The sequence below is a fragment of the Lithobates pipiens genome, unplaced genomic scaffold (genome assembly GCF_037356315.1).
Source record: "Lithobates pipiens isolate NorthernLeopardFrog02 unplaced genomic scaffold, aLitPip1_a1.2 Scaffold_22, whole genome shotgun sequence".
Lineage (NCBI taxonomy): Eukaryota > Metazoa > Chordata > Amphibia > Anura > Ranidae > Lithobates > Lithobates pipiens.
The window spans coordinates 33,166,196-33,411,034 of record NW_027507784.1 but is presented as its reverse complement, the minus strand read 5'-3'; the positions used below and the strand labels follow the sequence as shown (position 1 = coordinate 33,411,034).

At 44.8% G+C, this 244,839-nt stretch overlaps 1 protein-coding gene across 25 annotated transcripts; it reads left to right on the top strand.

Annotated features, from left to right (window-relative positions):
* Nucleotides 1-29,254: 29,254 nt before the first annotated feature.
* LOC143923526 (uncharacterized) lies at nt 29,255-242,575 on the top strand. Of its 25 annotated transcripts, none has more exons than XM_077447249.1 (22): nt 29,255-29,282; nt 41,448-41,575; nt 71,336-71,624; nt 83,301-83,342; nt 84,699-84,737; nt 85,046-85,087; nt 85,430-85,471; nt 93,715-93,756; nt 94,081-94,122; nt 94,543-94,584; nt 101,807-101,848; nt 106,648-106,689; nt 107,449-107,490; nt 110,548-110,589; nt 111,852-112,085; nt 112,827-112,934; nt 125,574-125,887; nt 146,675-146,969; nt 188,430-188,743; nt 206,261-206,561; nt 222,349-222,454; nt 242,045-242,575. In XM_077447249.1, the coding sequence occupies exons 2-22, from the start codon at nt 41,570-41,572 to the stop codon at nt 242,049-242,051; spliced, it is 2,433 nt and encodes an 810-aa protein (XP_077303375.1). In that variant the 5' UTR covers nt 29,255-29,282; nt 41,448-41,569; the 3' UTR covers nt 242,052-242,575. The 25 variants fall into 25 exon arrangements, with proteins under 25 accessions (XP_077303375.1, XP_077303376.1, XP_077303377.1 ...); XM_077447250.1 differs by having other exon boundaries at nt 222,349-222,459; XM_077447251.1 differs by lacking the exon at nt 85,046-85,087.
* The last annotated feature ends 2,264 nt before the right edge of the window (nt 242,576-244,839 follow it).

Below are 244,839 nucleotides of genomic sequence, written 5' to 3'. Positions count from 1 at the left end.
TTTTTTTTTTTAAACCGATTGTAATATTGCTTTTTTATTTTTCATATTCTATTTCATTATTCTATTCATATAACTGTAATAATGTCTTTATTGAAATATTTTTTGTATTTTAAGACACCACCTTCATAATCTCTAGAATAAAAGCACTTTTTCTGTATTAAAGTCAATGAAAACTTTTTAAATCATAACCTGAAATTATACAAAATTATTAATGAAACTGTATATCTTGTCGTTGATTTAAAATATGTTTTTATGCCATTTATTAATAAAGTTATATGTACCTTATTTCATTCTTGTTGAGTCAGTTTTACCTCCAAGTACCAATTTGGCGTAATTTCAAAGAACAGTGTGAAATAGTATAACTTTTTTAAGATTTCTTATTTCTTAACTTCTTTGTTTTTAGCCCAGATGCTATCTGTCCACAATTCAGTAAAAATCATTAGATTTCCTTAGATATTTTGGAAAATGCTTGTGTCGTTAATGTGTTATTTTAAATGGCTTTAAATGGCTCATGGGGGTTATGAAAGCTACTTCAGCTTCTTCACCTATAAAAATGTTATTTGTAAAATATATATATTATATATATATATATATATATATATATATATATATATATATATATATATACACACACACACAATATACAGTATCTCACAAAAGTGAGTACACCCCTCACATTATTGTAAATATTTTATTATATCTTTTCATGTGACAACACTGAAGAAATGACACTTTGCTACAATGTAAATGTAGCTTCGGTACTCCCAACGAGTACGCGCTATATGTTTAAATTTAGTTTTTTCTCAAAACTGTAGTGAGTTTTGGGACTAATTGTGCTTTGGCATCAGTTTGATTGGGCTGTATAGAAGTTCTGCCTGGTCATAGGTGGGGTTGTACACCTGTGGGAGGCTATAGAACGCAGTCTGGTTGGACGCATTGGGTACCAATCTCTATCTCGGAACCAATTAGTGGGCGTGTTTGTCTCACTGTGTAGTCCAGGAAGGGGTACTTAAGGTGCCGAAGTCACGTGGTTTGAGGTTCCGGTCCAGAAGTTGTTGCTGACTCCGTGGTCCTAGTCCTCCTGACCAGCCCCCAGGGGCCCTCAGGGCCTGGGGTGCGGATCCATCAGTTTCCAAGCCTCGGATCTGGTTAGTTCGATGCGCAGTAACTGGAAGGAGGATTCTAATGCCGCGTACACACGGGCGGACTGTATGGCGTACTTAGTCAGTCGAAACACATTTCAGCAGACAGTCCGCTCATGTGTGGGCTTCAGCGGACTTTTTCAGCGTGCAGTCCGGCGTACTAAGAATTTCGGATTTTTTGAAATTCTGTCCGTCGTACTTTGGTTTCAGCGGACAATCCGCTCGTCAGTATGCTAGTTCGACGGACTAAGAATGGCGCATGCCCAGAAAGGATTTACACGGCGGAAGGGTGCTTTGCTGTGTATTGGACTTAGTATTTCTAGTCCCGTCGTACGTGCTGTACACGTCATCGCGCAAGCTTTCGTCGGACTGTTTGGGTATCCGTGTGTGGTCAAGTCCGTTCAGTGGAAAGTATGACGGACTGTCCGTCAGATTGTATGACGGACTAAGTACGCCATACAGTCCGCTCGTGTGTACGCGGCATAAGGTGTTCCGGTGCCATTTTGGGTTTTAGAGAGGCCCAGCAACTCTACACGTGACCTGGGGAGGACTCTTCAGTGAGAGAGCCATGCACAAGGCTGGCTGCTCGGTAAGAGCCTGGAAGCAGAGCTGCCATGGACATTGATTGACTCCACAATTCTTACGGTATCGCCGGACCGGCTGAAAGATTATGGTACAGTAAGAAAAGTTCCTACCTTATCCTTCCAGTTGTAACCAAGTTTCCAACCAAGTCTGTGTGAGAGACTTTGAATGCTAGAATTACCTGTTGGCTGCTAAACCCAAACTTAAGGATTTATCCAACAGTTAAAGAGTCCAGTTGTGAGCGGCTGTTCCCTGGATTGTGAACATAGAGAGAGTCTTTTTATTGAAGTCAGCAGTTCCAAGCACCTGAGCTAAACTTTACCCTGATACCCTCTATTCCCAACTTAAAGACTGAGTTTGTTCAATCATTTTATGCAAAATAAAAATCCTAACAAGGAATTCAAGTGTCGGTCTCTACAGTTACTGGGTCATCAACCCTGGGAACCCCTAGACAAGGACAAGAAGTGCGAGCTGGTGGAGGTAACCGGTAAGCCCAGAAAAATTCAGCAGCTCCTTCGGGGGTTAGTGCTACATAAAGTAGTGAGTGTACAGCTTGTATAACAGTGTAAATTTGTTGTCCCCTCGAAAAAAATAACTCAACACACAGCCATTAATGTCTAAACTGCTGGCAACAAAAGTGAGTACACCCCTAAGTGAAAATGTCCAAATTGGGCCCAAAGTGTCAATATTTTGTGTGGCCACCATTATTTTCCTGCATTGCCTTAACCCTCTTGGGCATGGAGTCCATCAGAGCTTCACAGGTCACCACTGGAGTCGTCTTCCCCTCCTCCATGATGACATCACGGAGCTGGTGGATGTTAGAGACCTTGCGCTCCTCCACCTTCCGCTTGAGGATGCCCCACAGATGCTCAATAGGGTTTAGGTCTGGAGACATGCTTGGCCAGTCCATCACCTTTACCTTCAGCTTGTTAGCAAGGCAGTGGTTGTCTTGGAGGTGTGTTTGGGGTCGTTATCATGTTGCGGCCCAGTCTCAGAAGGGAGGGGATCATGCTCTGCTTCAGTATGTCACACTACATGTTGGCATTCATGGTTCCCTCAATGAACTATAACTCCCCAGTTCTGGCAGCACTCATGCAGCCCCAGACCATGACACTCCCACCACCATGCTTGACTGTAGACAAGACACACTTGTCTTTGTACTCTTCACCTGGTTGCCGTCACACACAATTGACACCATCTGAACCAAATAAGTTTATCTTGGTCACATCAGACCACAGGACATGGTTCCAGTAATCCATGTCCTTAGTCTGCTTGTCTTCTTCTGGGGCGACAGCCATGCAGACCAACTTGATGCAGTGTGCAGCGTATGGTCTGCGCACTGACACTTTGACCCCCCCACCCCTTCAATCTCTGCAGCAATGCTGGCAGCACTCATACATCTATTTCCCAAAGACAACCTCTGGATATGACGCTGAGCACGTGACCTCAACTTTTTTGGTCGACCATGGCGAGGCCTGTTCCGAGTGGAACCTGTACTGTTAAACCGCTGTATGGTCTTGGCCACCATTCTGCAGCTCAGTTTCAGGGTCTTAGCAATCTTCTTATAGCCTAGGCCAGTGATGGCGAACCTTGGCACTCCAGATGTTTTGGAACTACATTTCCCATGATGCTCAGGCACTCTGCAGTGTAGTTGAGCATCATGGGAAATGTAGTTCCAAAACATCTGGAGTGCCAAGGTTCGCCATCACTGGCCTAGGCCATCTTTATGCAGAGCAACAATTCTTTTTTTCTTTCAGATCCTCAGAGAGTTCTTTGCCATGAGATGCCATGTTGATCTTCCAAAGACCAGTATGAGAGAGTGAGAGCGATAACACCAAATTTAACACACCTGCTCCCCATTCACACCTGAGACCTTGTAACACTAATAAGTCACATGACACTGGGGAGGGAAAATGGCTAATTGGGCCCAATTTGGACATTTTCACTTAGGGATGTACTCACTTTTTTTTGTCAACGGTTTAGACATTAATGGCTGTGTGTTGAGTTATTTTGAGGGGACAGCAAATTTACACTGTTATACAAGCTGTACACTCACTACTTTAAATTGTAGCAAAGTGTCATTTCTTCAGTGTTGTCACATGAAAAGATATAATAAAATATTTACAAAAATGTGAGGGGTGTACTCACTTTTGTGAGATACTGTGTGTGTATATATATAATATATATATATATATATATATATATATATATATATATATATATATATATATATATATATATATATATATGTATTTTTAATTTAGCAGATTTGGCATTTACCAACTTAAATATGAAAGAGCAAACAATGATAGCATCTTTTATAGAAAAAAAAGAGAACATTCCAGGAGGTTCTTTGTAACATGAAGTCTCAAAGTGGTGCAATAGAAAGTCTGACATGTTAATCCAAGAAGCAAATTGTTGAGTTAAAGTTATACTAAAGTCTTGTATTTTTTCTTTAAAAATAACATATTATCGCTCTCTCTAATCCACTTTATTCTCCTGGGAGCCAAGATTACTCTGGCACACTCGTGGAAATCTCCTTCGGTTTCCTTTCACCAGGCCAAACAAAAAATTACCTGGATAATGGCGCAGGAAAAAATGGCCAGTGCGATTTTGGACTCATCTGAGAAATTCAGACTCATATGGGAGCCCTGGGCTGAATAAATAGGAATATCCCTATTACCCTGAAATATTAACCAGGGATTTCCCTCTCATTCTACAATTCCCTCCAGAGCCAGGTACCCTTCGCGAGGGTTCCTACCCTTCCTTTCCCCTGCATCTTACAATTTTTTTTCTTTTTTTATCCTGACCTCATCCTTGCTCTCCTCTTCCCCTCTCTCTTTCCTTTCCTCCTTCTCTCCCCCACTTACTTCCTTATTGATATTTGCCTCTGCGCTAGGTCGCCTTGACCTACCACATGAACCGGCGTGAGCTTTGCACCGGTTGGTCAATCCAACCGCTAGGCTTTTTTTTTCCAATTAAAGAGCAGGGGGGTCTGTCCTCCCCCTGTCCAGTTAATAGTAACATGATCATTTGCATACATATGTCCGTGATCACACAAACCAATTATTATACACTTAACAGAATTTTTTTTACCAAAAACATGTAGCAGAATACATTTTGGCCTAAATTTATGACAAAATTTGATTTTATTGGATTTCTTTTAAAATAGAAAAAAGAAAATATTGTTTTTTTTCCAAATTTTCGCATTTTCGCATTTTCGGAGTCGTGAATAAATACCACTAAAATAAAGCTCTATTTGTGCAAACAAAATGATAAAAATTTAATTTGGGTACAGTGTAGCATGACCGCGCAATTGTCATTGAAAGTGCAAGAGCGATGAAAGCTGAAAATTGGGCTGGGAAGGAAGGGGGCGAAAGTGCCCTGTATTGAAGTGGTTAAAAGCAGTTTTTTTTATTTTTACCATATAAAAAATATATTTTGGCCTCGATTAGCCAAGTTTATTTTGCTATTCTTTATAATTCTATTATCATCAGGTGATGGAGTAGTGGGTGATACATAGATATCAAATTCATCTTTACCTTATTTCACATTGTATAAATACTGTATCTGCTGTCTTAATATAATAAAAATGTCATAATAAAAAAAAAAAAAAAATAACATGTTATACATAACTGGCCTGTGCAGTTGGTTTTGCACAGAGCACAGAGCAGCCCGGATCCTCCTCTTCTTCTTGAGTCCCTCTTCGGTGCTCCTTGCCCCTCCCTCCTGCTAAGTATCCCCCAAAAAGCTGCTTGCTATGAGGGCTCCCCCAAGCCGGGGTCACAGCTCCCGTTTCCATTCAGACACAGAACCCCGGTTTGGCCTCACTCCCCCTCACTCCTGATTGGCTAACTACCTTTTATTGACATCAGCGGGAGCCAATGGCGCCATTGCTGTGTCTCTATTTTGCACATCGCTGAATAGAGAGGGTGCTCAGATGAGTATTAGAGGGGCTAAGGGGGGGGGGGCTGCTACACACAGAAGGCATAGAATGCATTAAGATAAAAAAAAAAAACTTCTGACTTTACAATCACATTAATCTTCAGGTTTTACACTGAAAGACTCGAGCCAGGAACCATCATTAAGATTCTTCAAAACATAGAAGAAAATGAGATAAGGACTAAAATATAGAGAGAATTTCGGGAAGGTGGATAACATAAATTTATACAGTATATTGTATACAAGTCTAACAATATATTCTGTATAAAGTTGCATTCACACCTGATCAGCATGGAAATGTGGGCAGAAATGCACGGTTGTGCCCATGTTTCTGGAAGCGCATGAAAAATGCATTAAACTTTGCACTGTGCTTGCAGTGTCATTGTTGCCTAATGGCACTTCAAACACTGGGAACAGTTGCATGGACAAAAAGTGGAAACCACAAAAAAGCACATTGTAAAATGTTCTTGGCTTGGTGGCAAAATTTGGTTCTGGAGCTTCTTTTGCGCTTTGTTCCACAAAAGGCAGCGCATTCAAGTCAATGAACTGTCAAGTCAATGGACTGACCAAAAACACACGAAAACAAGAAACACAACATGTAATATGTCACAGGTGTGAATGCAGCTTCGAATCTAAAAGTCCCTTTCTCTTACCTAAATGTGTGGTCATGTGGTGTTCTGGGTTCCAAATATTCTATCTTCTACATCGCAAAATGGGAGAGTTCTTCCTCTAGTGTCTGCTGCTGCTGTAGCCATGGGCGTCCGCAGCAGGGGGCAAGGGGGGTCAAGTGCCCCCCCCCCCCCTGGAATGCCCAAGGTGTTGCAGCCGCCGTCATGCTGCATTTTTTTTACTGAGTCTGCCGGCGGCTGCATCCTCCGCTTTCTCCTCTGAATCACAGAGCTGGCTGCCTCTGTGTTCGGCGATTGCTCTGTAACACAGTCCCGCCCCACCCAGACCAGCTCGTGTGATAGTAGAGAGAATCAACGTTCCGCCTATCACACGAACCGGTCTGGGGGGGCGGGGCCATTATACAGAACAGCCACCGTACACAGCCAACGCTTTTATCCATAGGAGGAGATGCTGCAGGTACAGCCAGCTGTGCGTGCCACAGTGCCTGGATAGGAGGATCGGGGGGGCTGCAGGGGGCCCCCCTGACAATTCTCCTATCCAACTTATTTTACTGTCCCCAGTTCACCTTGTACTCCCTGCCTCCCCCCGTGCTCTCCTCCACCACCACACTCTCCTGCCCCCCCCAGTGCTCTCCTCCACCACCACACTCTCTTGCCCCCCCAGTGCTCTCCTCCACCACCACACTCTCCTGCCCCCCCCCCCCCCCCGTGCTCTCCTCCACCACCACACTCTCCTGCAGTTTTCTCCTCCTCTGTTCTTGCTGCCCCCCTGCTCTCCAGCTCTCCCCATCTTTCTCTAGCCACCATCCCAGTGCTCTCGCCCCCTGTCCCCGACCCCAGTGCTCTCCCCCCCTGTTCCCCCCAGTGCTCTCCACTCCGCCCAGTGCTCCCCCCCGTTCGCCCCCCCATAGTGCTCTCCACTCCCCCCAGTCCTCTCCCCTCCGTGCTCTCCCCCTGTTCTCCTCCCCAGTGCTCTCCCCCTGTTCTTTTCCCCCCAGTGCTCTCCACTCCCCCCAGTGCTCTCCCCCCTGTTCTTCCCCACTGCTCTCCCCCAGTGCTCTTCCCCCCCGTTCTTTCTCCCCCCCAGTGCTCTCCTCCCCCCCAGTGCTCTCCTCTCCCCCCCCAGTGCTCTCCTCTCCCCCCAGTGCTCTCCCCCTGTTCTCCCCCCCCAATGCTCTCCGCCCAGTGTTCTCCACTCCCCCCAGTGCTCTCCCCCCTGTTCTTTCTCCCCCCAGTGCCCTTCAGCTCTCCCCATCACTCTCCAGCCCCCACCCCAGTGCTTTCCAGCCCCCCCATTCTCCCCACCCCTGTTCTTTCTGCCCCCCTGGTGTTCTCCAGCCCCCCCAGTGCTCTCTACCCTCCGTGCTCTCCACCCCTTTTCTTTTTGGCTCTCCCCAGCACTCTCCACTCCCCACCCCTGTACTCTCCACTCCCCCTGCATTTTACCCCCACCCATGTGCTCTCCAACCCTACCAGTGCTCTCCACCCCATAGTGCTCTCCAGTCCCCCGTGCTTTCCACCCTGTTCATTCTGGCCCCCACTGGTGCTCTCAAGCTCCCCCTCATTGCTCTCCACTCCCCTCTGCTCTTTGTACCCCCCCAGTACTCTCCAGCCCCCGTGCTCTCCACCCCTGTTTTTTGCCCCCCCCCAGTGCTCTTCACCACCCCACACTCTTAGCCCCCCAGTGCTCTTAGCCTACCGTGCTCTCTACCCCTGTTCTTATTGGCCCCCCCAGTGCTCTCAAGTTCCCCCCAGCGCTCTCTGCTCCCCACCCCTGTGATCTCCACTCCCCCTCGCTCTTTGCCCCCACCCATGTGTTCTCCAACCCCCGCCAGTACTCTTTGCTCCCCCTTCTCTCCAACTCCCAACCAGTGCTCTCCACTTCCCCAGGACCAGAGGACAGGCTGACTGGGGCTGGAAAATGAGGACAGCTGAAGGTCCAGGTGGCCAGGGACCAGTCCATCTCACAGCAGACAGATCCTCTGTAAGGAGCACCGTCCCCATCCAAAACGAGAACAGACCCTGCCTGCTGCTGGCCATCATGGATATCCTGCTGGCATGCAAGGTACCGTACCAAGCATCAACAACACACCTTCCCACAGACAGGGACTGCAGACTGGGACATGGGGCACAGGAGGTGCTGCAATGATTGACACAGTGAGGCTGCATTTGATGGACACAGTGAGGCTGCATTTGGTGGGCACAGTGAGGCTGCATTTGGTGGGCACAGTGAGGCTGCATTTGATGGACACAGTGGGGCTGCATTTGATGGGCACAGTGAGGCTGCATTTGATGGGCACTGGTGAGGCTGCATTGAGCTCTTGCATCAAGTTTGCAGTCTCTGACCATCTCCTGTAGCATGTCTGCAGTCTCTGAGGGAGTCTGGAGAGGAGTCAAGAGTGGGAGCACCGCCAGGATGGGGGTCATGGGAGAAGTCAGACTTGTGTGGACTGTGGACAGGAGGAGACTATAGGATAAAACCAGAGCCCCCAAGCTGGAGCCAACTGACTAAACCCTGCACAGTGCACCTGAGAGGAGGTCAGTGAAAGCACCGCCAGGCCAGTCGGGGGGGGGGGGGGTGTCACTGATGTAAGGGGGGAGTGAATACGATAATGTAAGGGGCACTGATATAATAGGATTTTTATATACAGCTTACCTGTAAAATCCTTTTCTTGAGAGTACATCACGGGACACAGGAGCTTCATTACATAGTGGGTTATATAGGCACCTCTGGTGATTGGACACTGGTTGACCCAATTAAAGAGAATTCCTCCCCTATATAACCCCTCCCATCAGGGAGGCACCTCAGTTTTGTAGCAAAGCAATAAGAAACCACGTAAAACCCAAGAGGGGCGGGAGCCCTGTGTCCCGTGATGTACTCTCAAGAAAAGGATTTTACAGGTAAGCTGTATATAAAAATCCTATTTTCTTGATCATACATCACGGGACACAGGAGCTTCATTACATAGTGGGATGTCCCATAGCAATGCTCAGGTTGAGGGGAGGGAGACACAGATCATGAATCTAGACCGCCAGGGACCTGAGGACCTAAACTGCAGCCTGCAGTACACTGCGCCCAAAGGCGATATCCTCCTGCCCTCTGACATCCACCTGATAGAATCTGGTGAATGTGTGGACTGATGACCAAGTCGCAGCCTTACAGATCTGAGCCAGGGAGGCCTGGTGATGCACTGCCCAAGAAGCACTTACAGCCCTAGTAGAGTGCGCTCTCACCTGAAAAGGAGGAATCTTCCCCTTTAAGTCATAGGCCTGAGAAATAACCTGTCTGATCCACCTCGAAAGAGTGGACTTTGACGCTGCCTGACCCCTTTTAGGGCCTTCTGGCAGAATAAATAAACAGTCAGTCTTTCTTATCTGAGCAGTTGCCTGAAGATAAAGACTGATTGCTCTAACCACATCTAAAGTGTGTAAGGATTCTTCCTCTGTGGACTGAGGGTTTGGAAAAAAGGATGGTAGGATTACATCCTGATTCAGGTGAAAACCTGAAACTACCTTAGGTAGAAAGGACCTGTTGGGACGCATGACCACTCGGTCCTTATGGATAATTAAATAGGGCTCTTTACAGGAAAGAGCTGCCAATTCTGATACCCTTCTAGCCGTGGATATGGCTACTAGGAACACCAGCTTCTTTGTCAGGAGAGTTAAAGAAGCCAGATGCAGAGGTTCAAATGGTTGGGCTTCTAAGGCCGAGAGAACCAAATTCAGATCCCAAGGGCATACCGGAGGTTTGACTGGCGGTCTCATCCGCATAGCCCCCTGGATAAAAGCCCGTACTAGGGAATGTGATGCAAGCGATCTTTGAAAAAAGACCGATAGGGCCGAAATCTGCACCTTGATGGTGCTTATGGCCAAATTCATTTCAAGGCCTGATTGGAGAAAGGCCAAGATTCTGCTAATGACATACCTTCTAGGATGCCATCTCCTGGGTTCACACCAGGAAACATATGCCCTCCAGATCTTGTAATAGATACGCCTGGAGGCCGGTTTTCTGGCATTGACCAGAGTGGAGAGGACTGGCCCCGAAAGACCACGGCCTCTCAAAATGTGGGTCTCAGCAGCCAGACCGTCAAATTCAGACTGCGTAAAGCAGGGTGGTAAATTGGACCCTGTGAGAGCAGATCTGGCCGGAGAGGGAGGGTCCATGACCTGCCCACTGCCAACTTCATGATTTCTGCGAACCATGGTCGCCTGGGCCAAGCCGAGGCCACTAGAAGGACCGGCTTCGTCTCCCTCTTGACCCTTCCCAAGAACCTCGATAACAGCGGGTTCGGGGGGAAGGCATAGATCAGATTGTACTGATCCCAGGGAACTGTCAGAGCATCTGACCCCTGAGCAAGTGCATCTCTTGTCCTTGACACAAAGTTGTCCAGTTTCCTGTTGAATCTGGACGCAAACAAATCCACGTCTGGAGTGCCCCACTTGTGACATATGTCTTGAAACACATCGGGGTGCAGAGCCCATTCTCCTGGGCACAACTGCTGGCAGCTGAGATAATCTGCCTGCCAATTCTCCACTCCTGGAATGAAGACTGCAGAGAGGCACGGAACATGCTCTTCTGCCCAGACAAGTATGCGATTCACCTCCTTTTGGGCCACCAGACTTCTGGTACCGCCCTGGTGATTGATGTAAGCCACTGCGGTGGCATTGTCGGACTGAATCCGAACTGGGAAACCTCGCAGTCTGTGAGACCACTCTCTGAGTGCCATGTAAATTGCCCGAATCTCCAAGACATTTATGGGCAGCAGACTTTCGGTCGCAGACCATTTTCCCTGCGAGCATGTTTCCTGCAACACGGCTCCCCAACCTGTCAGGCTGGCATCCGTGGTGACAATCTTCCATGAGAGGGGAAGAAAGGTTTTGCCTTTCAGCAAATTTTTGGTCTGTAACCACCAGACAAGACCTTTGCGTGCCCGAGGGGATAAACGCATAGGAAGATCCAGGGATTGGGGCTTCCTGTTCCAAATCGCAAGGATGCATCTTTGCAGGGGCCTTGAGTGGAACTGGGCAAATGGAACGGCCTCGAAAGAGGCGACCATCTTTCCCAACAGTCTCATGTACAACCGAATGGAGGAGAATCTTCTGCCCAGAATCAGGCGCACTAGATCTCCAATGACCAAGGCCTTTGGCTTTGGAAGGAACACCCTGCCCTGAGCGGTGTCGATAATCAGACCCAGGTAATCCAACCTGGTGGTCGGTTGTAAAGACGACTTTTCTAGGTTTATAATCCAACCTAGGCGGCCCAGATGTTCTAGCGTTTTGGTGACGCTGCGACTTAGGCATGTTGCAGTTCTCTCTACGAGAAGCAAGTCGTCTAGGTAAGCCATGACGGCTATGCCCTGAACTCTTAAGATTGCTAAGAGAGGGTCTAGAATCTTCGTGAAGACTCGAGGGGCCGTGGCTAGGCCGAACGGCAGGGCCACAAATTGGAAATGGCGCTGCTCTACCGCGAACCTCAGAAACTTCTGGTGTGCGGGAAATATTGGCACATGGAGATATGCGTCTTTGATATCTATTGATGCCATGAATTCTCCTCCTTGCAGGGAGGAGACCACAGTGCGTATTGACTGCATCCGGAAGGTCTGGATGTGTAGAAACCGGTTTAAGTCTCTCAGATCCAAGATAGGTCTGACACTTCCGTTTGGTTTTGGAACGGTGAAGAGATTCGAATAGAAACCTGAACCCTGATCTTTCGGGCTCACCTCTACTATCACACCTTGGGATAGTAATTGATCTAAGGCCAGAAATAGCGGTTTCTGCTTTATCGGATCCCTGGGGATCCTTGACCTTAGAAAACGGGAAGGTGGAATCTCCTGAAACTCTAGCCTGTAGCCCAGAGATACTGAAGAGATCACCCATTTGTCCTGAATCTCTACCCGCCAGGCGCCTGCAAACTGCAGGAGCCTTCCCCCCACTCGGCCGAGCGGGGGCGCCCCTTCACAAGGATGTCTTGGAGGTCTGCTTGGCAGGCTTCCGCCCCCAAGTCTTTTTCTGTCCCTGGGCTCGGCCCTGAGGCTTTGCAGCCGAGGAGGGCTGAGAAGGCCGTCGCCACTGTTTAGAGCTCGACGCTTCGGGAGAGAGAGTACGCCTGAATGAAGGACGTTTACTCTTCTTGACTGGAAGGAGTGTAGATTTACCTCCCGAAATATTTTGGACAAATTTATCTAATTCCTCTCCAAACAACCGTTCCCCTTTAAACGGGAACCCAGTCAAATGCTTTTTGCATGACATTTCAGCAGCCCAATTTTTTAGCCATAGAGCCCTACGCATGTGTACCAACATGAGGGACAAACGTGATGCTTGTTGGACAGAATCCAAAATCGCATCAATTATGAAACATAAGATGTGAGGCATCTCTGCATATTTCTCTACTTCCTCATTAGGAAGGAGTTCAAACATCTGTTTAACCTGTTCCTTAAGGAACTGACACAACCCCACGGCTGCGACTGTAGGTTGCACCACAGCGCCGGCCATGGAAAAGGAGGCTTTTAACAAGGTTTCCAGCCTTTTGTCAGCTGGGTCCTTAAATACCTGCGCATTATCCAAAGGACAAGTTAGGTTTTTATTCACACAAGAGATAGCCGCATCCACAGATGGGGCCCCCCATTTCTTGGTGAAGCTTTCCTCCACGGGATAATACATAGAAAACCTCTTGGGAGGAGTAAACAGTTTATCGGGATGTCCCCAGTCCTTATACATCAAGTCAGCCATTAAAGGATGAATTGGGAAGGAACAAGCAGTCTGTGGAGCTTTCCTGACTCCCAGGGAAGAGACAGAGGATGTAGCGACTTCAGCAGCTGGCATTCTGAACGTGGTACGCACCAATTCAGTGTAATACTGCACCTGCTTTCTGAGTGCCTGGGAGGAGGGGACTGACTCCTCATCCTCTGACTGATCCGACTGCTCATGATCCCTTTCCAAAGATAGGGATCTCTCCTCATTTTCAGAGCAGCTGTCTGAGAGAGGGATTTCAGCAGAGGGAGGGGATCTACCCCTTTTCTTGCTATCTTTTAGGGAAGCAGAAATAAAATTCATTATCCTCCCTTCAAAACTCTCCAATGAAGCCCTAAGGGAGTCCTCAGTGACATAGACCGGGGCTGCGACATTAGGAGAGGCTGCAAAGCCTGAAAGGGGCACTGACTCGTCTTGAGATGCAGGCTCCACTCTTGCAGAGGGGGATGGTAATCTGCATGCACCTTTAGAACCCCTGGACCCAGGCGGTGACCTGCCAGTGCTTTTGTTACCTGCCCCTGAAACCCTCTTACGAGGAGACATAGTACTGAGCTACAAAGCAGAGTTACTAGTGTAAAATGCAATCACTTTGTTGTGCTTAAAGTCTCACAATAAATCAATATAAGCTTAACTGCACAATATGATGCCGAGTAGGTGTCTTAAGGTTCGCCTGGATCCAATCCCACGGATGCTTACAGCCCACAGCTCCTGTGTCTCACCTTACAGTCCCCTGACGCTCTGGGCTTTTAAAAACGGCCGTTTTGGCGCCTGCATTGCAGTCTGGAGCACTTGATTGTGCACAGCTGGCAACCACACCCCCCCCCCTTTCCCTATTAGGCCGGGAGCGCGCCCGGCGCGCGTGCACGCGCCCGCGCGCGTGCACGAGGACCGCGGGATCCGGGGGGGGAAGGGCAACCCAAAAGGAGTGACCTGGGACCCCCCGATCTGCGTGGGACCCTTTTTTACTTATATTGTGGCAGGGACTGCAAGGAAACGTGAATAGCTGGGAGAACCAGGCATTTCACTGAGCGTGTTTGTTTGAAAGGCATGTAAGTATGCATCAGGCTTGCTCTTACTCCCTCAAGTGGTGGAAACCAGGTAAGACATACAACTACTCAAAATGAAGAAATCCATTCATATATTAAATATATAGGATGACTTCCCATACCTGTTCCCCGCCGCAGAAATTGCTGATTTCAGACCAATTCCAGCCTTCACCCATCACGGCGGGTATTGTTAGCCAACCTTCAGGCGTATCTGGGAATCTTACGAAAAGATTCTCCTACCTGGGCCTTGTTAAAAACTCTGCCAGAAACTTACGGGCGCCCTGAGTAAACAGTACCCCAAGTCTGGTTGTCCCAGAGTCCAGTCTTCCAATGGAGAGGACTTACAGGCAAAACCTCGTGTCTTCGGCAGACGAGGCCCGGGTACCATACCATCTTGGGAGTCAATTATCGGCCCGAGGTATGGATCCGGTTTGTTGTAGCCCTTCGGCCCTCGCCGGGACCCGCATAGAGCTAAGTTTTACGTGACCATCGACCAGACACTGGCGAAAAAACTGAGGTGCCTCCCTGATGGGAGGGGTTATATAGGGGAGGAATTCTCTTTAATTGGGTCAACCAGTGTCCAATCACCAGAGGTGCCTATATAACCCACTATGTAATGAAGCTCCTGTGTCCCGTGATGTATGATCAAGAAAAAGGGTTTCCTCCTTATATTAGTAACCCACCCCCCTTACCTTAGAGTACTCTTTCTGCAGAAGGTGCCCCCCCCCCCCCACGTTCTGAGTTCCTGGGGTCCCCCTTGATGATTGATCACTTACCACTATTAACTGGTAAAATGTATGGTTTTCCCTTTCATGAACAAGAAAATAATGACGTTATGCTGTTGGGCAGGTATAATAATGCTGTGAGGCTGGTATGAAATTTTTTCCAGGGCTGGTTTTTGAAAGCATGGGCATCCGCAGGGTTACTCAGGTGGCTGCGTACCATGCCCATATAGCCTAGAGAATGTACATCTTTTTACATTGCAATACATCTGTTTTTGCCATATTTTTATCTTTATGAAAACAGCCTATACAGTGACTCACGGGCTGCTCACGGGCTAGCGCTTCCTTCCAGAGTCCACAGCGAATAGAATCAAACCATCCCAGCAGGACCTGCTCTGATACTGGTCCTCTGTGCTGTAGCTGCATCTCTCACAACCTCCTTCTGAATTCCTTTTCCATGGCGGCTGGTATCTGTACCTCTCCTCCTCTCCTGCTATCCGAACCTTGGATCCAGGTAGAGGTTTGGATGTTCCAGACTGCAGAAATTGTCCCACTCCTTACCAACAATGTGACGGAACCGATCCCACACTCCGATTGAGTGTTTCCGTCAGTATACCGCTTCCTAAGTCTGAATATAGATATCAGATATTCCAACTGCTCACAAGCACAAAACAAGACAAGACTTGCTTAGTGCTAACATGGACTCATTTATTAGAACCAAAATGGCAAGTATTTATAATACAGTAGAAGACTTAAACCTAACCTAATTAGCATGAGCTAATTATCTAACTCAACACTCAGACTAGTTGACTGAGGGATAAGACTTTTCGGCTCCTAGCTCACTAACAATTCAATAAACATTACCATAAACATAAACACAGGGTTAATTAGCACAAACAACAATGTGTGAATAGTGATGGACGAACTTCCGACGGGACGTTTCGCGAACACGGACCGCGAACGCGGCCGATAGTTCGCGAACCGAAACGTTCACGGCGGGCCCCATTGACTTCAATGGGAGGCGAACTTCGCAAACCTACAGGTCAAATTTGCAGCCACAAAATAATTAATAGCTAACATAGTCCCACCACATGGCTAATGACATAACACATGTATGAGGTGAATCTGGGATCGACAACTACAAGCATTCTTTTTTTATATGGGAAATTGTTGTGACAATTCAGGACTGTGGAGCGCATGAAGGCAATGGAGGAGAGGGAAGGTCAGGGACCAGGGTAGGCAAAGAAGAGGGTGCAGGAGATGATCACCAGCAGCGTGACATACAGCAATGACACATGCAGCGTGATAGAGGCATCTGACAACAGCACCGTGATAGAGGGCACTGACATCAGAAGCGTGACACACAGCAATGACACATGCACCGTGATAGAGTGATCTGACAACAGCACCGTGATAGAGAGCACTGACATCAGCAGCGTGACATACAGCAATGACACCTGCACCGTGATAGAGTGATCTGACAACAGCACCGTGATAGAGAGCACTGACATCAGCAGCGTGACATAAAGCACTCACACCAGCACCGTGATATACAGCACTGACAACAGCACCGTGATAGAGAGCACTGACATCAGCAGCGTGACATAAAGCGCTCACACCAGCACCGTGATATACAGCACTGACAGCAGCACCATGATAGAGAGCACTGACATCAGCAGCGTGACATAAAGCACTCACACCAGCACCGTGATATACAGCACTGACAGCAGCACCGTGACAGAGAGCACTGACATCAGCACCGTGATATACAGCACTGACACCTGCACCGTAAGCAGCCCCAGGAGGAAGTCAGCATAGCACAGGGATGGTGGGAGCCCCTTATAATGAGCATAGCACAGGGATGGTGGGAGCCCCTCATAATAAGCAGCCCCAGGAGGATGTCAGCATAGCACAGGGATGGTGGGAGCCCCTCATAATAACCAGCCCCAGGAGTAAGTCAGCACAGCACAAGGATGGTGGGAGCCCCTCATAATGAGCATAGCACAGGGATGGTGGGAGCACCTCAAAATATGCACAGCAGAGGTACAGCCCCAGGAGGAAGTCAGCACAGCACAGGGATGATGGGAGCCCCTCATAATATGCACAGCAGAGGTACAGCCCCAGGAGGATGTCAGCACAGCACAGGGATGGTGGGAGCCCCTCATAATAAGCAGCCCCAGTAGAAATATGGCACCGATCAACCTTTTCAAAGAGGAGGGTACGGGCATATAGTACGGTGTGCTTTTTTTGGACAAGGAAGTGAGCCAAATGAAGAAAGAAGGTCTCTGTGCTCGATTAAAAAAATGGTTTATAGACATATACATGGTCTACTGGTCACATGTGTTGAATTCCTCCGAGATCCATGCCTCATTCATTTTTAGAAATGTGAGGTAGTTAACACTGTAGTGAGCTAGGCGAGTACGCTTATCGGTCACGATCCCCCCTGCTGCGCTGAACGTCCTTTCGGACAGGACACTGGATGAGGGGCAAGCCAACAGTTCGATTGCAAATTGGGCAAGCTCTGGCCAGAGGTCAAGCCTGCCCACCCAGTAGCCCAGGGGTTCATCACTCCTCAGAGCGTCCACATCGGCCGTTAACCCGATGTAGTCGGACACATGACGGTCTAGGCATTCCCTGATGCTGGATCCGGATGACACCTGTCGATGGGTCGGCTGAAAGAATGACCTCATATCCGAAGTCACCAACACATCTTCAAACCGGCCTCTTCTTGCAGGCGCTGTTGAATTGGTACCCGCAACTCCTTCTCTGGGAGTGGGAATTGCTCCTCTGCCAGTGCACGCAAAAGCAGAATGCAGCAAGGCCTGGAAGTGCTCCATTCTGACAGTTTGTGTTTGTACCGGGGGTCTAAGTACGTTGCCACCCAGTACTGGTCCTTGACCCTTATGCTTTTTATACGGGGGTCCCGATTAAAACACTGGAGCATGAAGGCCCCCATTTGAACTAAAGTGGAAGCGGTGTGGTGGCCTGGCTCCTGCTCATCATCCAGAATAATGTCGTCCTCTTCATTCTCTCCTCCCCATCCACGCACAACAGGGATCCCAGAAGGGTTTAAAGCATGCTCTTCTTGCTCCTCCTCATCCGCCCCGGCACCATCCTCCTCTGACCCCTCTTTAGACTCCTGTGGTTCACTTGTCTCAGATAGAGTAGCCCCCCCTGGGAATTCATCCAGCATTGCGACTTCCTCATCTTCCCACTCCTGCTCCTCCACAGCTTGATCAATGACACGACGCAATGCACGCTCCATAAAGAAGGCATAAGGTACCATGTCACTGAGGGCGCCATGGCTGCAACTGACCAGTTTGGTGATCTCCCCAAATGGGCGCAGAAGTCTGCATGCGTCACGCATGAGCAGCCACTGGCGCGGTGAAAAAACCCCCAGCTCCCCAGAACCAGTTCTGCCGCAGAGTTCATACAGGTAGACGTTAACTGCACGTTTCTGCTGGAGCAACCTATCAAGCATATAGAAGGTTGAGTTCCATCGCGTCGGGCAATCGCAAATAAGACGTCTGACCGGCAGATTGTGTCACCGCTGAATGTCAGCAAGGCGAGCCATGGCCGTGTAAGATCTTCTGAAATGGGCCGAGATTTTCCTTGCCTGCCGCAAGATGTCCTGGACCCCAGGGTATTTGACAAGGAATCGCTGCACGACCAAGTTTAAGACGTGTGCAATGCATGGCACATGCGTGATTTTGGCCTGTTTCAATGCGCTAAGCAGATTGGCACCGTTGTCACACACCACTTTACCAACTATGAAATTGAGCGGTGTTAGCCACTGATCTGCCTGTGAACGCAAAGCTGAAAGGAATGCCGGGCCAGTGTGGCTCTTGGCTTCCAGGCACAACAGACGCAGCACGGCATGGTGGCAACGTCTCACCTGGCATGTCGAATAGGTTCTGGGGAGCTTGGGCGGCGCAGCGGAAGAGACGATAGCAGCGGAAAAGGAGGAGTCAGCTGAGGAGGAGAGGGAGGAGGATGGAGTAGGAGGAGGAGGAGAAGAAGAGTCAGCCCTACATGCAATCCGTGGCGATAAAACCAAATCTACACGGGTGCCACGGGTTACATGCTTGACGGCCGTCAGAAGGTTCACCCAGTGGGCAGTAAAAGTGATATACCTTCCCTGCCCGTGTTTGCTAGACCACGTGTCTGTGGTCAGATGTATCTTGGCACTAGGGATGAGCTTCGTGTTCGAGTCGAACATACGTTCGACTAGAACATCGGCTGTTCGCCCGTTCGCCGAATTCCGAACGTTATGGGCCGTTCGCGCCAAATTCGTGTGGTGCTCATGGCCCACAATGCACTGCGTCATCGCAGTGCATTGCTGGCTCATGATTGGCCAAGCATGCACTGTGACCCCGCATGCTTGGCCAATCACAGCGCCAGCAGCGAGGAGAGCCATGATTGGCCACAGGCAGGATGCCTGTGGCCAATCATAGCTCAGGCTGTGTAGTACATGCCCCACACTATATAAGGCCGCCAGCGCGGCGGCCTAGTGTAGTGTGTTGGCGTCTGAAGCAGTTAGTGGGTGTTCTGTGTACCTTCAACACAGTACACACCGATCGTAATCGGCCGATTTTCGATCTTTCTCTTCTGTAGTGGTTGTTGTCTGCTTGCCCTGACCGCAGTATACACCGCTATATTCACCTCACCTATATAGCTAGTGATCTATCTTTTATAATAGAGCTTGCAGTCAGTAGTGTTAGGAGCTTGTGCGTGCTGTCTGCGTGCTCTGTACCCAGTACACACCGCTATATCCACCTACATAGCTCTTCTCTATTTGAGCCCACTTGCCATCTGCAGGAGTTATTGGAAGTTGTGTGTGCCTCCAGCACAGCACAGTATACATCTGTATATACCCCTTTATCTCTGGTGTTCTATAAAAAAGGCATCTGCAGGAGTTAGTGGGTTTCTTGTGCCTCCAGCACAATATACACCTGTATCTACCCTTTATTGCTGTTCTCTAATAGAGGCATCTGCAGGGCTTAGTGGGTGTTGTGTGACTCAATTACAGTATACCCCTTTATCTCTGGTGTTCTATAATAAAGGCATCTGCAGGAGTTAGTGGGTGTTGTGTGACTCCAGCACAATATACACCTGTATCTACCGTTTATTGCTGTTCTCTAATAGAGCCATCTGCAGGGCTTAGTGGGTGTTGTGTGACTTCATTACACTGCTGTTTTACCCAACTCCCTTCAGGCCATTACCATGTCTGGAAGGCCAGCAAGGAGAGGCAGACAGGCGCGAGCTGATAAAAGAGGGCAAGCAGGCTCTGTGTCTAGAGACAACAGTGCTGGTCGTGGACGCGGTGCATTGTCATCAGCACGTGGCCATGGGACACGCTTGTCCTTTTCGGCAGCTGGACATGTTGAACCGCAACATGCCAACGACTTGGTAGAGTGGATGACCAAGCCCTCTTCATCCTCCTCATCCTCTCTCCCCCAGTCTCAGGGTAGTAGCAAAGCAGCTGCCAACGCATCGTCTTCCCTCCTCTCAATGTCATCATCAGTGACTCCTTCCCTAGACCCACCACGTCCTCCTGAGGAGTCTCCTGAACTCTTTGAGCACAGTGTTGGGTACATGCTCCAGGAGGATGCCCAGTGTTTTGTAGGCTCTGATGATGACACTCAGCTAGAGGAAGGCAGTAGCATGAGCGCAGAGAGAGGGGATGCTCAAGAAGGACAGCAATCTGGCAGTCATGTTCCACAAGCTGCAGCATACTGCCAGGTTTGCTACAGCGATGAAGAGGGAGGGGATGATGAGGGCACTGACTCCACGTGGGTGCCTGGTAGGAGAGAGCAGGAGGAAGAGGAGGAGGCACATGTCCAACGAGGCAGGATGCCCTCCGGGGGCCAGCTTAGGGGCAGCACACCGACTGAATCACACCGCAGAGCTCCGCCTGTGCAGGGCGCTGCCTCTGCGCGTTATTCTAAAAGTTCTTTGGTGTGGGCCTTTTTTGAGATGAGTGCATCAGATCGCACCGCTGCTATTTGCAACATATGTCTCAAGCGTATCTCGCGTGGTCAAAACATCAGCCGCTTGGGAACCACATGCTTGACTAGACATATGTTGACCTGCCATGCAGCTCGTTGGCAAGCGTACCTCAAAGACCCACACCAAAGAACAAAGCGGACCTCTCCTTGCTCCTCAACAGCTGGCATCTCCAACCCCACTAGACTTCAGTCCTCTCTGAAACCTGCTCTGAGAGGAATGAAGGTGTAGAATTAGGTGTGTCACAGCCAAGTGCTTCCGGGCACTCTGCTAGCAGTACACCCAGGTCCGATTATAGCAGGCAAATGTCCCTGCCCCAGCTGCTGGACTGGCGAAAGAAGTTCACTCCCAGCCATCCACATGCCCAGCGGTTGAATGCTAGCTTGGCTAAATTGCTAGCACTTCAACTGCTGCCTTTTCAGTTGGTAGACTCTGCCCCCTTCCGTGAGTTTGTACAATGTGCGGTTCCTCAGTGGCAGGTCCCCAAACGCCACTTTTTCTCACGGAAGGTGATTCCGGCTCTCTACTGGCATGTGGAAGGCAATGTCCTTGCCTCGCTGGACAGGGCGGTCAGCGGTAAGGTGCATATTACCGCTGACTCATGGTCCAGCAGGCATGGACAGGGACGTTACCTGTCTTTCATGGCCCATTGGGTCACTCTTCTGGCAGCTGGGAAGGATGCAGGACAAGGTGCAGTAGTGTTGGAGGTTGTTCCGCCACCACGCCTCCAAAATGCTACTATTGGTTGTGACACACCTCTCTCCTCCACCCCCTCCTCTTCTTCTTCCTCCATGGCCTCTTCCAGTGCTCTGTCCTCAGAACCAGCGGTGCTCCGTAGGCGTTCCAGGGGCTACGCAAGTAGGCAGGCAAAACGATGCCATGCCGTGCTTGCGCTGGTTTGTTTGGGGGACAGGAGCCACACTGGGGCAGATGTTTTGTCAGCTCTGCAGGGGCAGGCCGAGAGGTGGTTGACGCCACGCCAGCTTAAGCCAGGAATGGTGGTTTGCGACAATGGCACCAACCTCCTCTCCGCCCTCTGACAGGGACAACTGACCCATGTGCCTTGTGTGGCCCATGTCCTTAACCTGGTGATGCAGCGGTTCTTGGGCAGGTACCTGGGCTTACAGGGTGTCCTGAAGCAGGCCAGGAAAGTGTGTGTGCATTTCTGCCGATCATTTAATGCCTGTGCTCGGCTGGCTGAGCTCCAAAAGGAGTTGAACCTGCCCAAGAACTGCCTTATATGTGACATGCCTACCAGGTGGAATTCAACGTTGGCCATGCTGCAGCGGCTGCACACGCAGCAGAGGGCCATCAATGAGTACCTGTGCGACTACGGCACCAGGACAGGGTCAGGGGAGCTCGGTTTTTTCTCACCACGCCAGTGAGGCATGATCAGGGATGCATGCACTGTCCTGTCACCGTTTGAGGAGGCCACAAGGATGGTGAGCAGTGACAGTGCATGCATCAGTGACACTGTATCTCTTGTCCACCTCTTGGAGCATACGCAGCGTGGAATAATGGACAGGGCACTTGAGGCAGAACAGAGGCAGGAAGAGGAGGACTTCCTTGCCTCTCAAGGCCCCCTTTATACAGACAGTGTTCCTGCTGTGCCACCCATCACACAGGAAGAGGAGGAGGAAGAGGAGGAGGAGGATGATTGTGTCAGCATGGAGGTGGAGGCTGGCACTCAGCATCAGCAGCAGCAGTCTTGTAGGGATGATTTACAGTCCCAAGAAACACGTGGACTTGTACGTGGCTGTGAGGAGGTAGCTGCGGATCATGTTGCCCTTAGTGACCCATAGGACTCCAGACCGAATGCCTCAGCAAACCTACGCTGCATGGCCTCCCTGATCCTGCAAAGCCTGCGGAAGGATCCTCGTATTCTTCGGATCAAGGAGAGGGACCATTACTGGCTGGCCACTCTCCTTGATCCACGGTACAAGGGTAAGGTTGCCGACCTTATCTTGCCATCGCAGAGGGAGCAGAGGATGAGACATCTCTGGGAGGCCTTGCAGAAAGGTCTGTGCAACGCGTTCCCAGAGACTGGGAGGTTACAAACTCCTGGTCCTGGACAACATGTTGCTGAGGCATCGGTCAGAAGGAGCGGTGCAGAAGGTGGCCGTCTGACTGATGCTTTCAGACAATTTTTTAGTCCGCAGCCCCAAGGTATGATCGGTTCCAGCAACCATCGCTAGCATCTGATTTACATGGTGCAGGAATACCTAGGGGCAAGGTCAGACATGGACACCTTTCCCACCGAAAAACCTCTGGCTTACTGGGTCTTGAGGATGGATCACTGGCCAGAGCTTGCACAGTATGCAATTGAGCTACTGGCCTGTCCTGCATCCAGCGTTCTTTCGGAACGCACCTTCAGTGCTGCTAGTGGCTTTGTTACCGATCACAGGGTGCGCCTGTCCACCGAATCAGTTGATCGACTGACCTTCATCAAGATGAATCAGTCTTGGATCACCCACAGCTACTAAGCACCTGAAGCTGATGTAACTGAATCATTTTTTTTGAAATATCACATCCCTTCAAGACTGCCTATGCTGATGCTGAGTGACTGTCCTGTTATGTTGATTGTCTATCCTCTTCCTCCTCCGCTGATATGTTGGAAGAACATTTCTGGTTCTGGGTGATGCCATCAGCCCAATTTTTCTGCCCCTGTTTAACAGGGGCGTTTAAGTACAATTTTTGATGCAATGCTTTGCAGCAGGGCTAATTCCTGCAATAAAACTAGAGTATATGGGAGAGGTTGCAGTGTCGTGGCACCAGCACCAGTGCCTAAGGCCCAATTTTTCTGCCCCTGTTTAACAGAGACATGTAATTACAATTCTTGATATAATATTTCACAGGAGGGCCCGTTCCTGTGCCCACCCAGAGTAACTGTGAGGACTTATAGTGTTGTGGCACCAGCACCACAACCACCAAAAGTAAATTTTTCTACCACTGTTCAACAATGGCATGTAATTACAATTCTTGATATAATCGTTCACGGCAGGGTGCTCCAGTGCCCAGCAAGAGTCACTTTGAGGGCTTACAATGTTGTGGCAAAACCAACACCTTGTTCCGCCATTTCTGCAGAGCATATAGGGCAGGCCCCTACTTTCAAACATCCAACTTACAAACATCTCCTACTTGCAAACGGAAGGAGACAACAGCAAGTGAGATGAAAAAAGATGTACGACAAAACAAATTACACAGGGGTGATAACCCTTCCCTATGTTTTCCAAAAAGCTTAGTTTTTTGGACTGTAGTTTTTTTGACTGGAGCTACACTTTAAAAATGTACCAGTTGAAAATTACAAACAGATTCAACTTAACACAACAAACCTACACAGTCCCTGTCTTGTTTGCACCGCCTGTATACTGCTGTTCTGAGTATATAGGGCCTGGGGGCCACACGCATTTCCTTTTTTTAATATGGGTACAGGGTTCCCCTTGATATGTGTACAAGACCCAAAGGGGCTGGTAAGGGGCAGGGAGGGCTACCCATGCCATTTTTCTCAATGGTTTTCAACCATATTGCAGGAACCAGATATAACATTAAAACCGCAAGCAGTTTTCAATTTGGGGTCCGTTTCGAAAGTTCTGGTGCGAACCGAACCGGGGGGTTATCGGCTCATCCCTACTTGGCACCGACACTGTGTGCCAGAGATACATTCACTTGCCGCTGAACATGGCCATATAGCTCTGGGATGCCCTTCTCTGAGAAATACTTCCTTCCTGGGACCTTCCATTGTGGTGTTCCAATGGCCACAAATTTGCGAAAGGCCTCCGAGTCCACCAGTTTATATGGCAGTAGTTGGCGGGCTATCAGTTCTGACAAGCCAGCCGTCAACCGTTGGGCAAGAGGGTTATCCGGCATCATCATTTTTTTACGCTCGAACATTAGGCCCACGGAAGCCTGCCTTTTTGCAGAAAAACGTGAGCTTGGCGTGATGGAAGGTGGAGTGGAGGACAATTGTGAGGAGAGAGGAGAAGGAGAAGTAGAAGACGAGGCTGGACGGTGAGAGCCTGGAGTGTGGCTTTGTGTGTTCCGTTGCTCCCACTCGGCTCGGTGATGGCTGCTCATGTGCCTTCTTAAGACGGTCATCCCTAGGTGAGTGTTGGACTTACCGCAACTAATGCGTTGACTGCAAAGATTGCAGATGGCAACGCTATTGTCAGCAGCGGACACTTTAAAAAAAGCCCACACTGCGGAGCCATGTGCCGGTGTCCTGGGAGTGCTAGATGTGACCGTACATGGTCGATGACTCGCTCCTGATACATTTGCAGTCTGCTTTGTCCCTCCTGTGCAATGTAAGTTATTCCTGCTTCTCCTCCCTATCTGCTGGTCCATATCTCCCTCTGAACTCCCCTCCTCTTCCTCTCTTGTGGGCACCCACGTGACATCACTAGACACATCATCATCAACGTCACCTTCCCCACCGCTATAAGTAGAGATCTCGGAGTAGGCAGCAACACCGGGGACCAACCTCCTCCTTGGACTGATCTGGGTACTGTCGTCAGACTGCTGAGTAGCGGTTGTTGCTGCCTCCTCTTCCTGATCCAATACCAAGAGTGGCTGCGCATCAGAAATGTCTTGATATGGATCGGAAAATAATTCCTGTGACTCAAGCGGAAGGTATGTGGTGGTGGTGGTGGTGGTGTTGTTGGTGGTAGTGTCTTTGGGGGTGCACATAGCAGAGAGTGAAGAAGAGGGTGCAGATCGAGAGGATGAGGAGGGTGCAGAAGAGTAAGGCTGAGCGAGCCACTCAACCAAGTCTGGTGCGTCCTTTAAAGTAATTGAACGCACCTTCTGCAACTTCCCAGTTTGGCCCAAGCCTGTTGCTCCTGCCCTACCCCTACCACCCCTGCGGAAGGGCCTGCCTCTTCCTCTGCCTGTCATTTTTTAAATGACCCTGTGACAAAACTCTCAGTCCCTATACCAATGAAGGACTGCTGCAGTATAGGGCAGTGGTCAGCAGTAGTGCACCTCAACCCTATGTATTGTGGACCGATACCAGTCCTTATAGAATGGCAGACTGTACCTCACTCAACCCTATGTACTGTAGTACCCTATACCTTACCAGTCCTTATAAGGACCTTTGTGGACCAAGTAGGTTGTGTGTGAGTGATTAGCAGACTGTACGTCAGTCCCTATACCGATGAAGGACTGCTGCAGTATAGGGCAGCGGTCAGCAGTAGTGCACCTTAACCCTATGTATTGTGGACCTATACCAGTCCTTATAGAATGGCAGACTGTACCTCACTCAACCCTATGTACTGTAGTACCCTATACCTTACCAGTCCTTATAAGGACCTTTGTGGACCAAGTAGGTTGTGTGTGAGTGATTAGCAGACTGTACGTCAGTCCCTATACCGATGAAGGACTGCTGCATTATAGGGCAGCGGTCAGCAGTAGTGCACCTCAACCCTATGTACTGTGGACCTATACCAGTCCTTATGGAATGGCAGACTGTACCTCACTCAACCCTATGTACTGTAGCACCCTAGACAGACCAAGTTACCAGTCCTTATAAGGAGCTTTGTGGAACAAGTGGGTTGTGAATGATTAGCAGACTGCAGAAGAAGGGCAGCAGTCAAGTATAATATTCTTTCTATATTTGGAAGAAAGAATATTATACGTGTACAAGCCTATTACCATACCACTGATAACAGTCCTGAAAAGAACCTTTGTGGAACTAATAGTAACAGCTACTGGTTAAACTGACCCTCACTGCCTCACACACTGCTTCCTGCCTGTCCCTATATAAACTGACAAAACAGAGGCTACTGGAACAATAATTTAAATAGCACTTTTGTGGACCTGATAGTAACAGCTAATGATTAAACTGACTGTCCCTACAGCAGACACACCGCCCTGTCCCTTTCTCTAAACTGACAAAATACACTCAGGCTGCAGCAACAATCACTAGCACAGCATTGCCTTTCCTGAACTACACCTAACACCTATACCAGTCCTGAAAAGAACTTTTGTGTACCAAATAGCTAGTGATTTGGGTCACTGCAATCTCTCCCTGCTCCACACAGCAACCTCTCCCTATAGTGACAGAAGAAAGAATGTAAAATGGCCGCCGGATCGGGTGTATTTATAAGTTAGGGGGAATGTCCAAGTGTCCATGTGCTGTAATGTCTCAATTGGCTGTCCTGTACCCCATGATGGATGTGTCATCATAGGTCAAAGTTCTTTTACACAGTAAACACGGAAGTCCGCCGGGCGAACGGCGCCAATAGTCCGCCGAATGAGCGGACCGCGAACAGACGAAACTCGCCGCAAAACGACCGCCAGGCGAACCGTTCGGCCATCACTATGTGTGAATACTCAATACTCAGACTAGACTAATTTAAACAACAGACAGGTGGCTGGAGTTCATGACATTAACATCTAACAGTTTGTGTCCCAACACACATTATATATACATATATACAGCATTGAATCTGACTAGCACAGATTATAGTGGGGTTCTCATTCACCCTGTGCCCCTTAAAATCCAGGGCCCATAATCCGTCGGCAAGAGGCTCGCATTCAGTCCTCTCAAAAAGCCTGTGTCCCGGCTAGGTCTGTCACTTGTATTATAGCAGAAAGTAAAAAATATTGTTTTTTTTTAATTTGTCTGCCTTTTTTTTGTTAATAGTGCAAAAAAAAACAAAAAAAAAAAACTGGTGATCAAATACCACCAAAAGAAACTATTTGTGGAAAGATAATTGTATAAATTTCATTTGGGTACAGTTTTGCATGACTGTGCAATTGTCAGTTAAAGTAGCACAGTGCTGTATTACAAAAAATTGCCAGGTCACGGGGGGGGGGGGGGGGGGGGTGCTTCTGGGGGTCCTCTGTTTTGTGCACCCCCAAACTTCTATAATTGAAATTTTATGAGGTTTTTGATTGTTTTGTATAGTATATTATTTCTTTAGTGTCCGATTTGTCTGTCGCAATGTCACAGTCCCGCTAAAAATAGCTGATCACTGTCATTACTAGTGAAACATTAGTCCAGAAATCTATCCCATAGTTTGTAGATGCGATAGCTTTTGAGCAAACCAATCAATATACACTTATTGGGGTTTTTTTTTTTTACCAAAAACAAGTAGCAGAATACATATTGGCCTAAATTGATGAAGAAATTAGATTTTTTACATTTTTTTATTGGATGTGTATTATAGCAGAAAATAAAAAATATTGTTTTATTTTTTCAAAATTGTCAGGGGTCTCTAATCACCGCCATAAAAATATCCCATAATTTGTAGACGCTATAACATTTGTGTAAACCAATCAATATGTATTTATTGGGAGTTTTTTTTTTACCAAAACTATGTAGCAGAATATATATTGGCCTAAATTTATGAAGACATTTATTTATTTTAAATTTCTTTTATTGGATGTGCTTTATAGCAGAAAGTAAAAAATATTGTTTTTTTTTTTTCCATTCATATCGCAAAAAATAAAAAGCCCAGTGGTGATCAAATACCACCAAAAGAAAACTCTATTTGTGGGGGGGGGGGGGGGGGGGGAATGTTATTTGCGTATATTGCATGCTCGCGCAATTGTCAGTTAAAGTAACACAGCGTCGTATCCAGGGCCGTCTTTAACATTGATTGGACCCTGGGCAAAACTTTTCTTGGGCCCCCCCCATGCAGTTTCGCTCTCCACCTGAGACATACAATATATAGCAGCTAGACTCAAAATCAGTTTACTGAATCAGATCAGGCAGCTATTGCAATTGATTGCCAGAGGTTACAGTGTATCATTACCGCTCACTGACTGGTTGCTAGAGATTACAGCACACATTACGGCTCACTGATTAGTTGCTAGAGGTTATAGCACATGATTTCTACTTGTTGATTGGCTGCTAGAGATTACTGTGGATATGACTTCAGGGGGGCAAGATATACATATCAATGCCATCGGCCGCCGCTATTTACACATGAATGCCGGTAATTTACATGTAAACACAGGGTCTGCAGGTGAGTCATCTGTACACAACAAAAAGGTAGAGCTGGGCAGAATTTGTAGCAGCACTTCACACTGAGATATTGGGACACAGCACAAAACCTCAAGGGACGAGGGAATTTAAACCAGGATAGTTGGCAAGTATGAGCCAGCTGCTTTGGGCCCCACAACAATGACAGGGCCCAGGGCAGCTGCCCCTTTTGCCCTGCCTTAAAAATGGCCCTGGCCGTATCGCAAAAATGACCTGGTCATGAAGGGGGTTAAATCTTCCTGAGGGCAACTGGTTATTTACTGTGTTCACATCTGTTTTTATATTATTATCAGTGCCGCATACAGTAATACAAGGAAGTTTAGAACCCATGTTACTGGATATAGGTGATTACACAATTTTGGCTGCATTACAACAGAGTTTTAAGTCTGGAGGGGATGAACAGGAAATCGAAACTATCAACAGAATAATTAAACACTCCTTGTACGCAGCTCAGAAGCCGAGTCCGCTCTCAGAGGAAGGTGAGTACACAATCTGCTTTCCATAACTAGAATTTAAAATGTATAGAAAGCCAAAATGATTTTTCTTCAACAGAGTAGAAGGATTGAAGGTTTTACGGATTGTATCCTCACTGAGGAGACTCCCCTTCTCTTTTTGTCTTGGTGACCAGTGTGGGGGAGATACAAAATGCATGAGTTGTCTCCAGAAGAAGAGGTGAGGGGAAATCTCCAATAACAAGTGTTGTGTTCTGGTGATAACAGGGGATAACTCATGGGACTCATCTTCTCTTACTTCCTGTGGTGGGAAGGCCTAGAACAGAATATGAAGGGATACAGATAGAAATCATTCAGTGACAGGGGTCTTTGCTATTCCCTACTCCATCCAAAACTAAAAAAATAATGTTTGCTTTATAGGGATACCATCACCAGCTTAAAAAAAACTGCACCTAAAAACCGCAGAAAAACTGAAAATGCTTATGGCTGTGTTTTTTTCTGTCCATAAATATTTTTTTTTATGATTTGCCTCCAAATTTTTTACTCCAGGTAATTTTCCTGACCCCATCCCCTCCCTCTTTGCACGTCATAGCCCTCTCCTTCCCTGATAGTGTCTAATTACAGGTTGTGTTGGTTCATCTCCTCCACCCCTCCCGTCAGAGCCTTTGATGTAGCAGCTGAGGGAAGAGTTAAGGGGAATACTACTTTAGTGACAGCTCCTAGTCTGCTGGGGCTGTTGACATCCCATCAAGTGGTGCCGTTCCTTCCGAGCCCTGTGCCGTGAATGGTGGCTCCTGCATGCTCCGGCTGACGTCATCTTGGCTCCGGTAAATCACAGCACCAGAGCCCACGAACTCGGAAGAAACTCCAGGGAAAATGTTAGCCGCCTCAGCGGTATCCCGCTGGAACAGTTTCGTTCTAAGGTAAGTATTTAATAATGAGCTAGTATGCGATGCAGGGTTTGTTTTTTTGTTCCTTTTTTTTTCAGAGTTTACAACCTCTTTAAAGCATATTATTATCTATTACAAGATGGTCTGTATCTTGCCAACAAAATAAGTATACAATAGATACAATCAGGGGCATAACTATAGGGGGTGCAGCAGTCGCGACCGCAACTGGGCCCTGTGATGCAGGGGGCCCATGCAGCCCCCTCTACATATGGCTGGCAGCAGCATAGGCAGCTAGGGATACCAGTGCACCATGCATACGGGTGGCTGGAGGTGGAGGGTGACTAGCAGAGCTCCGTGCTCGACTATCGCACTGGCTGCTCTTTAGTTATGCATTCCCCGCATGATCTGTGTCCTCGGCCGGCTCCTCAGAGTACCCCTCTCCTGCTCCATGCATTGCCGCTCAGTCCAATGTCTGTTCTCCCCAGCCAGAGTCCCGCCACCCTCCTGAGTCCGGGCCACACTGCACTGCATAATTCTCCAAACTTTAAGCACACAGATGCAGTGCAGCCCTATGAGAGCCGGCTCCCCGGAGGACACTGCAGGCTTGTCTGCCAGCCCCCCTCCTCCCCCGTCATACACAGATGATGAAAGGTCTTTCTGGGAGATATGCTGATCGCCCGTCCAGCACACTGGATGGAGCCCAGGCCAACATGGATGAGTGAGCGGCCTGCAGCTTGGTCATGGTGAGTCAGAGGACCCCATCCGCCACACACCATTACATACCCCCTCCATCTCCCCCTGGGGACAGGGACTCCTTCTCACGTGGGGACAGGGACCCCCACCTCCCCTGGGGACAAGGACCCCTTCTCACCTGGGGGCATTCACTTCATCTGCCCTGGAGAAAAGGACCTCATTTCTTCTGGGGATGGGGACCCCATCCTGCCTAGGGACAGTCCCCCAATGGGGCACCTAAAAATTAAAAAAAATAAAATAAAAAAAAAACTACTGATACCAGTGGTGGAACTACAGTGCTCAAATAGGTCATACCTGTGACCACACCCTGGAGTTCCACCGCCAGACTCAGAGGGAAGTGCCCTGGCTGGGGTTCAGGGAGGCCCTTCATGGTTTCTTGCATCGGGGCCCTGAAGGTTCTAGTTACGCCACTGGATACAATGAACTATAGAACTAGATGGGGAAGCTTATTACATTTCTGGGAGACTAATCAGTGGCATTTAGAACCTCTTCCCAGGACCTATAATCAATTTCCAGCCTGTCACACAATCTTTCTATAATAAACTTAAGCTCATTCCATGGCATCCTGGAAGGCTGCATATAATTTCAAAATTGCTGTGGGAGAAGTTCTAATCATAGCAACCAAATGTTTATCTGCAAGCAGAGGTCATTTGAGACCAAATTTCTCAGCGACCTAAACTGAAGGTATCAGAAAAGCATAACCCGTGGCAAATTAAATTCCTCTTTTATTTTAGATCCAAACAAAGGTAAAAGGATTTAAGTTGCCCACCAGTTAAGATTTCATCCAAACGCCTGGGCGCCATGGTGTAAGCTGCCTGTCTTCCACGTTTCAGTCCATTATAGTGTGGGCTTCTAGCTCCATGTCACTGTTTTTCGTGGGTTTGCACTTCTGTCCCACATGTTTCTATATTTGATATGTTCTTGCTGATTTGCAAACTTGCTGTACACTTACCGTATGCCTGCTATCATTGCAGAATGTGCTTTCTACTATTTTCTCTTATTTGATAAAAAATTTACAAAAAAAAAAAGATCTCAGATAAACGTAGCTTGAGTCAACATCAGGTTGTAAGACTGTAGGCCTGGGTAACCCACAATTAATAAAAGCAAGAGGGTCTAGGGGAAAAGTACTACTGTGAGGGCCATAAGGTGCATGATCCAGGTGGCTTCGACAGTGCACCAGTGAAAAACAAGAGAAGTCCGAGAAGCCTGGGCAAATAAGTTCGGGCCGAACTTTCGCTGCTTGAACTTTCGACGAACAACCAAACTAATGGGTCGCCCCCTGAACCGACCAGAATGCATTGCGGCACTGAACAGTGCATTGCAAGCCCTGATTGGCTGAAGCAGTGAAAGCTTCAGCCAATCAGGGCACAGAGCACTGTCAGAGTCATGATTGGACACTGTCATCATGACTTTATCCAATCATGGCTCATTCCCGCCCCACAGTATAAAAGTATTCTTTCAATGGCAGCTTTTTTCAGTGTGATTTCGGTGTGGAGAGAGATAGAACAGGGCTCTTTTCAGTGCTATTAGTTAGTGTGCTATACTGTGCTATTTTGCTTCAATTGTCAGTGTAGAATATTAGTTTAGTGTCAGTCTAGGGATAGTGTGAGTGTAGTGAGGAGGACCATCATTCAGCTTTGCATTGTGTGCAGCTAGAATAGGGATAGCTCAGATAGTTTCACTGTAGTGTAGTGAGACCGTGTCATTTATACATACATTAGTGTAGAGTAGGAACAGCTCATATAGTTTCAGTGTAGTGTAGTGAGACCATGTCAGTAATCTTATAATTAATGTACAGCGTAGGGACAGTTCAAATAGCGTCATTGTAGTGACGGTTGAACACCTTCTATTTGATTGCGTTACTGCCAGTTTAACGTCATTTACTTCTGTGTGCGTTACTGCCAGTTCAATGGCATATAGTTCTGTGTGCGTTACTGCCAGTTTAACGCAAAATAGTTTTGTGCGTTACTGACAGTTTTTAAGCCATATAGTTTTGTGTGCGCTATTGCCAGTTTAACACCATATGTTTTTGTGTGTGTTACTGCCAGTTTAACGCCATATAGTTCTGTGTGCGTTACTGCCAGTTTAACACCATATAGTTCTATGTGGGTTACTGCCAGTTTAACGCTATATAGTTCTGTGTGCGTTACTGCCAGTTTAACGCCATTTACTTTTGTGTGCGTTACTGTCAGTTTAACGCCATATAGTTCTGTGCGTCACTTTACTTTTGGCACATTATATTGCCGTACATTATAGTGTATCTGTGGAGTGTTTCTGTGAAGTGTGAGTACTCAAATTAAAGTGCACCAGGCACCTCTTTACATTGATTAACTGCTTGCCGCTTGCCCACTGTCAAATAACGGCAGGGCGGTGCGGCTCTCGTTCTGGGACGACATCATATGAAGGTGTCCCAGAACAGCCACCCTCGCGTGCCCGCGGGGGCGTGCAGCATGGCAATCGCAGCCCGCCATATTGATAGGACATGGAGCGACACAATCTCTGTAAAGAGCCGCGTCCGCGGCTCTTTAACCATGTGATCCGTTGTGTCCAATCACAGCCGGTCACATGTAAATACAGAGATCAGGTAATCGGCTCTCCTCGCATGACATTAACAGAGTGTGTGGTGAGGAGAGCCGATCAGTGGCATCTCCACGCAGGGGGACATCTAGGAATGTAATGAGGGCACTGATCATCAGTGCCCCAATTACAATAAAGCAATACAGTGTCACCAATCAATGCCCACCAATGCCAGCAATAAGTACCCACCAGTGTCCACCACTGACCTCAAGTGCCACCAATCAGTGCCCATTAGTGATGCCAGTCAGTGCTGGCAATCAGTGCCACCTATCATTGCTGCCCATCAATGCCCATCACTGCTGTCGATCAATCCCCATCAATGTCCCCCATCAATGCCGCTCATCAGTGCCCATCTGTACTGCGTATCCGTTCTGCCTATCAGTGCCACCAGTGCTGCCTATCAGTGCCCACCAGTACCGCCTAACAGTGCTCAGTGCCACATATCAGTGCCACCTATCAGTGCCCATAAGTGCGGCATATTAGTGCCTCCTCATCAGTGCCACCTCATCAGTGCCCATAAGTGCTGCCTCATCAGTGCCCATGAGTGCCACCTCATCAATGCCCACCAGTTCAGCCTATCAGTGCCAATCAGTGCCGCCTCATCAACGCACGTCAGTGAAGGCAAAAAATTACTTAGTTACTGTGACCGAACCTATCCCCCACACTCTGCTTGAGTGCTTCCATCAGTATACCGCTTCCTAAGTCCTGGAACACGAGTCCAATCGATCTGGCTATAGGAACCCTCAAGAACTAGACAACACCAGTCTTGGAGTACATCAGGAATAGCCTTTTATTTGAGATCTCCCACAGATATATACAGCAAGATGACTAAAACCTAACCTAATTAGCATGAGCTAATTATTTAATCATTGACCCAGACTAGTTGACTGAGAGATAAGACTTTTCAGGGTACGTCTTCTAGCTCACCGACTGACTATTCAATACATATTACCATATTACCATAAACATGAACACAGGGTTAATTAGCACAACAGCATTGTGTGTAATATTCTTACAAGCCAGACTAGACTCATTTACACAACAGACAGGTGGCTGGAGTTGATGACATTAGCATCTAACAGTTTGTGTCCCAACAGTGTCATTCAGTCTATTGCTAATATGGCATATACATATCCAGAGTCTGTGTGTCTTGGGGGGGGACATGGACCTGAATCCAAGTAACACCTCAGTGGTCCCCAGGCATACAGCTCACAAAGAGCACCGTTCCCCCAAATGCCAAGGCTCATAATCGCAACGCAAGAGGCTGCCATTCGGTCCCCTCCAACAGGTCTGTCACATTTCTCCCCTTTTGGCAGGAGACTAACACAGGAGGAGACCCCAGATGGGTTGACTCCGAAGTTAGTCAGTGGTTCCAGTCCCCCAATGCCGGTATCCACACAGTACCCAAAACAAATTGTTTCAAACAAAGTATTCCTCACCCAGCCAACCTCTGCCTCTCTCAGAGAACATATCTGCTGCTGGGGAGAGGCCTGGATTGGCCCTTCTCCCTGGAGTCTTTTCAGCCGCTGGAGAGAAAACATTTTTTTTCAAAATTGTTGGTCTTTTTTTTTTTTTGTAAAAAATGAAAAACCCAGCAGTGATTAAATACCACCAAAAGAAAGCTCTATTTGTGTGAAGAAAATGATAAAAAAAATTTGTTTGGGTACAGTGTAGCATGACCGTACAATTGTCATTCAAAGTGCCACAATGCTGAAAGCTGAAAAATGGCTTGTGCAGGAAGTACCCGGTAGGCAAGTGGTTAAAGTGCATCTACGTACAGATTTCAACTTCTCCTTTACATTTGCTTATAAGCACTGCACCCTCCCTCCCAATAATGTCTGGGAGGACAACAAGGAGAGGCAGACGTTCCCTTGGCACTGTAAGGGGGCCAGCAAAAAATGTGTCCACAGGCAAAGGTGGGCGTGGTGATTAGTCCTCAGGCAGGGTATTATTTCCTCTGTTTAGTGAGTTTGTCCATGCTACCCAGCCACAGCATACAGAGGTGGACTGGCTTACTAAACCTTCCTCATCTTCCTCATCCTCTGTCATGCAAGAAGAGACAAGTGGGCAGTCCCCTGCAGTTGCCAGAATGGATAAACCTGCCTCCCTGTCCACATCTATTCCTGCCATAGCCCCAATATCAGCCATTGAGGAGTCAGCTGAGTTATTTGACCACAGTGTCAACTACTTGCTCCTTGATGATGCCCAGCCATTACTGGATTCAGATGTTGGATCTGAGGTTGAGGATGATAGGAACATGAGTCTAGAGAGAGGGAGGAACACTGGTAGACAAATGGCATTCATGTCCCCCAAGCCGCAGCGTATTGGTAACTTGTCTCAGTGGTAATGATGAAGATGGAGGAGATGGAGATGATAATGATGATGATGATGAGGTCACTGATGTGACTTGGGTGCCAGATAGAGCAGAGGAGGAAACTGAAGGTGAGGCGACACAACTCCAAGGAAGCCGACATCAAGAAAGAGTAGAGAGCAGCCACCCTATTCCATCACATTCTGCAGTTGTTATCTCCCGACCCACTCCCCAAAGCTCAGCCGTCTGGGCCTTTTTCAGCACATCTGCAGCAGATCACACTGTTACGATCTGGAAACGTGACAAAAACACCTACCATATGCATATCATTGCAATTTTTTTTGCCTTCATCAAGAGCACCTCTATAGGGTTACAGTGGGAAGGTGCCCCCGACGCCCAAAGACCAATTTTTACGCACCTGTTACTTCTATACAAAGTCAAAGTGACACCAGAATGTATCCAAAAAATCTCTAATCTTGTTCCCAGTGCACTACATCGTGGCCTCATCATAAACACTGGCTCCCCAGCTGTTGCTGGGAAAAATAAAGGCAGCTTGCAGGGAAAATGTCATTTTTTTGGGCTTTATAAATGCAGTTATTGCTGCAGCAGATTCTAGACATGGTACAGATCTGCCACTTTACAGGTAGACTAAGGGGATCCCCCAGGCACTATATTGGAAGGATTTTTTTCATTTTTAGGCTTTCACTTAAAACAATAAATAAATCACTGCTCATTTAAAAATTAAGTTTTTCACAAACTTTTTTTTTATTGCTACATGTCCCCCAGGGCAGGACCGGGACCCCTATAACCGACTCGGGGTACATCTTGCTGCATGTATGTGTTCCTTGATGATCAGATTGAGGACGAATACTGCTGTGCAAAAAGTAAGCACATTGTTTCCTTGGAAGCCCAGGTTCTGAATCTGGGGAAAGCAACTGTCAGCACTGAGAAGAACCTCCATACTAAAGGAGAGCCAGGAGTGTACATGGCAGGTGCCGGCAGGGGCAAGCACAGAGGCGGGTGAAGACAAAGAGGGGCTGGCCCCTGCCAGAGCAGACAATCTTGGAGGTGAAGATGCTGGATGTGGAGGTCCTGGGCTGGTGTGGTTACACGTGGTCTGCAGTTGTGAGGCCAGTTGGATGTACTGCCAAATTCTCTGAAACGCCTTTGGAGGCGGCTTATGGTAGAGAAATGAACATTCAATTCAAGGGCAACAGCTCTGGTGGACACTCCTGCAGTCAGCATGCCAAATGCGTGCTCCCTCAAAACTTGCAACATCTTTGGCATTGTACTGTGTGATAAAACTGCACATTTTGGAGTGCCCTTTTATTGTGGCCAGCCTAAGGCACACCTGTGCAATAGTCAGGCTGTCTAATCAGCATCTTGATATGTCACATCTATGAGGTGGATGGATTATTTCAGCAAAGGAGAAGTTCTCACTAACACAGATTTAAGCCTCGTACACATGATCAGATTTTCCGACAGCAATTGTGTGATGACAGGCTGTTGGCGGAAAAACCGACCTTTGTATGCTCCATTGGACAATTGTTGTTGGATTTTCAACGGACAAATGTTGGATGGCAGGCTTTAAAAATTTCCACGAACAACGGTCTGTGGTCATGTGTACACAAGTCCGTCAGACAAAAATCCAAAGTACAAACACGCATGCTCTGAAGCAATGCTCATCAAACACAACAGAAGGTGCCCAAAGGGTGGCGCTAAAGAGCTGAAAAACCATGTAGTTTAGAGTTTGTTGGCTGACAATTGTGTGCCATTTGTATGCAAGACAAATTCGTAGCCAACGCCCTTTGGACAAAAGTCCTACGCTTTGTCTGTGGAAAATCCGATCCTGTGTACGAGGCTTTAGACAGATTTGTGAACAATATTTGAGAGAAATAGGCCTTTTGTGTACATAGAAAAAGTCATAGATCTTTGAGTTCAGCTCATGATAAATAGGGACAAACACAAAAGTGTTGTGTTTATAATATTGTTCAGTGTAGGTTGACAGTCACTGCTTTACAGGTTTTCCATCCTTTCAAGTAGTTCCACCATCCCTTCAAAAATATAAAATATAGCATTCTTTTTTGAGCAATAAAAACATAATTTTTATTGTAATAAAAGATTAGTCACAAAAACAGAGGGTAGTAAAATTTGATGGACAATTTCCAAAATGGTAAAACTCCTCTTGAGGCCAACACCCAACCGAGGAACCCACTTAGTAAAAAGGTCAAATATGACACCATGACACCACGGTCTAGTTCCCACAGACCTTCAGAACACTTTTAGGTATAAGGCTATGGGAGCTAGACAGTGGTGTCATTTTGGACCATTAAAACAGTGGATCATGAACCCTTGATTGAGTTTCTCAGCCTCAAGTCGATGTTTGCCATTTGGGAAACAGTGCTTTATTGTTTTTCTACTATTATATATGATAAGTAATGTTTTATTACATTATTAAAGGTCTTTTTTCTAGTGTGTGTTCTCTCTATTTTTGTAGAGATTAGACCCAAACAAAGGTTAAACATGTTACTAAAGGTGGTACTGGAAGTGGTTGCAGTGCATTTTTGTTCAGTAAAGTTGGGTGGAAAGACCTGACGTCATTGAAATGTGACTGCTTGTTTTCCATGAACTTTTTATTGAGTTAAGGTGCTGGAGAAACTTGGTTTGCCATTGAAAGTTATTATTGTTGCCTTAAAAAAAAACTATCCCTCTTTCAAATAGTAAGACCAATTATCTCCAGTATTAGTCCAGCTGCCGAAAAGTTTAATATCTTCACTTGAGGAGGAGTCAAGTGAAGATATTAAAACTTTTCGGCAGCTGGACTAAAACTGGAGATTATTGGTCTTACTATTTGAAAGAGTGATAGTCTCTGAATCTGACTCCTAGAATCGTACGGAGCGGTGACTGAAGCTGCGGAAGCTGGGCCGGTACACCTATAAGGGAGCTGACCTATACGGATACTACCCCTGCAGGGGTGTGAGTATCCGGTGAGTAGGGACCCTTGTGGGGGAGAACTTGTGTCACCTGGAGATATTATGAGCACGAAAGTCACTTTTGCTGGATTTTTTGCACACTAAGCCCTTGTACACACGGTCGGAGATTCCGACAACCAAATCCGTCAGATTCTGTCCGTCTGATTTTGTCCGACGGGTTTTGTCCGAAACTGTTGCATACACACCGTCGGACAAAGTTGTCGGGAAATTCTTTTCAAATGTTTTTATTGAGATTTTTAGCAGAGTTAGTTACAACAAGGGTTACAAAACAACAAAAAATAATATATAGTAATAAAAGTAACATAACACAGTATAATGTAGTGACAGGGTTTTCTCAGCACAATATAGCATAGAAACAAATAGTCCACAATAAAGAATAAAGTAGTATTCCCATGTATCTAATATTCATAGTCATAAAGGGACTCGAACAAGAGTAAGTCTCTTAGAATTTGTATAAGGTCCGTAACATAATTATTGTAAGATTTATAAATAGCGATATGGATAATGGCCACTTCTGGACCCCAAGACACCCCTCACAGGGATCTATCTGTGTCTTGGAGTACCTAGTCCAACATCCTAAAGGAAATTCAAACACAGTAGTTATCTTTTATGAAGGAAAATAAAGATCTATTCTTACTCCGCAGCTCAATTCAGATAAACAAACATGTGATATATTTGTCACTTTGTTATGAAATTATTTTTAAAGCCATCCAAAAAAAAATATTAAAACGCACAGGAGTTCTTTCTTCTATATGATTAAAGAATCAGCATTACCTAAATTGTGGAAGTATAATTTTTGTACCATGTACTCCAAGGTTCCCATAGTTGTTGTTCCTTAATATATAGGGATTTGTCATTAGGAAATAACAATTCGTAGGCGTGGTGGAGTTGGGTTAATTCTATAACTTCTGTCATAGTAGGAAGAGAGTCAGTTTTCCATTTTCTAGTTATGGATAGTCTCGCAGCTAAAAGTATATGTGTTACTACTTTACGATATTGTTTGGGAATCGTATGTAAATTCATATTCAGAATGGCTAGTTCTGGTGAAAGTTGAAGGACAATACCTTTTACAGAAGTGAGTAAATGGGAGATTGCCTGCCAGTAGTTATGTAAGCTTGGGCAGTCCCACATAATATGAAATAGGGTCCCCAATTGGGTACAATTTCTCCAGCAATTAGGTGACGAGTTCCCCTTGAATTTTGCTAGGATATGTGGAGTCAGGTATTGTCTTTGAACAATTTTTTGTGCCAGTTCCCATAGTGTAACACATGCAGTGGCCCTATATATGCTTCGTAGGGAAGCCATCCATTGTTTAATTGAAAAGTCTTGCCCCAAATCTTTTTCCCATTTAAGGAAGGAAGGTAGTTTGCTGGGTATGTTTTTTTCCCCTAGAATTGGGTATATTGTAGCTACTCCAAGTTGTCGGGAAATTCGATAGTTCAGAACGTGGTGATGTTATTTCGTTATGACGGGGCTACGTTCACACTAGTAGCCAATAGCTTTGGTGTAGGAATTTGATCTGAGCATGATCGGAGTATGTCCAATCGGAGCATTTTGTCGGAAAGTTTTACCAACAAGTTGGAAAATTTGGTCCGTCGGATACTCTGACGGAAACAGTCCGATGGAGACCACACACAGTCGGAATATCCGACAAAACGGTCCGATCGGACACATTCCGTCGGAATCTCCGACCGTGTGTACAAGGGCTAAGAACTACGTTTGTGGACACTAAACTTTTTTATCTTGCACATAGACTGGTTACATATATATATATATATATATATATATATATATATATATATATATATATATTTTGCCTGGGTTTTTCACCACCCTTTTTTAACCTGTTTTTTGTTTTGTTCTGTTTTGATTTTTCAGTCCTGTTTTGTTTTTCGTGTCTTGTTTTCTAGCTCGCTTTTGATTCTTTTGAGTATATTTGATGTGTTAAAGACAGGCTATATATATGTGCACATGAGTGCCAATTACTACAGTATCTGAATATATTGCACTGTATAGCACTTATATGGTACACATAAGCACATTTTTTAAGATTGAGCACTTTTTGCACTTTATAATCATAAATAAGCATTATTTATAATTGGTATTACACCATATAACACTGGAGATATAGAGTCTAAAGTCACATAGCATAGCACATGCATTCCTTGTTAATTAGCTCACACTATTGTAAACCTAAAAATCCACAGAGAAATTCACATGTATTTTCTGTGAATCAGTTCACATTATTGAAAATTTTATATTCCCAAAAATACAAAAAAATTGAATTTTTTTAGGAAAAAGTATACATATTTTGTGAAAAGGGTTTTGTTTTTTTCCCCTGTATGTTGAATATTTTTCACTTTGTGTTATAAGTATATAGCCCCATGTAGTTTAACCGGAAACACCTAGGGTTTAACAGCAAAATATAGGCCCATATGATAGGTAGCGCCACTGACCCCATTTTAGTATAGCAGAGTCAGGAAAGAGATGGGAATGATGCGGGTTTGAGCAATGAGGGTTTGAGAAGCTCTTCCCCTTTTCTATGTATTTTGTACACCTGGTGGAGTGAGCGAGCAGATTCACTACTATAGGGATAGTGCATGGACCACCTTCCAAACCGTTATTTTATCTTTATGTCTTTTCCTTGTTCCTATTGGTTGCATGACAGCAAGACTTCTGGGGAAGTGGGAAATTTTAACCGTCAATGGAATAGCAAATTACACCTCTACACTAACAGGCCAGGACAAGTGAAACTATCTGTACAGCAGAAGAGAGTCTTCCCTCATCTCAATGGAGGTAAGTACTCAATCTATTCCTCACACCTGCAATTTAAAGTGTAAGGGCAAAAAGGTAATACAGTTTACCAGTCCTTAGATGTCATGGCTGCATTTGTTTTCTTTTTTCTTTCTAAGTACATTTTCAGCGAGTAAAGAAAATAGCAGTTGATCCTGCCAGAAATGTTGTGCCTTTGTCACTTCCTGCACACTGAACTGATAGAGTAAACAATTTTAGCTTACTTCACAATTGTCTTTTGTGAATCTGTGTTCTTAGACAGGCTACATTTGCATGTACACCACTCTAGATAACAACTACATGTTATCTTGAGTAGGGATGAGCTTCGTGTTCGAGTCGAACGTACGTTCGACTCGAACATTGGCTGTTCGTCCGTTCGGCGAAATCCGAACACTTTGGTCCGTTCGCGTCAAATTCGCGTGGCGCTCACGGCCCACAATGCACTGCGATGGCGCAGTGCATTGCTGGCTCCTGATTGGCCAAGCATGCACTGTGACCCCGCATGCTTGGCCAATTGCAGCGCCAGCAGCGAGGAGAGCCATGATTGGCCACAGGCAGGATGCCTGTGGCCAATCATAGCTCAGGCTGTGTAGTGCACGCCCCACACTATATAAGGCCGCCATCGCGGCGGCCTCGTGTAGTGTGTTGGCGTCTGAAGCAGTTTTCGGCCGAATTTCTATCTTGCTGTTGTGTAGTGGTTATTGTCTGCGTGCCCTGACCGCAGTATACACCGCTATATTCACCTCACCTATATAGCTAGTGATCTATCTTTTATAATAGAGCTTGCAGTCAGTAGTGTTAGGAGCTAGTGCGTGCTGTCTGCGTGCTCTGTACCCAGTACATACCGCTATATCCACCTACATAGCTGTTCTCTATTTGAGCCCACTTGCCATCTGCAGGAGTTATTGGAAGTTGTGTGTGCCTCCAGCACAGCACAGTATACATCTGTATATACCCCTTTATTTCTGGTGTTCTATAATAAAGGCATCTGCAGGAGTTAGTGGGTGTTGTGTGCCTCCAGCACAATATAAACTACCCAACTGCTGTTTTACCCAACTCCCTTCAGGCCATTACCATGTCTGGAAGGCCAGCAAGGAGAGGCAGACAAGCGCGAGCCGATAAAAGAGGGCAAGCAGGCTCTGTGTCTAGAGACAACAGTGCTGGTCGTGGACGCGGTGCATTGTCATCAGCACGTGGCCATGGGACATGCCTGTCCTTCTTTTCGGCAGCTGGACATGTTGAACCGCAACATGCCAACAACTTGGTAGAGTGGATGACCAAGCCCTCTTCATCCTCCTCATCCTCTCTCACCCAGTCTCAGGGTAGTAGCAAAGCAGCTGCCAACGCATCGTCTTCCCTCCTCTCAATGTCATCATCAGTGACTCCTTCCCTAGACCCACCACGTCCTCCTGAGGAGTCTCCTGAACTCTTTGAGCACAGTGTTGGGTACATGCTCCAGGAGGATGCCCAGTGTTTTGTGAGCTCTGATGATGACACTCAGCTAGAGGAAGGCAGTAGCGTGAGCGCAGAGAGAGGGGATGCTCAAGAAGGACAGCAATCTGGCAGTCATGTTCCACAAACTGCAGCATACTGCCAGGTTTGCTACAGCGATGAAGAGGGAGGGGATGATGAGGGCACTGACTCCACGTGGGTGCCTGGAAGGAGGGAGGAGGAGGAGGAGGAGGAGGAGGGGGAGGAGGCACATGTCCAACGAGGCAGGATGCCCTCCGGGGGCCAGCTTAGGGGCAGCACACCGACTGAATCACACCGCAGAGCTCCGCCTGTGCAGAGCGCTGCCTCTGCGCGTTATTCTAAAAGTTCTTTGGTGTGGGCCTTTTTTGAGACGAGTGCATCAGATCGCACCGCTGCTATTTGCAACATATGTCTCAAGCGTATCTCACGTGGCCAAAACATCAGCCACTTGGGCACCACATGCTTGACCAGACATATGTTGACCTGCCATGCAGCTCGTTGGCAAGCGTACCTCAAAGACCCACACCAAAGAACAAAGCGGACCTCTCCTTGCTCCTCATCAGCTGGCATCTCCAACCCCACTAGACCTTCAGTCCTCTCTGAAACCTGCTCTGAGAGGAATGAAGGTGTAGAATTAGGTGTGTCACAGCCAAATGCTTCCGGGAACTCTGCTAGCGGTACACCCACGTCCGATTATAGCAGGCAAATGTCCCTGCCCCAGCTGCTGGACCGGCGGAAGAAGTTTACTCCCAGCCATCCACATGCCCAGCGGTTGAATGCTAGCTTGGCTAAATTGCTAGCACTTCAACTGCTGCCTTTTCAGTTGGTAGACTCGGCCCCCTTCCGTGAGTTTGTACAATGTGCGGTTCCTCAGTGGCAGGTCCCTTTCTCATGGAAGGCGATTCCGGCTCTCTACAGGCATGTGGAAGGCAATGTCCTTGCCTCGCTGGACAGGGCGGTCAGCGGTAAGGTGCATATTACCGCTGACTCATGGTCCAGCAGGCATGGACAGGGACGTTATCTGTCTTTCACGGCCCATTGGGTCACTCTTCTGGCTGCTGGGAAGGATGCAGGACAAGGTGCAGTAGTGTTGGAGGTTGTTCCGCCACCACGCCTCCAAAATGCTACTATTGGTTGTGACACACCTCTCTCCTCCACCCCCTCCTCTTCTTCTTCCTCCATGGCCTCTTCCAGTGCTCTGTCCTCAGAACCAGCGGTGCTCCGTAGGCGTTCCAGGGGCTACGCAAGTACGCAGGCAAAACGATGCCATGCCGTGCTTGCACTGGTTTGTTTGGGGGACAGGAGCCACACTGGGGGGGATGTTTTGTCAGCTCTGCAGGGGCAGGCCGAGAGGTGGTTGACGCCACGCCAGCTTAAGCCAGGAATGGTGGTTTGCGACAATGGCACCAACCTCCTCTCCGCCCTCCGACAGGGACAACTGACCCATGTGCCCTGTGTAGCTCACGTCCTTAACCTGGTGGTGCAGCGGTTCTTGGGCAGGTACCCCGGCTTACAGGATGTCCTGAAGCAGGCCAAGAAAGTCTGTGTGCATTTCCGCCGATCATTTAATGCCTGTGTCCGGCTGGCTGAGCTCCAAAAGGAGTTGAACCTGCCCAAGAACCGCCTTATATGTGACATGCCCACCAGATGGAACTCAACATTGGCCATGCTGCAGCGGCTGCACACGCAGCAGAGGGCCATCAATGAGTACCTGTGCGACTACGGCACCAGGACAGGGTCAGGGGAGCTCGGTTTTTTCTCACCACGCCAGTGGGGCATGATCAGGGATGCATGCACTGTCCTGTCACCGTTTGAGGAGGCCACAAGGATGGTGAGCAGTGACAGTGCATGCATCAGTGACACTGTACCTCTTGTCCACCTCTTGGAGCATACGCTGCGTGGAATAATGGACAGGGCACTTGAGGCAGAACAGAGGCAGGAAGAGGAGGACTTCCTTGCCTCTCAAGGCCCCCTTTATCCAGACAGTGTTCCTGCTGTGCCACCCATCACACAGGAAGAGGATGAGGAGGAGGAAGAGGAGGAGGAGGATGATTGTGTCAGCATGGAGGTGGAGGCTGGCACTCAGCATCAGCAGCAGCAGCAGTCTTGTAGGGATGATTTACAGTCCCAAGAAACACGTGGACTTGTACGTGGCTGGGAGGAGGTAGCTGCAGATCATGTTGCCCTTAGTGACCCAGAGGACTCCGGACCGAATGCCTCAGCTAACCTACGCTGCATGGCCTCCCTGATCCTGCAAAGCCTGCGGAAGGATCCTCATATTCTTCGGATCAAGGAGAGGGACCATTACTGGCTGGCCACTCTCCTTGATCCACGGTACAAGGGTAAGGTTGCCGACCTTATCTTGCCATCGCAGAGGGAGCAGAGGATGAGACATCTCCGGGAGGCCTTGCAGAAAGCTCTGTGCAACGCGTTCCCAGAGACTGGGAGGTTACAAACTCCTGGTCCTGGACAACGTGTTGCTGAGGCATCGGTCAGAAGGAGCGGTGGAGAAGGTGGCCGTCTGACTGATGCTTTCAGACAATTTTTTAGTCCGCAGCCCCAAGGTATGATCGGTTCCAGCACCCATCGCCAGGGTCTGATATACATGGTGCAGGAATACCTAGGGGCAAGGTCAGACTTGGACACCTTTCCCACAGAAAATCCTCTGGCTTACTGGGTCTTGAGGATGGATCACTGGTCAGAGCTTGCACAGTATGCAATTGAGCTACTGGCCTGTCCTGCATCCAGCGTTCTTTCGGAACGCACCTTCAGTGCTGCTGGTGGCTTTGTTACCGATCACAGGCTGCGCCTGTCCACCGAATCAGTTGATCGACTGACCTTCATCAAGATGAATCAGTCTTGGATCACCCACAGCTACCAAGCATCTGAAGCTGATGTAACCGAATAATTTGTTATGAAATACCACATCCCTTCAAGACTGCCTATGCTGATGCTGAGTGACTGTCCTGTTATGTTGATTGTCTATCCTCTTCCTCCTCCGCTGATATGTTGGAAGAACATTTCTGGTTCTGGTTGATGCCATCAGCCCAATTTTTTTGCCCCTGTTTAACAGGGGCGTTTAATTACAATTTTTGATGCAATGCTTTGCAGCAGGGCTAATTCCTGCAATAAAACTAGAGTATATGGCAGAGGTTGCAGTGTGGTGGCACCAGCACCAGTGCCTAAGGCCCAATTTTTCTGCCCCTGTTTAACAGGGGCGTTTAAGTACAATTTTTGATGCAATGCTTTGCAGCAGGGCTAATTCCTGCAATAAAACTAGAGTATATGGCAGAGGTTGCAGTGTGGTGGCACCAGCACCAGTGCCTAAGGCCCAATTTTTCTGCCCCTGTTTAACAGGGACATGTAATTACAATTCTTGATATAATATTTCACAGGAGGGCCCCTTCCTGTGCCCACCCAGAGTAACGGTGAGGACTTATAGTGTTGTGGCACCAGCACCACAACCACCAAACGTCAATTTTTCTACCACTGTTCAACAATGGCATGTAATTACAATTCTTGATATAATCGTTCACAGCAGGGCGCTCCAGCGCCCACCAAGAGTCACTTTGAGGGCTTACAATGTTGTGGCAAAACCAACACCTTGTTCCGCCATTTCTGCAGAGCATATAGGGCAGGCCCCTACTTTCAAACATCCAATTTACAAACATCTCCTACTTGCAAACGGAAGGAGACAACAGCAAGTGAGATGAAAAAAGATGGAGGACAAAACAAATTATACAGGGGTGATAACCCTTCCCTATGTTTTCCAAAAAGCTTAAAAATAGTTTTTTTGACTGGAGCTACACTTTAAAAATTTACCAGTTGAAAATTACAAACAGATTCAACTTAACACAACAAACCTACACAGTCCCTGTCTTGTTTGTACCGCCTGTATACTGCTGTTCTGAGTATATAGGGCCTGGGGGCCACACGCATTTCCTTTTTTTAATATGGGTACGGGGTTCCCCTTAATATGTGTACAAGACCTAAAGGGGCTGGTAATGGGCAGGTAGGGCTACCCATGCCATTTTTCTCAATGATTTTCAACCCTATTGCAGGAACCAGATATAACATTAAAACCGCAAGCAGTTTTAAATGGTGTTATTTCCGTTTAATGTCATTTTGTGCAGGGACTGTTCTAAACACGGGAAACACGTGGCACTTCACAGGAATCCTACAGACACCCCCCAGGCACCATATTTAAAGGAATATTTCACTTTTTTTTTTCACTTTAATCGTCATTAAAATCAGTGCTCCCGCCAAAACGGCCATTTTTAAAATTATTTTAGGCATTGACCCATGTCCCCTGGGGCAGGAGCCAGGTCCCCAAACCCTTTTTAGGACAGTATCTTGCATATTAGCCGTTAAAATTAGCACTTTTCATTTCGAACGTTCGAGTCCTATAGACTTCAATGGGGTTCTAACGTTCGTTCGAAATTTGCGGTCCGTTCGAAAGTTCTGGTGCAAACCGAACCGGGGGGTGTTCGGCTCATCCCTAATCTTGAGCCTCTATATTTGAAATAACTGAAATCCAATGATTACATGATGAGGTGGCTGCATTCGATCTTTTTATTTTTTTAGGATTTTTTCCTTTTTTTTTTTTTTTCACCTGGTTGTCTTGTGAATAATATCCTTCCTGTCTCAAGATGACAACCCGCACTCACTGTCCTATATCTATGGAGGGAACCATGGTTGCCACCCAGGCTGGAGTTCAGACATGTCTTAGTCAGGGAGGACATTGCATACTTACTTTAGGAAAAGACTTGCTTTAAAGCGGCCTTCCACCCAAAAATGGAACTTCCTCTTTTTTCGGAATCCTTCCCTCCTCCGGTGTCACATTTTACACCTTTCAGGGGGAAAGGGTGAGCATACACCTGTATAATCCAGGTATTTGCTCCCACTGCCTGGCATAGCTAGCCACAGTATCCGTGGATATCTACTCTATATTCGGCACCTCCTCCGTCTCCCACGCTGTCTTCTGGTATACACACGGGTTCCAGAAGACATCAGGGAACAGTGGGATCGCGCAGCGCGACTGGCACATGCACAGTAGGGAACCAGGCTGTGAAGCCGCAAGGCTTCACTTCCAGATTCCCTTACCGAAGATGGCGGTGCCTCCACATGAGAGCTGAGGGACAGATTGGCTTTGGGTGCCGACATCGCGGGCGCCCTGGATAGGTAAGTGTCCATATTTTCAAAAGTAGGCAGCTGCAGTATTTGTAAAAACAGACACTGGGAATTACAGTCAACATACATAACAGTATGCTACTGTGCTGTATCCATACATAGGTAGCACTTCCTTGGGAACTGCTGATAAGGGATGGGTTCTCTAGTAACTAGCCCAGGACTAGACCTCTGTGTCAGCAATTATGCCGCGTACACACGCTCAGACATTACGACAACAAAATCCTGGATTTTTTTCCAACAGATGTTGGCTCAAACTTGTCTTGCATACACGGTCGCACAAATGTTGTCGGAAATTCCAAACGTCAAGAACGTGGCGACGTATAACACGTACGACGAGCCGAGAAAAATTAAGTTCAATAGCCAGTGTGGCTCTTCTGCTTGATTCAGAGCATGTGTGGAATTTTGTGCGTCAGAATTGTCTACACATGCTCAGAATTTCTGACAACGGATTTTGTTGTCGGAAATTCCGACCACAAATGTCCGATGGAGACTACACATGGTCGGAATTTCCGACAACAAACTCCCATCGAACATTTGTTGTCGGAAATTCCAAGCGTGTGTACGAGGCATAAGGCTTCAATCACTTTAATCTTTTTAGTTTATTGCTACAGGAGAGAGGGTTTGGGGGTGCACAAAAACAGAGGACCTCCAGAACCCCCCCCCCGTGACCTGACAATTTTTTGTAATACAGCACTGTGTTACTTTAACTGACAATTGCACAGTCATGCAAAACTGTACCCAAATTAAATTTATACAATTTTCTTTCCACAAATAGTTTCTTTTGGTGGTATTCGATCACCAGTTTTTTTTTTTTTTTTGCACTATTAACAAAAAAAAGACAGGCAAATAAAAAAATAAAAAAAAACAATATTTTTTACTTTCTGCTATAATACATGTGACAGACCTAGCCAGGACACAGGCTTTTTGAGAGGACTGAATACAAGCCTCTTGCCGACGGATTATGGGCCCTGGATTTTAAGGGGCACATGGTGAATGAGAACCCCACTATAATCTGTGCTAGTCAGATTCAATTCTGTATATATGTATATATATATATATATATATATATATATATATATATATATATATATATATATATATATATATATATATATATATATAATGTGTGTTGCCTCATGCTGTTGGGACACACAATGTCAGATGAATGAATGAATGAAATACTTATATAGCGCACAATGCAAACTGAATCGCCTCTAGGCGCTGTGGCGAGCTTTGACTATCCGCTAAAAGAGGAAGGTCTTAAGTTTTTTCCTAAAAGCCAGGTGATTTTCTTCCAGACAGATGTTGATTGGTAGAGCATTCCATAGCCGGGGCCCTTGGACAGCGAATCTCCGATCCCCCTTGGATTTATACCGGGCTTTGGGCACGAGGAGGAGGTTTTTGTTAGCTGATCGAAGACTGCGGTTTGGTGTGTAATGATTTATTTTCTCCATAAGGTATTGCGGAGCTTCTTTATGCACGCATTTGTGGGTGAGGCAAAGGGTCTTGAACGTGATCTGATTTTTTACAGTTAGCCAATGTAGGCTCCTCAGCGAAGGAGTGATGGATTCCCAGGGTTTTTTTCCTGTTATCAAGTTGATATTGAGGTAATCCTATCTAAAGCGAGTTTGCGTAGTCCAGTCGCGAATTGATGATTGTTCCAACTACCACTGCTTTGTCATTCTTTGGGATAAAAGGGATGAGTCTGCGAAGCATGCGCAGCAGATGGTGAGATCCACTGACTACTGCTCCTATTTGCGCATCCATTGACATTTGTGCGTCTAAAATAACCCCAAGACTCTTGGCTTTGGTTTTTGGGAGGATAGCCTGCCCAAAGACAGTTATTGGAGACCAGGGGGTTTTTGTTGCGGGTTTATGATTTGGGTGTAAGATAAGCAGCTCTGTTTTTGATTCGTTCAGCTGGAGGGAGTTGGTTGTCATCCAATCCTCTATTGATTTGAGTCAATTTTCAAGTTGTTGTTGGTGATCTTTTTTTCCATTGATCCTTAAATAAAGTTGAGTGTCGTCAGCGTATGAGTGGAAGCAGAGGTCTGAGCATCTGATGATTTGAAGGAGTGGGCGAATGTAAATGTTGAAGAGAACGGGTGATAAAGGAGAGCCTTGCCTTGGGGGACTCCGCAGGTGACTGCCTAAAATACAGAAAAGTATTTTCCTAGTTTCACTGTCTGTGACCGATTTCCTAGGAAGGACGCGAACCATTGGAGATCTGTGTCTTGGACTCCGGCTACTTCTGTGAGGCGGAGGAGTAGAGTATTGTGATCTACTGTATCAAACGCTGCACTTAAGTCTAGCAGTACGAGGAGACACGGCTCTCCGTCATCTGCTGCTTCGAGGGCGTCATCCCAGATCTTCAGGAGTGCTGTTTCTGTTCCATGACCCGGCCAAAAGCGTGATTGCAGCGGGTCCAGGAGTTTGTTAGTATCCAGGTGGAGTTGTAGCTGATGTACTACTGCTTTCTCCATGATATTGGAAATGGTATTGAGGATTGTAATTGGCCTACAGTTGTTTGGATCCTGAGGGTCCAGGTTTGTTTTTTTGAGTAGAGGTTTGACAACGCCTTGTTTGAGGATGCTGGGAACAATCCCTTTGATGAATGATCGGTTTATGAGGTGGGTTATGGTTGGGGCCACGATGTCGGAGCATTCTTTCAGTAGTTTTGTGGGGATGATGTCAATAAGGTGAGGTACTGTCACGCAGTTTATTAATGATGTTTTTTGCGGTCTGCGGTAATCGGGGATAGTGAAAATCTTGGCGGTTCCAGAGTGTTGGTGCAGATATCCTCTTTATGTGTTTGCTGTCTGAGGTCTGATGTTTTCTTCTGACAGATTGTTTCCCTGATGGATTTGACTTTATTGATGAAAAAATCCGACAGTTTGTCACAGAAATCCTGGGATTCACTTTCTGCGGGTTCTAGGCACACTGGATTCATTGATAGATTGACTAGATTAAACAGTTCCCGTGGTTGGTTTGCGGCCGTTGAGATTGTGTATGAGAAGTGGTCCTTTTTAGCTTTGAAGATTGATTTCCGATAATTCTCTGTGATACCTTTGTAGTTAAAGTGGTTTTCCTCGGTGGGATTTCTTCTCCATGTTCTTTCCGCTCTTCTGCGTTCTTGCTTTAGTACGGAGAGGGAGCTATTAAACCATCCAGCATTTTTCTTCCTGATGAGTGCCTTGCGTTTTGGTGCTACCGAGTCTGCTGATTGCAGTAGTGCCCTGTTCAGGGAGTTGAGTGTTTCCTCCGTAGAGTGGTTTAAGGTTATTGTAGATATCTTTTTGGACAGAGTGGTTTTGAAGGATTCGGAGTACAGTTTTTTATGCGATCTGGTCCAGTGCGTTGTTACAGGATTCCGTTTTGCGTTGGTGATGTTGGTAGTGATTTTGAATTTGATGGCGTGGTGATCCGTCCATGGCAGGGTTATGTTGTCGAGTATGTTGAGGTCAATGTTCTGTTTGAAAATGAGGTCCAGGGTGTGTCCTGACCCATGCGTGGGATTCTTTATCAGTTGCTGGAGACCCAGTTCTTCTAGTTGATTGATGCAGGCCGTCGCGATGGGGTCTTTGGGCTCGTTTTCCCAAAGGTTGAAATCTCAGAGTGCCAGGAAATTTTTGAATTTTAGGGTGTGCATTGCGAAGGATTCCGTGAGGGGTGAAAGAAGATCAGACTTTGGTCCTGGTGGTCTGTAGCACAGTAGAATATGAATGGTGTCATGGGGAGTTGATTGAAGATGTAGCGTCAGGGTTTCCATAAAAGGCACTGGGTTCTGTGATGATGATTTAGTGAGATCCAGGTGAGCTTTAAAGATCACTGCTAGGCCTCCTCCTTTTTTCCCTATCCGGTGTTCGGTTAGGATCCTGTAGTTTTCCGGCACCAATTCGGTGAGGATGGTGTTGCAGTCAGAGGTTAACCAGTTTTCGGTGATGAAGAGGCAGTCTACATTGCTCTCGATGATGAAGTCGTGTACTTCCAGTCTATGTTTGACTGCAGACCTGGCGTTAATCAAGGCGCACTCTAATTGTGGTGGTTGAGTAGATCTCTTCCTGCGGTTGGGAGTTGCTTGTCGATCCTGATCAGGGTCTTGACCCTGAGGAGGGGCTAGGTATCAGACTTGCCGCCGTGCTTGAGGCTTAGCGCGCAAGTTGACAAGGGGATGCATATAAGGATGCGGAAGCAGTTGTTGTAAACGGTTGCTGGCTGTTCCGGCTACCTTTACTTGAGGTGAAGGTCCCTGCTCAGAAAATACGTCTGGCTGTGCTCTGGAGTTGTCGTCCTAGGGTAGAGGAGGGGCTAGGTATCAGACTTGCCGCCGTGCTTGAGGCTTAGCGCGCAAGTTGATCAGGGGATGCCTATATGAATGCGGAAGCAGTTGTTGTAATCGGTTGCTGACTGTTCCAGCTACCTTTACTTGAGGTGAAGGTCCATGCTCAGAAAATACGTCTGGCTGTGCTCTGGAGTAGTTGTCCCAGGGTAGAGGAGGGGCTAGGTATCAGACTTGCCGCCGTGCTTGAGGCTATTAGCACGCAAGTTGATCAGGGGATGCCTATATGAAAGCGGAAGCATTTGTTGTAATCGGTTGCTGGCTGTTCCGGCTACCTTTACTTGAGGTGAAGGTCCCTGCTCAGAAAATACGTCTGGCTGTGAACTGGAGTAGTCGTCCTAGGGTAGAGTGAAAAAATGGAATGGAGGCCGGAGGTAGGGGTATGCTCACCTACGGTTGTTCCTAATGCTAATTTCATGAACTCCAGCCACCTGTCTGTTTGCTTGTATAATGTAAATGAGTCTAGTCTGGCTTGTAATGGTATTCCACACATTGTTGTTTGGGCTAATTAACCCTGTGTTGATGTTTATGGTAATGTTTATTGAATTGTTTGTGAGCTAGGAGCCGAAAAGTCTTATCCCTCAGTCAACTAGTCTGAGTGTTGATTTAGATAATTAGCTCATGCTAATTAGGTTAGGTTTTAGTCTTCTACTGTATTATAAATACTTGGCATTTTGGTTCTAATAAATCAGTCCATGTTGAGCAGCTAAGCAAGTCTCATCTTGTTTTGTGCTTGTGAGCGGTTGGAATATCTGATATCTATATTCAGATTTAGGAAGCGGTATACTGATGGAAGCACTCAGTCGGAGTGTGGGATCGGTTCCGTCACATTGGTGGCAAACAGTGGGTTGCTTCCCGCAGTCTGGGACATCCAAACCTCCACTGGGATCCAAGATCAGGATAGCAGACTTAAGACACCCCAGCGGAGATATGGACCTGGCATCAGAGTTCCCGGGGCTGCTGCGGATCGTCCTTTCAGCATACACCAGGACTGTGTCTGAGGATGAATACCTGGAGCTCAGGCAGCGGATTCAGGTGGAGCTCTGGATTGGAGCCCTTCAGCTCGCTGGTATAAAACAGGGCAAGTGCTTTCCAACCCAAGAACAATGGGCCAGTGACCAATGGGCATTGCGGATGGCATTCCTAGGAGAGCGGCCCCAGGAGCAATGGGTGACTGAGTTGGACAGGCTGGTTCAGGAGGAGATAGAGCTGGACAATCATTATCGGGCTCTGCAATGGCACGCAGAGCAGGGATATTTAGGGGAGACAACAGAATGCTTTCCAGAGGGATATGACTTTGGAGGCCCTGGATTGCTGTGGGAGAGCCTTACAGATCGTTTTGTGTTTGGCGATGAAGGGGGACCTACCCTTGAGGACCTGCGAGAATATAGAGAGGCTATGCTCGGTCTTGCAGGGGTCTCAGAGCTTAAACCTGATCTGGACCATTTGTTAAGGAAGGAACAGCATCTGGAAAGGGCATACAGGAAACTGCTAGAACATGTTCAGCAGCATGCCAGAGAATCGGCAGTGGAAACTCCAGAGATTGTCGTCCCCAAACCTAAAGTTCTGACAAAAGGGCAGAGTTCTGCTAACTTCTGCCCAGCACCAACATTGGCTTTGGCCTTCTTGAGAGAAGAGGTAGTCGGCCTTTCTCCCACAACACTGACAGGGACATGTGATTTTCTGCCAGCAGCATCTATGGAGTTGCAACAAACTTCTCCAGCTGAGGCTCTGGTAACTGAACAGAGGGTCCAAGACCTCTGTCCCACACTTTGAGCAATTCCAGAGACTGGGGATTTAATAGACGTTTCTGTAGAGGAGGAACCACCTAGCAAAACCCCAAGAGAAGTGCTGGCAACCAGACAGAGGGTCCAAGACCTCTGCCACACACCTGCAGCAATTCTGAAAGCTGAGGGTGAGGAGGTGGCAGTCTATCATGAGCTAAAGATCAGGATCCAAGGAGAGAATGCAGTTGTCACCTCACAACTGCAGCTTGATCTGGTGTCAGTGGATGGGCCTGTGGTCTCCATTAACAGAACACCAGCAGAAGTGCTAGCAACCGGGCAGAGTGCTACCAACCTCTGCCCAGCACCGGCAACAACTGCAGAGTTCCAGGGAGCTGGGGCAGTCAGCCTCTCTCCCCAACAGTTAGCTGGAGCAGTTGATGTAGAGAAGCTCCTACACCCCGCTGAACTGCTGGCAACGGAACAGAGCGCTGCTGGCCTCTGCCCACAACAGAGGACAGATTTCCTGTAAAGGTGGATGGGACTTCAGTCTCCACCTGTATACCCCAGGGATTCTGGGCAGTTGGCCCAGATGCCCAACAGCATGGCGGACTAAGCCCAACCACCCTGTCTTCTCTCCAGTGGCTGAAAGGACTCCAGGGAGAAGGGGCGGTCCACACCTCTCCCCAGCATCAGGCATGTTCTCTGAGAGAGGCAGAGGTTGGCTGGGTGAGGAATACTCTGTTTGGGACAATTTGTTTGGGGATACCAGCATTAGAGGACTGGAACCCCTGACTAACTTCGGAGTCAACCTGTCTGGGGTCTCCTCCTGTGTTAGTCTCCTGCTGAAAGGGGAGATGTGTGACAGACCTAGCCGGGACACAGGCTTTTTGAGAGGACTGAATGCGAGCCTCTTGCCGACGAATTATGGGCCCTGGATTTTAAGGGGCACAGGGTGAATGAGAACCCCACTATAATCTGTGCTAGTTAGATTCAATGCTGTATATATGTATATATAATGTGTGTTGTCTCATGCTGTTGGGACACACACTGTCAGATGCTAATGTCATGAACTCCAGCTACCTGTCTGTTTGCTTGTATAATGTAAATGAGTCTAGTCTGGCTTGTAATGGTATTCCACACATTGTTGTTTGGGCTAATTAACCCTGTGTTGATGTTTATGGTAATGTTTATTGAATTGTTAGTGAGCTAGGAGCCGAAAAGTCTTATCCCTCAGTCAACTAGTCTGAGTGTTTATTTAGATAATTAGCTCATGCTAATTAAGTTAGGTTTTAGTCTTCTACTGTATTATAAATACTTGGCATTTTGGTTCTAATAAATCAGTCCATGTTGAGCAGCTAAGCAAGTGTCGTCTTGTTTTGTGCTTGTGAGCAGTTGGAATATCTGATATCTATATTCAGATTTAGGAAGCGGTATACTGACGGAAGCACTCGATCGGAGTGTGGGATCGGTTCTGACACAATACATATCCAATAAAAAAAATTGAATATTCATTAATTTAGGCTAATATGTATATATATGACCGCAAAACCCTGCAGCGGCTAGTGAAGACGGCAGAAAAGATTATTGGTGTCTCTCTCCCCTCCATCCTGGACATTTTCCATACACAATGCTCCACTAAAGCTATCAGTATTGTGAGGGATCCTACCCATCCCTCCCACAGTCTCTTTCTGCTCTTGCCATCAGGTAGAATGTACCGGAGTATCAAAACCAGGACTGTGAGACTGCTCAACAGTTTTTCCCCCCAGGCTGTGAGAGCCTTCAACTCCAATCCTCTTTGAAACCTCTTCTACAACCTATAAATTGTGACCAGGAGCGTCTCACGTCCCCTCCTTTTTAATCTTGAATATGCACTAGACACTTTTATAAACACTTGCTGCTACAAAGACTTTTGGAAACATATAGTGTATGTACAGTTATGTAGTTCCCAGATGTGTATAGGTTTTCTTTTATTGGTATTTTTTATTTTCTGTATATTTATTTATAATTATGTTTAATTTGTATGTACAATATATATATATATATATATATATATATATATATATATATATATATATATATATATATATATATATATATATATATATATATCTCAAGTCAAGTCAAGTCAAACTCTATTGTGATTCTACTACACGTAAGAACATATAGTAGAACGAAATGTTGTATCTCACAGGATCACGGTGCTACAGTATATATATATATATATATATATATATATATATATATATATATTTATGGTCCAGAGCCCTCAGACCGATACGGATAAGGATGACAAACAAGGTTAACATAAACTCGCTTACATGAAATGGACCTGAAAGTGTGCCCTGGTCTAACGTACGGTATGCCAAAATAAGGGGGCATACCTTAAAATGAAATGAATATGAAATGGGTGAAATGAGTACTCACTTGAGGAGTATGCTTAGAGAAATGCCCTGATAAAGGGGATGGGTGGGCGGGTATCGCGCACCGGAACCGACGAGGAAGACGGGCGGACGGCTGGTTATATATTCCACCGGGCTCCTCCCATAATTTCAGGCCACCATACTGGCCTTTCTATTTATGGTCCAGAGCCCTCAGACCGATACGGATAAGAATGACAAACAAGGTTAACATAAACTGGCTTACATGAAATGGACCTGAAAGTGTGCCCTGGTCTAACGTACGGTATGCCAAAATAAGGGGGCAAAACATCCAGGTAGGGGTTGCACTTTATTGAGTCAAGACTGTCACTGGGTGAGTTTGACAAAGGCCTGGGCCATCTCTATTTGCAGATTGGGTATGTAACGGGCAAAACAGGAGGACTTCCATCTACCCAATTTCTTGATAACATGGACCGGGACCCCTTGGCGGGAGGCAGTAGAAGCTGCTTCGATACGGAATGAATGTCCGGAGTAGTGAGCAGGATTGAGGTGAAGGATGCCCAGGAGTATCCTGACATGCTCCATGAACTGGGCTGCGTTGAGAGGTTTCGTGTGAAAAGGCAGAAGCGGGCCAGTTCCTGGTTGGTTGGCCAAAAGGGTCAACAAGCGGATGAGAACAGTGACCGGGCACCAGCGGTTGTTGGTTTTATAGAATTGTATGTCCATACCCGAGCCAAGCTGCTGCGTCTTGGAGACTGCTAAGTGTAAGATGAAATGGTCTTCGTATCGGACCAGGTGGTGCTTGTACAGCATGCGTGCTGTGAGGCTACTACAAGTAAACTGGCTTGGCCGTAAGAAGCCGTAGAAGGCCAGGTGTATGGCTGCTTGTAAATGCCACTCATGTGGAGACCGAAAGGTGAAGTGGCCAGGATATCTGACATAGTTCTAGAACGTCTCCTGTGAAAGGCGGTGGTTTGGTGCCGGCCATCGGCTGGTGCTTCTGGACACTGCGCATAACAGCCCGAACGGTGTGGTAAGAAAATAAGGAGGGTACGGTAGGGTCCTGGAGGGACGTGAAATGTTGTACACCGGTCAGGTATAGCTGGATCGTATTAACGGATAACACCAACTGCGAGTGGCAGTAGGAAATGAAGGCTACGACTCGCTTGACACGGGACGTCACTGTGCTGTGATACGTGATGAAGCGGTTAAAGGCCCTCCAGGCTGACTGATAGGCCTTGAGGGTATTGCGGGAAAGGGAGTGATCGATAAGTTGGGTAGCCGCTAGGAGGTGAGGGGCTAATCCAGGGTTAGTTGAGACCAGTCCGGGATAGCTGCTGATGTTGGTCCGGCTCCGGGTACCTGATCGGAAAAGAGACAAGGTTACAGCGGGAGAGGGCGTCCGCTGCCTGATTGAACTTACCGTGGATAAAGGAACAATGGATGTTGAACTGAAACAACAACAAGAGCTGGACCAGTTGACGTAGGAAGGACATAATCAACAGAGAGGACGCCTTGGCGCAGCCAGGAATTGCCAGTAACTGGGGAGGCCAGGGAGCTGCGAGCCGGAGGTGGCCAAAAAACAGCCGCAAGCCCGTGGAGGCCGCTGCGTCGGTCATCACCTGGGGCGAAAGGGAAGACACGGAGGGAATGAACAGAGAGACGCCATTCCCAGACGATAGGAATTCCTCCCGCATAGCAAGGACTGCTATTGCAGCGGGATCCAGGCTGAGGACTTGCTCTGGATCCTGTGAGAGGGACAGTAAAACCAATAGGCGTGACACAAGGCGCGACCCTGAGGGATGATGCACATAGCGAACTCAACATGCCGTGTAGGGACTGTAGGTGTCTTTTGGACGACTAGACTGGAGAATATGCGAGGATATAATATGCCCCTAAAGATGGCAGTTGTGATGGCGAGCGTTTGCCGTTGGCTATGGGCTGATGCCTCTGGATGCCCCGAGGTGGGGATCTTGCTGTATGGGCCGTAACGACAGATGGCTCTCCGTGCACTGTAAGGATAAGAAATGCTGAACGCTGGCTAGAAATAGCCTGGGCGTGCTACAGGAAGAAGCCAGTTGCATGTGACAACATGATCCTGGTGCGGGACGGAAGCTGAACTCAACTGTCCTAAGGAAGAGACGGATAGACAGACAACAGTGAGTGGTTTGTAAGAAAGCCACGGGAGACGAGTGGCCAATTAAGTGCTGCTGAAAATGACGTGTAGCCAGTTTGTGTGCCACTGAGAACGTGCTTGCCAACGAATGATTGCAAGAAGTTATGCTAAGTCACGAGCCTTGGCGTGACTAAAAGTTGTGTTTAAACATGTGCTTGCGACAATTGCCCGGGAGTTTGTCACTGGAGATGTATACGTAGTGACTGTGAGCAATTCGTGTTACCGCATGTGCACTGCGAAGACTACAGGAGTTGTGCTTGAATGCATGTTTGGATGCGTGCTTGCGATGATTGCAAGATGTTACCCAGGATGCGTGCTTGCCACGACTGCAAGATGTTATGCTAGGATGCGTGCCTGCAACTAATGCAAGGAGTTGTGCCAGGACTTGTGCCTGCAACGACTGCAAGGAATTATGGTAGGCTTCATGGGTAGCCAGGCCGGAAAAGACAGAAGTCCATCCGGTCCAACCAAATCAAAATAAATAAGGTATCACACAACCCGACACACCCAATTCTACGCCCGCAGCTGATCCAGAGGAAGGCAAAAAACCCCCAACAGAGCATAGGCCAATTTGCTACAGCCGGGGAAAAAATTCCTTCCTGACCCCTCGAGAGGCAATCGGATTTTTCCCTGGATCAACTATACCTATAAATATAAGTACCCCGTAATACAACGTACATTTAGGAAGGTATCCAGGTTTTCCCTAAAGCAATCTATTGAGCAAGCCAGAAGTGCCTGCCAGCAATGATTGCAACAAGTTGTGCCTGGACACCTGCTTGCAACGATTGCAAGAGGTCTATGCTCAAATGCGTGCTTGCCATGATTGCAAGAGAACTATGCTCGAATGCGTGCTTGTAATGAGTGCAAGAGGTCTATGCTCGAATGCGTGCTTGCAATGATCGCCAGAGGTCTATGCTCGAATGCGTGCATGCAATGATTGCAAGAGGTCTATGCCTGAACGCATGCTTGTAATGAGTGTAAGAGGTCTATGCTCGAATGCGTGCTTGTAATGATCGCGAGAGGTCTATGCTCGAATGCGTGCTTGCAGTGATTGCAAGAGGTCTATGCCCGAATGCGTGCTTGTAATGAATGCAAAAGGTCTATGCTCGAATGCGTGCTTGCAATGATTGCAAGAGGTCTATGCTCGAATGCGTGCTAGTAATAAGTGCAAGAGGTCTATGCTCGAATGCGTGCTTGTAATGATTGCGAGAAGTCTATGTCTGGATGCGTGCTTGCAACGATTGCAAGAAGTCTACGCTTGGATGTGTGTTTGCAACGACTGCAAGAAGTCTACGCTTGTATGTGGAGAAAACAGCGAGACACGCCTAAACGAAGCTGTGTTTTCCCTTTTGAAGGCAATCTATAATGAAATGAGGCCGAGGAGCAAGGCCCCTGGCAGGCATCCAAACATTGAAGAATCAACTGGACCCAAGCCGGGAAGCGGTATGTGACAGTGAAATGAGAGAACCTGCCATGACAGAGATCCGGATCGCCATGCCACAACTTGCGACCGAGCACGAAACGGATTCTGGAGCATGTACTGAAATGAGGCCATTCCTGGGGCACGCCGAGACGAATTTGGTACACAGAAGTGACTATTCGTACCGGAACGTGATAGGTGAAATGAAATGAAAAACCCATGACAAAGACAAGAATCAGAGGACGAGCCCTTGAACCAAACAGATGAATCCTGTCTTTGGAGCATGTACTGAAATGAGGCGTAGCAGCTGGGCACACCAGAACGAATCGGTGCATAAGGAATGCGACAGGATTCGAATTGGAGCGTAATAAGTGACAGAAATGATATGCCATGACAGAGACAAGATTCAACGACTGGACTGATGGTTACAACAAAGAATCCGTCTCTGGAGCATGTACTGAAATGAGGCGTAGCAGCTGGGCACACCAGAACGAATCGGTGCATAAAAGAATGCGACAGGATTCGAATTGGAGTGTAATAAGTGACAGAAATGATATCCCATGACAGAGACCGGATTCAACGACTGGACTGCAGGTTACGGAAAAGAATCCGTCTCTGGAGCATGTACCGAAATGAGGCGTAGCAGCTGGGCACACCAGGACGAATTGGTGCATAGAAGAATGCGACAGGATTCGAATTGGAGCGTAATAAGTGACAGAAATGGTATGCCATGACAAAGACAAGAATCAGGGACCGTGCGTGAACCTGCGAGTGACTCAGTCTCTGGAGCATGTACAGAAATGAGGCCGACCCTGGGGCACTTCAAAGCGAATCGGTGCACCAGAGGTGCGACAGGATTCGCGCCGGAGCGCGGCTAGTGACAGAAATGATTTGAAACGGTAGAAATGAGTGGGACTGAAATGACTTGAATGAGATGAAATAAGATACATAACACAACTGCATGAATGATGAGATATATTCGAACTGGAGCAGAAACCAACCGATACGTGCGGACTGCTTGCTTTGTCGTGACAAGCAGTCGGCTGTGAGTCGAACGATTCGACCGATACTAAATAGAAATGCTCGGGGAGTCGAACGGTTTCGAATGTCGTACCTGCGAATGAATCGCCTGACGTGGCGTGATCGACCGAAGGTGATAACGACTACATCGAAAGTAGAAACAGTGACATGAATACGAGAGCCACAGTAAAACATCCGAGCGGTTCGTGAGTTCAGGGAATGTTGAAGGGACATGGTAATACATGAACCGAAAGGGGGTGCCGAAGCCCTACCTGCGACAGGCGGCCCGACGTGTAACGACAAATTCGATGGGTAAGACGACACTCCGACGGCGAAACCCACGGACGCTGATGAACGGGAAGACGGTCAAGACGGAGACGAACAACACGAACGGGCTCACTGCGTCTGGTCTAGGATAGTCGGCCCTTGATATCTGACGTATCAGGTATCGCGCACCGGAACCGACGAAGAAGACGGGCGGACGGCTGGTTATATATTCCACCGGGCTCCTCCCATAATTTCAGGCCACCATACTGGCCTTCCTATATATATATATATATACACATTCATTCTGGATTTTTAATTATTTAATTTATTTATTTTATACTAGCAATGGTGGTGATCAGCAACTTATATCGGGACTGCTATTTTGCGGTGAACAGTCTGACACTAGCCGGCACCCACATCGGCTTGTGCTGTGTCTAATCACAGCACAGCCACGGTGCCGGCAGCTTGATACCCTGAAGTGCTGAATCACATACCTAGTATGTGATCTGGCACAGGAGAGCCATATAACTACTGTAAGTTATGTGGTCGGCAAGCAGTTAAAATAGAACTAAACTTTCTTATTCAATGTTAATTATATTTTAATCCTTACAGTATGCTGCTAGTTTTAGTACATAGATAAACATTTATTTCTTTCTCGTACATCACTATACACACACAGAGCAGTCAAATACATTACTACCTGGGTTATGCGCCACCTATAGGTGAATGGACACTGGTAGAATAACCAAAAACAGGAACTTATACCCTATATAACCCTTCACCTACAGATAGTACTCCAGTTTTTTCGGCAGTGTCTAAAATGGTGGATGGTCAGTTTTGAGCTCTCTGTGAGCTTCCATGCTGTAATCCCGCACAGGTTCTTAAGAATCAAGGACAGCATTTCTAGATCGGATCCATTTCAAAAAGCTACTATGCTAAGATAAATGGTACCCGAGCCTCGTAAAGAAGATTAACCACTTCAGCCCCGGACGATTTTACCCCCTTTCCTTACCAGAGCACTTTTTGCGATTCGGCACTGCGTCGCTTTAACTGACAATTGCACGGTTGTGCAACGTTGCACCCAAACAAAATCAATGTAATTTTTTTCCCACAAATAGAGCTTTCTTTTGGTGGTATTTGATCACCTCTGCGGTTTTTATTGTTTGCTCTATAAACAAAAGAAGAGCAGCAATTTTGAAAAAAAACACAATATTATTTACTTTTTGCTATAATAAATATCCCATTTAAAAAAAAAAAAAATTTCCCTCAGTTTAGGCCGATACATATTCTTCTACATATTTTTGGTATAAAAAAAATTTGCAATAAGCGTATATTGATTGGTTTGCGCAAAAGTTATAGCGTCTACAAAATAGGGGATATATTTATTGAATTTTTTTTTTACTAGTAATGGCGGCAATCTGCAATTTTTTTCATGACTGAGACATTGTGACGGACATATCGGACACTTTTGACACATTTTTGGGACCATTCACATTTACACAGTGATCGGTGCTATAAAATTGCACTGATTACTGTGTAAATGTGACCGGCAAGGAAGGGGTTAACACCAGGGGGCGCTGCAGGGGTTAATATGTTCACTATGGGAGTGATTCTAACTGTGGGGGGAGGGGGCTCACAAGGCGAGGAGACCGATCGGTGTTCCTCTGTACTGGGAACACACCATCGGTCTCCTCTCGTCTGACAGGACGTGGATTTGTGTGTTTACATACACAGATCCACGGTCCTGCTGTGTTTCCGGGTAATTGCGGGTGCCCGGCAGACATCGCGGACGTCGGGAAACAGGCACCGGGTTCAGAGCGACGTCGCAGGCGTGCACCCCCTAGGCAGCCGGGAATGGGAGGACGTCATATGATGCCCGCCCAGGATGGGAGATCCCATCTGCGGGCGTCATATGACTATGGGTGGGTAGGGAAGTGGTTAAAGGATCAACAATGAGGTTTTGCCTATAATGCAACCTTCGAGTGCTTGACCCTGCATAGCGGAATCCTGGACAGGTCCAAGGGAGTGGACCCTCATGCTAAAAGGGTACCCAGTACTTGAAGGTCCGTGGTGACAGAACCCACCACGGTGGGTGAAGGCTGGACATCTGGCTTAGGCTATTGTCCTGCGGGGGGAGTGGTAAGTGGCCCTGTGAAAAAACAGGGTCCAATTATTATATATTCCCCTGCAACAATGTATGTTAGGCTGACATGTTTTTAAAAAAAAAAAAAGTTTTCATTGCTATGCTTGTTTTGCCCACTAGAGGGCATATGTGTGCTGCTCTGTGTTTCTCTTCCGAGAACTGCGCAAGCCGTGGGAAGCTTTAAAAAATAAATGTTTTGCTTGCAATGCTTTTTTTGCCCACTAGAGGTGGTAAGTGGCCCTGTGAAAAACCAGGGTCCAATTATTATCTATTATTATCTATTTTCCCCTGCAACAATGTTGCTGGCTGGTGGAGGGGACACAGAGCAATCTGTCCGGGGACATGTGAGTCCAATGGGTGATGATTAGGGACGAGCTTGGTGTTCGCACGTTCGGCGAATACCGAACGTTATGGGCCGGTCGCGCCAAATTCGTGTGGCGCTCACGGCCCACAATGCACTGCGCCATCGCAGTGCATTGCTGGCTAATGATTGGCCAAGCATGCACTGTGACTCTGCATGCTTGGCCAATCACAGCGCCGACAGCGAGGAGAGCCATGATTGGCCACAGGCAGGATGCCTGTGGCCAATCATAGCTCAGGGTGTGTAGTACACGCCCCACACTATATAAGGCCGCCAGCGCGGCGGCCTTGTGTAGTGTGTTGGCATCTGTAGGAGTTAGTGGGTGTTCTCTGTGTACCTTCAACACAGTATACACCGTCCGTTATCGGCCGATTTAGCGTTTTTGCTCTTCTGTAATTGATCTTTTAGCAATCTGCAGGAGTTTGTGGGTGTTGTCTGCGTGCCCTGACCGCAGTATACACCATTATATCCACCCATATAGCTAGCTATATTGCTCTTCTGTAATAGAGATTTCATTCAGCTGTAGGAGATTGTGGGTGTTGTCCGCGTGCCCTGACCGCAGTATACACCATTATATCCACCTATATAGCTAGCTATATAGCTAGCTATATTGCTCTTCTGTAATAGAGCTTTCCGTCAGCTGTAGGAGATTGTGGGTGTTGTCTGCGTGCCCTGACCGCAGTATACACCATTATATCCACCTATATAGCTAGCTATATTGCTCTTCTGTAATAGAGCTTTCAGTCAGCTCTAGGAGATTGTGGGTGTTGTCTGCGTGCCCTGACCGCAGTATACACCATTATATCCACCTATATAGCTAGCTATATTACTCTTCTATAATAGAGCTTTCAGTCAGCTGTAGGAGATTGTGGGTGTTGCCTGCGTGCCCTGACCGCAGTATACACCATAATATCCACCTATATAGCTAGCTATATTGCTCTTCTTTAATAGAGCTTTCAGTCAGCTGTAGGAGTTTGTGGGTGTTGTCTGCGTGCCCTGACCGCAGTATACACCATTATCCACCTATATAGCTAGCTATATTGCTCTTCTGTAATTCAGCTTTCAGTCAGCTGTAGGAGTTTGTGGGTGTTGTCTGCATGCCCTGACCACAGTATAAACCATTATCCACCTATATAGCTCTTCTCTAATTGAGCCATCTGCCATCTGCAGGAGTTAGTTGGTGTTGTGTGCCTCCAGCACAGCATACACCGGTATCTACCCTTTAATTCCTGTTGTTCTATAATAAAGGCATCTGCAGGAGTTAGTGGGTGTTGTGTGCCTCCAGCACAATATACACTACCCAATTGCTGGTTTTCCCATCTCCCTTCAGGCCATTACCATGTCTGGAAGGCCAACAAGGAGAGGCAGACAGGCAGGAGCCGATAAAATAGGGCAAGCAGACTCTGTGTCTAGAGACAACAGTGCTGGTCGTGGACGCGATGCATCGTCATCAGCACATGGCCATGGGACACGCTTGCCCCCACCAGACTTTCAGTCCTCTCTGAAACCTGCTCTGAGAGGAATGAAGGTGTAGAATTAGGTGTGTCACAGCTGGACGTGTTGAGCCGCATCATGCTGAAGACTTGGTAGAGTGGATGACCAAGCCCTCTTCATCCTCCTCATCCTCTCTCACCCAGGCTCAGGGTACTAGCAAAGCAGCTGCCAACGCATCGTCTTCCCTCGTCTCAATGTCATCATCAGTGACTCCTTCCCTTGACCCACCACGTCCTCCTGAGGAGTCCCCTGAACTCTTTGAGCACAGTGTTGAGTACATGCTCCAGGAGGATGCCCAGTGTTTTGTAGGCTCTGATGATGATACTCAGCTAGAGGAAGGCAGTAGCATTAGCACAGAGAGAGGGGATGCTCAAGAAGGACAGAAATCTGGCAGTCATGTTCCAAAAGCTGCAGCATACTGCCAGGTTTGCTCCAGCGATGAAGAGGGAGGGGATGATGAGGGCACTGACTGCACGTGGGTGCCTGGTAGAAGAGAGGAGGCACATGTCCAACGAGGCAGGATGCCCTCCGGGGGCTAGCTTAGGGGCAGCATACCGACTGAATCACACCATAGAGCTCCACCTGTGCCGGGCGCTGCCTCTGCACGTTATTCTAAAAGTTCTTTGGTGTGGGCCTTTTTTGAGACGAGTGCATCAGATTGCACCGCTGCTATTTGCAACATATGTCTCAAGCGTATCTCGCGTGGCCAAAACATCAGCCGCTTGAGCACCACATGCTTGACCAGACATATGTTGACCTGCCATGCAGCTCGTTGGCAAGCGTACCTCAAAGACCCACACCAAAGAACAAAGCGGACCTCTCCTTGCTCCTCATCAGCTGGGATCTCCAACCCCACTAGACCTTCAGTACTCTCTGAAACCTGCTCTGAGAGGAATGAAGGTGTAGAATTAGGTGTGTCACAGCCAAGTGTGGGTCCGGGCACTCTGCTAGCAGTACACCCACGTCCGATTATAGCAGGCAAATTTCCCTGCCCCAGCTGCTGGACCGTCGAAAGAAGTTCACTCCCAGCCATCCACATGCCCAGCGGTTGAATGCTAAAATTGGCTAAATTGCTAGCACTTCAACTGCTGCCTTTTCAGTTGGTAGACTCGGCCCCCTTCCGTGAGTTTGTACAATGTGCGGTTCCTCAGTGGCAGGTCCCCAAATGCCACTTTTTCTCACGGAAGGCGATTCCGGCTCTCTACCGGCATGTGGAAGGCAATGTCCTTGCCTCGCTGGACAGGGCGGTCAACGGTAAGGTGCATATTACCACTGACTCATGGTCCAGCAGGCATGGACAGGGACGTTACCTGTCTTTCACGGCCCATTGGGTCACTCTTCTGGCAGCTGGGAAGGATACAAGACAAGGTGCAGTAGTGTTGGAGGTTGTTCCGCCACCACGCCTCCAAAATGCTACTACTGGTTGTGACACACCTCTCTCCTCCACCCCCTCCTCTTCTTCTTCCTCCATGGCCTCTTCCAGTGCTCTGTCCTCAGAACCAGCGGTGCTCTGTAGGCGTTCAAGGGGCTACGCAAGTACGCAGGCAAAATGATGCCATGCCGTGCTTGCGCTGGTTTGTTTGGGGGACAGGAGCCACACTGGGGCAGATATTTTGTAAGCTCTGTAGGGGCAGGCCGAGAGGTGGTTGACGCCACGCCGGCTTAAGCCAGGATTGGTGGTTTGCGACAATGGCATCAACCTCCTCTCCGCCCTCCGACAGGGACAATTGACCCATGTGCCCTGTGTGGCTCACGTCCTTAACCTGGTGGTGCAGCAGTTCTTGGGCAGGTACCCGGGCTTACATGATGTCCTGAAGCAGGCCAGGAAAGTCTGTGTGCTTTTCCGCCGATCATTTAATGCCTGTGTCCGGCTGGCTGAGCTCCAAAAGGAGTTGAACCTGCCCAAGAACCGCCTTATATGTGACATGCCCACCAGGTGGAACTCAACGTTGGTTATGTTGCAGCGGCTGCACACGCAGCAGAGGGCCATCAATGAGTACCTGTGCGACTACGGCACCAGGACAGGGTCAGGGGAGCTCGGTTTTTTCTCACCACGCCAGTGGGGCATGATCAGGGATGCATGCACTGTCCTGTCACCGTTTGAGGAGGCCACAAGGATGGTGAGCAGTGGAAGTGCATGCATCAGTGACACTATACCTCTTGTCCACCTCTTGGAGCATACGCTGCATGGAATAATGGACAGGGCACTTGAGGCAGAACAGAGGTAGGAAGAGGAGGACTTCCTTGCCTCTCAAGGCCCCCTTTATCTAGACAGTGTTCCTGCTGTCCCACCCATCACACAGGAAGAGGAGGAGGAGGATGATTGTGTCAGCATGGAGGTGGAGGCTGGCACTCAGCAGCAGTCTTGTAGGGATGATTTACAGTCCCAAGAAACCCGTGGACTTGTATGTGGCTGGGAGTAGGTAGCTGCGAATCATGTTGTCCTTAGTGATCCAGAGGACTCCGGACTGAATGCCTCAGCTAACCTACGCTCCCTGATCCTGCAAAGCCTGCGGAAGGATCCTCGTATTCTTCGGATCAAGGAGAGGAACCATTACTGGCTGGCCACTCTCCTTGATCCACGGTACAAGGGTAAGGTTGCTGACCTTATCTTGCCGTTGCAGAGGGAGCAGAGAATGAGACATCTCCGGGAGGCCTTGCAGAAAGGTCTGTGCAACGCGTTTCCAGAGACTGGGAGGTCACAAACTCCTGGTCCTGGACAACGTGTTGCTGAGGCATCAGTCAGAAGGAGCGTTGGAGAAGGTGGCCGTCTAACCAATGCGTTCAGACAATTTTTTAGTCCGCAGCCCCAAGGTATGATCGGTTCCAGCAACCATCGCCAGCGTCTGATTTACATGGTGCAGGAATACCTAGGGGCAAGGTCAGACTTGGACACCTTTCCCACCGAAAATCCTCTGGCTTACTGGGTCTTGAGGATGGATCACTGGCCAGAGCTTGCACAGTATGCAATTGAGCTACTGGCCTGTCCTGCATCCAGCGTTCTTTCGGAACGCACCTTCAGTGCTGCTGGTGGATTGGTTACCGATCACAGGGTACGCCTGTCCACCAACTCGGTTGATCAACTGACCTTCATAAAGATGAATCAGTCTTGGATCACCCACAGCTACCAAGCACCTGAAGCTGATGTAACCGAATATATATTTTTTTAAATATCACTTCCCTTCAAGACTGCCTATGCTGATGCTGAGTGACTGTCCTGTTATGTTGATTGTCTATCCTCTTCCTCCTCCGCTGATATGTTGGAAGAAAATTTTTGGTTCTGGGTGATGCCACCAGTCCAATTTTTCAGCTCCTGTTTAAAAGGGGCATTTAATTACAATTTTTGATGCAATGCTTTGCAGCAGGGCTCATTCCTGCACCACAACTAGAGTATATGGGATAGGTTGCAGTGTCGTGGCACCAGCACCAGTGCCTAAGGCCCAATTTTTCAGCCCCTGTTTAACAGGGGCGTTTAATTACAATTTTTGATGCAATGCTTTGCAGCAGGGCTCATTCCTGCACCACAACTAGAGTATATGGGAGAGGTTGCAGTGTCGTGGCACCAGCCCCAGTGCCTAAGGCCCAATTTTTCAGCCCCTGTTAAACAGGGGCATGTAATTACAATTCTTGCTATAATATTTCACAGCAGGGCCCGTTCCTGTGCCCACCGAGAGTAACTGTGAGGACTTATAGTGTTGTGGCACCAGCACCACCACCACAACCACCAAAGGCCCAATTTTTCTACCACTGTTCAACAATAGCATGTAATTACAATTCTTGATATAACGAATTACAGCAGGGCGCTCCAGCGCCCACCAAGAGTCACTTTGAGGGCTTACAGTGTTGTGGCAACACCAACACCTTAGGCCCCCATTTCTGCAGAGCATATAGGGCAGGCCCTTACTTTTAAACATCCAACTTACAAACATCTCCTACTTGCAAACGGAAGGAGACAACAGGAAGTAAGATGAAAAAAGACGGACGACCCAAAAAATTATACGGGGTGATGACCCTTCCCTATGTTTTCCAAAAAGCTTAAAAATAGATTTTCTGACTGGAACTACACTTTAAAAATTTACCAGTTCAAAATTAAAAACAGATTCTACTTAACACAACAAACCTACACAGTCCCTGTCTTGTTTGTCCTGTATACTGCTGTTCTGAGTATATAGGGCCTGGGGGCCCCACACCTTTCCTTTTTTTAATTTGGGTACGGGATTCTCCTTAATATCCGTACAAGACCCAAAGGGGCTGGTAATAGGCAGGGGGGGGCTACCCATGCCATTTTTTTCTCAATGATTTTCATCCGTATTGCCGGAACCAGATATTACATTAAAACCGCAAGCAGTTTTAAATTAGTTTTTTTCCGTTAAATGTCATTTTGTTCAGGGACTGTTCTAAACACGGGAAACACGTGCCACTTCACAGGCACACTATAGACGTCCCTTAGGCATGATATTTAAAGGACTATATCACTTTTTTTTTTTCACTTTAATCGTCATTAAAATCAGTGCTCCCGAAAAAACTGCAGTTTTTTTAATTTTTTTGGGCATTGACCCATGTCCCCTGGGGCAGGAGCTGGGTCCCCAAACCCTTTTTAGGACAATATCTTGCTTATTAGCCATTAAAATTAGCACTTTTTATTTTGAACGTTTGAGTCCCATAGACTTCAATGGGGTTCTAAATTTCGTATGAATTTTCAGTCTGTTTGAATGTTCTGGTGCGAAGTGAACCGGGGGTGTTCGGCACATCCCTACCTACCTCCCAACACATGCAATTTTAACTAGGAACTCAACTGCACAGGGCAGGGCCCCTGCACGTACTGTAATTGAATAAGAACAGATACAGAGATTTTCACCTTACATATAAACAAGAGAAGTGGTATTGTGCAGCATCAAACATACAGAATGAGAACAGATACCGAGAAATACATTCAGCATACTTGACAAGAGAAGAGCTATGGTGTCATCTTGATACATACAAACAGGGCTTTTTTCACAGAAAATAGGTGCAGGAACTCAACCACAACCCCCCCAAAACCCCATTCCCCACACATACACCCTCCAAATTGAATCAAATGGTGGACGTGGTAAAATTTTACAGTGAGAAGGTCTTAAATACCAGGAGTGCATTACGTACAGAGTGCAGAGTTCAGGGATGCACTGCACACAGAGTGCAGAGTTCAGGGGTGCACTGCATACAGAGTGCAGAGTTCGGCCTTTTTCCATAGCTGCTTACCTCTGTATCTCCCATCCACATCTTACTTTTACCCCTTCTCAGGTCAGACTTCTGCATGCAACCAATTCTCAACTGCCCCCCCCCCCCCCTTAAAATGTCCTCCATTCTTCCACATGTCTTACTTTGTTGTATTAAGCTGAAGCACAGCTCTAGTACCTCCCTGCACACTGTAAGTCGCTCCTCTCTCACTTGCAGGGAGATCATCCAGTGGGGGTGTCAGCATCTGCACTGCACCCCGGGCACCTTCATCTCCCTTGACCTCATCCTGCACTCAGAGGGAGCCACTCAGGAAATCAGATCTGTGGGAGCCGTTGGAAGACAAGCTGTCGCTTGTAAACACAGAAGCCAGACTTCTGTGTTTACAAGCGATGAGCAGGGAGCAGAGGGCCTGAGCCAGAGGTGGTTGAACTGAGTTCCACCAGGTTCCAGCTGAAAAAAAACCCTGCATACAAAATAAGAAATATACTATAATTGATGTCCCAGTAGAAAAGAAGTGCTATATTAATTTTGTTCCTTTCTTGTTTTTGTCATTTGCAGAGTCCAAAAGTTACCATAAATACATTTATAATATTGAGGCATCTTAAAGTTCTCGAATTGGATGGGAAGAGAATGGAACGTTTTAAGGAGACTCTTTGTCAGCAGACGCCCACCCGTGGAGCTGGACGCATTAAGATGGAAGATCTTATAGATAAAAACATAGACGAAATTGTTGACGTTATCTTCAGATGTCACACTGAAAGACATGGAGCATCAACTATCAAAAAGGTTCTTAAAGAAATGAGAGAGAATCAGATAAAGCTGTCAATAGAGAGAGATCTCAGGAATGGTGGGTACAGTATAATGCCAGACAATATATTCTTTATAGAGGGTGGCCACTAGGGATGAGCCGAACACCCCCCGGTTCGGTTCACACCAGAACTTTCGAATGGACCGAAAATTCGTACAAACTTTAGAACCCCATTGAAGTCTATGGGACTCGAACGGTTGAAATAAAAAGTGCTAATTTTAATGGCTAATATGCAAGATATTGTCCTAAAAAGGGTTTGGGGACCCGGCTCCTGCCCCAGGGGACATGGATCAATGCCAATTTTTTTTTTTTAAATGCTGTTTTTTCGGGAGCACTGATTTTAATGACGATTAACGTGAAAAAAAAGTGAGATATTCCTTTAAATATCGTGCCTGGGGTGTGTCTATAGTATGCCTGCACAAAATGACATTTAACAGAAAAAAACTCATTTAAAACTGCTTGTGGTTTTAATGTAATATCTGGTTCCAGCAAAACGGATGGAAATCATTGAGAAAAAAATGGCATGGGTAGCCCCCCTGCCCATTACCAGCCCCTTTGGGTCTTGTACGGATATTAAGGAGAATCCCGTACCCAAATTAAAAAAAGGAAAGGCGTGGGGCCCCCAGGCCCTATATACTCAGAACAGCAGTATACAGGCGGTGCAAACAAGACAGGGACTGTGTAGGTTTGTTGTGTTAAGTAGAATCTGTTTGTAATTTTGAACTGGTAAATTTTTAAAGTGTAGTTCCAGTCAGAAAATCTATTTTTAAGCTTTTTGGAAAACATAGGGAAGGGTCATCACCCGTATAATTTTTTGGGTCGTCCGTCTTTTTTCATCTTACTTCCTGTTGTCTCCTTCCGTTTGCAAGTAGGAGATGTTTGTAAGTTGGATGTTTAAAAGTAAGGGCCTGCCCTATATGCTCTGCAGAAATGGGGGCCTAAGGTGTTGGTGTTGCCACAACACTGTAAGCCCTCAAAGTGACTCTTGGTGGGCGCTGGAGTGCCCTGCTGTAATTCGTTATATCAAGAATTGTAATTACATGCCATTGTTGAACAGTGGTAGAAAAATTGGGCCTTTGGTGGTTGTGGTGGTGGTGCTGGTGCCACAACACTATAAGTCCTCACAGTTACTCTCGATGGGCACAGGAACGAGCCCTGCTGTGAAATATTATATCAAGAATTGTAATTACATGCCCCTGTTAAATAGGGGCTGAAAAATTGGGCCTTATGCACTGCTTGCTGGTACCACGACACTGCAACCTCTCCCAGATACTCTAGTTGGAGTGCAGGAATGAGCCCTGCTGCAAAGCGTTGCATTAAAAATTATAATTACATGCCCCTGTTAAACGGGCTGAAAAACTGGGCCTTAGCCACTGGTGACGTCACCCAGAACTGAAAAAGTTCTTCCAAGCTATCAGCAGGATCATTGAGGAGGAAGAGGATAGTCAGTCAACATAACAGGACAGTCATTCAGCATCAGCATATGCAGTCTTGAAGGGATGTGACATTTCAAAAAAAATTATTCGGTTACATCAGCTTCAGATGCTTGGTAGCTGATGGTGATCCAAGACTGATTCATCTTTATGAAGGTCAGTCGATCAACCGAGTTAGTGGACAGGCGCACCCTGTGATCGGTTACAAAGCCTCCAGTAGCACAGACGGTGCGTTCTGAAAGAACACTGGATGCAGGACAGGCCAGTAGCTAAATTGCATACTGTGCAAGCTCTGGCCAGTGATCCATCCTCAAGACCCAGTAAGCCAGAGGATTTGCGGTGAGAAAGGTGTTCAAGTCTGACCTTACCCCTAGGTATTCCTGCACCATGTAAATCAGACGCTGGCAATGGTTGCTGGAACCGATCATACCTTGGGGCTGTGGACTAAAAAATTGTCTGAACGCATCGGTCAGACGGCCACCTTCTCCACCGCTCCTTCTGTGACTGACCGAAGCCTCAGCAACACGTTGTCCAGGACCAGGAGTTTGTAACCTCCCAGTCTCTGGGAACGCATTGCACAGACCTTTCTGCAAGGCCTCTCGGAGATGTCTCATCCTCTGCTCCCTCTGCGATGGCAAGATAAGGTCCGCAAATATACACTTGTACCGTGGATCAAGGAGAGTGGCCAGCCAGTAATGGTCCCTCTCCTTGATCCAAAGAATAAGAGGATCCTTCCGCAGGCTTTGCAGGATCAGGGAGGCCATGCAGCATAGGTTAGTTGAGGCATTCGGTCCTCTGGGTCACTAAGGACAATATGATCCGCGGCCACCTCCTCCCAGCCACGTAGAAGTCCACAGGTTTTTTGGGACGTTAAATCATCCCTAAAAGACTGCTGCTGCTGAGTTCCAGGCTCCACCTCCATGCTGACACAATCCTCCTCCTCGTCCTCTTCCTGTGTGATGGGTGGGACAGCAGGAACACTGTCTGGATAAAGGGGGCCTTGAGAGGCAAGGAAGTCCTCCTCTTCCTGCCTCTGTTCTGCCTCAAGTTCCCTGTCCATTATTCCATGCAGCGTATGCTCCAACAGGTGGACAAGAGGTACAGTGTCACTGATGCATGCACTGTCACTGCTCACCATCCTTGTGGCCTCCTCAAATGGTGACAGGACAGTGTATGCATTCCTGATCATGTCCCACTGGCGTGGTGAAAAAAAACCGAGCTCCCCTGACCCTGTCCTGGTGCCGTAGTCGCACAGGTACTCATTGATGGCCCTCTGCTGCGTGTGCAGCTGCTGCAGCATGGCCAATGTTGAGTTCCACCTGGCGGGCATGTCACATATAAAACCAAAATAAGTGAGAAAATGATTGCGCTAACCCCAAAAAAAAAAAAAATAATACTCAAAGTATATAAACCAGCAGCTACATAAGGATATGACAAAATCCCTAAATACAACAAACACAATACAATGTAGCATTAAAATATACTAGTGAAAAGAACAATAAAATAAAATGTGACAAATATAGGGGAGGTAAAGTCCCAATATTAGATGAAAAGTCTTCCAAATCTTTGTAGAACATACAATGTGATTCTGCACACAATGTGAAGGCTGGAAGGTATTCTTGAAACCTTTCAAACGTGGTGACTTCCAAGTGAAAATAGATAAGGTGGATACTCTTACCAGAACAGAAGATTAAACATGCATGTAGAAGTGAATGGATCTCCGCCAAGATAACAGCCGATGCGGTAACTGTAAACCCTCTTGGTCAAAGGAGGAATATTCAGTGACGTCTCCAGAACTCCCACTTCTCCAAGGTCCAAAGGAAATGGACGTAAGGAAGATGCAGCTCCAACAAGGACCAAAGGTAATGGAAAAATCAAATCCCATACACGAAATCATATAGGGAATAAAAAAGAAAAACAGCTTCCCATGGTGTAGATAGAAAATAACGGATGGCTGTTTATTGGCATAAAATCAGCAAAACGCAAGATAAAAAATAAATTCTCGAAGATAAAATTGTGATCACATAAAAAAAAGCAATACAGGGAACATGACTACCACGCCCTACGTGTTTCTTCCCATAGGGCTTCAACAAGGGCATCTGAAAACGTATATACATATATGCACATGTGTACCCAAAAAAGATTTTTAGACATATATGAGACCATTGTGTGAGAGTGGGTGGTCCTGTCGATGTGGAGGAGGAGACTGGTGGATCACATCCAAATAGACATAAGAGTGTATCTTTGGGTAGCCGTATCTTGCTAACCTTAAAGATATATGTGAGCACTGAGTCCCAAAATGTAGAAATTGCAGAGCACTCCCACAAACAGTGCAGCAGTGTAGGTGGGATAAAGAGTACCAAGGGCATTGAGCTTGGGTAGGTTCCGAGATGTTGGTGCAGAGTGGGTAATATGCTCTGTGAACAATTTTAAAGTGGATTTCCACGATAGCTTTGTAGGATCAAAACAAAACAAAAGTAGGATCCTTTCCGACAGTTCAGTGTCATTGAATATTGAGGACCACTTCTGGAAAGGTGTAAGATGATATTTATCCATTTGGCGAGTAATAAGGTGAGACTGGAAATAGAGTGATCATCTTTCTGGAGCACTACATCCAGGTAAGATTTTTGTAGGGGATCTGTTTGAGGTCCATGACATGTTTGTAGATAGCTGAGCAGCTGATGGTGGTGGAAAGCATGGGACGGTGGCAGAGAGTATTCCCGTGAGAGAGATCTTGATATGGTTTAAATTCACCCAGTCTACCACAATATAAAGGAGTAACAGTAGTGAGGCCACGTGTGCTCTACAAGTTGAAGGCTGTGTAAATATTGGAAGGGAGGAACATAGGGTTTCCCTGGATGGTAAGATGGCTGGATATATTTGAGGGTAGTTCTAGCAGTCTCTGCACTTCCCTTCAGGCAATCACTGTGTCTCTGATGAGGACATTTGATCTAAGATGTAGGGGCAAAGCTTTAAGAGTGGAATGGAGGACAGCTAAAAGGGTGTGCGGGGAGACCAGAGCTCCCTCAAGCATGTAGTTGGAATACCGAGATTTACCCGACAGCCATTACAGACCTTGTCTAAGTAAACATCAGAGATTATAAAAACGTAAGTTGGGCAAGCCTGCACCACCCTCGGACTTAGGGAGACAAGTTTTTGGAGAGCTATGTGTTTTTTTGTTAGACCATAAGAAGGCATTTAGAGCCTTGAGTGTTTTAACAAAAGAGGGATGGTCTGTATTGGATCGAGTAGTCGTGCAAATGACACCATTTTAAATAGGTGACATCTCTCAAAGAGCGAGAGGGGGAGGGTTGCCCAAGCTTCCAACTCCTTTATAATTTTTGTTAGTAAAGGTGGATAATTGAGAGTGTATAAGGATGATGGCTCTCAACATATGTGTATCCCCAAGTATGTGATATAGTGAGTGGCTATAGTAAATGGAGAAGACAACCGCCATTTAGTGGATAACCGGGGGTTTAATGCTAGAACCTCACTTTTGTCAAAATTAAACCTAAAGCCAGAGCTGAGTCAAAAGGACACAAAAAGTTTACATAGTGTATCAAAATCTGAAAGAGGATTGGTTGAGAAGAGCAAAATATCATCTGCAAATAAAGCAGAACGGATAGTTTGGTCGCCGATAGTTATACCACTAACACCCGCAGGTGAGTTAAGGATCCCGGACAAAGGTTCAATCACTATGTTAAAGAGCAGAGGGGAGAGGGGGCAGCCCTGTCTTGTCCCCTTAGTAAGAGGTATGGTGTCCGAGATAAAATCCGGAGTAACAAGGCGAGCTGTTGAGGATGCATACATTTGGTGCAAAAAACGTATAATCGAACCCGAAAAACCAAATGCAGTCATTATCCTAAATAACCATGAAAAACTAATATTATTGAAAACCTTTTAGGCGTCTAGAGAGATAATAGCAGTGTCTTGATCTGGGTGTAATTTGGCATATTCCAGCGGCATTGAGACTTTGCGAATGTTCAAAGTCACTGAGCACTCCGAAACAAAGCACGATTGAGCTGGGTGAAGCAAGGAGGGGAGTAAGGTAGCTAGACGTGAGGTAACTATTTTAGAAAGAATCTTTACATCTATTTTTATCAGTGAAATTGGCCTATATGGGACTGGGTGTAACGGGTCTTTCCCTTTTTTGGATATTAGTTTAATGTGTGCCTGTAGGGAGGTATGGGCCCCTTTCCTACATGGCGGTAAATACATGTTTCAAAGTTTTGGTGATGAAATCACTAGCCAGTTTGTAGAATTCGGCAGTGTATCCATCAGCGCCTGGGGCCTTCGATGAAGCTAAGGATTTAACCATCTTTTGGATGTCTTCCACTGAGATGGGAGCATTAAGGGTCTCTAAGTGTGCGCTGGTGAGTTGGGGTAGTCGCACCCTGGATAATAAATTCTCCGCCAGTGCCTGATTGGTCGGGTCCTCAGAGTAGAGCGATGTATAATAATCAGTAAGTAATTTACAAATTTCTGCAGGGGAGGAAACAAGAGAGCCAGCAGTGTTCTTAAGAGCAGAAATATAATAGGTAGGTCGTTTAGGACCTGCAGATAGTCGGGACAAAAGTTTGTCCGCCTTGTTACCGTATCTGTAGAAACAAAGTGTAGAGTAGGATGTTTTAGCTGCTTCCTGTTGCTCAGCCCATAGAACAACGTTTTGTTTAGTGAGCTGCCAGGCTCTAATGTTATCCAATGTGAGATTATGCGTTAAAATAGAATGTGCTGATCGTAGCATCTCACTAGCCTGCATGTATTGCTATCAGAAGTGTTTTTTAAATTGTGTAGTATAGGAGATAATCTTACCTCTAAGAAAGGCTTTACCCGCCTCCCAAAGGAGGTTTGTGTCGGTAAGATGTGCACCGTTTGTGGAGGCATAATCCGCCCAGGCAACATGGAACATGTGGCAAAAATCCTTGTTTCGGCTCAATATGAGAGGAATCTCCAAATGGGTGAGGGCGATGACGGTTTGATGTTGGTCAGGTGTAAAATAATTGGACTGTGATCTGAGATCACTGTGTTGCTAATCTCTGGATCAAAGATCATTGACAGTAAAGCTTGGGAGGCAAAAAAATAATCAATTCTTGAAAAAGAATTGTGAGGGAGGGAAGGAATCCGAAGAAAGGCTTCCATAAAGGGTATGGAAGGAAAAGGGGGGAGGGGGGTGAGGGAAAGAGACCCGGTGAAAGCAGGTAGGAGCAGCCAGTATATGAGCAACTGATCAGACTTAAGAGTTTTAATCCACGAGGAAACAAGAGAACAGCTGAGACTAGAAAGGACATAAAATATGGCTAATAAACCAAGTGCTACTGAACCAGTGCAAATCAAACAGCAACTAAGGTAGTGGTCAAATTGTTCACAACATAGACGGAAGCGTAAATTAAAAAATTCGGTAACCCGATCCCATCAGGAACTCTGGAATGCGGAAGGCATCAAGGACAATTCAGCAAATTTCTGAGTGGTTAGCTTGGTTGGTAAAGCAACTACGCTTGTATGGGGGCTTTTCAAGGCTGAGTTGGCTCTTAGTTGAGTCCCGGGAGTCCTTAACGGCTCTTGAGGAAGAGCAACGAGCAGAGCTATTGTGTTCCGTGTCCATGTCCGAAGGATGATTGATGTAGTGCTCTGCTTCAGCTGGGAATGAGCAAGTGAGATGTTCCCCTGTAGGAGATACGATATGGAGAACAGCCGGTTAGACCAAGGTGAACTTGACGTGGTTGTTGTGTAAGGTTGAGCAGATTGACGAGAATGCTTTGTGCTGTTTTATCACCTCGATAGACTAATTGGCGAACAGCAGCAGGTCTGCGCCATCAATGGAGAGGGTTCGCTGGCGACGGAACTTCTGTAGGATGGCGTTCTTGTCAGTGTAATTGAGGTATTTGATGATGACTGGTCTGGGTTTAGCTCGGTGTTCAGTGTGCTGGCCTATGCAGTGACCCCGCTCGATAACGCATGGTGTGCGGAGGCCAAGTTGCTCAGGGATAGTGTTGGCACAGAGATCTGTGAGTTGAGTGTTAGAGAATGATTCTGGTAGTCCAATAATCCGCAGATTATTTCTTCTCAGACAATTCTCTAAATCATCCAATTTGTCCCACAGTTCTCTATTAGCCCTTGTACACACGGTCGGAGAATCCGTCGGAATGTGTCCTATCGGACAGTGTTGTCGGATAATCCGACTGTGTGTGGTATGCATCGGACTGATTCCGTCGGAATATCCGTCGGACCAAATTTTCCAACATGTTGGAAATATTTTCCGACCAACTGGTCCGATCGGACATACTAGGATCATGTGTAGCCTACTCCGACGGACAAGGTGCCACGCATGCTCAGATCAAATTCCTACATCAAAGCTATTGGCTACTAGCCTGAACGTAGTTCCATCGTAATGAAATTACGTCATCAAGTTCTGAAAGATCGGATTTTTCGACAACTTTGTCCGGCCGTGTGTATGCAACAGTTTCGGACAAGATCTGATGGACAAAATCCAACGGACAAAATCCGACGGATTTGGTTGTCGAAATGTCCGACCATGTGTACAAGGGCCTAGAGTGTGTGAGGCGTGCGAGAACAGCAGCATTAGCTGTAGCTTCATCCTCCAGTGAGGAGATCTGCTGCTCTGTGTGGGAAATTCCTTGAGCCTGGTTCTGGAGTTCTATATGAAACTTCTCTATCCCCCTCTGCACTGCAGCATCCACTGTGGCAGCCAGAGTGGGTGTTAGAAGGGCTACGATCACTTGAGCTATGCCTGCAGGAGAGGTAGGATCGCTGGCTGCTCTGCCTGTGTGAGACTGCCCTGTCTCTATAGGGCCGGGTGTGGGTGCCATCTTGGCTGCAGCCGCCGCTGCGTTGGCTGAGGGCTGCATGTTGGAGGACAGCGATCGGTTGTGGTAATGCTCCACAAACCGATCCATGAGGGTCTCGCCAGGTACTGGAGATGGAGGGGGTGTCCAGGAGGCATGTAGCAGGCTTTGAATGTGGCTTTGGAGAGGTGTGCAGCGGGAGCTTACTCTGCCTACCTCCTCCTCATGTGGCACTGGAACCGGAAGTGTAAATCCTGCTCTTTAGGAAAGCCTATCCTTTCTTCACCTAACAACTGTACTTTTATAATGTCCATGAGTTTATCTCCCAAAATGAATACCTTTTGTATCACTTAGATTGTAAGCCCTAACAAGCAGGGCCCTCTGATTCCTCCTGTATCAAATTGTATTATAACTGTACTGTCTTCCTGTTGGCGCTATATAAATCTTGTATTATAATAATAATAATGAATTAAGCAGTTGCCTTCTCCAATGACCACCAATATAGTGGGCACTTTTCTTTTGACCACTAAAGCCCCATACACACTATCAGATTGTCTGCTGATTTTTTCCTTAATGCCCCGTACACACGAGCGGACTTTTCGACATCCAAACTCCGACGGACTGAGTCCGGCGGACTATCCGATCGTGTGTGGGCTGCAACGGACTTTAGCGAAGCTAAAGTCTGACGGACTTTAGAAATGAAGCATGCTTTAAATTTTCCCGACGGAACTCCGCCGGACCCGGTCCCCTTTGAAAAATCCGCTCGTGTGTGTGCTACTCCGACGGACTAAAACCGACGCTAGGGCAGCTATTGGCTACTGTCTAGGAACTTCCTACGTCGAATCCAGTCGTACGTCATCACGTTCGACTCCGTCGGAGTTTGGTGTGATGGTGTGTGGTCAAGTCCGTTCGGTCGAAAAGTCCGCCAGAACTCCGTCGGAACTCCGGCGGAACTCCGGCGGAACTCCTTTGGAGGTCTGTCAGACTTAATCCCTCTCGTGTGTACGGGGCATAAGGTTTACCAAAACCATGTAGTACAAGGGCCTGCCTGATTGCATACACATTGAAACCCCTAAGGTTTGACCTCATATTATATGGTTTTGGTAAATCTGATGGAAAAAATCAGCAGACAATCTGATAGTGTGTATGGGGCTTAAGGTAAAGGGTACTTTCTACAGACCGCCAATGAAAGAGGGGATTCTTCACTGACCACCAATATACAGTAAAGGGGTCTTTCTTCCACTGATCATCAATGAAAGGTGGGCTTCTCTGCCAACCATCACTATAGGGAGCACATTTTTTTTTTCTTTTCTTTTCTTACCTTTATTACTGTTTGTCTCATTGGTTGTAAAGGCTCAAGGTTTTTTACCTTTAAAAAATTATATGTGCAGCACTGACCCCCGAAGAGCTGCTGGTTTTTGTTGGGATTACTGTTACCTCACCTGTTCACTGTTTCCGTCCTAGGGATCCCGTTGTAGAGTTGGTTAAAGAATATTGGTATCGACACTATAGAGCAGGGATCCTCAAACTACGGCCCTCCAGCTGTTGCGAAACTACACATCCCATGAGGCATTGTAAAACTCTGACATTCACAGACATAACTAAGCATGATGGGAATTGTAGTTCCTGAACAACTGGAGGGCCATAGTTTGAAGACCCATGCTATAGAGGGCTAGAGTGTTAAGGGCAATTCAGGTACCTTGTAATTTGTGGGTTAGAGGTATTTCCTTGATCCAGAGGACAAAGAGCTTCCACAGGCTGGATCTAGCATCCACTGGATACACTCCTCTCACTGACCTAGCAGCCGATGAGATGCTCGGTCAAAGTCTCTGCCACAGACTTGTCAATTTAACGGAATCATTTTGCAATCCTCTGCCACAGGAAGGCACAACCAACAACTTGTTGTAAAATTAAAGAACTGTCACACAGTCCCAGTTTCTTTCAGCCAATCCAGCGGTCCTGTGTGGTAGGTGACCCGGGATGCGTCCTCCAACTGAGTCTCCAGGCTCTTCCAGAGATACCGGCCTTGTTGCTCGGGCCTCTCCTAAAAAAGTCCTCCTCTGGATCCTCCAGTGGCTTGGCTTCTCCCTGCAGGCAAGACATCACAGGACCACCCCTGGATCGGTAGGCCCCAAGACTTCTGGGCCTACCCTTTAGTTACGAAGCCTCGGGCCAGCCGGCCAGAGACATAGAGTAAGGCAGCACACGCCTTAGGCCAGGAGGGCCATGAGGTCGGGATAACAAACCCCAAAAAATTGCATCTGTACCTTAAATACCCTTACCTAGAATGCACAGTGGGCAGACCACTCCCTTCAGGCTGTTTCTGAGTAAAAAGGGTACCCTATGCATTTAGCCTGTTGCATTTCCAAAACTTACCGGTGGTGACAGCGACACCCACGGCCAAGTGGAAACTAGCACAACCCATCTGAACTGGTACAGAAACCAGAACTTTAGCATAATTAGTCTGAGCCAAACTGCAGCTTCAGACGAACTTAATTTTACAAAAATAATAGCGTCTGCTTATTAGGAGCAGGGCGCTACATATGCATCAAGTTAAAAAAAACTTCTGCACAGCTCCCAAGTCCTCGCCAGCAGCCCCACCTTGATCCAGCAATTTGGATGAGAAAAGCAGCTCTCCCATGTCTCCTCATTGGCTGAGACAGCAGCGGGAGCCTTTGGCCAGGACCTGAGAAGAGGAGGATCGGGGCTGCTCTGCACTGCACAGAGCAGGTAAGTATATCATGTTTGTTATTGAAAAAACATGCATGAAAATTCTGCCTTTATCACATCACTTTAATTGAATGATTACAGAGTCTGGTGGTGTTATAAAGTATCTGCCTTGGGTGTCAAATATGCCAAATACACCAAATTTTTTATTCTTTTATGTATTATTAAAGCTACAACTAACTGGTCATTCTAATATCCCATAAGCTGTAGATATACTAATTTAAACACCCACTGGCTTTTTGCATTCTTCAGGAAGCAAGTTATGCCAGCAGTTCCTTGCTCTACCTAATCTTTTCTAAAGTTACAAAGCCAAGTTTGACAGTCTCATTCTTTTTGCTATATTCTCTATAATGTAAGTAAATTGAAAAAAAATGGCAGGGAGAGTTCTTCATATCGACTGCATTAGATGGAACCTGCGAGATATACAGTATTACAAGCGATTGATCTCTATACCAACCTAACAAAACCATTATTTGTATTATTAGTATCATTATCAGTGTAAGATTCAGTTGCCACTGATGCTGCCACAGCACTTTTCAGAGCTGTATATGCATATGTTGTGTCTATATCTCAGTCCTATACTTTGAGGAAGAATAATTTCCTCTAATCAGAGAATTAGGTTATACTCTATAATATGTATACATACAGTATATATATATATATATATATATATATATATATATATATATATATATATATATATATATATTTATTGTGTTGTGAAAGTTTACATATTTAATTTCTCTTTTTAGCTAGCAAAACCAACAAGATCATGGAATCTCAAATAAATGAGGGTAAGTAAGAAATGGAAACTAATAATGACATGATGAGCTGTAGTGTACAATTACACACAAGAGTTGATTTATTAAAACTGGAGTGCAAAATTTGGTGCAGCTCTGCATAGAAACCAATCCGCTTCCAGGTGTTTTTGTGAAACCTTAATTGAACAAGCTGAAGGTATAGTAGAAGCTGATTGGCTACCATGCAGAGCTGCACCAGATTTTGCACTCTCCAGTTTTAGTTAATCAACTCCATTGTTTGTAGCATTAGTTGTCATAGTGGTAATGGTAAGGCCTCATGCACACTGGACGTTAAAATAACGTTATAAAAATGGCAGTAGCTTTGCAGTGAGTTTTTCAACGTTTTTCAATGTTTTTGCAATAGCGTATTTTAGTGTTTATTATCAGTTTTTAGCATTTTTTGGCATTCTTTTTCTTTCAATGGATTAAAAACGTCCAAAAATCCTGGTGAGCCACGTTTTTCCGCGTTTATCAGCATTCAAGCGTTTTTACAGCTGAGAAACATCTCTCAGAACCCACTAGTTTTTTTTTTACTGCTCAAAAACGCCACTGCCCAAAACTGCTGATAACAGCCTATGTGTGCATCGCAACATAGGATAACATGATGGAGAGTTTAATGACTGTAGAAAAAATGTCTACAGCCAAAAACAGCTGCTGTAAAAACGTCAAAAAACATCCAGTGTACATGAGGCCTCATAGTAAATAGTTTGATGATTAAAAAGGAATTCTGGCATACCGCTCACAGCGCCGGAGCCGCAATTACGTCACTCCCGCGCATGCGTGCGGGAGTCTTCTTCCCGACAAGGTCCGGCAGCGTCTGCCAGACCTTTGGCTGAGCCTTCACAGCGCATGCGCCACTGACGTCAGCGGCTGCATTCAAAGTGAATATCTCCTAAACTGTACAGGTTTAGGAGATATTCATTTTACCTACAGGTAAACCTTATTACCTGTAGGTAAAAAATTACAAATAAGGGTATACAACCACTTTAAAGTATTCTCAAGATAGTATAGAACCCCTTTGCAACTTCATAAGATCTCTCCCAAAATTTTGCCCAAATGCTGGCTAAGCAATGAGGAGGTGGGCTCTCCTCTAAATACATATCTGGTGGTCATGTTCATTAATTCAACCTTTTGGAGGGAAGTCCACCACCTTACTACTCAAATCACAACTTATATATTAGATTACACTCCGGCCCAATTTCTCACACTTCCCTCCAACGAGCACTATGCTTCATGGAGAATTATTACAGAATTTGAGTATTTTATATTTTATACTCTTGCTATCATATATAAATATATATCATTTTCTTCTGTGTTGTAAAAGGCTACATATTGTGTTTATCTCTTTAGCTTTACAAAGCTTCAACATGGAAACTGAAAAAACTGAGGGTAAGATATGATGACTTGAGCTGTATTGTAGAAATACATGGTGTTATTAGCAGTCGTAGTTGTAGAGGTTGTAGTAATAGTAAATCATTATATAATTAAAGCAGTTTGAATGACATCACCCAAAGTCAACCTTCACCTCCTAACTAATGCCAGTCTTTGCAGTTCTATGCTTTCCAGTTCTATGCTTCATAGAGGACTCTATAACATAGAATTATGTTATATTTTGCTCTAACTCTCTCTGTTGTATTTAAAGTAAATATATTTTCTTCTGTGCTGTTAAAGATTACAAATTGCATTTATCTTTTTAGCTGCCCAATGCAGCAAGAACATGGAAACTGAAAAAGCTGAGGGTGAGAGAGAATTGGTGACTGATAATGACTTGCGCTGTATTGTATAATTACACAGTGTTATTAACAGTCATTGCAGTAGTGGTGGTAGTAATAGTAGAATATATTATTATAGTAATTTGCATTACATTATCCAGTGTGGAAGTCAACCTTCACCTCCTAAATAATACCTGTCTCTGCAGTCCTACGCTTCATGGAGGACATACTTCTTCAGGAGAATTCTGTTATATTTTTACTCTCTTTACCGTATATATATATATATATATATATATATATATATATATATATATATATATATATATCTTTTGTGTTGTAAAAGGTTTGAACTTGCACTTCTCTCTTTAGCTACCCAATGCAGCAAGAACATGGAAAATGAAAACAATGAGGGTAAGAGAGAGTTGGTAACCAATGATGAGCTATGTTATACAATTACACACTGTTATTGGCAGTAGTAGTCGTAGTGGCAATAGTAATAGTAGATTGGTATAATCTAAAAGCCCTTTTTCTGACACCATCAAGTGTGGAAGCCAACCTTCAACCTCCTAAAAAATGGTTCTATTCTCAGCTGCCTATACTTACTTTCCCGTGACTTTCCTGACACACTTTTCATCTGCAAGGAGATGACACCATGTTTAACCGCTTCAATACCGGGCACTTTCACCCCCTTTCTGCCCAGACATATTTTCAGCTTTTAGCGCTGTCACACATTGAATGACAATTGCTCCACAAACCGATCCATGAGGGTCTCGCCAGATACCGGAGATGGAGGGGGGTGTCCCCGAGGCGTGTAGCAGGCTTTGAATGTGGGTTTGGAGAGGTGTGCAATGGGAGCTTGCTCTGCCTTCCTCCTCCTCATGTGGCGCCGGCACCGGAAGTGTAAATCCTTCTCTTTAGGAAAGCCTATCCTTTCTTCATCTAACAACTGTAGTTTTATTATGTCCATGAGTTCATCCCTCAAAACTTACCTTTTGTATCACTTAGATTGTAAGCCCTAACAAACAAGGCCCTCTGATTCCTCCTGTATCAAATTGTATTGTACCTACTGTCTTCCTGTTGGCGCTATATAATCTGTATAATAATAATAATAAGAAGAATAATAATAATAAATGAATTATACAGCAGTTGCCTTCTCCAATGACCACCAATATAGTGGGCACTTTTCTTTTGACCACTAGTGGCCCGTACACACAATCCGAATATCGTGCGAAAACTGTTGTCCGAGGAAGAAGCGTACGATTTTCCGATCGTGTGTACACTAATTTCGAGAGCCGATCACGACAGTTCATGCAGTATTATTAGACCAGACAAGCACGAAAATTTTCCTCGTACAATACCAGATCGTATGATTTTCGTTTAGTCAGTATAGCTGTTGTCCGAAAATACAATACAAATACATTACAACATATGACAACATATGACTTTTTTTTCTGTCATACGAGAATTTTCGGGACTTCATTTACCTATTACATTTCTACAATTTCTATATTCGGATCGTGTGTATGGGCCATAAGGTAAAGGGTACTTTCTACAGACTGCCAATGAAAGAGAGGGGCTTCTTCACCGACCACCAATATAAAGGGGTCTTTCTTCCACTGATCACCAATGAAAGGAGGGCTTCTCTGCCAACCATCACTATAAAGACACCAGTAGCTTTGCAGTGAGTTTTTCAACGTTTTTCTTTTTTATTTGTTTACAAACTTTTTTATTTGGTACAAAAGGTGGTTCAAAAAGATTTGACATATGCCATAGAAAAATATAATATAGGTATTTTACGTTTTGATATATGACATAGTTTGTTATAGTATTTAAAGTTTATATTATGCATTTTGTAAATATATAACTCTGTTGATGCTTTTCTGATATATGTTCATAATATTGTTATTCTGCGTTGAAAAAGAGATTGGAATAATTTTGCCATGGGTCCCATTTTTGGTTATAAAAATGATTAGTATTCTTTAGTGTGTGGAATATCTTTTCCATAAGATTCATCGTTACATAGTTAGTAAGGTTGAATAAAGACACCAGTCCATCCAGTTCAACCTGCATGAGTGTCTACAATTGTCCCTATCCCTGTACATTGCACACTCCCATTGGTCCCTACCCTCAAGGAGACCACAATCCAAGGTCCCCATTCATATATTAGGGCCAATTTTGGACAAAAGCCAATTAACCTACCTGCATGTCTTTGGATTGTGGGAGGAAACCGGAGTACCCAGAGGAAACCCACGCAGGCACAGGGAGAACATGCAAACTCCAGGCAGGTAGCATCGTGGTTTGGATTTGAACCAGCGACCCTTCTTACGGCTAGGCGAGAGTGCTAACCACTACACCACTGTGCCGCCATTGATTGATATTATTAATCCTGGTTTTTCAGGTTTGTCAATGGAACTGATGGTGATTTCCAGTGATAAGCTATTAACCAGTGTATTGCTACACAAATTGTGTGGATCAATCTCATATTATAGGGAGTAAGTCCAGTGATAGAGGAAAATTATAAACAGTTGTGTAGCGTTAGGTTAACCACTTCCCGACCAGCGCACGACGATGTACGTCGACAGAATGGCACGGGCAGGCATATTGGCGTACAGGTACGTCCAATATTCGTTGCCGCCATGCCATCGGGAGCGCGCCGCCGGCAGCGCGCTCCCGCGCTGGTCGGGACCCCCGTGAGTCCGGTCGCGGGACCCGCGGACTCGATCGCCGCGGGCATCCCCGCGATCGTCTCACGGAGCGGCCGAATGGAGGAAATGCTGTATAAACAACATTTTTCCATTCTGCCTAGCAACTAGTGACGCTGATCTCTGCTCCATGTGATTGGAGCAGAGATCAGTGTACACTAAATGAAAGCCCAACCCCCCCACAGTTAGTAACACACCCCTAGGAACACTTAACCCCTACACTGCCACCCACTGGTTAACCCTTTCACTGCCAGTGTCATTTACACAGGAATCACTGCATTTATATAGCAGTGATTACTGTATAAATGACAATGGTCCCAAAAATGTGTCAAAAATGTCCGATGGGTCCCCCACAATGTCGCAGTCACAATAAAAATTGCAGATCGCCGCCATTACTAGTAAAAAAAAAATAATAAAAAATTATTAATAAAAATGCTATAAAACTATCCCTATTTTGTAAACGCTATAACTTTTGCGCAAACCAATCAATAATCGCTTATTGCGATTTTTTTTACCAAAAATATGTAGAAGAATACGTATCGGCCTAAACTGAGGAAAAAAAATGTTTTTTTATATATTTTTGGGGGATATTTATTATTACAAAAAGTAAAAAATAATGCGTTTTTTTTCAAAATTATCGCTCTATTTTTGTTTATAGCGCAAAAAATAAAAACCGCAGGGGTGATCAAATACCACCAAAAGAAAGCTCTATTTGTGGGAAAAAAAGGACGTTAATTTTGTTTGGGAGCCACGTCGCACGACCGCGCAATTGTCAGTTAAAGCGACGCAGTGCCGAATCGCAAAAAGTGGTCTGGTCTTTGACCAGCAAATTGGTCCGGTCTGAAAGTGGTTAATAGTATTATCTGAGATTTTGGAAGCAAATTTTTCTAATTATTTCCATATATGTGTGATTTCTCACAATTCCAAAAAATATGTGAGAATGAACACATAGAGTTGCAACTTCTGAAGCTTGTCTGGGGAGTTGTGGGGAAAATGGCATGAATTTTAGCAGGTGTATAATACCATATTGTGAATAGTTTGATTGCAGTCTCTTCTATTGTGATTGATCTGGTGCACTTATGTAAATGAGTAGTGCATTTGTCTCAGTTTTCCATTGTATACGTAAATTCACATTCTTGTTCCCATTTATGCATATTGGGGAGTTTATTTTGTTCTATATTATTTATTCATAAACAGAGCAGTGCAGTGCTGAAACAAACCCCCCTATTAGTACTATATAAAGTCTCTCGAGATAAACAACAACATCAAAAGGAAAATGATACAAAGTGAATGAACAGTCTATGATGGTACTGATCGACAATCCTTCATTCTTCTCAGTGGATAGAATGCACACTGATATCTTTAATCACCAGAAAACAGGTGCTCCCACCACCAGACAGCCAAACCGCTCACCTTAAAGAATTGATCCCTGACTGAACAGATAGGTCAAATGGAGCATTCACCACTGCCAGCGGTCATATACCAGGATTCAGGTGGATCAAAAAGATGTAACTCAGCTCCTTGGATATCACAGCGTTGTCATCAATGATGGCTCAAACTCCCCATACGGACATTATAAAATAGAAAAATATATATAGTGCAGACCGTATAGATAAAAAAACTAATTTTATTGCTAAAAGACAGGTACTCACGGGATCCGCTGATGAAGTCCCGTTTAGGACAAAACGCGTGCGGGAGGACCCTGGAATGTCACTGCAACTACCTTACTGCATTGTTTAAGTGAACTTCGTTCATCCATGCTTATAATCCAGCACAAGTTGTAGTGCTCTGTATGTGAGTACCTGTCTTTTGGCAATAAAATTAGTTTTATTTAAATATTTTTTATCTATATGGTCTGCACTATATATATTTTTCTATTTTATAATGTCCATATGGGGAGTTTGAGCCATCATTGATGACAACGCTGTGATATCCAAGGAGCTGAGTTACATATTTTTGATCCACCTGAATCCTGGTATATGACCGCTGGCAGTGGTGAATGCTCCATTTGACCTATCTGGTCAGTCAGGGGTCAATTCTTTAAGGTGAGCAGTTTGGCTGTCTGGTGGTGGGAGCACCTGTTTTCTGGTGATTAAGGATATCAGTATCCATTCTAGCCACTGAGAAGAATGAAGGATTGTCGATCAGTACCATCATAGACTGTTCATTCACTTTGTATCATTTTCCTTTTTATGTTGTTGTTTATCTCGAGAGACTTTATATAGTACTAATAGGGGGGTTTATTTCAGCGCTGCACTGCTCTGTTTATGATGTTTCTTTGAGCTTTTTGTTATGTTTACCTTTAGTGTTCAGCTGCTCCGTTACTTATACTTTAAACAGAAAGTTTTTGTTTTGCGCTGACTGATTTTGCATTCTATATTGTTTATTAAATTAGAGTATATTTCTGAGATTAGTTCTGTTCTTCTTGGTGATTTTAGACCAATACTTTGGAAGAATGATGGAGGTTGCTCGTTTGTTGTTTGGAAGTATGTGTTAAAAAAAGTGTCTAATTTGAAGAAATGTCTTAAACTCGGCATTGGGAATCTGATGTTTAGATTTTAGCGGGGAGAATGAGGTAAAATTGTTGTTTTCTATAAAATTAGAGAGGTATGTAAGGTTGTTATTTATTTACCCTGAGAAGTCTTCAGTATTATGTGTATTAAGGGGGGATTTTGGATCACCCACCTAAGGAAGTTTGCGGAGGTGTGTTAGATATCAGTTTGTATTTTTTTTTTGTTATGTAGATTCTATAATTGGTATGAATGTGCTAGTAATTGGTTGAGAGTGTCTAAAGTATGAATTGAAATCTTATTTCCCCATAATATACCAGAGATGGAATATGGAAGGATTCTTTCTCAAATCTAAGCCATGAGACCTTGAGGTTAGGAATATGCCGTTGTGACCATCTAGCAGCTAGATAGTATGACCAGAAATCTGGAAGACCAAGTCCTCCGTTCTTTTGTGATTTAAATAGTACTAATTTTGATAAGCGGGGAGGAGAATCTAACCATATAAACTTGTTAATCTCTGTTTGAAATTTAGTGATGAGTGACTTATTTAGTCTAATTGGGAGTGCTCTGAATAGATATAATAACTTTGGTAGAATTGTCATTTTAATTGCCGTGATTCTGCCTAAAAATTATATTTTGAAAGATTTCCATATGTTAAACATTGTTCCTAATTTTCGCATCATTGGTAAGTAGTTTTTTGAGATTAGGTAATTAATATTTGGGGTAAGAAAGATGGCCAAATATGGGAGAGATTCTAATGACCAGGTAAAGTTAAATGAGGAACGTAAGGAGTCTAAAAGGGAAGGTGGGATGTTTATTGGCATACCGATTGCATTGAAGACTTTCACTGTTAAGCCTGAAAGTGATGCAAACATTTTGAGGGTATGTAGTAGGTTTGGTAAGGCTACATTAGGTTGTGTGAGGAACAAAATCATATAATCTGCATACATGCTTCATTATTATTATTATTATTAGTGTTATAACTTTTTATGTCTGGATGTAATACCGTGGATAAGGGTTCGATCGCCAAGGCGAATAGTAAAGGTGATAAGGGACATCCTTGCCGTGTACCCCTACCAAATTTGAAAAAGTCTGAATTACAGCCTGGTAGTTTAATCCTAGTAGATGGATTATGATAAAGTGCTTGAAAGGAATGGAAAAATTTGCCTTTGAATCCATATCTTTTTAGTATTATATTGAAGAGATTCCAGGATACACTGTCGAATGCTTTAATAATATCAAAGCTAAGTAATAGGACTGATCGAGAGTTAGTATTTGTATCTTGAATTATGTTTGTTACTAGTCTAATATTGTCTGTAATTTGTCTATCTGGTAGGAAACCTGATTGATAAGGGGAGATTAGGGAGGGGATTATTGAAGCTAATATTTTGGCTAACAGTCTGCTATATATTTTAACCGCTTCAGCCCCGGAAGATTTTACCCCCTTCCCGACCAGACCACTTTTTGCGATTAGTCACTGCAGCGATTTAACTGACAATTGCGCGGTCGTGCGACGTGGCTCCCAAACAAAATTGGCGTCCTTTTTTTTCCCACAAATAGAGCTTTCTTTTGGTGGTATTTGATCACCCCTGCAGTTTATTTTTTGCGCTATAAACAATAAAAATTGCAACAATTGAAAAAAAACGCAATACTTTTTACTGTAATAAATATCCCCCAAAAATATATAAAAGCACATTTTATTTCCTCAGTTTAGGCTGATACGTATTCTTCTACATATTTTTGGTACAAAAAAACTCAATAAGCATTTATTGATTGGTTTGTGCAAAAGTTATAGCGTTTACATAATAGGGGATAGTTTTATGGCATTTTTATTAATAATTTTTTTTTTTACTAATAATGGCGGTGATCAGCAATTTTTATCATGACTGTGACATCATGGTGGACAAATCGGAAATTTTTGACACATTTTTGGGATCATTGTCATTTATACAGCAATCAGTGCTATACAAATGCACCGATTCCTGTGTAAATGACACTTGCAGTGAAGGGGTTAACCACTAGGTGGTAGTGTAGGGGTTAAGTGTGTCCTGGGGAGTGTTTCTAACTGTGGGGGGGGCGTGGTTATGTTTGACACCTCACTGATCTCTGCTCCCGATCCCAGGGAGCAGAGATCAGTGACACTGTCACTAGGCAGAACAGGGAGATGCTTGTTTACATTAGTATCTCCCCATTCTTCCTCTCCGTGAGGCGATAGCAGGTATGCCCATGGCGATCGAGTCCGCGGGACACGCGACCCGACTCACGGAGGTCCTGGCCGGCACGTGCGCGCAATGGCGCAGCGGCAAATTTAAGGGGACCTGCAGGTATGCCTATTTGCCCAGCTGTGCCATTCTGCCGACGTACATCGGCGTGCGCTGGTCGGGAACCGGTTAAGGTCATTATTAATTACCGAGATTGGCCTGTAATTTTGGGGTAATGTATATAAAGGAGATTTTTCAATGTTTTTGCAATTGCGCTTTTTAGCGTTTATTCAAATTGATTAGCGTATTTCCGCATTAGCAGTTTTTGCCATTTTTTTTTTCAATGTATCAAAAACGTCAAAAAACGGTTGTGAGCCACGTTTTTGAATTTTTATCAGCATTAGAGCTTTTTTGCAGCTGAAAAACATCTCTCAGAACCCACTAGTTTTGGGTTTTTTTTACTGCTCAAAAACACCACTGCCCAAAACTGCTGCCTATGTGTACATCGACACATAGGATAACATGATGGAGAGTTTAATGACTGTAGAAAAAAACGACAGCCAAAAACATCTGAAAACGTCAATAAACATCCAGCGTGCATGAGGCCTCATAGTAAATAGATAATTAAAGTGCAATTCCGGGATACCACTCACAACGCCGGAGCTGTGATTACGTCACTCTTGCGCATACACGTGGGAGTCTTATTCCCGGCAAAGTCCGTCAGCGTCTGCTGGGCCTTCACAGCGCATGCACCACTGACGTCAGCGGCTGCATACAAAGATAATATCTCCTGAACCATACAGGTTTTAGAAATATTCATATTACCTCCAGGTAAGCCTTATTATAGGCTTACCTGTAGGTAAAAATGACAAATAAGGGTATGCAACCATTTTAAAGTATTCTCAAGATATAGAACCCCTTTGCAACTTCATAAGATCTCTCCCAAAATTTTGCCCACATGCTGGCTATGCAATGAGGAGGTGGGCTCTCCTCTAAATATCTGGTGGTCATGTTTATTAATTCAACCTTTTGGAGGGAAGTCCACCACCTTACTACTCAAATCACAACTTATAAGACTACACTCCGGCCCAATTTCTCACACTTCACTCCCCCGAGCACTATGCTTCATGGAGAATTATTAGAGAGTTTTTTTTTATATTTTATACTCTTGTTATCATATATAAATATATATAATTTTCTTCTGTGCTGTAAAAGGTTACATATTGCATTTATCTCTTTAGATTTTAAATGGATGGACAACATGGAAACTGAAAAAACTGAGGGTAAGATAGAATTTGTAAGATATGATGACTTGAGCTGTATTGTAGAAATACATGGTGTTATTAGCAGTCGTAGTCGTAGAGGTTGTAGTAATAGTAAATCATTATATAATTAAAGCAGTTTGAATGACATCACCCAAAGTCAACCTTCACCTCCTAACTAATGCCAGTCTTTGCAGTCCTATGCTTTCCAGTTCTATGCTTCATAGAGGACTCACTTCTTCATAGAATTATGTTATATTTTGCTCTCACTCTCTCTGTTGTATTTACAGTAAATATATTTTCTTCTGTGCTGTTAAAGGTTACAAATTGTATTTATCTTTTTAGCTGCCCAATGCAGCAAGAGCATGGAAACTGAAAAAGCTGAGGGTAAGAGAGGATTGGTGACTGATAATGACTTGAGCTGTATTGTAGATGTAGCGGTGGCTCCTGAAGAGCACGCACTATGCGGTTTTTCTAAAGTTAAAGTTTGCCTAAACTGATAATGACTTGAGCTGTATTGTAGAATTACACAGTGTTATTAACAGTCATTGCAGTAGTGGTGGTAGTAATAGTAGAATATATTATTATAGTCATTTGCATGACATCATCCAGTGTGGAAGTCAACCTTCACCTCCTAAATAATACCTGTCTCTGCAGTCCTATGCTTCATGGAGGACATACTTCTTCAGTAGAATTCTGTTATATTTTTACTCTCTTTATGGTATATATATATATATATATATATATATAAACTATATGAATATATTTTGTGTTGTAAAAGGTTAGAAATTGCATTTCTCTCTTTAGCTACCCAATGCAGCAAGAACATGGAAACTGAAAACAATGAGGGTAAGAGAGAGTTGGTAACCAATGATGAGCTATGTTGTACAATAACACACTGTTATTGTAGGCAGTAGTAGTCGTAGTGGCAATAGTAATAGTAGATTGGTATATTGGTTCTATTCTCAGCTGCGTATACTTACTTTCCCGTGACTTTCCTGACACGCTTTTCATCTGCAAGGAGATGACACCATGTTTAACCGCTTCAATACCGGGCGCTTTCACCCCCTTCCTGCCCAGACATATTTTCAGCTTTTAGCGCTGTCACACATTGAATGACAATTGCTCCACAAACCGATCCATGAGGGTCTCGCCAGGTACCGGAGATGGAGGGGGGTGTCCCCGAGGCGTGTAGCAGGCTTTGAATGTGGGTTTGGAGAGGTGTGCAATGGGAGCTTGCTCTGCCTTCCTCCTCCTCATGTGGCGCCGGCACCAGAAGTGTAAATCCTTCTCTTTAGGAAAGCCTATCCTTTCTTCGTCTAACAACTGTAGTTTTATTATGTCCATGAGTTCATCCCTCAAAACGTACCTTTTGTATCACTTAGATTGTAAGCCCTAACAAACAAGGCCCTCTGATTCCTCCTGTATCAAATTGTATTGTAACTACTGTCTTCCTGTTGGCGCTATATAAATCCTGTATTATAATAATAATGATAATAATGAATTAAGCAGCAGTTGCCTTCTCCGATGACCACCGATCCGAATATCGTGGGAAAACTGTCCGAGGAAGAAGCGTACGATTTTCGGATCGCATGTACACTACTTTCGAGAGCCGATCACGACAGTTCATGCGGTATTATTCGACCAGAGAAGCACGAAAATTTTCCTCGTACAATACCATATCGTACGATTTTCATTTAGTCGGTATAGCTGTTGTCCAAAAATACAATACAAATACATTACAACACATGACATTTCAGATTTTTTTTCTGTTATACGAGAATTTTCGGGACTTCATTTACCTATTCAATTTCTACTTGCGACTATTAAGCGAAAAAGGTTGTACGACAGATCGTCGTACGATATTCGGATCGTGTGTACGGGCCATAAGTTAAAGGGTACTTTCTAAAGACTGCCAATGAAAGAGAGGGGCTTCTTCACCGACCACTAGGGATGAGCCGAACACCCCCCTGTTCGGGTCGCACCAGAACCTGCGAACAGACCTGTTTCCCGTGCTTAGAACTGTCCCTGCACAAAGTGTCATTTCTGCAGGAAAAAAAGTCTTTTAAAATCACTTGCGGCTAAATTGTCGGCTCCCCTTAATACAGAGAACACTCAATGAGTGTTCTCTGTATTAGCCGACAATTCATTCATTCATTGATTAAAAAAAAAAAAAAAGAAGCGTGAGGGTTCCCCTAAATTCAATTACCAGGCCCTTCAGGTCTGACATGGATATTAAGGGGAACCCTGTGTCAAATAAAAAAAAAAAAAATAAATAAAAAAAAAAAATTGACGTGGGGTCCCCCTAATTATCCATACCAGACCCTTCAGGTCTGATATGGATATTAAGGGGAACCCCGCATCAACTTAAAAAAAAATTGATGTGGGGATCCCCTAAAAATCCATTCCAGATCCTTTATCCGAGCACGCAACCTGGCAGGCCGCAGGAAAAGAGGGGGGGACGAGAGAGCGGCCCCCCTCCCTCCTGAACCGTACCAGGCCACATACCCTCAACATTGGGAGGATGCTTTGGGGGTGTGTGACCCCTCAAAGCACCTTGTCCCCATGTTGATGAGCACAAGGGCCTCATCCTCACAACCCTGGCCGGTGGTTGTGAGGGTCTGCGGGCGGGGGGCTTATCAGAATCTGGAAGCCCCCTTTAACAAGGGGACCCCCAGATCCCGCCCCCCCCTGTTTGAAATGGTAAGGGGGTACAAAAGTACCCCTACTATTTCACAAAGAAAGTGTAAAAATGGTTAAATAAGACAAACACACTTTTGAAAAATTCCTTTATTAAAAATAAAAAAAATAAAAAAAAGATTCCAGCGGTGCTAATCCACTCTTGCTATCCAGCGACGAATCTCCGGGGTCCAGCGATGGATGATCATATCCAGCGACGGGGGATCTCTCAGTCCAGCGCTGTCCATACATCCGTCTTCTGTCTCCACTCCGGAGACAGTGCGGAGATCCCAGCGCTGACGTTTCTTATATTAGGAGGGCGGGGCCACCCGTCACCTGACCCCGCCCCCTCTGACGCTGGAGAGGGAAGCCAGGGGTTCCCCAGTGATGTGTGGGTGACCCCGCCCCCTCTGATGTAACGGAAACCTGCGTTACATCAGAGGGGGTGGGGTCACCCACACGTCACTGGGGAACCCCTGGCTTCCCTCTCCAGCTTCAGAGGGGCGGGGTCAGGTGACAGGTGGCCCCGCCCTCCTAATATAAGAAACGTCAGCGCTGGGATCTCTGCAGTGTCTCCGGAGTGGAGACAGAAGACGGATGTATGGACAGCGCTGGACTGAGAGATCCCCCGTCGCTGGATATGATCATCCATCGCTGGACCCCGGAGATTCGTCGCTGGATAGCAAGAGTGGATTAGCATCGCTGGAATCTTTTTTTTATTTTTTTTATTTTTAATAAAGGAATTTTTCAAAAGTGTGTTTGTCTTATTTAACCATTTTTACACTTTCTTTGTGAAATGGTAGGGGTACTTTTGTACCCCCTTACCATTTCAAACAGGGGGGGCCGGGATCTGGGGGTCCCCTTGTTAAAGGGGGCTTCCAGATTCTGATAAGCCCCCCGCCCGCAGACCCTCACAACCACCGGCCAGGGTTGTGAGGATGAGGCCCTTGTCCTCATCAACATGGGGACAAGGTGCTTTGAGGGGTCACAGACCCCCAAAGCATCCTCCCAATGTTGAGGGTATGTGGCCTGGTACGGTTCAGGAGGGAGGGGGGCCGCTCTCTCGTCCCCCCCCCTCTTTTCCTGCGGCCTGCCAGGTTGCGTGCTCGGATAAAGGGTCTGGTATGGATTTTTATGGGGACCCCCACGTCAATTTTTTTTTAAATTTGATGCGGGGTTCCCCTTAATATCCATATCAGACCTGAAGGGTCTGGTATGGATATTTAGGGGGACCCCCACGTAATTTTTTTTTTAATTTGACACGGGGTTCCCCTTAATATCCATGTCAGACCCGAAGGGCCTGGTAATTGAATTTAGGGGAACCCCCACGCTTTTCTTTTTTTTTTAATCAATGAATGAATGAATTGTCGGCTAATACAGAGAACACTCATTGAGTGTTCTCTGTATTACGGGGAGCCGACAATTTAGCCGCAAGTGATTTTAAAAGACTTTTTTTCCTGCACAAATGACACTTTGTGCAGGGACAGTTCTAAGCACCAGAAACATGCGCCCCTTCACAGGCATACTATAGATACCTCCCAGCTACGAAGTTTAAAGGAATATTACACTTTTATTGTTTCACTTGAATCATTATTAAAATCACTGCTCCTGAAAACTTTTTTTGCATTGATCCATGTCCCCTGGGGCAGGACCCAGGTCCCCAAACACTTTTTAGGACAGTAACTTGCATATTACCCTATAAAATGAGCACTTTAGATTTCTCCCATAGACTTGTATAGGGTGTTCCGACTTTTCGAATTTGCTGCGAACAGTCCAAATTGTTCACTGTTCGCTGAAAAAATAAAAAATAAAATTGACGTGGGGGTCCCCCTAATTATCCATACCAGACCCTTCAGGTCTGATATGGATATTAAGGGGAACCCCGCATCAAATTTAAAAAAAAATTGACGTGGGGGTCCCCCTAAAAATCCATACCAGACCCTTTATCCGAGCACGCGACCTGGCAGGCCGCAGGAAAAGAGGGGGGGGGGGGACGAGAGAGCGGCCCCCCTCCCTCCTGAACTGTACTAGGCCACATACCCTCAACATTGGGAGGATGCTTTGGGGGTCTGTGACCCCTCAAAGCACCTTGTCCCCATGTTGATGAGGACAAGGGCCTCATCCTCACAACCCTGGCCGGTGGTTGTGAGGGTCTGCGGGCGGGGGGCTTATCAGAATCTGGAAGCCCCCTTTAACAAGGGGACCCCCAGATCCCGGCCCCCCCTGTTTGAAATGGTAAGGGGGTGACCCCGCCCCCTCTGATGTAACGCAGGTTTCCGTTACATCAGAGGGGGCGGGGTCATCCACACATCACTGGGGAACCCCTGGCTTCCCTCTCCAGCGTCAGAGGGGGCAGGGTCAGGTGACGGGTGGCCCCGCCCTCCTAATATAAGAAACGTCAGCGCTGGGATCTCCGCAGTGTCTCCGGAGTGGAGACAGAAGAAGGATGTATGGACAGCGCTGGACTGAGAGATCCCCCGTCGCTGGATATGATCATCCATCGCTGGACCCGGAGATTCGTCGCTGGATAGCAAGAGTGGATTAGCACCGCTGGAATCTTTTTTTTATTTTTTTTATTTTTAATAAAGGAATTTTTCAAAAGTGTGTTTGTCTTATTTAACCATTTTTACACTTTCTTTGTGAAATAGTAGGGGTACTTTTGTACCCCCTTACCATTTCAAACAGGGGGGGCGGGATCTGGGGGTCCCCTTGTTAAAGGGGGCTTCCAGATTCTGATAAGCCCCCCGCCCGCAGACCCTCACAACCACCGGCCAGGGTTGTGAGGATGAGGCCCTTGTCCTCATCAACATGGGGACAAGGTGCTTTGAGGGGTCACAGACCCCCAAAGCATCTTCCCAATGTTGAGGGTATGTGGCCTGGTACGGTTCAGGAGGGAGGGGGGGCCGCTCTCTCGTCCCCCCCTCTTTTCCTGCGGCCTGCCAGGTTGCGTGCTCGGATAAAGGGTCTGGTATGGATTTTTAGGGGACCCCCACATCAATTTTTTTTTTAATTTGATGCGGGGTTCCCCTTAATATCCATATCAGACCTGAAGGGTCTGGTATGGATATTTAGGGGGACCCCCACGTAATTTTTTTTTTAATTTGACACGGGGTTCCCCTTAATATCCATGTCAGACCCGAAGGGCCTGGTAATTGAATTTAGGGGAACCCCCACGCTTTTCTTTTTTTTTTTAATCAATGAATGAATGAATTGTCGGCTAATACAGAGAACACTCATTGAGTGTTCTCTGTATTACGGGGAGCCGACAATTTAGCCGCAAGTGATTTTAAAAGACTTTTTTTCCTGCAGAAATGACACTTTGTGCAGGGACAGTTCTAAGCACGGGAAACATGCGCCCCTTCACAGGCATACTATAGATACCCCCCAGCTACGAAATTTAAAGGAATATTACACTTTTATTATTTCACTTTAATCATTATTAAAATCACTGCTCCTGAAAAAACGGCTGTTTTTAAAACTTTTTTTTGCATTGATCCATGTCCCCTGGGGCAGGACCCAGGTCCCCAAACACTTTTTAGGACAATAACTAGCATATTACCCTTTAAAATGAGCACTTTAGATTGTGAACGTTCAAGTCCCATAGACTTTAATAGGGTTCTAAAGTTCACACGAAGTTTAGGTCTGTTCACAGGTTCTGGTGCGAACCGAACAGGGGGGTGTTCGGCTCATCCCTACTATAGATACCCCCCAGCTATGAAATTTAAAGGAATATTACACTTTTATTGTTTCACTTTAATCATTATTAAAATGACTGCTCCTGAAAAAACTGCCATTTTTAAAACTTTTTTTTGCATTGATCCATGTCCCCTGGGGCAGGACCCGGGTCCCCAAACACTTTTTAGGACAGTAACTTGCATATTACCCTTTAAAATGAGCACTTTAGATTTCTCCCATAGACTTGTATAGGGTGTTCCGACTTTTCGAATTTGCTGCGAACAGCCCAAATTGTTCACTGTTCGCTGAACAGGCGAACAGGCAATGTTCGAGTCGAACATGAGTTCGACTCGAACTCGAAGCTCATCCCTACTGACCACCAATATAAAGGGGTCTTCCTTCCACTGATCACCAATGAAAGGAGGGCTTCTCTGCCAACCATCACTATAAAAACACCAGTAGCTTTGCAGTGAGTTTTTCAACGTTTTTATTTTTTATTTGTTTACAAAAAATTTTATTTGGTACAAAAAGCTTTGACATATGCCATAGAAAAATATAATATAGGTATTTTACATACAAGATAAAACAAGAAAAACTTTCTGATATATGACATAGTTTGTTATAGTATTTAAAGTTTATATTATTGTATATTATGCATTTTGTAAATATATAACTCTGTTAATGCTTTTCTGATATATGTTCATAATATTGTTATTCGACGTTGAAAAAGAGATTGGAATAATTTTGCCATGGGTCCCATTTTTTGTTATAAAAATGATTAGTATTCTGTAGTGTGTGGAATATTTTTTCCATAAGATTGATATTATTAATCCTGGTTTTCAGGTTTGTCAATGGAACTGATGGTGATTTCCAGTGATAAGCTATTAACCCGTGTATTGCTACACAAATTTTGTGGATCAATCTCATATTATGGGGAGTAAGTCCAGTGGTAGAGGACAATAATAAACAGTTGTGTAGCGTTAGGTTAATAGTATTATCTGAGATTTTGGAAGCAAATTTTTTGTTTCCATATATGTGTGATTTTCTCACAATTCCAAAAAATATGTGAGAATGAACACATAGAGTTGCAACTTCTGAAGCATGACTGGGGAGTTGCAGGGAAAATGGCATGAATGTTAGCTGGTGTATAATACCATCTTGTGAATAGTTTGATTGCAGTCTCTTCTATTGTGATTGATCTGGTGCACTTATGTAAATAAGTTATGCATTCGTCCACGTTTTCCATTTGTATACGTTTTTTCGGCGTAGGGGGGTTCCCCTTAAAATCCTACCAGACCTAAGGGCCTGGTATGCTTTTGGAGGGGGAACCCATGCCGTTTTTTTATAAAAAATTTTGTGTGGAGTTCCCCCTCAAGATTCATACCAAACACAGTGCCTGGTATTGGCGGGGATCCAAGTTGGATCCCCACACCAGTGTGAACCCGACCTCAATGTCGACGAAGTTTGTCGCTCATTGGGAAAGGAAAAAACAAGTTTTTCCTTTCCTGATGTGCCTCGGCGCTGGCTCCTGTAACAGGGCTCGCAGGGTATCAATCTTGCCAATAAAAGCAGCGAGATTGACACAATATCGCGGGCACCTACTGTACAGTATATATATATATATATATATATATATATATATATATATATATAGATAGATTAGATAGATAGATATATTTGTGTTGTGAAAGTTTACATATTTAATTTCTCTTTTTAGATAGCAAAACCAGCAAGATCATCCATACTAAAATAAATGAGGGTAAGTAAGAAATGGAAACTAATAATGACATGATGAGCTGTATTGTACAATTACACACAAGAGTTGATTTACTAAACCTGGAGTGCAAAATTTGGTGCAGCTCTGCATCGAAACCAATCGGCTTCCAAGTGTTTTTGCCAAACCTTAATTGAACAAGCTGAAGGTATAGTAGAAGCTGATTGGCTACAATGCAGAGCTGCACCAGATTTTGCACTCTCCAGTTTTAGTTAATCAACTTCATTGTTCTTAGCATTAGTTGTCATAGTGGTAATGGTAAGGCCTCATGCACACTGGACGTTAAAATCATTTTCTGTCATACGAGAATTTTCAGGACTTCATTTACCTATTACATTTCTACAATTTCTATATTCGGATTGTGTGTATGGGCCATAAGGTAAAGGGTACTTTCTACAGACTGCCAATGAAAGAGAGGGGCTTCTTCACCGACCACCAATATAAAGGGGTCTTTCTTCCACTGATCACCAATGAAAGGAGGGCTTCTCTGCCAACCATCACTATAAAAACACCAGTAGCTTTGCAGTGAGTGAGTTTTTCAACGTTTTTATTTTTTATTTGTTTACAAACTTTTTTATTTGGTACAAAAGGTGGTATAAAAAGCTTTGACATATGCAATCAAAAAATATAATATAGGTATTGTACATACAAGATAAAACAATACATTTTTGATAACTTTTTCATATATGACATACTGTAGTTTGTTATAGTATTTAAAGTTTATATTATTGTATATTATGCATTTTGTAAATATATAACTCTGTTGATGCTTTTCTGATATATGTTCATAATATTGTTATTCGGCGTTGAAAAAGAGATTGGAATCATTTTGCCATGGGTCCCATTTTTTGTTATAAAAATTATTAGTATTCTGTAGTGTGTGGAATATTTTTTCCATAAGATTGATATTATTAATCCTGGTTTGTCAATGGAACTGATGGTGATTTCCAGTTATAAGCTATTAACCAGTGTATTGCTACACAAATTGTGTGGATCAATCTCATATTATAGGGAGTAAGTCCAGTGATAGAGGAAAATAATAAACAGTTGTGTAGCGTTAGGTTAATAGTATTATCTGAGATTTTGGAAGCAAATTTTTCTAATTGTTTCCATATATGTGTGATTTCTCACAATTCCAAAAAATATGTGAGAATGAACACATAGAGTTGCAACTTCTGAAGCTTGTCTGGGGGGTTGTGGGGAAAATGGCATGAATTTTAGCTGGTGTATAATACCATCTTGTGAATAGTTTGATTGCAGTCTCTTCTATTGTGGTTGATCTGGTGCACTTATGTAAATGAGTAGTGCATTTGTCTCAGTTTTCCATTGCATACATAAATTCACATTCTTGTTCCCATTTATGCATATTGGGGAGTTTATTTTGTTCTATATTATTTATTAAATTAGAGTATATTTCTGAGATTAGTTCTGTTCTTCTTGGTGATTTTAGACCAATACTTTGGAAGAATGATGGAGGTTGCTTGTTTGTTGTTTGGAAGTATGTGCTAAAAAAAAGTGTCTAATTTGAAGAAATGTCTTAAACTCGGCATTGGGAATCTGATGTTTAGATTTTAGCGGGGAGAATGAGGTAAAATTGTTGTTTTCTATAAAATTAGAGAGGTATGTAAGGTTGTTATTTATCCACCATGAGTCTTCAGTATTATGTGTATTAAGGGGGGATTTTGGATCACCCACCTAAGGAAGTTTGCGGCGGTGTGTTAGAGATCAGTTTGTATTTTCTTTTGTTATGTAGATTCTATAATTGGTATGAATGTGCTAGTAATTGGTTGAGAGTGTCTAAAGTATGAATTGAAATCTTATTTCCCCATAATATACCAGAGATGGAATATGGAAGGATTCTTTCTCAAATCTAACCCATGGGACCTTGAGGTTAGGAATATGCCGTTGTGCCAGTTGTGACCATCTAGCAGCTAGATAGTATGATCAGAAATCTGGAAGACCAAGTGCTCTGATCTTTTGTGATTTAAATAGTACTAATTTTGATAAGCGGAGAGGAGAATCTAACCATATAAACTTGTTAATCTCTGATTGAAATTTAGTGATGAGTGACTTATTTAGTCTAATTGCGAGTGCTCTGAATAGTTATAATAACTTTGGTAGAATTGTCATTTTAATTGCTGTGATTCTGCCAAAAAATGATATTTTGAAAGATTTCCATATTTTAAGCATCGTTCCTAATGTTTGCATCATTGATAAGTAGTTTTTTGAGGTTAGGTCATTAATATTTGGGGTAAGAAAGATGGCCAAATATGGGAGAGATTCTAATGACCAGGTAAAGTTAAATGAGGAACGTAAGGAGTCTAAATGGGAAGGTGGGATGTTTATTGGCATACCGATTGATTTAGAGACTTTCACTGTTAGGCCTGAAAGTGATGCAAATATTTTGAGGGTATGTAGTAGGCTTGGTAAGGCTATATTAGGTTGTGTGAGGAACAAAATCATATCATCTGCATACATGCTTAATTTATAGGTATTATTATTAGTGTTATAACTTTATATGCCTGGATGTAATAATATTACCGTGGATAAGGGTTTGATCGCCAAGGCGAATAGTAAAGGTGATAAGGGACATCCTTGCCGTGTACCCCTACCCAATTTGAAAAAGTCTAAATTACAGCCTGGTAGTCTAATCCTAGTAGATGGATTATGATAAAGTGCTTGAAAGGAATGGAAACATTTGCCTTTGAATCCATATCTTTTTAGTATGTAGCGGATGACATTTGGGATCAAATGTCACATGCATTTTAAATTTAGTTTTTGCCTCAGCACCCTACGGTACTAAGGGTTAATTGGGTAGGTAAGCCTTCACACCAGTCTGGCCAGGCCATGTTTCAAGTTCTGCCTGGTCATGTGAGCGGTGAGGTTTGGTTGGATGTTTGGGTATCGGCCCTCTCGGAGCCAATCAGCGGGAGTGCCGGGGCCTGCTGAGGAGTCTGGGAGGGGGTACTTAAACAGGTGTGGGTCACGTGTTCGGGATTCCGGAGTTGTTCTTGAGACCCACATGGTCTGTTCTGGTTCCAGGACCGGGGTAGCCCAGTGAGGGGTCCCGGTCATGGAGTGTTCGACATCCCGCAGCATGTTCCTGTCAGTGGCCCTTGATAGACCCGTCTGGTCTGGGGTAGGGATCCGTCTGTTCCCGAGTCTCGGAACCTGCTGGTCCGAGGCGCTGTAACTGAGGGAGGATTTAAAGTGTCCGGGTGTGCTCTCGGCTTGGAGGGACACCACAGCTTGTGGAAGTGACCGGGGAAGGACTCTTCGAAGGAAGGCCGGCAAGTGGCATCCTGAGAAGTGCCTGGTTACTGAGTTGGGAAGGACATTGACGAATTCACACTTTTCCAGTACCTAAAAGGAGGCGGGAAACATTCCAGGTACGGTTGGAAAAAAGGTTCTTGTTCATCTTTAGTTCAAGTTTTGAGCCAACATGCTGACTGCCATGATCTCTGGCTAGAGGTCTGTTCAGCCTTGAAGTGCCCAGCTGCGAGTGGCTACTCTATGGGTGGAAGTAGAGACTTGTTAAACCTGCAGTTCAAGGTACCTGAGTTGTTCACCCATGCCCTCTGTTCCCTAAGAGACTGTGTTTGTGAAAGTTCTACTGCAAAATAAAACCTTTTGAAAGGACTTCATCTGTGTCAGTGTACAAGTCGTTGAGTATCAACCCTGGGAACCCCTAGACACGGAAGAGCAGGCCAGGAGAAGGTAAGCGGTAAGCCCATTCAGTCAAGGCCGCCCTGCAACGGGTTTTGGCCGCTACACGTATTATATCGAGGAAATTCCAGGATACACTGTCGAATGCTTTAATAATATCAAAGCTAACTAATAGGACTGATCGAGAGTTAGTATTTGTATCTTGATCAAAAATGTCCAAAAACGCTGGTGAGTCACGTTTTTGAGCTTTTATCAATATTTTTGAGCATTTATCAGCATTACAGCTGAAAAACATCTCTCAGAACCCACTAGTTTTTGGGTTTTTTTTACTGCTCAAAAATGCCACTGCCCAAAACTGCTGATAACAGCCTATGTGTGCATCGCAACATAGGATAACATGATGGAGAGTTTAATGACTGTAGAAAAAAAATATCTACAGCCAAAAACAACCGCTGTAAAAACATAAAAAAAACACACAGTGTGCATGAGGCCTCATAGTAAACAGTTAAATAATTAAAGTGGAATTCTGGGATTCCACTCACAGCGCTGGAGCCGTGATTATATGTCACTCTCATGCATGCGCGCGGGTGCCTTCTTCCCGGCAAGGTCCGACAGCGTCTGCCGGGGGCCTTCACAGCGCATGCGCCACTTACGTCAGCAGCTGCATTCAAAGTGAATATCTCCTAAACTGTACAGGTTTAGGAGATATTCATTTTACCTACATGTAAGCCTTATTACCTGTAGGTAAAAAAATGACAAATAAGGGTATACAACCGCTTCAAAGTATTCTCAAGATAGTATAGAACCCCTTTGCAACTTCATAAGATCTCTCCCGAAATTTTGCCCACATGCTGGCTATGCAATGAGGAGGTGGGTTCTCCTCTAAATACATATCTGGTGGTCATGTTCATTAATTCAGCCTGTTGGAGGGAAGTCCACCACCTTACTACTCAAATCACAACTTGTATATTAGATTACACTCTGGCCCAATTTCCCATGGAGAATTATTTGAGAATTTGAGAATTATTTTTTATTTTTTTTACTCTTGTTATCATATATAAATATAAATAATTTTCTTCTGTGTTGTAAAAGGTTACATATTGCATTTATCTCTTTAGCTTCCCCATGGATCGACAACATGGAAACTGAAAAAACTGAGGGTAAGATAGACTTTGTAAGATATGATGACTTGAGCTGTATTGTAGAAATACATGGTGTTATTAGCAGTCGTAGTCGTAGTGGTCGTAGTAATAGTAAATTATTATATAATTAAAGCGGTTGTATACCCGCTGATGTGTTTTTTTTTTCTACCTGCAAAGGAAAAGGCATAATGAGCTAGTATGCACTGCATACTAGCTCATTATGAAATACTTACCTTAGAACGAGGCCCCGACATCTGGTCCAATCCACGCCGAGGGAGATGACATGCTCCCTTTGCGTTTCTTCTGGGTATCGCGGCTCCGGAGCCGCAATATTTTCACTCCCGCACATGCGCGCGGGAGATTTCTTCCCAGCAGGGTCCGTCGTCTGCCTGGCTTTCATCCGGGAATCCCCTGTGCGCATGCGCCGCTGCAGTCAGCGGCGCATTGCGAGGGGAATATCTCCTAAAGCGTACAGGTTTAGGAGATTTTTTTTTACCTACAGGTAAGCCTTATTATAGGCTTTCCTGTAGGTAAAAGTCCCAAAAAGGACTATACAACCACTTTAAAGCAATTTGCATGACATCACCCAAAGTCACCCTTCACCTCCTAACTAATGCCAATCTTTGCAGTCCTATGCTTTCCAGTTCTATGCTTCAAATAGGACTCAATTCTTCATAGAATTATGTTATATTTTGCTCTCACTATCTCTGTTGTATATACAGTAAATATATTTGCTTCTTTGCTGTTAAAGTTTACAAATTGTATTTATCTTTTTAGCTGCCCAATGCAGCAAGAACATGGAAACTGAAAAACCTGAGGGTAAGAGAGAATTGGTGACTGATAATGACTTGAGCTGTTTTGTAGATATAGCGGTGGCTCCTGAAGAGCATGCGCTATGCGTTTTTTCTAAAGTTAAAGTTTGGTTTGGGTACAATTGTCTAAATTAGACTTCAGCATCAGTCTGACTGGACCGTGAGGTGTTCAGCCTGGCCACAGAGGGCACTGTCTCTTCTGGCAGACTTGGAACTATGGTCTGGTTGGGTGTTGAAGTTACTCTCTCTCAGAGCCTGCCCAGTGGGAGTGGCGTTCTCGCTGTGTTTTCTGGGAGAGGGTACTTAAGATGCGGATGTCACGTGGTTCGGGGTTCCGGTCCAGAATGATGTACTGACTTCATGGTCCTGGTCCTCCTGACCAGCCCCCAGGAAGACTATGGCCTGGGGTGCGGATCCACCTGACTTTGATGTCTCGGGGCTGGCTAGCCTGAGGCAGGGAAACTAAAAGAAGGACTCCGAGGTGGTTGGGTGCTGTCTCCGGTTCGGGAGAGACCCAGTGACTTCAAGCATTCCAGGGGAGGACTCTTCAGAAGAACACCACGTGCGGTGGGTTTCTTAGCAAGAGCCTGGAAGGGCTGAAGTAACCGAGAGAATCCGCTCTTGTGGATATCGCCAAGCTCGCTGAAAGATCCAGGTATCCTACAAGTGTTTCAAGCTTAGTTTTCCTACGTATTCTACAGCATCTGTGGCAGAGACTTGTTCTGAAGTAAGCACCTTGTTGGCTGCTAGGCCTTGTGAGAGAAGGACTGTCCAACCTGAGTGATCATCCAGTTGCGAATGGCTATTCTCTGGATGCAGTCAAAGTTAGCAAGTTCTTTAGCAAATTTGACTTTGACACTAATGCCGTGTACACACGATCGGACTATCCGGCGGACAAACCGCCGGACTTTCCGAACGAGCGGACCTGCCCATACACGACTGGACTTTTGCGGCGGACTAGGGTGGGAGTCCACCAGACTTTTGAAATGAACGGACTTGCCCACACACGAAGAAAAGTCCGTTCATTTTGAATGCGGCTCCAGGTAGACGGGACTAGCGAAGGAAGTCAATGTCGTTGCCTCCATCGGCGAGCCCCGTCACCTGGTATGGACTTAAAGGGGAAGCCCTACGCTGAAAAAACGGTGTGGGGGTCCCCCTAAAGTCCATATCAGACCCTTATCTGAGCACGCAGCCCGGCCGGTCAGGAAAACACCCCCCCCTCCTGGCCCGTACCAGGCCGTGCCCTCAACATTGGGGCTGCTTTGGGGAAGGGGGGCCCTGCGGCCCCCCCACCCCAAAGCCCCTTGTCCCCATGTTGATGAGGACAAGGGCCTCTTCCTGACAACCCTGGCGATTGGTTGTTGGGGTCTGCGGGAGGGGGGGCTTATCGGAACCCTGATAACCCTGCCCCTTGTCCCTATATAAGTCACCGCACAATGCATCCCTGCCATTGCGGCCAGAGACAGCATCATAAGGACGAAGAAAAGAAGAAGGAGAAGAACAGAAAAAGAGAAGAAGGCAAGAAGGTGGCGGTGACAGCGACAGAAGACCGGGCCAACACTAGCAAAAGAGCTGGAAGAAGAAAGCGGAGGCTTGGCAAGAAGAACTGAAGAGGAGGACAAGACCCCCAAAGAGCGGGACAAGACCCCAAAGTTGGAAGAAGACCCCTGGACGGCGGCGACGACGAAGAAGAAAAACGGGCTCCTCCACTAGTAAAAGAGCTAGCAGAAGATAGCGGAGGAGTCTGGCGAGAAGACGGAAGACCACCGGAGCTGTCTAATAAATTATTTAAAAAACTTGTGTTGTGTTTTTTTATTGACACTTTTTCCCTCCGGTGAGTGGGTAGGGGTATGATGTACCCCATACTCATTCACATAGGGTGGGGGGCTGGGACCTGGGGGCCCCCTTATTAAAGGGGGCTCCCGGATTCCGATAAGACCCCGCCCACAGACCCCGACAACCAACGGCCAGGGTTGTCGGGAAGAGGCCCTTGTCCTCATCAACATGGGAACAAGGTGCTTTGGGGTGGGGGGGCCGCACGCAGGGCACCCCCTTCTGCAAAGCACCTCCCATGTTGAGGGCACGTGGCCTGGTATGGCTCGGGGGGGGGGGGGGGGGCGCTCGCTCGTCCCCACCCCCTTTCCTGACCGGCCGGGCTGTGTGCTCAGATAAGGGTCTGATATGGACTTTGGGGGACCCCCACGCCATTTTTTTCGGCGTAGGGCTTCACCTTTAAGTCCATACCAGGTGACGGGGCTCACAAGGTGTCAATCTTGCTGATGGAGGCGGCGACATTGACTTCCTTCGCTAGTCCCGTCTACCTGGAGCCGCGTTCAAAATGAACGGACTTTTCTCCGTGTGTGGGCAAGTCCGTTCATTTCAAAAGTTCCGGCGGACTAGCACACAGACGGGTGGATTGTCCTCCGGACAATTTTGAGTCAAAACTTCTTTCTAAGTCCGCCAGACTTTTGGGAAGAAAAAGTCAGCCGGAGCCCACACATGGGCGGATTGTCCGGCGGACTCTGGTCCGCCAGACCAAGTCCACCGGATTGTCTGATCGTGTGTACGCGGCATAAGAGTACCTGAACTTTCCTTTCCAACCCTCTGATTCCAATTCAAGAGACTGTTCCATTGTTTATGTTTTTGCAAATAAAATCCATTCAAGTGGATCTGTTGTCAGTCTCCAAGTTACTGGGCCATCTACCACGGGAACCCCTAGACTTGCAACGAGGAAACCGGGAGGTAACGGTAAGCCCAAATCTAACCAGCAGCTCCTTCGTTGGTTAGTGCTACATAGAATTACAGAGTGTTATTAACAGTCATTGCAGTAGTGGTGGTAGTAATAGTAGAATATATTATTATAGTAATTTGCATGACATAATCCAGTGTGGAAGTCAACCTTCACCTCCTAAATAATACCTGTCTCTGCAGTCCTATGCTTCATGGAGGACATACTTCTTCAGGAGAATTCTGTTATATTTTACTCTCTCTATCGTATATAAATATAAACTGTATGAATATCTTTTGTGCTGTAAAAGGTTAGTAATTGCATTTCTCTCTTTAGCTACCCAATGCAGCAAGAACATGGAAACTGAAAAAAATGAGGGTAAGAGAGAGTTGGTAACCAATGATGAGCTATGTTGTACAATTACACACTGTTATTGGCAGTAGTAGTCGTAGTGGCAATAGTAATAGTAGATTACCTAAAAGCCCGTTTTCTGACACCATCAAATGTGGAAACCAACTTTCAACCTCATAAAAAATGGTTCTATTCTCGGCTGCATATACTTACTTTCCCTTGACTTTCCTGACACGCTTTTCATCTGCAAGGAGATGACACCATGTTTAACCGCTTCAATACCGAGCACTTTCACAGTAATGCCCAGACATATTTTCAGCTGAATGGCAATTGCGTGGTCATGCAACATTGTACCCAAACAAAATGTTTATCATTTTTTGGAGACAGTTAGACCTTTATTTGGCGGTATTTAATCACCACTGGGTTTTTTTCACTGATGGGCTACACTGATAGGCACTAATGAGGCAGCACTGATGAGATGGCACTGAAGGGCACTGATGAGGAGGCAGTAATATGCAGCACCGATGTGCACTGATAGGCAGCACTGATATGCAGAACTGATGGGCACTGATAGGCACCGATAGGTGGCACTTAAGGGCACTGATAGGTGGCATGGATAGGATACCCTGATGGGCACTAATGGGCAGGGTTACAAGGAAAATAGATTGGAAGTCTGATAGGGGAAAACATTACCGAGAGTAATGTGATTGGCGATTATACAGGTGGGTTGGTGAGGACAATGGAGTAAGCGAATGTGCAAACTGTTTGCATGAAGGATTTGCTTATACATAAGCAATTCCTGATCGGTCAATGCTCCTTAACTAACACGCCAGTGGTTTTATTTATATTTGTACAGTAATACCATCAGTGTTATCAGTGTTAGCTTCAGTATAAGTAGAAACAACTGAGGTCTGAGAGCACAATTGGTCGCCGCTGAGCACTGGTGGGGTTCTCCAAACCCCCCAAAAATATGTTTTTCATTAAAATATTCATTAGAGCTATGTATTTATATAATAAATTGGTAATAGAAAAACAAAGAGGTGAGGACAAGAGAATCTGAAAAGTAAAGGTGCTAAACAAAAATGTATACTCAATATTCTGGTTAGAAAGCTAAATTCAATCAATATTCCCTATATACTGTAGACTATGGTATATCATAGTTTTCTCCAGAATCAGGACTAAGCAGCCCCTTTCCCACCAGGATCCTGATATATATAGCACATTTGATATTGAAGCTTGGTATTACAGAAAACTAACTTGCCGATCCAAACATTTTTGTCCATCTTTAGCCAAAGCTTCTAAATCAAAAGTCATAAACGTTAAGCAAGATGTGAACCAAGAATACAAGATTGCGGCCATAACTTTGGTACCAGTTTGTGATGCTGCACCATGCTCTGAAACCCCAGCAAAAAATATAAAGACAGAACAAGCAGAGGATGCTGTGCCAGGACCCTCAAACCACAAAGAAGCAACTGCAAGTAAAAATGAAGCACACAGTCCAGTACAAAAACCACTCAAACAAGGTAACTTGTTGATATTTTACAGTGATATTATATTCATTTGGGTATTTCAGTTGCACAACTGATACCCATGTATTGTTGCCACCCATAGCCCTGCGATGGACCCTGCTTGAGTCTCATTTGTTTTCCACCACATAAGGCAATACAGCCTCCTGTGACCGGTTGTGTAGGAATGAGGTTCAAGTCTGGCATTGTTATGGGTTCAAGGGGAATCCTGTGTGTTTGAACTTCATGGTCCATTTGTATTTATGTAGATGCAGATTTATCCAGGAAAAATGTTTTAAACCTTAATACACTGCATGATCTGTGAACTATGGTCAGCAGTCTCAGGAAGGCCCAGAATGGCCTCACAAAAAAAAAGGCGGGGGGCACATAGCAACAAACAAACTGCATGGGAAGAAATTAGGATCAGCTAAGAAACTGTAATTTAATTGTGACATGAAAAACTCTAAACTCTAAACACACAAAGCACTCTGCCAGGGATATGCTGACTACATAGAGTTCTCTGCCAGGATCAACTGAGCCCTATTGTAATGGTATGTTGTGCACAATGGGAAATGTCTTGAGTGCAAGAGAACCTTTGACAATGTCCCCTTTTGGCAAACATCCCTCTACTCTTGTTCTGGCAATAGATGTAACATTTAGGATTTTCTAAGCTCGATAAAGAGGGCTGGTGTGATGTCCTTTATACACATTTGGAAACTACACTTAAATCACTACATACCTCTTTCTTGTGCCCTGCAGAACCACAACCACAAATCAGTCTGGGACAAGGTGACATTGCAAACATCATTTCTCATACTCTTCCAAACAAGCAATTCGGAGTAACTCCTTCCCATATATCTTCCAAAGGTAAGTCGTGTTCAATGCTGCGCCCACTACAACTCCCAGGAGTTGTGCACATATTGACCTTCACTTTCTATAGTGCTCAGGGCAATATATATTCCAGTAAAAGAAACAATTGTAACTTTGAAGCTCAAAATCGGTTCACTCATCACTATTAGGCACTCTTCTAGGTATACAGTAAGAATGAAAAAATGAGCAGCCTGCCAGGGACATGTTGAGCACAAGTATCACACTCTGCTAAGTACATGGCAGTGGCTGAACTACTGTCGCAAAAGTCGCACTCTCTGTGTGTGTGTGTGTGTGTGTGTGTGTGTGTGTGTGTGTGTGTGTGGGTGGGGGGCGGTATGTGGCTCCAGGGTTGCAGACCAAAGAGTATCTATTGTACTCTCTCTTGCTGTCCAGACCCAGCACTGACAGCCCACCCCCCTCTATGCATGGGCAGGAGAGGAAAGGGAGAGTGCAGGATCTTCTCCTCCTCCTCCCCCCCCCCCTCCTCCTGTGTGTGCCCACAGCCCTGTCCACATTCCAATCCTTGGCAGCTCCGTGCCTCACAAAGGGGATGAGTGGGAGGGAATGTAAGGGGTGGCTTTGGTGAGCAGAGACCCCCTTACATCAGCATTCCCCTTTACATTACAATCCACAGGGCTCCTCATTAGGCCCCTTTCTCATGAGCGAACTCTGCCAAGCTGATCCGCCTACTCAATGGGAAATCTCTCTGCTGAGCAGGCGGATGACAGGTCTGTGTCTGCTCCACTTGTGCAGAGCGGACACGGACACAGCCCACTGTTCTCTATATGCTGATCTGACTGTCATCATATGTAAATGGACACATGTCTGTTTACATCCACCTCCCCAAAGAGAGAGAGAGAGAGAACAATGGGTGGTCCGTTCAGTCCACCTGTATAAAAGAAATCTTACAGTGCACGTGGAAATTCTCCAGAATCTGAAGTAACAGGGGCTCTGGAAACCCTGATTAAAAAAGGAATGTTTGAAACGATGATGTAAGTGGGGGCTCTGGTTACCAGGCACCCCTGTATATCAGAGTTACCCTTTACACCAGAGTATGCAGTGTTCCTCCTTACATAAGAGTTCTCACTGTTCTTCCTTAAATCAAAGTCCCCAGAGTTATCCCTTATATCAGAGTCTGCCCAGTCCCCTCCTTGCAGTGTAAGGGAACTCTGCAAGTTCAGATGTGTAGCACCCTCTAGTTAGGCTAGTTAGGTTACCCTCTACTTTTATGAGAGTAGGAAAATGTAGGCAGGCTAGCTAGTTGCAAGGCCTGTTTTCTTGTCATTCTGGGCTTAGAGTGGCTCAGGGTAACAGCTGGTGACTCCCAGGCAGCATCACTTCACAGTCACCTCCCTCTTCCTTCTAGCACTTTCTATAAGAAGAGGAGGAAGGGAGAGGTGGAGCTGTCTAGGGTATCTTAAGGAATCTTGGCCAATCCCCAACTTGGATTGGTAGGGGGCAAGCCTCCTTAAATACCTGAGGTCAGCCCAGCTGGGGCGGAGTTGTCGGGTAGAAGAGCTGGAGTGAGAGAGTGTGGAGGCTGTCGGGGCCCATGGGGAGCTCCCCAGTCTGGGGGGGGGGGGTTGTGACCCTGGGCTTGGGCTCGGGTGCATCCAGGAGGAGTGACGAGATCCTGGAAAGAGAGGCACATGGGAGAGTAGAAGACTGGTGAGTTAGCACATTTGGGAGGACTGGGGAGGCTCGTCTGAGAGAACTGGGAGATTGGAGTTTGAGATCAGAAGAGAGGACTGTAAGAAAGGACATTGCAGCCAGGCTGGTTGGCAGGACCTGAAAAGAGCTATCTGGGAAATGTAACTGAATAGAGGATAGCTAGCACTTGAACTATTTCTACATCACAGGGGCCCGAGGTCCCTGCCTGCAAAAGGCAGTTCATTGAGGCCTGGCTGAAGCAGTGTCAGGGCTCCCCATGCAGTGCTAGCTAGCCTGAAGGAGTAACAGTCTGCAGCAAGGGAAGTGCTAGTGAGGAACAGTCTGTAGCAAGTGTCCATGCTCTAGAGAAGATTGAGGTGTATATACTAGAGTCCCAAGCAAGTTTGCACCGAAAAATTCTGGGCATCCCATCCAAGTTTAATCCCCTCAAATAAAAAAAAAAAAAAGGTATGGAAGCGATGTCTCTGAGTGACTGAAAGATGGATGTCTGGCTGGGTGGGGTGACAGTTGAACCACTACATTCAGCAACCCCTATGGGGGTATGGCTACAGATGTAAAGGGGAAATCTGTGGATTTTGTGGACTCTGATGTAAGGGGGGACACTTGTGATTAAATATATACAATTAGAATTATTATTTAACCCCTTAACCACTTAAGGACTGCCGCATGCCAATGTACGTCATTGCAATGGCATGTACAGGCACAAGCACGATCGGACCCCCTCCCGCTGGATGCGACGGTCCGGTTCGCTTCAGGAGTGATCCAGGATGAGGGGATGGCCTTTGGTTTCTGGCCATCCCCTCTCGATCGCTCCTGGCGAATGAGAAGCTTCCTCCCACTGTGTATTGTATTCACAGGCAGGGAGGAAGTGATGTCATTCTCCTCGGGGTGGTCTTATTGACCGGGCTACGAGGAGAGGACACAGTAAGTCTGCACCAAACACTACATTGGCACTAACTAACACACAGGCACACAACCCCCCCTGATCACCCCCCCCCCCGATCGCCCCCCGATGTCCCCCCGCCCCCCCCAGTCACAGTGTCACTGATTGCAGTGATCATTTATTTACTGATCACTGCATTCAGTGTCAGTTGTAAAAGTAATAGTGTTAGGTCCAGGGTAGCCCCCTACCACCCCACAATAATGATTTAACCCCCTGATTGCCCTTAGAGTTAACCCTTTCACCCCCTTTTGCCAGTGTCACTAAGCGATCATTTTTCTGATCACTGCATTAGTGTCGCTAAGTAGCTAGTTATTTTTTTTAGGTTCACCGCCAGGTTTTTATAGCGCTAGGTACCCCGATATACAACCCAATAATGGTTTTAACCCCCTGATTGCCCCTAGTTAACCCTTTCACCCCCTTTTGCCAGTGTCACTAAGCGATCATTTTTCTGATCGCTGCATTAGTGTCACTAGTGTCGCTAGGTAGCTAGTTATTTTTTTAGGTTCACCGCCAGGTTTTTATAGCGCTAGGTACCCCCATATACTACCCAATAATGGTTTTAACCCCCTGATTGCCCCTAGTTAACCCTTTCACCAACGATCACCGTATAATCAGCCCAGATACCTGCTAGCACCTGCGTTTTGCCCCTCCGCCCAGCCCACCCAAGTGCAGTATCGATCGATCACTGTCACTTACAAAACACTAAACACATAACTGCAGCAATCGCAGAGTCAGGCCTGATCCCTGCGATCGCTAACAGTTTTTTTGGTAGCGTTTTATATTTAAATCCGGAAGGCAGTGCTTGGTTTTCGGGGTCCAGTACGTGGCTAGGCTCCCAAAAAGTCCCCCACATGTGGTATCCCTGCACTCGGGAGAAGCAGCAGAATTTATTTTGGGGTGTAATTTGACTTATGCCCATAGCATGTGTGAGCAATATATCATTTAGTGACAACTTTGTGCAAAAAAAAAAAAATTGTAATATTCCTGCAACTTGTGGCAAAATATAAAATATTTCATGGACTCAACATGCCTCTCAGTAAATAGCTTGGGGTGTCTACTTTCCAAAATGGGGTCATTTGGGGGGGGGGGGGGGTTTGTGTTATTTTGGCATTTTATGGCCTTCGAAACTGTGATAGGTAGTGAGGAGTGAAATCAAAAATTTGCACTCTTAGAAATCCTGAAGGCATTGATTGGTTTTCGGGGTGCCGTACACGGCTAGACTCCCAAAAAGTCCCACTTATGTGTATCCCCGTACTCAGGAGAAGCAGCAGAATATATTTTGGGGTGCAATTCCACATATAACTATGGCATGTGTGAGCAATATATCATTTAGTGACAACTTTTTGTAAACTTTTTTTTTTTTCTGTGTCATTATTCAATCACTTGGGACAAAAAAAAAAAAATATTCAATGGGCTCAACATGCCCCTCAGCAATTTCCTTGGGGTGTCTACTTTCCAAAATGGGATCATTTGGGGGGGGGGGGGGTTTGTGTTATTTTGGCATTTTATGGCCTTAGAAACTGTGATAGGTAGTGAGGAGTGAAATCAAAAATTTGCACCCTTAGAAATCCTGAAGGCAGTGATTGGTTTTCAGGGTGCCGTACGCGGCTAGACTCCCAAAAAGTCCCACATATGTGGTATCCCCGTATTTAGGAGAAGCAGCAGAATATATTTTGGGGTGCAATTCCACATATAACTATGGCATGTGTGAGCAATATATCATTTAGTGACAACTTTTTGTAAACTTTTTTTTTTGTGTCATTATTCAATCACTTGGGACAAAAAAAAAAAATATTCAATGGGTTCAACATGCCTCTCAGAAATTTCCTTGGGGGGGTCTACTTTCCAAAATGGGGTCATTGGGGGGAGGGGGGGTGGAACTGCCCTGCCATTTTAGCACCTCAAGAAATGAGATCGGCAGTCATAAATTAAAAGCTGTGTAAATTCCAGAAAATGTACTCTAGTTTGTAGACACTATAACTTTTGCGCAAACCAATAAATATACGCTTATTGACATTTTTTTTAATAAAGACATGTGGCTGAATACATTTTGCCCTAAATGTATGACTAAAATTGAGTTTATTCGATTTTTCTTATAACAAAAAGTAGAAAATATCTTTTTTTCTCAAAATGTTCAGTCTTTTTCCATTTATATCACAAAAAATAAAAATCGCAGAGGCAATCAAATACCACCAAAAGAAAGCTCTATTTGGGGGAAGAAAAGGACTCAAATTTCATTTGGGTACAACATTGCATGACCGCGCAATTACCAGTTAAAGCAGTGCAGTGCGAAATTGTAAAAAGACCTCTGGTCCTTAGGCTGTTAATTGGTCCGGGGCTGAAGTGGTTAAGGACCAGCAGCTGCAGTTGTACTGCGGCAGGTTGGCTCTCCTGGGTGAGGGACAGAGGCAGACTGATGATCTGCCTTTGTAAACAAGGCATTTCACCATTCTGACAGGAGACATGTCAGATATCTACTGTTCCCAGTGATCGGGAACAGTGATCTCTGTCATGTCCCAGTAAGCCCACCCTCCCCTACAGTTAGAACATGCTGAGGGAACACAGTTAACCTCTTGATTGCCCCCTAGTGTTAACCCCTTCCCTGCCAGTGTCATTTTTACATTGATCAGTGCATTTTTTTATAGCACTGATCAATGTAATAATGTCACTGGTCTCCAAAAAGTGTCATTTGGGGTGAGATTTGTCTGCCGCAAGGTCACAGTCCCACTAAAAATCACAGATTGCCGCCATTACTAGTAAAAACAATAAAAAAAAGTCCATAAATCTATCCCATAGTTTGTAGACGCGATAAATTTAGCACAAAAACAATCAATATACGGCTATTGCGATTTTTTATTTTTTTTTAACCAGAAATATGTAGAAGAATATATATCAGCCTAAATTGATGAAGAAATTCATTATTCTTTATTTTTTGGGGGATATTTATTATAGCAAAAAGTAATAAATCTTTTTTTTTTCTAAATTGTCCTTCATTTTTTGTTTATAGCGCAAAAAATAAAAAATGCAGCGGTGATCAAATATCACCAAAAGAAAGCTCTATTTGTGGGGAAAAAAAGGACCTAAATTTTGTTTGGGTACAGCATCGCATGACCGCACAATTGTCAGTCAAAGCGACACAGTTCCGAATCGCAAAAAAATGGCCTGGTCATTAAGGGGGCAAATTCTTCCGGTCCTTAACCACTTCCGGACCAGCCCACGCCGATATACGTTGTCACTTTGAAGAGGGATATCTTTGTTATGGCAGCAGCTATAACCTTAACCATAACCATAACCCCGGTATCCTCTTCTTCAGTAAGCGGTCCGATTTAAGATAAAAGTGGTCTCTGCGGTGGATTCGCCACAAGATCACTTTTATCAGAGGTGAGAGAGGGCCCCCCCTCCTGCCGCTCTCCAGTGCCCTTTGTCGCTTACCAGAGCCATCAGCAGCGGCGGAGGCGATCACGTCCTCTTGATGGCTTGATATGGAGATGAGTGAGGGGAAGATGGCCCTACCCGTCTCCATAGCATTTTTTTATTGAAAAAAATGTGTATAAATACTATGCTAAACTATAAACACACAAAAAATCTTAAAATAAAAAAGCAGCTGCTAGAAGTACGATACATACAGTAGAAACAGAGAAAATATATGTAGCAGCTCTAAAAAATACTGAGTGCCAAATTATTAAATTAACAATTATTCACACCATATAAAAATTAATTATAGTGACATAATATCGTTAAAATATAAAAACCTATAGAAGTGAATCCATGCATAGAAAATAGTGATTACAAATAAATGGATGAATAAATAAAAAAAAAGTCTTTAGTAGTCTTTGAGTATAAACTCTGAAGTGGAATCAATGACGGATGCTTCCCTTCGTGATAATCACACACAAACAAAACACAGTGATTCCAAGTGAGATCCACCACCGCATGCGAACACCTTAAGAATTGGAGACTTACCAACTCGCAAGCACAAAAAGCATGTCAAAGCTTTAAGCAAGGAAGGTAACCAATGGATGCCAATCGCAGAGCTCAGTCCCAGAACCAGATATATACTTCTAAGGGTCTGGACTCCACCAAACACGGAGGATACCTTAACGGGTTCTCATATAGTGGATAGTTTCAGAGTAGATAACATATAGCCCAGAAAAGAAAAGCCACCAATAGTGAAATATATATCTTTAGCGGATTGCGCCTCCCACTCACTATTTATACTACCCCCTTCTCAATAGAGTATACTTAATAATACTTATATTCACTAAATAATCACTGTGCCCCCATATTATCCAAAATATATACACAAGACATTAATTTATAATTGCAAAAAATATAGCGTCCTTATTGTGCGATATTTTAATTCGATTGCTCCAACTGTGCCATCTTAATCACCGATCATCTTCTAATCAAAAGTCCACTTGTGTCAACTAAAATAACCAAAACTGTGCCACCGTCACCAAGCAGAATGGCCACTCACCAGATGTCCCCAATCAGTAAGCCTTCGGTTCATTCAACGGATAACCAATCCACAACGCATTCCTCCCGTTAGCAATTCCTCAATGTCCATATATTCATACAAAATTAAATGGAACCAATATAGTGTAAAACCGTTTTGACTTTAATGGAAAAATCAATAAAAAACGTATTGCACTCACATTTCAATGTGTCTATTGGCCGACACCAAGCCTTTCCAGCAATGAGAAAACCGTTCTAAAATCGGGCAAGCCACTGATGTTCCGCAGGTGGTGTTAGTCTCCCTCCACTGGGCCGACCTGTTCCTGGCTTGTATTCAAGGACCGTATGTCTCCCACAACTCCTACGCGTTTCGCATTTGAGCGTCATCAAACTTCAATACCATTTAAGTTTTATTAAAATACAAAAGTTAACACACTTACAATTTCCAGGAAAAAACAAGCATCAGTTAGCCGACCAGCTGTATGTGGACGCCCGTCCACTAAGATTCAGTACGCAGTGATATCAGCACGCCAAACTCCTCCCGATATCACCGTGGACGGGCATCCACTTACAGCCAGCCAGCTAACTGATGTAAAACAGTGTAAAAATAAAAAATAAAAGATAAAATAAATAATAAAAAAATATATTTTTTAAACACGCCCCGTCCCACCGATCTCACGCAGAAGCGAATGTATGCATGAGTAGCGCCTACATATGAAAACAATGTTCAAGCCACACATGTGAAGTATCACCACGATCGTTAGAGCGAGAGCAATAATTTTAGCCCTAGACCTCCTCTGTAACTCAAAACATGTAACCTGTATAATTTTTTAAACATCGCCTATGGAGATTTTTAAGGGTAAAAAAGTTGGCTTCATAGCCTGGTTCCCTACTGTACATGCACATCCTCGCTGGTCCCTGCTGTCTTCTGGGACCTGTGTGTCTCCCAGAAGACGGGGAGGGGGGGTGGAGGAGGGGCCGGACATGACATAGATCTCTGAGGAATCTGCAGTGATCTATCACCACCAGATCATAAATAGAGGAATAAGACCCTCCCCAACCCCCCCCCCCCCCCAACTGGGTCAGGCTACACAAAATGAACCAGTTAGCTTCATCACTCAATTTGGTTCGCAGTGGTCCAGGGTGAGGGAGATCCTGGAGAGACATTGGTCTACTTTCTCGTTGCCCCACCTTGTCTGGGATAGTGGGGGATTCCCCTCATGACTGCACGGAGGGCTGCAAATCTTTCTGACATGATCACTCGGTCTGAATATATCAGGTCACCAGATGATTCTTGGTTAACATCTTTTTCAAGATCTATAGGCATGTTTCCATGTGGGCACTGTCAGACTTGTCGTTACGTTGAATGTACCGAGATGTTCACCAATGCGGATAATGCTAAAACCTATAGAATTAAAAGTCTTATTGACTGTGCTACCACTAAGATGATTTATAGTTTACAATATCCCTGTAATAAGATCTATATGGGGAAGACGAGAGTGTCAGTTGCGCGTCCGCATTGGTGAACATTTCGGAGACATAAAACATAAAGAGCCTAAAAGTCCATTGGCTCAACATTTAATCTTGCACCATGGGTCCAGACCTGATGGACTGAAGGTTAAGGGGATTTATGCTCTACAACTTAGTAAGAGACAAGGTGACTTTTACAGAGTCCTGCTTAAAAAATAAAAATTCTGCATATATAAATTAAATGTTATGATTCCACATGGACTTAACAGAGAACTAAATCTTCAAGTTTTTCTAGATCAATCATTTTCCATCAATTGATCCGATATCTACAGTATCCTTGTTTGCCTTGCCCCCGGTTCATACATTTTCACAATTTTTCAATGGGGGTTATTTACTAAATGAAAATCCACTTTGCACTGCAAGTGCACTTGGAAGTGCAGTCGCTGTAGATCTGAGGGGGACATGCAAGGAAAATTAAAAAACACATTTTAGCTTGCACATGATTGGATGATAAAATCAGCAGAGCTTCCACTCATTTCAGATCTACCCCTTTAGATTTAGAGCGACTGCACTTCCAAGTGCACTTGTATTGCAAAGTGGATTTGTCCTTCGTAAACAAATCCTATTGTCTTTTATTGTCTAATGATGTTCTTAATTATGTTGTGTGTGCACTACAATATATACATAATTTTTTTTCTATTTTATTTTTATATATATTTCTCTAATTTATTGATATATGTTTTTCTAATGTGTTTGGGAGATGCTTAGATTATTACTACTATGATTATACCCTAGGGGTTAATACTATAAAATGACACACTCTTTGTGTGGGGGCGTAACACATGCTTAATTTGATTCTCCTGTGAAATAATTCAAGATGAGTAAAACATTTTGTGTATTTATACGGGTCTCAGCTAAGGGGGAGCCAGTCCTGAGGAAGCTGGGTGTTCTCCGTGAAATGCGTTGACGTCACTCCTTTGAACGTCAATCGCCATCCCAAACAGCACCCGGCATCACGGCCTCCCTTTACGCAATCCGTAGTGTGGGCTGCATCCCAGGAACACAGCACATGGAAGTGCATGAAAGTGGGCTTGTCTGTACTTTTTTTTAACCTTTTTTGACTTTTGCTATATAATCTGATGTCATCCTGATCATTATGTACACTTATGAGAGCGGACTATCAACCATTGAGTTTTCCCAGTGAATACCTGACAGGATATAACGCTTTTTGATCACATTCAGGCTATCTATAGCTATTTGGATTGGATTCTATTTCCCATGGATACGCAGATATTATTTCAGCCATTGTCCCTTTCCATCTTTTGGACTGTTCCTGACTAGCCACCCCCCTCCCCCCTTCAGCCACGGACTGGTACACATATATTCATGTATTACCTTTGAATTAGGGAGGGATAATTCATTCTGAACATTGCAATGGCTGTTGTTTTTATTGTTATTACCTGCCATACAGTGCCTTGCAAATGTACTCACTACCCCCCCTCCCCCCCCCCCCCGGCTTTTCACCTATTTTGTTATATTACAGCCTTTAGTTCAATGGTTTTTTTAATTTGAATTTTATGTGATGGATCAGAACACAATAGTCTAAGCTGGTGAGGTAAAATTAGAAAAAATATATACATATCAGTTTTTTTATTTCTGATAAAAAGTTTTAATTGGCATGTGCATACGTATTCACCCCCTTTGTTATGAAGCCCATAAAAAGCTCTGATGCAACCAATTACCTTCAGAAGTCACATAATTAGTGAAATGACGTCCACCTGTGTGCAATCTAAGTGTCACATGATCTGTCGTTACATATACACACCTTTTTGAAAGGCCCCAGAGGCTGCAACACCTAAGCAAGAGGCACCACTAACCAAACACTGCCATGAAGACCAAGGAACTCTCCAAACAAGTAAGGGACAATGTTGTTGAGAAGTAAAAGTCAGGGTTATGTTATAAAAAAAATATCCAAATCTTTGATGATCCTTGGAGTGCCATCAAATCTATCATAACCAAATAGAAAAAACATGGCACAACAGCAAAACTGCCAAGAGACGGCCGCACACCAAAACTCACGGACCAGGCAAGGAGGGCATTAATCAGAGAGGTGGCACAGAGACCTAAGGTAACCCTGGAGGAGCTGCAGAGTTCCACAGCAGGGACTGGAGTATCTGTACATAGGAGGACAATAAGCCGTACGCTCCATAGAGTTGGGCTTTATGGCAGAGTGGCCAGAAGAAAGCCATTACTTTCAGCAAAAAACTAAATGGCACGTTTTGAGTTTGGGAAAAGGCAAGTGGGAGACTCCCAAAATGTATGGAGGAAGGTGCTCTGGTCTGATGAGACTAAAATTTAACTTTTTGGCCATCAAAGAAAATGCTATGTCTGGTGAAAACCCAACACATCAGATCACCCAAAGAACACGTGAAACATGTTGGTGGCAGCATCATGCTGTGGGGATGTTTTTCAGCAGTCGGGACTGGAAACTGGTCAGAGTTGAGGTTGATGATGTTAGCTGTGATGAAACGGCCGTAGGGACGTTGCGCACACACGCAGTTTGAGTGCACGTAATGCTTTTTTGGAGATCAGAAGGACTTTTTTTTATCTTTTATCCTTGCAATGAACGTTTTTATGTATTGTGAACCTGTTGGTACTTTTTTTTTAAAATAAATGAGTCAAAGGTATCTCTGCACTATTGGAGTCTTTTTTTCTCCTTAAAACTTTTTGTGGAAATTCATTGGATGACCACATCCCACTGGTGGAAGGAAACGTCCATTGATGTGAAGTGATCATCTCCTGACAGAAGCACCTTTGAAACCACTTTCCACAGACGTTGGCCGGTTACCTGTGAGGACAGTCGGTGGTACTTCAACAGCAAGCCTGCTGTTCTACTAAGTCTTATGTGACCCCCCTGAACAAGGGTGGTCGCTGGCATTTTGGTAAGCCTCCATTGCTTATTCCTAAGTGACGGGCTGCACTAGTGGTGGAAACTTATCATTTGGATTTCTTTGTTGAATTATTTCACCCATGAAATGTTTTTGCGTTGGATACACGTGTTTGTTGCTTATGGATTGATCATATTAACACATATGGACTATTATGATGTTTTTTTGATTACTTGATTATTTAGAACACACCTTTGTATTATCACGGTTTTAATTCATAATCACTTGCATCATTCGTTTATCACCCAGCGCTGCACTTTTTATCTATTTATATATCTTTGTGCCCTATATCGGGGTTATAGTGCTTAGCTGCAGGGTATCCTTCATGGTTTATTTATTCATTTATTTATGTATTGTTTATTCCACACCTAGTGCAATTTTTTTATTTTACATTTTTTACAAGTTGCAAAATTTGCCTGCTGAAATTAACTGGTGGTGTACTGCTAGCAAAAGATACTTTGCAAAGGACATTCTGGACATGCAGAGCACGGTACATGCAGAGCACTCCGAGCACATTACCATGGGCATGCTGAACACAAGTGGTGCTCTGACATGGAGATGCAGTGCAAAGCAGCCTTCTACCATGGACATGTTGAGCCCAAGCACGTTTTACACATTTCTTCCAATAAACTAAATCTGATTTCGGAGTCTGCCAATTGAACTTGCAACTACCTAAGGGAGTCCTGGCCCTCACCCTCTTCCCCCCAAAAAGTTTATTAAGAGAAATAAATATCTCTTTTGCATTCAAGGAGTGTCTGGCGCCCAATAACTTTATCCACCTTGCGCCCACCATGCTTCACAACCCACCATATACAGAAGGATGTCAGCTGTCTTTGGCCCTGGAAGTGCTCATTAGACCGGAGGGGGCCTGGAAACTTGCTACGCAAACACATAAATAAGGATATAAGGTTCCGTTCTTATCTCCCCCCACCTGCTGTTTCTTTCAGTGTTGTAAATGCTTCTTTTATTCTACATTGTAAAGAATGCGACATGATTGGTGAGAATCCAAACAGTTCATAGAGATCAATTTGGGACACTGGAGGGGGTTCAATATACCAGCTTCTAAGACATTAATATATTAGTTTTGGATGAACTGGCCTTTCATGTGCTGTATGTGTTCAGATTCTTACATCTATGTCTCTATTCCAGGACCTTCACAGTCGAGAAAATCTCTGCCCAACACCAGAATGGAAAAGGAAATAGGCAACATCATGGCAACCCATCTAAAAACACTGGGAGAGGAAGGCATATTAGGATTTCAATACTTTCTTTGTTTAATAGAGCCACCTTTTTCTGGAAGCAAAATTCAGATGAAGGATATTAAAGATAGATCTGTGGAGGATATGGTTGAGCTCATCATTAGCCACCATACTTTGGAACACGCACAAGCAACAGTCGAAAAAGTTCTTGACCGTATGGACAAAACCGAAATAAAGAAGTTAATTGTGGACGGTATCAGTAAGGTGAGTAACACAAATACCTACACTAATGATCTGTGCTGTCACTTCTCTCTACCATAATAAAAACACAGGTCAAGGCAACAAATTGTATATCTTAGTTTTGGGTGGTCAGTGGTTGCCGTGCGTTTCTACCAAAGACAGAAGTGTTGAAATCTAGAAAGTCTTCATTTCAAAGTGGTCAGTTATCAGGAAAAACAACAGATCAATTCTGATCACAGATGTGTTTATTATTTAAAGATTGGTACAGCCAATGCATTTCATGGGCATTCAGAATGTCTGCTTCCTTAGGGCTGATTTTATGGAACCTTCATTCTTGAGGCAACAAAAGTAATTTAAACCCCATCATATATAAAAAGAAAGTCTGCTTTTTAGCTAACAGATTTAGAGAAAATATGTTTGTGTTTATCACATTGTGTAATCGTGTTCTCTGACCATGTATGATGTGATGTAAAATAAAAAAAATAAAAAATAGAAACTGTTAAAGTGACACTACGCTGCATCTGAGCACTACAAACCAACATAAACTCCCCCATCCATCCATGTCTCCATGCATTATTTTGTTGAGAAATCACTTTAAAAAGCACCCTCTAACATTTCTGGTCGTGGCCATCTTGAATAAGGGCAGATAATTCATATAGCATTTATTTCCTGGAATCCATCTACCCTTTGCAGAGGAATCCAGGCTGGAGGGTGTGCTTAGCTGAGAATACCCCTCCTCCTGAAGACTACTGGGATGTATGACATTATTCGCCTAGGCCTGGAAACCAGAAAATAACCAAATGTGAGGAAAACATTAAAAACAAGTACAAATGATATCATTTCCTATCTATTTACTAATGCTAGCAGCATTAGTAAATAGATAGGAAATGTTGAGTGAGAGAGTCACTACTATAAGGGGTTCATTTATACTGTGAAATAGTGAGAGCAATAATATATATTAATTATATCATTATTAGACATGTGCAATTCGTTTGGTTCCAAATTAATTTTTTAACGAATTTAGGAAAATTTGTTAATTCAGAAATATCCAAATTTCAGAATTTTCAATTTTTTCCTAATATCCAAATTTCAGAATTTTTCCAAATATCCAAATTTCAGAATTTTCTAGTTTTTCCGACTAATCGTAAAATTAGAATTTTCAGAAATTCGTAAATTTGAAAATTCCTAAATTTCGTAAATTCGAAAATCCGAAATTTCAGAAAACCAAAAATAAGTATGAAAATCCCAAAATTCAAAAGAACACAAATCAGAAAAAAAAACCGGAAAACTCAAAAATCTGAAATAACTAACTAATAATAACTTAATTATTACTAACTATTAAATCATAGGTATTGGCATTTCCTTTCAAATTTGGATGTTAGTGAACGTAATGAATACGAATTTATCTGAAGTTACCAATTATCTATTATAACGAATGACATATCTAAACAAATGGAAGGTAACAAATTCATAATAATAAATAACAATAATAATTAAAACATATTATTAATATTATTTATTATTATTTAGTTTTGTTCCATTTGTTTAGATTCAGCATTCTTTATTTTGGACAATTCGTATCTTCAGATAAATTTGTATTTATTACATTCATAACAGCCAAATTTGAAAGAAAATTCCAATACCTAAAATTGAATAGTTAGTTATTATTAGTTAGTTATTATTTTGGATTTTCGTTCTAATTTTCATATTTTCCTTTCTTATTTTCGGATTTTCAAATTTCCGAAACTTGGAGGGGGCATGGCGACCGAGCTCTAAGATGGACGTTTGAGCTAGAGCTCTGCTCGGCCATCGGAGAGATCCCAACACATCGGAAGCGCACCAAACCCATCCACGGGCGCAATCTACACGGCGACACTCACAGACAGCCTGGGGATGACGAGGCGAAAAAAAAAACCACCGCAGCCTACTAATCTGCCCAGCTTCTTCGCATTGAAGTCCCACGGCCATCACAAAATGGCGGTGGCTCCCTCACACAACGGACGGAAGACAGGGCAGTCACTCACGCGAACGGACACAGAGGGCCCCGCAAACCGATCGTACAGGAAACCCCACATAGCGGATCGTCCTCAGGCACATCTAGTCCATCTACTAGGAGTCCGGCCAAGTCTAAGCCCAGGATGGACTCTCCTGTCAGATAACACAGAAGCCAGGACATGGAAGTAAGCAGGACCTCAGGAAACAACACCACTCAGGCCCAACCACTGACTGACCCCATAGCGGGTTTTCCTACTGCTGACAGACCCATTTCAGATACTATGCTTAAAGAGGTTGTAAAGTAAATTTCTTTTTTTTAAATAACAAACATGTTATACTTACCTCCACTGTGCAGCTCGTTTTGCACAGAGTGACCTCGAGCCTGGTCTTCTGGGGTCCCTCGGCGGCTGTCTCGGCTTCCCCCCGCAAGTACTTCTCATGTTCATATGAGCTCCCTCGCATGGTGAGAAGTACTTGCGGGCGCGCTCCCATGATACAGCCATGATATAGAGATATATATAGATATAGATATATAGAGATATATCACTGTATCACTCAGCCCCGCCCCCGCCGCGCCTCATCATTGGATGTGATTAACAGTAGCGCAAGCCAGTGGCTGCGCTGCTTTCAATCCATCCACTCTAGCCAATCAGTGGCCAGGCTGAGTGGAAAAGAGGAAGTCGGAGGCGAGCGCAGGACTTTCGAAGGGTCAGGTAAGTAAAACAGGGGGGCTGGGAGGGCCGGCACTCTCAGATGTTTTTTCATCTTAACCACTTCAATACCGGGCCATCCTGGGTGGATGTCATATGACGGCCTCGGTATTTCGTCGCTCCTGTGGGCCCCCGGGGGCCCGCAGCGCAGCGATCGTGGTTGAGGAGTGTCCCTCGGACACAGCCCATCCCCGATCTGTGGGATTTTCATCCTTATCCACCTCCCCATATACACGTGACTGCCCGTGTCCAATCACAGCCGGTCAGATGTACTGTGCCATTACAGGGCTCGTGCCCGCACCTAGGGCGCGTGCAGAGCGGTGATCGGGGATGCGGCTTGTCACCCTGTACCTGTCAGCTCATCTGAGTACCTGAGTACCTGTCAGCCCATCTGAGTACCCGAGTACCTGTCACAGCCCATCTGAGTACCTGAGTACTTGTCACAGTCCATCTGAGTATCCGAGTACCTGAGCAACTGTCAGCCCATCTGATTACCCGAGTACCTGAGCATCTGTCAGCCCATCTGAGTACCCGAGTAGCTGTCCCAGTCCATCTGAGTACCCGAGTAGCTGTCCCAGCCCATCTGAGTACCCGAGTAGCTGTCCCAGCCCATCTGAGTACCCGAGTACCTGTCACAACCCATCTGAGTACCTGAGTACCTGTCACAGCCCATCTGAGTACCCGAGTACCTGAGTACCTGTCACTAGAGATGAGCCGAACACCCCCCGGTTCGGTTCGCACCAGAACTTTCGAACGGACCCCAAATTCGTACGAACTTTAGAACCCCATTGAAGTCTATGGGACTTGAACGTTCGAAATTAAAAGTGCTAATTTTAACGGCTAATATGCAAGATACTGTCCTAAAAAGGGTTTGGGGACCTGGCTCCTGCCCCAGGGGACATGGGTCAATGCCTAAAATGTTTTTAAAAATGTCAGTTTTGGCGGGAGCACTGATTTTAATGACGATTAAAGTGAAAAAAAAGTGAAATATTCCTTTAAATATGGTGCCTGGGGGGTGTCTGTAGTATGCCTGTGAAGTGCCACGTGTTTCCCGTGTTTAGAACAGTCCCTGCACAAAATGACATTAAACGGAAATATCATTTAAAACTGCTTGCGGTTTAAATGTTATATCTGGTTCCTGCAATATGGTTGAAAATCATTGAGAAAAATGGCATGGGTAGCCCTTCCTGCCCATTACCAGCCCCTTTGGGTCTTGTACGCATATTAAGGGGAACCCCGTACCCATATTAAAAAAAGGAAATGCGTGTAGCCCCCAGGCCCTATATACTCAGAACAGCAGTATACAGGCGGTGCAAACAAGATAGGGACTGTGTAGGTTTGTTGTATTAAGTTGAATCTGTTTGTAATTTTCAACTGGTACATTTTTAAAGTGTAGCTCCAGTCAAAAAAACTATTTTTAAGCTTTTTGGAAAACATAGGGAAGGGTTATCACCCCTGTATAATTTGTTTTGTCGTCCATCTTTTTTCATCTCACTTGCTGTTGTCTCCTTCCGTTTGCAAGTAGGAGATGTTTGTAAGTTGGATGTTTGAAAGTAGGGGCCTGCCCTATATGCTCTGCAGAAATGGCGGAACAAGGTGTTGGTTTTGCCACAACATTGTAAGCCCTCAAAGTGACTCTTGGTGGGCGCCGGAGCGCCCTGCTGTGAACGATTATATCAAGAATTGTAATTACATGCCATTGTTGAACAGTGGTAGAAAAATTGACCTTTGGTGGTTGTGGTGTTGGTGCCACAACACTATAAGTCCTCACAGTTACTCTGGGTGGGCACAGGAACGGGCCCTCCTGTGAAATATTATATCAAGAATTGCAATTACATGTCCCTGTTAAACAGGGGCAGAAAAATTGGGCCTTAGGCACTGGTGCTGGTGCCACGACACTGCAACCTCTCCCATATACTCTAGTTTTATTGCAGGAATTAGCCCTGCTGCAAAGCATTGCATCAAAAATTGTAATTAAACGCCCCTGTTAAACAGGGGCAGAAAAATTGGGCCTTAGGCACTGGTGCTGATGCCACGACACTGCAACCTCTCCCATATACTCTAGTTTTATTGCAGGAATTAGCCCTGCTGCAAAGCATTGCATCAAAAATTGTAATTAAACGCCCCTGTTAAACAGGGGCATAAAATTGGGCTGATGGCATCACCCAGAACCAGAAATGTTCTTCCAACATATCAGCGGAGGAGGAAGAGGATAGACAATCAACATAACAGGACAGTCACTCAGCATCAGCATAGGCAGTCTTGAAGGGATGTGATATTTAAAAAAAATTATTCGGTTACATCAGCTTCAGGTGCTTGGTAGCTGTGGGTGATCCAAGACTGATTCATCTTGATGATGGTCAGTTGATCAACTGAGTCGGTGGACAGATGCACCCTGTGATCAGTAACAAAGCCACCAGCAGCACTGAAGGTGCGTTCCGAAAGAACGCTGGATGCAGGACAGGCCAGTAGCTCAATTGCATACTGTGCAAGCTCTGGCCAGTGATCCATCCTCAAGACCCAGTAAGCCAGAGGATTTTCGGTGGGAAAAGTGTCCAAGTCTGACCTTGCCCCTAGGTATTCCTGCACCATGTAAATCAGATGCTGGCGATGGTTGTTGGAACCGATCATACCTTGGGGCTGCGGACTAAAAAATTGTCTGAAAGCATCAGTCAGATGGCCACCTTCTCCACCGCTCCTTCTGACCGATGCCTCAGCAACACGTTGTCCAGGACCAGTAGTTTGTAACCTCCCAGTCTCTGGGAACGCGTTGCACAGACCTTTCTGCAAGGCCTCCCAGAGATGTCTCATCATCTGCTCCCTCTGCGATGGCAAGATAAGGTCGGCAACCTTACCCTTGTACCGTGGATCAAGGAGAGTGGCCAGCCAGTAATGGTCCCTCTCCTTGATCCAAAGAATACGAGGATCCTTCCGCAGGCTTTGCAGGATCAGGGAGGCCATGCAGCGTAGATTAGCTGAGGCATTCGGTCCGAAGTCCTCTGGGTCACTAAGGACAACATGATCCGCAGCTACCTCCTCCCAGCCACGTACAAGTCCACGTGTTTCTTGGGACTGTAAATCATCCCTACAAGACTGCTGCTGCTGCTGATGCTGAGTACCAGCCTCCACCTCCATGCTGACACAATCATCCTACTCCTCCTCTCTTCCTCCTCCTCATCCTCTTCCTGTGTGATGGGTGGCACAGCAGGAACACTGTCTGGATAAAGGGGGCCTTGAGAGGCAAGGAAGTCCTCCTCTTCCTGCCTCTGTTCTGCCTCAAGTGCCCTGTCCATTATTCCACGCAGCGTATGCTCCAAGAGGTGGACAAGAGGTATTGTGTCACTGATGCATGCACTGTCACTGCTCACCATCCTTGTGGCCTCCTCAAATGGTGACAGGACAGTGCATGCATCCCTGATGAATGAATGAATGAATGAAATACTTGTATAGCGCACAATGCGAACTGAATCGCCTCTAGGCTCTGTGGCGAGCTTTGATCATCTGCTAAAAGAGGAAGGTCTTGAGTTTTTTCCTAAAAGCCAGGTGATTTTCTTCCAGGCGGATGTTGATTGGTAGAGCATTCCATAGCCGAGGCCCTTGGACAGAAAATCTCCGATCACCCTTGGATTTATACCGGGCTTTGGGCACGAGGAGGAGGTTTTTGTTGGCTGATCGAAGACTGCGGTTTGGTGTGTAATGATTTATTTTCTCCATTAGGTATTGCGGAGCTTCTCTATGCACGCATTTGTGGGTGAGGCAAAGGGTCTTGAACGTGATCCGATTTTTTACGGTTAGCCAATGTAAGCTCCTCAGTGAAGGAGAAATGGATTCCCAGGGTTTTTTTCCTGTTATCAGCCTTGCCGCCGTGTTTTGGATCAGTTGTAATCACGCAAGTTGATATTGTGGTAATCCTATGTAAAGCGAGTTTGCGTAGTCCAGTTGTGAATTAATGATTGTTCCAACTACCACTGCTTTGTCATTCTTTGGGATAAAAGGGATGAGTCTGCGAAGCATGCGCAGCAGATGATGAGATCGACTGACTACAGATCCTATTTGCGCATCCATTGACATTTGTGCGTCTAAAATAACCCCGAGACTCTTCGCTTTGGTCTTTGGGGAGATAGTCTGCCCAAAGACGGTTGGTGGAGACCAGGAGGTTTTGGTTGCAGGCTTATGATTTGGGTGTAAGATAAGAAGCTCTGTCTTTGATTGGTTCAGCTGGAGGGAGTTGGTGGTCATCCAGTCCTCTATTGATTTGAGGCAGTTTTCAAGTTGTTGTTGGTGATCTTTTTTTCCATTGATCCGGAAATAAAGTTGCGTGTCGTCAGCGTAAGAGTGGAAGCAGAGATCTGATCATGCCCCACTGGCGTGGTGAAAAATACCGAGCTCCCCTGACCCTGTCCTGGTGCCGTAGTCGCACAGGTACTCATTGATGGCCCTCTGCTGCGTGTGCAGCCGCTGCAGCATGGCCAACGTTGAGTTCCACCTGGTGGGCATGTCACATATAAGGCGGTTCTTGGGCAGGTTCAACTCCTTTTGGAGCTCAGCCAGCCGAGCACAGGCATTAAATGATCGGCGGAAATGCACACAGACTTTCCTGGCTTGCTTCAGGACATCCTGTAAGCCCGGGTACCTGCCCAAGAACCGCTGCACCAGGTGGAACAACCTCCAACACTACTGCACCTTGTCCTGCATCCTTCCCAGCTGCCAGAAGAGTGATCCAATGGGCCGTAAAAGACAGGTAATGTCCCTGTCCATGCCTGCTGAACCATGGGTCAGCGGTAATATGCACCTTACCGCTGACCGCCCTGTCCAGCGAGGCAAGGACATTGCCTTCCACATGCCGGTAGAGAGCCGGAATCGCCTTCCGTGAGAAAAAGTGGCGTTTGGGGACCTGCCACTGAGGAACCGCACATTGTACAAACTCACGGAAGGGGGCCGAGTCTACCAACTGAAAAGGCAGCAGTTGAAGTTCTAGCAATTTAGCCAAGCTAGCATTCAACCACCGGGCATGTGGATGGCTGGGAGTGAACTTCTTTCGCCGGTCCAGCAGCTGGGGCAGGGACTTTTGCCTGCTATAATCGGACGTGGGTGTACTGCTAGCAGAGTGCCCGGAAGCACTTGGCTGTGACACACCTAATTCTACACCTTCATTCCTCTCAGAGCAGGTTTCAGAGAGGACTGAAGGTCTAGTGGGGTTGGAGATGCCAGCTGATGAGGAGCAAGGATAGGTCCGGTTTGTTCTTTGGTGTGGGTCTTTTAGGTACGCTTGCCAACGAGCTGCATGGCAGGTCAACATATGTCTGGTCAAGCATGTGGTGCCCTAGTGGCTGATGTTTTGGCCACGCGAGATACGCTTGAGACATATGTTGCAAATAGCAGAGGTGCGATCTCATGCACTTGTCTCAAAAAAGGCCCACACCAAAGAACTTTTAGAATAACGCACAGAGGTAGCGCCCTGCACAGGTGGAGCTCTGCGGTGTGATTCAGTCAGTGTGCTGCCCCTAAGCTGGCCCCCGGAGGGCATCCTGCCTCGTTGGACATGTGCCTCCTCCTCCTCCTCTCTCCTACCAGGCACCCACGTGGAGTCAGTGCCCTCATCATCCCCTCCCTCTTCATCGCTGTAGCAAACCTGGCAATATGCTGCAGCTTGTGGAACATGACTGCCAGATTGCTGTCCTTCTTGAGTATCCCCTCTCTCTGCATTCACGTTACTGCCTTCCTCTAGCTGAGTGTCATCATCAGAGCCTACAAAACACTGGGCAAAACACTGTGCTCAAAGAGTTCAGGAGACTCCTCAGGAGGACGTGGTGGGTCTAGGGAAGGAGTCACTGATGATGACATTGAGAGGAGGGAAGACGATGCATTGGCAGCTGCTTTGCTAGTACCCTGAGACTGGGCGAGAGAGGATGAGGAGGATGAAGAGGGCTTGGTCATCCACTCTACCAAGTCATTGGCATGTTGCGGTTCAACATGTCCAGCTGCCGAAAAGAAGGACAAGCGTGTCCCATGGCCACGTGCTGATGACAATGCACCGCGTCCACGACCAGCACTGTTGTCTCTAGACACAGAGCCTGCTTGCCCTCTTTTATCGGCTCGTGCCTGTCTGCCTCTCCTTGCTGGCCTTCCAGACATGGTAATGGCCTGAAGGGAGTTGGGTAAAACAGCAGTTGGGTAGTGTATATTGTGCTGGAGGCACACAACACCCACTAACTCCTGCAGATGCCTTTATTATAGAACACCAGAGATAAAGGGGTATACTGTAATGGAGTCACACAACACCCACTAAGCCCTGCAGATGGCTCTATTAGAGAACAGCAATAAAGGGTAGATACAGGTGTATATTGTGCTGGAGGCACACAACACCCACTAACTCCTGCAGATGCCTTTTTTATAGAACACCAGAGATAAAGGGGTATATACAGATGTATACTGTGCTGTGCTGGAGGCACACACAACTTCCAATAACTCCTGCAGATGGCAAGTGGGCTCAAATAGAGAAGAGCTATGTAGGTGGATATAGCGGTGTGTACTGGGTACAGAGCACGCAGACAGCACGCACAAGCTCCTAACACTACTGACTGCAAGCTCTATTATAAAAGATAGATCACTAGCTATATAGGTGAGGTGAATATAGCGGTGTATACTGCGGTCAGGGCACGCAGACAACAACCACTACAGAAGAGCAAGATCGAAAATCGGCCGATAACGATCGGTGTATACTGTGTTGAAGGTACACAGAACACCCACTAACTGCTTCAGACGCCAACACACTACACAAGGCCGCCGCGCTGGCGGCCTTATATAGTGTGGGGCGTGTACTACACAGCCTGAGCTATGATTGGCCACAGGCATCCTGCCTGTGGCCAATCATGGCTCTCCTCGCTGCTGGCGCTGCGATTGGCCAAGCATGCGGGGTCACAGTGCATGCTTGGCCAATCATGAGCCAGCAATGCACTGCGATGACGCAGTGCATTGTGGGCCATGAGCGCCACACGATTTGGTGCGAACGGCCCATAACATTCGGAATTCGCCGAACGGGGCGAACAGCCGATGTTCGAGTCGAATGTATGTTCGACTCGAACACGAAGCTCATCCCTACCTGTCACAGCCCATCTGAGTACCTGAGTACCTGTCACAGCCCATCTGAGTACCTGAGTACCTGTCACAGTTCATCTGAGTACCTTTCACACTTCATCTGAGTACCCGAATGCCTGTCACCAGCCCATTGGAGTACCCAAGTACCTGTCACCAGCCCGGAGTAACGGAGTACCTGTCACCAGCCCGTCAGAGTACCCGAGTACCTATTTGCAGCCCATGCCTCATAGAATACACGTTGGGGTGTTTGCTTTCCAAAATGGGGTCATTTTGTTGGTAATTCCATTGTCCTGGTGCTCCAGGACCTTCAAAAGTGTAATAGGTAGGAACGAAATGAGATGTGTAATTTATGCTCCTAGAACGCCTGAAGGTACCACTTCCATGTTGGACCTCTGTATATGGCCAGGCTGTGTAAAAGTCTCACATGTGGTATCGCAGTACTCAGGAGGAGTAGCAGAATGTGTTTTGGGGTGTAATTTTTGCTATATACATGCTATGTGTTAGAAATATCTTATAAATGGACAACTTTGTGTAAAAAAAAAATATTGAAATTTTCTTTCCACGTTTTCTGAAGACTTGTGTAAAAAAAATAACCGTTCAAAAGACTCATAATGCTTCATAGAATGTACTTTGGGGTGTTTGTTTTCCAAAATGGGGTAATTTTGTGGGTAATTCCATAGTCCTGGTGCTCCAGGGAGCTTTTACAAATGTAATAGGTCGTTAGGAAATTAGGAGGTGTCATTTATGCTCCTAGAACACCTGACGGTGCTCCCTGCATATTGGGCCTCTGTATGTGGACACACTGTGTAAAAGTCACACACATGTGGTATCGCCATACTCAGGATGAGTAGCAGAATGTATTTTGGGGTGTAATTTTTGCTATGTACATGCTTTGAGTTAGAAATATCTTATAAACTGACCACTTTGTGTAAAAAAAAATATGTTTTCATTTTCTTTCCACGTTTTCCGAAGACTTGTTGAAAAAAATGAACTGTTCAAAAGACTCATTATGCCACATAGAATATACGTTGGGGTGTTTGCTTTCCAAAATGGGGTAATTTTGTGGGTAATTCTACTGTCCTGGTGCTCCAGGGCCTTCACAAATGTAATAGGTCATTAGGAAATTAGGGGTGTCATTTATGCTCCTAGAACCCCTTACTGTGCTCCCTGCATGTTGGACCTCTCTGCGTGGCCAGCCTGTGTAAAAGTCCCACACATGTGGTATCGCCATAGTCAGGAGGAGTTCCAGAATTTATTTTGGGGTGTAATTGGAAGTATGCATATGCTGTGTATGAGAAATAACTTGTAAAAAACAAAACAAAAAAACATTCTTCTTTTTCCCAAGAATTGTGGGAAAAAATTACAACTTCAAAAAACTCACCATGCCTCTTACTAAATACCTTGGACTGTCTACTTTTCAAAAAGGAGTCATTTGGGGGGTATTTGTACTTTCGTGACATTTCAGAGCCTCAAGAATTGAGATAGGCCATCAGTGCATCGGGTGTGATCAGATGTGATCAATTTTCAATGATTTGCACCATAGCTTGTAGATTCTATAACTTTCAAAGAGACTAAATAATATCCACTAATTTGGTTTATTGTTACCAAATAGATGTAGCAGTATACATTTCGGCCCAAATTTATGAACAAAAATGACTTATTTGCAAAATTTTATCATAGAATCTAAAAAAAAGTCTTTTTTTTTCAAAATGTTCGTTCTTTTTTCACTTATGTCGCAAAAAATAAAAAACCCAGTGGTGATTAAATATCACCAAAAGAAAGCTCTTTGGGTACAGTGTTGCATGACTGAGTAACTGGCATTCAAAGTGTGAGAACGCTGAAAGCGAAAAATTGGTCTGGTAAGGAAGGGTGTATAAATGCCCTGTATTGAAGTGGTTAATGCATAGAATGCATTAAGGTGAAAAAATATTTACCTTTACGACCCCTTTAAGGAAATGCAGATTTCCCTCAGATCTTCCCTACTGCTGATGCTGATATGGTCAAAGGGATCAACCAATGCCACAGAGATGTACAGGGGGTCAGAGTGGACAGAGTAGAACAACAGATGGATGAATTTTCCTCTGCATACAACAATATGATGGACGCACATGCGGCCCGTGGAGAGGATATAGCATGGCTGAAAGATAAGGTAGCAGACCTTGAGGACCGTTCCAGAAGGAACAACTTAAAACTGAGAGGCATCCCAGAGTCTGTACCGACCACCCACCTCCTACAGTATGCCCAGGCTTTGTTCTCTACTTTGGTTCCAGCATTGACCAAGCAGGACGTCATAGTGGATAGAATTCGCAGACTCCCTAAGAGGTCCTTTCTTCCAGAAGGAAACCCCGAGAGATGTACTACTGAGGGTCCACTTTTATCATGTGAAGGAACAGATACTGCAAGCAGCACGCAGCCCTAACAATGTGCATCCTCACGTACATCTACTCCCAGACCTATCCAGGCACACACTTCAGCGACACAGCAATCTGGCGACCACCGCAAAGGCTTTAAGAAACCATAAAATCCAACACAAATGGAAGTGCCCTGCAACTCTCATCATTACCCACAATGGGACCACAAAAACCATCATGACACTGGAGGAAGGTATCGCAGTCTTGCGCCAATGGGGGATACTCCCGAACCAAGCACTACAACTTGACGCCGTACCACAACCTCAGTTGCCTCAAAATGAATGGCAGGTGGTGACCCATAAGTGTACCAACAAGAAAAATCTCGGTGGCAGCTCATAACAAGCACCGCTTGCATTTCCACATATCTCTCCAGTAACAGGAGCATACAGTCTATTCTCCTTTTAACCCCGTCAACAAGTTTAGCAGATATGTCTGCACACGGATCAGTTGCAAGATCCCTTTTTATGATTATACAGCTAACTCTCTATGTTTTTTGTCGTTTGTTTTTTTTATTGTTGTTACATGGTAAAGATTTCTGTATGCAGTTAGCGAGGAGTACTATTAACTATTGCTGAGACCAAGCTTCGGAACACCAGAAGCCGACTCGAGGAAGATACCGTTACCGACCACCATGGATACAGTGAGTACTTACACCAAGACTCCATACATTATATATCCCACAACCATAAATGACGAATTACATGCCTTTCAATAAACGCCAAAGGATTAAATCACCCAGCTAAGCGATTTTCAGTATGGAAAGAAGCTTCTAAGCAGAAAGTGGATATTCTCTACGTGCAGGAGACTCACTTTCAACAACATAAAGCACCGCAATGCACGCACAGGGACTATCCACACATCTTTCTGGCATGCACACCTGATAGCAAAAAAGGAGGAGTGATGCTAGCCCTGAGAAACTCTTTGTCCTTCCAACTAAAAGAAACATACATAGATGAAGGGGGCAGATACATCATAGTGACTGGAGACATCAACTCTAACCCGTACACACTTGTCACACTGTACACCCCAAACAAGCACCAAATTCGTTTCTTGCAGAAAGTACTCAAAAGAACCAAATCCATGCAATATGGTGACCTTATTATAGGAGGTGATTTCAATCTTATAGCAGATCCCAAGTTGGCTACCACCACAGACAAATCTAAAAGATCAGCGACCCTACATACTCTTCTACATCAACAAGAACTGTTCGATGCATGGAGATGCCTTCATGCCAACAAAAGGGACTACACTTTTTTCTCCATTAGGCATTGTTCATATTCTCGGATAGATATGTTTCTTACAGACAAATTGCTCCTGCAATGTGTTCACACGTCTCGGATACAGGATATCACATGGTCTGACCATGCTGCAATTTCTATGTCCATTACTGAAAAGGGTGACTCTCCCTCACTCCCTGTGACAGACCTACAGTAGCTGGGACAGAGGCTGTTGGAGGGGACAGAATGCGAGCCTCTTGCCTTGCGATTATGGGCCCTGGCATTTGGGGGAACGGTGCTTTTTGTGAGCTGTATGCCTGGGGACCCCTGAGGTGGTGTTACTTGGATTCAGATCCATGTCCCCCCCAAGACACACAGACTCTGGATATGTATTTGCCATATTAGCAATAGACTGAATCACACTGTTGGGACACAAACTGTTAGATGCTAATTTCATCAACTCCAGCCACCTGTCTGTTGTGTAAATGAGTCTAGTCTGGCTTTTTAGAGTATTCCACACATTGTTGTTTGTGCTAATCAACCCTGTGTTTATGTTTATGGTAATGTGCATTGAATAGTCAATCAGTGAGCTAGGAGACAAAGTCTTAACCTGAAAAGTCCTATCTCTCAGACAACTAGTCTGGGTCAATTATTAGATAATTAGCTCATGCTTATTAGGTTAGGTTTTAGTCTTCTACTGTATTATAAATACTTGTCATTTTGGTTCTAATAAATCAGTCCATGTTGAGCAGCTAAGCAAGTGGCGTCTTGTTTTGTGCTTGTGAGCGGTTGGAATATCTGATATCTATATTCAGACTTAGGAAGCGGTATACTGACGGAAGCACTCAATTGGAGTGTGAGATCGGTTCCGTCACACTCCCCATCTGGCGCTGCAATGTTAGACTCTTGCAAGAACCCCACACTCTCCCAGTGGTCTCTCAGCATCTCCAAGACTTTTTCCATAACAATAGCACACCCATGGTGGACCCATGTATACTATGGAATACTCACAAAGCATACATGAGAGGCATACTGATTCAATTGGGGGCCAGGGAAAGAAAACAACACGCCGCTAAACTTAACCAATCACTGTCTGACATACACAAGCTGGAATCCCAAAACAAAAAACTTACCCTACCATAGTGAAATGGATATTTTGATGATAGGCAACTCCTATCCTCATATTGATTAGTGGTTCCAAATTAATAACTACTGCAGTAGGGAACAGACACAAAAGATACGCTCAGCATCTTTCCAAATAACCGTTCTCCTTTATTATGACGCATTTGAAGGCTTTTATACACATGATTACGTAGGTATCACATTAATATTACAATTGTACGTTTATGGTAACAAGGGGCGTTACATAGGCAGGCTAATTCTAATCTGGACTTAAAAGAATGCAAAACATGTACTGAAAACATTGTTAGTGCCGTGTGCACAGTGAGGGCATTGTGCAATACATATAAAATAGAATACAATTATATACAGAACCTACAAATTTCCATTAAAATAGATAGAGCGAACACACTTTCCAAACTCAGAGAAAACTTAAGGGAGCTTCTAACAGCAATATGACAAACATCTTAGACGTCTACAACTGAACTCCTATGCCAATGCTAACATAGCAGGGAAATACCTGGCCAGTAGAATCAGGGCTGCCCATACAAAAACTAGAATAGCACACTTGATACATAATACCCAACACCACAAAATCACCAATCCACAGGAGATAGCGAATCAATTCGCAGACTACTACGGAGCACTGTACAATCTCTGTGAGGATACTGTGAGGGCGGCACAGTGGTGTAGTGGTTAGCACTCTCACCTAGCAGTAAGAAGGGTCGTTGGTTCAAATCCCAACCACGACACTACCTGCCTGGAGTTTGCATGTTCTCCCTGTGCCTGCGTGGGTTTCCTCCGGGTACTCCGGTTTCCTCCCAAAATCCAAAGACATGCAGGTAGGCTAATTGGCTTCTGTCCAAAATTGGCCCTAGTATATGAATGGGGACCTTGGATTGTGGGCTCTTTGAGGGTAGGGACTGATGTGAGTGTGCAATGTACAGGGACAATTGTAGACACTCAGGTTGAACTGGATAGACTGGTGTCTTTATTCAACCTTACTAACTATGAAACTATGAAACATCAACACAACAACCAACAGCAGCCACAATACAAAACTTCCTACAGAACATACAACTCCCAGCACTGACAGAAGATCAACTTAGACAGGTGAATGCTCCATTTTTCACTCAGGAGATAGAAAACATTACTAAAACATTACCGAACAGTAAGACACCAGGGCCAGTTGGTTTTGAAAATGAATACTTCAAAACATTTAAAGAAATCCTGGCTCCAGACATGCTACAAGTATTTACAAAGGCAGAGGTATCCTCTTCATTCCCACAGGAGATGGTGAGAGCCCACATCGTCACCCTACCAAAACCGGGAAAAGAACCCAACACACCAGCCAACTTTAGGCCAATATCCCATCTAAACTCAGACATCAAAATATCTGCAAAATTATTGGTCAAGAGATTATCAGAGGTTGTTCCTTTCATCATAAAACGCGACCAGATGGGATTTGTGAGGGGGAGGCAATCGCCAGATGGTACTAGACTTATTATTCTCTGCTTCTATCTATAGATGCAGAGAAGGCGTTTCGAGGGTCCATTGGACTTATATGGAAATGGTACTAACCAAATTCGGCTTCAGGGGTCCAATTCTCATGGCGATATTGGCTCTATTTTCCTTCCCATCAGCACAGGTCCACATGTCAGGTTTCCTATCAAAATCATTTAAAATCACTAACGGCACCCGCCAAGGATGCACTTTATCCCCTACAATATTTAATTTAATGAACCTCTGGCTGAGGCCATCAGAACAAATAATAATCAAGGGCTTTACATTTGGACAGGACAAACACGTTATAAACCTATTTGCTGACGATGTCATCCTTTTACTGACACAACCTCTCACTTCCCTACCACAGGCCCACAATATTTTAACAGCCTTTGGTGCAGTATCCTACTATAAGGTCAACTTCAACAAATCCCTGATACTGAACATGGGAGTCTCCCAATCCACAAAACAATCACTACAAAATACTATGCCATACTCCTGGAGCAAAAAAGATATTTTGTACCTAGGTATTACTTTAACTAACAACACTACCTCCTTGGCGTATGCCAACCTTAAACCATTCATAACCAAAATTAAACAACAGCTAGCAGACATATCCAAAAGAGAAATTTCCTGGCTAGGTAAAATAGCGGCATTTAAAATGTCTATCCTGCCTCAAATCCTCTACCTTTTCTGCTCCCTGTCAATTCCTATTCCATCCCACTACCTCCATACATTGTCCAAAAACATATGGAAATTCACATACACCCCTTTCACACCAGGGCATTTTGCAGGCGCTATAGCGTTAGAAATAGCGCCTGCAATCCGCCCTAAAGAAGCTGCACCATTGCGTGTTGTAGTTTGAAAGCCCCGAGGGCTTTCACACAACAGCAGTGCGCTGGCAGGACATCAGAAAAAAGTCCTGCCAGCAGCTTCTTTGGAGCGGTGAAGGAGCGGTGTGTTTACCGCTCCTCCACCGCTGTTCCCCATTGAAATCAATGGGGCAGCGCTGTAATGCCGCTGGCAAAACGCCGCTATTGCGGCGTATTGCCGGCGGTTTTAACCCTTTCGCGGCCGCTAGCGGGGGTAAAAGCGCCCCGCTAGCGGCCGAAATGCGCCGCAAATCCGAAGGTAAAACGCCGCTAAAAATAGCTGCATTTTACCGCCGACGCAAAGGGCGGTGTGGTGTGAAAGGGGTCATAGGGAGGCAAAAGAGCTAGATGCCATCAGAGAAATCTTATCCCACATAAGAACATAGGAGGCGCAGGGTTCTCTGACATTCAAGACTATTTGTGGGCAGTGAGACTAGACCAGCTTAAAAACTGGTTCCACACCACGGACAGTCCACTGTGGGTAGAAATGGAAACATCAACACTCCCAACCAAAAATACAACCTCATTCCTAATGGGTGACATCTGGGAACCATGGGAAACTGGGGGTCTAGCACCTCCCATACTAGCATGGAGACTCCTTCAAAAACTTGATAACATAGATACACGCAAAATAGAATATGACTTCCCCATAGACCTTTTACAGGCAAAAATTCCTATGCTCTATACTGCCACACTCCACACACAGGGTATAAATCGGCGGAACAAATAATTACGAAATACAAACTTTCTAAAAATTTGCTGTTCTCCTGTATGCTTATTTCTCACTTCTTAAGGGCGCACCCTATTCCCAAACTGAAGATACCAATCAAAGCCTGGCACTTTTACACAAATCCTTCACAACCAATTAAAGGAATATCGTTATTCTACAATCCCATGCAAACCAATCAAACATTTAATAAGACTGCCACCATCAGGAGGTGGGAAAAGGATCTTGACAATACTTTCCCTGATGAACAATGGAAACATGCCTTCAAGGCAATCCACAAACACTCCCACTGTGTGAGCCACTGGGAAATGATGCTCAAAATTACCAATAGATGGCATTATACACTATATAGACTTGCCACCTTTTTCCCCACGCATCTCCCCTATGTTGGAGAAACTGCGGACAAGTGGGTAATCTTGTACACACCTTATGGACATGCCCTAGCTTGATGAGTCTTTGGAATAAAACATTCCAACTGATCTTGTCAATCACCCTGCACTAGCTATACTCCATATTGGTATAGAGAAATTTCCTCCAGAAGATAAATCAATCATTACTCACATACTTTTAGCAACCCGTACCCTCATACTTAAACACTGGAAAAATAAATCAGCTATTAAATATTACTGAGGTAATTATGCTGGTTAATAGAAACCACACGTTTGAATGACTACTAGCTATAAACTCTTCAACATGCCAAAAGTTTGATAGCAACTGGAAAATATGGACTGATAAATATAAAATCTCCTAATTTCTCCTTACTATCAACTTTAGTATGACTAATGCCGCGTACACACGATCAGACTATCCACCTGACTTTTTTTCACAAAAGTCTGGCAGACTTAGAAAATAGTTTTGACTGAAAAATTGTCCGCCGGACTACAAGTCCGGCGGACAATCCGGCCGTGTGTGTGCTAGTCCGCCGGACTTTTAAAATGAACGTACTTTCCCACACGGAGAAAAGTCCATTTGTTTTGAACGCGGCTTCAGGTAGACGGGACTAGTGCAGGAGGTCAATGTCGCCGCCTCCATGGGCAAGATTGACACCTCGCTGGGCCCGTCACCTGATAAAGACTTAAAGGGGAAGCCCTACGTCGACAAAAAAGGCATGGGGTCCCTCTTCAGGGGTCTTGTCCCCCTCTTCGGTTCTTCTTGCCGGGCCTCCGCTTCTTCCTTTAGCTCTTTTACTAGCGGTGGCCCGGTCTTCTGTCACCGCCGCCTCTTCTTCCGACTTTGAGGGTCTTGTCCCCCTCTTCGGTTCTTCTTGCCGGGCCTCTGCTCTTTCTTCCAGCTCTTTTACCGACGGTGGCCTGGTCTTCTGTCGCTGCCACCGCATTCTGTTCTTCTTGTTCTTCTTCTTGTTCCTCGAGATGTTGACTCGACACTCTCTCTGGCCGCAATTACAGGGACACGGTGTGTGGCGGCTTATATAGGGACAATGGGCGGGGTCACTTGGTGATGTTCCCACCCATTATGATGTCACAGTCCCAGAGGATGCTGGGACTGTGACATCATAATGGGCGGGGACATCGCCCATTGACTTCCTTCGCTAGTCCCGGCTACCTGGAGCCACGTTCAAAATGAATGGACTTTTCTCCGTGTGTGGGCAAGTCCGTTCATTTTCAAAAGTATGGACTAGGTCCGCCGGAAAAGTCCGGTTGTGTGTGGGCAGGTCCACACGTTCGGAAAGTCCGGCGGACTTTCTGGCGGTTTGTCCGCCAGACTAAGTCCGCCGGATAGTATGATCGTGTGTACGCGGCATAATATGACCTTCTTGCACTCATAATTCTTGCATGTGAATCTACTGAAGTTAACTTGACATAAATCTTTCTTTTTCTAACATGGTGAAATACTGGAACATGTACTTATGCAAGTGTGTGTAACAAGTGTTTAAATGTTAAATGTTTATCTGTTATACTTTTGAAAAACTCAATAAAAATATTGAATGGAAAAATACATATGTAAAGAATATATATATAAATATATATGTGTGTATCCAAAGTTAATCATGATCTGTTCTATGTGCAAAAGGATATATATTGTTTGTGCAATGGTGAAAAAGCCGTGTGTGAAAGCAAACACACAGAAAAAAGATGCAAAATGGTGAATGATAATAATAAAAAAAAATTTATTCAAAAATTATGATGTAGATGAAAATTGCGACAGTATGATGCTACTTGATATTGCACCAATATGTGCAAAAAAGCCGAGTATCTACGTACTATGTGTGGTGAAAAGTGCTGGTTCTATCTGTGATGTGAAATATGGTCTCTAATATAGTACATTAAAAATAATTTAAATAAATTTCCAAAATTTAGAATTTCCGAATTTTTTAATTTTTTAATTCAGAATTTTTGAATTCAGAATTTCCGAATTTTTTGAATATTTCCGAAAAAACAAAAAACGAAAATGAAAAAAAATAAATGTTTTGGCAGTGCAGGTGTCTAAATTCATTATATATATATATATATATATATATATATATATATATATATATATATATATATACACATATATATAGTTGACAACTATTTTCCTAATCGTTTAGTTGTCGACTAATAGATAGGTTGTTTCGGCCCTAAACTAAATAACTGCACACTCAACGTTACCTACTATGTAAATAGATTAACTAATTGAAACAAAACAAAATTAAACACATTTTTTCAATATGCATATCTAAAAAAAAAAAACAGGCAGTTGAGCTGTTATTTTACTGCCCTCTGACTTTCCACCTAAAGAAGAACATGCAGCCGCTCAGCACTGTTCACACTGTGAAGTGATGCTTTGCTTCCTGGCTGCGGCAAAAAATATACTCCCTGATATGACTGGGGGGGGGGGGCAATATTTCTGCTAAAGTGAATGGGGCACACTGCTACCACGCTTCAACCACAATGTAATGTAGTTGGTTGTGGTGCAGTGGTGTAGGCTTTTTTCGGGGTTAAAACAGGCAGTGAGAAGGAGACGTATCTCCTACAAGCCACTTTTCAACTCATGGATCACTTTTCAGAGGAATTGAGTCCTTACATTGTGTATAAAAAAAATAAAAATAATCAGCATTCATAGAAATTGTTATTAGGAAGAATGATTTATTTTATGTTGACAATTCTACGCTGTTATTTTTAAATATGTTATATTCATGCTGATTTATTTTATTGGCAGAGTTTAGCAGTCACCAGCCTACCGATCAAAAAGCAAGCCAAAATAGCAAAAATCCTGAAAGAGCTTTCAGTAGGAAAATGGAAACAATTTAAGATGACTCTTTGCAACATGAAGCCTCCAGGTGAAGCTGAAGAAATTACGATGGAAAATCTGAACGGTAAACTCAGGAAGCAAGTTGTTGAGTTAATTTTTAAGTGCTACAATGAAAAACTCGGCACAGAAAAAATTTTGTGGCTTCTTAAACATCTAAAAGAGCCTAAGATAAGGAGTAGGATACAGAAAATAATTAGAGAAGGTGAGTAACGCGCATTTGTACAGTATATCATATACATGTCCAACAGTATATTCTGTATAAGGGTGATCAACAAATCACTTCATCACAGCCATGATTCCAGTACAATGATTACAAACGTTTAAACGTGTTAAAGCTGGACTCCGATCATTAACTCCCTCACCCCCCCTACATAATCGCCGTGTTCGTTTAAACCAAAATCCTGATATAAAAGCCCCTTTTACTTACCATCTATGGTCATGTGATGCTCCTGGTTTTAAGTATACTATCTTCTAGGTTGCAAAATGGGAGGGACCTTCTTCAAGCATCTGCCTGTGTGACATGGCCATTTCTTAATGGCTCTCCAGCAGATATAAGTTTAGGGTTCAATCAAAACACAGAGACAACAAAAACCAAACATTTATCTGGCAGGAACCAAATGTCAGGTATAATATCAGTTGTAAATGATAATGTATGCATGCGCAATATAAAAGTATTTATTAATAATTGAATTTTTCCTACAGCTTACCTGAAAAATCCTTTTCTTGGGAGTACATCATGGGACACAAAGCAGCCATAATAATGACTATATGGGTTATGTGCCACACTGGCAGATTAATCAAACAGGAAGTCCTCCTCTATATTACCCCTCCTACACAGGAAGTATCTAATTTTTGTAGCAAAGCAATGAATATCCCCAAAAAAGAGGGGAGGGACCTCTGTGTCCCGTGATGTACTCCAAGAAAAGGATTTTACAGAGAAGCAGTAGAAAAAAATCTATTTTTCTTTATTGTACATCACGGAACACAGAGCAGCCATAATAATTACTATGTGGGATGTCCTAAAGCAATGCCCTTGAGGGGAGGGAGACATAATCACAGAAACCGCCACCCGATAAGGACTTATTCTACTGCCCATAACATGCTGTGGCCAAAGCAGTATCCTCCGTGGCTTTGATATCCATCTGGTAAAACCCTGTGAATGTATGAACCAAAGACCATGTAGTGGTCTTAAAAACCTGAGCTACTGGCACCTGATGGTGGATGGCCTAAGATGCCCCCACACACCTGGTAGCAAGCACTCCAAAAACGACCCTTGCTCTTTCAAGCCAAAGGCTTGAATATTTAACTGGCAGATCCAATGAAAAAAATGTTAACTTGGATGCCTCCTGCCATCCCTGGGCTCTGCTGGCAGCACAAACCAGGATTGCTGACCTGCGCTGACAATTCAAATAAATCCTGACCACCTGAACTACCTCCAGAGTATGTAGCGATCTTACTCCTGCTAACTGAGGATTAGAAAAGTCAAGACACTGTCCTGATTCAAGTAAAAACATGAAACAATTCTAGGCAATAAAGATGGATGAGGGCGCAACATCACCTTAAGATGTAAGGGCAAGAACGGCTCCTTGCATGAGAGAGCCGTCAGCTCTGACACTCCACTTGCTGAGGTGAGAGCAACCAAAGAAGCCACCTTCCAATTCAAGGAATAATAATTTGTTCAAAAGGTACAAAAAGGTGGCCTCTGCAAGGACAGTCAAGAGCAAATTCAAGTCCCAAGGACACAAGAGTGGCTTGACAGGCAGGGCGGTCTGCGTTCCACCCTGTATGAAGTATGAATCAGGGAGTGAGAAACAACGGCCTCTGAAAAAAAAAAATGGATAGGGGCGAATCTTACCCCTAATGGTACTTTAGGCCAATCTCCTTTCACCTACTGATTGGAGAAAGGAAAACAACTCCCACTCAGATATCTACGGGTGCCTCTATCTGTCTTCTACCCCAGGCATAAAATATTTCCAAGTCCTGTAATTGAGGCTCCCTGAAGCTGGCTTCCAGGTGCTTAACAGTGCGGAGATAATAGGACCCAAGACCATTAGGTCCAGCTGAACTGGAAGTTTCCAAGGCTATGTTAGTGTACCAAGCCTTCCTGGGCTAATTTAATTTGACTAACACTATTATCGTTGTTACCACCTCCCAGATTAAAAAAATGCTGCGGTAGTTGAAACAGAGGGAAGTCATCAATTAGGGAGCACTGGTCCCTAAGGTGTTACCAGTGCATCTATCCCTATTGCCAGTGGGACTCTCATCCCAGACACAACCTGTACAACTTGTTGTAAAACTTGGAATTCAGTAGATCCACCTGCAGAGTTCCCCAACATTTGCAGATTGCCAAAAAATGTCTCAGGAAGCAGGGACCGTGTGGTCCCGGTGTTCTGACCTATAGAGTCCGACCATCTAAAAGTGTCCGCCCCGTACTGCGCAGGCGCAGCGCTTGCGCAGTAGGGAGCAGAAGGAGATTCGGAAAATCTCCGAAGATGAACGGCGCCTGCGCCATGAGTGAAGGTGCAAGCCCCACCATCCATGTGGACATAGGGCTGCACATATTAGAGGGCCCCTCGCAGAGTTGCTTCGCTCGCCACGCTTCGGGCATGGCCTCGCTGCGCTTGGCTCTTTTTATTCTAACTCCACTTGGATGGTGGGGCTAGAACCTGGACTCACGGCGCAGGCGCTGTTCATCTTCGGCTATTTTCGGAATGTGGTTGTCCTGTGTACTGCGCATGAGGGGAACACTATACGACAGGACACCAGCATTAATTGCCGATGACTGGAAACCCCCGTCATTTCTCTATACCTGGAATATGTACAGGCGACAGAGGCAGCACCTGTTTTTCTGCCCCAGACAGAATGTGGCTCACCTTCCTGAGCTGCACAAATCCTGGTGCTGCCCTGGTGGTTAATATATGCCACTGTAGAGGCATTGTTGGATTGAATCTGAACTGATTAGTTCAATAATCCAGAGCCAGGTGTACTGGCCAAAAGTTTTAAGATATTACAGGGTGGTAGTCTCTCCTGTGGAGACCAAGTCTAGTGATGGCCGAACGGTTCGCCCGGCGGTCGTTTCGCGGCGAATTTCCGACTTTCGCCGTCCGCGGGTTCGAACGCCTTTTTCCGTCGTTCGCCCCGGCGGACTTACGTGTTTAATGTATACAAGAACTTTAACCTTTCGTGACACGTTTATCATGTGTTACAGGACAACCAATTGAGACATGACAGCTCATGGACACTTGGACATTCCCCCTAACCTATAAATACACCCGATCCGGTGGCCATTTTACATTCTTTCTTCTGTCACTGTAGGGAAAGGATCCTGTGTGGAGTAGGGACAGAGAAAACGCTAGCTATTTGGTACACAAAAGTTCTTTTCAGGACTGGTATAGGTGTTAGGTCAGCAGCCTGAGTTTCTTTTGTCAGTTTAGATAAAGGGACAGAGCGCTGTATGCTGCTATTTTAGGGACAGCTCAGCCAGATTAGTCTTTCTTCATCATCATCATCATCATCATCATTAGCTGTTACTATCAGGTCCACAAAAGAGCTGTTCCAGCTAATCGTTCCAGCCTACTCTTTTTTGCCAATTTGTATAGGGACAGGCAGGAAGCAGTGTGTCAGGCAGTGAGGATAATTTTAAAGACTTGCTGTTACTATTAGTTCCACAAAGGTTCTTTTCAGGACTGGTATCAGTGGTACGGTAATAGGCTTGTACACGTATAATATTCTTTCTTCCAAATATAGAAAGAATATTATACTTGACTGCTGCCCTTCTGCTGCAGTCTGCTAATCATTCACAACTCACTTGTTCCACAAAGCTCTTTATCAGGACTGGTAACTTGGTCTGTCTAGGGTGCTACGGTACATAGGCTTGGGTGCGGTACAGTCTGCTGTTCTGTAAGGACCGCTATCGGTCCACAATACATAGGGTTGCCGTGCACTACTGCTGACCGCTGCCCTATACTGCAGCAGTCCTTCATTGGTATAGGGACTGACGTACAGTCTGCTAATCACTAACACACAACCTGCTTGGTCCACAAAAGTTCTTATAAGGACTGGTAACTTGGTATAGGGTGCTACGGTACATAGGCCTGAGTGCGTTACAGTCTGCTGTTCTGTAAGGACCGCTATCGGTCCACAATACATAGGGTTGCCGTGCACTACTGCTGACCGCTGCCCTATACTGCAGCAGTCCTTCAGCGGTATAGGGACTGACGCACAGTCTGCTAAACACTAACACACAACCTGCTTGGTCCACAAAAGTTTTTATAAGGACTGGTAACTTGGTATAGGGTGCTACGGTACATAGGCCTGAGTGCAGTACAGTCTGCTGTTCTGTAAGGACCGCTATCGGTCCACAATACATAGGGTTGCCGTGCACTACTGCTGACCGCTGCCCTATACTGCAGCAGTCCTTCATTGGTATAGGGACTGACGTACAGTCTGCTAATCACTAACACACAACCTGCTTGGTCCACAAAAGTTCTTATAAGGACTGGTAACTTGGTATAGGGTGCTACGGTACATAGGCCTGAGTGCGTTACAGTCTGCTGTTCTGTAAGGACCGCTATCGGTCCACAATACATAGGGTTGACGTGCACCACTGCTGACCGCTGCCCTATACTGCAGCAGTCCTTCAGCGGTATAGGGACTGACGTACAGTCTGCTAAACACTAATACACAACCTGCTTGGTCCACAAAAGTTCTTATAAGGACTGGTAACTTGGTATAGGGTGCTACGGTACATAGGCTTGAGTGCGGTACAGTCTGCTGTTCTGTAAGGACCGCTATCGGTCCACAATACATAGGGTTGCCGTGCACTACTGCTGACCGCTGCCCTATACTGCAGCAGTCCTTCATTGGTATAGGGACTGACGTACAGTCTGCTAATCACTAACACACAACCTGCTTGGTCCACAAAAGTTCTTATAAGGACTGGTAACTTGGTATAGGGTGCTACGGTACATAGGCCTGAGTGCGTTACAGTCTGCTGTTCTGTAAGGACCGCTATCGGTCCACAATACATAGGGTTGCCGTGCACTACTGCTGACCGCTGCCCTATACTGCAGCAGTCCTTCATTGGTATAGGGACTGACGTACAGTCTGCTAATCACTAACACACAACCTGCTTGGTCCACAAAAGTTCTTATAAGGACTGGTAACTTGGTATAGGGTGCTACGGTACATAGGCCTGAGTGCGTTACAGTCTGCTGTTCTGTAAGGACCGCTATCGGTCCACAATACATAGGGTTGACGTGCACCACTGCTGACCGCTGCCCTATACTGCAGCAGTCCTTCAGCGGTATAGGGACTGACGTACAGTCTGCTAAACACTAATACACAACCTGCTTGGTCCACAAAAGTTCTTATAAGGACTGGTAACTTGGTATAGGGTGCTACGGTACATAGGCTTGAGTGCGGTACAGTCTGCTGTTCTGTAAGGACCGCTATCGGTCCACAATACATAGGGTTGCCGTGCACTACTGCTGACCGCTGCCCTATACTGCAGCAGTCCTTCATTGGTATAGGGACTGACGTACAGTCTGCTAATCACTAACACACAACCTGCTTGTTCCACAAAAGTTCTTATAAGGACTGGTAACTTGGTATAGGGTGCTACGGTACATAGGCTTGAGTGCGGTACAGTCTGCTGTTCTGTAAGGACCGCTATCGGTCCACAATAGATAGGGTTGACGTGCACCACTGCTGACCGCTGCCCTATACTGCAGCAGTCCTTCAGCGGTATAGGGACTGACGTACAGTCTGCTAAACACTAATACACAACCTGCTTGGTCCACAAAAGTTCTTATAAGGACTGGTAACTTGGTATAGGGTGCTACGGTACATAGGCTTGAGTGCGGTACAGTCTGCTGTTCTGTAAGGACCGCTATCGGTCCACAATAGATAGGGTTGACGTGCACCACTGCTGACCGCTGCCCTATACTGCAGCAGTCCTTCAGCGGTATAGGGACTGACGTACAGTCTGCTAAACACTAATACACAACCTGCTTGGTCCACAAAAGTTCTTATAAGGACTGGTAACTTGGTATAGGGTGCTACGGTACATAGGCTTGAGTGCGGTACAGTCTGCTGTTCTGTAAGGACCGCTATAGGTCCACAATAGATAGGGTTGACGTGCACCACTGCTGACCGCTCACCTATACTGCAGCAGTCCTTCAGCGGTATAGGGACTAAGAGTTTTGTCACAGGGTCATTTAAAAAATGACATGCAGAGGAAGAGGCAGGCCCTTCCGCAGGGGTGGTAGGGGTAGGGCAGGAGCAACAGGCTTGAGCCAAAGTGGGAAGTTGCAGAAGGTGCGTTCAATTACTTTAAAGGATGCACCAGACTTGGTTGAGTGGCTCGCTCAGCCTTACTCTTCTGCACCCTCCTCATCCTCTCGATCTGCACCCTCTTCTTCACTCTCTGCTATGTGCACCCCCAAAGACACTACCACCAACAACACGACCACCACCACCACCACCACATACCTTCCGCTTGAGTCACTGGAATTATTTTCCGATCCATATCAAGAGGACATTTCTGATGCGCAGCCACTCTTGGTATTGGATCAGGAAGAGGAGGTAGCAACAAGCGCTACTCAGCAGTCTGACGCCAGTACCCAGATCAGCCCAAGGAGGAGGTTGGTCCCCGGTGTTGCTGCCTACTCTACTTATAGCGGTGGGGAAGGTGACGTTGATGATGACGTGTCTAGTGATGTCACGTGGGTGCCCACAAGAGAGGAAGAGGAGGGGAGTTCAGAGGGAGATATGGACCAGCAGATAGGGAGGAGAAGCAGCAATGACTTACATTGCACAGCAGGGACAAAGCAGACTGCAAATGTATCAGGAGCGAGTCATCGACCATGTACGGTCACATCTGGCGCTCCCAGGACACCGGCACATGGCTCCGCAGTGTGGGCTTTTTTTAACGTGTCCGCTGCTGACAATAGCGTTGCCATCTGCAATCTTTGCAGTCAACGCGTTAGTCGCGGTAAGCCCAATACTCACCTAGGGACGACCGCCTTAAGAAGGCACATGAGCAGCCATCACCGAGCCCAGTGGGAGCAACGGAACACACAAAGCCACACTGCAGGCTCTCACCGTCCAGCCTCGTCTTCTACTTCTCCTTCTCCTCTCTCCTCACAATTGTCCTCCACTCCACCTTCCATCACGCCAAGCTCACATTTTTCTGCAAAAAGGCAGGCTTCCGTGGGCCTAATGTTTGAGCGTAAAAAAATGATGACGCCGGATAACCCTCTTGCCCAACGGTTGGCGGCTGGCTTGTCAGAACTCATAGCCCGCCAACTACTGCCATATAAACTGGTGGACTCGGAGGCCTTTCGCAAATTTGTGGCCATTGGAACACCACAATGGAAGGTCCCAGGAAGGAAGTATTTCTCAGAGAAGGGCATCCCAGAGCTATATGGCCATGTTCAGCGGCAAGTGAATGTATCTCTGGCACACAGTGTCGGTGCCAAGATACATCTGACCACAGACACGTGGTCTAGCAAACACGGGCAGGGAAGGTATATCAGTTTTACTGCCCACTGGGTGAACCTTCTGACGGCCGTCAAGCATGTAACCCGTGGCACCCGTGTAGATTTGGTTTTACCGCCACGGATTGCATGCAGGCCTGACTCTTCTTCTCCTCCTCCTACTCCATCCTCCTCCCTCTCCTCCTCAGCTGCCTCCTCCTTTTCCGCTGCTAGCGTCTCTTCCACTGCACCGCCCAAGCTCCCCAGAACCTATTCCACATGCCAGGTGAGACGTTGCCATGCCGTGCTGCGTCTGTTGTGCCTGGAAGCAAAGAGCCACACTGGCCCGGCACTCCTTTCAGCTTTGCGTTCACAGGCAGATGAGTGGCTAACACCGCTCAATTTGACAGTTGGTAAAGTGGTGTGTGACAACGGTGCCAATCTGCTTAGCGCATTGAAACAGGGCAAAATCACGCACGTGCCGTGCATGGCACACGTCTTAAACTTGGTCGTGCAGCGATTCCTTGTCAAATACCCTGGGGTCCAGGACATCTTGCGGCAGGCAAGGAAAATCTCGGCCCATTTCAGAAGATCTTACACGGCCATGGCTCGCCTTGCTGACATTCAGCGGCGACACCATCTGCCGGTCAGACGTCTTATTTGCGATTGCCCGACGCGATGGAACTCAACCTTCTATATGCTTGATAGGCTGCTCCAGCAGAAACGTGCAGTTAACGTCTACCTGTATGAACTCTGCGAAAGAAACGGTTCTGGGGAGCTGGGTTTTTTTTCACCGCGCCAGTGGCTGCTCATGCGCGACACATGCAGACTTCTGCGGCCATTTGAGGAGATCACCAAACTGGTCAGTCGCAGCCATGGCGCCATCAGTGACATGGTACCTTATGCCTTCTTTCTGGAGCGTGCATTGCGTCGTGTCATTGATCAGGCTGTGGAGGAGCAGGAGCGGGAAGATGAGGAAGTCGCAATGCTGGATGAATTCCCAGGGGGGGCTACTCTATCTGAGACAAGTCAACAACAGGAGTCTGATGAGGAGTCAGAGGAGGATGGTGCCGGGGCGGATGAGCAGGAGCAAGAAGAGCATGCTTTAAACCTTTCTGGGATCCCTGTTGTGCGAGGATGGGGAGAGGAGAATGAAGAGGACGACATTATCCTGGATGATGAGCAGGAGCCAGGCCACCACACCGCTTCCACTTTAGTGCAAATGGGGGCCTTCATGCTCCAGTGTTTTAATAGGGACCCCCGTATAAAAAGCATGAGGGTCAAGGACCAGTACTGGGTGGCAACGTACTTAGACCCCCGGTACAAACACAAAATGGCGGAAATGTTACCGCCGTCGCAGAGGGCTGTCAGAATGCAGCACTTCCAGGCCTTGCTTCGAGAAATGCTGCATTCTGCTTTTGCGTGCGCTGGCAGAGGAGCAATTCCCACTCCCAGAGAAGGATTTGCGGGTACCAATCCAACAGCGCCTGCAAGAAGAGGCCGGTTTGAAGATGTGTTGGTGACTTCGGATATGAGGTCATTCTTTCAGCCGACCCATCGACAGGTGTCATCCGGATCCAGCATCAGGGAACGCCTAGACCGTCAGGTGTCCGACTACATTGGGTTAACGGCCGATGTGGACGCTCTGAGGAGTGATGAACCCCTAGACTACTGGGTGGGCAGGCTTGACCTCTGGCCAGAGCTTGCCCAATTTGCAATCGAACTGTTGGCTTGCCCCTCATCCAGTGTCCTGTCCGAAAGGACGTTCAGCGCAGCAGGGGGGATTGTGACCGATAAGCGTACTCGCCTAGCTCACCACAGTGTTAACTACCTCACATTTCTAAAAATGAATGAGGCATGGATCTCGGAGGAATTCAACACATGTGATCAGTAGACCATGTATATGTCTATAAACAATTTTTGGAATCAAGCACACAGACCTTCTTAATTCATTTGGCTCACTTCCCTGACCCAAAAAAGCACACCGTACTATATGCCCCTACCCTCCTCTTTGAAGAGGTTGAGCGGTGTCATATTTCTACTGGGGCTGCTTATTATGAGGGGTTCCCACCATCCCTGTGCTGTGCTGACTTCCTCCTGGGTGTTCTTATTATGAGGGGCTCCCACCATCCCTGTGCTGTGCTGACTTCCTCCTGGGGGTTCTTATTATGAGGGGATCACACCATCCCTGTGCTGTGCTGACTTCCTCCTGGGGCTGCTTACGGTGCTGCTGTCAGCGCTGTATGTCACGGAGCTGCTGTCAGCGCTGTATGTCACGGAGCTGCTGTCAGCGCTGTATGTCACGGAGCTGCTGTCAGCGCTGTATGTCACGGAGCTGCTGTCAGCGCTGTATGTCACGGAGCTGCTGTCAGCGCTGTATGTCACGGAGCTGCTGTCAGCGCTGTATGTCACGGAGCTGCTGTCAGCGCTGTATGTCACGGAGCTGCTGTCAGCGCTGTATGTCACGGAGCTGCTGTCAGCGCTGTATGTCACGGAGCTGCTGTCAGCGCTGTATGTCACGGAGCTGCTGTCAGCGCTGTATGTCACGGTGCTGCTGTCAGCGCTGTATGTCACGGAGCTGCTGTCAGCGCTGTATGTCACGGAGCTGCTGTCAGTGCTGTATGTCACGGAGCTGCTGTCAGCGCTGTATGTCACGGAGCTGCTGTCAGCGCTGTATGTCACGGAGCTGCTGTCAGCGCTGTATGTCACGGTGCTGCTGTCAGCGCTGTATGTCACGGAGCTGCTGTCAGCGCTGTATGTCACGGAGCTGCTGTCAGCGCTGTATGTCACGGAGCTGCTGTCAGCGCTGTATGTCACGGAGCTGCTGTCAGCGCTGTATGTCACGGAGCTGCTGTCAGCGCTGTATGTCACGGTGCTGCTGTCAGCGCTGTATGTCACGGAGCTGCTGTCAGCGCTGTATGTCACGGAGCTGCTGTCAGTGCTGTATGTCACGGAGCTGCTGTCAGCGCTGTATGTCACGGAGCTGCTGTCAGCGCTGTATGTCACGGAGCTGCTGTCAGCGCTGTATGTCACGGTGCTGCTGTCAGCGCTGTATGTCACGGAGCTGCTGTCAGCGCTGTATGTCACGGAGCTGCTGTCAGCGCTGTATGTCACGGAGCTGCTGTCAGCGCTGTATGTCACGGAGCTGCTGTCAGCGCTGTATGTCACGGAGCTGCTGTCAGCGCTGTATGTCACGGTGCTGATGTCAGTGCTCTGTATTACGGTGCTGCTGTCAGTGCTCTGTATCTCCTGCACCCTCTTGTTTGCCTACCCTGGTCCCTGACCTTCCCTCTCCTCCATTGCCTTCATTAGCTCCATAGTCCTGAATTGTCAGAACAATTTCCCAAATAAAAAAAAAATGCTTGTAGTTATCGATCCCAAATTCACCTCATACATGTATTATGCTATTGTCCAGGTGGTGGGACTACGTGCTACCCCCTAATAATTACCCCGTGGCCGCAAATTCGACCTAAAGGTTTGCGAAATTCGCCTCCCATTGAAGTCAATGGAGCCCGCGGCGAACGGTCGGTTTCGCGAACGTTTGTGTCCGTTCGCGTTTCGCGTTCGCGAAACGTCCCGTCGGAAGTTCGTCCATCACTAACCAAGTCCACTGAACTGTAGTCACTTTCAAACCAACTGGAGAGATTAGCATTAGTGGTTATTATCTTCCAAACTCCTGAATGGAAGAATTTCACCTTCTCCAGATTCCGAACAAAGATTATTGGAGGTATACTGAGATTGGCACCCCCTGTGCTTTCAGCAAGTCCAGCACCGGGGCTGGGAGCTTTGTGAACCCTCAAAGCTGTGGCCAACCCGAAGAGCAGAGTCACAAAAATAAAAAAGACGACTTTGCACTGCAATTGCAGAAACCCTTGATGAGCCTGGAAAAAAGTGTCATTGATGACTATGGACCCGAAATCTACCTATAACCCATACCTTCTGCTTCAAGAGACAAATGCAGGTCAAAAGACTGATGACTCTGTGACAGACCCAGAAGGCCCAAAGACGCGTACCTAACCTACCAAGCTTCTGCCCACTAAAGATAGAGCAAACCACCTCAGACTGCTCTATGGTCTTCTGGCCTGAGATACTCTCAAAGCACAGCGGCCTCAGATGCCTCCCTCACACAGGTGGGGAAAGCTTACAGCATCTGGTATTCCTGGGCAGTCATCCATCCATATACTAACCAGGCTTGATTCTGCATAGGCTTCGATCAACAAAGATCAGGCATGATCAGGGTGATGCGGCCGCAGTCAATGGCGTAACTAGAACCTTCACGCCCCAGATGCAAGAAACCATGAAGGGCCCCCCTGAACCCCAGCCAGGGCCCTTCCCTCCGAGTCCGGCAGTGGAACTCCAGGGCATGGTCACAGGTATGACCTTTGTGAGCCCTGTAGTTCCACCACTGGCATCAGTATTTTTTTTTTTTTTTTTTTTTAGGTGGGGGACTGTCCCTAGGCAGGATGGGGTCCCCGTCCCCAGAAGAGATTAGGTCCTTTTCTCCAGGGCAGATGAAGTTACTGCCCCCAGGTGAGAAGGGGTCCCTGTCCCCAGGGGAGATGGGGGTCCCTGTCCCCACGTGAGAAGTGGCCCCTGTCCCCAGGGGGAGATGGAGGGGGTATGTAATGGTGTTTGGGGGATGGGGTCCTCTCACTCACCATGACCAAGCTGCAGGCTGCGCACTCATCCATGTTGGCCTGGACTTCATCCAGTGTGCTGGACGGGTGATCAGCATATCTCCCAGAAAGACCTTTCATCATCTGTGTATGACAGGGGAGGAGGGGGGCTGGCAGACAAGCCTGCAATGTCCTCCGGGGAGCTCTCATAGGGCTGCACTGCATCTGTGTGCTTAAAGTTTGTTTACCCGGGAGAAGTATGCAGTGCAGTGTGGCCCAGACTGGGGGGGGGGACTCTGGCTGGGGAGAACAGACATCGGACTGAGATGCAATGCATGGAGCAGGAGAGGGGTACTCATGTGGGGAATGCACAACTAAAGAGCAGCCAGTGCGATAGTTGAGCATGGAGCTCTACTAGTCACCCTTTACCTCCAGCCACCCGTGTGCATGGTGCACTTGTACCCCTAGCTGCCTATGCTGCTGCCGGCCATATGTAGAGGGGGCTGCATGAGCCCCCTGCAGCACAGGGCCCAGTTACGGTCACGACTGCTGCACCCCCTATAGTTACGCCCCTGGCCGCAGTCGATCTGATGAAAAACGAATGCATCAGAAAAAGCTGCAATGCCAAACACCACAGTAGCTCAGATGCACCTGACACCACTGTCCATCAGGAGATGTGGACACCACCAGATTCCTGAACCTGAGAGAGGTGTACCTGCCTCCCCCGGCTGCCTCTCTTTTCTGGAACCATTTAACTGGTATAACAGGTAAATAACGCAGCAACTATATAAGCCAAAACCTAATACACAGTCCTCCAAGGATGCAGGCCTAAAACAATGTTGGTTTACCGCTATGCAACCCCGTAGGTATACAAGTATTCTTTCCGTTGATGCATTTATGTATGCAGTTCAAAGCAAATAAGCACATATGTATGAAATTTAATGTAAACAAGCACATAGGTATACAGTTTAATGTAAACAAGTACATATGTATACAGTTTAATGCAACTAAGCACATATGTATGCAGTTCAAACTAATAATATACGTATGCAGTACAAATGAAAACACGCCAGCATGCGTTTAAGCAATATGCATTTATGGAAGCATGCGTTTATAGAAGCATGTAAGTAAGTGCTTATGATAAAATGCGTTTATGCAAAACAGAAAAGTGAGTGTCTATGCAAACACATGCTTGGGCAACATGTGCCCATGCAAATAAACATATATGCAATAAGAAAGCATACGTTTATGATACGTAGATTATGCAACACGTATCTATGTAAACATGTGTCTATGCAACATGTACTGTATGTACGAAAAACCTGTATCTATGCAAACCTGCATTTACGCAATATATGTATCTATGCAAACCTGCATTTACGCATACATGTGTCTATATATGTACATGCGCTTCCGCAAACATGTATCTATACAAACATACGCCTATGCAAAAAAAAATGCATGAGGTTCCCAGAAAATACATAGCCCCTAATATGAGCATGCAGCCTGGCTGCTATATAAAGGGGGGGGGGGGCAGCATTCTTCTCCTACTCCTGAACCCTACCAGGCCACATACCTTCAATTTGGGGGTGGGTTTATCAGAATCTGAAAAAAAACTTTAATAAGGGGGTCCCCAGATACCACCACCTCATGTAAACAAGTAGGGGTACATAGTACCCCTAATTATTCACACAAAAAACATTATAACCTAGAATAAAGACCTCTAATCCCCCAAAAAGTTGCTTGTTGTAAATTCATTGTTAAGCACGATGCTCAGTGACTCACTGGAAAAAAACAAACTTATTTTTTTATTCCTTCTTTATTTAATTTTCCATATACAAATAATTAAACTTCATATATTCAAACAAACAATCATATAATAACAATTCCCAAATCCCTCTCCACCCCTCCCCTTCCTCTCCACTCCTTCCCTCCCCCTCTCCCCTATCCTCTTATCTTCCCCCTCACTCCCTTCCTCATTCCTTTTCACTAGGTCACCTCTCCTCATCCTTCCTCCCTCCTCCTCTATTTTCTCCTTATCACATATTTCTTTGATTTCTTAAATTCTACCCATCTTTCCCAGGTACTAGAAAATTTCTCTATTTTATCTTCTCTACTATTTTTCAAATACTCCATTTCATAAATGTATTCAATTCTTTTAAACCATTCCTTCATCATAGGACTTTGAGTACAGCCACTTTTTTGGTATGGCCCCTTTGCTGCGTTTAGTAGATATGGTACTATCATGTTTGTGTATTGTTTTGTTGTACTATCTGTATTGTGGAATAGACAGAGCCACGGATTATCGGCTATGTCCACTTCCACAATCTTTTATATATTGTCGTATTTTCTGCCAATAATCTTGTATCTTTGGGCAATCCCATCATATATGCGCCATTGTTCCCTTCATATTACATTCTCTCCAACACAGTAAAGATTTCTTTGGTTAATATTTTTGGGCTTTATCGGGGGTAATATACATTTTTAGTTAATTTCTATCGTTCTTATATCCATAGCCGAGGTATGAACAGTTCTCAGTACTTTACTTAGTTGTTGCTCGTTCAAACGTGTTCCAAATTCATCTTGCCATTTTCTTATGAATGGCGACATCTTTGGCGCAGCTACTTCCGTAAGTATTTTATACATCTGAGATATACAATGCCTTAAGTCCATCTGTGCATTACACAGGTGTTCAAGTGGTAAAAGTGGTAAAATTCATGTGTTTCTTTATCTAATTTCCTATACTGTTGTGGTACCCATATATTCTTACTCAAACATCTTACTCAATGTGTTTTCAATTTTTTAAAATCTGGTGCTGCTAGTCCCCTTGTGTTTTACCTTTACTCAGTACTGAGAACTTTGCTTTCAGTTTCTTATTCATCCATATGAACTTTATTATCATTGCTTTTAATGTTTTAAAATATGCCTGGGGTATATGAATTGGTAACTTCTGAATTTTATTTATGAATCCGTCATATCCAGGAACGTGGTCTTATTGCTACCTTTCTGTGTTAACTCCATTGAGTAGTGGGACATAGTTTACTTGATATAGACTCTTTAAGGACGATGTTAGTTTTATCTCAAGATATTTAAGATCTGTTTTTTTCCCCAGACAAATGGGAATTCTTTTTGTAGGGAAAGTTCTTCCTTCTTATCCATATTTATATTTAGGTTTTCAGACTTTACAGGGTTAATTTTCAAATTTGAAAGTTCTCCTTATCTTTTAATTTATTTGAAGAAATTGGGCAAAGTTATTCTTGGGTTGGATACATAAAATAGAACATCATCAGCATATGCTGCTACTTTATGTTTTTCCTCTCCAACCTTTACCCTTCTTATATCTGTGCTATTTCGTATAGTTGCCAATAATGGTTCCAATGATAGCACAAACAAAAGAGGGGTTGGCGGGCATCCCTGTCTTGTTCAATTGTAGATTTAAAATGTTGTGGATAAGCTCCCATTAACCTTTACTGATGCTGTTGGGTGGTCGTGTAATGTTTTAATCCATTGGATCATCGTTGGACCCTATCCCACAGTTTCTATTGTACTCAGACTGTAATCTCCAATCTACCCTGTCAAATGCCTTTTCAGCATCTATTGACAGGAGTAGTGTTGGGGATCTTTCACCCTTTGTCTTTTGCATTAAGAGTAATGTTTTTATCCAGTTGTCTTTGCGTTCTCTCCCAGGGATAAACCCAGTTTGGCCTGCATGGATTCAATTAGGTATCAGCTCCTTTAATCTAGTAGCCAGTACTGTTGCATAAAGTTTTGTATCTACATTTAATAATGCTATTGGTCTGTAACTTAAGCACAGAGTACCATCTTTCCCTTCTTTAGGGATTACTGTAAGGTAGGCCTGTAATGATTCTTTACTTATCCTATTTCCGTCTCCTAACCCGTTCATATAAGAACATAGTTTCTGTACTATTAGATCTTTACATTTTTTATAATATCCGGGCTCTGGACTCTGGACTCCAGGCTCTGGAATCTGCAATTTTATTGAAATGTATTTGTAATAAATATATAGGTTTTATAAATACACTCTCTTCTTTCAAATTGCCTACATAATCCCACTTTTTGAGGTTTATTCTTATAGTCGAGTATAACATTTCCCCTTTATTATTTAGCATTTCCCTATAAAATATATTAATTTTCTGTTCATTCATACTTATGGCAAATATTTCCCGGGTTTATTTCTCCATTGGCATCCTGCTTTGGCTACTCTATTGGAGACTTTTCTTGTTCCCTGCTCCATTAACTCTTTTAATTCCTCCTTTTTTTTGACTAAGGTATATTGTACCTCTTTTTTCTACAGTTTTTTATGTCGCTGTTCTAATGCAGATATTTTTTTTTTTATATTTTCATGTTATTTAAACTTTCCCTCTTCTTTTTGTAATCAAGATACCTCTAATATAGGCTTTATATGCCTTCCATATCGTAGCCTCAGATACCCCTGGGGTTTCATTCAACAGGAAGTATTGTTGTAATTATTTTTTTTATCCTACCTACCACCTCTCTGTCTTGCATTAGTTCCTTATTTAATCTCCAAGTGCTTATCCTGTTCTGGGTCTCTTTTAACCTCAACTTCATTATTACAGGGGCATGGTCTGATAATATTTTTTATCTCTATAGATGTTTTAACTAAGGAATCCAACCATCTATGGTCTATCAATATATTGTCCAACCTAGAATATTTCCCATGCGCTGGGGAGTAAAATGTATAGTCTTTTACCCTTGGATGTTGTACTCTCCATACGTCCACCAACTGGGCTTGATACAATTTCTTCTTCACCATCTTTATTTGATGGTTATCCCTCCCCAGCACATGCGACAAACTGTCTGTCCTTGGGTTCATGCAGAAATTCAAATCTAATGCCAAAATCAATTTACCTTTTTTAAAGCCCATTAACCTTCCCAATACCTCCTTCAGAGACCCTGCTAGGTTTTTGTTTGGGAAATATATATTAGCCAGAGTACTTTCAATCCCCTGCAACCTCCCTTTAAAAAACATACATAGTCCTTCAGGGTCTATCATCCTTTCTTCCAAGGAGAATTTAACCTCTCTTGCAAATCCTATTGCTAACCCCTTAGCTCTTTTCCTTGTTGAGTCTCCATAGTACTATATCGGGTGTTTTGAGTATAATTTATTATTTACATTGTGTGATATATGTGTTTCGTGTAAGAAGACTATGCTTGTGGAGTATTGTTTCATTTCTTTAAGACCCTTTTGTCTCTTTACTGGGGTGTTTAAACCTCTTACATTTTAGGTTATAAAATTCAATGTCATGTTGTCTCTCCCTCTCCTTTCTCCCATCCTCCTTTCCTTTCCCTTAGTCTGTTCCCATCTATAGCCGGGCCCAGAGGCTGGGAAGCTCTTTAGCAACAATATGGTGGGGGATGGCCTGAGGAGACCAAGAGGGGGCCAGAGGTAAGGCGACTTCCACATTTTTAGTGAAGTGTATTCTTTTCCCTCACCATTTTTTAAATAAAGTTTTAATTTCGCAAATATACTCGCCATTTCTCCTTTCATGGGCAATTGATCTTTTAAATTTAAATTTTCCCATATATCCCATATCTGTATCACTTTCTATCTCCAGATATATTTTGGATTGATTTAGCATCTTCATCCCGCTTGATATCCTGCCAATTTTTTTATCCCTGTTGCTTGTTTTGCCCAGGCTACCAATTTTTTTTCAGTTACTGTTTTGTCATTATTCCCTTTGTGTGACATGTAATTTTCTATTGTCCTGGGGCTAGCGCTTATTTTTGGTGATTTTACCTTTCCAGTTCCTTTTACTGTTTTGCCCCTCATCATGCCTTCCAACTAGATAACCACCACTATTTCACTCCTTTGGGTGTGTAATCTTCTGAGATATGTCCTACATATATCCACAGTTCATGTATAGCAGTAAACATCTATGACATTTAAATGGTAGCACACTCACTACTCCTGATGAGAGGGGGGATATCCTTTTCCCTGTGTCTTTTGTCATTGTGCTTGCTCTATGGAGTTTTCCAATCTGCTGATGTGTCAGGTTGATCCTCAGCTGTCTCTCTTGGCGATTGCTGTTGGGTCTTCTGGCTTTTACCAAACCCGGCCGAGCGTGACCGAGTCTGGCTAGACCTAGTAGAATCTAACCTCAGAGGTCTGCTTCGGCTTGGTGTCTCCCTCTCACAGAGCCGCTGCCTACCTCCTCAGTTTCCTTCCCTCCTCCTCTCCTCCACCACCGAGGCTGCTTGCCAGGGCCACTCACTGCTGGCCGGGTCCATCACCGCCTCCACCTTCAACTGTGGCAACAAGGGCATAGACATAGGAGCAACATAGGGGCAATAAGGGAAGTTTTATTTATATCCTTCTCTACATGGTTTGGGACGAGTCTTCCTGGCGCTCCTAGAATGGGCTCTGTGCGGTCGCTATTATCAGGCTCCTCCCCCGTCGGAAAAAAGAAATGTAATGACCCAACGCACACAACCCAATCCTGACAGTACTCATAGCTCATTTTGCTATTATCAGCTATGTAAAAGGAAATCACAGAGAAGGTGGTGAAATCATTTACCAAATATGGCCATGGCCATATTTGGTAAATGTAATTGCCCAAATATGGCCAGTGGTATCACTGCTATCCCTGCACTGTACTTAAATTCATTTTATGTCATTTTTCTAAAACAGATAAAGCTTTCTTTTGGTGGTATTTATTCACCACTGGGCTTTTGTTTTTTTTGTTTTTTTGCTATATAAAGATAAACCCACTCAATAGTTAAAAAAGTTTTACTTTCTGTTTAAAAAAAAGTTGCAAATAATTCTTCTTCATAATAGTGGGCCAAAATGTATTCTACTACATTTTTTGGTGAAAAAAAATAAAAATATGTGTATATTATTTAGTCTGTGTGAAAGTTATAGTCTACAAACTATGAGATATATATTTGGAAATTGATCAATCTTGATATACTGACTGCCTATCATATTTTGAGGTCCTAAAATGCCTGGAAAGTGCAACTACCATCAAAATTACCAAGTGGTTGGTTTGAGCTTTGTGGAGAGTAGACAGTCCAAGGTATTTAGTAAGAGGCATAGTGAGTTTTTTAAGTTTCACAGAGTTGACATTTTAGCGAGTTCTTCACACAGAGCATATGCAATAGGCATACTTACAATTACACTCCAAAACACATTCTGCTACTCCTCCCAAGTATGGTGATGGCACATATTAGACTTTTTTACTTAATCCAAGGATCCCCTTTGAGCTTTCAGATAGAAATAAGTGCATATCTAATTTCCTTAATACCCATCATATTTGAGTCCTTGAAGTGCCAGGACAATAGAAAAACCTACAAAATGACCACATTTTGTATAGAAAACACCTCACGTTATTTTCTGAGAGCATAGTGTTTTTTTTGGAAATGTTATTTTTTTGTCACAAGTTTATGAAAAATGTATTTTTATACACAAAGTTGTCAATAAATATGATATTTCTATTATACAGCATAGGCACACCTCAAAACACATTTTACTACTCCTCCCAAATATGGAGATACCACATGTGTGAGACTTTTTGGAGGCTCTGGAGAATCAGGACAATAGAAATTACCACATTTTGGAAAGCAAACACCTTCATTGTTTTTCCATACTTACCACACGTGTGAGACATTTTCACAGCCTAGCCCCAATAGGGGTCCAAAACCCAAGGAGCGAAGGTTTTCTAGCGGCATAAATTATATATCTAATTTCCTTATTACCTATCACATTTTTGGATGCCCTGGTGAACCAGGACACTAAAAACACCTACAATATAATCATATTTTGGAAAGTAAACACCCCAAGGTGTTTTTAAGAAGCATGGTACGTCTTTTGAAGACTTCATTTTATGCCACAAGTTTTTGGAAAATGTGGAAAGAAAAGGTAAAATATTTTTTTTTTGTACAGTTGTCAATTTAATAAGATATTTTTCACACACAGTGTGAGCATATTTAGAATTTCACCACAAAACACATTCTGCTATGCCTCTCAAATATGGAGATATCACATTTGTGACACTTTTTCAATGTTTGGACTGATTATGTACCAGGCACTGAATCTTGGATAAAACCAATTGTGGTTGCCTCTGTATGAGTCGTCAGGGAATATAGCTTAGTTTAGCATCACCTTTAGCAGTCCCCATTCCTAGAATGCCATTTTCACTGGCCAGGAAGTACAGGAGGCTGAAGAAAGGAATAACAAAATAGTTCCTGTTGTTCCAGGAGTGCAGTTGTCTCCAGGGGATTGCTGGGACTGGTGCCTTGCCAGAATGTAGTTGCTGGAATATGCAGATGGGTCAGTTCAGGCAGCAGGCAGAGACATGGTCAGCAAACAGACAAAGTATCAGTCCAGGCAGCAAGCAGAAACATGGTCAATAAACACGCCAGGCTCAGTACAGACAGCAGGCAGAGGCAGCTGTACTGATATGACAGCAATCAGGTGATTGACACTATTGATATCTGCACTGTCTCTTGTGACACAGTAGTAATTCCCATTCACAGGGTGTGCCACTGCGTGCCCTAGCAGCTGCGCATTAGCAGTGGCAGTGGGAGAACATACTGGTATGTCCACCCACATTAATGAAATGCCTGTCTGTTCCTTTATGCAATGACCAGATGGGAAATGGTTTAAAAGGGATGGTTATTCATAATGACAGTGACGTCAATGGTTCCTAATGCATACACTTGTGGTTTCCTTAAGAACCAGTGACAGTGGGAAGCTCTAATGTAAAGAAGCTACAGAAATACTACTTCTATATGTAGTCCCCCCCCCCACCCAAAACAGAGGTCTGAGCAGGCAGTCATTCGACATTTGTCCGAATGTCTGAACAAATCAAAGTTCGAACTGAACATAGGGTTGAACTAAATTGTCAGCTCATTACTAGTTTAACTTAAAGAGATGAATCTGACAGCACATTTGTATGTAACACCTAAATAGAAGTATCCTAAAGTACCCAAAATGTTGGTAAATTGCTGATGATGCTGTTAAACATTCACTTACATTTACTGCTCGATTACTCTTAGCTTTTTCTTGTTTAGATGGTTCCATCATTTGCTGCTCTTCCCATGTGTTTGAAAGTCTGTTTTGGTATGCTGGTGAGATAGTAGACATACATGTACAGTGCCTGGAAAAAGAATTCACACCGCTTGACATTTTCCACATTTTGTCATGTTACAACCCAAATTGTAAATGTATTTTATTGGGATTTTATATGATAGACCAACAGAACGTGGCACATAATTGTGAAGTGGAAGGAAGATGTATTAATTACAGCTGCAAGTCATTTTGGGGCTGTCTCTACCAGCTTTGCACATCTAGAGAGGGACGCAGTGTCTGTGAACAGCAATTTTCAAGACTTGGAACAGATTCTCAATTGGATTTAGGTCTGGACTTTGACTGGACCATTCTAAGCCCCCGTACACACGGTCGGAGAATCCGTCGGAATGTGTCCTATCGGACCGTGTTGTCGGATAATCCGACTGTGTGTGGTATGCATCGGAATGTTTCCGTCGGAATATCCGTCGGACCCAAATTTCCAACTTGTTGGAAATATTTCCCGACCAACTGGTTCGATACTCCGATCATGTGTAGAGAATTTTGATCAGACCAAGTGCCACGCATGCTCAGATCAAATTCCTACATCAAAGCTATTGGCTACTAGCCTGAATGTAGTCCCATCATAGCGAAATTACGTCATCACGTTCTGAACGATCGGATTTTTCGACAACTTAGTCCGACCGTGTGTATGCAACAGTTTCGGACAAGATCCGACGGACAAAATCCGACGGACAAAATCCGACGGATTTGGTTGTCGAAATCTCCGACCGTGTGTACAGGGGCTAACACATGGATATGCTTTGATCTAAACCATTCCGTTGTAGCTCTGGCTGTATTTTTAGGGTCGTTGTACTGCTGAAAAGTTAACCTCCTCCCGGTCTCCAGTCTTTTGCAGACTCTAACAGGTTTTCTTCTAAGATTGCCCTGTATTTGGCTCTATCCATCTTCCCATCAACCCTTACCAGCTTCCCTGTCCCTGCTGAAGAAAAGCATCCCCACAAAATGATGCTGCCACCACCATGTTTTACGGTGGGGATGGTGTGTTCAGGGTGATGTGCAGTGTTAGCTTTCAGTCACACATAGGGTTTGGCTTTTAGGCCAAAAATCTCAATTTTGGTTTCATCTGACCAGAGCACCTTCTTCCACATGTTTTCTGTGTCCTCAGGTGGACAGTCATGTCTTGGTAGGTTTGCAGTTGTGCCCATACTCTTTCCATTTTTGGATGATGGATTGAACAGAGCTCCGTGAGATGTTCAAAGCTTGGGACATTTTTTTTATAACCTAACCCTGCTTTATACTTCTCCACAACTTCATCCCTGACCTGTCTGGAGTGTTCCTTGGCCTACATGATGCAATTTGTTCACTAAGGTTCTCTAACAAACCTCTGAGGGATTCACGGAACAGCTGTATTTATACTGAGTTTCAATTACACACAAATGGACTCTATTTGGTGACTTCTGAAAGCAATTGGTTCCACTAGATTTTAGCTAGAGGTATCAGAGTAAAGGGGGCTGAATACAAATGCACGCCACACTTTTCACATATTTATTTGTGAAAAAAAAATTGAAAACCATTTATCATTTTCCTTCCACTTCACAATTATGTGCCACTTTGTGTTGGTCTATTACACAAAATACATTTACATTTTTGGTTGTAACATGACAAAATGTTGAAAATGTAAGGGGGTACGAATACTTTTTCAAGGCACTGTACCTTTATTTGTTCACAATAATTGTGACATTAAACCCAAAAGCAAAAATAAAAAGTAATATATTGCAATGTTCTTTTTTAGGCTATTTTTTTCTTTGTTTTCACCTGGTTGATCCTGCACAAAAAACACTTCCTGTCCTAAGGTGACTCCCCTCTGAATGGAGGAGCAATTGAGACACCTTTGGACAGCAGCATTGTCAGTCTATAGGGGAATTAGTGTTAGATGGACTAGCAGATTTACATGGACTTGACCAATAAATTGAAGCGAAACTTCCGCTACCATTTTTCAAGCAGTTATAGTAACAATTGTGTTCTTTTTTGGATAAAGCTTTTACATAAATGAATAAAATCATTCTAGGCACCCCTGTTAGTGGTAAATGGTTTGTCCCAACCCTCTAAATGCTGCTTTTACTGGACAGCTTAGTCTGTTAAAGGAAGGTGCAAGATAATAGACTTACTGGCAGGATCACCAGGTGGAAATAAATGAAAAGGGCCATATAATACAATATGCTTCCAGATAAAGAGATGCTAGCTCAGATCACCAATGGCAGAATTAGAAGCGGCTGCCATTGATTTAAAGCGCTATCCTAAGAAAAATAGATCACAGGTTGACCATCTCAGAATGGATTTGGATCTCTGTCTCATGGAGAGGGTGATGGACAAAACAAAAAATAGATATTAGAGGAGTGGAAAAGGCAGGTATTGGTAATAATGTGTCACTTTTTGCTGACAGCATTCTTTTTACTGTTACATCTTCTTTTTTTTTTTTTTTCCACAAAAATTTTTATTATTCAAAGATAAAGTAATCACATACATGTCATAGCAAACTGGTATAGAAACGTAACAACAATTACTGTGCGGTACAATGATAAATCACATTGAAGTAAGACATTCGATTTACTAAACATGAAGAGATAGAGTACACAATGTGCTATGTAGATATGATTAATAAACGGATAGAACCAGTGTATTTACTACCAACAGTCACGAGCTCCCGGGAGGCTCCAGTCTTATGTTGGCTAGTGTAATCAAGAGTAGGCAATGGCCACGGGGACCCCCAGTGCTCGGCCCTCTCACGGCCTCGAAGGGATCATGAAACTAGCAGATGTTTTTTTTTTTTCATTACCCAACCCCGGGGGGAGATGACGTAGGAACGCTCTAGCAGGAGGGAGGGGTTACGAGGAGGCTGAGAAGGAGAAGGCGTGCGGCGTGCGGAAGAGGAATGCAGAGCGGAAACACGCCGGAGAGTGAGAGGCTCCGGGTATGAATGACACCGCCGCAAATCACCGCTCCGGAATCTGCCTACCCACCGCTCGGAGATAACAGCTGACACCGCTCTCCTCCCTGCCGCTCCCCCCCCCCCCGTCTCTCTGGAATGCGCAACTCAAAAGAACGTAGCAGGCTGGCTGGGAAAACTGGAGGGAGATAACTGAAGATATCCAGATAAGATAAGTGCTGTATACCTATACAACTACCAGTACTATTAAACAAATAACTTGCCCAATTTGTTAGGGGTAAAGAAATACATGTAACAGCAGTAATGGGGCAGCATGAAGGATGACACATATTTTTTCTGGGATACATAAATATGGTGCCTGTCGCTGGGATTATTTGTAATTAGATACTGAATACAAAACCACCAGGCTCAAGGCCATGAATGTGTCAGAGGAATGGTATAAATACTATTAATGCATTGAAAGTGGACAGCAGGTCATTAGACCGTTCCCCTCTGCTCTCCCACTTCTTTGAAAGCAGCATAACAGCAGTTCAATAGAGTGCGGAGGATTATCCCCAGGCTGGGACGAGCCGAGGAAGATAAATGTGTGTAATAGATAAGTGCTCTATCTCTCTGTTAAAACGTGATTGTCTCAAAGAAAATCCTGCTTAAACCACTGTGGGTAATAAAACTGGAACAAAAGTAAAAAGAAAGCATGAAATGACAATATACGGTTTACCTGGGGCATATAAGCCAGATTAACGCTTTACTCCCTACTGAGATCTACAACAAACAGATATAAAATAAAAGATATAAGACAGTAGGTGGGAGTGAGGGGAATACCCAGGGCAAATGTACGAATATTGTTAACCACATTGAAAACGTTTAATGGGAATGAAATGAGCACGACATTTGATCTGATTGGACGAATGGGACATCTCCTTGCCAGTTAATCAATTCAGAAAATCAATTTGGATCTCTAACTGCAAACGATAAGAGTATAACATAGGGTAACCCTCCTGAATAAAAAGAATTGCACGGTCGCCTAAAAACTGCACACTCCCCAGCATCTGAGCAGAGGTGTAACTCGGTTGAGCAATATAGATATAGATTGCAGGAATCTATATGAAAGACTCCATTTGCATGGAAAGCGATTCTATCTCCCTTTTTCCCTGCTCATTCCCTCTATTTTCCCTCCAGGGAGCCCAATAGGAAGTTCTCAAAGTAAATAAACCTATATCAGTGTGTTTGTCCCTATAGAACTGGATGACCTGCTAACAAAGAGGTAAAACATCAGGTGAGGCATAAAAGCCGGGGAAATCCCCCATTAACCCATAAATGAAATATTATGGCATGTGATCCATAGGCGTGTATTAAGGTAATTGGGACGGAGGACATTATGATGTAAGAGACAAATCCCACTGGGGCGCCACAGACCTTTATATTGGACTCTCCTTTTCGGTCCCCAAAAAAAAAAAATAAAAAAATAAATAAAAAAATAAATAAATGTTTTGGACAGAAAATACTCGCTCCAAACTGATCACAAATTAGGAGGAGAAACATTTATAGAAGTACAACGGCTGATAGACTCAAACTACCTGTTGTTGAAAAGAGGACGTGAGGAGATTAACAAACTGGGGAGACGATCACGTGAAACGAAAAAAAGCAAAATGAGTAGAGCCTCAAAGCAAACCGCTAAGGGGGGCCTCAAGACCCCAAAAAGCTCCATCACGGAAAGCACCATAAAACAATATATGACCCAAGGAGCCAGCCCAAGAGGAGGAGGAGGAAAGGAAAAGGTACCTTCAAACCAGGGAAAGAATAGGGGGGCGGAAAAAACAATAGAGGAGACCCCGGATCAATCCAGAGATGAATTGACAACGGAGAGCGAATTCGAACTAAGTAAAAATGAAGATCAAAGGACGGACGATCTGGGAATAACAAAAGGCGCCATGAGGGAGATGCTTCAAAAAATGGAGAACTCTATTAGATCAGATATCAGTATGCTAAGAAGTGATCTGGGACATTTGCTAACGAGAGTGGAAGCCGTGGAAGAAAGAACTGAGAACCAAGAACAGAAGTTAAATAAAGTACAGACGCAAGTCAATTTAATCTTTCGGAATCAGAGAAAAATTTTCTATCGACTTGAAGATCAGGAAAATAGAAATAGAAGACCAAATCTGAGAATAAGAAATGTCCCAGAGAACAAGAAAGAAGATCTAAGGGAGGTTCTGAAAGAAATACTTCGCCCCATACTGGGGAATGCAGAGGAGGCACCCCCTATGTTAGAAAGGGTGCACCGGGTCGGGAGGATGGGATTTGAAGAAACTGGAAGGGGAAGACCCCCGTGATATTATCGTAAGGTTCGAACGTTACGAAGATAAAGCGGAGATCTGGAGAAAATTAAGGGGTAACCCCCCATTAAAATATATGGAAGCAGAAATACAAATCTTTCCGGACCTAGCATCTGAGACTTTAGCCAGAAGACGCCTCCTGAAACCTCTCTTGGAACAGATGAAAGCACGAAATATTAGATACAGATGGGGCTTCCCGGCTTGCCTGTGGACATTTAAGGATGGAATAACAGCTAGATTAAGGTTCCCCGAAGAGTTAAGAGAATTCTGTGAAAAACTGGAGATTCAAATTCCAAGTTTACCCGGCTGGACAGATGAGCTTGAGGAAATACCTTAAATGTCACTAACCTCAAGTGTTAAAACGGAAGAGGATGAGATAAAAATCTCGGGGGAGATGGGGGGGGGTGGAGAGGGGAGGCGGTGTGGGGGGTCTGACCGGTGGGTGGGCAGTCCCTCTCCCCCCCTTCTGAGTAGGGAGGGAGAGGAGGCAATGGGCGAACCCCACCTTAGAGCACGAAGACTTAGATATGGCCAGAGTCTTGAGGCCAATTGATAAGTCGAGGGCCGTATGGTGGCCAAAACCAGGGGGGGGGGGGGGGTGGGAGGATGAGGAGGTGGGTGGGAAAGGGGGTTATGGGGGAGAGGGATACGGGAGGGAAGGGGAGGGAAGAAGATGTCAGTAGTGAAACCCTGAGGGAAAAAAGGAGGGAAGGAAAAGAAAAACGAAAACATGGTCAGGACAGAGAATACGGATAAAAGGAAACTGGAATTAAACTTCCTGTCTTATAATGTTAGGGGGCTCAACACAGCAAAAAAGAGGCATAAAATCCTGGTAGAATTAAGACAACTAGAGGCAGATGTGATCTTTCTCCAGGAGACACATATAATACATACGTCAAGGAGTAGGCTTTACTCTAAAGACCACCCGAAATGGTACTATGGGGATACGATCTCAAAGAGGGCAAGAGGAGTAGCAATAGGATTCGGTAAGGATATTCGATTCACTGTAGAAGGAAGAGAAGCAGACCCAGAAGGAAGATATCTATTTCTGAAAGGAAAATTAGGAAATATTAGGTACTGTATACACTGGCTAACATTTACTCCCCAAATAAAAACCCTATAAATTTTTTGAGGGGAATACTGGCCAAAATACAAGAATTTAAAAGTGGCCATGTAGTTATAATGGGAGATCTGAATCTCTGTCTAGACCCCATACTTGACAGCACGTCCCGGGTACTGGGAAGGAATAGCACTCAATTAAAAAGGTTAATTCAAAATTTGAATAAAAACCAACTAGTTGATGTATGGAGGGCACAACACCCCAAAATAAGGGACTACACATTCTTCTCCCCAGTACACGGGTCGTACTCAAGGATTGATTATATTCTTGTGGAACACAGAGCCCTAGAGATGGTACTAGAAACAAGTATAGAAATAACAACACAGTCAGATCACGCGCCTTTAAAAATGAAAATGCAGATTCCCGGACAAAGTAAATGTTTCTCTAGGTGGCGACTAAATGACACGTTGATTCTTGATAAGGAGGGGGGGGAAGTAGTGAGTAAGGAATTAGAGAAGTACTTTCTGATGAATGAGACCGAAGGAATCTCTGGGCAGGTCCTGTGGGATGCCCATAAGGCGTATATTCGGGGGATCTTGATTGCACGAGGCTCGCAGAAAAAAAAAGAACGTATAGAGAGGGGCAATAAACTCAGAGAGGAAATCCTCAGAATAGAACAACAACATAAAATGGGGCTTACAGATAAAAAGCTATATCAAAAATTAACGTCCAGGAGAGAAGAACTACGTGGGTTAATGGAACAAGAAACTAAAAATTTTTATAATCAACTTAATAAAGTGAGGTATCAAGAAGAAAACAAACCCACTAAATATCTAGCCAGGATGCTCCAAAAGAAAAAAGCTACGAACTACATAGAGAAAATTCAAACAGAAACCGGGGACATGGTATACGCTTCAAAAGAAATAGCCGAATCATTCAAAACATACTACGGGAAATTATATGCGGTAAAAAACAACTTGATAGATAAAGAAGGTAAACTAAAAGAAACTGATAAATATTTAAATAAGGCGAGACTCCCCAGGATCAGTGAAATTGATAAAGAATACTTAGAAAACCCCATAACGGAAGCAGAAATAAATGAGGTATTAGCGGAATCAGCTCCTGGGAAAAGCCCGGGACCAGACGGTCTGACAATTAGTTACTACAAGAGGTTTAAGAATATACTAGTACCGAAACTCTGTAAGTATATGAACGGGATTGGGACAGAGTACGCCATGAGTAAAGAGGCGCTATCTGCCTCAATAACGATCATACGGAAAGAAGGAAAAGACGAGACCAAGTGCGCAAGTTACAGACCAATATCACTCCTTAATGAGGATACTAAACTATTTGCTAAGGTGTTAGCAAATAGAATGAAAAAAGTAATGAATATACTAGTACATCCAGATCAGACTGGGTTTATCCCCGGGAGAGAGGGAAAGGACAATGGGGTAAGAACTTTATTGATTCTATCTCAAAGGAAGAAGACGGAACCCCCGGCGCTACTATTATCAACAGATGCCCAAAAGGCCTTTGATAGAGTCGATTGGGGATTCATGTTCCAGACAATGGACAAAATGGGCATAGGCCCTAGGATGGCCAAATGGATTAAAATGATGTATGACCACCCGACAGCGACTGTAAACATCAACGGGTTGCCCTCCTCTTCCTTTGAGATGGAAAATGGGACCAGACAGGGATGCCCACTGTCACCTCTTCTTTTTGTGCTCTCGTTGGAACCCCTACTCGCGACAATCAGAAACAACCCGGAAATAAGCGGAATTAAGGCTGAGCAAGAGGAACATAAACTTGCAGCATATGCAGACGACGTGTTGTTTTATATAAGTAATCCAGTAGATTCTCTGCCCAAGATAACAAAGGCCCTGGATGAGTACGGGAAATTATCAAACTTCAAAATTAACCAAATAAAATCTGAAATCCTTAATATAAATGTAGGTGCGACGGAAGTACAACTAATCCAAGAACAAAGTAAATTTAAATGGACAAAAGATCTGAAATACCTGGGAGTAAAATTGGCAAACACTCTGGATAAGATATACCGCCTAAATTATATCCCTTTATTGAATGAAATAAAAACTGAACTCAGAAGAGCAAGTAATAGATCGATCTCGTGGATAGGTCGAATAAACGTGTATAAAATGTTTATTCTTCCAAAAATTGTATATAAATTCCAGATGTTGCCAGTTGAAATCCCACCCAGCTATTTCCAAAAATTAAAAGCAATAATGAGCAAATTTATATGGAATAATAAAAAACCTAGGATCTCCCATGGAGTATTAAAACAAGAAAAAGGGAGGGGAGGATTAGCGGTCCCTGATTTACAATATTACTATCAGGCGGTGGTCTTATCAAGAATTGTAGAATGGGTAAAAGGGAAAAAAAAAGAGGAAAAAAGATGGGTTAATTTAGAATATACATACAGTAAAGCACAATTAAATAAGATAATATGGAATCCCCCAAAATACAGGGTACTAGATATAGACACAAATAAGTTAACACAGATTGCACTGAAGATATGGGATAAGGAGTATAAAAGATTAAATGGACACTATAATTCGCCACTGATAACCTTAAAAGACAACGAATATTTCCCACCGGGCAGAGGGGTGATAGGAGGGAACTGGATAAGATTAGAGGGGTCACAAATAAAAGATATAATTAAAAAAGGGAAACTTCTTTCACATGAAGAGTTAGTGCACATGGGATTTATGAGAAGGGATAGGTGGCGATATCTCCAGCTGACCCGTTTCATAGAAAAACTACCCCAGCCGATTAGATCTGAAAAGGATTTGACAGGGGTGGAACAACTTTGTACGGCTGACAGTGTAAAGGGTATAATATCAAAGCTATATGGGCTATTGATGCGGACCAGCTGGAAAGATACGCCGCCATATATAAATAAATGGGAAAGGGAATTGGGATCACAAAAAGGTAAAGAAACAATAAATAAAATATTGAAAATGACACACCGCTCGGCAAGGGATAATAAAACAGCTGAGATGAACTACAAACTTATCTCCCGATGGTATAACACCCCGGATAAGGTATCTAAATTCCAGCTAGGCGGGACCGCCGAGTGCTGGCGGGGCTGTGGGAAAACAGGTACCATGACACACATTTGGTGGGAGTGTGCCAAAATTAAACTATACTGGGAAAAGATCCTTCAAATGATTAAGGAAATAACTCAAACAGCATTGAAACCAGACCCCTGGGTAGTACTCTTTCATGGCACGGAGGTTGGGGTTAAACAATACCAAGACACAATCATCCCGCATCTATTAAACGCTGCGAAAAAACTGATCCCTAAAAAATGGCGAGAGGTAGAGTGCCCAACAACATGGGAGTGGGTAGATGCGGTAGAAGAAATATATAATATGGAAAGCCTGTGTTTGAGAGAAGAAGAGGAAAGGGTAATATTTCTAAAAAAATGGAGAGGTTGGAAACAATTTAAGCGGGATTGGAGTTTCTCCGCACAACTAAGACCATAAAGACCAGGATATCAGGAGCAGGGACACTACTGACAAGGGGAAAGGGGAGGGGGGGGGGGTAGTATAACTTTAATATAATTTCAGTGAAATATTGGGAGTAAGATATAAGAATAGTTTTAAGAAATATGAAATAAAAGTTGGATAAATGTTTTACATTTAATTATACAAGTAAGTAACAAGAAAATAGCCACAATGATGTGAAGATTAATTCTAAGAGACAACAATGAACGTTAAGTTGATTCATAGTCTCAGGTAAAGATTCGCTGATGTGGCAAAAAAAAAAAAAAAAAAAAAAAAATGAAACTAGCAGATAGGTTTATGAGGTTCGACGCGCCTCCCGGTGTCATTTCTTCACGGGGTGAGGGGCATTCTCGTTGGGTAGTGTGCTAATGAAATAGAGTGTACCTATGGGGAGTTGAAAGAGAAGAGGGTAAAAGTGGGAAAGGGAGGGTAAGACATGGGGAAGAAGGGAGCAAGGGGGTCCCAAAGAGGGACCCTAGAAGGGCAGCTGTGTAGGGTTAGGGGGGAAGGGGTGGAGTATAGGGAGAAAAGGGAGGATGGGGGGGGCCACTCCTCTTCCCGGCCCCATTACAACATCCAGGTCCAGCCAGGGTTCAGCTCTGGTGGCTTACAGTAATAACTGTCAATGTGGAAAGTAAGATTTATATCTTCCCGTGGACTTAAAATGCGTCCAGCAGGCCCACGTGGTGGATAATTTCTGCATGCGGTCCTGGGAGGTATAGATCAGTTCCTCTATCTCCTCAATTTTAGCGATCCTTGTCAGCCAGTCTCTGATAGTAGGGGTCTTATTGGAGCGCCAAAGCGCAGGGATGCAAAGTCTAGCGGCATTAACCATGTGCATGGCCAGAGATTGTGATATGACCGTTTGGTCAAAGAAGTGTGATGGAGGAGATACTGAGCAGCATTAAAATCAAGGGTGTATGTGGTGACTTGTGCTATAATGGCGTGTACTTCTTTCCAAAATGGTTGTAGCATGGTGCATTCCCACCATATGTGAAGCATAGAGCCTTCTTCTTTATTACACCTCCAACATACGTTTGGGATTGAGGGAGAGAATTTATGTAAGCGGGAAGGTGTCCTATACCACTTTGTGATAATCTTGTAGCCGTTTTCTTGAATGGCTACATTCAGTGAGCCTGTATGTGCATACGTGGCGATAGTACCCCAGTCATCGTCTGTGAAGGAGATTTGCAGGTCCCTACCCCATGATGCTTTAGGGGGATCAGTCTGAGGAGTGTGGGATTCGTCTTGGAGGATAGAATAAATCTGGGATATTAGATGTCTTTGTGGCGTGGTTTGGGAATGAAGAGATTCAAATGGGGTAAGTCGTCTTGTCCAAACGTCGGTATGATTCTGGGAGGTGAAGAAGTGCCTTAATTGCCTATAGGTCCAGAAGGGGAACTCCTTTGTGAGTGAGGTATTCTTAAGTGCATCATAGGATCTTAGTCGTCCTTTGTGAAAGAATTGCTGAGCCAAGACGTCATCATGTGGCCATTCCTGCATAAGAAACGTGGTCGACTCCCCTGGAGAGAAGTCAGGGTTTCCCCTCAAGGGGGTCAATGGGCCCAAGTGTGAGGAAAGATGGTGGGAGGCTACCGTTTTCTTGAAGGCCAGTAGTGAGGTGTGAATGAACGGATGGGTCTTAACGGGGCGGGGCCAGTGCTTCGGTGAGAGCCAGGGAAGGGTGTGCAGTGGGTAACCTGAGAAAGAGCTTTCCAAGGCCACCCAAGTCTTTCCTCCTCTATGAGCTTTCCAGTCCACCAGTCTCGTCAGGTGGCATGCTAGGTAGTAATGGTATAAATCAGGTAGGGCAATGCCTCCCTTGGTCTTAGGGCGCGTCAGGCGAGCGTATTTAATACGGGGAGCGTTGCCTCTCCAAATAAACAGTGTGCATAACTTCTTGTATGATAGGAAAAAAGATGGGGGCAATTGGATTGGGATTGTCTGTAGGAGATATAATATGCGTGGAAGGATTATCATTTTTATTAAGGCAGAGCGGCCAAACCATGATACATTAAGGTTTGCCCAGTTCTTCAAGTCAGCCTGGATTCTGGTTAGAGCCGACAGGTAATTATGGGCATAGAGACCCGCCGTTCCCTTGGTGATTTGAATACCAAGATAGGTGATTGCTTCCCCCTTCCACTGAAAGGGGAAGGAGTCTTGGCAGTGAGATACGTCCTGTGGGGGAAGAGAGATGTTGAGGGCGTGGGATTTAGAATAGTTGATTTTGAGGTTGGATAAGAGTCCAAAAGTCTTAATGTCTTTTAGGAGGTTAGGTAAAGATGTCCGGGGCGTTTGGAGGGTCAATAAAATATCATCCGCGAATGCGGCAACCTTGTATTCCCTACGGTTAATAAAGATCCCTTGGATGTCTGTGTTGGCACGTATTCTGTTGAGAAGGGGTTCCAATGTTAGTACAAATATCAGGGGGGATAATGGGCATCCTTGTCGGGTGCCGTTACTGATGGGGAAGGCGTTTGACAGGAGGCCGTTGGCTCTCACCCTTGCGGAAGGGTTTGTATAGAGAGCATTGATATATGCGAGCATACGGGGGGGAAGGCCAATGACCCTCAAAACCTCCCGCATATAGTCCCAGGCCACCCTGTCAAACGCCTTCTCTGTGTCAAGTGAAAGAAGGAATCCCTCAGTCTCGCTTGTAGAGAGCCAGTGTTGGATATTTAAAGTCCGGATAGTATTGTCCCTAGCCTCTCTCCCCGGAACAAAACCTACCTGGTCGGGGGAGACGAGGCCAGGGACAAGAGGTGAGAGTCTATTTGCTATCATCTTAGCATAGAGCTTGATATCTACGTTCAGTAGAGAAATAGGCCTGTAATTAGAGACCTGAGAAGGGTCTTTACCCTCTTTGGGGATAACGGCTATATGGGCTCCTAACATATGCCCCGCAGGGGTAGCGGGGTTCGCAAGAGAGTTCAGAGTCGTCAGCAACCGCGGAGAGAGTATGTCAGAAAAGCTTTTATAATAGGTAAGGGGGAAGCCATCAGGGCCCGGACTCTTGCCCGGCTTCATTTGTTTGATGGCGAGGGATAATTCCTCGGTGGAGAACGGTTGGTCTAAGTTCGTAGTTTGCTGTGGAGTAATGGGGTTAGGGCTATATTGAGATAAGAAGTCTCTTATTTGTGAAAGTCGGTCAGGAGCGTCAGGAGGCCCTGCGTTGGCCTCTGGTAGGTTATAGAGTGTAGAATAGAATTTTTCAAAGTGCGATGCTATGTCTTCATTTTTAGAGAGGAGAGATCCCTGATTGTCCCGGAGAGTGTGAATTATAGACGAGGTTTTAGCTGTTTGAATCGTGCGTGCTAACAGCCGCCCACTCTTATTGCCGTGTTCATAGAACACTCTATGTTGAAGGACATATCTACGCCTGGTTAGTTTGCCCAGTTCATCTAACAAAGAAGAACGGGCATATAAGAGATCTTGCAGTGTGGCTTGCAGGGTCGATTGCTTATGTGCTGCTTCAAGTCGCTTGATTGTGCTAAGAAGGGACGTGATCCTTTCCTGGTGTTGTCGTTTGGCCTTTGCAGCCATGGAGATAAGTTCTCCCCTCAGTACGCATTTATGTGCCTCCCAGAGTGAAATGGGTGAGACTTCAGGGGAGGTATTTTCCTGAAAGTAAAGGCGTAATTTGGCGTTTAGGTGTTGTAAATTTTCTGGGTCCTTTAAAAGGGAAGGGTTTAGCCTCCAGGTCTTGGATATCGTCTTAGAGTCGGGGAAAGTAAGGGTCATTGTTATGGGGTGGTGGTCGGAAAGGAACATTGGTTCTATCGTAGCTTGGGAGAGGAGTGAGAGGTCGGTCTGGGAGAGAAATATGTAATCTATTCTGGAATATTTCTGATGTGGGTGGGAATAAAAGGTGTAGTCTTTGTCCATCGGGAACATGGTGCGCCAGGTGTCGCGGAGAGTCAAATTCTGTAGTTGAACTCTAATCTGTCTTAGAGCTCGGTAAGGCAGTGTCGAGGCTCCCGTAGAGGAGTCCAGGGCCGGGTTGAGTGGGACATTGAAGTTTCCCCCTAGGATACCCTCCTTAAATGAGGACAAAAGATCACAAGCCTTCCTAAAGAAGGCCACTTGATGTTCATTCGGACAGTAGATATTAGCCACCGTAATAGGCTTGGAAGCGTATGTGCCTTTGATAAAGATATATCTACCATCCTGATCACTAAGGGTATCAGTTAGTTGGAAATCAGCAAGTTTGGAGATAAGTATAGATACCCCCTTAGTCTTGGAAGCAGGGTTGGTGGAGTGAAACGTGCGTTTGTACATATGATTCGTCAGCTTAGGAATCGCATCGGAGCGGAAGTGTGTTTCCTGTAGCATGAGAAAGTGTGCTTTATGTTTAGACAAGGCAGAAAGAACCTGTGATCTCTTCTCCGGGAGGTTCAGACCCTGTCTCTAGCCTGTGAACAGGCAGGTGCCCAAACAGCGACAGTACCTGGAACTAAGTAGATGAAGACGTCAGAGTGCTTTCTGAAGGCGTTCATCCAGAGATGTCGTCCACTCGGGGTGGTGAGAGTCAGGTGGGTCTTCCAAAGCAGCCAGCCTTACAAGGTGTGGAGAGTCAACGGCTTTTCTTGCCTAGAGCTGGTTGGAGAGAGAAACAAAATGCCAAAAAAAAAAAAAAAAGAAGAGGGGGGGACGGAGATAGCACCTAGGCAGGTGCCTGTAAAGGTGGAACTGGTAAGTTCTGTCGCTGTCCTCGGGCGGGGCCTTGAGGAAAACAAAAAAGGTGTCAAGGCAGACTAGTCATTGTGACGATCTCGTCTTGGGGTGTCAGCCAGGTGTGCGCTGCGAGAGGAGGGGTCTCTTCTGGACTGGCGGTCTCCAGGTGAGGTGGGGTCCAATCTGCGGCGTCTGGAGCTCGGTTGCTGGCTCTTAGGCGATGCGTTGAGGGCCACTGATTTCCACGGCTCAGTTGGGAAGTAAAAGGCACACCATTCCGGGATATCTACCAACGGTATGTCTAGCTGTTCGCAAAACATAGGTAAGTCCTCTGGGGTCCTGAGCAGTGCGGTGCGCCCTCTGGAGGTAGCTGAAAGACAGAATGGAAACTTCCATCTATATTGGATATTGCGTGTACGCAGTATGTCCAGCAGGGGGCGTAACGTGCGCCTGTTCTGCAAAGTTATTTGTGAGAGATCCTGGAAAAGTTTTACCTCTGCTCCGTTAAATAAAATACGTCCCCGTTCTCTTGCCTTTCTGAGGATTTCTTCCTTAAGAGGGAAGTTAACGATACAGCATATAATGTCCCTAGGGGGATCGGAGTCCCGAGGGGGGGGTCTCAGCGCACGGTGAATGCGCTCCATCTCAATTGGGGTGTCTGCAGGCCGGTCCAGCAGGTTGTTAAAAATGGCACAGACTGTTTGTGGCATGGCGGCCGCATCTACACCTTCCGGAACCCCCCTCAATCTAAGGTTGTGTCTGCGGCCCCTATTGTCCAAGTCTTCCACTTGGCGATGGAGCTCATAAATATGGGGGAGTTGTGAATCAAAAGATCGTTGCACTTGCCTGATAGCTGCAGCCTGTAGCTGGGAAGTGTCTTCTACTGCTGCTAGGCGGTGATTCATAGCATGAATGTCCGACTTCAATTCGGCAATGGCAGAGGTCAGGGTATGCTTAATGTCCAGCGCAACGTTCTGCAGATCCCTCTGGAGATCCAGGAGGCTAGGCACCGCAGGGCTCTCCGACGTCCGGTCCGCGGCGTATCTACGCGAGTCCGGGGATGCGGCCTGTGAGTCTCCGGAGGCCTGCGAGGCCTGTGAGGCCTGCGTCTCCACGTGCTGGCTCGCCGGGCGGGAGCGGAACATCTCCGGGATGCTGTTCCCAAGTTGCGCCCCGGGGTCTTTAACGGTGCGGGGGGTCGAGGTGCTCCTATTAGACCTGCCCATGGTTGGTGCTCGTCTGGATCCTCTAGTAAGGCGTCTTTTTCGTCCTCTCGGTGCGGGAGCTCCCTGTTTAGGCAGCCATCTCGGGTCCGGTCCAAGCCACGCCCCACTGTTACATCTTCTTATGTCTCCTTGACATTTTTGTTCCACCCTTTAGAGAAATGTGCCATTTTCTAGGGCCTAAAACTTAATCAGTCTAAATCTATAGTCGTGGATATATCTTTACGTCCCACCACTTTATTGTGTCTAGAGCGCTCCGCTAATTTCTCATGGACTACCCGCCTTCCATATTTAGGGATACATTTGACACCCACTTTCACTACGCTGTTACATAGTTACATAGTAAGTGAGGTTGAAAAAAAACACAAGTCTATCAAGTCCAACCTATGTGTGCAATTATATGTCAGTATTACATTGTATATCCCTGTATGTTGTGGTTGTTCAGGTGTTTATCTAATAGTTTCTTGAAACTATCGATGCCCCCCCGCTGAGACCACCGCCTGTGGAAGGGAATTCCACATCCTTGCCGCTCTTACATTAAAGAACCCTCTATGTAGTTTAAGGTCGAAGACATATGTGTCGAAACGCGTCGGGCTAGCTGTTGGCACCCCACATTGCTTTTATTTTTACTTTTACCTTATTGCTTTGTGATCACTAAGTCATCTGTTACCCTTTTGACTTTTAATAAATTACCATTTTTTATCGCCTGACCCGCACCATGTGGAGCTTTTTCTTTCTTTTTTCTTTTTTGGCCCAAACCCTTTAAACATCTTCCCCTTCACTTTGGGGTATTCGGAGTATCGGAGTGCAGTGGGCTATATCCGAGTTGGATTTCCTAACCATCCTGAAGTTCCATCGGTGAGATTCATCATTGGACATACGGTCTTTTGGAGTTTCCCCACCAGGCTGACGAACCTCCTTCGATCCACCCCTCGGTCCCAGATTGTGACCCCAAGCCTTATTGACTCAACCGTCATACGACTGTGTGAGTCCAACAGATCTGGTAAGAAGTATCCATCTATTCTTTCCTAATGTTTCCAGACAAGCTGTTGTATATGGACATATCCGTTTAATGGGATTTGCCTCGCATTTTGATACGGTCTGATCACCATTGTGCCGGCCCTTCCACGGAAGCTTACACCCATTACTTGGACTTTATTTTGCTAATCTACACATCTATATGATCTTTGTTATATGATCATTCTTTCAACATATGTTCACTTTAGAAGCGCTACACTATTTTTTATTTCAGTTTAAGGTTAACCACTTGCTTACTGGGCACTTAAACCCCCCTCAGTCCCAGACCAATTTTCAGCTTTCAGCGCTGATGCTCTTTGAATGACAATTGCGCGGGCATACAACACTGTACCCAAATGAAATTTTTATCATTTTTTTCCCACAAATAGAGCTTTCTTTTGGTGGTATTTAATCACAGGCACTGATAGGCTGCACTGGTGGGCACTTATGGGCTGCATTGGTGGGCACTGATAGGCTGCATTGGTGGGCACTGATAGGCTGCACTGGTGGGCACTGATAGGCACAGATAAGGCAGCACCGATGGGCACAGATAAGGCGGCACTGATGGGCAAAGATGGGCACAGATAAGGTGGCACGGATGGGTGGCACAGATGGGTGGCACGGATGGGCACTGATAGGTACCACTGATAGATGGGACTGATGGGCACTGATAGGTGGCTCTGATAGGTGGCACTGCTGGGCACTGATGGGCGGCACTGCTGAGCACTGGTAGATGACACTGATGGGCACAGATATGTGGCACTGGGGTGCAGCACCTTTGTTGAGGCAGATTGTGGGCACTGCTGGGTGGCACTGTGGGCACTGCTGGGTGGCACTTACTTTTTTTTATGTGGCACTGGCAGGGGGCAGGTGGGCACTGGCAGGGGGCAGGTGGGCACTAGCAGGGCTCGCCATGATCGGGACTAATGTCCCGATCACAGCCGCCGGTGATTGGCTTTTTTTTTTCCGGATTACCGGCTCCGTTATATCACATGATCAGCTGTCATTGGCTGACAGCTGATCACGTGATAAGGGGTCGGGATCGACCCCTTGCACGGATCGGTGATCAGGCGAGTCTCATAGACTCGCCGATCACAGAGCGCGCCGCGCACGCCCCTCAGGGGGCGCGTAGGCCGCTCGTGCACGGGACAACGTCAATAGACGTAGTCCCGGAAAAGGAGATCCGCGCTGTAGCTGTCATTTGACTATAGCGCGGATCTCAAGTAGTTGACCCTCTTTTCTTCTAATTTTAATGAGTGGCCACGTGTCTTAATAAAATCCCTTGTGCGAAAAGGTTTTATCCCTATTGTGGGGTCACCAGTATGTACCAGACAAATTACCCTCCACTTGCCATCTCTTGCGCAAATGGAACAAATACTATGTATCTTGGTTGGAGTGATTGAATGCTATAAAGATGGCATTTCTCCTGAAACATTATTTTTGAGCTTTTTCCCATTTCTGTGCCTGTGGGGGTATTGCGTATCCTTCATAACAACTTATTTAAATTTTTATGGACATGAAATGTACATGTAATCATTTATAATGTCTGTTTTATACCTTTAATAAATATATTGAACCAGACATACAGCGAAGAAGTGATATATTAGGGACATGGTAATCATAAAAGGCAATTTGCAAAGGACATGCTGAACACACTAATCTCTATGCCAGGGACATGTTTATCACAACTAAGCACACTTTCAGCAGGGGCGGACTGATCATTGGGCCACTTGGGCACTGCCCAAGGGCCCCATGCCACTAGGGGGCCCCATCGGGGTTGCCAGCCTCAGTAAAACCAGGAACAGTATGTAAAAATTTGTGTTTTTTTTTACATCTGTCTCTGAAATGTCCCTTACCGACATCCTTTTGGTCTTAAAATCCCGAGATTATAGCTGCCCCACCTTTCCAGTACTTTCTCAGCCAATAGAAACATGTCTGTGTATACTGTGCGTGTGTTTGTGTCTACTGTGTGGCCCCATACTCTCTGATTGCCTGGGGGCCCCATAATCTCCTATTGCCTGGGGGCCCCATGAGTTGTCAGTCCACCCCTGACTTTCAGGGACTTACTGATCACACAAAGCAGTGCATCCATACAGTGACATACTGAGCAGGAAGATTACTCTACCAGAGGAATTTGTAGCATATTAAACCTCTGTCAATGACATGCTGCAAACACTGAAAAGTTTGTCAGGGTTATGATCAGCATAAATGTACCCCAGAGGCATGAGACGTATAGTGAGCACAGAATTGCCACATAACAAAACTTAGCACTCTGTCAAGGACATGTCGGGGGAATGGATGTAATCTGCCAGCGCTATGTTAAGCATGCTCAGAAGGTGAAACTCTACAATAGACATAGTAGGCACATGGATGCCAAAAACATAGAGAGGATAAGCCAGGGACATGGCAATCACAAAAGGTACTTCTCAAAGGACATTCTGAACATGCAGGGTGCTCTTCTAGGTACATGCAGAGCACTCTGAGCACAATACCATGGGCATTCTGAACACAAGTGGTGCTCTGAGCAGTGCAAAGCAGCCTGGATTTATCTCCATTTTTGTATTGATAACTATACTTTTTGTGGCCTTCCTTTTCTTGCCGGAAATATTGGTATGGTAAAATGATTTACAGCAGTAAACTAAAGAAAAAGTGGACCAATTCCCAATATCAACCAATCACATTGCTTTTTTTTCTGGAACAAATCATTTTTGAAGGACTGATCAGATAAAGGTAAAATCTCCTCTGCAGTGTCAGCAAAGGTCCGACAGAACGAATCCATCGGACAATTCGATCATGTGTGGGCTCCATCGGACGTTTGCTGTTCAAAAATCTGACGGACTTTAGAAATAGAACATGTTTCAAATTTTTTTGCAATAAATCCGCTAATGTGTATGCTAGTCCGACGGACAAAAAACAAAGCTAGGGCAGCTATTGGCTACTGGCTATAAACGTCCTTATTCTAGTCCATTCGTACGTCATCACGTTCAAATCCATCAGACTTTGGTGTGATTGTGTGTGGCCAAGTCCGTTCGTTCGGAAAGTCCATCAGAACTCCGCTGAAAGTCCGTCGAGAAGACCGTCGGACCTAGTCCGTCAAAGTCCGGTCGGGTGTACGTGGCATTAGTCTCAGTTTTTGCAACAATATAACGTATAATTTTTTTTTCTGTTATCAGCCAAGTTTGGTTTCTAATGTTGAATACTATTAAAGTGTCTATCTATCCAAGCATTATAATAAGAATAGAAGATTCCGTTTTTATCTCCCCCAAGCTGCGGGTTTCTCCACAACCAATTCGCAAAGCAGGAGAATGTGACCGGCTCTCTATGGAGTTGGTTTACACATCTCCACAGCGGAGTCCTGTGCGTCTTTTGGTCTGCTTCAGGTCTGAATTCAACCAAACACTCAGGCTGGAATCGGACCAGAAACTGTGAATGGAGACGCACCAGACTCCTGCTGTGAGCCGCAGCATGCTGCGGTGTGAACCCAGCCTAAGTGTTGTAAATATTTCTTTTATTCTACATTGTAAAGAATGCAACATGATGGGTGAGTAGTAGTGAGAATCCAAACAGGAGAGTTCATAGAGATCAATTTAGGACACGGCGGGGGGGGGGGGGGGGGGGAGGTTCAATCTACCAGCTTCTAAGACATTAAAATATTGGTTTTGGATGGACTGATCCTTTCATGTGCAGATTCTTACATCTATTTGTCTATTCCAGGATCTTCACAGTCAGGAAAATCTCTGCCCATCACTAGTATGAAGAAGAGAACAAGCAAAATCATGACAACACATTTGGAAAAACTGGGAGAGGAAGGCATAGTAGGATTTAAATACTTTCTTTGTTTAATAGAGCCGCCTTTTTCAGGAAGCAAAATTCAGATGAAAGATATTAAAGATAAATCTGTGGAGGATATGGTTGACCTCATCATTAGCCACCATACTGTCAAACACGCACAAGCAACAGTCGAAGAAGTTCTGGACCGTATGGGCAAAACCGAAATAAAGAAGTTAATTGTGGATGGTATCAGTAAGGTGAGTAACACAAATACCTACACTAATGATCTGTGCTGTCACTTCTCTCTACCATAATACAAACACAGGTCAAGGCAACAAATTGTATATCTTAGTTTTGGGTGGTCAGTGGTTGCCGTGCGTTTCTACCAAAGACAGAAGTAGTGAAATCTAAAAAGTCTTCACTTCAAAGTGATCATGTCAGGAAATGTTCCATCCGCTGATAATATCTGTCTTTTGGCGTGCAGTACTGAGGTCCACCAGCAGGTGTCTCCTGGCAGTTTCGAACTGTCAGGAGAGCTTTTCCCTGCTGATGTTATGTCATCTTTGGGCCGCAGTACTGGCGTCCACCAGCGGATGGATCCTGGCAGTGTGGAGCAGCAGCACCTCCTGCAATCAGGTGTCACTTGTGACCAATCACAGGCCTATAAATAGCTGGCAAGCTTCCATATGCTTGCCTTGGTATTGTCCTTGTGCCCTGACCCGCTGCTTGTGACCCTGACCCTGACCCTGACCCTGACCCTGACCCTGACCCTGACCCTGATTCTGATTCTGAACCTGTTCCTGTGCCCTGAACCTGTGACCCGTGGTTTTGATCCTGTTTCCTTGTCCTGGTTCCTACCCTGTCCCACCTGTTACATCATCCCTGTCCTGCAATCTGATCCGTCCATCCTCTCCCTGTCCTGTGTTCCTTACCCCATCTGCTGATCTTCCCATGTATGACCTTGGCCTGGCTTGTGTCTCTGATTCTGGACTGCCCTTGTTTATCTACTGATCCTCTGTGTATGACCATGGCCTGCCTATCGCTTACAATCCTGGTATTTCCCATTTATTGTACATATCTGTCTGTTGTTATTTGGGGGTCTTTGTTGGTTGGTTTATTGCACTGTGTGGTTGTATTTATATTATTCACTTTCCTTAATAAATCATTATATTTCACTTATACACGTTTGGGTTTCCTCTGTTGCAGTCCACACAGTTCTGGTCTTATCTGATACATGACAGAATACTAAGGCCATCCCTGACCAGAAGTGGCTACACAGAGGAACCATCTTGGTTCAGGTTGGTTACTGAAATGAATTTAGAGGTGATTCGTTATTATGCTTTGCTGGCGTCTGAGAGTGGTGACTATCTCCGCCAGACACTGAAAGGGTGGACCAGTGATCAGCTGTTGGAAACCATTCGTTTATCTCACTCCTGGGTTGATCAGGGCTGTATGCTGTTTGTGGGTGTTCAGCCGTTGATTCAAAACTGCACAGAGCTGGCCCTGCCCTGCATCCCGGGGGGCCATGATGATTTTTCTACCCCTTTCAGTATTAATCAAGTTACATCACTGGTATGGCTTCTGGAAGATGATTCCCCTTACTTTTTTGAGCATTACACAGCCTGTTCCCAACAGATGATAATAGAATATGTTGATTCCGTACAATCCCTTGTCAGACAGGCAGTATGTAACACGCAGTTTGTACAACCACTATTTTTAGCATGGTCTGGTATTTTGCAATCAGGCACAGCCAGCCCACAACAAACCATCTCTGCTACCAAACACCTGCCTGCCCAAGAGTCTCTTCCTCCATCACCTATGGCAACCTCAGTTTTAGCCCAATATACTCTACTTCCCACCAAATATCAATACCCTGTTTCTTCCTGCTGCATATACCCTGCCTTTAATCCAACTGCCTCTTTCCCGTGGCCCACTATCCCTCAAGAACTTCCCCCAGCCACTGTTACCTCTTCCCTGCCATATTCCAACCCTTCTCTCCAGTCTGCTTCATCCCCTACCTATAGATCTGCAGCTACCTACAGGACTTCAGTAGCCAAATCTAAAAAGAGACGGAAGTTCTTTCTTACCCATTTGATCCTGCCAGTAACGCAACCTGCCTATAAATAGCTGGCAAGCATTCGCGTGTTTGCCTTGGTATTGTCCTTGTGCCCTGACCTGCTGCTTGTGATCTTGAGCCTGATTCTGAACCTGCTCCTGCGCCCTGAACCTGTGACCCGTGTTTTTGACCCGTGTTTTTGATCCTGTTCCCCTGTCTTGGTCCCTACCCTGTCCCACCTGTTACCATCATCCCTGCCCTGCAGTCTGATCTGTCCATCCTCTCCCTGTCCTGTGTTCCTTACCCCATCTGCTGATCTCCCCGTGTATCACCTTGGCCTGGCTTGTGTCTCCGATTCTGGACTGCCCTTGTTTATCTACTGATCCTCTGTGCATGACCCTGGCCTGCCTATCGTTTACGATCCTGGTATTTCCCATTTATTGTACATATCTGTTTGTTGTTATTTGGGGGTCTCTGTTGGTTGGTTTATTGCACTGTGTGGTTGTATTTATATTATTCACTTTCCTTAATAAATCATTATATTTCACTTATACACAATTGGGTTTCCTCTGTTGCAGTCCACACAGTTCTGGTCCTACCTGATAGATGACAGGTCAGTTATCAGGAAAAAACAACAGATAAATTCTGATCACAGATGTGTTTATTATTTGTACATTTGTACAGTCAATGCATTTCACGGGCCTTCAGAATGTCTGCTTCATCAGGGCTGATTTTATGGAACCTTGAGGCAACAAAAAGAAATACAAACCCCATTATATATACAAAGAAACAGATTTACCAAAAATATGTTTGTGTTTATCACATTGTGTAATCGTGTTCTCTGACCATGTATGATGTGATGTAAAATAACACAAATACAAAACATTTTATTTTTATTTTTTTTGTATTTAAAAAAAAAATTGTTAAAGTGGAACTGCACTGCATCTGAGCACTACAAATCCATAACAATATTATTTAATTAATTTTTAATATTCAAAGCAAACTCCCCATCCATCCATAGCATTTACTTCCTGGAATTCATCTGCCCTTGGTTTAGGAATGCAAGCAGGAGGGTGTGTTTATCTAAGAAAGCTCCCTTCTCCAGAAGACTCCTGGCATGTATGACATAATTTGCCTAGTCCAAAAAAAAAAAAGTTATGTTATATATTTGGTGTATTTTGCTGTTAATTGTTTTTTAATTGCTTTGTCTAATCCTTTTTTAAGACTTTAGACAATGGGAACAGGTGTAAAAATGGGAAGTTTTTAAGGTCCATGCCCACTAGGCAAAAAAAAAATGCCATTGTTAGAGGCATTTTGTTTTTTTTTTGTTTTTTTCTGCCTCTAAACGCCCCTCTTTGTTGTTCTATGTGTCCATACACAAAAGGTGTTTAGAGGAGCTTACAGGCAGGGGAGTTTAGAGGCTGAAAAAACCCTGAAGAGGGGCGTCATGGCAAAAAATGATCCACAAGGCACTAAATGCGTCAAAAACGCTTGTAAATGTGTGTCAAAGCCATGTGCATTTATGGCTTGGACGTTTTTTCATTTTAATGACCATAATAAATGAATGTTCTGGCCAAAGAAATTAAAAAATGCCTATGCGCTTGACACGCATAAACGTGCCTCAATGCAAAAACATGGCTTAAGCGCATTTTTACCCCACCAGGGGGCCCACTTGGGATCCTGCACACGGGCACACTAATTTGATGATATGCCTCTGGCATGGACCCCAAACGCCTTGATGTTATTCATGAAATAAAGGGCACTCGAAGGGATGATATCCTGCTGGGCACCACACAATGCACTGTGTATTGCACAGCGCATTGTAAGCCCTGACTGGCTGAAGCAATGCACCTTACCGCTGCTCAAGTACAACGCTTTGTCCAATAAGGGCACATAGCACTTTGAGAGCCCTGAATGGATAAAGCAATCATGGCTTTATCTCATAGTCCTGCCCCACACTATAAAAAGTTCCTTCCCACAGAACACTTTGCAGTGTGAAGATGGAGCAGGGCTCAGTGATAGCAAGCTATTTAGTGTTATTGTGAGTGTATAGTGTCAGTGTAGCATGAGTATAGTGTCAGTGTAGTGCAGTGTTTTTACAATTTGTATCAGTCCTCAATTTGTAGTGCACTAAACACCACATTCAATTAACCGCTTGCGGACCAGCCGTCGCAGTTTTACTGTGACAGGTTGGCTCCGCTGCGCAAAATCACGTTATTGTACGTGATCTCGCAAGGTCTGTATAGCAGGCCCGCCGCGAGCTCCTTGAGTGAGGCCACGGGTTCCGTGGACTCAATGTCTGCAGGGATACCCGCGATCATCTCACGGTGAGGAAGAACGGGGAAATGCTGATGTAAAGAAGCATCTCCCCATTCTGCCTAGTGACAGGACACGGATCACAGCTCCCTGTAATCAGGAGCGGTGATCAGTGTCATGTCACATGTAGCCCATCCCCCCACAGTTAGAATCACTCCCTAGGACACACTTAACCCCTACAGCACCACCTAGTGTTAACAGCTTCACTGCCAGTCACATTTACATAGTAATCAATGCATTTTTAATCGCTGTATAAATGTGAATGGTCCCAAAATAGCGACAAAATTGTGTTCGCCATAATGTTGCAGTCACAATTAAAATCGGTGATTGTCGCCATTACTAGTAAAAAAATACAATAAAAAAAATACCATAAAACTATCCCCTATTTTGTAGACGCTTTAACTTTTGCGCAAACCAATCAAACGCTTATTGCAATTTTTTTTTTTCAAAAAATATGTAGAAGAATACGTATCAGCTTAAACTGAGGGAAAACTTTTTTTATATATTTTTGGGAATATTTATTATAGCAAAAAGTAAAAAAAAAAAAAAGTGTTTTTTTCCAAAATTCTCACTCTTATTTTGTTTATAGCGCAAAGAATAAAAACCGCAGAGGTGATCAAATACCACCAAAAGAAAGCTCTAATTGTGGAGAAAAAAATTACGTCAATTTTTTTGTGAGCCATGTCACATGACCACGCAATTGTCAGTTAAAGCGACGCAGTGCCGAATCGCAAAAAGTGCTCTGGTCAGGAAGGGGGTAAATTCTTCCAGGGCTGAAGTGGTTAAATAGAGTGCATGTAATCACCCATTTCCTATTATATAGTATAATAAACCCCCTCCTATCATGCCTGGAAAGGCCAACAAGGAGAGGCAGACGTTCCCATGCCTATGAAGGTACCAGCAGCATCTGTGTCCACAGGCAAAGGTGAACGTGGTCCATCCTCAGGCAAGGCATGTTTGTCTCTTTTTACTGATGTTGGCCATGCTGTCCAGCCACAGCATGCAGAAAAGGTGGTGGACTGGCTTCCTAAACAATCCTCATCCTCCTTATCCTTTATCACCCATGTTGATACTAGTTTGCAGTCCACCGCAGCTGCCAGAGTGGCCTATTCTGCTTTTTTCTCCCCTCTCATAGCCCCAGCATCATGCATGGAGGAGTCAGCTGAATTATTTGAACACAGAGTCAGCAACTTGCTTCTTGAGAATGTGCAGACAGTACTTGATTTGGATGTTGGTTCTGAGGTTGAGAAATGGAGTAACATGAGCCTACAGAGAGGGTAGAACACTGATAAACAACAAATTGTCATGTTCCCCCAGCCACAGCATATTGCCAAGTTGGCTCCAGTAATGAGGATGGTGGGGGTGATGATGATGAGGTCCCTGACTCGACTTGGGTGCCTGATAGAGCAGAGGAGGAAAGTAAGGGGGAGAAACAATCCCAACAAGGCAGGATGTCCTCCAGAGGCAGCCATCATGAAATAATAGGAAGGGCCTTATGGTGAAAAAGTATCTAGGGGCGAAAACAGACAGGGAGAGCATTCCAGTAGATAATCCATTGGGTTACTGGGTCACTGGGTCATGAGAATAGACCACAGGCCATAACTTGCCCAGTATACAATTGAGCTGCTGGGCTATCCTGCATCCAGCATGCTTTCTGAATGAGAATTCAGTGCTGCCCGAGGTTTTGTGACAGATAAAAGAGCTTGTTTGTCCACAGACTCTGTTGACCAGCTGACGTTCCAAAAAATGAGTCAGTCGTGGATTAGCAGCAGCTAGCAAGCTAATGTTGCTAATTAAATTTGTTGGGGATCTGGAATCTCTGCGAGACTGTCTAGACTGCCTAGCTTTGTGGGTGTTTATTTTCTCTTTAGATTTTTATGGGCACAATTAACACCCAGGGCCAAATGTTTCCACACCTGTTTCACGTAATTTTTAACAGCCAAGTCCAATCTTGTGTTTGCCACAGATTACTGTGAAGGGTTACAGTGTGAAGGCACCAACAACACCCAAGGCCCAATTTTTCCACAATTGTTACTTATATCCAAAATTTTCAAAAGAGACACCAGACTTTATCTAAAAATATTTTTTAATCTTGGCCTGAGTGTACTATAGTTTGGTTGCTCACTGTGGTGCAAATCTTTGTTATTTCCATCCAAAGTCTACAAAAAAGAAACCAGAATTTTTCCCAAAAATCTTTAATCTTGACTTTAGACCGCCCCCCCAAGCCGTTGTTTACAAAATAATGAAAGCTTGCAGGGAAAATCAAATTAAATATAATTTCTTTCCTTTTTATATTTGTCAGTTTTGCTTCAGCAGGTTCTATACACGGTACAGATGCGCCACTTTACAGGCAGACTAAATGGACCCCCAGGCACTTTAACCACTTGCTTACTGGGCACTTAAACCCCCCTCAGTCCCAGACCAATTTTCAGCTTTCAGCGCTGATGCACTTTGAATGACAATTGCGCGGGCATACAACACTGTACCCAAATGAAATTTTTATCATTTTTTTCCCACAAATAGAGCTTTCTTTTGGTGGTATTTAGTTACAGCTCGGAGTTTTATTTTTTGCTAAACAAACAAAAAAAGATGCAAAAAAAAAAAAAAAAAAAAATCATGTTTTAATAGTTTGTTATAAAATTTTGCAAACGGGTCATTTTTCTCCTTCATTGAAGTGCGCTGATTAGGCGGCACTGATGGCTGCATTGGTGGGCACTGATGGGCTGCATTGGTGGGCACTGATGGGCTGCATTGGTGGGCACTGATAGGCTGCACTGGTGGGCACTGATAAGCATAGTTAAGGCGGCACTAATAGGCACAGATAAGGCGGCACCGATGGGCACAGATAAGGCGGCACTGATGGGCAAAGATGGGCACAGATAAGATGGCATGGATGGGTGGCACGGATAAGTGGCATGGATGGGTGGCACGGATGGGCACTGATAGGTACCACTGATAGATGGGACTGATGGGCACTGATAGGTGGCACTGATAGGTGGCTCTGATAGGTGGCACTGCTGGGCACTGATGGGCGGCACTGCTGGGCACTGATGGGCGGCACTGCTGGGCACTGATGGGCGGCACTGGGTCGCAGCACCTTTGAGGCAGATTGTGGGCACTGTGGGTGGCACTGTTGGTGGCACTGCTGGATGGCACTGTGGGTGACATTGTGGGTGGCACTGTAGGTGGCACTGTGGGCACTATGGGCACTGATGGGGGCACTGATGGGGGCACTGATGGGGGGCACTTACTTTTATTCAGGATGGCACGGCGGTGGGCAGGTGGGCACTGGCAGGGGGCAGGTGGTCAGCTGTATTGCTGGCCGTGATCGGGACTGATGTCCCGATCACGGCCGCCGGTGATCGGCTTTTTTTTTCTCTCCTCGCGCTGTCAGCGCGAGGAGGAATAATAGCCGATTACCGGCTCCGTTCTATCACATGATCAGCTGTCATTGGCTGACAGCTGATCACGTGATAAGGGGTCGGGATCGACCCCTTGCACGGATCGGTGATCAGGCGAGTCTCACGGACTCGCCGATCACAGAGCGCGCCGCGCGCGCCCCTCAGGGGGCGCGCAGGCCGCTCGTATCCGGGACGACGTCAATAGACGTAGTCCCGGAAATGTGGGTCCGCGCTGATGCCGTCATTTGGCAATAGCGCGGATCCCAAGTGGTTAAAGGAATTCTTAATTTTTATTGTTTCAATTTAAGCATCATTAAAAACACTGCTCCTTTAAAAATTAACTATTATTTTTGCATTGATACAGGATACAGATTTTTTATTTTTTTTATTTTTTTGTGATTATACAAAAGCAGAGGAATCTCTGCCAGGTAAAATTGTCCCTATATATATATATATAGCCGCTAGCAATATTGCCATTTCTTCCGGTAGGAATGGCTCATCACGCCCACAATATTTTATCTCTGCCAGGTAAAATTGTCCCTATATATATATATATATATATATATATATAGCCGCTAGCAATATTGCTATTTCTTCCGGTAGGAATGGCTCATCACGCCCACAATATGCCCCCCCCCCCCCCTTTCGCAGCAGTGATTCACCCATCAACTTGTGGTTATAGAAAAGAAAACCACACCATCTATGGCCGGCTTAAACCTTTACCAAAAGGAAACTGAAAAATATTAAAGGGTCCTAGGTTATAAAAAGCATACACTGTATGTTGATCTGGACACAAATTATGCTAAATTTACTCCATTCACCAGAAATGCTGACAGTTTGATTGTTGACACGTTAATCTTCTTTGTATTAATACGGTTTATTCAGAATATGAGAAGTTTATTTTTATCCATTTTAAAAATGCAGAAATGAGCAAATAGAAATCTAAATTAACTCAATATTTGAATACCATTTGGCTTCAAAACAGCATCAGTTATTTTAGGTAAACTTCCACACAGTCAATAAAGGAAATCAGCAATTTGTTTACATTTAAAATTATGTTTTTGAATTTGTTTCAAATACAATTCAAATTCGGACACAATTTTATTTTGTTATAATTTTATTCAGATTTGTTTAACCATCTCGATACAGGGCACTTTCACCCCTTTCCTGCCCAGGCCATTTTTCAGCTTTCAGCGCTGTCACACTTTGAATGGCAATTGTGCAGTCATGCTACACTGTACCCATTTGAAATTTTTATAATTTTCTTCACATGAATAGAGGTTTCTTTTCGTGATATTTAATCACGTTTTAGTTTTTTTTTTCAAAATTTTTTTTTAACAAAAAGCAAAAATTTTGAAAAAAAAAGTTTCTGTCAGTAAAATTTTGTAAATAAGTAATTTTTCTCCTTCATCGATGAGCAGGCACTGATGATCACTGATAGGCTGCACTGATGAGGTGACACTTATGGGCACTGATGAGGCTGCACTTATGGACAATGATTAGGGGGCACTGATGAGGCACCAATTTGCTGCACTTATGGGCACTGATAGGTGTCACTGATATGTGGCACTGATGAGCAGCACTGGTGGGCACTGGTAGGCATCACGAATAGGCAGCACTGATGGGCATTGATGGGTGGCATTGATGGACAACCATGATGGGCATTAGGGATGAGCCGAACACCCCCCGGTTCGGTTCGCACCAGAACTTTCGAACGGACCCCAAATTTGAACAAACTTTAGAACCCCATTGAAGTCTATGGGACTCGAACGTTCGAAATGAAAAGTGCTAATTTTAATGGCTAATATGCAAGATACTGTCCTAAAAAGGGTTTGGGGACCTGGCTCCTGCCCCAGGGGACATGGGTCAATGCCTAAAATGTTTTTAAAAATGGCCGTTTTGGCAGGAGCACTGATTTTAATGACGATTAAAGTGAAAAAAAAGTGAAATATTCCTTTAAATATGGTGCCTGGGGGGTGTCTGTAGTATGCCTGTGAAGTGCCACGTGTTTCCCGTGTTTAGAACAGTCCCTGCACAAAATGACATTTAACGGAAATAACACCATTTAAAACTGCTTGCGGTTTTAATGTTATATCTGGTTCCTGCAATATGGTTGAAAATCATTGAGAAAAATGGCATGGGTAGCCCTCCCTGCCCATTACCAGCCTATTTGGGTCTTGTACGCATATTAAGTGGAACCCTGTACCCATATTAAAAAAAGGAAATGCGTGTGGCCCCCAGGCCCTATATACTCAGAACAGCAGTATACAGGCGGTGCAAACAAGACAGGGACTGTGTAGGTTTGTTGTGTTAAGTTGAATCTGTTTGTAATTTTCAACTGGTACATTTTTAAAGTGTAGCTCCAGTCAAAAAAACTATTTTTAAGCTTTTTGGAAAACATAGGGAAGGGTTATCACCCCTGTATAATTTGTTTTGTCGTCCATCTTTTTTCATCTCACTTGCTGCTGTCTCCTTGCGTTTGCAAGTAGGAGATGTTTGTAAGTTGGATGTTTGAAAGTAGGGGCCTGCCCTATATGCTCTGCAGAAATGGCGGAACAAGGTGTTGGTTTTGCCACAACATTGTAAGCCCTGAAAGTGAATCTTGGTGGGCGCTGGAGCGCCCTGCTGTGAACAATTATATCAAAAATTGTAATTACATGCCATTGTTGAACAGTGGTAGAAAAATTGACCTTTGGTGGTTGTGGTGCTGGTGCCACAACACTATAAGTCCTCACCGTTACTCTGGGTGGGCACAGGAAGGGGCCCTCCTGTGAAATATTATATCAAGAATTGTAATTACATGTCCCTGTTAAACAGGGGCAGAAAAATTTGGCCTTAGGCACTGCTGCTGGTGCCACCACACTGCAACCTCTTCCATATACTCTAGTTTTATTGCAGGAATTAGCCCTGCTGCAAAGCATTGCATCAAAAATTGTACTTAAACGCCTCTGTTAAACAGGGGCAGAAAAATTGGGCCTTAGGCACTGGTGCTGGTGCCACCACACTGCAACCTCTGCTATATACTCTAGTTTTATTGCAGGAATTAGCCCTGCTGCAAAGCATTGCATCAAAAATTGTAATTAAATGCCCCTGTTAAACAGGGGCAGAAAAATTGGGCCTTAGGCACTGGTGCTGGTGCCACCACACTGCAACCTCTCCCATATACTCTTGTTTGATTGCAGGAATTAGCCCTGCTGCAAAGCATTGCATCAAAAATTGTACTTAAACGCCCCTGTTAAACAGGGGCAGAAAAATTGGGCTGATGGCATCAACCAGAACCAGAAATGTTCTTCCAACATATCAGCGGAGGAGGAAGAGGATAGACAATCAACATAACAGGACAGTCACTCAGCATCAGCATAGACAGTCTTGAAGGGATGTGATATTTCAAAAAAAATTATTCTGTTACATCAGCTTCAGGTGCTTGGTAGCTGTGGGTGATCCAAGATTGATTCATCTTGATGAAGGTCAGTCGATCAACTGATTCGGTGGACAGGCGCACCCTGTGATCGGTAACAAAGCCACCAGCAGCACTGAAGGTGCGTTCCGAAAGAACGCTGGATGCAGGACAGGCCAGTAGCTCAATTGCATACTGTGCAAGCTCTGGCCAGTGATCCATCCTCAAGACCCAGTAAGCCAGAGGATTTTCGGTGGGAAAGGTGTCCAAGTCTGACCTTGCCCCTAGGTATTCCTGCACCATGTAAATCAGACGCTGGCGATGGGTGCTGGAACCGATCATACCTTGGGGCTGCGGACTAAAAAATTGTCTGAAAGCATCAGTCAGACGGCCACCTTCTCCACCGCTCCTTCTGACCGATGCTTCAGCAACACGTTGTCCAGGACCAGGAGTTTGTAACCTCCCAGTCTCTGGGAACGCGTTGCACAGACCTTTCTGCAAGGCCTCCCGGAGATGTCTCATCCTCTGCTCCCTCTGCGATGGCAAGATAAGGTCGGCAACCTTACCCTTGTACCGTGGATCAAGGAGAGTGGCCAGCCAGTAATGGTCCCTCTCCTTGATCCGAAGAATACGAGGATCCTTCCGCAGGCTTTGCAGGATCAGGGAGGCCATGCAGCGTAGGTTAGCTGAGGCATTCGGTCCGGAGTCCTCTGGGTCACTAAGGACAACATGATCCGCAGCTACCTCCTCCCAGCCACGTACAAGTCCACGTGTTTCTTGGGACTGTAAATCATCTCTACAAGACTGCTGCTGCTGCTGCTGATGCTGATGCTGAGTGCCAGCCTCCACCTCCATGCTGACACAATCATCCTCCTCCTCCTCTTCCTCCTCCTCATCCTCTTCCTGTGTGATGGGTGGCACAGCAGGAACACTGTCTGGATAAAGGGGGCCTTGAGAGGCAAGGAAGTCCTCCTCTTTCTGCCTCTGTTCTGCCTCAAGTGCCCTGTCCATTATTCCATGCAGCATATGCTCCAAGAGGTGGACAAGAGGTACAGTGTCACTGATGCATGCACTGTCACTGCTCACCATCCTTGTGGCCTCCTCAAACGGTGACAGGACAGTGTATGCATCCCTGATCATGCCCCACTGGCGTGGTGAGAAAAAACCGAGCTCCCCTGACCCTGTCCTGGTGCTGTAGTCGCACAGGTACTCATTGATGGCTCTCTGCTGCGTGTGCAGCCGCTGCAGCATGGCCAATGTTGAGTTCCATCTGGTGGGCATGTCACATATAAGGCGGTTCTTGGGTAGGTTCAACTCCTTTTGGAGCTCAGCCAGCCGAGCACAGGCATTAAATGATCGGCGGAAATGCACACAGACTTTCCTGGCCTGCTTCAGGACATCCTGTAAGCCGGGGTACCTGCCCAAGAACCGCTGCACCACCAGGTTAAGGACGTGAGCTACACAGGGCACATGGGTCAGTTGTCCCTGTCGGAGGGCGGAGAGGAGGTTGGTGACATTGTCGCAAACCACCATTCCTGGCTTAAGCTGGCATGGCGTCAACCACCTCTCGGCCTGCCCCTGCAGAGCTGACAAAACATCCGCCCCAGTGCGGCTCCTGTCCCCCAAACAAACCAGCGCAAGCATGGCATGGCATCGTTTTGCCTGCGTACTTGCGTAGCCCCTGGAACGCCTACGGAGCACCGCTGGTTCTGAGGAAAGAGCACTGGAAGAGGCCATGGAGGAAGAAGAAGAGGAGGGGGTGGAGGAGAGAGGTGTGTCACAACCAATAGTAGCATTTTGGAGGCGTGGTGGCGGAACAACCTCCAACACTACTGCACCTTGTCCTGCATCCTTCCCAGCTGCCAGAAGAGTGACCCAATGGGCCGTGAAAGACAGGTAACGTCCCTGTCCATGCCTGCTGGATCATGAGTCAGCGGTAATATGCACCTTACCGCTGACCGCCCTGTCCAGCGAGGCAAGGACATTGCCTTCCACATGCCGGTAGAGAGCCAGAATCGCCTTCCGTGAGAAAAAGTGGCGTTTGTGGACCTGCCACTGAGGAACCGCACATTGTACAAACTCACGGAAGGGGGCCGAGTCTACCAACTGAAAAGGCAGCAGTTGAAGTGCTAGCAATTTAGCCATTTAGCATTTAGTGTGCTGCCCCTAAGCTGGCCCCCGGAGGGCATCCTGCCTCGTTGGACATGTGCCTCCTCCTCCTCCTCCTCCTCCTCTCTCCTTCCAGGCACCCACGTGGAGTCAGTGCCCTCATCATCCCCTCCCTCTTCATCGCTGTAGCAAACCTGGCAGTATGCTGCAGCTTGTGGAACATGACTGCCAGATTGCTGTCCTTCTTGAGCATCCCCTCTCTCTGCGCTCACGCTACTGCCTTCCTCTAGCTGAGTGTCATCATCAGAGCCCACAAAATACTGAGCATCCTCCTGGAGCATGTACCCAACACTGTGCTCAAAGAGTTCAGGAGACTCCTCAGGAGGACGTGGTGGGTCTAGGGAAGGAGTCACTGATGATGACATTGAGAGGAGGGAAGACGATGAGTTGGCAGCTGCTTTGCTAGTACCCTGAGACTGGGTGAGAGAGGATGAGGAGGATGAAGAGGGCTTGGTTATCCACTCTACCAAGTCGTTGGCATGTTGCGGTTCAACATGTCCAGCTGCCGAAAAGAAGGACAAGCGTGTCCCATGGCCACGTGCTGATGACAATGCACCGCATCCACGACCAGCACTGTTGTCTCTAGACACAGAGCCTGCTTGCCCTCTTTTATCGGCTCGCGGCTGTCTGCCTCTCCTTGCTGGCCTTCAGACATGGTAATGGCCTGAAGGGAGTTGGGTAAAAAAGCAGTTGGGTAGTGTATATTGTGCTAGAGGCACACAACACCCACTAACTCCTGCAGATGCCTTTATTATAGAACACCAGAGATAAAGGGGTATATACAGATGTATACTGTGCTGTGCTTGAGGCACATACAACTTCCAATAACTCCTGCAGATGGCAAGTGGTCTCAAATAGAGAAGAGCTATGTAGGTGGATATAGCGGTATGTACTGGGTACAGAGCACGCAGACAGCACGCACTAGCTCCTAACACTACTGACTGCAAGCTCTATTATAAAAGATAGATCACTAGCTATATAGGTGAGGTGAATATAGCGGTGTATACTGCGGTCAGGGCACGCAGACAACAACCACTACACAACAGCAAGATCGAAAATCGTCCGAAAAACGATCGGTGTGTACTGTGTTGAAGGTACACAGAACACCCACTAACTCCTGCAGATGCCTTTATTATAGAACACCAGAGATAAAGGGGTATATACAGATGTATACTGTGCTGTGCTGGAAGCACACACAACTTCCAATAACTCCTGCAGATGGCAAGTGGGCTCAAATAGAGAACAGCTATGTAGGTGGATATAGCGGTATGTACTGGGTACAGAGCACGCAGACAGCACGCACTATCTCCTAACACTACTGACTGCAAGCTCTGTTATAAAAGATAGATCACTAGCTATATAGGTGAGGTGAATATAGCGGTGTATACTGCGGTCAGTCCACGCAGACAATAACCACTACACAACAGCAAGATCGAAAATCGGCCGAAAACGATCGGTGTGTACTGTGTTGAAGGTACACAGAACACTCACTGCTTCAGACGCCAACACACTACAAAAGGCCGCCGCGCTGGCGGCCTTATATAGTGTGGGGCGTGCACTACACAGCCTGAGCTATGATTGGCCACAGGCATCCTGCCTGTGGCCAATCATGGCTCTCCTCGCTGCTGGCGCTGCGATTGGCCAAGCATGCGGGGTCACAGTGCATGCTTGGCCAATCATGAGCCAGCAATGCACTGCGCCATCGCAGTGCATTGTGGGCCGTGAGCGTCACACGAATTTGACGCGAACGGACCAAAATGTTCGGACTTCACCGAACAGACGAACAGCCAATGTTCGAGTCGAACGTATGTTCGACTCGAACACGAAGCTCATCCCTAATGGGCATTGATAGGCAGCAGTGATGGGCATTGATAGGCAGCAGTGATGGGCATTGATGGGCAGCACTTATAGCCAGCACTGACTGGCATCACTAATGGCCACTGGTTGCTGGCACTTGTGGGCACTGATTGCTGGCATTGGTGGGCACCTATTTTCTGGCACTGTGGGGGCTTTATTGTAATCAGGGCACTGATATGGCGGTGGGCGGGCGACAAGAGGTTGAATTTGTTCTTATTGTGATTCTGAAATTCGCATACAAGACAAGAAAAGTGGTACTGTGCATACATACAGTATATAATAAGAACAGATACTGAAAATTACACCCAGCATACAAGACAAGAGAAGTAGTACTGTGCAGAGTCCATACATACAGAATAAGAATAGATACTGAGAATTACACCCGGCATACAGGACAAGAGAAGTGGTACTGTGCAGAGTCCATACATACAGAACACTGAGAATCAGCTTAATTTTGAGAGGAAATTAGGATTTTGTTTGTTACTGGTAACTATGGTTTCACTGTTCCATTCTTAGGTAAAAATAAAAAATATGTCCATTAAATTAAAAGATAAAAATGAATTAGATAAACATCTGCATTCTCAGAAATCTAACCTGATCTCATTCACATGGGAGGCGGGGGGTGGTAACAGCAGTAAGCATGTGCAGATCATTTTTTTCCGAATAAATATTCAGACAAAATTTTCATTATTCAGAGATTTGACTATATCTGAATCACAGAATTGTAGTACAAACAAATTTTACAGAATTCTCAGAAATTTGTATTGAAATTTGAATCGAATTTTAAATCGAATTCCATGCGAATTCAAACTGTAAACATATTACTGAAATCAAAGGTTATTAGAGTACCATTTGGAAATAATGCTGTTAAGCCAAAGGTGATTTAAAGAGTCGTTGTAATAATTTGATGAAGATTTTTCTTTTGTTTGATAACTTTGCAAATGTAAAATTGATAAAAAGAAACCAGGAAAATATAAATATTTGAAAGCATTTGTACATTTTTTTTTCTCAGCTGCTTAAAACTTCTGTACATTATTGTACATAGTAAAATGTTGAAAGTAAGATATTACTTCTTTTTTTTTTTAAATTGTATTTTTATTAAAGTGCAAGGAACAAACAGAACGTTACAAAACGTACAGCAATTTAGGTACAGTAATTGAGACTACATACATGGTGAAATGATACATCATAGATCATAACAGAAAAAAAAAAAATAGGTCATTACAGAAAAAATAAATATAAGAAAAAAAATAAATAAAGAAAAGAGGAGGGGGGGGGGGTAGGGGCGGAGGCCCCAAATGAGTTTCAAGGGGATAATGACAAGGAGCCTGTATTCCAATGGTGAGAGGTGACTACAAAACAACCAGGGTACTATCACTGAGAGGAACCATGGATTGAACTATCCCAGAGATCCCATATCTTATCAAACCTATCAGTGGCGTCTTCCGAGCTGACATATGCTCCATTCTGCGGATATCACCAATACCTTGTATTAGCTGGGTCTGGGATGGGGGGGGAGGTGGATAGCCAACATGCAGGGATAGCTCGTTTGGCTGCTAGTAGAATGAAGGAGGCCAATTTATTTGAGGATTTTCCAAAACCAGGGACTGGAAGACCCAGAAGGAGATGCATCGGGTCCAGCGAAATGGAGATACTGAAGACCTGTTGGAGAAAAGATACCACCCTGGACCAAAAAGAAGCTATCAATTCACATTGCCAGAAGATATGATAAAGAGTACCCTTAAGTTTACCACATCTCCAACAGAGAGGAGAAAGGGAGGGATCGTACCGATGGAGAACCTCAGGTGTCCTATACCAAAAAAAATAATACCTTGTAAGCTGTCTCTTTTTGCGCCACACATCGGGAAATCTTAGAGGTGGATGTCCAAATTTTGGCCATTGGGAGGGGGATATTTGTTGTTGTGTAGCGTGAGACCATTTGACCATGTATGAATGGGGTTCTAAAGATATTACTTTTATTAATCAGAACACTTTTGTCTATCATTTGTCTGTCAGTTCCAAAATAAAAATGTAAAAATCTTGACTGGTGCATTTGAATCTAAAAAAATCGAAATTCAAATCGAAAAAGTAGAGTAGAAGAAAATTTGAAAAAATACATAGATCTGATTCCCAATAGGAAATTAGTGATTCAACCGAATTTAACTAAACTAAATAACTAGGTTAATGAATCAGAACAAAACAAAACAATTTTTTTCGTCATGTACATGTCTAAAGGCAGTTGAGCTGTTATTTTACTGGGGCAATATTTCTGCCAAAGTGAATGGGGCACACTGCAACCACCCTACAACCACATGTTGTGGTGTAGGCTTTTCTGGGTTAAAATAGGTGGTGAGGAGGAGACATATCCCCTACAAGTCAACTCCATCATGGATCGCTTTTCAGAGGGGCATGAAGGGCTGCTGCTAGTGTAATGGAGTCCTTACATTGTATATAAAAAATTTAGCATTAGTAGAAATTGCTATTATGAAGAATAATTTATTTTATGGTGACAATTCTACTCGGTTATTTTTAACTACCGTATTTTATTTTTATGTATATATTTTTTTTTTATTGGCAGTGTTCAGCAACTACCAGCCTAAATGTAAAAAATCAAGCAATAATAACAAAATATCTGAAAATGCTTTCACGAGGAAAATGGGAAAAATTTAAGACGGCTCTTTGCAACATGAAGCCTCCAGGTGAAACTGAGAAAATTAAGATGAAAAATCTGTACAGGAAACTCAAGGAGCGAATTGTTGCGCTAATCTTCAAGCGATTCAATGAAAAACTCGGGACAGAAAAAATCTTGGAGATTCTTAAAAATTTAAAAGAATTTAAGATAAGGCGTAAGATGCAGAGAAAACTCAAAGAAGGTGACGGTGAGTAACACACATTTGTACAGTATATTATATACATGTCCAGCAGTATATTCTGTATAAGGCTGATCACAAATCACTTCATTACAGCCATAAATCCAATACAATACTTAAAAATATAATAAAATAAAATATAATAAAAATTTGGCTTGTTAAACCTGGACTCCAGTTAATAACCCCCCACCCCCTTTAGATAATCGCCATTTTACTTTAAACAAAAATACTAATGTAAAAAACTATTTTACTTACAATCTGTGGTCATGTGACCCTCCAGGTTCTAAGTATTCTACCTTCTAGATTGCAAAGTGGGAGGGTCCTTCTTCAAGTGTCTGTCTGTGTGACATGGACATTTCTTATTGGCTATCCAGCAGATATAAAAGTTTAGGGTTCAGTCCAAACACATAGACAACAAAATCCAAACATTTATATGGCAGGAACCAAACGTCAGGTATAATAGCATTAATACTACCACTAATATACACCCACCGGCCACTTTATTAGGTACACCTTGCTAGTACTGGATTGGACCCCATTTTGCCTTCATTCTTCATGGCATATATCCAACAAGGTGTTGGAAACGTTCCTCAGAGATTTTGCTCCATATCGACATGATGGCATGATGTAGGTGCTGCAGATTTGTCGGCTGCGCATCCATTATGTGAATCTCCCATTTCACCACATTCCAAAGGTGCTCTCTATTGGATGAGATGTGGTGAGTGTGGAGGCCATTGGAGTACAGGGACCTCATTGTCCAGTGGTGAGATGATTGGAGCTTTGTGACATGGTGCATTATCCTGCTGGAAGGAACCATCAGAAGATGGGGACACTGTAGTGATAAAGGGATGGACATGGTCAGCAACAATACTCAGGTAGGCTGTGGTGTTTAAACGATGCTCAATTGGTGCTAAGGGGCCCAAAGTTTGCCAGGAAAATATTCCCCCAACACCATTACACCACCACCAGCCTGAGTATATCCATACAAGGCAGGATGGATCCATGCTTTCATATTGTTTTCGCCAAATTCTGACCCTACCATCTGAATGTCGCAACTGAAATCCAGACTCTTTAGACCAGGCAATGTTTTTCAAATCTTCTGTAGCATGGCCCCCGTGAGGGCTGCTTGAATTTACCTGTTCATCTGCATTGCCCTTACTCTGTGAACTCTCCAAACCACCAAACCATGTGTGAAGTCCCGCTGTCAATGGTTGTTAAGGATGCAAACAGGTGCAAGTAGCACAAGTTTCCTGGCCATCTAAGCAAAAGGGAGGAATGGTGGTGATATGATATCACCAACCAAATATGGCCATGTCCATGTTTGGTCTGTGATGTCACCACACCCCCGTATCCTTGTATATAAACCTAATAACTGCTGCAACCTTTTTACTAAAATCTCCTCAATGGCTTCTAGCTTGCCAAAGTTATGCTAAAGCTTTTCCCAAGTGGCATTAACCAATTGCTGACCATATAATTTAGATGCACAGTGGCAAAGTGGTACGGCTGTGCCGGATCACGTATCTAGTATTGAGTATCTGATTATACACAGCGGGTACCGTGGACTCGATGTCCGCTGGCACCTGTAAACAAGGCAGATTGCCGTTCTGTCCATACAGAAGTCATGAATCATGTATTGCTGCAAAGCAGGGAGACTAATCTAAGCATTCCCCTAGTACAAGCACCTCCCCCACGGTATGAAAACAACAGCTGGGCACATAATTAAAGCCGAGTTCCACCCAAAAATTGAACTTCCGCTGTCCAGATTCCTCCCCCGGTGTCACATTTGGCACCTTTCAGGGGGGAGGGGGAAGCAGATAATTGTCTAATACAGGTATTTGCTCCCACTTCCGGCAAAAGATTGCAGCAATCTATGCCATGTCCCCCCCCCCCTCCATCTTCCAGGAGACACACAGGTCCCAGAAGACAGCAAGGACCATTCAGAAAGCACAGGGAAGTAGGGAACCAGGCTGTAACGCCACAAGGCTTCAGTTCCTGATTCCCTTACTAAAGATGCCAGACCTGAAGGCCGGGTTGGCTTCGGGTGAGGACATTGCAGGCACCCAGGTTGGTAAGTGTCCTTATTTTAAAAGTCAGCAGCTGCAGTATTTGTAGCTGCTGACTTTTAAGAAAAAACTCAGCTTTGACCCTTTGATCACCCCAATGTTTTTTTCAAAATTGTCTGTCTTTTTTTGTTTATACCGCAAAAAATAAAAACGGCAGATTTGATCAAATACCACCAAAAGAAAGCTCTATTTGTGCATAAAAATTACATACATTTTATTTGGGTACAGCATTTCACAACTGCACAATTGTCAGTTAAAGTAACGCAGCACCGTATCACATAAAAATGGCCTGGTCATGAAGGGGGGTAAATCTTCCAGGAGCAAATGGTTAAAGTGGATGTAAACCCTCCATATACCCAGTGCAATGAACAGCCTCAGGTGATAAACAGAGATGAAACAAGTCCCCCTTTTTTTTGCTTGTTTACATGCATTCTTTTCATTTTTGTACATCCCTTCAAAAGGGCTGATTTTAGGTAAAATTTTTCTGCATTTGTCAGTATCACAGAGGTGGGGGTGAGAACTGCAGTTAGACTCTTATCTCTTGAATTCCCTGTCAGACAGATTTGTGAGTGAGAGAGCTGCAGCTGACAGAGGAATGTTTATTGTGTGCACAGGAAGTTAGTTAACTCTAAGGTCCCTTTCATACTGCTCTGTAGCAACAATTGTGGTTGTGACAGAACCACTTTGGCACCCTGATTGGGTGCTTCCATCCACCAAACAGAGCCTCCTGTCCTCCAAACCGTTCCGAGCAGATTCAGAGCTTATACCAGCCCTTTTTACCCCAAACATCGTACACAGGCAAGATGTGAGGTAAACTCCAAAGGTAAACTTTTTATTGAAACGCAGACACATACTTTATACCCCACAGGAGGACATTCCTATCCTGATCATATTACCCTAACAATACAAACTGTAAACAAGAATATAAATACAACAACCAACATATACTATAAACATTACATTAATTAACCGCTTGCCGACCGCCCGCCATCATTTGACGGCGGCAGAATGGCAAATCGCTGTAGCTGTATGGTGAGGGCTTTAAGGGGTATAGGGAGCGTGCACGCCTGCCTCGTCACTAAAGAGTCGATCCGCTTGCCCTGACAGAGCCAGAATGGGGATTTGTGTGCTTAGGAACAACGATTGGTCTCCACCCCCAGTCAGTCAGTCCCCCCACAGTTAGAACACGAGCCACAGAACACGAGCCTCATGTCCATCAGAGTACGAGAACTGTTGCCGATTACGCCATTGAATTCCGTACTCTGGCAGCAGAAGTCACTTGGAACAATGAGGCCCTTGTGGCTGCTTTTTCTCATGTCTCTCGGATAACATCACAGATGAGATAGCAGCTCGAGACATACCTACAGATCTGGAGAAGTTGATCACATTTGCCATTTTCATTGACTCCAGACTCCGAGAGAGACCTTCCTTTAAGTAGGACTTGCGAAAGCTTACTGTACATTTAACTCTAAACTTTGCAGTCCCACCCTTGCCTCCCTCAATAAAGCTTTGCAGTCCCACCCTTGCCTCCCTCAATAAAGGCAGAGATTGTGCCTTTATTGTGACCAGGCAGGTCACTTTTTGAAGTCTTGTCCTACCTGTCCAGGAAACGCTTGCACCTGAGGTCCTGTAGGGGACAGACCTTAGGTGGTATTGTTATGTCTCCAGTTATCCTGAAGGATAAGCCTCTAGCTCCAGTTACCCTTTCTTGGCCAGAGTCGTCCATCGATACACAGGCTTTAATCAACTCTAGGGCTGCAGGCCTATTCATAGATAATACATTTGTGTCTAAGCACACGATTCTGCTGCAGCTTCGTGTCACTCCACTTGCCGATGGGAGACCTCTACAGCCTGCCCGTGTAACTCAGGAGTAGGGATGAGCCGAACACCCCCCCCCGGTTCGGTTCGCACCAGAACTTTCGAACGGACCCCAAAATCGAACGAACGTTAGAACCCCATTGAAGTCTATGGGACTCGAACGTTCGAAATGAAAAGTGCTAATTTTAACGGCTAATATGCAAGATACAGTACTAAAAAGGGTTTGGGGACCTGGCTCCTGCCCCAGGGGACATGGGTCAATGCCTAAAATGTTTTTAAAAATGGCCGTTTTGGCGGGAGCACTGATTTTAATGACGATTAAAGTGAAAAAAAGTGAAATATTTCTTTAAATATGGTGCCTGGGGGGTGTCTGTAGTATGCCTGTGAAGTGCCACGTGTTTCCCGTGTTTAGAACAGTCCCTGCACAAAATGACATTAAACGGAAATAACACCATTTAAAACTGCTTGCGGTTTTAATGTTATATCTGGTTCCTGCAATATGGTTGAAAATCATTGAGAAAAATGGCATGGGTAGCCCTCCCTGCCCATTACCAGCCTATTTGGGTCTTGTACGCATATTAAGGGGAACCCTGTACCCATATTAAAAAAAGGAAATGCGTGTGGCCCCCAGGCCCTATATACTCAGAACAGCAGTATACAGGCTGTGCAAACAAGACAGGGACTGTGTAGGTTTGTTGTGTTAAGTTGAATCTGTTTGTAATTTTCAACTGGTACATTTTTAAAGTGTAGCTCCAGTCAAAAAAACTATTTTAAAGCTTTTTGGAAAACATAGGAAAGGGTTATCACCCCTGTGTAATTTGTTTTGTCGTCCATCTTTTTTCATCTCACTTGCTGTTGTCTCCTTCCGTTTGCAAGTAGGAGATGTTTGTAAATTGGATGTTTGAAAGTAGGGGCCTGCCCTATATGCTCTGCAGAAATGGCGGAACAAGGTGTTGGTTTTGCCACAAAATTGTAAGCCCTCAAAGTGACTCTTGGTGGGCGCTGGAGCGCCCTGCTGTGAACGATTATATCAAGAATTGTAATTACATGCCATTGTTGAACAGTGGTAGAAAAATTCACCTTTGGTGGTTGTGGTGCTGGTGCCACAACACTATAAGTCCTCACCGTTACTCTGGGTGGGCACAGGAAGGGGCCCTCCTGTGAAATATTATATCAAGAATTGTAATTACATGTCCCTGTTAAACAGGGGCAGAAAAATTTGGCCTTAGGCACTGCTGCTGGTGCCACCACACTGCAACCTCTTCCATATACTCTAGTTTTATTGCAGGAATTAGCCCTGCTGCAAAGCATTGCATCAAAAATTGTACTTAAACGCCCCTGTTCAACAGGGGCAGAAAAATTGGGCCTTAGGCACTGGTGCTGGTGCCACCACACTGCAACCTCTGCCATATACTCTAGTTTTAATGCAGGAATTAGCCCTGCTGCAAAGCATTGCATCAAAAATTGTACTTAAATGCCCCTGTTAAATAGGGGCAGAAAAATTGGGCCTTAGGCACTGGTGCTGGTGCCACCACACTGCAACCTCTCCCATATACTCTTGTTTGATTGCAGGAATTAGCCCTGCTGCAAAGCATTGCATCAAAAATTGTACTTAAACGCCCCTGTTAAACAGGGGCAGAAAAATTGGGCTGATGGCATCAACCAGAACCAGAAATGTTCTTCCAACATATCAGCGGAGGAGGAAGAGGATAGACAATCAACATAACAGGACAGTCACTCAGCATCAGCATAGGCAGTCTTGAAGGGATGTGGTATTTCAAAAAAAAATATTCGGTTACATCAGCTTCAGGTGCTTGGTAGCTGTGGGTGATCCAAGACTGATTCATCATTCAAAGAACGCTGGATGCAGGACAGGCCAGTAGCTCAATTGCATACTGTGCAAGCTCTGGCCAGTGATCCATCCTCAAGACCCAGTAAGCCAGAGGATTTTCGGTGGGAAAGGTGTCCAAGTCTGACCTTGCCCCTAGGTATTCCTGCACCATGTAAATCAGACGCTGGCGATGGGTGCTGGAACCGATCATACCTTGGGGCTGCGGACTAAAAAATTGTCTGAAAGCATCAGTCAGACGGCCACCTTCTCCACCGCTCCTTCTGACCGATGCCTCAGCAACACGTTGTCCAGGACCAGGAGTTTGTAACCTCCCAGTCTCTGGGAACGCGTTGCACAGACCTTTCTGCAAGGCCTCCCGGAGATGTCTCATCCTCTGCTCCCTCTGCGATGGCAAGATAGGGTCGGAAACCTTACCCTTGTACCGTGGATCAAGGAGAGTGGCCAGCCAGTAATGGTCCCTCTCCTTGATCCGAAGAATACGAGGATCCTTCCGCAGGCTTTGCAGGATCAGGGAGGCCATGCAGCGTAGGTTAGCTGAGGCATTCGGTCCGGAGTCCTCTGGGTCACTAAGGACAACATGATCCGCAGCTACCTCCTCCCAGCCACGTACAAGTCCACGTGTTTCTTGGGACTGTAAATCATCCCTACAGGACTGCTGCTGCTGCTGCTGCTGCTGCTGATGCTGAGTGCCAGTCTCCACCTCCATGCTGACACAATCATCCTCCTTCTCCTCTTCCTCCTCCTCATCCTCTTCCTGTGTGATGGGTGGCACAGCAGGAACACTGTCTGGATAAAGGGGGCCTTGAGAGGCAAGGAAGTTCTCCTCTTCCTGCCTCTGTTCTGCCTCAAGTGCCCTGTCCATTATTCCACGCAGCGTATGCTCCAAGAGGTGGACAAGAGGTACAGTGTCACTGATGCATGCACTGTCACTGCTCACCATCCTTGTGGCCTCCTCAAATGGTGACAGGACAGTGCATGCATCCCTGATCATGCCCCACTGGCGTGGTGAGAAAAAACCGAGCTCCCCTGACCCTGTCCTGGTGCCATAGTCGCACAGGTACTCATTGATGGCCCTCTGCTGCGTGTGCAGCCGCTGCAGCATGGCCAATGTTGAGTTCCATCTGATGGGCATGTCACATATAAGGCGGTTCTTGGGCAGGTTCAACTCCTTTTGGAGCTCAGCCAGCCGAGCACAGGCATTAAATGATCGGCGGAAATGCACACAGACTTTCCTGGCCTGCTTCAGGACATCCTGTAAGCCGGGGTACCTGCCCAAGAACCGCTGCACCACCAGGTTAAGGACATGAGCTACACAGGGCACATGGGTCAGTTGTCCCTGTCGGAGGGCGGAGAGGAGGTTGGTGCCATTATTGCAAACCACCATTCCTGGCTTAAGCTGGCATGGCGTCAACCACCTCTCGGCCTGCCCCTGCAGAGCTGACAAAACATCCGCCCCAGTGTGGCTCCTGTCCCCCAAACAAACCAGCGCAAGCACGGCATGGCATCGTTTTGCCTGCGTACTTGCGTAGCCCCTGGAACGCCTACGGAGCACCGCTGGTTCTGAGGACAGAGCACTGGAAGAGGCCATGGAGGAAGAAGAAGAGGAGGGGGTGGAGGAGAGAGGTGTGTCACAACCAATAGTAGCATTTTGGAGGCGTGGTGGCGGAACAACCTCCAACACTACTGCACCTTGTCCTGCATCCTTCCCAGCTGCCAGAAGAGTGACCCAATGGGCCGTGAAAGACAGGTAACATCCCTGTCCATGCCTGCTGGACCATGAGTCAGCGGTAATATGCACCTTATCGCTGACCGCCCTGTCCAGCGAGGCAAGGACATTGCCTTCCACATGCCGGTAGAGAGCCGGAATCGCCTTCCATGAGAAAAAGTGGCGTTTGGGGACCTGCCACTGAGGAACCGCACATTGTACAAACTCACGGAAGGGGGCCGAGTCTACCAACTGAAAAGGCAGCAGTTGAAGTGCTAGCAATTTAGCCAAGCTAGCATTCAACCGCTGGGCATGTGGATGGCTGGGAGTGAACTTCTTCCGCCGGTCCAGCAGCTGGGGCAGGGACATTTGCCTGCTATAATCGGACGTGGGTGTACTGCTAGCAGAGTTCCCGGAAGCACTTGGCTGTGACACAACTAATTCTACACCTTCATTCCTCTCAGAGCAGGTTTCAGAGAGGACTGAAGGTCTAGTGGGGTTGGAGATGCCAGCTGATGAGGAGCAAGGAGAGGTCCGCTTTGTTCTTTGGTGTGGGTCTTTGAGGTACGCTTGCCAACGAGCTGCATGGCAGGTCAACATATGTCTGGTCAAGCATGTGGTGCCCAAGCGGCTGATGTTTTGGCCACGTGAGATACGCTTGAGACATATGTTGCAAATAGCAGCGGTGCGATCTGATGCACTCGTCTCAAAAAAGGCCCACACCAAAGAACTTTTAGAATAACGCGCAGAGGCAGCGCCCTGCACAGGCGGAGCTCTGCGGTGTGATTCAGTCGGTGTGCTGCCCCTAAGCTGGCCCCCGGAGGGCATCCTGCCTCGTTGGACATGTGCCTCCTCCTCCTCCTCCCTCCTTCCAGGCACCCACGTGGAGTCAGTGCCCTCATCATCCCCTCCCTCTTCATCGCTGTAGCAAACCTGGCAGTATGCTGCAGCTTGTGGAACATGACTGCCAGATTGCTGTCCTTCTTGAGCATCCCCTCTCTCTGCGCTCACGCTACTGCCTTCCTCTAGCTGAGTGTCATCATCAGAGCCCACAAAACACTGGGCATCCTCCTGGAGCATGTACCCAACACTGTGCTCAAAGAGTTCAGGAGACTCCTCAGGAGGACGTGGTGGGTCTAGGGAAGGAGTCACTGATGATGACATTGAGAGGAGGGAAGACGATGCGTTGGCAGCTGCTTTGCTACTACCCTGAGACTGGGTGAGAGAGGATGAGGAGGATGAAGAGGGTTTGGTCATCCACTCTACCAAGTCATTGGCATGTTGCGGTTCAACATGTCAAGCTGCCAAAAAGAAGGACGAGCATGTCCCATGGCCACGTGCTGATGACAATGCACCGCGTCCACGACCAGCACTGTTGTCTCTAGACACAGAGCCTGCTTGCCCTCTTTTATCGGCTCGCGCCTGTCTGCCTCTCCTTGCTGGCCTTCCAGACATGGTAATGGCCTGAAGGGAGTTGGGTAAAACAGCAGTTGGGTAGTGTATATTGTGCTGGAGGCACACAACACCCACTAACTCCTGCAGATGCCTTTATTATAGAACACCAGAGGTAAAGGGGTATATACAGATGTATACTGTGCTGTGCTGGAGGCACACACAACTTCCAATAACTCCAGCAGATGGCAAGTGGGCTCAAATAGAGAACAGCTATGTAGGTGGATATAGCGGTATGTACTGGGTACAGAGCACGCAAACAGCACGCACTATCTCCTAACACTACTGGGTACAGAGCACGCAGACAGCACGCACTCCTAACACTACTGACTGCAAGCTCTATTATAAAAGATAGATCACTACTACTAGCTATATAGGTGAGGTGAATATAGCGGTGTATACTGCGGTCAGGGCACGCAGACAATAACCAGAGAACACCAGAGATAAAGGGGTATATACAGATGTATACTGTGCTGTTCTGGAGGCACACACAACTTCCAATAACTCCTGCAGATGGCAAGTGGGCTCAAATAGAGAACAGCTATGTAGGTGAATATAGCGGTATGTACTGGGTACAGAGCACGCAGACAGCACGCACTATCTCCTAACACTACTGACTGCAAGCTCTATTATTAAAGATAGATCACTAGCTATATAGGTGAGGTGAATATATCGGTGTATACTGCGGTCAGGGTACGCAGACAATAACCAGAGAACACCAAAGATAAAGGGGTATATACAGATGTATACTGTGCTGTGCTGGAGGCACACACAACTTCCAATAACTCCTGCAGATGGCAAGTGGGCTCAAATAGAGAACAGCTATGTAGGTGGCTATAGCGGTATGTACTGGGTACAGAGCACGCAGACAGCACGCACTATCTCCTAACACTACTGACTGCAAGCTCTATTATTAAAGATAGATCACTAGCTATATAGGTGAGGTGAATATAGCGGTGTATACTGCGGTCAGGGCACGCAGACAATAACCACTACACAACAGCAAGATAGAAAATCGGCCGAAAACGATCGGTGTGTACTGTGTTGAAGGTACACAGAACACCCACTGCTTCAGACGCCAACACACTACACGAGGCCGCCGCGATGGCGGCCTTATATAGTGTGGGGCATGCACTACACAGCCTGAGCTATGATTGGCCACAGGCATCCTGCCTGTGGCTAATCATGGCTCTCCTCGCTGCTGGCGCTGCGATTGGCCAAGCATGCGGGGTCACAGTACATGCTTGGCCAATCATGAGCCAGCAATGCACTGCGCCATCGCAGTGCATTGTGGGCCGTGAGCGCCACGCGAATTTGACGCGAACGGACCAAAATGTTCAGATTTCGCCGAACGGACGAACAGCCAATGTTCGAGTCGAACGTATGTTCGACTCGAACACGAAGCTCATCCCTACTCAGGAGACTGCTCTGTTGACCATGGCCGTAGGGGCACTTCACCATGAGATAATCCAAGTCCTTTCCCTACTTTTGATTGGCTTTGCGCTGAGGTTCTTTCCTGGTCACCATAATGCAGTAAAACGTGTTTTCGGAAAGTGGCTAAGGTCTTGTGCACCTCTTCACTCTCTTCCTTGCCAGAGGAGTACCACACTTTTAGCAAGGTCTTTGACAAAGGTCAAGCTGATAGTTTGCCTCCACACCGGTCATATGATTGCGGAATTGAACTTCAACCTGGTGCCACGCCCCTTCGTGGCAGGGATTACCATTTGTCTGTCTCGGAGGATAAAGCCATGGAGCACTATGTTGCGGATGCACTTTTTCGAGGGTTCATCCGCAAATCCTCATTTCCTGCTGGTGCTGGCTTCTTCTTTGTGAAATAGAAGTGGTGAACTGAGACCTTGCATTGACTATAGGGGTCTCAATCGCATCACGATTAGGAACGCTTATCCGATTCCGTTGGTTATGGAATTATTTGACCGCCTCAAGGGAGCATAGTTTTTTATGACGCTCGATCTGAGAGGGGCACACTATCATGGTTATGCAGTAATGTTTGTCTGTCAGCTTACCTCTCCATGTGTTTAGATTAAGAGGCCAGTCACTCTCACCTGGCTGCTTAATCTCTCCTCAAAGCATGGCTCCACCCCAGCCCCTATCAGGGAACTCTATATTAACCTGTGAGCTGCAAGCCGGCTCTGCTGATCAATATTGTGTGTTTTGGGTTCCGTGTTTGTGAATTGCTCTGTGTCCTACGTCTGATCCTATTTACCGACCTTGGCTTGTTCTTGACTGTCCTCGTCTGCTTCATATCCCAACCTTTGGCGTGTTCCTTGACTATCCCTATCTGGTTGTTGCCTTGACCTTTTGGCTTATATCCTGACTTTCCTTGTTGTCGCAGTCTGTTGCTTCCTCTCTACCTTCCTGTACTCTACTGTGAGCATGAGCTGGGAGACCCTGGGGGCTGCGACCTGGAGCCAGACTGCTGCGAAGTCCATTCCCACCATCAGCGGCCCTGGTGACCACCTGCTGGCTCTTATATTCTGCACCCTGGGAAGTCTCATGCTCGAGCTCCCAGTTTGATCCGTATGGGTGCTCCAGAATACCTGCTTTCCTGGACCACCCAGGGCTCCATCCGCAACAGTCAGCCATAGGGTCCAATACTTTGCGGTGTACTCCAGACCCCCATGGGGTACATCTGTCACCTGCACTCAGGTAATCTGACACACAATCCAGTGAGGATCAAGGAGGGAGATGAATGGAAAACTGCATTTAATACCAGGACAGAACATTATGAATGCCTCGTAATGGCATTTTTGCAAGACTCCTGCAGTTTCTTCAGGAATTCATCAACAATGTCCTCCAAGATATGTTGCAGCAATGTGTGGTGGTTTATCTCGACGATATTCTCATATATTCTAATCCCTAGAAAGCCACCACACAGATGCCTCCCATGTGCTACAGAGGCTGAAAGATAATAACATGTATTGTAAGTTGGAGAAGTGCAAGCTCCATCGTGAACATTTCTGGGTTATGTCATTTCCACTGCCAGTTTTTCGATGGACCCAGAGAAACTATCTGTAGTTCTACAGTGGTCTCGACCTATGGGTCTACATCCGCTACAAGGCTTTCTTGGCTTTGCCAATCATTATCAGAAATGAATTCATAACTTCTCTTCTCTGATCAACCCCCTGACTTATATGACCCACATACAGTGGTGTGAAAAAGTGTTTGCCCCCTTCCTCATTTCCCGTTCCTTTGCATGTTTGTCACACTTAAGTGTTTCGGAACATCAAACCAATTTAAACAATAGTCAAGGACAACACAAGTAAACACAAAATGCAATTTGTAAATGAAGGTGTTTATTATTAAAGGTGAAAAAAAATCCAAACCATCATGGCCCTGTGTGAAAAAGTGATTGCCCCCCTTGTTAAAACATACTATAACTGTGGTTGTCCACACCTGAGTTCAATTTCTCTAGCCACACCCAGGCCTGATTATTGCCACACCTGTTCACAATCAAGGCATCACTTAAATAGGAGCTGCTTGACACAGTAAGGTCCACCAGAAGATCCTTAAAAGCTACACATCATGCCGAGACCCAAAGAAATTCAGGAAAAATTGAGAAAGAAAGTAATTGAGATCTATCAGTCTGGAAAGGGTTATAAAGTCATTTCCAAAGCTTTGGGAATCCAGCGAACCACAGTGAGAGCCATTATCCACAAATGGCGAAGACATGGAACAGTGGTGAACCTTCCCAGGAGTGGCCGGCCACCCAAAATTACCCCCAGAGCGCAGCGACGACTCATCCAAGAGGTCACAAAAGACCCCACAACAACGTCCAAGGAACTGCAGGCCTCACTTGCCTCAGTTAAGGTCAGCGTTCATGCCTCCACCATCAGGAAAAGACTGGGCAAAAATGGCCTGCATGGCAGAGTTCCAAGGAGAAAACCACTGCTGAGCAAAAAGAACATCAAAGCTCGTCTCAATTTCTCCACAACACATCTTGATGATCCTCAAGACTTTTGGGACAACATTCTGTGGACCGATGAGACAAAAGTGGAACTCTTTGGAAGGTGTGTGTCCAAGTATATCTGGCGTAGAAGGAACACTGCATTTCATAAAAAGAACATTATACCAACAGTAAAATATGGTGGTGGTGTGATGGTCTGGGGCTGTTTTGCTGCTTCAGGACCTGGAAGACTTGCCGTGATAAAAGGAACTATGAATTCTGCTGTCTACCAAGAGATCCTGAAAGGGGAATGTCCGACCATCTGTTCGTGTACTCAAGCTGAAACGAACTTGGGTTCTGCAGCAGGACAATGATCCTAAACACACCAGCAAGTCCACCACCGAATGGCTGAAGAAAAACAAAATGAAGACTTTGGAGTGGCCTAGCCAAAGTCCTGACCTGAATCCTATTGAGATGTTGTGGTATGACCTTAAAAAGGCCGTTCATGCTCGAAAACCCTCTAATGTAACTGAATTAGGAAAATTCTGCAAAGATGAGTGGGCCAAAATTCATCCAGGACGCTGTAAAAGCCTCATTGCACGTTATCGCAAACGCTTGGTTGCAGTTGTTGCTGCTAAGGGTGGCCCAACCAGTTATTAGGTTTAGGGGGCAATCACTTTTTCACACAGGGCCATGATGGTTTGGATTTTTTTTCACCTTTAATAATAAACACCTTCATTTACAAATTGCATTTTGTGTTTACTTGTGTTGTCCTTGACTATTGTTTAAATTGGTTTGATGTTCCAAAACACTTAAGTGTGACAAACATGCAAAGGAACAGGAAATGAGGAAGGGGGCAAACACTTTTTCACACCACTGTATAACCCACGTGACCCACAGAATTGGTCTCCTGATTCCATTAAAGCCTTTGAGTCTCTCAAGGCTGCCTTTGTTTAAGCTTCTGTACTGGCACATCCTGATCCTACGTTACCCTTCACTCTTGAGGTTGATGCATCTGAGACTGGAGTAGGCACCCTTCTGTCTCAACATCCTACCTCTGAGAGCGCTATGTATCCTTGTGGCTACTTTTCTAAGAAAATGTCTCCTACAGAATGCAATTATGAGATTGGGGGCAGATAATTGTTAGCTATCATTTTAGCTCATAAAGAATGGAGGCATCTCCTTGAAGGTACCACTGTGCCAGTCCTCATTTTAAATGACCATAAGAATTTCACATTCTTGTCTGAGGCAAAAATCTTATGCCCCAGAAGGGTGCGATGGGCTCTTTTTCTGTCAAGCTTCAATTAGATTACATTACATACGATCTCATTCTTAACTGGTACTAAGAATGTAAGGGCTGGCACATTGTTGCAACAGTTTTCCTCCACTTCCAAGATGGAGTTGGTTTCTGTTCCTGTGATACCTCCCAATTGTATTCTGGCCACTGTTCATACTAGTCCCACCTTACCTTTATGTGACAGAATTTTTGCCGATCAGATCCATTCTCCTCCTTAGTAACATGGTAACCACTGCTTTGTCTCTGAGAATCTCCACACTGCTTTGCTCCAGATTTACCATTCTCCCAAGGCAGCTTGCCACCCAGGGAAGAATCAACTCTTTTGGGCTATTTTTCAACAATTCTGGTGGCCTAGACTCCACACTGATGCAACGGCCTTCATAGTCGCTCGTTGCGTGTGTGCTTAGAGTAAAGCCCCGTACACACGAGCGGACTTTTCAACATCCAAAGTCCGAGGGACTGAGTCCGTCAGACTATTCGATCGTGTGTGGGCTGCAACGGACTTTAGCTTAGCTAAAGTCTGACGGACTTTAGAAATGAAGCATGCTTCAAATTTTCCCCACGGAACTCCGCCGGACCCGGTCCCTTCGAAAAATTCGCTCGTGTGTGTGCTACTCCGACGGACTAAAACCGACGCTAGGGCAGCTATTGGCTACTGGCTATGAACTTCCTTAGTCGAATCCAGTCGTACGTCATCACGTTCGACTCCGTCGGAGTTTAGTGTGATTGTGTGTGGCCAAGTCCGCTCGGTCGAAAAGTCCGCCAGAACTCTGTGGGAACTCCGCCGGAACTCCGGCAGAACTCCGTTGGAAGTCTGTCAGACTTAATCCCTCTCGTGTGTACGCGACATAAGACACCATGACACCTTCCAGTGGGCCTCCTACAACCCATGCCCAATGACCCAATGGAGAGAGGCCTTGAACCCATCTGTCTATGGATTTTATTGTGGCGTTACCCAACTCCCAGGGCAACACAGTGATTCTAATGGTAGTTGACTGGTTCTCAAAAATGTCACATTGTATTCCACTTAATAAGTTGCCCACATCCAAAGAACTGGCATCCATTTTTGCTCGGGAGATCTTTCGGTTACATGGGTTCCCCAAAGTTATCATCTTGGACAGGGGTAGCCAGTTTGTCTCCGGGTTATGGCAAGCCTTTCATGCACAGTTGGGAATTCTGCTTTCCTTCTCCTCTGCATATCACCCGCAGTCCAATGGGGCCTGCAGAATGAGCCAACCAAGCGCTGGAGCAGTTTCTACGTTGCTATATTTCTGACCACCATAACAACTGGTCAGACCCCTTCCCTTGGGCGGAGTTTGCTCACAATAGTGCCATCAATATCGCTTCCTGATTGTCTCCGCTTATGACGATTTATGGTTTTCAACCATCCATGTTGCCTGACTGATTTGTTCCTCAAAGGATTCTTTGCTGCACTGATATACTGCACTGATGGGCACTAATAGGCTGCACTGAGGGCCACTCAAAGAGTAAAAGGGCGGGGCCTAAAGGGGAAGGGGTGTGGTTTACAGATACCAGACTGGGTCTTAAACAGGAAGGGATGTGGCCTTGATGGGTAGGGGTGGGTCATATTTAAGTTAGGGGGTGCACAAATTTATTCAGGCCTAGGCCAGAACAAAACTTAAATACACTACTGCCAAAGATGCAATACCAAATGATGATACTGTATCATGCTCTCAACCCCCAGCAAAGAAAATAAGAAAACAAGGCAAAGATGTTCCAGGAAAGTCACATAACACTGAACAGAATGCAGATACAATGGGAGGACCAAGTCCAGCCCAGGAACAACCAAAGTAAGGTAACAGAGAAATACAGTGCCTTCAAAAAGTATTCATACCCCTTGCAATTTTCCACATTTTGTCATGTTACAACCAAAAACATAAATGTGTTTTATTGCCATTTTATGTGATAGACCAACACAGAGTGGCACATAATTGTGTAATGGAAGGAAAATGATAAATGGTTTTAATTTATTTTTACAAATAAATATCTGAAAAGTGTGGCACACATTTGTCTTTAGCCCCCTTTACTCTGATACCCCTAACTAAAATCTAGTGGAACCAATTGCCTTCAGAGGTCACCTAATTAGTAAATAGAGTCCGCCTGTATGTAATTTAATCTCAGTATAAATACAGCTGTTCAATGAAGCCCTCAGAGGTGTGTTAGAGAACCATAGTGAACAAACAGCATCATGAAGGCCAAGGAACACACCAGATAGGTCAGGGATAAAGTTGTGGAGAAGTTTAAAGCAGGGTTAGGTTATAAAAAATATCCCACGCTTTGAACATCTCACAGAGCTCTGTTCAATCCATCATCCAAAAATGGAAAGAGTATGGCACAACTGAAAACCTACCAAGACATGGCCGTCCACCTCAACTGACAGGCCGGGCAAGGAGAGCATTCTTTAGAGAAGTGGCCAAGAGGCCCATGGTAACTCTGGAGGAGCTGCAGAAATCCACAGCTCAGGTGGGAGAATCTGTCCACAGGACAACTATTAGTCGTGCTCTCCACAAATCTGCCCTTTAAGGAAGAGTGGCAAGAAGAAAGTTTGCAGTTTGCAAGAAGCCATGTGGGGGACACAGCAAACATGTGGAAGAAGGTCCTCTGGTCAGATGAGACCAAAGTTGAACTTTTTTGCCTAAAAGCAAACACTATGTGTGTCGGAAAATGAACACTTCACATCACACTGAACACACCATCACCACCATGAAACATGGTGGTGGCAGCATCATGTTGTGGGGATGCTTTTCTTCAGCAGAGACAGGGAAGCTGATCAGAAATATTTTTTTAAATATTGTGCCTGGGGGGTGTCTATAGTATGCCTGTAAAGTGGCACGTTTGCAGTGTTTAGAACAGTTCAAGAGAAAAATTAAATTTCTAAAGGAAAAAAAGTAATTTAAAACTACTGGTGACTGTAATGAATTGTTGGGTCTTGGTAATATAGATAAAAATACCAAAAATACCAAAAAAATGACGTGGATGTCACCACTAAAATCCATACCAGGCCCTTCAGAACTTATATGAATATTAAGGGGAACCCCGCACCCAAATTAAAAACCAAATGACGTGGGGGGCCTGCAGGCACTATATACTCCGAACAGCAGTATATATACTATACGGCCTGCCCTATATACTCACTGTAGAAAATTGGGCTTTAGGTATTGGTGGTACCAGAACACTGTAAGCCCTCATAATTTCTCTTGGTGGGAGCAGGAACGGGCCCTGCTGTGAAATATTATATCAAAAATTTTAATTACACGCCCCTATTAAACAGAAAAATTGGGCCTTGGGTGGTGGTGCCACAACACTATTACCCCTCACAGATACTCTGGGTCACTAAGGATCACATGATCCATAACTATCTCCTTCCAGCCATGTACAACTCCTTGGGTTTCTGGGGACTGAAAACCATCCCTTGAAGACTGCTGAGTGTTATCCTCTAGTCTACATCCATGCTGATACAACCCTCTCCCTCCTCTTCTTCCTGTGTGTTTGGCAGGCCCACAGGAATACGATCTGGATAAAGATGGCCTTGAGAGGTAAGGAAGTCCTCCTCTTCCTCCCACTGTTCTGCCTCAAGTGCCCTGTCCATGATTCCACAAAACGTGTGCTTCAATAGGAAGACTAGAGGGACAGTGTCACTGATGTCGCTGCTCACCATCCTTGTGGCCTCCTCAAATGGTGACAGGACAGTGCATGCATCCTTGATCAGTAGCCACTGGCGTGGAGAAAAGAAGCCAAACACCCCTGACCCTGTTCTGGTGCAATACTCACACAGGTACTCATTGATAGCCCTCTGCTGCGTGTACCGCCACTGCAGCATCGCCAACGTTGAGTTCCACCTGGTGGGCATGTCACAAATGAGGCGGTTGGTGGGCAGGTTGCATTCCCTTTGAATGTCTTGGATGAGCAGCTAAAATGAAATCAGTTACATCAACATCAGGTGCTTGACACCTGATGCTGATGTAACTGATTGCATTTTCTATGGAGTGGGATCCCTTGAAGACTGCCTATGCCGAGTGACTATCCTATTCCTCCGCAATCTTGATGATGCTAGCTTCCAACAATATTTTTGTTTTAGGGCACCACCACCACTGCCTAAGGCCCAATTTTTCTGCCCCTATTTTACAGGAGCATGTAATTACAATTTTTGATTTAATATTTCACAGCAGGGCCCGTTCCTGCATCCAGCAAGAGTATCTGTGAGGGGTTACAGTGTTGTGGCACCACCAAAGGCCCAATTTTTCTGCCCCTTTTTAACAGGGGCATGCAAGTACAATTTTTGGTCTAACATTTCACAACAGGGAACGTTCCTGCAACCAACAAGAGTATCTGTGAGGGGTTACAGTGTTGTGGCACCACCACCACCACCAAAGGCCCAATTTTTCTGCCCTTGTTTAACAGTGGCATGTAATTAAAATTTTTGATCTAATATTTCACAGCAGGGCCCATTCCTGCGCTCACCAAGAGTAACTGTGAGGGCTTACAGTGTTCTGGTATGACCAACACCTAAGGCCCAATTTTCTGCAGAGTATATAGGGCAGGCCGTATAGTATATATACTGCTGTTCAGAGTGCCTGGGGGCCTGGGGAACCCCCACACCATTTAAAAAAAAAATTGTGTGTGGGGTTACCCAAATATTTATACCAGGCCTGGTAATGGACTGGCGGGGGGGCGGGGGGGGTGTACCCATACTGTTTTTCTCAATGATTTTCATCTGTATTGCAATACATTACAGCCGCGATCATTTTTTTTCCTTTAGAAATTTAATTTTGCTGTGGTATTGTTCTAAACACGGGAAAACTGTGCCATTTTACAGGCATACTATAGACACCCCAGGCACGATATTTAAAGGAATAAAACTTTAAGCATTATTAAAATCACTGCGCCCGAATAAACAACACTTTTTATGGTAATAACTTGCATATAAGCCTTTAAAATTAGCACTTTTGATTTTTCACGTTCGTGTCCTATAGACTTTAACAGTGTTCGAACAAACCTTTTGTCTGTTCACATGTTCTGCTGCGAACACATCACCCACTCTTCTAATCACTTGAAGACAAAGCCATTTTTGACACTTTTTGTTTATATGAAAAAATAATTTTTTTGATAGAAAATTACTTTGAACCCCTACAGATTAAAATGGTGGGTGTTGCATTTTTTTTTTTACACAGCATTTGTGCAGCGATTTTTCAAAAGCAAATTTTTGGAAAAAAAACACCCTTTCGAATTTTAATACACTAAAATACACTATATTGCAAAAATGGTAAAATATAAAAAATGATCTTATGCTGAGTACAAAGACACTAAACACGACATGCTTTAAAATTTGCGCACAACCATGCAGCGGTGACAAACTACATATATTTTTAAAAGCCTTTAAAAGATTTTACAGGTTTCCACTTTAGAGGAGGTCTACTACTAGATACCTCACATGCATGGTACAATTGCTGTTTACATATGACAGGAGTGTGTTCGCCTTAGCGTGCAAGCACGGGGGGGACAGGGGTGCTATATATATATATATATATATATATATATATATATATATATATATATATTACTTTTCAGAGTATAGTGCAATGCAATCTGGTCATCCGACTGTGAAGAATATGAGGTGTATTGATGTCGCACTCTTCTTATTGCATTATAAATCAAAGAAATATCTATTTATCTTCCTAATCTGCCTCACTTGATAAAAAAGTGATCTCTCAATAATAAACAAATTGTACAAGAATTAAGTGTTCAAATGTATAAATAACTATTAATGTTCATATGTTGTCATAAAATACTAGCGATTGCAGTGTAAAAATATAAAGTGAAATTCTAAAATTGAGCATAAATCACATAAGTTCAATGTGCAAAGTGCCAAAAAAATAATTGAAAAATATAAAGTGCACAGTGACAATCCAAAATTAGTAAAAACACTACAGAGGTGCTGAACACCTGACGGTGTTGTGCATAAGTAATCAAAAGAAAGATATATTGATAATGAATATTATATATCAAATGTAAATCTGGAGCATAATATATGATGTCAAAAGAAAAAAAGTAAAAAGTAAACGCACTACAGAGACAACCTGTGCGTATAAAAGCACTTTGAGTGCTATAAATTATATGCCCATCTGTATATATATATATATATATATATATATATATATATATATATATATAAATACATATATATATATATATATATATATATATATATATATTAGATTCAATCAAAAAACAATTTAGCGTGAATAAATAAATAAAGAAAAAGTGCTACGTGCTCATTTATATATATTAAATTCAATCCAAATCCAATTTAACGTGAATAAATAGAAGAAAAGTGCTATGTTCTCATTTAATAAGTGCAAAAAATGCACTAAAGAACCAAAAAGGATCTAATCTATTACAGGTATATGTAAAACCCAGATATTATATTGATTTGAAAATTAATAAACACACTACAGAGCCAATAAAAAAACCTCGGAGTTTGTATAGAAATTTACCCAAGATACAGATGTTTACAATAAATAAACCAATTCAAAACAGAAAAAAAAACAAAAAAAAGCAAAAAACAAAAAAACATAGTCTCTTTATAGTGCAAGTGCCTTTCTGTGACAGGTGGTGTGCATTCAAATCACCTTGTGTCCTCCTCGCCAATGTTTTATGTACAGTTCTATTCCCCAAAATTTCAAGTCTGAGGGGTTCTTATTATGGTGTAGCAGGAAGTGTTTAGGTACGCTATGTTTATCATATCCTTTCAGGATATTTTGAACATGCTCATTAATGCGTACTCTAAGTGGCCGTTTAGTTCGTCCCACATACTGTAGGCCACATCTACACTCTAGTACATATACTGCTCCTTCTGTGTTGCAGCAAATTAAGTTTTTGATTTCGTATATATCTCCCGTACTCTTTGATCTAAATTCAAATTTCTCTTCTTTTGGGTGTTTCGTTCTTGTGCATGCATAACACCTTTTGCAGGGGAAAAAAAAACCCTCCAGAAAAGAACGTAAATGGCTTCTTTGGGGGATCTGGTATATTCCTTACTAGTTTATCCCGTATTGTAGGTGCTTTTTTTATATATAAATCTTGGGTGCTCTGATAAATTCTCACTCAAATATCTATCAGCCAATAGTATATGCCAATGTTCCCTTATCTTCTTGACTTTCTTATATTGCATATTGAAGTCTAGAATTATAGGTAATTCCTTTGTTTCCATTTCTGGTTTCTCCTTCTTTTTGTCTTGGATTAGAGTTACGCGGTGCATTTTTTGTACTTCTTCAATCTTTTTTATAAATTCTTTATCATACCCTTTTGAGATAAATCTTTCTCCCATTGTTTCTGCTTGATCTAAAAATGTGTCGATCTTAGAACAGTTCCGTCTAAGTCGCATAAATTGTCCCTTTGGTATATTACAGATCCAGTTCTTGTGGTGGCAGCTTTTTGTTGGAAGATTGCTATTTTTATCTACATTCTTAAAGTGCGTTTATGTTCTCTGTTTTGTTCCTTCTTGTAAGATTTCCAAATCTAGGAATGTCACCTTTTCTTTGCTTATCTCCCATGTTAATAAACGGCTACTTAGAGTACACATTAATGAGCATGTTCAAAATATCCTGAAAGGATATGATAAACATAGCGTATCTAAACACTTCCTGCTACACCATAATAAAAACCGTACATAATACATTGGCGAGAAGGACACAAGGAGAGGACTTTAAGCCAATTAGAATCAAGATGGATTTTTACATTAGATACGTTCTCACCTAGAGGTATGAACATAGAATTGGATCTTAATTGTTTCCTTAGTGATTTTTAATAAACTTTTTAATAAATTAATTATAAGAAGACCCCAGACATTTGTGATAACCATATGATAACTGAATAATTTTTAACATGAATAAGGTATTTGAAATAATTTTTAAATTAGATTTAGATCCATAGTTAGTAAGGTTGAATAAAGACACCAGTCCATCCAGTTCAACCTGAGTGAGTGTCTACAATTGTCCCTATCCCTGTACCTTGCACACTCACATCGGTCCCTGCCCTCAATGAGCCCACAATCCAAGGTCCCTATTCATATACTAGGGTCAATTTTGGACAGAAGCCAACTAACCTACCTGCATATCTTTGGATTGTGGGAGGAAACCAGAGTACCCGGAGAAAACCCACACGGGCACAGGGAGAACATGCAAACTCCAGGCAGGTAGTGTCATGGTTGGGATTTGAACCAGCGACCCTTCTTACTACTAGGTGAGAGTGCTAACCACTACACCACTGTGCCACCATCTTAGTGTTTTTTTTTGTATTTTTTTATTATATAATTGTTGTTTGTAATTTTATAATTTATTTAATATGTGCATCAACATGAGCGTCCTTCCACCCTTTTATTTTATGATTGGTAATCCATATTTTAAATCAATCATCTTATTGTATTATATTCATTTAATTATATAATGAATTATGTGTTTTATCTATTTCAGCTTGAGTTAAGGCAATTTTACCACCATTAGAAACTCCATAGCCATTATGTCATCATTTGATATATCAGAATAAAATATAGACACAGAACACCCATTGCTTTATAGCTTTACAGTTATATTGGCTATATGAAAACCAACAATATGGCGGCGCTTATAGTAGCGATGCATTAGGAGAGAGTCCTCTCGTTTAGTAAAAAGGGGTGATGTCCTGAATGAAGGAGCAAAAATGTTATCAATACTGACGTACGCCAAGACCAGTGGTGTAGAACTAGGAGATACCATGCACACCGCTGGTCTGGTCTTCAGAAATATGGCGGCTATACAATCCCTTATAGATATAACAAAAAATGGTCTACCGATGTTTACTTGACAGGGTCCTTTCCCAGCATCCCCTGATGAAGTCACGTGGTGTGACGTCACCCGTAGGGATGGGAAGGACGCTCAGTGTTGTTTTGCACATACACGAGTTCGCTGCTCGTTGGATATAGGCTGATTTTAAACGGAACAGTGTGTGAGTACCTTGTGTTTACTTTTAATAAAATTGGATATATTTGAAAATTAATACACTATGGTACTCCTCTCTTTGATTCATTTGGATTCTACGGAGGTATAAAGAAATAAAAAGGAGATAAAAGGAGAAAGGAGAAGTGTAGATGTGGAGAGAGGAGTCTTAAAGGGACCCTTACTTGTACTGCGATTGTCTCCTTGCCATAAATGGTTCCATAAAGGTATAAAGAAAAGTGAAGGAGAAGTATGGATCCAGAAAGAGGAGTCTTAAAGGGACCCTCATTTACATGCGCTTGTCTCCTTGCCTTAAGGTAAGGGGCCATTGCCCACTTGAGTGTGCGGACACAGTAGAGAAAACACTGGGAAGTGGTCACTGGATTTGAATGCACATCACCTGTCACAGAAAGGCACTTGCACTTTAACCACTTAAGGACTGCCGCATGTAAATATTCGTCAGCAGAATGGCATGTACGGGCACAAGCATGTACCCGTATGTTCCTGCCTTCCAGCGGGTGGGGGGTCCGCTGGCTGTGGCGGTCCGTTTCGCTTCAGGAGCGATCCGGGATGAGGGGATGGCTGTTGGTTTCTGGCCATCCCCTCTCGATCGCTCCTGGTGAATGAGAAGCTTCCCCTGCCTGTGTAGTGTAAACACAGGCAGGAGGAATTCACTCTCCTGGGGCGGTCTTTTTGACCGAACATAGTAAGAGGACATAGTAAGTGCACCAACACTACACTGACACGTAGGTACACATAGGCACACAAATCACCCCCCGATCGCCCCCCGTCACAGTGTCACTGATTGCAGTGATCATTTATTTACTGATCACTGCATTTAGTGTGATTTGTGACAGTAAAAAGTGTCAGGGAAGTTAGTGTTAGGTCCAGGGTAGCCACCTACCCCCCAATAAAGGTTTAACCCCCTGATTGCCCCTAGAGTTAACCCTTTCACCCCCTTTTGCCAGTGTCACTAAGCAATCATTTTTCTGATCGCTGCATTAGTGTCACTGGTGTCGCTAGGTAGCTAGTTATTTTTTTTATGTTCACCGCCAGGTTTTTATAGCATTAGGTACCCCCATATACTACCCAATAAAGGTTTTAACCCCCTGATTGCCCCTAGAGTTAACCCTTTCGCCAGCGATCACCGTATAAGTGTCACTGGTGACGCTGGTTAGCCAGTTAGTTATTTAGGTTCCCTGTCAGGTTTTTATATAGCGTCCGGGACCCCCATATACTACCTAATAAAGGTTTTAACCCCCTGATTGCCCCTAGTTAACCCTTTCACCAGCGATCACCGTATAAGTGTTACGGGTGACTCTGGTTAGTTAGTTTGCTTTTTATAGCATCAGGGCACCCACCATTTATTACCCAATAAAAGTTTAACCCCCTGATCACCGGGCGGGTGATATCAATTAGGTTTTAGGGTCAGGGTCTGCGTCGCCCCAGGCAGCGCTAGGTTAGTGCCAGTACCGCTAACACCCACGCGCAAAGCATACACCTCCCGTAGTGGTATAGTATCTGAACAGATCAATATCTGATCTGATCAGATCTATACTAGCGTCCCCAGCAGTTTAGGATTCCAAAAAAACGCATTGTTAGCGGGATCAGCCCAGATACCTGCTAGTCCCTGCGTTTTGCCCCTCCGCCCAGCCCACCCAAGTGCAGTATCGATCGATCACTGTCACTTACAAAACACTAAACACATAACTGCAGCGTTCGCAGAGTCAGGCCTGATCCCTGCGATCGCTAACAGTTTTTTTTCGGTATTGTTTTATATTTAAATCCTGAAGGCGGTGCTTGGTTTTCGGGGTCCCGTACGCGGCTAGGCTCCCAAAAAGTCCCCCACATGTGGTATCCCTGTACACAGGAGAAGCAGCAGAATGTATTTTGGGGTGTAATTTCACATATGCCCATAGCATGTGTGAGCAATATATCATTTAGAGACAACTTCTGCAAAAAAAAAAAAAGTTTGTAATATTCCCGCAACTTGTGGCAAAATATAAAATATTCCATGGACTCAACATGCATCTCAGGAAATAGCTTGGGGTGTATACTTTCCAAAATGGGGTCATTTGGGGGGGGGGGGGGTTTGTGCCATTTTGGCATTTTATGGCCTTCGAAACTGTGATAGGTAGTGAGGAGTGAAATCAAAAATGTTCACCCTTATGCCACGTACACACGTAGCAGACTATCCGGCGGACTTAGTCTGGTGGACTTCCCGCCGGACTTTCCGAACGAGCTACTTGCCCACACACGGCACTTTTTCAGCGGGCTAATACGGCGTACTAAGTCCGCCGGACTATCCGCAGTACTTTTGAAATGAACGGACTCGCCCACACACGCGGAGGAAAGTCCGCTCATTTTGAGCACGTCTCTAGGTAGCCAGGGCCAGCGAAGGAGGCGTTGCTGGCCCCATTACCTGGTATGAACTTAAAGGGGAAGCCCTACGCTGAAAAATTGGCGTGGGGTCCCCCCAGGTCAACATCAGACCCTTGTCCGAGCACGCTACCCGGCCGGCCAGGGAAGGGGGTGGGGACGAGCGAGCGCCCCCCCCCGAGCCGTGCCAGGCCACGTGCCCTCAACATGGGGGGAGCCTTGGGGCCCCCCCCACCCCAAAGCACCTTGTCCCAATGTTAATGAGGAAGAGGGCCTCTTCCCAACAACCCTGGCCATTGGTTGTCGGGGTCAGCATTGTGCCCCATACTCATTCACATAGGGTGGGGGGCCGGTATCCGGGGGCCCCCTTATTAAAGTGGGCTCACGGATTCCGATAAGCCCCCCGCCCGCAGACCCCAACAACCAACGGCCAGGGTTGTCGGGAAGAGGCCCTTGTCCTCATCAACATGGGGACAAGGTGCTTTGGGGTGGGGGGGCGCTCGGCAAGGCACCCCCCCATGTTGAGGGCACGCGGCCTGGCACGGCTCAAGAGAGGGCGGGCGCTCGCTCGTCCCCACCCCCTTTCCTGGCCGGCTGGGTAGCGTGCTCGGACAAGGGCCTGATGTGAACCTTGGGGGGACACCCACGCTGATTTTTCGGCGTAGGACTTCCCCTTTAAGTCCATACCAGGTAACGGGGCAAGCAACGCCTCCTTCGCTTGCCCCGGCTACCTGGAGACGCGTTCAAAATAAGCGGACTTTTCTCCGCGCGGGAAAAGTCCACTCATTTCAAAAGTACGGCGGACTAGCACACACACGGCCGTACGGCGGACAGATTGGAGTGCAAAAGTACTTTCTTAGTCCGCCGTACTTTTGGGTAAAAAAAAGTCCAGAGGCTACACACGGGGGGATTGTCCGGCGGACTTGAGTTTGCCGGACTTTTCCACTGGATTGTTTGATCGTGTGTACGCGGCATTAGAAATCCTGAAGGCATTGGTTAGACTCCCAAAAAGTCCCACATATGTGGTATCCCCGTACTCAGGAGAAGCAGCAGAATATATTTTGGGGTGCAATTCCACATATAACTATGGCATGTGTGAGCAATATATCATTTAGTGACAACTTTTTGTAAACTTTTTTTTTGTCATTATTCAATCACTTGGGACAAAAAAAAATATTCAATGGGCTCAACATGCCCCTCAGCAATTTCCTTGGGGTGTCTACTTTCCAAAATGGGTCATTTGGGGGGGTTTGTACTGCCCTGCCATTTTAGCACCTCAAGAAATGAGATAGGCAGTCATAAATTAAAAGCTGTGTGAATTCCAGAAAATGTACTCTAGTTTGTAGACGCTATAACTTTTGCGCAAACCAATAAATATACACTTATTGACATTTTTGTTTACTAAAGACATGTGGCTGAATACATTTTGGCCTAAATGTATGACTAAAATTTAGTTTATTCGATTTTTCTTATAACAAAAAGTAGAAAATATATATATTTTTTTAAATTTTCAGTCCTTTTCCTTTTTCGTAAAAAATAAATATCGCAGAGGCAATCAAATACCATCAAAAGAAAGCTCTATTTGTGGGAAGAAAAGGACACAAATTTTATTTGGGTACAACATTGCATGACCGCGCAATTACCAGTTAAAGCAGCGCAGTGCCAAATTGTAAAAATACCTCTGGTCCTTAGGCTGACAATTGGTCCGGGGCTTAAGCGGTTAAAGAGACTGTGTTTTTTTGTTTTTGCTATCTTTTTTTTTTTTCTGTTTTGAATTGGTTTATTTATTGTAAACATCCGTATCTTGGGTAAATTTCTATACACACTGAGGTTTTTTATTGGCTCTGTAGTGTGTTTATTCATTTTAAAATCAATATAATATCTGGGTTTTATATATACCTTTAATAGATTAGATCCTTTTTGGTTCTTTAGTGCATTTTTTGCACTTATTAAATGAGCACATAGCACTTTTCATCTATTTATTCATGTTAAATTGGATTTGGATTGAATTTAATATATATAAATGAGCACGTAGCACTTTTCTTCTATTTATTTATTCACGCTAAATTGGTTTTTGATTGACAACATATGAACATTAATAGTTATTTATACATTTGAACACTTAATTCTTGTACAATTTGTTTATTATTGAGAGATCACTTTTTTTTATCAAGTGAGGCAGATGAGGAAGATAAATAGATATTTCTTTGATTTATAATGCAATAAGAATAGCGCAACATCAATACACCTCATATTCTTCACAGTCGGATGACCAGATTGCATTGCACTATACTTTGAAAAGTAATATATATATATATATATATATATATATATCACCCATGTCATATGTAAACGCATAAGGCGAACACACTCCTGTCATATGTAAACAGCAATTGCACCATGCATGTGAGGTATCTAGTAGTAGACCTCCTCTAAAGTGGTAACCTGTTAAATCTTTTAAAGCTTTTAAAAATGTATGTAGTTTGTCACCGCTGCACGGTTGTGCGCAAATTTTAAAGCATGTCGTGTTTAGTGTCTTTGTACTCAGCATAAGATCATTTTTTATATTTTACAATTTTTGGCAATATAGTGTATTAAAATTCAAAAGGGTGTTTTTTTTTCCAAAAAATTGCTTTTGAAAAAATTGCTGCGCAAATGCAGTGTGAAAAAAAAAAATGCATCACTCACCATTTTAATCTGTAGGGGTTCAAAGTAATTTTCTATCAAAATTTTTTTTTTTTTTCATATAAACAAAAAGTGTCAAAAATGGCTTTGTCTTCAAGTGATTAGAAGAGTGGGTGATGTGCGGCATTAGGGATGAGCCGAACACACCCCCCCCCCCCCCCCCCCGGTTCGCAGCAGAACATGTGAACAGGCAAAAAGTTTGCTCGAACACTGTTAAAGTCTATAGGACACGAACGTGAAAAATCAAAAGTGCTCATTTTAAAGGCTTATATGCAAGTTATTACCATAAAAAGTGTTTGGGGACCCGGGTCCTGCCCCAGGGGACATGTATCAATGCAAAAAAAAAGTTTTAAAAACTGTTGTTTATTCGGGCGCAGTGATTTTAATAATGCTTAAAGTTTTATTCCTTTAAATATCGTGCCTGGGGTGTCTATAGTATGCCTGTAAAATGGCACAGTTTTCCCGTGTTTAGAACAATACCACAATACCACAGCAAAATTAAATTTCTAAAGGAAAAAAACTGATCGCGGCTGTAATGTATTGCAATACAGATGAAAATCATTGAGAAAAACAGTATGGGTACACCCCCCCCCGCCAGTCCATTACCAGGCCTGGTATAAATATTTGGGTAACCCCACACACAATTTTTTTTTAAATGGTGTGGGGGTTCCCCAGGCCCCCAGGCACTCTGAACAGCAGTATATATACTATACGGCCTGCCCTATATACTCTGCAGAAAATTGGGCCTTAGGTGTTGGTCATACCAGAACACTGTAAGCCCTCACAGTTACTCTTGGTGAGCGCAGGAACGGGCCCTGCTGTGAAATATTAGATCAAAAATTGTAATTACATGCCACTGTTAAACAAGGGCAGAAAAATTGGGCCTTTGGTGGTGGTGGTGGTGCCACAACACTAACCGCTCACAGATACTCTTGCTGGATGCAGGAACGGGCCCTGCTGTGAAATATTAAATCAAAAATTGTAATTACATGCTCCTGTAAAATAGGGGCAGAAAAATTGGACCTTAGGCAGTGGTAGGGGTATGCAATTACAATTCTTGATATAATATTTCACAGCAGGTCCCATTCCTGTGCTCAACAAGAGTATCCGTAAGGGGTTATAGTGTTGTGGCACCACCACCCAAGGCCCATTCCTGCGCCCACCAAGAGAAATTATGAGGGCTTACAGTGTTCTGGTACCACCAATACCTAAGGCCCAATTTTCTGTAGTGAGTATATAGGGCAGGCCATATAGTATATATACTGCTGTTCAAAGTATATAGTGCCTGCAGGCCCCCCACGTCATTTAGTTTTTAATTTGGGTGCGGGGTTCCCCTTAATATTCATATAAGTTCTGAAGGGCCTGGTATGGATTTTAGTAGTGACATCCACGTCATTTTTTTGGTATTTTTGGTATTTTTATCTATATTACCAAGACCCAACAATTCATTACAGCCGCCAGTAGTTTTAAATGACTTTTTTTCCTTTAGAAATGTAATTTTGCTCTTGAACTGTTTTAAACGTGCCACTTTACAGGCATACTATAGACACCCCCCAGGCACAAAATTTAAAGGAATATTTTATTTTTATTGTTTCACTTTAACCACTTCAGGACCGCCGTATTGCCATTGTACGTCAGCACAATGGCACAGGCAGGCACAATCACGTACATCTACGTGATTGCCTTCCAGCGGGTGGGGGGTCCGATCGGACCCCCTCCCGCTGTTTACGGCGGTCCGATTCGGTCCAGGAGCGCTCCGTGATGAGGGGATGGCCGTTGGTTTTCGGCCACCCCCTCTGGATCGCTCCTGGCCAATGAGAAGCTTCCTCCCCTGTGTATTGTTTACACAGGAAGGAGGAAGTGATGTCATTCTCCTCGGGGCGGTCTTTTTGACCGGACTACGAGGAGAAGACTAATAGTAAGTGTGCACCAACACTACACTGACATGTAGGTACACACAGGCACACAAACCCCCCCCCTGATCCCCCCCCGATCGCCCCCCGATCCCCCCCCGCCCCCCCTCCCCCCCCAGTCACAGTGTCACTGATTGCATTGATCATTTCTTTACTGATCAATGCATTCAGTGTCAGTTGTAAAAGTAAAAACTGTCAGGACAGTTAGTGTTAGGTCCAGGGTAGCCCCCTATCACCCCCCAATAAAGATTTAACCCCCTGATTGCCCCTAGAGTTAACCCTTTCACCCCCTTTTGCCAGTGTCACTAAGCGATCATTTTTCTGATCGCTGCATGTGTCGCTAGGTAGCTAGTTATTTTTTTAGGTTCACCGCCAGGTTTTTATATCGCTAGGTACCCCGATATACTACCCAATAATGGTTTTAACCCCCTGATTGCCGCTAGTTAACCCTTTCACCCCCTTTTGCCAGTGTCACTAAGCGATCGTTTTTCTGATCGCTGCATTAGTGTCGCTACAGTCGCTAGGTAGCTAGTTATTTTTTTAGGTTCACCGCCAGGTTTTTATAGCGCTAGGTACCCCGATATACTACCCAATAATGGTTTTAACCCCCTGATTACCGCTAGTTAACCCTTTCACCCCCTTTTGCCAGTGTCACTAAGCGATCGTTTTTCTGATCGCTGCATTAGTGTCGCTACAGTCGCTAGGTAGCTAGTTATTTTTTTAGGTTCACCGCCAGGTTTTTATAGCGCTAGGTACCCCGATATACTACCCAATAATGGTTTTAACCCCCTGATTGCCGCTAGTTAACCCTTTCACCCCCTTTTGCCAGTGTCACTAAGCGATCATTTTTCTGATCGCTGCATGTGTCGCTAGGTAGCTAGTTATTTTTTTAGGTTCACCGCCAGGTTTTTATATCGCTAGGTACCCCGATATACTACCCAATAATGGTTTTAACCCCCTGATTGCCGCTAGTTAACCCTTTCACCCCCTTTTGCCAGTGTCACTAAGCGATCGTTTTTCTGATCGCTGCATTAGTGTCGCTACAGTCGCTAGGTAGCTAGTTATTTTTTTAGGTTCACCGCCAGGTTTTTATAGCGCTAGGTACCCCGATATACTACCCAATAATGGTTTTAACCCCCTGCTTTCCGCTAGTTAACCCTTTCACCCCCTTTTGCCAGTGTCACTAAGCGATAATTTTTCTGAACGCTGCATCAGTGTCGCTAGTGTCGCTAGGTAGCTAGTTATTTTTTTAGGTTCACCGCCAGGTTTTTATAGCGCTAGGTACCCCGATATTCTACCCAATAATGGTTTTAACCCCCTGATTGCTGCTAGTTAACCCTTTCACCCCCTTTCACCAGCGATCACAGTATAAGTGTCACTGGTGACGCTGGTTAGCCAGTTAGTTATTTAGGTTCCCCGTCAGGTTTTTATATAGCGCCAGGGACCCCCATATACTACCTAATAAAAATTTGAACCCCCTGATTGCCCCTAGTTAACCCTTTCACCACTGATCACCGTATAAGTGTTACGGGTGACTCTGGTTAGTTTGTTTTTTATAGCATTTTATATTCAAATCCGGAAGGCAGTGCTTGGTTTTCGGGGTCCCGTACGTGGCTAGGCTCCCAAAAAGTCCCCCACATGTGGTATCCCCGTACTCGGGAGAAGCAGCAGAATTTATTTTGGGGTGTAATTTGACTTCTGCCCATAGCATGTGTGAGCAATATATCATTTAGTGACAACTTTGTGCAAAAAAAAAAAAAAAGTTTGTAATATTCCCGCAACTTTTGGCAAAATATAAAATATTCCATGGACTCAACATGCCTCTCAGTAAATAGCTTGGGGTGTCTACTTTCCAAAATGGGGTCATTTTGGGGGGTTTTGTGCTATTTTGGCATTTTATGGCCTTCGAAACTGTGATAGGTAGTGAGGAGTTAAATCAAAAATTTGCACCCTTAGAAATCCTGAAGGTGGTGATTGGTTTTCGGGGTGCCGTGCGCGACTAGACTCCCAAAAAGTCCCACACATGTGGTATCCCCATACTCGGGAGAAGTAGCGGAATATATTTTGGGGTGCAATTCCACATATAACCATGGCATGTGTGAGCAATATATCATTTAGTGACAACTTTTTGTAAAAAAACATTTTTTTTTTTTTTTTGTCATTATTCAATCCCTTAGGACAAAAAAAATAAATATTCAATGGGCTCAACATACCCATCAGCAATTTCCTTGGGGTGTCTACTTTCCAAAATGGGGTCATTTGGGGGGGATTTGTACTGCCCTGCCATTTTAGCACCTCAAGAAATGAGAGCGGCAGTCATAAATTAAAAGCTGTGTAAATTCCAGAAAATGTACTCTAGTTTGTAGACGCTATAACTTTTGCGCAAACCAAAAAATATACGCTTATTGACATTTTTTTTACTAAAGACATGTGGCTGAATAAATTTTGCCCTCAATGTATGACTAAAATTTAGTTTATTCGATTTTTCTTATAACAAAAAGAAGAAAATATCTTTTTTTTTCAAAATTTTCGCTCTTTTTCCATTTATATCGCAAAAAAAAAAAAATCGCAGAGGCAATCAAATACCATCAAAAGAAAGCTCTATTTGTGGGAAGAAAAGGACGCAAATTTCGTTTGGGTGCAATATTGCATGACCGCGCAATTACCAGTTAAAGCAGCGCAGTGCGAAATTGCAAAAAGACCTCTGGTCCTTAAGGTGTTTATTGGTCCGGAGCTGAAGTGGTTAAGCATTATTAAAATCACTGCTCCCGAAAAAACAGCAGTTTTTAAAACTTTTTTTTTGCATTGATACCTGTCCCCTGGGACAGGACCCCAGACCCCAAACACTTTTTATAACTTGCATATAAGCCTTTAACCACTTAAAGGACCGAGCCTCTTTCTGAGATTTGGTGTTTACAAGTTAAAAACATTTTTTTTGCTCGAAAATTACTTAGAACCCCCAAACATTATATATTTTTACACCCTAGAGATTAAAATGGCAGTTGTAGCAATACTTTCTGTCACACGTATTTGCGCAGTGGTCTTACAAGCAAACTTTTTTGGAAAAAATACACTTTTTTAAGACAACAGTAAAGTTATATTGTAAAAGATAATGTTACGCCGAGTAAATTGATACCCAACATGTCACACTTCAAAATTGCGCCCGCTCGTGGAACGGCGACAAACTGTTACAGGTTGCAAGTTTTGAGTTACAGAGGAGGTCTAGGACTTGAATTATTGACGATAACTGACATGTGTGGTTTGAACACCGTTTTTTTATAACGCATTCGTTTGCTTCTGCACGCGAGCTTGGCAGGACGGGGCACGTTTAAAAAAAAATATTTATTTTTTCTTATTTATTTTGCCCTTTTTATTTTTACAGTTCTTTTAAAAAAAGTGTCACTTTTATTCCTATTACAAAGAATGTAAACATCCCTAGATAGCTAGATGCTGCCATAACAACGGTATTCCCTCTTCAAAGTACCGATGTTAACCACTTCCCACCCGGCCAATGCACATATACGGCCGGGTGGGAGCCGTCTACTTCTGATAGGACGTTCAGGAACGTCCTTCAGAAGGAGCGGGAGCGCACACGTGCCCACGCAGCGGCGCGATCCCGATGTGCTCGTGTCACCCAGACACGGCGCATCTCAGATCGGCAGGAGGGCTCTGTGATTGGCCCTCCTGATCACATGACGCCGTGTCCAATCACGACCGTCATGTGATGTAAACAAACAGCCGGTTGCTAGGCAATCGGCTCCTCCTCTCCTCACACAGAAGTCATCGCTGAGGAGAGGAGAGCAGATCGCTGCAGCCGACTGATGATCAGCGAGTATGAGCTGTTTTTTTACAGCTTTTTACTCACTGATCATCAGTCTAGTGTAAACACACAACACACCACACAGTATAAACACAGTCCCCACATATGTCCCCAAAACACACATGTCCCCAAATAATAAAAACACATGTCCCTAATAATAAAAACATGTCCCCCACATATGTCCCACTAAAATCACATGTCCCAATGATTATCTGCACACATATGTACATGATCATTTGCGTACATATGTCCGTGATCACACAAACCAATTATTATACACTTAACGGAATTTTTTTTACCAAAAACATGTAGCAGAATTTTGGCTTAAATTTATGACAAAATTTGATTTGATTGGATTTCTTTTAAAATAGAAAAAAGAAAATATTGTTTTTTTTCCAAATTTCCGCTTTTTTTGCGCTTATATCGCAAAAAAAAAAAAAACTGAGTCGTGAATAAATACCACCAAAATAAAGCTCTATTTGTGCAAACAAAATGATAACAATTTCATTTGGGTACAGTGCAGGGGCGGACTGACAACTCATGGGGCCCCCGGGCAATAGGAGATTATGGGGCCCCCATGCAATCACAGATTATGGGGCCACACAGTATACACAAACACACACAGTATACAATCACACAGTGTACACAGACATGCTTCTATTGGCTGAGAAGGTACTGGAGAGGTGGGGCAGCTATAATCTCGGGATTTTTAGACCAAAAGGATGTCGGTAAGGGACATTTCAGAGACAGATGTAAAAAAAAAACACACATTTTTTACATACTGTCCCTGGTTTTACTGAGGCTGGCAACCCTGATGGGGCCCCCAAGTGGCATGGGGCCCTCGGGCAGTGCCCGAGTAGCCCAATGGTCAGTCCGCCCCTGGTACAGTGTAACATGACCGCGCAATTGTCACTGAAAGCGCTAGAGCGATGAAAGCTGAAAATTGGGCTGGGAAGGAAGCGAAAGTGCCCTGTATTGAAGTGGTTAAAATTAGCACTTTTGTTTTTTCACGTTCGTGTCCCATACATGGTGTTCACATGTTCAAACAAATTTTTTGCCTGTTCGCATGTTCTGCTGTGAACCAAACCCGGGAGGGAGGGTGTTAGGCTCATCCCTAATTAGGGTCTTCACCCTGTCAGTTTTTTAACATTAGATCAATAAAGTGTACAAAGAAAAAGGGAAAAGAAAGGGGAGATGAGAAAAACAAGGAAGGAAGCTCTTCCCTTCAAGGATCACACTTACTGAGAGCCCAGATATTACTGCCAGGGAATTCAAACGGTGCTTCTTACACTGATTCTTAATGAGCATCGTTATAACTTTTTTTATTTTTAAATACCTCTATCTATTTTCAATGTATTTAAATTAAATTTATATAAAGACCAAAGTTTAAGATGATATTATTTAAGCTTAACAAATAAAGTAAATTATATTAATTCTTTATATTAAGTTAACTGGTAGTCTTTTTAAGCATGCAATTATAATTTTGGCAGCAATTCATATATAATATATTCAAAGTATGTCATGTTGTTTTGGGAGCACTGCATGCTTCTTTGCACATTTTATTTTGTATTTATGTAATTTGTATTTATCCAAGTATTTTTTCTATTTTAGGACATAATCTACATAATCTCCAGGAATGAATTTACCTTCTGTTGGACAGTCTCTTTGATTTAATAGAAGATGTTTTTATTTGAAATGTATATAATATACATATTATAGTATATATTATTGATTTAAAACCTGAAAGGTTTATATAATATGTACTCATAAGTCACATACCTTTTATCATGTGCTTCTGAAATCATTTTGCAAAAGTTATGAACTATGTAAATATATATAATCATTTGCTCATACCTATAGATCTATTATTCTGTGATTTTATATTTTAACTACTTATTATTATATTCACTATGTACTGTATGCCAAGTCTTTTAATATACAGTGTATTATACACATTTTACTTCTTTTCCATTCATGTATGTTTTTTTAATCTTAAATGCATATTTTGTAAACCATTTTTCTTGTTTCTATTGATTCTGTTGTTGATGAAGTGGGCATTCTCTGACTTCCAAATGTATTGGATACATATGTAGAACTTATCAATCTGTTTTAATGGAATAAAATTTCAAATTTGTACTCTTATTTTGGATGTGGGGCTCCATGCTTTGTTTTATTGATTTTTTTTCTTTCAAGTCCATTTTCCAAAATTTGTAATTTTGTGGTGAACTTTTAAAATCCAATTTCTTTTCTTCCTATACATGTGTATGGGAATGCAAAATCAACCTAAAAGGTAATTTCCACTCTCAAAGTCAATTTAAGAAAACCCCACTACATGTTTGTTATATGTTCCCAGACAATAAAAATCGGCCAACATTCGGCCCCTGTGTACTGCAGCCAGTCCGACAGAAGCTGGCCATTTGGCCAACTTCTGTCGATGAGGCTTGACCGAAAAAAGTCTGCCGACTAATGGCTGAGAGCGCTGACCAGTGTAGCATCCCCTTATCAGCTCCTCAGTTTTCTGTCATTCAACCTGCTAGATTGAATACAAAAATGAATAAAACTGTGTACCAGGCTTAAGTCTGCTTGTTGAGTACATTGTGCATTGGGTCCCTGGAGCACGGCACTCCTTTTGACACATTAAAAATGGGGTACACCTTGTGTGGCTGTTATCTTATCTCAACAGTTGTTAAAGTGATTTCAAAGGTTTGTTTTATGAAAAAGTCACGTGACCAGCTACAAAGTGTAGGACGAGCCAGTGATATCACGTCCGGTCATGGCTGAGACCAGGAAGTAGGTATTTTATCAATACTGCTTGTGTTTAACCTAGATGTAAGGTATTATGCTTTAATAAAACCATTTCCTCTGTGCAATTACTACACTATGGAATTCTTATTTGTCTTGTATGGCCTGTGAATGGAGGAGAGGAGGGGATTCAGGACAGCATAGCGGATATTTATTCCTGGGTTTATGCTATAAGGAGAGGAGAGTGTAATGTGATTGTCCATAAAGGATACATATATTACAGCCTTGTCAGACTAGCTGTGGATTTCGATACAGGAGAGGAGAGTGGAACATGAACTGTTGCTAAGGATATGTACCAAATATATACCAAAGTGCCACTAGACCTGTTGTGGTCTTTGTTGAAGGTGACCTGCTAGGCAACACCCCTGGTGGATAACTGGATGGTGGGAGCTATTCTGTTTCACAGCTTTCAAGAACTGTTTTTTGAGCACGTGACCTTCACATCTTATCACTTTTTGATGCACAAGCACTTTATTTTTTGTGACCTATTTTAATATTTTTTATGTAAAATCCGATGGATGTCTGCTTTTGGTTCAAGCATTTTATCACTTTTTCACATATTATCGCATATTACTGTATTTTTTTTTTTAATTAGGGTTAGCCATTTATGTGTATTTGTCTATTTTTGCTGTTTAGCTTCTTTAATTAGTGCACGTTATCACAGTTTCACATATTATCGCATAATACTGCAATTTTTGTTTTGTGTTTGTTTGAAATTATGGATAGGCATTCATGCATATCTGTCTATTTTTGCTGTACAGCTTCTTGAATTAGCGCACTTTATCACTGTTTCACATATTACCGTTAGGGATGAGCTTGATGTTCGGGTCAAACATAAGTTCGGATTGAACATGGGGTGTTTGTCCGTTCGCCGAAAAACAAACATTATGGGGCGTTCGCACCAAATTTGAGCGCCGTGGAATGCCCCATAATCGCAGTGCTTTACTTTATGATAATTGGCCAAAGCATGCACCTGACTTGCATTCTTTGGCCAATCACAGCGCCCTCTGCTAAGAGAGCCATAATTGGCCAAAGGCCAGTCTTCTCCTTCTCCCCCTGCTTCTTCTTCCGCTCTTCTTCTGTATTCTTTGTCCGGTGTTCTTCTTCCTCTGCCGCTGCTCCCGCCGACGACCCTCCTCTGATTCTGCGTCCTGCTGATCTGTCGGCGCTGATGTCTTGCATTTCTTAAATAACGATGCGAGCTTGGCAATCGGATTATGTCATTAGGAGGCCACACCCCCTTGTGACATCAAGGACCCAGGTGATGTCACAAGGAGGAGTGGCCATTGATTAGTGTGAATCGAGCCAAAAGGGGGCTGAATACAAATGTGTGCCACACTTTTCATATGTTTAGTTGTAATACATTTTCCTTCCACTTCACAATTAGGTGCCACTTGTGTTGGTCTATCACATAAAATCTCAATAAACTACATTAAAGTTTTTGGTTTTTAACATGACAAAACGTGGAACATTTCAAGGGGTATGAATACTTTTTCAAAGCACCGTAACAAAACATGTATTAGTGTATTTAACAAACCAAATAGAAGCAAATAAGAGAAGCTCCTTGGTAGGATCTACATATACTTTCAATAATAGGGTCACTT

Bases quoted from the DNA above. Each gene is read 5' to 3' on its own strand.
- LOC143923526 (XM_077447249.1), top strand. The intron at 125,888-146,674 runs GTGAGTAACACA...TTTTATTGGCAG, and splicing joins TTGTGGACGGTATCAGTAAG to AGTTTAGCAGTCACCAGCCT. The intron at 206,562-222,348 runs GTGAGTAACACA...CTCAACCCCCAG, and splicing joins AAAACTCAAAGAAGGTGACG to CAAAGAAAATAAGAAAACAA.